The 271661-nt window shown below is 38.6% G+C and overlaps 31 protein-coding genes and 5 pseudogenes across 43 annotated transcripts; 4 read left to right on the top strand and 32 right to left on the bottom strand.

The window, feature by feature from the left end:
• Window positions 1-4716: 4716 nt before the first annotated feature.
• On the bottom strand, window positions 4717-7868 carry LOC137137638 (uncharacterized). The gene is made up of 4 exons (XM_067524159.1): window positions 7183-7868; window positions 6940-7065; window positions 6816-6859; window positions 4717-6700 (listed from the first exon to the last, which is right to left on the bottom strand). The coding sequence occupies exons 1-4, from the start codon at window positions 7775-7777 to the stop codon at window positions 6581-6583; spliced, it is 885 nt and encodes a 294-aa protein (XP_067380260.1). The 5' UTR covers window positions 7778-7868; the 3' UTR covers window positions 4717-6580.
• A 6241-nt stretch (window positions 7869-14109) lies between these two features.
• On the bottom strand, window positions 14110-16322 carry LOC137137737 (uncharacterized). Its single transcript, XM_067524376.1, has 5 exons — window positions 16261-16322; window positions 15433-16131; window positions 15234-15359; window positions 15109-15152; window positions 14110-14998 (listed from the first exon to the last, which is right to left on the bottom strand). The coding sequence occupies exons 1-5, from the start codon at window positions 16313-16315 to the stop codon at window positions 14879-14881; spliced, it is 1044 nt and encodes a 347-aa protein (XP_067380477.1). The 5' UTR covers window positions 16316-16322; the 3' UTR covers window positions 14110-14878.
• A 3805-nt stretch (window positions 16323-20127) lies between these two features.
• LOC137137743 (immunoglobulin kappa light chain-like) lies at window positions 20128-22004 on the bottom strand. The gene is made up of 5 exons (XM_067524383.1): window positions 21940-22004; window positions 21131-21802; window positions 20810-20935; window positions 20703-20734; window positions 20128-20573 (listed from the first exon to the last, which is right to left on the bottom strand). Exons 1-5 carry the CDS (start codon window positions 21992-21994, stop codon window positions 20454-20456), a joined length of 1005 nt encoding a protein of 334 aa, XP_067380484.1. The 5' UTR covers window positions 21995-22004; the 3' UTR covers window positions 20128-20453.
• Window positions 22005-24584: 2580 nt separating this feature from the next.
• On the bottom strand, window positions 24585-26950 carry LOC137137741 (uncharacterized). 2 transcript variants are annotated; one of them, XM_067524381.1, is made up of 5 exons: window positions 26864-26950; window positions 26040-26726; window positions 25823-25942; window positions 25622-25665; window positions 24585-25493 (listed from the first exon to the last, which is right to left on the bottom strand). In XM_067524381.1, exons 1-5 carry the CDS (start codon window positions 26916-26918, stop codon window positions 25374-25376), a joined length of 1026 nt encoding a protein of 341 aa, XP_067380482.1. In that variant the 5' UTR covers window positions 26919-26950; the 3' UTR covers window positions 24585-25373. The 2 variants fall into 2 exon arrangements, with proteins under 2 accessions (XP_067380482.1, XP_067380483.1); XM_067524382.1 differs by lacking the exon at window positions 25823-25942.
• A 2588-nt stretch (window positions 26951-29538) lies between these two features.
• Window positions 29539-31064, bottom strand: LOC137137744 (vascular endothelial growth factor receptor 1-like). The gene is made up of 4 exons (XM_067524384.1): window positions 30235-31064; window positions 29857-29973; window positions 29734-29777; window positions 29539-29646 (listed from the first exon to the last, which is right to left on the bottom strand). Exons 1-4 carry the CDS (start codon window positions 30899-30901, stop codon window positions 29557-29559), a joined length of 918 nt encoding a protein of 305 aa, XP_067380485.1. The 5' UTR covers window positions 30902-31064; the 3' UTR covers window positions 29539-29556.
• A 3368-nt stretch (window positions 31065-34432) lies between these two features.
• On the bottom strand, window positions 34433-36348 carry LOC137137739 (uncharacterized). The gene is made up of 5 exons (XM_067524378.1): window positions 36286-36348; window positions 35432-36139; window positions 35060-35176; window positions 34925-34968; window positions 34433-34824 (listed from the first exon to the last, which is right to left on the bottom strand). Exons 1-5 carry the CDS (start codon window positions 36338-36340, stop codon window positions 34711-34713), a joined length of 1038 nt encoding a protein of 345 aa, XP_067380479.1. The 5' UTR covers window positions 36341-36348; the 3' UTR covers window positions 34433-34710.
• A 6600-nt stretch (window positions 36349-42948) lies between these two features.
• Window positions 42949-44692, bottom strand: LOC137137742 (uncharacterized; annotated as a pseudogene).
• An 8036-nt stretch (window positions 44693-52728) lies between these two features.
• Window positions 52729-54752, bottom strand: LOC137137745 (uncharacterized). The gene is made up of 5 exons (XM_067524385.1): window positions 54682-54752; window positions 53825-54532; window positions 53462-53578; window positions 53337-53380; window positions 52729-53236 (listed from the first exon to the last, which is right to left on the bottom strand). Exons 2-5 carry the CDS (start codon window positions 54264-54266, stop codon window positions 53123-53125), a joined length of 717 nt encoding a protein of 238 aa, XP_067380486.1. The 5' UTR covers window positions 54267-54532; window positions 54682-54752; the 3' UTR covers window positions 52729-53122.
• Window positions 54753-61146: 6394 nt separating this feature from the next.
• LOC137137738 (uncharacterized) lies at window positions 61147-63060 on the bottom strand. The gene is made up of 5 exons (XM_067524377.1): window positions 62996-63060; window positions 62139-62846; window positions 61761-61877; window positions 61642-61685; window positions 61147-61541 (listed from the first exon to the last, which is right to left on the bottom strand). Exons 1-5 carry the CDS (start codon window positions 63048-63050, stop codon window positions 61428-61430), a joined length of 1038 nt encoding a protein of 345 aa, XP_067380478.1. The 5' UTR covers window positions 63051-63060; the 3' UTR covers window positions 61147-61427.
• A 6083-nt stretch (window positions 63061-69143) lies between these two features.
• LOC137137740 (immunoglobulin kappa light chain-like) lies at window positions 69144-70948 on the bottom strand. Its single transcript, XM_067524380.1, has 5 exons — window positions 70889-70948; window positions 70035-70742; window positions 69663-69779; window positions 69538-69581; window positions 69144-69437 (listed from the first exon to the last, which is right to left on the bottom strand). Exons 1-5 carry the CDS (start codon window positions 70941-70943, stop codon window positions 69324-69326), a joined length of 1038 nt encoding a protein of 345 aa, XP_067380481.1. The 5' UTR covers window positions 70944-70948; the 3' UTR covers window positions 69144-69323.
• Window positions 70949-79063: 8115 nt separating this feature from the next.
• Window positions 79064-79955, bottom strand: LOC137137163 (uncharacterized; annotated as a pseudogene).
• A 5707-nt stretch (window positions 79956-85662) lies between these two features.
• LOC137137162 (uncharacterized) lies at window positions 85663-87145 on the bottom strand. The gene is made up of 5 exons (XM_067523098.1): window positions 87087-87145; window positions 86214-86921; window positions 86016-86132; window positions 85885-85928; window positions 85663-85779 (listed from the first exon to the last, which is right to left on the bottom strand). Exons 1-5 carry the CDS (start codon window positions 87139-87141, stop codon window positions 85663-85665), a joined length of 1041 nt encoding a protein of 346 aa, XP_067379199.1. The 5' UTR covers window positions 87142-87145.
• Window positions 87146-90097: 2952 nt separating this feature from the next.
• LOC137137161 (uncharacterized) lies at window positions 90098-91730 on the bottom strand. Its single transcript, XM_067523096.1, has 5 exons — window positions 91648-91730; window positions 90775-91482; window positions 90550-90678; window positions 90300-90343; window positions 90098-90199 (listed from the first exon to the last, which is right to left on the bottom strand). Exons 1-5 carry the CDS (start codon window positions 91700-91702, stop codon window positions 90098-90100), a joined length of 1038 nt encoding a protein of 345 aa, XP_067379197.1. The 5' UTR covers window positions 91703-91730.
• A 2050-nt stretch (window positions 91731-93780) lies between these two features.
• On the bottom strand, window positions 93781-98600 carry LOC137137160 (uncharacterized). Its single transcript, XM_067523095.1, has 5 exons — window positions 98451-98600; window positions 95666-95972; window positions 94715-94843; window positions 94445-94488; window positions 93781-94344 (listed from the first exon to the last, which is right to left on the bottom strand). Exons 1-5 carry the CDS (start codon window positions 98598-98600, stop codon window positions 94225-94227), a joined length of 750 nt encoding a protein of 249 aa, XP_067379196.1. The 3' UTR covers window positions 93781-94224.
• A 2634-nt stretch (window positions 98601-101234) lies between these two features.
• On the bottom strand, window positions 101235-103288 carry LOC137137736 (V-set and immunoglobulin domain-containing protein 1-like). Its single transcript, XM_067524375.1, has 5 exons — window positions 103174-103288; window positions 102370-103068; window positions 102145-102273; window positions 101875-101918; window positions 101235-101774 (listed from the first exon to the last, which is right to left on the bottom strand). The coding sequence occupies exons 1-5, from the start codon at window positions 103226-103228 to the stop codon at window positions 101655-101657; spliced, it is 1047 nt and encodes a 348-aa protein (XP_067380476.1). The 5' UTR covers window positions 103229-103288; the 3' UTR covers window positions 101235-101654.
• A 3351-nt stretch (window positions 103289-106639) lies between these two features.
• On the top strand, window positions 106640-108785 carry LOC137137665 (carcinoembryonic antigen-related cell adhesion molecule 1-like). Its single transcript, XM_067524217.1, has 5 exons — window positions 106640-106842; window positions 106968-107666; window positions 107754-107897; window positions 108103-108146; window positions 108246-108785. The coding sequence occupies exons 1-5, from the start codon at window positions 106788-106790 to the stop codon at window positions 108363-108365; spliced, it is 1062 nt and encodes a 353-aa protein (XP_067380318.1). The 5' UTR covers window positions 106640-106787; the 3' UTR covers window positions 108366-108785.
• A 1462-nt stretch (window positions 108786-110247) lies between these two features.
• Window positions 110248-112104, bottom strand: LOC137137735 (V-set and immunoglobulin domain-containing protein 1-like). Its single transcript, XM_067524374.1, has 5 exons — window positions 112044-112104; window positions 111234-111938; window positions 111009-111137; window positions 110739-110782; window positions 110248-110638 (listed from the first exon to the last, which is right to left on the bottom strand). Exons 1-5 carry the CDS (start codon window positions 112096-112098, stop codon window positions 110519-110521), a joined length of 1053 nt encoding a protein of 350 aa, XP_067380475.1. The 5' UTR covers window positions 112099-112104; the 3' UTR covers window positions 110248-110518.
• Window positions 112105-114691: 2587 nt separating this feature from the next.
• LOC137137734 (uncharacterized) lies at window positions 114692-116630 on the bottom strand. The gene is made up of 5 exons (XM_067524373.1): window positions 116478-116630; window positions 115658-116365; window positions 115453-115561; window positions 115183-115226; window positions 114692-115082 (listed from the first exon to the last, which is right to left on the bottom strand). Exons 1-4 carry the CDS (start codon window positions 116530-116532, stop codon window positions 115184-115186), a joined length of 915 nt encoding a protein of 304 aa, XP_067380474.1. The 5' UTR covers window positions 116533-116630; the 3' UTR covers window positions 114692-115082; window position 115183.
• A 1742-nt stretch (window positions 116631-118372) lies between these two features.
• LOC137137733 (immunoglobulin kappa light chain-like) lies at window positions 118373-120849 on the bottom strand. The gene is made up of 5 exons (XM_067524372.1): window positions 120694-120849; window positions 119870-120568; window positions 119657-119776; window positions 119538-119581; window positions 118373-119432 (listed from the first exon to the last, which is right to left on the bottom strand). Exons 1-5 carry the CDS (start codon window positions 120746-120748, stop codon window positions 119316-119318), a joined length of 1035 nt encoding a protein of 344 aa, XP_067380473.1. The 5' UTR covers window positions 120749-120849; the 3' UTR covers window positions 118373-119315.
• Window positions 120850-123298: 2449 nt separating this feature from the next.
• On the bottom strand, window positions 123299-125471 carry LOC137138353 (polymeric immunoglobulin receptor-like). Its single transcript, XM_067525468.1, has 5 exons — window positions 125325-125471; window positions 124462-125166; window positions 124236-124361; window positions 124114-124157; window positions 123299-124016 (listed from the first exon to the last, which is right to left on the bottom strand). The coding sequence occupies exons 1-5, from the start codon at window positions 125452-125454 to the stop codon at window positions 123900-123902; spliced, it is 1122 nt and encodes a 373-aa protein (XP_067381569.1). The 5' UTR covers window positions 125455-125471; the 3' UTR covers window positions 123299-123899.
• Window positions 125472-127117: 1646 nt separating this feature from the next.
• Window positions 127118-130696, bottom strand: LOC137138354 (uncharacterized). 2 transcript variants are annotated; one of them, XM_067525470.1, is made up of 5 exons: window positions 130631-130696; window positions 129816-130487; window positions 129609-129734; window positions 129479-129522; window positions 127121-129376 (listed from the first exon to the last, which is right to left on the bottom strand). In XM_067525470.1, exons 1-5 carry the CDS (start codon window positions 130686-130688, stop codon window positions 129218-129220), a joined length of 1059 nt encoding a protein of 352 aa, XP_067381571.1. In that variant the 5' UTR covers window positions 130689-130696; the 3' UTR covers window positions 127121-129217. The 2 variants fall into 2 exon arrangements, with proteins under 2 accessions (XP_067381570.1, XP_067381571.1); XM_067525469.1 differs by having other exon boundaries at window positions 127118-129376; window positions 129609-130487.
• A 2675-nt stretch (window positions 130697-133371) lies between these two features.
• Window positions 133372-135518, bottom strand: LOC137137457 (uncharacterized). The gene is made up of 5 exons (XM_067523732.1): window positions 135423-135518; window positions 134595-135281; window positions 134346-134483; window positions 134197-134228; window positions 133372-133629 (listed from the first exon to the last, which is right to left on the bottom strand). The coding sequence occupies exons 1-5, from the start codon at window positions 135493-135495 to the stop codon at window positions 133510-133512; spliced, it is 1050 nt and encodes a 349-aa protein (XP_067379833.1). The 5' UTR covers window positions 135496-135518; the 3' UTR covers window positions 133372-133509.
• Window positions 135519-136953: 1435 nt separating this feature from the next.
• LOC137137459 (uncharacterized) lies at window positions 136954-140372 on the bottom strand. Of its 3 annotated transcripts, XM_067523736.1 has the most exons (6): window positions 140202-140372; window positions 139849-140082; window positions 139396-139734; window positions 139172-139294; window positions 138044-138087; window positions 136954-137376 (listed from the first exon to the last, which is right to left on the bottom strand). In XM_067523736.1, exons 1-6 carry the CDS (start codon window positions 140254-140256, stop codon window positions 137254-137256), a joined length of 918 nt encoding a protein of 305 aa, XP_067379837.1. In that variant the 5' UTR covers window positions 140257-140372; the 3' UTR covers window positions 136954-137253. The 3 variants fall into 3 exon arrangements, with proteins under 3 accessions (XP_067379837.1, XP_067379835.1, XP_067379836.1); XM_067523734.1 differs by having other exon boundaries at window positions 139396-140082; XM_067523735.1 differs by having other exon boundaries at window positions 139396-140079.
• Window positions 140373-141749: 1377 nt separating this feature from the next.
• LOC137137456 (prostaglandin D2 receptor 2-like) lies at window positions 141750-163057 on the top strand. Of its 3 annotated transcripts, none has more exons than XM_067523730.1 (2): window positions 141750-141894; window positions 161536-163057. In XM_067523730.1, exon 2 carries the CDS (start codon window positions 161594-161596, stop codon window positions 162695-162697), a length of 1104 nt encoding a protein of 367 aa, XP_067379831.1. In that variant the 5' UTR covers window positions 141750-141894; window positions 161536-161593; the 3' UTR covers window positions 162698-163057. The 3 variants fall into 3 exon arrangements, with proteins under 3 accessions (XP_067379831.1, XP_067379832.1, XP_067379829.1); XM_067523731.1 differs by lacking the exon at window positions 141750-141894 and adding an exon at window positions 149819-151136; XM_067523728.1 differs by lacking the exon at window positions 141750-141894 and adding an exon at window positions 160273-160388.
• On the bottom strand, window positions 141932-145043 carry LOC137137458 (uncharacterized). The gene is made up of 5 exons (XM_067523733.1): window positions 144018-145043; window positions 143201-143902; window positions 142834-142965; window positions 142706-142749; window positions 141932-142593 (listed from the first exon to the last, which is right to left on the bottom strand). The coding sequence occupies exons 1-5, from the start codon at window positions 144049-144051 to the stop codon at window positions 142468-142470; spliced, it is 1038 nt and encodes a 345-aa protein (XP_067379834.1). The 5' UTR covers window positions 144052-145043; the 3' UTR covers window positions 141932-142467.
• On the bottom strand, window positions 151143-155269 carry LOC137137461 (immunoglobulin gamma-1 heavy chain-like; annotated as a pseudogene).
• A 186-nt stretch (window positions 163058-163243) lies between the features above and the next one.
• On the top strand, window positions 163244-164917 carry LOC137137460 (prostaglandin D2 receptor 2-like; annotated as a pseudogene).
• A 240-nt stretch (window positions 164918-165157) lies between these two features.
• si:dkey-165a24.9 (G-protein coupled receptor 4) lies at window positions 165158-170494 on the bottom strand. Of its 2 annotated transcripts, XM_067523726.1 has the most exons (3): window positions 169872-170494; window positions 168930-169774; window positions 165158-167834 (listed from the first exon to the last, which is right to left on the bottom strand). In XM_067523726.1, the coding sequence occupies exons 2-3, from the start codon at window positions 169604-169606 to the stop codon at window positions 167396-167398; spliced, it is 1116 nt and encodes a 371-aa protein (XP_067379827.1). In that variant the 5' UTR covers window positions 169607-169774; window positions 169872-170494; the 3' UTR covers window positions 165158-167395. The 2 variants fall into 2 exon arrangements, with proteins under 2 accessions (XP_067379827.1, XP_067379828.1); XM_067523727.1 differs by lacking the exon at window positions 169872-170494 and having other exon boundaries at window positions 168930-169853.
• Window positions 170495-171519: 1025 nt separating this feature from the next.
• On the bottom strand, window positions 171520-174869 carry ugt5g1 (UDP glucuronosyltransferase 5 family, polypeptide G1). Of its 3 annotated transcripts, none has more exons than XM_067523725.1 (3): window positions 174731-174849; window positions 174003-174105; window positions 171520-173833 (listed from the first exon to the last, which is right to left on the bottom strand). In XM_067523725.1, exon 3 carries the CDS (start codon window positions 173829-173831, stop codon window positions 172245-172247), a length of 1587 nt encoding a protein of 528 aa, XP_067379826.1. In that variant the 5' UTR covers window positions 173832-173833; window positions 174003-174105; window positions 174731-174849; the 3' UTR covers window positions 171520-172244. The 3 variants fall into 3 exon arrangements, with proteins under 3 accessions (XP_067379826.1, XP_067379825.1, XP_067379824.1); XM_067523724.1 differs by having other exon boundaries at window positions 174003-174102; XM_067523723.1 differs by lacking the exon at window positions 174003-174105 and having other exon boundaries at window positions 174731-174869.
• A 4433-nt stretch (window positions 174870-179302) lies between these two features.
• LOC137137452 (cornifelin-like) lies at window positions 179303-181082 on the bottom strand. Of its 2 annotated transcripts, XM_067523718.1 has the most exons (4): window positions 180971-181082; window positions 180451-180586; window positions 179789-179973; window positions 179303-179699 (listed from the first exon to the last, which is right to left on the bottom strand). In XM_067523718.1, exons 2-4 carry the CDS (start codon window positions 180560-180562, stop codon window positions 179481-179483), a joined length of 516 nt encoding a protein of 171 aa, XP_067379819.1. In that variant the 5' UTR covers window positions 180563-180586; window positions 180971-181082; the 3' UTR covers window positions 179303-179480. The 2 variants fall into 2 exon arrangements, with proteins under 2 accessions (XP_067379819.1, XP_067379820.1); XM_067523719.1 differs by lacking the exon at window positions 180971-181082 and having other exon boundaries at window positions 180451-180953.
• A 125-nt stretch (window positions 181083-181207) lies between these two features.
• Window positions 181208-193656, bottom strand: LOC137137453 (cornifelin homolog B-like). Of its 2 annotated transcripts, none has more exons than XM_067523722.1 (4): window positions 193599-193656; window positions 190196-190300; window positions 189872-190026; window positions 181208-184981 (listed from the first exon to the last, which is right to left on the bottom strand). In XM_067523722.1, the coding sequence occupies exons 2-4, from the start codon at window positions 190296-190298 to the stop codon at window positions 184817-184819; spliced, it is 423 nt and encodes a 140-aa protein (XP_067379823.1). In that variant the 5' UTR covers window positions 190299-190300; window positions 193599-193656; the 3' UTR covers window positions 181208-184816. The 2 variants fall into 2 exon arrangements, with proteins under 2 accessions (XP_067379823.1, XP_067379822.1); XM_067523721.1 differs by lacking the exon at window positions 193599-193656 and adding an exon at window positions 191996-192529.
• A 5121-nt stretch (window positions 193657-198777) lies between these two features.
• si:dkey-112a7.4 (uncharacterized) lies at window positions 198778-202760 on the top strand. Its single transcript, XM_067524188.1, has 3 exons — window positions 198778-199057; window positions 199385-199732; window positions 201214-202760. The coding sequence occupies exons 2-3, from the start codon at window positions 199552-199554 to the stop codon at window positions 201291-201293; spliced, it is 261 nt and encodes an 86-aa protein (XP_067380289.1). The 5' UTR covers window positions 198778-199057; window positions 199385-199551; the 3' UTR covers window positions 201294-202760.
• Window positions 202761-204097: 1337 nt separating this feature from the next.
• Window positions 204098-212916, bottom strand: cldn7a (claudin 7a). Its single transcript, XM_067524186.1, has 4 exons — window positions 212400-212916; window positions 209278-209442; window positions 207846-207930; window positions 204098-205244 (listed from the first exon to the last, which is right to left on the bottom strand). The coding sequence occupies exons 1-4, from the start codon at window positions 212620-212622 to the stop codon at window positions 205076-205078; spliced, it is 642 nt and encodes a 213-aa protein (XP_067380287.1). The 5' UTR covers window positions 212623-212916; the 3' UTR covers window positions 204098-205075.
• A 9287-nt stretch (window positions 212917-222203) lies between these two features.
• Window positions 222204-236376, bottom strand: chrnb1l (cholinergic receptor, nicotinic, beta 1 (muscle) like). Of its 2 annotated transcripts, none has more exons than XM_067525471.1 (11): window positions 236043-236376; window positions 232485-232618; window positions 232168-232212; window positions 231666-231775; window positions 230874-230982; window positions 230528-230675; window positions 230199-230384; window positions 229521-229744; window positions 229247-229425; window positions 223062-223200; window positions 222204-222873 (listed from the first exon to the last, which is right to left on the bottom strand). In XM_067525471.1, the coding sequence occupies exons 1-11, from the start codon at window positions 236140-236142 to the stop codon at window positions 222733-222735; spliced, it is 1515 nt and encodes a 504-aa protein (XP_067381572.1). In that variant the 5' UTR covers window positions 236143-236376; the 3' UTR covers window positions 222204-222732. The 2 variants fall into 2 exon arrangements, with proteins under 2 accessions (XP_067381572.1, XP_067381574.1); XM_067525473.1 differs by having other exon boundaries at window positions 232530-232618.
• A 4000-nt stretch (window positions 236377-240376) lies between these two features.
• Window positions 240377-266867, bottom strand: chrnb1 (cholinergic receptor, nicotinic, beta 1 (muscle)). Its single transcript, XM_067525369.1, has 11 exons — window positions 266629-266867; window positions 263348-263481; window positions 260569-260613; window positions 259788-259897; window positions 257032-257140; window positions 256770-256914; window positions 256240-256425; window positions 255499-255722; window positions 245741-245916; window positions 241141-241288; window positions 240377-240910 (listed from the first exon to the last, which is right to left on the bottom strand). The coding sequence occupies exons 1-11, from the start codon at window positions 266687-266689 to the stop codon at window positions 240764-240766; spliced, it is 1485 nt and encodes a 494-aa protein (XP_067381470.1). The 5' UTR covers window positions 266690-266867; the 3' UTR covers window positions 240377-240763.
• Window positions 251289-251983, bottom strand: LOC137138023 (uncharacterized; annotated as a pseudogene).
• Window positions 266868-271661: the final 4794 nt, after the last annotated feature.

Below are 271661 nucleotides of genomic sequence, written 5' to 3'. Positions count from 1 at the left end.
GTCCCTTCCTGGGGAGACTGGCAAGCATTGTTTTGAATGCTTTTTAATTTCCACTTAATCTAATCATCTTTCCTACTATAGAACCTTGATCCTTTTGTAAAAATGTTGCTTGTGGCTTTCCCTCTTGGCATTGTGTAAACACACTTGATTCTTCAGACCAGCAAACTGCTAATACTTTTGCTTTTATAGAGGTCTGCAGACCTGCTGGGGATCAGTTAATGAAGGGCTAATGATTAGCAGCACCTAACTACGATTTATTTAAGAGGGGAAGTTCACCTTGTTGCATAAAAGCACCTCTTCAGAGGGCAACCCGATGGAACAAGTCCTTCATCCTTAATGCCCATGTACATTATGTAGAGGCGATCTTGCTCATATCTGATGGTCCAACAATTATTCATTCCAGAGATCGTTGCATGACGAACATTGAACATTTATTGTGTTCCTCGTTTCTCAACTTAGCTGATGACGGACTAAGTACACTTACAAGTACACAACATAAACTAAATGCGTATGGTGTATATTAGAAACATTCACAAACTTATTATTGGAAACAACTACTTAATTACTTATACACAAAAAACACAAAAACAAATCATGCAACAACATATAAACTTGTTCTCTCTTCTTTCTTCTGATGTCAGAGGTTACCACCTCTTAACACAGTGTAGGAGATCAGTCTTTACCACTGTCTCATTCTGATTCTTGTGGAAGACTGACCTTGGTATGGGTCTATCAAACTCGTTGGTCCTCATCTCAATATGAACCTGACGGACTAGACCACGTGCATCGTTTATTGTGTGGATGATTTTGCCAATCACCCATGAGTTTCGAGGCGCTGACTCATCAACAATCAACACAATGCCCCCAGGAACAAAATTGCGATTTGCATGTGTCCATTTTTGCCACCTTTGGAGCTAAGGCACTTTAGAGCTCACTGGTTCTCCCCTTAGCAGAACAGAAATTTCCTCCCAAAAATTCATCCGCTGGCAGTGATGAATTATTTTTACCTCTGCTTCCTGGAGCTCATCCTCATTTAGGGTTTTCTCTCTTGTTTTGTATTTCAGCATTTTTCTTTGAAGCTGAAGACATTGCTTATCTTTGTCCCCTTCATCCTGGAAGATGTTTTCTGATAACTCCTTTCTGTTTCTCGTATCTTTCAATCTGAGGAGCTATACCATGGCCCGTTTTAACCGTGTGAATGACGAGTAGTACTCTAACAACCTTTGCATTATGTCAGTGGTTTCTTCAGCATGTCTGGATTCCTTGGCCATTTCTGGACTGCCTGTATAAGGGTCCAGATACCCTCAGCTTATTTTGCAGAAAGGCTTTCACATTCTGACCCCTTGATGCACAATCTGCAGGATTAAGCTGAGAGTTTACGTAGTTGACGTCTGTTGCATCTCTGACACCCTATTAGCTAAAAATGTGCGAAACCTTAATGTCTCACTGCTGATGTATTTTAGCACTGCTGTACTGTCAGTCCACCAGTCCATCTATGGCAGCTCCAAGTCCTTCCTTAGCATTACGTCCATACATACTGCCAATGTTGCTGCAGTAAGCTCCTAACGAGGGACAGCCATGGGCTTTAGGGGGTCAACTCTTGCTTTTCTCAACACAAAGGCGCTGTGAACTTGATTACTGCTGCTTTGCTCGACTAAGTATGGTACTGTCCCATAGCCATCTTCGCTAGTGACTCCAAAATAATGCAGTTGAGCAGACACGTTCTGACCAAAGTTTTTTGGTTTGAAACATCTATGAATTCCAATGTCATTAAACTGCTCTAGACCTTGTACCCAATGGGACCACATTTGGGCAAGATGTTGAGCCACGGTGTCATCCCATCCCAATCTCATCCTGCAAAGCTTGCACAATTTTTCTGGCATATAAACACATTGTTTCCCCCTATGCAACAGTTACATTGCCTCAGCCAACTCTAGATGATATTTGTAAAGTAAATCTTCCGCAGAGTCCAGTGTGACAATTATGGTTTATTCTAATAACAACAGGTGGGAGATGAATAATGCTATAGCTGATAAGTTTGCTATACGTATTTTAGTCACAAACAGTTCTCTGGCAGTCTTTTTTAAGTTTAAGGATGATGGATAGTTCTGTATGCACTTGTGCACATATTGTATACTGTATATACTCTTAGAGATGCACCATTAATAAATGAATTTTTAAAATGTACAGATATCGTGAATATATCGTGAATAAAACACTGTGTGACGCAGAATCACTGGTGTTATGATAAATCAATATTATGGACAAAATAATCGTATCTGCTAGTAGAGTCATATTTTACAGAAGGATGATGTCCCATAATGATGTTGTGCCAGATAATTGTTATGGAAACAATTATAAACTCCTGGTTATACTGTAGCTGTGGAACCATCAATTTTGGTTATATTGGTTATTTTTAGGAACTAGGTAAATTTGCTAAAAAAAGTTTGATCTGCTTTACATTAAGTAAAACCTTATTACATTTGTTGTCATGGTTATAGTAACAAACACATGGTTCAAGTTGATGAATACACAGTATTTAATATTATATATAAATAAGTGGTATTAAACATTGGCCTCCAGGGCCAATACAGAAAGACATACATAGACAAACAACTATTCACAATCACATTCAAACCAATTAACCTAACATACAGGTCTTTGGACTGAGGGATCAAACTGGAGTACACAGATGAAAACCTATGCAAGCACAGGGAGAGCATGCAAACTCCACACAGAAAGGCAACCTTCTAGCTATCAGGCAGCAGCACTGACCACTCAATCACCGCGTTGCCCATCGGCTAGTGATTTTTCAAAAGTAATGTTAAGTCTAAATGAAAAGTCTTTCGATGCCTTTTGCACAATATGCTGCGTTGTAAGTCAGTTTCTTTTAACTTTTTTCTATCCGTGAACAAAATATTACCTATTACAAAAGTATTTGGACCCTTTGCAAAAGCACTCCAAAACATGGATGGTTTGACTTTACCATAGTACTTTTGTCCACCGTTTCATCCAGGTAATTAAATAATGAAGCTAGAGCAGATGGATAGATGAGTGTTGGATATATCATTTAATAGCAAAACTGGTTAAGAACAGAAATTTTAAAAAGACTGTCAGAGCTCGTGATAGTGTGGTGACATTGGCAATAAACGTCACTGCCAGGCAGTTGGTGTCTATAGTTTTCCCAACTACAGGAAACACTGCATCCCACTGACTCAAAACAGTATTATTTTTTAAATTTTATTTATTTTACACCCTCTTTAATAAACATTGCTCATTGTTTGAAGCGTCTTTGCCCATTTTCAGTCTTGTAATGTCATGTATCACCACCAATCAATAACCAATGCTACATCTGTTATATTGTATAGATGTAGAATTTTAGTTTTTGCTGTGAAACAAAAACATTTGGCATTTGTTGTTAAAAAGAATAAAACAACATAAAAGAGTTATCTATGGGAGAAATGCAGGCCACTGATAATCTGAGAAAACAGATCAATGCAATCAAAGACATTGCACAAACACTGGGGATAGAAACAATTTGGAATGTCCTGAAAAACAAACCACTGGTTTTACAAATGTTATGGCCAAGGCAAAGCCTGGTTGAAAAAAGTAGAAAGATGAGCCAAAAAAGCTCAACAAGGTTTTACAGACTGATCAATGAACCTAAGATGAACCTTTACTAAAGTAATGGAAAAGCCAAAGTTTGAAGGGGGAAAGAATCTCCTCATCATCCAAGACATAGGTAGTGATCTGGTTTGAGGTTGTATGTCGATTTGGCACAGTTTTTATGCTGGATGCACTTCCTGACACAACCTTGCCCAGAGACACTTCAACACATAACTAGGACCGGGGATTGAACCACTGACCCTTGGGTCTGTGGACACATGATCCAAAACTAGATCATATCAAACATTACAAAACCAGAAAGATCTTATTATTGCACTGCTAATCATATGGAAGCTCTAAAAATATGCTTGTGTCCCAATCTGAACTGTACAGTTCAGAGGTAAAGAACCTCCCGACTGGATGGTCCCAAATACTGACTTATGGACCAAAGCTGGGATGTTCAAATGTGAAACCTGAACACTCACAATAGTGCCCTCTCTAAATTTAAAAAATATATGTATAACTCCTTACACAGTAGTAATTGGCTTAGTCTGAAGTCTTCATAAAGTGGTTCATTCTGAATCCTGTATCCATGCAGCTGAATTACCAGTAGACTAATGTGAACAGAGCAGAACAACTAACTCTTGGCACTACAAGAGCAGCTCTCTACAAAACTTTAATTGACTCTGATGGAACAAAGAAAATAACTTGTTTCAACTGACCTGTATCTTTACAGGATAGAAGACAACATGATTCATGAGACCAAGTTCAGGTCTGACACGCACGTGCCTATTGTAGGTGCTGTTGGCAGTGGATGGGTCTGTAATTACACAGCCCCATACTTAGCAAGCTGTGATGCACTGTGGTGCACTGACAATCACAGCCAAGTTTATTTAGTAATTTGTGCTACAGTAGTTCACCTGTGGGCTCAGACCACAGGGGCTGCCCGTCGCTCCCCAGTCTCCAGAAACAAGTGGTGTGTGTGGCTGTTAATGCCACCAAAGTGGTTTTGAAATGAAGCCAACAAGACTTGCTTTAAGTGTGTCATCTTTATTTTAAGACATTATAAAGAATACAGTTTTGCCAAAGAATGGCCGTGGATGCTTTTTTCTTTTTTGCTATTTTCTTCTGATAATGCAATAATCATAATGCTAACTTTTAATGAAAGTTTTCTTTTAATAACAAGATAATTTTTTTCATTATCTCATGATAACAAATGTTTTTTGTCATAAGATAATCTATCAAATTTCAAAAGTTATATAATGATAAACTAGATAAAATAGTGATAAACTAAGTGATAATTAGAAATCCTACATTTCCTTGACCCCCTCTTTCTCCCACATCACTGTGGTGCTCAAAGAGCAGCAGATGTTTTCCTTAGAAATATCTTGTTATTGCAAGAAAATTACATTGTTTTTCTGAAATAATGAGATATTTATCCCATTATCACACGATAACTGCATAAAAAAGAGAACTGCATCTATGGCCGCTTCCGTGTTTAACTGTGTACAAATACAAACATTTTTATACATACACTCTTAGACCTTAAAAGTAATTAACAACAACATAATTCAACTAAATTATGATGGTTGCAAATCCGTTGCTATCAATAACTGCTGGAACTCTGGAACCCAAAGATATAGTGTGTAAAGGTTTGTAAAACCTGTACTGTACTGTGAATAGATTTTATAATATACAGGTGAAATCATAGCCATTAGCAGATGGGTGTGGATGGGTTTACCTTATTCCTCCATAGCAGGTGATACAAACATAGTAAATTTAGTTCTGTTGAGAGGGAGACTTTTTTTTTTTTATTCTTTTATTTTACAAGTCATTAAAAGTGTGGTTACAGGCTTCTGATGACTAAGAAAGTGGTTTTAAGTTGGTGGGACATGAAGTAAATGGGTTGTCACTTTGGTCTGAGGACAGTATATGGATCAGTCTAAAGTTAAGCAAACACTTAAGGATTGTAGAGCTGATTATGAATGTGGTTGAGACATTACTACTGGTCTGACCTAGTTGGTCCTGGTCAGTGCCAGCATGGCACAGTCTGCACAATAAATCACTAAGTGTGTGCTGTCTAAAAATTCTAGTCTAGACCCAGTCACTGACAGAAGATTTTTTACGATGTTATTTTAACTTAATTTCCCTATGTTGGATCTGCAAGTTGTCCTTGCATTTCCAACCTGGATCTCGCCACTTTTGTCATCTTTTCTTATTTACACACTGTTGTTAAAAAGTGAACGTTCCTGGTTGCCACCATATTTGTTTTGACACAAAAACACACAAGACATGTCTACTCTTGCTGGATTTGTGGGCGGGTCCATAGTATCTCCATAACTTTTAGTCATTTGTGTAGTCAGGTGTGTATTTATCCAAAACTGTCAGGACTAGAAATCTGTGATAGTTGGTGGAAACGGTATTGGTGTGTGAACTGTTCAGTCTTCAAAAGTCTGGGTGTTTCCCCAGCTTGATTGGTTCAAACTCGCACATGGAGTTTTTTTCTTCCCTGAACATATGCGTTTATTGCTCAGTGCAGGAAGTAGCAGGTTCCTGTTTTCATTCTTAGTCGCTGCATAAATGCACAATAAATCAAATTTTTATATATTCTACTGCTGTATATACAGCATACACTCACTGTCCACCTTATTAGGTACAGTTGTACAAGGCGCTGCCATTAATTCTACTTTTACAATGTCATATTTTCTCAGTTTTTATTGTGAAACTGTCAGAAAGGTAATAATTCTACTCCCTGTTTAATATTGAGGTCATAGTAGGTAGTGGAGTCATACTGAAGTGCAAGAAGAGTGGTTCTAAGGTTTTGGCCACCCTATTTAAAATTAATGAGGGGGCCAAAACTTTAGAACCACCTATTATAACATATAGGTTACTTTTTGGACCCTCACCAGTTTGCAACTCTAAATAAAGCTTTTGTTACACAGGAAAGTATAATTGTATGACAACAGCTGCATTACTACTGCTTTAAACTTGAGTAGACACATTCAGTCTCCAGAATGTTTCTCTGCCTTCTAGATCTGTTGATCTTGTGCTTCTGTAAAGCTGCATAATGGATGTTTTCTTCATTTTGGATCACCTGATGATAAGAAGATAAATAAAACATAAGAATATAAATCACCAAATAAAACTTAACAGTAAATGGGGAAAAAAAACATCTATAAAACAGTTTGGAAGATAATAAAAAATAAAACCTCTCTGTTTGTTGTTGGAACAGCTGAAAAACTTGCAGTAGATTCTGAAAAAGAACAAAAAATGTCCTTACTTTAATGTTATTATTCACTAAACAAACTCTCAGCTCCAAACAGTAGTATTTACCCTTGAATTGGCAGCGGTTTCTTTTGTTCATCAGGCACAAGAAGAATGTCAGTAAAACATTTAGAGTGGCGGTCAGTGCTAAAGCCCCACTAAGAAAATACACCAAGACACGAGAGTCCATGTCATCTGTAGAGATAGACACCATGAGACATTACAATGCTTTTAGCTGTGTCTAAATTTTTAGCAATAGATATTATTATATATTTAAAAGAGGAAGACAGCCTCTGCTAGACAAATACTCACCCGCAATGTGCAGCCTGGTCCCATTTCTAAACAGCATGTGTCCACAGGAGCCGACAGCACAGTAGTAGGTTCCAGGGTGATATAAACTCATGTTCATCATCATTGGCAAGTTGTAGATACAGAATTGTGTTTGTGTGTTAGGATTCCTCTCATGCTGATTGTTTCTGTCTCCGTGAGTGTAAATGAGTCCTGCATGAGATTCTCCAGATTCTTTGAACCAGTAAATGCTGCGTTTTCCATCATAGGTCCCAGTGTGAACTGTACAGTTCACAGTCTCAGAGCCTTCTGACGGGACGTTCTTAGATTCTGACTGATGGACGAAAACTGGAATGTTCAACCCTGAACCCTTCACACTGACAACAGTTCCCTTCACAAATTCAAATGATTCTGAAATGCTATTTGCACAGTAGTAAGTAGCTGAGTCTGAAACCTGTAAATCTCTGATAATCAAATTATTTTTATCTTTTTCAGTGTCCAGTGTGAAGCGTGGGTTGTTCTTACATTCGTCATAAAATGTGCCATTTTTACTGTATATGTAGATACTAGACATGAGACTTGGTTTCTGTCCTAAACGTTGTTTATACCAGTAAGACATTGATACCAGATTCGTGTCAATGAAACACTCCAAAGTCACGCTGTCACCAACATGAGCTGATATAAAGCCACTTTCTTCATGAAGAGATGAGTACAGACCAGTCATCTGGGCTGAAGTAAAAAGTTACACAAAACAAGCTTACAATAAATATAATGAGGTATATTATTCTGAAGAAACACAGTGCAGCTGAAGGTGACCATAAACTCTTAAATTGGAGCCAAAAAACAAAACTTACCTATTTTGCATAAGAAAGAAAATGTCACATATAGAATCACCTTTAGAGATGCCATTGTATTCAACTAGCTGACTTGAGTGACAAAAGTCTTGATCTTGTCACCACTTTTCTTAGAGAAGGCTGTGTTTGATTGGCCAGTTTGAAGTGTCTGTGTACTGTTAGGGTGGAACATGTGATTATGTTTCCTTAACTTTGGTTCTTGAGAAGAGTCACTTGATGTTAAGTTAATAAAGAGCATAGTTGCTGTTCAAATAGACAAGAGTCTAAAATAAAAAAATATATAAATCAATATATGAACTAAAGAAATAGACTAGTTTGGTCATTTGAGCAAATTCTTTGAAGTACAGACGCCGATAACAAAGGATACTTTGATACTTCCTTGAAGTTGCTGATCATCCAGAGGGTGGCTCCAGAGTGATGGAGAGAACAGTTTGTTAACTTACTCTCTGAAGGCAAATCATAATCTTCAGAATATTGATATTGAGTTTTTAAATTCAACCAGTTCTACCATTTGCACATTTAGATGGCTAGATATAGAAAACAAAATGAGATTTTGAAAAACTTCTAAACCATAGATTAACTTTTGGGGAAAATTGGCTGTGAATAGAAATTCAGGGATGTAGACAAATGTGGACAAATTGTGATACATAGTTGAACTCATATGTTTGATAAATTAGCTGATACAAAGCTGAGCTGACCACATAGCTTCATACCCTGAGGATGGTAGGAAAGAGTAGAGCTACCTCAATGTTCACTTCACACTATTTTCAATGAATTGGTTCACATTCATAGGTTCTGACCTAAGTTGACCATCCCACAAAAATACTGTTCAGCAGTTTTAACTGCCTGATCACTTGTTGGTATAATTCAGCCTCATTTTTAGGGAGGTGTAATGTTTAGTCACCCAGCTGTTTGCTCTTGTGTTGCCCTTTGGTTAGCGTCGGTAGCAGTTCTCCAGGCTTATATCCATATATTATCCACGTATGAATGAAAAACATTTTTTTAAATAATTAGGACTGTGTGGTTGGTCGTTACTTTGCAATTTTAGTCCAAGGGGAAACATGAGAATAGATGTGTGTGACGCTGGTAAAATGTTTAAATAAAAAGGCTCCTTTGTGTTGTTGTTAGCCATGCTGCTAGATTGCTACTGCTACATTGTAAAAATAACCCGAGTCTTTCTGTAGACAGGCTGCTAGACAGTGATTTTCATTTGTACTCCTAAAGATATAGCCATTGAAAGTGTCATGCTTTTTCTCACAGTATGTCCTTGGTGCCCTACTGGTGGCATTCTGTCAGGAATGCAGTCTGTTTAATTCATAAAACAGTTCATTAAATCCAACCTGCAGTTTGTCTTTTCAGCCACTAGGCGTCAAAAAGTGTCGTCCTCATCCCATCTCATCGCTTTCTCTTTAACGTGGGTCACGATGACATTACATTACTGCTTACTGTTTACATAACACCTTTGACCTAACAAAGGCACAAGTTAGGTTGGTTTCAACGAGGGGGCGGTTTCGGCTGTAGCCAATTAAGAGACCATCTATAAGGCACCTGTTGGGCTGGAACATCAGCGGAAGCGTCAGCCCTTGTGATCAGTCCTCCTTGTGTGAAGACAGACGGTGTAAAGACGAGTCTATCTGCATGAGTCCACCGAGCGAGGACATTAGTTAGTTTATTTCTAAGTTCTTTTACCTCTTCTGTTTCTCTACTTTGCTTCACATTAACCCTTTCTACTCCAAAAAGCCTTTGTCTTTGTTATACCATGTGTTTTCAGCAGATCCCTGTTCTCCTCCGCAGATGCAGGACATGGCATCCTACTAGAAGACAACATGTTTTTCACCTGCGCACTCTCACCCAGACCACTTTATCACCAGCCTCTTTTTCTCTTGCCCTGTGGAACTGCCAGTCTGCAGTGAACAAGGCCGACTTCATTCCAGCTTTTGCTACACACTCAGCTGTTCACCTGCTTGCACTTACAGAAACCTGGATCACGCCACAGAACACAGCCACCCCAGCTGCACTCTCCACCAATTTTTCATTCTCTCACACTCCTCGCTCATCAGGCCGGGGGGTGGGACTGGACCTCTCATCAATGACACCTGGAAGTTTTCCCCGACAGCACCACTCAGCAATCTGTCATCTCTGGAATATCTTGCTATTAGGATCACGATTGCAGTCCAGGTGATTGTGATATATCAACCCTCGGGCCAGCTGGGGAACTTCTGCGATTAACTGGACATGTTGCTGTCCCACTACCCTGAAGATGGCACTCCTCATTGTCATGGGAGACCTGAACATCCACCTGGAAAAACCACATGCGGCTGACGTGTTTGCTCTTCTAAACACTTTTGACCTGAGTCTGGTCTCCACTCCTCCGACCTACAAAGCTGGCAACAACCTCGACCTCATCTTTGCCCGAAACTGCACCACAGACAACATCTTGGTCACTCCTCTGCATGTATCGGATCATTTGTTCACTGAACTCACAGTTTTTATCCCTATGCCTTCGCAGTCTCCCACCACACTTGTAACATTTTGTCATAACCTCAGGTCTCTCAACCTAAATCGATTCTCCTCGCTGGTCTCCGCAACTCTGCCCCCAACACAGGACCTCTCCATCCTCAATGCAGATGCAGCCACAGACAGCCTCTGCAATACACTTTCATCGTGTCTGGATTGTCTCTGTCCCATGTCTTTGAGACCCGCTCGTCCCCAGCTTCTAATCAGTGGCTCACTGACTAGATCCGTGAACAATGCTCCACGCTCACGAGTGCTGAGAGGACTCTTCTTCAAGCAAATCCAAGACTCCATCTGCCATTGCTGAGTATCACGATCTGCTTGGATCTTTTTCTCAGTGTCATCAGGGCAAAGATCGATTACTACCAGGAGAAGCTCAGCAACACCTCGGACACCAGAAGGCTGTTCTCCACTTTCAAATCACTCATCTACCCACCTTCTCCTCCGCCATCTACCTCTCTCACTGCTGATGACTTTGCCAACTTCTTTACCAACAAGATGGCTGCCATCAGCTCACAGTTCTCTCCTCGCAATTCTGACTGAGGATGACGTATCGACCCTCCTCTTCTCTAACCATCCAACCAATCCCTTCTCTGGATCCAATCCCTTCCACTCTTTTTCAAGCAGTTGCACCCGCTCTAATGCCAGCTATTACACAAGTCATCAACACATCTCTCACAACAAGGACTTTTACAACCTCTTTCAAGCAGGTCTTGATTACCCCACTGCTCAAGAAGCCTTATCTTGGTCCCTCTGTAGTGTAGAACTACAGACCTGTCTCCCTCCTTTCTTTTCTGGCCAAGACAATGGAACGAGCAGTCTTCCATCAACTCTCAGACTTCCTTTCCAAGAACAAATTTCTCGATGTCAACCAGTCTGGCTTCAAGAGGGGTCACTCCACAGAAACGGCACTCCTGACTGTCGTGGAATATCTTCGAGCTGCAAAAGCCACAGGTTAGTCTTCTGTCTTAATTTTACTTGATCTATCGTCAGCCTTTGACACTGTGAACCATCAGATCCTCTTGTCCACACTCTCTGACTTAGGCATCTCTGGATCAGCCTTAGACTGACTTCGTTCTTACCTATTGGGACGAACCTTCAAGGTATCCTGGTGGGGGGCATTTTTCTCACTCTCATAGCTTCTCTACCGGTGTGCTGCAGGGCTCAGTTCTTGGTCCTTTTCTTTTCTATACTGCATCCCTGGGTTCCATCATTTACTCACATGGTCTTTCCTATCACTGCTACGCTGATGACACACAGCTCTTCCTGTCCTTTCCACTGGACGAATCCACTGTCTCATCTGATTTTTACTTGCCTTGTACCTCACTTGTAAGCAGATTTGAATAAAAGCGTCTGCTAAATGACTAAATGTAAATGTTCTCTTCTTTTCCTCTAGTTTTAAGCACAAGTCTAGAGATCATCAGTGTTGGACAAACTACACAGATGCTGTGGTGGAATTTTGCACACTGTAACAGTGTGTGTAAATATTGTTAAATATTACATGAATTACTTGGATTAGTTTTTATTCATCATGGGCTGTGGTCATGTTTTACTGTGTGGTTTTGATGTCAGATCAGCTGGAGCAGTTTCTTCTTTCTCATCTCAACATGTAATGCAGTGACTTTTCCAGGCAATGACAAATTATTTCTAAAGAAATTTTATGCAGTTATTGTCCTTATAGTTTAATATTAAAATTCATTTGTGTCTCTCTCTTCCCCTGAAGTGATCATGATTCACAGCTGTTGTCAGACTTTTCTTAAGATCACAGAAAGACAGAAAATAGACATAATCACCATAGAGTGATGTCTGCTCGTTTTTACATCAAAGTCCGACCACCTTTGAATAAAATTGAAACTAACACAAAGTGGCCTGTAAAAGTCTTAAAAGTTTTAAAAAATGCACAATTGGTGCAGTTTATGAATCTGCGGCTTCTTTTCTTGCTCCTTTTGTCACTACGCTGTTTCCTCCATTAGTCTGTCAGCTGGGATTTATTATTATTATAATCTCCTCATAGGCAACTGCGTGTCTACCATTTGGTTCAGTGTTGTTTACAACAGTTTATTTTAAACTAATCTAATCATGAATCTGAAGCTTTTTATCCAGAATTATCTATGGTTAATAAACCGCCTGTTTTAACGATCATGTGTTACTGTAGTAACTAACCAGACACTGGAGAGGTGTGGGGGTCCCAACCTGTCAATGTCCACGGCCTTTTCCGGATGAACATGAATTTAATTACTTTAAAAGTCCTGTCCTGTCTCAGGCAGGGCAGGGGGGATGGTGGGTAACCATGGTCTTACACCTGAGGTGTGAATTACGACTTTATTTAGATATGAATGTAAACCACCAAGCTTCTGCATACAGTCGGGCTGGTTCTCATATTGTGCTACTTTTACAGCGCAATCATAATTTCTCCACTGCCCGGTTGCTGTGTTACTAACAGTTAAAATCTTCTTAAAATTTGGAGAAGAAGCAGATTTTCTGACTTTCTGCTTGGAAGACACATTAAGCATGGTGTTGACTACAATCAGCTGAGAGTAGAAACCTCCCCCACCTCATATGTGTATGTTACAGCAGCTCCTGTTTGCAGCTGAGGAGACAATCAGTCTGTTCTCTGTATGTACACAGCAAAATTGCCAAGGTTAAATTAAGGGTTGCCAAATATAAATGTTACACTCTCAGAGTTATTGTAACACTGGTGGTTTTGTTGTGGACCTTTGCACTGGGTTTGATTTGATGAGTCAAAGACTGTAACTGTTGTTTTTCGGGGAAACAAATCACACGTCATGAGGCTGAATGCGCGCTGTTATTAACATCTAGGAGACAGTTTGTGCTGGTCAAATTGTGTCAATGAAAACAGGGACACAGGCACACAGCTGTTAAACCTCCTGTGTCCTTCAAGGTCGGGGGAAAAACACAAACACAAAAACTACTTTAACTGTGATTCCACCCAGTCTCCTAAAATCTGTCTTCAAGAAAATTACCTTTTATTCTCTCCTCCTGTTTCTGTAACCACACTTATATACACTTATTATATTATTTATCTGTTGTACCAGTGAACTATTTAAAGCAAGGTTTTGTCATCACATTTTTCTTGTTTATGATCAATTTAATGGGAGTAAAACTATTTGCATTATCATATTAATTTCACCTTTGTCCTTTTTATTTTCCATGGGTTGTAAAGTATTTCCTGACTCAGTCTCATCCAGCTGAATATTTCATGCATTATAAAAATAACTTCATCCTGATGAAGATTAAAAAAAAAAACAGCAAAGTACCGTTATTCCCAGGTAAAACCAGTTTTTACTTGGGAATTAAAAATGTCATCACATTCCATCCTGCGGTCCAAGAGACGAGCAATGGCTGTAAGGGTGAAGGACTCACATGGCAGAGACCGACACTTTCAATGGCTACACCTGTACATAGCAGGTTGTACTACTCCAGGAATGTAAACTAGCAGCTAGGAGATTCTCCACTATGTTACTTCTTTGTAGATAGACAGTATAATACTATATGCTAACACCATACAAAAATTGATTGGTCAACACAGTATGATTTGAATTAGTTAGTGAATTTTGATGGGGTTTATACAGTGTCAACTTTATTTTAAGAGTTTACAGATTACAAATATTTTTATACATAAAAATAGGAGTGATTTCAACAGATTAGATTGATTTTGACCCGACATAAACAAGAAAACATTCTCTCAAAACCCCGTCCCATTGAAACCACAGAGGAAGAGCTCAGAGGAAACAACATAAATCCAAAATTTGTGAAATAACCAAAACTGTGGAATCTTTAAGAGACCTTAGGACCTTACTCTTCATAGAAAGCTGAATGATATAAACTACTTACAAAAAGTTAGGGATATTTGACCTTTGGGTGAAATTTCAGAATGTATCTAAAATGCACTATAACCTTTAAAGGTAAACTTAATTAGACTTTCTCTAAACTTTAGAATGCACATGTCCAGCTGTTCAGTATTTCGGTACTTATTGCATAAAATGCAAAAATAAAAATACTTTGAGACGCCAATAATACCTGAATAACAATATAAATCCAGCCATTGTGCGTCAGCATGAGCAACACAAGTCTGATTTCATCTTCCTGACCTGTAGTTGAAAATATATCTATAGCTAGATATAGATACATATCTAATTCAGTAAAAATCAGCTACAACAATTACACACATTTCTTAACTTTCTAAACAATAAAATTAGAAATAAGTTCAATACAGTTTCCATTCAAACTACAATCACAGGAAAATTAACTATTAACATGACCTCAGTCGGTTTTGCCTCAAACAATAATAAATGCATTTTGGTGTTACACAGACACAACTTCGTACAGTGTTACTGTTTTATACTTGAGTATACACATTCAGAGTCTCCGGATTTCCTCTGTCTTCTAGATCTGTAGACATCATGCTTTTGTAAAGCTGCATAATGTATGTTTTCTTCATTTTGGTGAACCTGATGATAAATAAGAAAAAACTAAATGACACCATAAAACTTAAAAGAAATTAAAACTAGTTAAAAAAAAAAAAAACAATATATATACAAATATAAATTAAAAGATATACCTCTGCATTTGCTGTGGAAGAAGTTGCAAATGTTGCATTAGCCTCTGAAAACGTAAAAAAAAAAGACCCTTACTTTAATGTTATATTCACTAAAAACATTTCAAACTAAAGTATTTAGCATTTACCTGTCCATTGGCAGCTCTTTCTTTTGTTGATCGAGCACAACAAAAGCATCAGTAAAACACTCAGAGTGGTGGTAAGCGCTAAAGCCCCACTCAAGAAATACACCGAGACACGAGAGCCCACCTCAACTGTTGAGAGAGGCACAAAGAGACATTACAAAGTTTCAAACTATAGATCTAAAAGAAAACAGCAGCCTCTTACCGTCCAGCTTGGTCCCGTTTCCAAACAGTATGTGTCCACATGAGATAACAGCACAGTAGTAGTTCCCAAGATGAGAAAGATTCAGGGTCTTCATTGGCAAGTTGTAGAAACAGGTTTGTGTTTGTGTCTTAGGCTTCTTTTCACAATGATCATCCCTGCTTCCATGAATGTAAATGAGCTGTGGAAGAGATTCTCTCGAGTTTCTGAACCAATAAACACTGTGTTCTCCATCACAGGTCCCAGTTTGAACTGTACAGTTCAGAGTCAGAGAGTCTCCAGGTTGGATGGTCTCAGATACTGACTGATGGACTAAAGCTGGGATGTGCAGACCTGAACCTGTTACACTGACAGTTGTGCCGTCTCCAAATTCAAACATGTATGAATGGCTACTTGCACAGAAGTAAGTAGCTGAGTCTGAAATCTGTATATCTCTAATCTCCAAGTGATGTTTACCTTTCTCAGTATCTAGTATGAATCGTGGATTGTTGTTGAATTCATCATGAAATATTCCATTTGATTCGTACTTGTAGGAGGTAGAAACAAGTCTTGGTTCCTGTCCCACAGTTTGTTTATACCAGTAAAATCTTGTAGCCATATCACCATCATAGAAACATTGCAAAGTCACGTTTTGCCCAGTTTTGGCTGATATAAAATGACTTTCTTGACGAACAGATGAGGATTTGACAGAAGTCATATGAGCTGAAATGATGAGAACCAAAGCAATTGCACATTAGGAAAATATACGCACATACATATTTTATCAATAGCAAAAACAAGTGGCCAAAGGGTTTAAAGGTTTCAGACTACACTTAAAGAAACGCAACTCACCCATATTCCCCAAGATCAACCATGTCAGATAAACGACAAACTGTGGAGATGTCATTGTGTTTCCCTTGTTAAACTGAATGAAAAGAATGTCAGTCTTTTCTTTACTTATCACACACAAGCATGTGTTTGATTGGCCAGTCAGAAGTGACTGAATGCCTTAAAGGGCTACTTCACTAATTTTCAACTTGCTTTCTGTGGCTTTAGTTTAGGTTGTAAATGTACATTAATGCTGTCAAACTTCCCTCTGATAGCTAGAGAGTTTATTAATTCCAAGGGAATTAATTAACTCAATATAATATAAACAACTTCATATATTAAAATATTTCTCTGCTTCTGGCTGAACAACTCCTCCAGATGGCATCACCCAGGAATATAATTAATATATATATTTTTTTTATTATAATCTAAGTGACATACTGAGTCATACTAAACAATTTGCAGTCCACTCATTGTTATGTAAATGTAATGTATGCTACATTATGCAGTATGCAGAAACGTATGCTAACTTTGCAACTACTGCAGAAGTACTTAGGATTGCGAACGCGGACGGCATCCTCAGTGTTTTGGTGCGCTCTGCTTTGTATTGTTTTGTTTATTAATTCAGGTTTCTGCCTCAGTTCTGGGGGTCCTTATTTTTTTTTCTGGCTTCTACTGCAGAGTTACTTGCTGTTTTGATAAAGAAGGTGAACAACAAATTGAGACCCTGCAGAACAGGTAAAAGCTCAGGGGGGCTTGTGCGTCTCCGTCGGCCTGGAATACGCACTTCGCTCCCAGGTATATTCCTCTCTAATGTACGCTCACTTAAAAAAAAAATGGATGAGTTGACCCTGCTGCTGAACAAAACCTATGCACTTCTCCCGAGACCTGGATGCCTTCATCATTAACTTGAAGCCTTTTTATTCACCCCATGAGTTTTCCTCATTTATACTTGTTGGTGTTTTCATTCCGCCACAAAGCAACATGTGTGAGGCGCAGCGCATGCTGGCTGACATGATACTGTGTGTGGAACCGACAAACCCAGATGCCTTGGTTATTGTCCCAGGAGACTTTAACAAAGGTCATCTCTCTCACAAACTCCCCAAATGCAAACAGTTTATTAAGTGCCCGACCAAAGAATGTACTAGACCACTGCTACACCACCATCAGCGCTGCTTATCATGCCGTTCCTCGCGCTGCACTGGGCCAGTCTGACCACATCATGGTGCACCTGATTCCAGCATACAGACAGATATTAAAACACTGCAAACCTTCTGTGAGGACATCAAAAAAGTGGACCAGTAAAGCTGTACGAACTGGGATGTTTTTAGGTCTGCAACTACTGGTCTGGATGAGTACATGGACACTGTGACTGCCGAAATCAACTCAAGTCAAGTCATTCCATCGTGCACCATGGTGAGTTCTAACAATGACAAACCCTGGTTCACAGCTAATTTCAGGTAGCTGAGGTCAGAGAAAGAGGCCACATTCAGAAATGGAGACAAAGACAAATACAGAGAGGCTAATGACAGATTTAGCAAAGAGGTGATCAGAGCTAATCCAGCGCATGGTGAGAGAATGGAACAGAAATTCTCACAAAGGACTCTGCCTCTATATGGAAGGGCTGAAAGCAATCACTAGCTACAAGCCTAAAGCCCCCCACTCTCTGACTGACCAACAGCGTGAATGAGTTTTACTGCCGCTTTGAAAGACAATGAGACAGACCGGATACCCTCCACCAACAATTGATCAGCCCCCTCCACTTTCTCACCTGTATCACCCACACAGCTTCACACCTCATCACACCAAGCTGTGTGGGTGATCCTCCCTCTGCCCATCACACCTCTCACCATTAAAGAGGCAGATGTGAGCTTATTTTATTTTTATGGTAATTTATTCTGTCTCTGTGTATATACTTTCTAATTATTGTTTGTCCCACCTTTGCATTCTAACTTTATATTCTAGATCATTTGTATGCACCTGACACCAAGACAAATTCCTAGTACTATTACGTGTTCTGAACTGTGCCTGGCAATAAACAGTTTTCTGATACTGATTTCTGATTCTGATTAATAGATGCTGGGTTCAGTCCAACACATTTTTACATTAAACATAGGCTTTAAAATAACAGCTGTATCTTAATTAATTTTTTTAACCTTAGTTTTCACGAGATTATAAATACAAATATTGGAGGTCCATATATAATCTGGCTGATATGATATGAATAATACTAATGACTGTCAAAAATGTATATATTGAAGATTCAATTACTTCACATAAGGTTGTACAACCATGTAGTACAGTGGACCAGCTTCTCTCACAAAGCTGACTGTAATTCTACTTTTAAATCACTGCTGTAAATATCAGCCGTGGTTTGAGTCCTTCTCACCAACTATGGTACATGTGCAATTGTTTATTAACTGATTATAAACACTTATTGTTTATAAACAGTTATAAACATGTCCATAAGTGTTTATGAACTGGCAACAAAAGCGTCACATTAAAGATGAGTAAAAACAGCAACTTAATGGTGACACTAAAATATAATCTCAGCTTTCTGCAATAATCTAATGTGGGTTAAATCAAAGTCATTAGAACCAAGTTGTATCCTGAAGGATAAATGTATATTTATATAGTTTTCTTCCGTCAATGTTTCTGCAAACAGAAACAGAACAGCAAGCAGTAATAACTAAACATAATTTGAATTACCTGGAAAAAAAGTAAAACCTAAAGTAAAATACCAAGTAATGTTAGAGAGGAAAAACTCATATTACAACTTCAAGCGTCCAGATCAAAAAACAAAAACTTTATTAACACACAAGAAGTTGCAGCAAGCCAAGTAATAACGTATTACTTAACGGTCCAACAGCAATGCCAGCTCCCATGTCTGTTTTGAATCCTGTATGTAATTTAGCTTTCGCCCATAAGTAAAAGCCAGTCTGATGTTCTTATTCTAGTCCAGTCTCTTACTTGGTTACTCACTCAGACATCACCTTCTTGCTGTCAAGCCTTGCTAAGAAAACCCATGGATTCATTAGTAGAATGCAGTATAAAAATACTAGTTTGATAGTATACTATTACTGAATCTGGGCATACAGCAAGCTGTCATGTTCAAGTTCTGTCTAGTCATTCTGCCATAAAGCCCAGATCGGTGGAGGGCTGCAGTGATGGTTGTCCTTATGAAACTTTGTCCCAGCTACACAAATGATCTGTAGGCCTCAGTCAGAGTGATCCTCAGGTTCTTTGTCATCAGTCTCGCTAAAGTCATTCTCTCCCGATTGCTCAGTTTGGCCAGGTGATTGGCTCTTAAAAGTGTCCTGGTTGTGCTACACAACTTCATGTGTATTCAAAACATTTTTCCTTTCTCTGTGATCTCTACTGTTTCAGGATTTCAGTAACTGTTGGTGTCAGTAGTTAGTAGTAGTATCAAATGACGCCAACTTTTTATATGTTTGTATAATCTTTACCATTAAGGGAATCTGTAGAAATTAGTGATGGTTGCATCAGGAAGGGTACCCAGCGTAACCAACTGTGCCAAATCAACATGCGGACAATGATCTGCTGTGGTGACCCTGAACTCACAGGATAAGCCGAAAGGATAAAATAAATAAGTAAATTGTACTGTATGTGCAAGTCCCCATAGACCTCTTGTGAAAACCACACTTGACACTTAATTTAAAGATAGACAAGGTCATCGTTCCTGTTTAACGGCAAATGCTTTAGCCTTGTTTGGCCTGCAGAGTATCCTCATTTCAACAATGTGCCATGAAGAGATAACTTAACTTTTTGACATAGAAGCGGTCAATTCACCAAGTAGATGATATTTGTGATATATTCAAACACATATTCACACAATGTGTCAAAGAAAGGTAACATTTAATTATTGTACATGTATTGGATGTTTTACAAAAGAAAATACACATAATACAAACAGTTACAAGACTTAACTTTGTCACCTTTAAATTCTAACAGTCAAATGTGGAGGATCAATAAATGACTTATACTTTTACTGTTTAATCACAAAAAATAACTAACAGCTAATAGCCAGCATTAATGACTTTAAAAAGACAAGTAACCAGTGGAGACATACTGATTGAAATTACACAGACCGAAATGACACAGGCTGATCAAACATTAGCAAAGGTTAAAGAGATCAAATTTACTGCAAGCCAAAAGTAAAACAATACTGAAAACAAATGAAAAGTCCAAAACTAGTTTTACTGCTTTATGTTAGAGTACAGACATTCCGTCCTATTGGTGTTCCACTGTCGTCTTGGTCTTCTGGCAGTGTCTACCCTCAAACTAGAATAATGGAGGTTGTGCACGTCTTGGTAACTCTTTTAACATAATATAATTGACAAGAAAAGATCTGTCAGAAAATAAATGTCAGGCTATACATGCATTTTTATCATAATTAATATAATAATTTTTTTTATCATAATTCAAAACTGTTACTAAAAACTCACCTCTGAATTTACAGAAAGTCTTGATTGAGGCTCTATATGGAATAAACACGAAAAGATCTTTAATTTAGAGGCTTTGCTTTCTGATTAAGACAAATGGTGTCACTTACCTGTAGATTGGCTGTTTTTTCTCTTATTCATCTTGTACAGTATGAAAGCCAAAACAATGCTGAAAATCATGCTCACTATCAATGCTCCACTCAACAAATTCACCAAAATAAGAGTTTCCACCTTATCTGCAAATTCAAAACATAGGACAAATTAGCGGTTCATGCATGAGGTGTAGTAATTTTTTTTAATCAACATCTACATTTAGTCATTTAGCAGATGCTTTTATCCAAAGCGACTTACAAGGAAGGTACAAGGCAGCAAAACTCTAAGTCAAGGAGAAAACATGAAAGTCCTTTCAGATCTACCACAAAGTTACTTACACTCAAAGTTCAGCTGGATTCCCTTTCCAAACACTATGTGTCCACATGAGGCAACAGCACAGTGGTAGGTCCCAGCATGAGAAAGATTCAGGTTCTTCATTGGCAAGTTGTAGATGCAGGTGTGAGTTTGGGTCTCAGGTTTTGTCTCACACTGACTATTCCTGTCTCCATGGGTGTAAATGATTCCCGGTTGCGTGTCTTTGAACCAGTAAACCCTATGTTCTCCATCACAGGTCCCAGTGTGAACTGTACAGTGTAGAGTAACAGACCCTCCTGGCTGGATGGTCCCAGATACTGACTGATGAAACAAAGCTGAACCTTTTACACTGACAGTAGTACCCTCCCCAAATTCAAAATTATATGTGTAACTGCTTACACAGTAGTAAGTAGCTGAATCTGAAATTAGCACATTTTTAATTTTTAAGTGTGTTTCTCCGTTTTTATTATCCAGTGTGAAGCGTGGGTTTTTGTAGAATTCATTATAAAGAACACCATTTCTTTCACTGTTGTAGAAAGTAGAGATGAGCCTTGGTTTCTGTCCCAGAGTTTGTTTAAACCAGTAAAGCCTTGAAGCAACACCTTCATAGAAACATTGCAAAGTCACTTCGCCACCAACAATAACTGATACAAAGCCATTCTCTTGATGAACAGATTTCAGTTCAGTCATCTGAGCTAAACATCATAAGACAAAAGAAACACACAAAAGTTATGCATGGTAAAATGAGCACAGTAAAATTATTAACATCATTACAATGATAAGTGTCCATACATTTTAATAATGAAAGTGTGAACTATATATTCAAACTCACCCATGTTCTCACAAAACAGATATGTGAGAAAGAAAACCAAAAATGAAGTTGTCATCGTGCACAAATTTCTGTGCCAAATGAAAAACATCTCAACACTTCCTCCACTTTTAAATGACAATACACTGTTTGATTGGCCAATCAGATATGACATGTATACATAGTTACAAATTTTATTCTTGTCTTTACACAGTCACAGGTTCACTGCCACCTACAGTGTCAGATTGGACTTTCAACAGAACACAACGGCTTCCTTTCCTTTCATTAGATTAAAAATTCACAGAAAATAAATGCAACTATGTCATTGACTTGACAATGTCAGGCAGATAACATGCAGGCATGGTAATATACTAGTGCCCTGCAGAGATGTTCATGACCTATAATGGAATTATATGGTTATAACAGGAGTCTGAGTCTAGTTTTGTGTCTTTGAAGCCCATTAGAATTGGGGATGGTTGCGTCACGAAGGGCATCTGACGTAAAAACTGTGCCAAATTTGCATTTATCAACATGTGGACAGTGACCCACTGTGGCGACTCTGAACTCACGGGATAAGCCGAAAGGACAAAAAAAAAGTAAAATGGCTATATATAATATTAGCACTGACAAAAAAATTTCATAAAAAAATTTGTTTTAAATATTTAATACATGTGCAAGAATATATTTTAACTTTGTAATTGTGGGTTACGATGTGTAGTTCAATGGCCCAAAATGTATTTATTTTTTATACATATTTTTTTTTATTTTTCTATCATCTTAATGATAAAAATCTATCTATTTATCTCAACTTCAATATAAAGATTTCATTAAATGTATTAGACGAGACATGTAAGAATTACAACCACTTGTATTTATAGACTTTGATTATAGAACTCGTGGTTGCAAGTATTTTGTAGTCATCTACTTTTACTGGTGCTGCCTTCAGTTCCTGCTAACGATTTTGCTTTTAGGAAGTGAAATACATCGTCATTTGGTTTCAGGTCAGGTGATGAATGTAAGCATGAAAATTTGTCTACATCTAGGTGGTGGATACATTACAAAGTAACCGTAGCCATTTAAGCCGTATTCATGCAATTCCAGTCCAACAGAAGGCAAAAAACTATTTACACAAAAGCAGTACCTAACCTGCAGGTGTAACTATTCTAGACACGGCAGATTTTAGTTATTTTTATTTGTTTAGTCTAGATTATCATAGTTGTTTGAACTTTAAGTCACTCCCCCATACAATTATGATTCACATAACTTAACAGCATAAACTCTAGAATTAAATTTGTTGAATTTTCACCTTAAATGTTTTATTAATTTGTTATTTTTAACTTGCTTTCTATGGCTTGATATAGTGTGTAAATGTACATTCATGCTTTTAAATTTCCCGCTGACTATATTAAAATATTATAAAAATTGAAGCCCCCCATCGGAGGACATCAACTGGAGGTGTTTTTTATCATTAGTAGTTCATATAATGTCATCTGGAGGATCTCTGGAAAAGCAGATTCCCTATGAGTACAATCTCCACAGTAAGTGGAACAAGATAACATAATGTGAACTTAAGGTTCCTTTCAAGTGATCTGGAGGCAGTTAGCGGCTAGAAGTAGAGAGAAATTTTGATATAGATGAAGTTTAATGGCATTTATGTACATGTATTACCCAAACAAGAACAGAAAGGAGAAAGTTCAAAATCAGTGAAGGTGTCATTTAAGCAAACGTACTGTTAGTTATCTTTTTTTTAGTGTTGGAACAAAACTGTTTATTAGGATGGTAAACATCCCTATAATTATACACATTTGATGTTATAGCAGTGAAGAGCTGAATAAAAGGAGAGGTCATTAACAGAGCGATCCCGCCTTATTTTTAATCAAAGTAACGAAAAATCAAACGCAGCATCTAAAAGGAGAAACATGAACACAGGAATCGCATGTCGATAAGTGTTCATGGACTTTGCCATGACAGTCAAAATTGAGCTCTGGTGCATCCTGTTTCCACTGAACATCCTTGAGATGTTACTACAACTTGATTGTAGCCCACCTGTAGGAAATTCAGTTCATTGCGTATGATTTGGAAAAACATACACCTGTCTATATAAGGTCCCACAGTTAACAGTGCACGTTAGAGCACAAACAAAGCCATGAAGTCCAAGGACAGGATTGTATCTAGGCACAGATCTGGGGAAGGGTACATAAAGATTTCTGCAGCATTGAAGGTCCCAATGGCCACACAATGGCCTCCATCAGCCGTAAATGAAAGAAATTTGGAACCACCACCGGGCCCAACTGAGCGATCAAGCGAGAAGGGCCTTAATCAGGGAGGTGACCAAGAACCCAGTGGTCACTCTAAAAGAGTTCCAGCATTTCTCTGTGGAGACAGGAGAACCGTACAGAAGAACAACCATCTCTGCAGCAATCCACCAGTCAGGCCAGCTAAGATAATAAAGTAGCGGCTACAGCAAAACTTTGTGAATGTCCTTGAGTGGCCCAGCCAGATCCCAGACTTGAACCGGATTGAACATCTCTGGAGAGATCTGAAAATGGCTGTGTACTGACCAACCTGTTGGAAGCATGGGAGCAACTGCCCAAAAAATAATGTTTTATAAAATGATACATTTAATTGATTTTAAGAATTAGACTGTAACATAACAAAATATGGAAAATATGAAGCACTTCGACTTTCTGGATTCAGTGTATTAAAATAAGCCCAGGTAGGTTTGAACAAGTGAGCTTCTACATGCGAGTGTTTCGCGTTAACCACTGGATGACTGAAGGAACCAGTGATGGTACCAGTCCACAGCCTCTGTTAAGGATTTCCATCATTACTTTTGATGTATTTATTCAACTGTGACACAAAATGTAAACCAATGTAAATTCATTATTTATAAAAGTCAGATTATAGGACCTGTTTCCATTGTGTTCCCGACAGCTCAAGAGCAAGTCGTTATACAACTCCAATGAATCTGTCTTTCTAAATATGCTGGTTTAATCACACAATCTAAAATGTTAGAATTTTACACTTGTTTTTCTTTTCACAACAATATATTTTACATATTGCCAAAACCAAGTAGATAAAAGCAGTAAAGACACTGAGTGATAGATAAAAGGTATTTGTTATTCTCATTATTCTGTCACAGTGAAGAACAAAAAACACTAGTACCAGCTTATACATTAATTCTTACTTATTCTTTAATTACTCTTTTTTTTCAAATCGATAAAACATACAATACTTGATACACCTCATTAATTTCTTATTATGTGACCATTACCTACTCATTTTGCACATTCAAAACTAAAATCAACATTAACAAAGTCATCATTTACTTTTGGCAGAATATTTAAGCTTAATCAGTAGATGCTGTATATCCACAACTCTACTTATAAAAGACAAAGTGTAAAGATGTTTTTATCTAAACTTTTACACAATTCTAAATATACAGTTTGTGATATCACTCAGAGTTTTACTCTTGAGTACAAGCATTCACTGCTGGTGTCGCTCCGCTGTCTCTTTGATCTGTACGGCAGGTTAACACTTAAAGCAGCATAATGGAGGTTGGCTGCATCATGATAATCCTGTTAACAAAATGTGAAACAATCACATCACAAATCCTAACAGAATATATACAGAAATATCTGTATCCACTAGTAACTCTTGCACATTAAGAGCTATAAAAATGTAACAATTCACTGCTTTAATTTACCTCTGCACTTGTTGTGGATGGAGATGGCTGTCTTGCTTGACTCTCTGGTTAAAAAATGTAGAAAATGATTTTGTTCAATGATTTTGTTTCAATTTAACAAATACAAGCTTATAGATCAATTAATGAACCATGCCATTTAAGCCACCGGGTAGTATTAATGTTGTGGCTGATCTGCCTATACACAGTGATAATTGCCCGTACCTGAGAAGCTGTTTTTCGTCCGTATTTTATACAGTAAGAAAGCCAATAAAACAACCAGGATGGTGGTAAATGTCAAACTCCCACTTAAGAAAAACACCAAGACAAGAGATTCTGTCTTATCTGTAAAGTCAGATACAGAGCTTTCAGTATGTTTTATGTGTTCATCATAAGTATGAGTCTTTTTTATTAAATAGAAGTTTTCTAGAAAGTTACTTACCCTCAAATTCCAGTTTGGTCCTATTTCCAAACAGTATATATCCACATGAGGCAACAGCACAGTAGTAGGTCTTTACTGGGAAGTTGTAGAAACAGGTTTGTGTTTGTGCCTCAGGTTTCCTCTCACGCTGTCTACTCCTGTCTCCATGAGTGTAAATGAGCTGTGGAAGAGATTCACTCGAGTCTCTGACCCAGTAAACACTGTATTCTTCACCACAGGTCCCAGTGTGAACTGTACAGTCCAGAGTCACAGAGCCTCCTGGCTGGATGGTCCCAGATACTGACTGATGGATCAAAGCTGGGATGTTCAGACCTGAACCATTTACACTGACAACAGTCCCGTCAAAAAAACGATTAATGCCTGAAAGGCTTCTTGCACAGTAGTATGAGGCAGAGTCTGAAATTTGGAGATCTGTTATCATCAAGTGATTTTTACCAATGTCAATATCTAGTTTGAAACGTGGATTTTTGTTGAACTCATCATAAAAAGTGCCATTTTTATTAAACACATAGCGGGTAGACACGAGGCATGGTTTCTCTCCCAGACTCTGCTTGTACCAGTAGATTGTTTTTGTATCACCAGGTTTATAAAAGCATTGTAAAGTTACATTTTCACCAACATTTACTGATACAAATCTGCTTTCTTGATGCTGAGACGAGGAGAATTTCTGATCAGCCTCGCAGAAAGCTAAGAGAAAAATCAAATGTACAATTAATTCAGCAAAGACAGTACTGTGGAAAAAGTGGAAAATGTATTAAAAGGAGTAGTGACCGTACTGTTAACATGTTTAACATGTTTGTTTAAATTACAAAAACACAACTCACCCACTTTCCACAAGAACAAACATGTGAGATAGAAGAGAAACTTTGAAGATGCCATTGCGTCCAAATTGCTGTGCTGAATGAGAAGAATGTTGATCTTTGCCTCACTCTTCAGTGTCAAGGCTACGTTTCAATGGCCAATCAAAACTTTCTATGTTGCTTATAGGAAATATGTTCACATGTTCACTGCCACCTACAGTGTTGCTGGGTTACTTAAATAGAATGACATAGTTATTTAGATATACTGTAGAGAACATAATGGTGGCAAAAAATCACTAAGTTTCTATACAGTGCAAACAACATAAAATAATAACATTCAGCAGATTTTAAGGATACATTGCTCCCCAGATTTATTAAAATGAAAATTTCACCAGATCTTTATCAGAGCTGCCTCAAACCTGTGTTGTTTGTGGGTGTTGTAGGCTACTTGAGGGTGCAGTAAAAAAAATGTCAGGGGGTGTTTTTTTGTTTTGTTTTGTTTTTTGTTTTTTAGATTTTTTTTTTTTTTTTTTTTTACAGTCTTCTGTTTTATACTCCTTGTGTTCCATGGCTTAAGAGAAATACAAAACATTTTAGATTGGATCTGCATACTTTAGTGGGTTCCTCTGCTGCTGCTGTTTCTGCCACCTAATTACTCCATCCATAGTCTGCACTGTGAGGCATCACTCTCACCTGTGGTGTTGAATTGTACTGCATGTGGTCTCTGGAATAATGGTCAGTAAACTCACATACTGGTGAGCACCACAAAGGCTGCTAAAGTGAGAGAGTAACATAGCCAAAAGTATGGCAGTAATAGGCAGCAGGTGTGGACATATACTAAGTGTTGAAACTATTTTGAGCCACACTTTAACATGACATAACCATAAGATGTCCTGGGACTGCAATTCATGTTTTACTTAATGAATTACCAAAGCCAATGATGCCTCTGAGCTAGGTTGCAGGTTCGCGCCCTGACGGGCCATGGCCTTTCTGTGTAGAGTTTGCATGTTCTTCCTGTGATTGTGTGGGTTTTCTCCAGGTGCTCCTGTTTCTTCCCACAGGCCAAAAATATGCATGTTAGGTTAATTGGTGACTCTAAGATTGCCGGTAGGTGTGAATGTGAGTGCCAATGTTTGTCTGTCTGTGTATGTCAGCTGGGATAGGCTCCATAAGCCCCCGCATCCGAAATAGGATAAGTGGTGACAGATAGTGGATGGATAGATGAATGGATGGCTAAAGAGAGAGATCCCCAAGGAGTAAAATAACAAATTTCAGGGAGTTTACATTATAATTATATAATATATATAATTTATTATTTTAAAATTATATAGTAGGGCTGTCCCAACCGAAAATGTTCATAGCTGAACCCGACTTGTAAAGTATTCTCATCTGTTCGATGACAGTTTGATCATCTTTTTTTTCCTCATTGATGCATTTTCCAACATGACAATGCCAGACCACATACTGCATCAAAACAACATCATGGCTGCATAGAAGAAGGATCCGGGTATTGAAATGGCCAGCTTGCAGTCCAGATCTTTCACCCATGGAAAATATTTGGCACATCATAAAGATGAAGATGCGACAAAGGAGACTTAAGACAATTGAGCAATTAGAAGCCTGTATCAGACAAGAATGGGACAACATTCCTATTCCTAAACTTGAGCAACTTGTCTCCTCAGTCCCCAGACGTTTGCAGACTGTTATAAAAAGAAGAGGGGATGCCACACACTGGTAAACATGGTCTTGTCCCAACTTTTTTGAGATGTGTTGATGCCATGAAATTTTAAATCAACTTATTTTTCCCTTAAAATGATACATTTTCTCAGTTTAAACATTTGATATGTCATGTTGTATTCTGAATAAAATATAAGTTTATGAGATTTGTAAATTATTGCATTTCTTTTTTATTCACAATTTGTACAGTGTGCCAACTTTTTTGAAATCGGGTTAGTATATATGTGTGTGTATATGTATGTGTATGTATAGAGGTATGTATGTATGTATGTATGTATGTATGTATGTATGTATGTATGTATGTATGTATGTATGTATACGTGTGTGTGTATATATATATATATGTGTGTGTATGTATATATAATATTAGAAGCATTTACTTGCAGATGCCTCTAATATTACAAAGGCTAATTCGCTTAACTATCAAGTTGGGTGAATTAACTCAAACACATCATGCTACAACTTTGTTCAGAAAGATTTAGGGGAGAAAAAGACTACAGCGGAAACATGGAGTGTATGTCCATGCAGAATCACGAACTTACAAATTCAAATCAACAGTTGCACGGTTGTCTTTACAAATGCAGCCACAAGGGGACACAAGCCAGTGTCTTTTTGTGCCAGTCCCACGTATGGATAAATGCAGAGGGTTGCATCAGGAAGGGCATCCGACATAAAACACATGTCAAATTAAACATCGGAATCATGACTTCCAGACCATGAAGTTAGTTGGTGTGAAAGAAGAGGATGCAAAAGACAGGGTTAGATGAAGGCACATGATTCGCTGTTGTGACCCCTGAAAGGGAACAGCCCAAAGGAAAAGAAGAAGAAGAAGCACAGTTGTCTGGACACCTCTGTGAAGATGGTTTTTTGTCACAAGTGTGAAGGCATAAAAATAATTCTCATGTTTTGTATTGTTTATATTCAGAAGCGGGATGTTAAGCTTATTAACACCTTCACCCTATAAATCATCCATTTCATTTTCATTTCATTTCTCTTTCATTTCTCTGTCTTGATCTGTTGGACAGGCGAACACTTAAAGCAGCGCACTGGAGGTTGTCGTCTTGGTAAACCTGTTAACACAATAACCCACAAGATTTACTTTTGGTGATAAAAGGAGCTGAAATTGCAATTTAACAGTGATTAAAACCTGCGTTCACCTCTGAAGCTGATCCAGATGGAGCCGAGAATCTCGTTTGCAACTCTGCTTAGGAAAAACACAAAATCTTTTTTTAAAAACCTATTTTAGTCGATACAAATACTCCAAAAAATGAAATAGTTACCTGTAGGCTGATATTTGCTTCTCTTGTACAGTAAGTAGGTCAGTAAAAGCACCAGGATGGTGGTGAATGACAAAGCTCCACTCAAGAAATACACTAAGCCGTAAGAGATCCCTTCACCTGCAGATCCACAAATCATTCAGTAAGTTTGATTAGGAGCTACCAGTGACAACTAAAGTCACTTTTGTATGTGGACTTTCGTCCAAAAATACTTTGAAGACAAAGCTAATTTATTTGTTTTTGCTGTACATTAAAGATATTTGGGTTTAGTTTAAAAACATGTAAATACGATTTGAGTCCAGAAATTCAGATTTTAGGGAAATGAACACCTACTAGTTACCATCCATCAGATGAGGCAACCTTTGCTAGAAAATGACTCACCCTCAATGTCCAGTTTGGTCCCATTTCCAAACAGTATGTGTCCACATGAGGCAACAGCACAGTAGTAGGTTCCAACATGAGAACGAGTCAAGTTCTTCATTGACAGGTTGTAGACACACGAATGTGTTTGTTTCTCAGAGTTCCTCTCACACTGATTGCTCCTGTCTCCATGGGTGTAAAGGATTCCTGGATGAGATTCTTCAGAGTTTCTGAACCAGTAAACACTGTGTTCTTTATCACAGGTCCGAGTGTTAACTGTACAGTTCAGCATCACAGAGTCTCCTGGCTGGATGGTCTCAGATACTGACTGATGGACCAAAGTGGCGATGTTCAAACCTGAATCCTTCACACTGACAATAATGATCTCTCTGAATTCAATGTTGTAAAAATTGGCACTCAAACAGTAATACGTGGCTGAGTCTGATATGTCTATATTAGTGATCGTCAAGTGATTTTTACCATTTCCAGTAGTCACCGTGAAGCGTGAGCTGTTCTTGAATTCATCATCGAAACTGATCATTTGGTTATATTGGTTCAGGGAAGAGATGAGCCTTGGTTTCTGTCCCAGAATGTGCTTAAACCAGTAAAGATATTTAGCAGTGTCACTTTTATAAGAACATTGCAAAATCACCTCAGCACCAACATCAACTGTTACAAAACCAGTCATGTGATGAAAAGCTGGGGAAGATTTCAGATCAGCTATTTGAGCTGCAGAAGAACAAGAGACAAATTATAATTTCATGTACAGCAATTGTCATTGTAAATGTAATCAGTGAAAACTATTTGAAAAAACATGTACGAGTACACACAACACACTAATAGATCAAAGTGACAGTCACAAAAGTGTAACTTACCCATTTTCCACAAGAACAAACATGTGAGATAGAAACAAAAGACTGGAGACGTCATTGTGTTCAAATTGCTGTGCTGAATGAAAGAATATTGATGGTTTCTCTGCTGTTAAGAGACAAGACTGTATTTGATTGGCCAACCTGAAATGACACTGCTCGTCTCGTATAGGAAACTTGATCACATGTTCACTGCCTCCTATAGTGTCAGCTTTGTTTCTCTGAGAAGTTTGAAATGATGAGACTTCTCACCATAGCATCTGTTAAAAAAAAAACTAATGATAAATAAGTTACTTTGATATTTAATATAAACACAAGTAATAAGGGAGAGTAAAGTGAGAATGTGTATTTTTTTTAGAAATGCAATGATTGGAATTATGCCAGATTATGACAATTTTGAGCAAGATTTTGAGCAATTTACCCACCTTGAGAATCTTTTGAAGCTTTATTAATAAGTCACGCCACTGTATCCTATGTTAGATTTGAGAAAGCAGGAGCATCCAGACATTTCACTTTTTCCTGATGGAATAATTGGATGTTTTCGTACTTTGATCATCACAATTAAGTTTCTCCTTGACACCAACATTTACTGATACAAAACCAGTCGTGATTAAAGTTTGGAGATGTTTTCAGAGCTGCAGAATAACAAGAGACAAAATGTGTAGTTATTATAATGTATTTAAAGTCTGTGTAATTAGTAAACACAATTTTAAGGAAGAATTACATAGATACATTTTATCGTCAAAAAGTGTAACTGAGACTTGAGGACGAGATCATGATGATGCTTTTTTCTATTAGATTTTGTTCTGCTTTGCTTATTGCTATCATAATTTCAGTTATACTAGGCCTGTAACAGCCAAAATTTAAAACTAAACACGTACTGTCTATCAACAAAATATTTTTTTAAGATTATATATGTTTTATTATTAAAATTAAAAAATGTTTTTATAAAATCATTTATAATTGTTATCTTTCCTGTTTAAAGTAATTCCAGAATAAAACATGACCAGAAGAATATTTATGGATGTTTACTGCATGTAGTCTCTGGAATAAGGGTCATCTGTCAGTAAACTCACATTCTGCTGAAAACCACAAGGGCGTCTAAAGTGAGAGAGCAATATGTCCAAATGTGTGGCAGGAGGAAGCTGCATATGTCAGCATACTGACTATTGAAGCTATTTTTAACCCAGACTTTATCATTAAATAACCATAAAATGATCATTGATATTTGATGATTAACTAAATCCAATAATGACAATTTGTGTGTTTGGCTAAAGTGATCAATCCCCAAAGAAGGTAAAACTAACAGATTTCAGGGACGTCAACATGTATTTAAATCCTCTATTAGTGCAGCCCCCAACTGAGAATTTTCATGTTTGAAGCTGATTTGTAAAGTCTTCCCTACAGTTAAAAGGCAGTCGAATCATCTTCTTTTTTCTCCTCATTGGTCAAATTTGTATTTGCGACATTGGTTCCATTTTTCAGAAACAGACAAGAGCTAAACAGCATTTCTCTTGTTGATTTGGGCCATATTGTCCCCATAAGTATTTTGTATACTAGATTTCAAATATGGTGTAAACGATGTTGTTTAACTCACAATTAAGTTAGTTTCTGTATTATTTGGTCAAGCAATAGACATTTTTCACATTGCCGCATTTCTCAACTGCAACCTGCCGGAATCGAGCTGCATAACTTCCAGTGTAAGTTAATACAAATGGACAATGGCAATATCTAAAAATCTGATCTTTTGTAGTGTACTTGTTTTTGTGTTCGCTGCAAAAACAGCCATTCTTGTCATTTCACTCATTTCCAAAACTTAGAAGAAAATGGATGCAAGCATTTATGTGAAATGAAGGAGGAAGTGTTAAAGTGCTAAGAGGCAGCATGTACGTTTGCAGTCAGCAATTCATTACGGAGGATTTCATTAAACCAGACTGCAGTCATCTTATAAACAGAGTTGTCGCAATCGCTTTTCATGAACAACTTTGTTGCACCACAGAAAAGGGACAATGTCTTCACAAGGGCAAGTTAACATTTAGCTGCTGAGGAAGTGGTCTCCTCCTCGTCTGATGTGAGTGTATTGAAGCAGCCGCCTACGCTTCTCTGCTGGACAACGATTATGTTTCCCACCAGCCCACAGCTAAGAAATGATAAATAACATTAGCTGTAATGTAATAAATATGGGTCCTATGGTGGAATTTTAACCCATTTTCCTTTTCAGTCTGATGTGAAGCTAACCAACTTAGCCTGTAAGGTAAAGCTAGTAAGCTTCACATACTGAAAGCTATTGGTTACAACAGCAATTCTGTTTACATGTGTAAGGTTCCACATAACATAACGTTAAATATCATTGTCTGAAATCCAATATGTTTACAGGAGAGAGAAATATAAGTTATAAAAGTGATGATAATCTGTACACTGAGTCATTAAATTGGGCATAATTATAAAAATATTCTGACATGTTGTTGAAATACAACAAGGGCTAGATGTCCTGCAGAAATACTGTTACCCATTTGCTAAGTGCTTCCGGTTTTTGTGAAAAAGGTTTATTGTAGGGCTGCACATTATATAGTTTAAGCATCATTATCACAATGTGCTACTGCACAATAGTCACCCTGCAGGAAATGCACTGTCAAGTGAGGCAAATGAACTCAAATACATCATGCTACAATTTTGTTTCTGTTCATTGCAAATGAAAAATTTCCAGAGTTCTCATTCATCCATAAGTGATGTTCCCAAGAAATCTGCCAGGGCTTCTACTCTGTCACATTTAGGAGTTCTTGTTCTTTTGTATTCCAGTGATATGTATGTATATGATCACAGTATTAGTGAGTCATGAGTTAGTAATTTTCCATAGCATTGTTTTAACCATTCTGTTTGTCATGCTGTCTCATTATAGTTAAAATTTGGAAAGAAACTCTACAGCTTCTAACTTGTATCCACACATCAGCTTTAGATGCTGATTCTTAAAGCTGAGCTGTTTGATATTTTAGAAAGATTAATGGCAGAGGAGACAGAAAGATTGTAACAGAAACATGTAGTGTATGTCCATGGAGACGCACTAACAAAATCAAGTCACTCATTCTATTAAGATTAAGTTTTTACAAACGGACCTACTCATGTCATGTTCACAAGTTTTCTCATGTTACATGGTGCAATAGAACATATGGACAGACAGACGGGTGGTTGCATGGTTGTCTGGACACCTGTGAAGATGGTGTAGAAATGTCTCTGACGCAAGTGTGAAGACATTAAAATAATTCTTATGTTTTGTATTGTTTATATTCAAAAGTGGCATATTAAGCCTATTAGTTTAACACCTTCATCCTATAAATCATGACATTCTTCTCATTTACAGTACATCAACAGTATAAAGTGTTGCACTTTATTGACATAGGTGGTTCTGGACTTATATTTATTTGTACTAATATTTGTATCATTTTAGCCCTACAAGTTTTAACATATATTTTATTTAAGGTTGTATTAAAATATGTTGCAGGTACGTTATTACATCATACCACAATGTAAATATAAACAGACATTTATAAGACCGTCTACATCACAGAAAATAACATTTCTATGGAGTTACAGCCTGAATCACACACTACAAATGCAACATTCGTGAGGTCTACAGCTTCACTCTGGAGTACACACATTCAGGGTCGGTTTCATTTCTCTGTCTTGATCTGTTGGACAGGCGAACACTTATAGCAGCGTACTGGAGGTTGTCGTCTTGGTAAACCTGTTAACACAATAACACGTTTTTAAAACCCACAAGATTTACTTTTGGTGATAAAAGGAGCTGAAATTGCAGTTTAACAGTGATTAAAACCTGTGTTCACCTCTGAATTTGATCCAGATGGAGGCGAGAATCTTGTTTGCAACTCTGGTTGTGAAAAACACAAAATGATATAGTTAAATATTTTTAAACAATCTAATTTGGTCGATACAAATAGTCCGAAAAATGAAATAGTTACCTGTAGGCTGATATTTGCTTCTCTTGTACAGTAAGTAGGTCAGTAAAAGCACCAGGATGGTGGTGAATGACAAAGCTCCACTCAAGAAATACACTAAGCCATAAGAGATCCCTTCACCTGCAGATCCACAAATCATTCAGTAAGTTTGATTAGGAGCTACCAGTGACAAGTAAAGTCACTTTTGTATGTGGACTTTCCTCCAAAAATACTGTGAAGACAAAGCTAATTTATTTGCTGTACATTAAAGATATTTGGGTTTAGGATTAAAACATGTAAATACAATTAAAGTCCAGAAATTCAGATTTTAGGAAAATGAACACCTACTATTTACCATCCATCAGATGATGCAACCTTTGCTAGAAAATGACTCACCCTCAATGTCCAGTTTGGTCCCATTTCCAAACAGTATGTGTCCACATGAGGCAACAGCACAGTAGTAGGTTCCAACATGAGAACGAGTCAAGTTCTTCATTGACAGGTTGTAGACACACGTATGTGTTTGTTTCTCAGAGTTCCTCTCACACTGATTGCTCCTGTCTCCATGGGTGTAAAGGATTCCTGGATGAGATTCTTCAGAGTGTCTGAACCAGTAAACACTGTGTCCTTTATCACCGGTCCGAGTGTGAACTGTACAGTTCAGCATCACAGAGTCTCCTGGATGGATGGTCTCAGATACTGACTGATGGACCAAAGTTGGGATGTTCAAACCTGAACCCTTCACACTGACAATAATGATCTCTCTGAATTCAATGTTGTAATAATTGCCACTCAAACAGTAATACGTGGCTGAGTCTGATATGTCTATATTAGTGATCGTCAAGTGATTTTTACCATTTCCAGTAGTCACCGTGAAGCGTGAGCTGTTCTTAAATTCATCATCAAAACTGATCATTTGATTAAATTGGCTGAGGGAAGAGATGAGCCTTGGTTTCTGTCCCAGAATGTGCTTAAACCAGTAAAGATATTTAGCAGTGTCACTTTTATAAGAACATTGCAAAATCACCTCAGCACCAACATCAACTGTTACAAAACCAGTCATGTGATGAAAAGCTGGGGAAGATTTCAGATCAGCTATTTGAGCTGCAGAAGAACAAGAGACAAATTATAATTTCATGTACAGTAATTGTCATTGTAAATGTAATCAGTGAAAACTATTTGAAAAAACATGTACGAGTACACACAACACACTAATAGATCAAAGTGACAGTCACAAAAGTGTAACTTACCCATTTTCCACAAGAACAAACATGTGAGATAGAAACCAAAGACTGGAGACATCATTGTGTTCAAATTGCTGTGCTGAATGAAAGAATATTGATGGTTTTTCTGCTGTTAAGAGACAAGACTGTATTTGATTGGCCAACCTGAAATGACACTGCTCGTCTCGTATAGGAAACTTGATCACATGTTCACTGCCTCCTATAGTGTCAGCTTTGTTTCTCTGAGAAGTTTGAAATGATGAGACACAGAAACAGAGTGATTCCTCATTATAGCATCTTTTAAAAAAAAACTAATGATAAATAAGTTACTTTGATATATAATATAAAAACAAGTAACAAGGGAGAGTAAAGTGAGAATGCGTATTTTTTTAGAAACGCAGTAATTGGTATTATGCCAGATTATGACAATTTTGAGCAAGATTTTGAGCAATTTACCCACTTTGAGAATGTACATATTTTCAAGCTTTATTAATAAGTCAAGCCACTGTATCCTATGTTAGATCTGAGAAAGCAGGAGCATCCAGATATTTCACTTTTTCCTGATGGAATAATTGGACGTTTTTCTTGCTTTGATTATGACAACTAAATTTCTCCTTGACACCAACATTTACTGATACAAAACCAGTCGTGATTAAAGTTTGGGGATGTTTTCAGTGCTGCAGATCAACAAGAGACATATGTGTTGTTATTATATTGTATTTCAAGTCTGTGTAATTAGTTAATTAAAACACAATTTTGAGGAAGGATTGAACATAGATAAACTTTATCGTGCAAAAAGTGTAACTTACCCATTTTCAACAAGAACAAACATTTGAGATAGAAAACAAAGCCTGGAAATGTCATTGTGTTTAAATGTCTGTGCTGAATGAAAAAATATTGATGGTTTCTCCACTGATAAGAGACAGATTGTGTTAAATGACCTTAAATAAGTTTTTATATATGTTATAGGAAACTTGATCACATCCTATGTCACAATTGACACCTACAGTGTCAAAAATAAGCTGAGACGTCGGACAATTATAAGTCTGAGACTTGAGGACGAGTCCATGATCATGCTTTTTTCTATTAGATTTTGTTCTGCTTTGTTCTGCTTATTGCTATCATATTTTCAGTTATACTAGGCCTGTAACAGCCAAAATTAAAAACCAAACAAGTACTGTCTATCAACAAAATGTTTTTTAAGATTATATATGTTTTATTATTGAAATGAAAAAATGTTAAATCATTTATTATTATTATTGTTCCTGTTTACAGTATTTCCAGACTAAAACATGACCAGATGATAAAGACTATTTCTGGATGTTTACTGCATGTGGTCTCTAGAATAAGGGTTATCTGTCAGTAAACTCACATCCCGCTGAAAACCACAAGGGCGTCTAAAGTGAAAGAGCAATATGGCCAAATGTGTGGCAGGAGGAAGCTGCATATGTCAGCATACTGACTATTGAAGCTATTTTTAACATTTACATTTACATTTAGTCATTTAGCAGACGCTTTTATCCAAAGCGACTTACAAGTGAGGTACAAGGCAGCAAAAATTTAAGTCAAGGGGAAAACATCAAAACAAAGTCCTATCAGAAAAGTGTTCACAGTTCTCGAGATGCAAGTGCAAAAAAGAGCAGAAAGGATTTTTTATTTTTTAAAGAGATTTAAGTGCATAGAAAGATGCGGAAGAGTTCTGTTTTCAGCAGTTTTTTTAATATTATATATACGCTGAGCGTGCAGAGTTTGGTAGCTCGTTCCACCATCGTTGGATCATTGCGCTAAAAAGTTTTGCTTGGTGTCTTCTGTGCAGTGCTGGGACCACCAGACGTCATTTGATGGCAGATCACAGCAGGCGGGAAGGTTTGTAGACTTGTATGAGTGAGTTGAGGTAAGCGGGAGCTGTCGAGTTAACCACCCTGTGAGAAAGAGACAGAGCTTTGAACCTGATGCGAGCAGCTACAGGAAGCCAGTGTAGAGATCTAAAGAGTGGTGTGACATGGTCTGATCTTCCTGATGTTGTAGAGAGCAAATCTGCAAGTCCTAGAGACTGAGGAGATGTGGTCCTTAAAGCTCAGTTGGTCGTCGATGATGACCCCCAGATTTTTGGCCGATTTAGTGGGAACAATCACTGTAGGTCCCCTGTTGATGCTGATGTTGTGTTGTGTCGAAGGTGTTGGTTGAATACTGCTCGTTCCATTGTCTTGGCCAGAAAAGGAAGGAGGGAGACAGGTCTGTAGTTCTCCACTACAGAGGGATCAAGAGAAGGCTTCTTGAGCAGTGGGGTAATCTGGGCCTGCTTGAAAGAGGTTGGAAAAGTCCTTGTTGTGAGAGATGTGTTGATGACTTGTGTAATAGCTGGCATTAGTGCAGGTGCAACTGCTTGAAGAAGAGTGGAAGGGATTGGATCCAGAGTGCAGGTGGTCAGATGATTAGAGAGGAGGAGGGTGGATACGTCATCCTCAGTCAGAATTGCGAGGAGAGAACTGTGAGCTGATGGCAGCCATCTTGTTGGTAAAGAAGTTAGCAAAGTCATCAGCAGTGAGAGAGGTAGATGGCTGAGGTGAAGGTGGGTAGATGATTGATTTGAAAGTGGAGAACAGCTTTCTGGTGTCCGAGGTGTTGCTGAGCTTCTCCTGGTAGTAATCGATCTTTGCCCTGATGACACTGTGAGAAAAAGATCCAAGCAGATCCTGATACTCAGCAATGGCAGATGGAGTCTTGGATTTGCTTGAAGAAGAGTCCTCTCAGCACTCCTGAGCGTCGTTCACGGATCTAGTCAGTGAGGCACTCATTAGAAGCTGAGGACGAGAGGGTCTCAAAGACATGGGACAGAGACAATCCAGACACGATGAAAGTGTGTTGCAGAGGCTGTCTGTGGCTGCATCTGCATTGAGGATGGAGAGGTCCTGTGTTGGGGGCAGTGTTGCGGAGACCAGCGAGGAGAATCGATCTGGGTTGAGAGACCTGAGGTTATGACGAAATGTTACAAGTGTGGTGGGAGACTGCGAAGGTCTAGGGATAAAGACTGTGAATTCAATGAAGAAATGATCCGATACATGCAGAGGAGTGACCAAGATGTTGTCTGTGGTGCAGTTCCGGGAGACGATGAGGTCGAGGTTGTTGCCAGCTTTGTGGGTCGGAGGAGTGTAGATCTGACTCAGGTCAAAAGTGTTTAGAAGAGCTAACACATCAGCAACATGTGGTTTGTCCAGGTGGATGTTCAGGTCTTCCATGACGATGAGAGGAGTGCCATCATCTGGGAAGTAGGATATCAACATGTCCAGTTCATCGCAGAAGTTCCCCAGCTGGCCCAGTGGTCGATATATGAGAATCACCTGGACTGCAATCGTGATCCCAACAGCATCATATTCCAGAGAGGACAGAATGCTGAGTGGTGCTGTCGAGGAAAACTTCCAGGTATCATTAATGAGTAGTCCAGTCCCACCCCCCGACCTGATGAGCGAGGAGTGTGAGAGAATGAGAAATTGGCGGAGAGTGCAGCTGGGGTGGCCATGTTCTGTGGCATGATCCAGGTTTCTGTAAGTGCAAGTAGGTGAACAGCTGACTGTGTAGCGAAAGCTGGAAAGACTGGCAGTTCCACAGGGCAAGAGAAAAAAGGCTGGTGACAAAGTGGCCTGGGTGAGAGTGCGCAGGTGAGAAACATGTCGTCCCCTAGTGGGACGCTATGTCCTGCGTCTGTGGAGGAGAACAGGGATCTGCTGAAAACACATAGTAAAACAAAGAAAAAGGCTTTCTGGAGGAGAAAGGGTTAATGTGAAGCAAAGAAGTAAAAGAAGTTAGAAATAAAATAACCAATGGTTCTCGCTCAGTGGATACGTGCAGGTAGATTCGCTTGTCTTTACACCGTCGGTCTTCACAAAAGGAGGGCTGAACCTAGACTTTAACATTAAATAACCATTAAATGACCACTTACTGCAATTTGTGTTTTATTTGATGATTAACTAAATCCAATAATCACAATTTCACTATTTATGTGTTTGGTAAAGTGATTAATCCCCAAAGAAGTCAAAACTAACAGATTTCAGGGACGTCAAAATGAATTTAAATCCTCTATTAATTCAGCCCCCAACTGAGAATTTTCATAGTTGAAGCTGATTTATACATATGTAACCAGCAGATCTGAAGCAGACACAGACTTAAAACTTCTCCAGTATCTCTGCCTGTCTGAATACTAGTTCTCCTCATGTTTATTCAGTAAAACATATGTGGTTGTTAATGATACAGAAGTGCATGTGCCTTAGGCAGAAGTAGACTTATTTTGCTCAGACATAAAGGCTAGAAGGTCCTTTAAAAATGGACTGGACAAAATTATTGGCACCTTGTCAAAATTGTAAGAAATAATTGCTTTTCGAGCATGTGATGCTCCTGTAATTGGTATTTAGACAAACCTGTGGTAAGTGACAGTTGTGGGCATTACAGTAACCCAACTTGCAACCAGTTAAAATGGAGGAAAGTTCACTGAACCTTTGTGTTGTGTGTCACACTGAGCATGGAGAAAAGAAAGAAGTGTAAAGAGGTGTCTTAATGTTAATGTTCCTGTGTCCACTGTGCGCAATATCATCGAGGTTTACAGACCATGGCACTGTAGTTAACCTCCCTGGACATGGATGGAAATGTAAAATTAATGAAAAATTACAACAAAGGATTTTTCAAATGGTGGATAAAGAATCCTGATTAACTTCCAAACAAATTCAAGCTGATCTGCAGACAGAGGGTACAACAGTGTCAGTTCGCACTATCCATCGCCCTCTAAATGAAAAGGGACACTATGGTAGGAGACCCAGGAGGACACCACTGCTGACACAAAGACATAAAAAAGCAAGACTGGATTTTGTCAAAACTAATGTGACAAAACCATAGTCCTTGTGGGAGAACATACTATAGACAGATGAGACAAAAGTAGAACTTTCTGGTAAAGGACATCAAGGCTCTGTTTACAGAAAAAGAAATGAGGCCTTCAAAGAAAAGAACACAGTCCCTACAGTCAAACATGGTGGAGGTTCAAAGATGTTTTGGGGTTTGCTTTGCTGCTTCTACCACTGGATGCCTTGACTGTGTGAATGGTATCATGAAATCTGATGATTACCAAAGAATTTCCTGGTGCAACGTAGTGGCCAGTGTCAGAAAGCTACGTCTCCGCCAGAGGTCATGGGTCTTCCAGCAGGACAATGACCCGAAACACACTTCAAAAACCACTCAAGTGGTTACAAACAAAGTGCTGGAGGCTTCTGAAATGGCCAGCAATGAGTCCAGATCTGAATCCCACAGAACACCTGTGAAGAGATCTCAAAACAGCATCTGGGAGAAGGCCTCCTTCAAATCTGAACGACCTGGAGCAGTTTGCAAAAGAAGAGTGGTCCAAAATTCCAGTGCATCTTCTGGGTTCTGTGTGGAATTGTATCAGATTTGAGTTTTCGTCTCGGTTTTTTTGTGTTGTTCCAGTGCAAACCAGAGAAAAATAAGCATGTGAAAACCAAAACAATGTTCTGAGAGAACAGTTGCATTTTCTGACATAATTGCAAGGGTGCCGATATTTTTGGCCGTGACTGTATATAGTATTTGTTAAGGCTCATGGGCTGTGTTATGTCGTAATTGTGCTAATTGTACTAATTACTGTGCAAATGGTACTGATGGTCAACAAAAAGATCACCTCCACAGTGCAGTTCACAGTTTTTGTGAAATAAACCTGATTAGTTATGAAGCATAACAGGCCTAAATGCAGTAATAGTTTTTTAGCCTATTTTACCCTGTAACATTACAGGCAGTCGTAAGTTATAAATCAGATCCAGTCAAAGATCTGTGTTAGACCTCTGGTTCAAGTGAATTGAGGAACGTGAACATATTATATTCATGGGTAATTACTGTTGGAGATGGGTTGTCACAGTCTTCCTACAGGTTTGTGCAAAGAGAATGTCAGGCCTCCCAACATAAATCTGATCCAATATGGTGGAAACGATGTTGTTTAACTCACAATTAAGTTATATGTTAATTATTAACATATAGCTGCCGAGGAAGTGGTCTCCTCCTCGTCTGATATTATATATATATATATATATATATATATATATATATATATATATATATATATATATATATATATATATATATATATATATATATATTATGGCATAATTTTAACTCATTTTCCTTTTCAGTCTGTTTTGTTGACTCTGATGTGAAGCTAACCAACTTAGCCTGTAAGGTAAAGCTAGTAAGCTTCACATACTGAAAGCTATTGGTTACAACAGCAATTCTGTTTAAATGTTTAAGGTTCCACATAACATAAAGTTAAATATAATTGTCTAAAATGCAATATGTGTACAGGAGACAGAGATATGAGTGATAAAAGTGGTGATAATCTGTACACTGAGTCATTAAGTTGGGCATAATCATGAAAATATTGTGACATTGATTCTTAAAATGGAGCTTTTTCATATTTTAGAAAGATTAAGGGCAGAGGAGACAGAAAGACTGTAACAGAAAAATGTAGTGTATGTCCATGGAGACGCACTAACAAAATCATGTCAGTCATTCTATTAAGATTAAGTTTTTATAAACTGACCTACTCATGTCATGTTCACAAGTTTTCTTTTTTACATGGTGCAATAGAACATATGGACAGACTCATATTTATTTGAACCAATATTTGTATCATTTCAGCTCTGCAACTTTAAACACACAATTTATTTAAGGTTGAATTAAAATATGTTGCACGTACATTATTACATCATACCACAATGTAAATATAAACAGACATTTATAAGACCGTCTACATAACAGAAAATAACATTTCTATGGAGTTACAGCCTGACTCACACACTACAAATGCAACATTCGTGAGGTCTACAGCTTCACTCTGGAGTACACACATTCAGGGTTGGTTTCATTTCTCTGTCTTGATCTGTTGGACACGCGAACACTTAAAGCAGCGTACTGGAGGTTGTCGTCTTGGTAAACCTGTTAACACAATAACACGTTTTTAAAACCCACAAGATTTACTTTTGGCGATAAAAGGAGCTGAAATTGCAGTTTAACAGTGATTAAAACCTGCGTTCACCTCTGAAGCTGATCCAGATGGAGCCGAGAATCTCGTTTGCAACTCTGCTTAGGAAAAACACAAAATCTTTTTTTAAAAACCTATTGTAGTCGATACAAATAGTCCGAAAAATGAAATAGTTACCTGTAGGCTGATATTTGCTTCTCTTGTACAGTAAGTAGGTCAGTAAAAGCACCAGGATGGTGGTGAATGACAAATCTCCACTCAAGAAATACACTAAGCCGTAAGAGATCCCTTCACCTGCAGATCCACAAATCATTCAGTAAGTTTGATTAGGAGCTACCAGTGACAAGTAAAGTCACTTTTGTATGTGGACTTTCCTCCAAAAATACTGTGAAGACAAAGCTAATTTATTTGTTTTTATGTACATCGAAGATATTTGGGTTTAGAATTAAAACATGTAAATACGGTTTAAGTCCAGAAATTCAGATTTTAGGGAAATGAACACTTACTATTTACCATCCATCAGATGATGCAACCTTTGCTAGAAAATGACTCACCCTCAATGTCCAGTTTGGTCCCATTTCCAAACAGTATGTGTCCACATGAGGCAACAGCACAGTAGTAGGTTCCAACATGAGAACGAGTCAAGTTCTTCATTGACAGGTTGTAGACACACGTATGTGTTTGTTTCTCAGAGTTCCTCTCACACTGATTGCTCCCCCTCTCCATGGGTGTAAAGGATTCCTGGATGAGATTCTTCAGAGTTTCTGAACCAGTAAACACTGTGTCCTTTATCACCGGTCCGAGTGTTAACTGTACACTTCAGCATCACAGAGTCTCCTGGCTGGATGGTCTCAGATACTGACTGATGGACCAAAGTGGCGATGTTCAAACCTGAATCCTTCACACTGACAATAATGATCTCTCTGAATTCAATGTTGTAAAAATTGGCACTCAAACAGTAATACGTGGCTGAGTCTGATATGTCTATATTAGTGATCATCAAGTGATTTTCACCATTCCCAGTAGTAACCGTGAAGCGTGAGCTGTTCTTGAATTCATCATCAAAACTGATAATTTTATTAAATTGGTTGACGGAACAGATGAGCTTTGGTTTCTGCCCCAGAATGTGCTTAAACCAGTAAAGATATTTAGCAGTGTCACTTTTATAAGAACATTGCAAAATCACCACAGCACCAACATCAACTGTTACAAAACCAGTCATGTGATGAAAAGTTGGGGAAGATTTCAGATCAGCCATTTGAGCTGCAGAAGAACAAGCGACAAAATATAATTTCATGTACAGTAATTGTCATTGTAAATGTAATCAGTGAAAACTATTTGAAAAAACATGTACGAGTACACACAACACACTAATAGATCAAAGTGACAGTCACAAAAGTGTAACTTACCCATTTTCCACAAGAACAAACATGTGAGATAGAAACCAAAGACTGGAGACATCATTGTGTTCAAATTGCTGTGCTGAATGAAAGAATATTGATGGTTTTTCTGCTGTTAAGAGACAAGACTGTATTTGATTGGCCAACCTGAAATGACACTGCTCGTCTCGTATAGGAAACTTGATCACATGTTCACTGCCTCCTATAGTGTCAGCTTTGTTTCTCTGAGAAGTTTGAAATGATGAGACACAGAAACAGAGTGATTCCTCATTATAGCATCTTTTAAAAAAAAACTAATGATAAATAAGTTACTTTGATATATAATATAAAAACAAGTAACAAGGGAGAGTAAAGTGAGAATGCGTATTTTTTTAGAAACGCAGTAATTGGTATTATGCCAGATTATGACAATTTTGAGCAAGATTTTGAGCAATTTACCCACTTTGAGAATGTACATATTTTCAAGCTTTATTAATAAGTCAAGCCACTGTATCCTATGTTAGATCTGAGAAAGCAGGAGCATCCAGATATTTCACTTTTTCCTGATGGAATAATTGGACGTTTTTCTTGCTTTGATTATGACAACTAAATTTCTCCTTGACACCAACATTTACTGATACAAAACCAGTCGTGATTAAAGTTTGGGGATGTTTTCAGTGCTGCAGATCAACAAGAGACATATGTGTTGTTATTATATTGTATTTCAAGTCTGTGTAATTAGTTAATTAAAACACAATTTTGAGGAAGGATTGAACATAGATAAACTTTATCGTGCAAAAAGTGTAACTTACCCATTTTCAACAAGAACAAACATTTGAGATAGAAAACAAAGCCTGGAAATGTCATTGTGTTTAAATGTCTGTGCTGAATGAAAAAATATTGATGGTTTCTCCACTGATAAGAGACAGATTGTGTTAAATGACCTTAAATAAGTTTTTATATATGTTATAGGAAACTTGATCACATCCTATGTCACAATTGACACCTACAGTGTCAAAAATAAGCTGAGACGTCGGACAATTATAAGTCTGAGACTTGAGGACGAGTCCATGATCATGCTTTTTTCTATTAGATTTTGTTCTGCTTTGTTCTGCTTATTGCTATCATATTTTCAGTTATACTAGGCCTGTAACAGCCAAAATTAAAAACCAAACAAGTACTGTCTATCAACAAAATGTTTTTTAAGATTATATATGTTTTATTATTGAAATGAAAAAATGTTAAATCATTTATTATTATTATTGTTCCTGTTTACAGTATTTCCAGACTAAAACATGACCAGATGATAAAGACTATTTCTGGATGTTTACTGCATGTGGTCTCTAGAATAAGGGTTATCTGTCAGTAAACTCACATCCCGCTGAAAACCACAAGGGCGTCTAAAGTGAAAGAGCAATATGGCCAAATGTGTGGCAGGAGGAAGCTGCATATGTCAGCATACTGACTATTGAAGCTATTTTTAACATTTACATTTACATTTAGTCATTTAGCAGACGCTTTTATCCAAAGCGACTTACAAGTGAGGTACAAGGCAGCAAAAATTTAAGTCAAGGAGAAAACATCAAAACAAAGTCCTATCAGAAAAGTTCTCGAGATGCAAGTGCAAGAAAGAGCAGAAAGGATTTTTTATTTTTTAAAGAGATTTAAGTGCATAGAAAGATGCGAAAGAGTTCTGTTTTCAGCAGCTTTTTGAATATTGGAGAAAGTTTGCTGACCGTGCAGAGTTTGGTAGCTTGTTCCACCATCATGGGATCATTGCGCTAAAAAGTTTTGCTTGGTGTCTTCTGTGCGGTGCTGGGACCACCAGACGTCGTTCGTTGGCAGATCGCAGCGGGCGGGAAGGAATGTAGACTTGTATGAGTGAGTTGAGGTAAGCGGGAGCTGTCGAGTTAACCATCCTGTGAGCAAGAGACAGAGCTTTGAACCTGATGCGAGCAGCTACAGGAAGCCAGTGTAGAGATCTAAAGAGTGGTGTGACATGGGTCTTTTTTGGCTGATTAAAAATGAGGTGAGCTGCTGCATTTTGGATCATCTGCAAGGGTTTGATTGTGGATACTGGTTAGTCCATCAACAAAGCGTTGCAGTAATCAAGACGAGATGTGACCAGGACCTGTACAATGAGTTGGGTTGTATATTCCGTGATGTAGGGTCTGCTCTTCCTGATGTTGTAGAGAGCAAATCTGCAAGCCCTAGAGACTGAAGAGATGTGGTCCTTAAAGCTCAGTTGGTCGTCAATGATGACCCCCAGAGTTTTGGCCGATTTAGTGGAGACAATCACTGTAGGTCCCATGTTGATGCTGATGTTGTGTTGTGTCGAAGGTGTTGGTTGAATACTGCTCGTTCCATTGTCTTGGCCAGAAAAGGAAGGAGGGAGACAGGTCTGTAGTTCTCCACTACAGAGGGATCAAGAGAAGGCTTCTTGAGCAGTGGGGTAATCTGGGCCTGCTTGAAAGAGGTTGGAAAAGTCCTTGTTGTGAGAGATGTGTTGATGACTTGTGTAATAGCTGGCATTAGTGCAGGTGCAACTGCTTGAAGAAGAGTGGAAGGGATTGGAACCAGAGTGCAGGTGGTCAGATGATTAGAGAGGAGGGTGGATACGTCATCCTCAGTCAGAATTGCAAATGATGATAGCAATGCAGTGTTGGAAGAAGTTAGACAGATGTCATCATCTGGAGGAGAGAACTGTGAGCTGATGGCTGCCACCTTCTTGCTAAAGAAGTCAGCAAATTCATCAGCAGTGAGAGAGGTAGATGGCTGAGGTGAAGGTGGGTAGATGATTGATTTGAAATTGGAGAACAGCCTTCTGGTGTCCGAGGTGTTGCTGAGCTTCTCCTGGTAGTAATCGATCTTTGCCCTGATGACACTGTGAGAAAAAGATCCAAGCAGATCCTGATAATCAGCAATGGCAGATGGAGTCTTGGATTTGCTTGAAGAAGAGTCCTCTCAGCACTCCTGAGCGTCGTTCACGGATCTAGTCAGTGAGGCACTCATTAGAAGCTGAGGACGAGAGGGTCTCAAAGACATGGGACAGAGACAATCCAGACACGATGAAAGTGTGTTGCAGAGGCTGTCTGTGGCTGCATCTGCATTGAGGATGGAGAGGTCCTGTGTTGGGGGCAGTGTTGCGGAGACCAGCGAGGAGAATCGATCTGGGTTGAGAGACCTGAGGTTATGACGAAATGTTACAAGTGTGGTGGGAGACTGCGAAGGTCTAGGGATAAAGACTGTGAATTCAATGAAGAAATGATCCGATACATGCAGAGGAGTGACCAAGATGTTGTCTGTGGTGCAGTTCCGGGTGAGGATCAGGTCGAGGTTGTTGCCAGCTTTGTGGGTCGGAGGAGTGGAGACCAGACTCAGGTCAAAAGTGTTTAGAAGAGCAAACACATCAGCAACATGTGGTTTGTCTAGGTCGATGCTAAGGTCTCCCATGACGATGAGAGGAGTGCCATCTTCAGGGAAGTAGGATATCAACATGTCCAGTTCATCGCAGAAATTCCCCAGCTGGCCCGGTGGTCGATATATCGCAATCCCCTGGACTGCAATTGTGATCCTAACGGCATCATATTCCAGAGAGGACAGATTGCTGAGTGGTGCTGTCGAGGAAAACTTCCATGTATCGTTAATGAGAAGACCAGTCCCGCGCCCCCCTGACCTGATGAGCGAGGAGTGTGAGAGAATGAGAAATTGGCAGAGAGTGCAGCTTCGGTGGCCGTGTTCTGTGGCATGATCCAGGTTTCTGTAAGTGCAAGCAGGTGAACAGCTGACTGTGTAGCAAAAGCTGAAATGAAGTCGGCCTTGTTCACTGCAGACTGGTAGTTCCAGAGGACAAGAGAAAAAGAGGCTGGTTACAAAGTGCTTTCTGGAGGAGAAAGGGTTAATATGAAGCAAAGAAGTAAAAGAAGTTAGAAATAAAATAACTGTCCTCGCTTGGTGGACTCGTGCAGGTAGACTCGCTTGTCTTTACACCGTCGGTCTTCACAAAAGGAGGGCTGAACCTAGACTTTAACATTAAATAACCATTAAATGACCACTTACTGCAATTCGTGTTTTATTTAATGATTAACTAAATCCAATAATCACAATTTCACTATTTGTGTGTTTGGCTAAAGTGATCAATCCCCAAAGAAGGCAAAACTAACAGATTTCAGGGACGTCAAAATGTATTTAAATCCTCTATTAGTTCAGCCCCCAACTGAAAATTTTCATGGTTGAAGCTGATTTGTAAAGTCTTCCCTACCGTTAAAAGGCAGTCGAATCATCTTCTTTTTTCTCCTCATTGATCAAATTTTATTTGTGACATTGGTTCCATTTTTCAGAACCAGACAAAAGCTAAACAGCATTTCTCTTGTTGATTTGGGCCATATTGTCCCCATATCAATATAAGTATGTTGTATACTAGACTTATACATACGTAACCAGCAGATCGGAAGCAGACACAGACTTAAAACTTCTCCAGTATCTCTGCCTGTCTGAATACTAGTTCTCCTCATGTTTATTCAGTAAAAAATATGTGGTTGTTAATGATACAGAAGTGCATGTGCCTTAGGCAGAAGTAGACTTATTTTGGTCAGAATAGCTAGAAGGTCCTTTAAATTCCTGAGCAGCTACAGAATTAACTGTGTGGAGTTTGCATGTTGTCTTTGTGCTTGCATGGGTTTCTTCTGGGTGCTCCGGTTTCCTCCCACAGTCCAAAGACATGTGTGTTAGGTTATTTGGTGATTCTTATCAAATGACAGCGACATTTTCACTTTGTAATCTGAGCCACGATGGCTGGTTTGGACTGACAGAAGTCATGCACAGAGTGGATGCAGAGATGCACAGTGATATGACTGATCTACTATCAGTAATGTAACAGGATTGATCAGTGTGCAAGGGACAATCATGGCCAAAAATATTGGCATCCCTGAAATTCTGTCAGACAATGCAACTTTTCTCTAAGAATCTTGTTCCAGTTGCAAATGTTTTGATAATTATGTCCTTATTGTTTTTGTTGGCACTGGAACAACATTAAAAAAAACATTAATAAAAATTCACCCAGAACTCAAAAATGGACTGGACAAAATTATTGGTACCTTGTCAAAATTGTAAGAAATAATTGCTTTTCGAGCATGTGATGCTCCTGTAATTGGTATTTAGACAAACCTGTGGTAAGTGACAGTTGTGGGCATTACAGTAACCCAACTTGCAACCAGTTAAAATGGAGGAAAGTTCACTGAACCTTTGTGTTGTGTGTCACACTGAGCATGGAGAAAAGAAAGAAGTGTAAAGAGGTGTCTTAATGTTAATGTTCTTGTGTCCACTGTGCGCAATATCATCGAGGTTTACAGACCATGGCACTGTAGTAAACCTCCCTGGACATGGATGGAAATGTAAAATTAATGAAAAATTACAACAAAGGATTTTTCAAATGGTGGATAAAGAATCCTGATTAACTTCCAAACAAATTCAAGCTGCTCTGCAGACAGAGGGTACAACAGTGTCAGTTCGCACTATACATCGCCCTCTAAATGAAAAGGGACACTATGGTAGGAGACCCAGGAGGACACCACTGCTGACACAAAGACATAAAAAAGCAAGACTGGATTTTGCCAAAACTTATGTGACAAAACCAAAGAACTTCTGGGAGAACGTACTGTGGACAGATGAGACAAAAGTAGAGCTTTTTGGTAAAGGACATCAAGGCTCCGTTTACAGAAAAACAAATGAGGCCTTCAAAGAAAAGAACACAGTCCCTACAGTCAAACATGGTGGAGGTTCAAAGATGTTTTGGGGTTTGCTTTGCTGCTTCTACCACTGGATGCCTTGACTGTGTGAATGGTATCATGAAATCTGATGATTACCAAAGAATTTCCTGGTGCAACGTAGTGGCCAGTGTCAGAAAGCTACGTCTCCGCCAGAGGTCATGGGTCTTCCAGCAGGACAATGACCCGAAACACACTTCAAAAACCACTCAAGTGGTTACAAACAAAGTGCTGGAGGCTTCTGAAATGGCCAGCAATGAGTCCAGATCTGAATCCCACAGAACACCTGTGAAGAGATCTCAAAACAGCAGCTGGGAGAAGGCCTCCTTCAAATCTGAACGACCTGGAGCAGTTTGCAAAAGAAGAGTGGTCCAAAATTCCAGTGCATCTTCTGGGTTCTGTGTGGAATTGTATCAGATTTGAGTTTTCGTCTCGGTTTTTTTGTGTTGTTCCAGTGCAAACCAGAGAAAAATAAGCATGTGAAAACCAAAACAATGTTCTGAGAGAACAGTTGCATTTTCTGACATAATTGCAAGGGTGCCGATATTTTTGGCCGTGACTGTATATAGTATTTGTTAAGGCTCATGGGCTGTGTTATGTCGTAATTGTGCTAATTGTACTAATTACTGTGCAAATGGTACTGATGGTCAACAAAAAGATCACCTCCACAGTGCAGTTCACAGTTTTTGTGAAATAAACCTGATTAGTTATGAAGCATAACAGGCCTAAATGCAGTAATAGTTTTTTAGCCTATTTTACCCTGTAACATTACAGGCAGTCGTAAGTTATAAATCAGATCCAGTCAAAGATCTGTGTTAGACCTCTGGTTCAAATGAATTGAGGAACCTGAACATATTATATTCATGGGTAATTACTGTTGGAGATGGGTTGTCACAGTCTTCCTACAGGTTTGTGCAAAGAGAATGTCAGGCCTCCCAACATAAATCTGATCCAATATGGTGGAAACGATGTTGTTTAACTCACAATTAAGTTAGTTTCTATATTATTTGGTCAAGCAATAGACATTTTTCACATTTCCGCATTTCTCAACCGGAATCTGCCGGAATCGAGCGGCTTAACAAAAACAGCCATTCCTGTCATTTCCAAAACTTAAAAGAAAATGGTTGCAAGCATTTAGGTGAGATGAAGGAGGAAGTTTTAAGGTGCTGAGAGGCAGCATGTACGTTTGCAGTCGGCACTTCACTACAGAGGATTTCATTAGACCAGACTGCAGTCATCTTATAAACAGAGTTGTCGCAATCGCTTCTCTTGGAACAACTTTGTTGCACCACAGAAAAGGGACAATGTCTTCACAAGGGCAAGTTAACATTTAGCTGCTGAGGAAGTGGTCTCCTCCTCGTCTGATGTGAGTGTATTGAAGCAGCCGCCTACGCTTTTCTGCTGGACCACGATTATGTTTCCCACCAGCCCACAGCTAAGAAATGATAAATAACATTAGCTGTAATGTAATAAATATGGGTCCTATGGTGGAATTTTAACCCATTTTCCTTTTCAGTCTGATGTGAAGCTAACCAACTTAGCCTGTAAGGTAAAGCTAGTAAGCTTCACATACTGAAAGCTATTGGTTACAACAGCAATTCTGTTTACATGTGTAAGGTTCCACATAACATAACGTTAAATATCATTGTCTGAAATCCAATATGTTTACAGGAGAGAGAAATATAAGTTATAAAAGTGATGATAATCTGTACACTGAGTCATTAAATTGGGCATAATCCTGAAAATATTCTGACATGTTGTTGAAATACAACAAGGGCTAGATGTCCTGCAGAAATAGTGTTACCCATTTGCTAAGTGCTTCCGGTTTTTGAGAAAAAGGTTTATTGTAGGGCTGCACATTATATAGTTTAAGCATCATTATCACAATGTGCTACTGCACAATAGTCACCCTGCAGGAAATGCACTGTCAAGTGAGGCAAATGAACTCAAATACATCATGCTACAATTTTGTTTCTGTTCATTGCAAATGAAAAATTTCCAGAGTTCTCATTCATCCATAAGTGATGTTCCCAAGAAATCTGCCAGGGCTTCTACTCTGTCACATTTAGGAGTTCTTGTTCTTTTGTATTCCAGTGATATGTATGTATATGATCACAGTATTAGTGAGTCATGAGTTAGTAATTTTCCATAGCATTGTTTTAACCATTCTGTTTGTCATGCTGTCTCATTATAGTTAAAGTTTGGAAAGAAACTCTACAGCTTCTAACTTGTATCCACACATCAGGTTTAGATGCTGATTCTTAAAACTGAGCTGTTTGATATTTTAGAAAGATTAAGGGCAGAGGAGACAGAAAGATTGTAACAGAAACATGTAGTGTGTATCCATGGAGACGCACTAACAAAATCAAGTCACTCATTCTATTAAGATTAAGTTTTTACAAACGGACCTACTCATGTCATGTTCACAAGTTTTCTCATTTTACATGGTGCAATAGAACATATGGACAGACTCATATTTATTTGAACCAATATTTGTATCATTTCAGCTCTGCAACTTTAAATACACATTTTATTTAAGGTTGTATTAAAATATGTTGCGCGTACATTATTACATCATACCACAATGTAAATATAAACAGACATTTATAAGACCGTCTACATCACAGAAAATAACATTTCTATGGAGTTACAGCCTGACTCACACACTACAAATGCAACATTCGTGAGGTCTACAGCTTCACTCTGGAGTACACACATTCAGGGTTGGTTTCATTTCTCTGTCTTGATCTGTTGGACAGGCGAACATTTATAGCAGCGTACTGGAGGTTGTCGTCTTGGTAAACCTGTTAACACAATAACACGTTTTTAAAACCCACAAGATTTACTTTTGGTGATAAAAGGAGCTGAAATTGCAGTTTAACAGTGATTAAAACCTGCGTTCACCTCTGAATTTGTTGCAGAAGGAGCCGAGAACCTTGTTTGCAACTCTGCTTGGGAAAAACACAAAATGATGATATTTTAAAAAAATCTAATTTGGATACAAATAGTCCGAAAAATGAAATAGTTACCTGTAGGCTGATATTTGCTTCTCTTGTACAGTAAGTAGGTCAGTAAAAGCACCAGGATGGTGGTGAATGACAAAGCTCCACTCAAGAAATACACTAAGCCGTAAGAGATCCCTTCACCTGCAGATCCACAAATCATTCAGTAAGTTTGATTAGGAGCTACCAGTGACAACTAAAGTCACTTTTGTATAAAATACTGTGAAGACAAAGCTAATTTATTTGTTTTTGCTGTACATTGAAGAAATTTGGGTTTAGGATTAAAACATGTAAATACGATTAAAGTCCAGAAATTCAGATTTTAGGGAAATGAACACCTACTATTTACCATCCATCAGATGATGCAACCTTTGCTAGAAAATGACTCACCTTCAATGTCCAGTTTGGTCCCATTTCCAAACAGTATGTGTCCACATGAGGCAACAGCACAGTAGTAGGTTCCAACATGAGAACGAGTCAAGTTCTTCATTGACAGGTTGTAGACACACGTATGTGTTTGTTTCTCAGAGTTCCTCTCACACTGATTGCTCCTGTCTCCATGGGTGTAAAGGATTCCTGGATGAGATTCTTCAGAGTTTCTGAACCAGTAAACACTGTGTTCTTTATCACAGGTCCGAGTGTTAACTGTACAATTCAGCATCACAGAGTCTCCTGGCTGGATGGTCTCAGATACTGACTGATGGACCAAAGTTGGGACATTCAAACCTGAACCCTTCACACTGACAATAATGATCTCTCTGAATTCAATGTTGTATGAATAACTCCTCAAACAGTAATATGTGCCTGAGTCTGAAATGTGCGATTCTTTCATCGTCAGGTGATTTTTACAATTTTCAGTGTCCAACGTGAAGCGTGGATTGTTCTTGAATTCATCATAAAAAGTGTGATTTAAATTGAATTTATAGAAGCTAGATATGAGCTTTGGTTTCTGTCCCAGAGTTTGTTTATACCAATAAATCGTTGTACCAATATGACATTCATAGGAACATTGCAGAATAACCTTTGCACCAACATTAACTGATACAAAACTAGTCTATTGAGGAAAAGATAGGGATGAATTTACATCAGCCATCTGAGCTGTGGAAGACCAAGAGACAAATATGTTATTAGTTATAAGTTATTTGCAATAAATTTCATGTATTAGTAAAAAGAAAGTTGACAAAAAATGCACGAGTACTGACAACACACTAATAGATCAAAGTGACAGTCACAAAAGTGTAACTTACCCATTTTCCACAAGAACAAACATGTGAGATAGAAACCAAAGACTGGGGACGTCATTGTGTTCAAATTGCTGTGCTGAATGAAAGAATATTGATGGTTTCTCTGCTGTTAAGAGACAAGACTTTATTTGATTGGCCAACCTGAAATGACACTGCTCGTCTCGTATAGGAAACTTGATCACATGTTCACTGCCTCCTATAGTGTCAGCTTTGTTTCTCTGAGAAGTTTGAAATGATGAGACACAGAAACAGAATGATTCCTCATTATAGCATCTGTTAAAAAGAAGAGTAAAGTGAGAATGTGTATTTTTTTAAAAATGCAGTGATTGGTATTATGCCAGATTATGACAATTTTGAGCAAGATTTTGAGCAATTCACCCACCTTGAGAATGTAAATATTTTCAAGCTTTATTAATAAGCAAAGCCACTGTATCCTATATTAGATCTGCGAAAGCAGGAGCATCCAGATATTTCACTTTTTCCTGATGGAATAATTGGATATTTTTCGTGCTTTGATCATCACAATTACATTTCTCCTGGACAGCAACATTTACTGATGCAAAACCAGTCGTGGTAAAAGGTTGGGGAAGTTTTCAGAGCTGCAGAAGATCAACAGACAAAATGTGTAGTTTTTATAATGTATTTCAAGTCCGTGTAATTAGTAAACACAATTTTGAGGAAGGATTAAAAGGATAAACTTTATCGTCAAAAAGTTTAACTTACCCATTTTTCAAAAGAACATGTGAGATAAAAAGCAAATACTGGAAATGTCATTGTGTTTAAATGTCTGTGCTGAATGAAAAAATATTGATGGTTTCTCCACTGATAAGAGGCAGATTGTGTTAAATGACCTTAAATAAGTTTTTATATATGTTTTAGGAAACTTGATCACATCCTATGTCACAATTGACACCTACAGTGTCAAAAATAAGCTGAGACGTAGGACAATTATAAGTCTGAGACTTGAGGACGAGTCCATGATGATGCTTTTTTCTATTAGATTTTGTTCTGCTTTGCTTATTGCTATCATAATTTCAGTTATACTAGGCCTGTAAGAGCCAAAATTAAAAACTAAACAAGTACTGTCTATCAACAAAATGTTTTTTAAGATTATATATGTTTTATTATTGAAATGAAAAAATGTTTTTTATAAAATCATTTATAATTGTTATCATTCCTGTTTACAGTATTTCCAGAATAAAACATGACCAGATGACAAAGAATATTTCTGGATGTTTACTGCATGTGGTCTCTAGAATAAGGGTCATCTGTCAGTAAACTCATATTCTGTTGAAAACCACAAGGGCGTCTAAAGCGAGAGAGCAATATGGCCAAATGTGTGGCAGGAGGAAGCTGCATATGTCAGCATACTGACTATTGAAGCTATTTTTAACAAGTGAGGAACAAGGCAGCAAAAATCTAAGTCAAGGAGAAAACATCAAAGCAAAGTTCTATCAGAAAAGTGTTCACAGTTCTGGAGATGCAAGTGCAAGAAAGACCAGAAATTTTTTTTTATTTTTTATTTTTTAAAGAGATTTAAGTGCATAGAAAGATGCGGAAGAGTTCTGTTTTCAGCAGTTTTTTTAATATTGGGAGAGACTCAGCTGACCGTGCAGAGTTTGGTAGTTCGTTCCACCATCGTGGGATCATTGCGCTAAAAAGTTTTGCTTGGTGTCTTCTGGGCGGTACCGGGACCACCAGACGTCAGTGGCAGACCGCGGCGGGCGGGAAGGAATGTAGACTTGAATGAGTGAGTTGAGGTAAGCGGGAGCTGTCGAGTTAACCACCCTGTGAGAAAGAGACAGAGCTTTGAACCTGATGCGAGCAGCTACAGGAAGCCAGTGTAGAGATCTAAAGAGTGGTGTGACATGGGTCTTTTTTTGATGATTAAAAATGAGGCGAGCTGCTGCATTTTGGATCATCTGCAAGGGTTTGATTGTGGATACTGGTTAGTCCATCAACAAAGCGTTGCAGTAATCAAGACGAGATGTGACCAGCACCTGTACAATGAGTTGGGTTGTATATTCCGTGATGTAGGGTCTGATTTTCCTGATGTTGTAGAGAGCAAATCCGCGGGCCCTAGAGACTGAGGAGATGTGGTCCTTAAAGCTCAGTTGGTCGTCGATGATGACCCCAAGATTTTTGGCCGATTTAGTGGGAACAATCACTGTAGATCCCATGTTGATGCTGATGTTGTGTCGAAGGTGTTGGTTGAAGACAGCTCGTTCCATTGTCTTGGCCAGAAAAGGAAAGAGGGAGACAGGTCTGTAGTTCTCCACTACAGAGGGATCAAGAGAAGGCTTCTTGAGCAGTGGGGTAATCAAGGCCTGCTTGAAAGAGGTTGGAAAAGTCCCTCTTGTGAGAGATGTGTTGATGACATGTGTAATAGCTGGCATTAGTGCGGGTGCAACTGCTTGAAGAAGAGTGGAAGGAATTGGATCCAAAGAACAGGTGGTCGGATGATTAGGGAGGAGGAGGGTGGATACGTCATCCTCAGTCAGAATTTAAAATGATGATAGCAATGCAGTGTTGGAAGAAGTTAGACAGATGTCATCATCTGGAAGAGAGAACTGTGAGCTGATGGCTGCCACCTTCTTGCTAAAGAAGTCAGCTAAGTCATCAGCAGTGAAAGAGGTAGATGGCGGAGAAAGTGGAGAACAGCTTTCTGAAGTCCCAGGTGTTGCTGAGCTTCTCCTGGTAGTAATCGATCTTGCCCTGGTGACAATGTGAGAAAAAGATCGAAGCAGATCCTGATACTCAGCAATGGCAGATGGAGTCTTGGATTTGCGCCACTTCCTCTCAGCAGTCCTGAGCGTGGTGCATCGTTCACGGATCCCGTCAGTGAGCCACGGATTAAAAGGTGAGAGAGGAGTGGGTCTTGAAGACATGTGACAGAGACAATCCAGACATGATGAAAGTGCATTGCAGAGGCTGTCTGTGGCTGCATTGAGGATAGAGAGGTCCTGTGTTAGGGGCAGAGTTGCGGAGACCCGCAAGGAGAATTTATCCGGGTTGAGAGACCTGAGGTTACAACGGAATGATACAAGTATGGTGGGAGACTGCGAAGGTCTAGAGATAAAGACTTTGAGTTGAATAAATAAATGATCCGATACATGCAGAGGAGTGACCAAGATGTTGTCTGTGGTGCAGTTCCGGGAGACGATGAGGTCGAGGTTGTTGCCAGCTTTGTGGGTCGGAGGAGTGGAGATCTGACTCAGGTCAAATGTGTTTAGAAGAGTTAACACATCAGCAACATGTTGTTTGTCCAGGTGGATGTTCAGGTCGTCCATGATGATGAGAGGAGTGCCATCATCTGGGAAGTAGGATATCAACATGTCCAGTTCATCGCAGAAGTTCCTCAGCTGGCCCAGTGGTCGATATATCACAATCACCTGGACTGCAATCATGATCCTAACAGCATCATATTCCAGAGAGGACAGAATGCTGAGTGGTGCTGTCGAGGAAAACTTCCAGGTATCATTAATGAGAAGACCAGTCCCACCCCCCGACCTGATGAGCGAGGAGTGTGAGAGAATGAGAAATTGGCAGAGAGTGCAGCTTTGGTGGCCGTGTTCTGTGGCATGATCCAGGTTTCTGTAAGTGCAAGTAGGTGAACAGCTGAGAGTGTAGTGAAAGCTGGAATGAGGTAGGACACTATGTCCTGCGTCTGTGGAGGAGAACAGAGATCTGCTGAAAACACATGGTATAACAAAGACAAAGGCTTTCTGGTGGAGAAAGGGTTAATGTGAAGCAAAGTAGAGAAACCGAGGAAGTAAAAAAAGTTAGAAATAAACGAACTAATGTCCTCGCTCGGTGGACTCGTGCAGGTAGACTCGCTTGTCTTTACACCGTCGGTCTTCACAAAAGGAGGGCTGAACCTAGACTTTAACATCAAATAACCATAAAATGACCATTTACTGCAATTTGTTTTTTATTTGATGATTAACTAAATCCAATAATGACAATTTCAGTATTTGTGTGTTTGGCTAAAGTGATCAATCCCCAAAGAAGGTAAAACTAACAGATTTCAGGGACGTCAACATGTATTTAAATCCTCTATTAGTTCAGCCCCTAACTGAGAATTTTCATAGTTGAAGCTGATTTGTAAAGTCTTCCCTACAGTTAAAAGGCAGTCGAATCATCTTCTTTTTTCTCCTCATTGATCAAATTTTTTTTTTGTGACATTGGTTCCATTTTTCAGAAGCAGACAAGAGCTAAACAGCATTTCTCTTGTTGATTTGAGCAATATTGTCCCCATATCAATATAAGTATGTTGTAGACTAGATTTATACATATATAACCAGCAGATCTGAAGCAGACACAGACTTAAAACTTCTCCAGTATCTCTGCCTGTCTGAATACTAGTTCTCCTCATGTTTATTCAGTAAAACATATGTGGTTGTTAATGATACAGAAGTGCATGTGCCTTAGGCAGAAGTAGACTTATTTCGAAGGTCCTTTAAAAATGGACTGGACAAAATTATTGGCACTTTGTCAAAATTGTAAGAAATAATTGCTTTTCGAGCATGTGATGCTCCTGTAATTGGTATTTAGACAAACCTGTGGTAAGTGACAGTTGTGGGCATTACAGTAACCCAACTTGGGGTTGGGTTGGCGGGCGACTGTGGCGCAGGAAGGTAGAGCGGTTGTCTACCAATCTCACAGTTGTTGGTTCAATCCCCAGCTCCTCCGGTCATATGTCGAAGTGTCCTTGAGCAAGACACTGAACCCCAACTTAGTTGCTCCCGGTGAGTGTTGGCCAGCTGCATAGCAGCTCCCCCATCGGTGTGTGAATGTGTGTGTGTGTGATTGTTAGTGTGAATGGGTGAATAAGAAGCAGTGCAAAGTGCTTTGAGTGCCAATAGGTAGAAAAGCGCTATATAAGTGCAGAACATTTACAACTTGCAACCAGTTAAAATGGAGGAAAGTTCACTGAATCTTTGTGTTGTGTGTCACACTGAGCATGGAGAAAAGAAAGAAGTGTAAAGAGGTGTCTTAATGTTAATGCTCCTGTGTCCACTGTGTGCAATATTATCAAGAGGTTTACAGACCATGGCACTGTAGTAAACCTCCCTGGACATGGATGGAAATGACACAAAGACATAAAAAAGCAAGACTGGAAAAGAAATGAGGCCTTCAAATAAAAGAACACAGTCCCTACAGTCAAACATGGTGGAGGTTCAAAGATGTTTTGACCAACAATGAGTCCAGATCGGAATCCCACAGAACACCTGTGAAGAGATCTCAAAGCAGCATCTGGGAGAAGGCCTCCTTTAAATCTGAACGACCTGGAGCAGTTTGCAAAAGAAGAGTGCTCCAAAATACCAGTGGAGAGATGTAAGAAACTCATTCATGGTTACAGGAGGGGACTGATTCCAGTTATTTTTTCCAAAAGGGGGATGCTACCAAATATTAAGTTAAACGTGCCGATAATTTTGTCCAGTGCATTTTCTGGGTTCTGTGTGGAATTGTATCAGATTTGAGTTTTGTCTCTGTTTTTTGTGTTGTTCCAGTGCAAACCAGAAAACAAGAGGCACGTGAAAACCAAATCAATTTTCTGAGAGAAGAGTTGCATTTTCTGACATAATTGCAAGGGTGCCGATATTTTTGGCCATGACTGTATATATTATTTGTTAAGGCTCATGGGCTGTGTTATGTTGTAATTGTGCTAATTGTACTAATTACTGTGCAAATGGTACTGATGGTCAACAAAAAGATCACCTCCACAGTGCAGTTCACAGTTTTTTTGAACTGCGAACACGATAATCTGTTCACTGAGTCATTAAATTGGGCATAATTATAAAAATATTCTGACATGTTGTTGAAATACAACAAGGGCTAGATGTCCTGCAGAAATAGTGTTACCCATTTGCTAAGTGCTTCCGGTTTTTGAGAAAAAGGTTTATTGTAGGGCTGCACATTATATAGTTTAAGCATCATTATCACAATGTGCTACTGCACAATAGTCACCCTGCAGGAAATGCACTGTCAAGTGAGGCAAATGAACTCAAATACATCATGCTACAATTTTGTTTCTGTTCATTGCAAATGAAAAATTTCCACAGTTCTCATTCATCCATAAGTGATGTTCCCAAGAAATCTGCCAGGGCTTCTACTCTGTCACATTTAGGAGTTCTTGTTCTTTTGTATTCCAGTGATATGTATGTATATGATCACAGTATTAGTGAGTCATGAGTTAGTAATTTTCCATAGCATTGTTTTAACCATTCTGTTTGTCATGCTGTCTCATTATAGTTAAAGTTTGGAAAGTAACTACAGCTTCTAACTTGTATCCACACATCAGGTTTAGATGCTGATTCTTAAAACTGAGCTGTTTGATATTTTAGAAAGATTAAGGGCAGAGGAGACAGAAAGACTGTAACAGAAAAATGTAGTGTGTATCCATGGAGACGCACTAACAAAATCAAGTCACTCATTCTATTAAGATTAAGTTTTTATAAACGGACCTACTCATGTCATGTTCACAAGTTTTCTCATTTTACATGGTGCAATAGAACATAAGGACAAACTCATACTTATTCGAACCAATATTTGTATCTTTCCCGCCCTACAACTTTAAATACACATTTTATTTAAGGTTGTATTAAAATATGTTGCACGTACATTATTACATCATACCACAATGTAAATATAAACAGACATTTATAAGACCGTCTGCATCACAGAAAATAACATTTCTATGGAGTTACAGCCTGACTCACACACTAAAAATGCAACATTCGTCAGGTCTACAGCTTCACTCTGGAGTACACACATTCAGGGTTGGTTTCATTTCTTTGTCTTGATCTGTTGGACAGGCGAACACTTAAAGCAGCGTACTGGAGGTTGTCGTCTTGGTAAACCTGTTAACACAATAACATGTTTTTAAAACCCACAAGATTTACTTTTGGTGATAAAAGGAGCTGAAATTGCAGTTTAACAGTGATTAAAACCTGCGTTCACCTCTGAATTTGTTGCAGAAGGAGCCGAAAATCTTGTTTGCAACTCTGGTTGGGAAAATCAAAAAATATTTTAAAATCTAATTTGGTCGATACAAATAGTCCAAAAAATGAAATAGTTACCTGTAGGCTGATATTTGCTTCTCTTGTACAGTAAGTAGGTCAGTAAAAGCACCAGGATGGTGGTGAATGACAAAGCTCCACTCAAGAAATACACTAAGCCGTAAGAGATCCCTTCACCTGCAGATTCACAAATCATTCAGTAAGTTTGATTAGGAGCTACCAGTGACAAGTAAAGTCACTTTTGTATGTGGACTTTCCTCCAAAAATACTGTGAAGACAAAGCTAATTTATTTGTTTTTGCTGTACATCGAAGATATTTGGGTTTAGAATTAAAACATGTAAATACGATTAAAGTCCAGAAATTCAGATTTTAGGGAAATGAACACCTACTATTTACCATCCATCAGATGAGGCAACCTTTGCTAGAAAATGACTCACCCTCAATGTCCAGTTTGGTCCCATTTCCAAACAGTATGTGTCCACATGAGGCAACAGCACAGTAGTAGGTTCCAACATGAGAACGAGTCAAGTTCTTCATTGACAAGTTGTAGACACACGTATGTGTTTGTTTCTCAGAGTTCCTCTCACACTGATTGCTCCTGTCTCCATGGGTGTAAAGGATTCCTGGATGAGATTCTTCAGAGTGTCTGAACCAGTAAACACTGTGTTCTTTATCACAGGTCCGAGTGTGAACTGTACACTTCAGCATCACAGAGTCTCCTGGCTGGATGGTCTCAGATACTGACTGATAGACCAAAGTTGGGACATTCAAACCTGAACCCTTCACACTGACAATAATGATCTCTCTGAATTCAATGTTGTATGAATAACTTCTCAAACAGTAATATGTGCCTGAGTCTGAAATGTGTGATTCTTTCATCGTCAGGTGATTTTTACAATTTTCAGTGTCCAATGTGAAGCGTGGATTGTTCTTGAATTCATCATAAAAAGTGTGATTTAAATTGTATTTATGGAAGCTAGATATGAGCTTTGGTTTCTGTCCCAGAGTTTGTTTATACCAATAAATCCTTGCAGCAATGTGACAGTCATAGGAACATTGCAGAATAACCTTTGCACCAACATTAACTGATACAAAACTAGTCTCTTGAGGAAAAGATAGGGATGAATTTACATCAGCCATCTGAGCTGTGGAAGACCAAGAGACAAATATGTTATTAGTTATAAGTTATTTGCAATAAATTTCATGTATTAGTAAAAAGAAAGTTGACAAAAAATGCACGAGTACTGACAACACACTAATAGATCAAAGTGACAGTCACAAAAGTGTAACTTACCCATTTTCCACAAGAACAAACATGTGAGATAGAAACCAAAGACTGGGGACGTCATTGTGTTCAAATTGCTGTGCTGAATGAAAGAATATTGATGGTTTCTCTGCTGTTAAGAGACAAGACTGTATTTGATTGGCCAACCTGAAATGACACTGCTCGTCTCGTATAGGAAACTTGATCACATGTTCACTGCCTCCTATAGTGTCAGCTTTGTTTCTCTGAGAAGTTTGAAATGATGACACACAGAAACAGAATGATTCCTCATTATAGCATCTGTTAAAAAGAAGAGTAAAGTGAGAATGTGTATTTTTTTAAAAATGCAGTGATTGGTATTATGCCAGATTATGACAATTTTGAGCAAGATTTTGAGCAATTCACCCACCTTGAGAATGTAAATATTTTCAAGCTTTATTAATAAGCAAAGCCACTGTATCCTATATTAGATCTGCGAAAGCAGGAGCATCCAGATATTTCACTTTTTCCTGATGGAATAATTGGATATTTTTCGTGCTTTGATCATCACAATTAAATTTCTCCTGGACAGCAACATTTACTGATGCAAAACCAGTCGTGGTAAAAGGTTGGGGAAGTTTTCAGAGCTGCAGAAGATCAACAGACAAAATGTGTAGTTTTTATAATGTATTTCAAGTCCGTGTAATTAGTAAACACAATTTTGAGGAAGGATTAAAAGGATAAACTTTATCGTCAAAAAGTTTAACTTACCCATTTTTCAAAAGAACATGTGAGATAAAAAGCAAATACTGGAAATGTCATTGTGTTTAAATGTCTGTGCTGAATGAAAAAATATTGATGGTTTCTCCACTGATAAGAGGCAGATTGTGTTAAATGACCTTAAATAAGTTTTTGTTTTTTTTTGTTTTAGGAAACTTGATCACATCCTATGTCACAATTGACACCTACAGTGTCAAAAATAAGCTGAGACGTAGGACAATTATAAGTCTGAGACTTGAGGACGAGTCCATGATGATGCTTTTTTCTTAGATTTCTTCTTAGATTTTGTTCTGCTTTGCTTATTGCTATCATAATTTCAGTTATACTAGGCCTGTAAGAGCCAAAATTAAAAACTAAACAAGTACTGTCTATCAACAAAATGTTTTTTAAGATTATATATGTTTTATTATTGAAATGAAAAAATGTTTTTTATAAAATCATTTATAATTGTTATCATTCCTGTTTACAGTATTTCCAGAATAAAACATGACCAGATGACAAAGAATATTTCTGGATGTTTACTGCATGTGGTCTCTAGAATAAGGGTCATCTGTCAGTAAACTCATATTCTGTTGAAAACCACAAGGGCGTCTAAAGCGAGAGAGCAATATGGCCAAATGTGTGGCAGGAGGAAGCTGCATATGTCAGCATACTGACTATTGAAGCTATTTTTAACAAGTGAGGAACAAGGCAGCAAAAATCTAAGTCAAGGAGAAAACATCAAAGCAAAGTCCTATCAGAAAAGTGTTCACAGTTCTGGAGATGCAAGTGCAAGAAAGACCAGAAATTATTTTTTATTTTTTATTTTTTAAAGAGATTTAAGTGCATAGAAAGATGCGGAAGAGTTCTGTTTTCAGCAGTTTTTTTAATATTGGGAGAGACTCAGCTGACCGTGCAGAGTTTGGTAGTTCGTTCCACCATCGTGGGATCATTGCCATTGCAAAAAGTTTTGCTTGGTGTCTTCTGGGCGGTGCCGGGACCACCAGACGTCAGTGGCAGACCGCGGCGGGCGGGAAGGAATGTAGACTTGAATGAGTGAGTTGAGGTAAGCGGGAGCTGTCGAGTTAACCACCCTGTGAGAAAGAGACAGAGCTTTGAACCTGATGCGAGCAGCTACAGGAAGCCAGTGTAGAGATCTAAAGAGTGGTGTGACATGGGTCTTTTTTTGCTGATTAAAAATGAGGCGAGCTGCTGCATTTTGGATCATCTGCAAGGGTTTGATTGTGGATACTGGTTAGTCCATCAACAAAGCGTTGCAGTAATCAAGACGAGATGTGACCAGCACCTGTACAATGAGTTGGGTTGTATATTCCGTGATGTAGGGTCTGATTTTCCTGATGTTGTAGAGAGCAAATCCGCGAGCCCTAGAGACTGAGGAGATGTGGTCCTTAAAGCTCAGTTGGTCGTCGATGATGACCCCAAGATTTTTGGCCGATTTAGTGGGAACAATCACTGTAGATCCCATGTTGATGCTGATGTTGTGTCGAAGGTGTTGGTTGAAGACAGCTCGTTCCATTGTGCATTGCAGAGGCTGTCTGTGGCTGCATTGAGGATAGAGAGGTCCTGTGTTAGGGGCAGAGTTGCGGAGACCCGCAAGGAGAATTTATCCGGGTTGAAAGACCTGAGGTTACGGCGGAATGATATAAGTGTGGTGGGAGATTGCGAAGGTCTAGAGATAAAGACTTTGAGTTAAATAAATAAATGATCCGATACATGCAGAGGAGTGACCAAGATGTTGTCTGTGGTGCAGTTCCGGGAGACGATGAGGTCGAGGTTGTTGCCAGCTTTGTGGGTCGGAGGAGTGGAGATCTGACTCAGGTCAAATGTGTTTAGAAGAGTTAACACATCAGCAACATGTTGTTTGTCCAGGTGGATGTTCAGGTCGTCCATGATGATGAGAGGAGTGCCATCATCTGGGAAGTAGGATATCAACATGTCCAGTTCATCGCAGAAGTTCCCCAGCTGGCCCAGTGGTCGATATATCACAATCACCTGGACTGCAATCATGATCCTAACAGCATCATATTCCAGAGAGGACAGAATGCTGAGTGGTGCTGTCGAGGAAAACTTCCAGGTATCATTAATGAGAGGACCAGTCCCACCCCCCCGACCTGATGAGCGAGGAGTGTGAGAGAATGAAAAATTGGCAGAGAGTGCAGCTTCGGTGGCCTTGTTCTGTGGCATGATCCAGGTTTCTGTAAGTGCAAGTAGGTGAACCAGCGAAAGCTGGAATGAGGTAGGACACTATGTCCTGCGTCTGTGGAGGAGAACAGGGATCTGCTGAAAACACATGGTATAACAAAGACAAAGGCTTTCTGGTGAAGAAAGGGTTAATGTGAAGCAAAGTAGAGAAACAGAGGAAGTAAAAGAAGTTAGAAATAAACGAACTAATGTCCTCGCTCGGTGGACTCGTGCAGGTAGACTCGCTTGTCTTTACACCGTCGGTCTTCACAAAAGGAGGGCTGAACCTAGACTTTAACATTAAGTAACCATTAAATGACCACTTACTGCAATTCGTGTTTTATTTGATGATTAACTAAATCCAATAATCACAATTTCACTATTTATGTGTTTGGCCAAAGTGATCAATCCCCAAAGAAGGTAAAACTAACAGATTTCACGGACGTCAAAATTAGTTCAGCCCCCAACTGAAAATTTTCATAGTTGAAGCTGATTTGTAAAGTCTTTCCTACAGTTAAAAGGCAGTCGAATCATCTTCTTTTTTCTTCTCATTGATCAAATTTTTATTTGCGACATTGGTTCCATTTTTCAGAACCAGACAAGAGCTAAACAGCATTTCTCTTGTTGATTTGAGCAATATTGTGCCCATATCAATATAAGTATGTTGTATACTAGATTTATACATATATAACCATCAGATCTGAAGCAGACACAGACTTAAAACTTCTCCAGTATCTCTGCCTGTCTGAATACTAGTTCTCCTCATGTTTATTCAGTAAAACATATGTGGTTGTTAATGATACAGAAGTGCATGTGCCTTAGGCAGAAGTAGACTTATTTTGGTCAGAAATAGCTAGAAGGTCCTTTAAATTCCTGAGCAGCTGCAGAATTAACTGTGTGGAGTTTGCATGTTGTCTTTGTGCTTGCATGGGTTTACTCTGGGTGCTCCGGTTTCCTCCCACAGTCCAAAGACATGTGTGTTAGGTTATTTGGTGATTCTTGTCAAATGACAGCGACATTTTCACTTTGTAATCTGAGCCACGATGGCTGGTTTGGACTGACAGAAGTCATGCACAGAGTGGATGCAGAGATGCACAGTGATATGACTGATCTACTATCAGTAATGTAACAGGATTGATCAGTGTGCAAGGGACAATCATGGCCAAAAATATTGGCATCCCTGAAATTCTGTCAGACAATGCAACTTTTCTCTAAGAAAACTTGTTCCAATTGCAAATGCTTTGATAATTATGTCCTTTAGCATTAGACAGCATTAGAAAAACATAAGAAAAGTCAAACTTAATAAAAAATCACCCAGAACTCAAAAATGGACTGGACAATATTATTGGCACCTTGTCAAAATTGTAAGAAATAATTGCTTTTCGAGCATGTGATGCTCCTGTAATTGGTATTTAGACAAACCTGTGGTAAGTGACAGTTGTGGGCATTACAGTAACCCAACTTGCAACCAGTTAAAATGGAGGAAAGTTCACTGAACCTTTGTGTTGTGTGTCACACTGAGCATGGAGAAAAGAAAGAAGTGTAAAGAGGTGTCTTATTGTTAATGTTCTTGTGTCCACTGTGCGCAATATTATCAAGAGGTTTACAGACCATGGCACTGTAGTTAACCTCCGTGGACGTGGACGGAAAACTAATATTAATGAAAAATTACCACTGGATGCCTTGACTGTGTGAACGGTATCATGAAATCTGATTATTACCAAAGAATTTTCTGGTGCAACGTAGTGGCCAGTTTCAGAAAGCTGCGTCTCCACCAGAGGTCATGGGTCTTCCAGCAGGACAATGAACCGAAACACACTTCCAAAAGCGCTGGAAGCTTCTGAAACGGCCAGCAATGAGTCCAGATCTGAATCCCAAAGAACACCTGTGAAGAGATCTCAAAACATCAGCTGAGTTTTCGTCTCTGTTTTTTTGTGTTGTTCCAGTGCAAACCAGAAAACAAGAATCACGTGAAAACATAAACAGTTTTCTGAGAGAGGAGTTGCATTTTCTGACATAATTGCAAGGGAGCTGATATTTTTGGCCATGACTGTATATATTATTTGTTAAGGCTCATGGGCTGTGTTATGTCGTAATTGTGCTAATTGTACTAATTACTGTGCAAATGGTACTGATGGTCAACAAAAAGATCACCTCCACAGTGCAGTTCACAGTTTTTGTGAAATAAACCTGATTAGTTATGAAGCATAACAGGCCTAAATGCAGTAATAGTTTTTTAGCCTATTTTACCCTGTAACATTACAGGCAGTCGTAAGTTATAAATCAGATCCAGTCAAAGATCTGTGTTAGACCTCTGGTTCAAGTGAATTGAGGAACCTGAACATATTATATTCATGGGTAATTACTGTTGGAGATGGGTTGTCACAGTCTTCCTACAGGTTTGTGCAAAGAGAATGTCAGGCCTCCCAACATAAATCTGATCCAATATGGTGTAAACGATGTTTTTTAACTCACAATTAAGTGATATGTTAATTATTAACATATAGCTGCCGATGAAGTGGTCTCCTCCTCGTCTGATGTGAGTGTATTGAAGCTGCCTCCTACGCTTCTCTGCTGGACCAGGATTATGTTTCCCACCAGCCCAAAACTAAGAAATGATGAATAACATTAGCTGTAATGTATATGGGGTATATATAATATAATATATATAATATACTATTTATAATATATATAATATAATATATATATATTATGGCGTAATTTTAACCCATTTTCCTTTTCAGTCTGATGTGAAGCTAACCGACTTAGCCTGTAAGGTAAAGCTAGTAAGCTTCACATACTGAAAGCTATTGGTTACAACAGCAATTCTGTTTACATGTGTAAGGTTCCACATAACATAAAGGTAAATATAATTGTCTGAAATGCAATATATGTACAGGAAAGAGAGATATGAGTGATAAAAGTGGTGATAATCTGTACACTGAGTCATTAAATTGGGCATAATCAGGAAAATATTGTGACATTGATTCTTAAAATGGAGCTTTTTCATATTTTAGAAAGATTAAGGGCAGAGGAGACAGAAAGACTGTAACAGAAAAATGTAGTGTATGTCCATGGAGACGCACTATCAAAATCATGTCAGTCATTCTATTAAGATTAAGTTTTTATAAACTGACCTACTCATGTCATGTTCACAAGTTTTCTTTTTTACATGGTGCAATAGAACATATGGACAGACTCATATTTATTCGAACCAATATTTGTATCATTTCAGCTCTGCAACTTTAAACACGCAATTTATTTAAGGTTGTATTAAAATATGTTGCACGTACATTATTACATCACACCACAATGTAAATATAAACAGACATTTATAAGACCGTCTACATAACAGAAAATAACATTTCTATGGAGTTACAGCCTGACTCACACACTACAAATGCAACATTCGTGAGGTCTACAGCTTCACTCTGGAGTACACACATTCAGTGTTGGTTTCATTTCTCTGTCTTGATATGTTGGACAGGTGAACATTTATAGCAGCGTACTGGAGGTTGTCGTCTTGGTAAACCTGTTAACACAATAACACGTTTTTAAAACCCACAAGATTTACTTTTGGTGATAAAAGGAGCTGAAATTGCAGTTTAACAGTGATTAAAACCTGCGTTCACCTCTGAATTTGTTGCAGAAGGAGCCGAGAACCTTGTTTGCAACTCTGCTTGGGAAAAACACAAAATGATGATATTTTAAAAAAATCTAATTTGGATACAAATAGTCCGAAAAATGAAATTGTTACCTGTAGGCTGATATTTGCTTCTCTTGTACAGTAAGTAGGTCAGTAAAAGCAACAGGATGGTGGTGAATGACAAAGCTCCACTCAAGAAATACACTAAGCCGTAAGAGATCCCTTCACCTGCAGATCCACAAATCATTCAGTAAGTTTGATTAGGAGCTACCAGTGACAACTAAAGTCACTTTTGTATGTGGACTTTCCTCCAAAAATACTGTGAAGACAAAGCTAATTTATTTGCTGTACATTAAAGATATTTGGGTTTAGGATTAAAACATGTAAATACGATTAAAGTCCAGAAATTCAGATTTTAGGGAAATGAACACCTACTATTTACCATCCATCAGATGATGCAACCTTTGCTAGAAAATGACTCACCCTCAATGTCCAGTTTGGTCCCATTTCCAAACAGTATGTGTCCACATGAGGCAACAGCACAGTAGTAGGTTCCAACATGAGAACGAGTCAAGTTCTTCATTGACAGGTTGTAGACACACGTATGTGTTTGTTTCTCAGAGTTCCTCTCACACTGATTGCTCCTGTCTCCATGGGTGTAAAGGATTCCTGGATGAGATTCTTCAGAGTTTCTGAACCAGTAAACACTGTGTTCTTTATCACAGGTCCGAGTATGAACTGTACAATTCAGCATCACAGAGTCTCCTGGATGGATGGTCTCAGATACTGACTGATGGACCAAAGTTGGGACGTTCAAACCTGAACCCTTCACACTGACAATAATGATCTCTTTGAATTCAATGTTGTTAAAATTGGCACTCAAACAGTAATACGTGGCTGAGTCTGATATGTCTATATTTGTGATCGTCAGGTGATTTTTACCATTCTCAGCAGTCACCGTGAAGCGTGAGCTGTTCTTGAATTCATCATCGAAACTGATCATTTGGTTATATTGGTTCAGGGAAGAGATGAGCCTTGGTTTCTGTCCCAGAATGTGCTTAAACCAGTAAAGATATGAAGCAATGTCACTTTCATGAAAACATTGCAAAGTCACCTCAGCACCAACATCAACTGGTACAAAATCAGTACTGTGATGAAAAGTTGGGGAAGATTTCAGATCAGCCATTTGAGCTGCAGAAGAACAAGAGACAAATTATAATTTCATGTACAGTAATTGTCATTGTAAATGTAATCAGTGAAAGCTATTTGAAAAAACATGTACGAGTACACACAACACACTAATACATCAAAGTGACAGTCACAAAAGTGTAACTTACCCGTTTTCCACAAGACCAAACATGTGAGATAGAAACCAACGACTGGGGACGTCATTGTGTTCAAATTGCTGTGCTGAATGAAAGAATATTGATGGTTTCTCTGCTGTTAAGAGACAAGACTGTATTTGATTGGCCAACCTGAAATGACACTGCTCGTCTCGTATAGGAAACTTGATCACATGTTCACTGCCTCCTATAGTGTCAGCTTTGTTTCTCTGAGAAGTTTGAAATGATGACACACAGAAACAGAATGATTCCTCATTATAGCATCTGTTAAAAAAAAACTAATGATAAATAAGTTACTTTGATATTTAATAGAAACACAAGTAATAAGGGAGAGTAAAGTGAGAATGTGTATTTTTTTTAGAAATGCAATGATTGGAATTATGCCAGATTATGACAATTTTGAGCAAGATTTTGAGCAATTTACCCACCTTGAGAATCTTTTGAAGCTTTATTAATACGTCAAGCCACTGTATCCTATGTTAGATCTGAGAAAGCAGGAGCATCCAGACATTTCACTTTTTCCTGATCGAATAACTGGATATTTTCGTGCTTTGATCATCACAATTAAATTTCTCCTTGACACCAACATTTACTGATATAAAACTAGTTATGATTAAAGTTTGGGGATGTTTTCAGAGCTGCAGAACAACAACAGACAAAATGTGTTGTTATTATAATGTATTTCAAGTCTGTGTAAATATTAAACACAATTTTGAGGAAGGATTGAACATAGATAAACTTTATGGTCAAAAAGTGTAACTTACCCATTTTCCACAAGAACATGTGAGATAGAAAACAAAGACTGGAAATGTCATTGTGTTTAAATTCCCGGTGCTGAATTAAAGAATATTGATGGTTTCTCCACTGATAAGAGACAGATTGTGTTAAATGACCTTAAATGACTTTTTATGTCTGTTATAGGAAACTTGATCACATGTTCACTGCCACATACAGTGTCAACTTTGTCTCTCTGCTTGATAAGCTGAGACGTACGACAAATATAAGTCTGAGACTTGAGGACAAGTCCATGATGATGCTTTTTTCTATTAGATTTTGTTCTGCTTTGCTTATTGCTATCATAATTTCAGTTATACTAGGCCTGTAACAGCCAAAATTAAAAACTAAACAAGTACTGTCTATCAACAAAATGTTTTTTAAAGATTATATATGTTTTATTATTGAAATGAAAAAATGTTTTTTATAAAATCATTTATAATTGTTATCTTTCCTGTTTACAGTATTTCCAAAATGAATCATGACCAGATGATAAAGAGTATTTCTGGATGTTTACTGCATGTAGTCTCTGGAATAAGGGTCATCTGTCAGTAAACTCACATTCTGTTGAAAACCACAAGGGCGTCTAAAGTGAGAGAGCAATATGGCCAAATGTGTGGCAGGAGGAAGCTGCATATGTCAGTATACTGACTATTGAAGCTATTTTTAACCCAGACTTTAACATCAAATAACCACAAAATGACCATTTACTGCAATTTGTTTTTTATTTGATGATTAACTAAATCCAATAATGACAATTTCACTATTTGTGTGTTTGGCTAAAGTGATCAATCCCCAAAGAAGGTAAAACTAACAGATTTCAGGGACGTCAAAATGTATTTAAATCCTCTATTAGTTCAGCCCCTAACTGAGAATTTTCATAGTTGAAGCTGATTTGTAAAGTCTTCCCTACCGTTAAAAGGCAGTCGAATCATCTTCTTTTGTCTCCTCATTGATCAATTTTTTTTTTTTTGTGACATTGGTTCTATTTTTCAGAACCAGACAAGAGCTAAACAGCATTTCTCTTGTTGATTTGAGCAATATTGTCCCCATATCAATATAAGTATGTTGTAGACTAGATTTATACATATATAACCAGCAGATCTGAAGCAGACACAGACTTACACTTCTCCAGTATCTCTGCCTGTCTGAATACTAGTTCTCCTCATGTTTATTCAGTAAAACATATGTGGTTGTTAATGATACAGAAGTGCATGTGCCTTAGGCAGAAGTAAACTTATTTCGAAGGTCCTTTAAAGATGGACTGGACAAAATTATTGCCACTTTGTCAAAATTGTAAGAAATAATTGCTTTTCGAGCATGTGATGCTCCTGTAATTGGTATTTAGACAAACCTGTGGTAAGTGACAGTTGTGGGCATTACAGTAACCCAACTTGCAACCAGTTAAAATGGAGGAAAGTTCACTGAATCTTTGTGTTGTGTGTCACACTGAGCATGGAGAAAAGAAAGAAGTGTAAAGAGGTGTCTTAATGTTAATGTTCTTGTGTCCACTGTGCGCAATATCATCGAGGTTTACAGACCATGGCACTGTAGTTAACCTCCCTGGACATGGATGGAAATGTAAAATTAATGAAAAATTACAACAAAGGATTTTTCAAATGGTGGATAAAGAATCCTGATTAACTTCCAAACAAATTCAAGCTGATCTGCAGACAGAGGGTACAACAGTGTCAGTTCGCACTATTCATCGCCCTCTAAATGAAAAGGGACACTATGGTAGGAGACCCAGGAGGACACCACTGCTGACACAAAGACATAAAAAAGCAAGACTGGATTTTGTCAAAACTAATGTGACAAAACCAAAGTCCTTCTGGAAGAACATACTGTGGACAGATGAGACAAAAGTAGAGCTTTTTGGTAAAGGACATCAAGGCTCTGTTTACAGAAAAAAAAAATGAGGCCTTCAAAGAAAAGAACACAGTCCCTACAGTAAAACATGATGGAGGTTCAAAGATGTTTAGAGGTTATTTTGCTGCTTCTGCCACTGGATGCCTTGACTGTGTGAACGGTATCATGAAATCTGATGATTACCAAAGAATTTCCTGGTGCAACGTAGTGGCCAGTGTCAGAAAGCTACGTCTCCGCCAGAGGTCATGGGTCTTCCAGCAAGACAATGACCCGAAACACACTTCAAAAACAAAGCACTGGAGGCTTCTGAAATGGCCAGCAATGAGTCCAGATCTGAATCCCACAGAACACCTGTGAAGAGATCTCAAAGCAGCATCTGGGAGAAGGCCTCCTTCAAATCTGAACGACCTGGAGCAGTTTGCAAAAGAAGAGTGCTCCAAAATACCAGTGGAGAGATGTAAGAAACTCATTCATGGTTACAGGAGGGGACTGATTCCAGTTATTTTTTCCAAAAGGGGGATGCTACCAAATATTGGGGACTGGGGACGTCATTGTGTTCAAATTGCTGTGCTGAATGAAAGAATATTGATGATTTCTCTGCTGTTAAGAGACAAGACTGTATTTGATTGGCCAACCTGAAATGACACTGCTCGTCTCGTATAGGAAACTTGATCACATGTTCACTGCCTTCTATGGTTTAACCTTTGTTTCACTAAGATGTTTGATATGATGAGAAACACAAACAGAAGGATTCCTCATTATAGCATCTGTTAAAAAAAAAGCCAGTGATAAATAAGTTACTTTGAATAATTTTCATTTTTTTTTTGCATTCACCCATCTTGAGAATATATATATATATATATATATATATATATATATATATATATATATATATCTTTTCAAGGTGTTTACATGGTATATATATATATATATATATATATATATATATGTATATATATATATACACACACACACACACACACATATATATATATCTCCCCACATACATGTTATCCAAAACCATTAGTGAATCGATTGCTCTCCTTGTGTTTGGTTTGTTTGCAGATGACATGTTTTAGCATTTTGACATTTAGAAAAATAGCAAATGCTTAACATGTCTTCACTTTACACAAACACCAACATTGATGAATCAATAAACGATAAAACATCAACAGATGGAGACAAACCAAAAAGTTATTTTTCATTGAAGTACGTTCGCGACACCCTACTGGAGGCTTCACGTCAGGAATATAGTGCGTTTTATTCGGAACCAGGTTGATAAAATCCCATCTGCAGTTCTCCTTTCAGCTGCCAGGCTTCACAGAGTCTCATCCTCGTCCCCAGTCCACATTACTGAAATGAAATGATCTTTTTATTTCATCACCCAAGTTTGACTCTGGAGTCTTTATGATTGAGTTCAGGCATGACTGTAACTTTGGTAAAGGTTAGACAAAGATTGTTTGTTTAGTTTGTTTAGTTAATAGAAGTAACTGAAATATTTTATTCTTTTAACCGAGACCAAAATGGTTTCCCATCCCTAAGCAAATGATCTGCAAAGCCTGCACAGTAGCATAAAACTTTAATTGATGTTTTAACGCAAGATCTGGAGATTTTAGCTGACAAAATAATGTTTAAATATGAATAATGTCCCAAATGTAAGCATTTTTGGCCTTCCATTTATGATAATGTCAACCCCCACAGTCCCCCATGATGGTCGTGTTTGCAAACTAACAGCGCACTAGTAGGTCCCAGCTTTAGAAGGACCCATCGTTCTTCATCATCGTGTTCTTGTATGCTTGTTTTATATATACAGTATTTAGAAAAAGACCTTTCCTCCTCCTTCAGAGTGTGACTGAATGTCCTGTTCTGGAAACATGATGTCATGTTCACTACCACTTACAGAGTCAAGTTTAGTTTTTGAGAAAAGTTCACCATGAAATATACATGAAAAACATAATAACTCATCAGAGTTAAATGAATGAGAAATAAATAATAAGCAGTATTATCAAGACACATCAAGGCCCAGTTTCCAGTATTTGGAAATTTGTAAACTTTAGCAGGACACTGTGTCTGGATGAGGGACTTTTTCCGAATGTAACTCGTCACTTACTCTGGACTCATTTGAAGAAAAAACTGAACTATCTCTGCCATTGTAAATGTTTAGGCCTTTCACTTATAGAGTGTGTGCTTTCAATTTTCATTAGACTATTTTTATTGACTTGTGTGAATGAGATGTTTCTAGTGGCTCAGTGGTAGAGCATTGTGTTGGGTGCCCGGATAAAATAGGAGGGTTGCAGCAGGAAAGGCATCCAGCGTTAAAATATGATTTTAGTATGTGTCATCAATACCTGTCAATCTACCCATAATCACAAAGTGAAAACATGTTTTTAGAAAGTTGTGCAAATGTTTAGCAACTTAAACAGCCAAATATTTTCTCTTCCTATGAAGAGTTGTTGTGCTCTTCTTAGAGTTCCAGTTCTCACCTATATATTGTGAGCTGAGCCCATCTCTCCCCCAAACTAAATGTTAATACTAAACAGCAGTTCAAAGGTGCTGGACTAGTTTTGCTTCCACTGACGATGTATGTTGGGTGAGAATAATATAACCAGCACCACATGGGACAAAAAGCCAGATGCCCAAGTATTGTGTATTTGCCCATTAATGAAATGCATGGAAATGCACAATATTTTCTAGGTCTTCATCAAGAATAAGACTTAAAAAGTAAAACACCAATAGCAATTACTCTATTGGTCTGTAATGGTCCTCATAGCCCACAAGTATCTTTTCGTACAGCGCTTTGTGAATGAATCTATCATTTTAAACACACTGATGATGGCAGCTTCTATTCAAGGTCCTCACTTGTTCCAAATGGAACACTGTGGAAACTGGAGTCCCTGTAGGAAACCCACACAAGCACAGAGAGAGCATGCAAACTCCTCAAAGAAAGGCCACAGCCAGCTGGAGATTCAAACTGGGGACCTTTTAGCTGTAATGCAGCAGTTCGAAGCTCTCTACCACCATGCTGCCCATGTAGACATCCATTACACCGTAAGTATAGAACACAGAGGGGATAATATCTAAACATTTTTATCCCAGGGTGTACTACTCGACATGACACGACACCTCAAAATATATTTCTGTATTGCTCACACCGTCCAAATATAAAACTTCTACAGCTTTACTCTAGAGTACGCACATTCACTGCGGTTGTCGTTCCTTTGTCTTCTTCATCTATTGACCTGATTAAAACTCAAAGCAGCATAATAAAGGATGTCCTCTTGGTAACTCTGTTACCAAAATAGAGATAATCTAGATATATTCTAAAATTGTCTAGAATATATTATTGTAAACATTCCCATTTACATTGTCCTTCCTATTTAGACAAAGAAACTATTCTCAGAAGGAGGCTGGCGTAGTGATATCAGACATTTAGGACATTTCCACAGGAAACCAGAATTCAAGTTCAAGTGAAAGAATATGATGCTGCTGCAGAGACATCCCAAAGTCAAGGAGTCTCCAGTTTTAACCGATGCAAAACCAAAACCAAATGAAACCATTAATGTGTCATGTATCAAGCACTGTACTAAGCATATATCAGCATATTGCCAGTTTTTTTAATTCTATGATGTTTATTTGATTAATAGTATTAAATTGACATACAAATACCCACACTTAAATGATGTGGTTAAAAATCAATGAAGAAAATGCAGAAAGAAAAAGCCCCACTTGCCGTCTATGTGCACAGATGTGAGGAGGCAGATCTGAAAAGATCAAACCACTGGCAACACTTGAACCATATTAATGAGACATCGACCTCACTCCTAACATGCATTTATTTTACCTACTGAGCAAAAATGTTATCAACTGTGCTAATTACTAGATCCACCCCTTGCTTTTGTGCCAACCTAATAGGATGATTGACAAAAAACAACATGCCCATATACCCACCCAACAATTTAAAAGTTTTCGACTGGCTATCATATCTATATGTTTGTATTTGATTGGTTCTTTACGATGTTCTACGTTTCCACAACTAATTCTGCTTAAATGTCTTTTTACTCTGTGCTTTTGACAGACCCTGATGAAAGCTACGGGCCGAAATGTGTTGGTCATAAAACAATAATGTTGTTTGACAATCTGCTGTCAGATTGTTTTTACAAGTTTTCCTGTCAGTTTGATCTTTTCAACAATACACGGTTTGCCTATAAAGGTAAAATTATTTTTTTTAAGACACATTGCTCTTTTCTTGCAAAGGTTATTTGTGGTTTAATTTTCACTGTGAATGAAGAAGCAAAAATGTAATGACAAGAGGTAAAAAGTGTTTTATTCCAACCTTATGAGCAACAGCGTAGCATAAACAAGCATATATTTATAGGCAGAAGTTAATTTGATCCAATCAAAGCCATCTGAGCAAACTGAGACCATCAGCAGCACTGAAATGAGTACACGTGGAAAAAGAAGCTTCTGAAAGTGGGGCAGGCCACATTTTACCCAGAAGTGCAGCACAGTGAATCTGGTATTTTCTGAAAAAACAAAGAAACAAAACATTTAACCAGAAGTGCTGCTTGGAATTTCTTAAGTGCTGGCAGTCAGGTCTTTAAACTTGGAGATATGTGGAATAGTGTCATTCATAAAACCATCAATGAAGCCCACGTCTAGATTGGTTTATTCATAGGTACTAAAAAATCGCCTTAAAACGTCAAAGAACGTAGAGAGACCTGAATGTGAAATTACTTGTGAAGAGATTGTATCTTTACACATTCATTGTATCTCAAGATCTTCTAAATCTACTTCACACCTCCAAATAAATTTGAAGTAATGTTCATGTAACTCACACAGTACAAATTTAACATGTTCTAAAACTTTACACTGGAGTAAAAACATTCACTCCTGCTGTCCCTGTGTCTTCTTGGTCTGCTGGGTGTGTTAACTTGTTAAAGCAGCATAATGGAGGTTGTCTGCATCTTTCCCCTGATAACAAATATGTAAAAGGTCACAATAGTGAGCCTGATAGAAATTAAAACAGCAAAAATGTGATTATTTGAAGAGGACAGTGACATATATATACTGTAGACTGCATGTCTAATGCAATATACCAAAGGACAATGAACATTTGTTTCAAGCTTACAGTTATATTTCATTAAAAAAAAACAAAAAAACTCCTGACTTACTTAAAAAGAACATAATATGTCCAGTTCTACTGCTTCACACTGTAGTAAACACATTTACTCCAGGTTGGTGCTTTCTGTTTTTTTGATCCACTCAAAGCAACACAATAGTGGTGGCCACCCTGGTAGAAATCATTGTGTCATGATAACAATCTTGACAGATATTACGCCTTATATTTGCGCAGTTCTTAAAGGTAAACAATTATTTATAATCAGTTATTACTCACCTCAGCATTTACTGTGCATGAAGCAGCACAGCTCGGATCAGGCTCTGGTTGCAAAACACAGAAAATGTTGTTTAAATAAAAGGACATTTTTACTGAATACAAACTGTCCAATATAGTAAAGAGTCAGTCAGTCAGTTACTTATGCATTTGCAGCAGTTCTTTCCGTTCATCCTGCACACTGAGAGAGCCAGTAAAACGCTCATCATGGTGGTGAATGCTGAAGCTCCATACCAGAAATAAATCATGTCAAATTCTGCAAACGACCAAAGAAACAGTTTTAACTTTTGTTTTTCTGGAGCCGATTAGAGTAACATCCACTTTTCAAATGTGACAAGTTTTGTTAGAAAGTTACTTACGCTCAATGTCAAGCTTGGTTCCATTTCCAAACAGTATGTGTCCACATGACGCAATGGCGCAGTAGTAGGTCCCAATATAAGAATGAGTCAGATTCTTCATTAGCAAGTTGTAAAAGCAGGTTTGTGTTTGTGTCTCAGCTTTCCTCTGACACTGATCATTCCTGCCTCCATTCATATAAATAATTCCTAGATGAGATTCTTCTTCTTTAAACCAGTAAACACTGTGTTCTTCATCACAGGTCCCAGTGTAGATTGTACAGTGTAGAGTCACAGAGCCTCCGGGCTGGATGGTCTGAGACGCTGACTGATGGACCAAAGGTTAGATGTCCAAATCTAAACCGGTCACACTGACGACAGTGGTTTCTACTATTTCTAATGTGTATCAGTAACAACTTATGCAGTAATAAGTAGCTGAGTCAGAAGCGTGTAATCCTGAGATCGTCAAGTGATTTTTACCATTATCAGTGTTGAGTGTGAAGCGTGGGTTGTTCTTGAAATCATTGTAAAAACTTCCATTTTTATCATACATGTAGAAGGTAGAGATTGGCCTTGGTTTCTGTCCCAATGTTTCTTTATACCAGTAAAGTCTTGAAGGAACATCACCTTTATGGAAACAGTGCAACGTCAAGGAGTCTCCAGTTTTAGCTGAAATAAAACCACTCTCTTGTTGAGCTGGTGAGAATGATTTCAAAGCGGTTGTCTGAGCTGAAACCAGATACAAAGTAATGTAGATTGCATTTACTGTGTTGTTTTGGCAGTACTTTAACAGACTAACTAAATAATTTTGTATGTGGAGTATTAATATATAAAAAAAGATTAACAAAACAAAGATTAACAAAAGAAAGAAAGTTTTTTAATAATAAAAGCCCAACTCACCTGTTTTGCCCAAGAGCAAACATGTCAGACAGAACACAAACGCTGAAGCTGCCATTGTGGTAAATTTGCTTTGTGAAGTGAACAAGACATCCATCCACTCTTTAGAGACAAGGCTGTGTTTCATTGGCCGACATGAAGCGACTTGGTGTCCTACTTACAAAATATCACATGTACACTTTCAACAGTAGTGCCCAATTTTTTTGTTTTGTTTTTTGACTCTGACGATAAGTAATATTTGAGATACACATATTAGAGATAAACTAATTATATTCTTGTCAGTAGGTATTAAGACTCAGGGAATAATACCCTGTCATTATCAAGTGAAATAGATAAAGCAAAAGAGTCACGAGTATTATAGTTTTTTTTTGTGTGTGTAAGCTTAAAAACTTAGCTCCAGATACTTTTGACCCTTAAATAGGAGCATTTGTAGTGTAGGAAGAAGACTGTTTGTAGGACAGTTAAGCATTGTTTGGATTGTTGACAGAAGGGTGAGGCAATTTAGCTGTGCTCGAAATGAACAGAGGTGCATTTTTGCATTATTTGTCTGGAATAACTAACCTAAGTGCTTTGTGCAGAGATGGCATTAATGTAGAAGCATTAAGTTAGGTTGCTGATTATGGTGGACTCTACAAACTGGGATGTTTTTAGGTCTGGAATTAACACTTTGGATGAGTACACGGACACTGGGACACCCTACATCAACTTCTGTGAGGACAGTGTCATTCCATCACACACCAGGGTGAGTTATAACAATGACAAACCCTGGTTCACAGCTAAACTCAGACATCTGAGGTCAGAGAAAGAGGCCACATTTAGAAATTAAGAAAAGACAAATACAGAGAGGCTAAGAACAGACTCAGCAAGGAGGTGAGCAGAGCTAAGCCAGCGCATGGTGAGAGAATGGAACAGCAATTCTCAGCCAAGGACTCTGTGTCTGTCTGAAAGGGCTGAAAGCAATTACTAGCTACAAGCTTAAAGCCCCCCACTCTGTGAAAGACCGGCGCCTGAATGAGTTTATTTGAATTAATTTGATCCGATCAAAGCCATCTAAGCAAACTGAGACCATCAGCAGCGCTGAAATGAGTTCACGTGGAAAAAGAAGCTTCTGAAAGTGGGGCAGGCCACATTTTACCCAGAAGTGCAGCACAGTGAACCTTATAAGCCTGGTATTTTCTGGAAAAAAAAAAAAAAAAAAAAAACTATAAAAAAAAACATTTAACCATTTAACATTCTTTGCTTGGTATTTCTTAAGTGCTGTCAATCAGGTCTTTAAACTTGGACATATATGGAATAGTGTCATTCGTAAAACCATCAATGAAACCCACCTCTAGATTGGTGAAGACAATTTCAGAGGAGTCGTCTGAGCTGACTACAATTGAGAAATAAGGCAATTGTACATATAAACTTTTGCAAACATTTTCATGAAAAGTGACTTTATTCTCTCATTTTTGGCAGGTAAAAAGTGGAGCGATAAAAACAAAACTCACCTATTTTCCACAAAAACACACGTCATGTCTGCAGATGTCATTTTGATCAAATAACTGCGATGAATAAAGGAATATCAATACTTTGTTCTCTCTTCAAATATAAGACTGCATTTAGGAACCTAATTAGGAAACATGGATACATGATCAGTGCCGTTACAGTTGTTTTCTCCTCGTTGCAGTTTTTCTTGCCCACTATGGGTTTTAATCTGATTAGAATCTATTAGCTACAAGAAATACCTCCACATATTGTGGATGTTTAATGACTTCAGGTACATCTTTGTGAAACACTGTGGTAAATCTCCTGTTATCTGCTGCATTAATAAAGATATAGTCTAAAGCCATGCAACCAGCTCTTTGAGGCTGTAACTACGCATAGTAACTGTAACTAAATGCTAATCATAGTGTAATGACAGTGATAATGCAGATAATTCACAAGAACATTTACCATGTTTGATGTAATCTGATGTATTAATAGGCCAATGTAAGCATCCAATGTAAAGAATACTGTAAAATGAATACTTTATAATTCATAATTTTGTAGAATTCTAGGGCTAGTACATCAGGGAAGGGAGGGCCTCTAACTTTCAGTAACATTTCTACAACTAAATACCAGTACTTATGTAGTAAGTAGTTGTGGGCCTGATAAATGCTTTGTGTCCTACTTTTAGCTGCCACTAAATGTGCTGAGGGTGTGTAAATGTGTATCCTCTGCTAAAACCCGCAATGGAGACAGCACTCATCAAGTCATTCTGCAGCCATGCTAGCAGCTCTTTCATGCTTTACTGAGGAACAGAGTTGTGGTTTCACTGTGCTCTACTGCGAACTGACATTAACGAGCACTATCTCACCTTCAATCTACTGTGGGGGCACCTTAGAGCTTAAGTGCCTTAGAAGGCACTTAATCGAGATTGATCTACTGTGGGGAAGTGTTTTATGTTTGCTCTGCAGCAAGGACATCTCAGGGCATATGATATTTCCTTTTTTCTAGTAGGAAGACATTATAGAGCAGTGGTTCCCAATCCTGGTCCTCAGGGACACTTTGCCCTTCTTGTTTTCCAAATATCCCAACCCATTAACCTATCTACTGCTAAAAACCTGGGTTAGGTGTGATACATCGATCAGAAACTGAAAAATGTCAATTTGTTTTCCATAACCCCAACCTAATCTAACCCTGACCACAGTAAATGTCCAAAAGAGATCTGAAGCCTGTTCTGTTAAACTGAGGGACTTTGACATGGCTGTTGGAGGGCTAAAGTTCATATTCTCAATTTTAGACGTGACAAGTCAGGTGATATACTATTTCCAAGTCCAAGAATGCTTTTGTTAGAAACAACTTTTCAGGAAGTTGGTAAGGGTCAGCTTGTCATCTTATCAGCAGATTTTGTTATATACTTTAGATACAAGTCTCATAGATTACTAAATTCACATGACATTCTGAATGAATGTCATGTTGTATTGGTAGTTGTATTGTAAGTTTGTCCTTCAGGACAAACTTCACTTCACTTCCTCCCACTTTTAAAGGTTAGGTTCACCAAAGTTATAAACAAATAAAATCTGAAGATTGAAGATTTTCATATTTCCCTTCATTGTTTATCGTCATTTTGAATCACAAATGAAAATGAATGGAATTTAGTTTGTTTAGCAGCATTGCTGTAGAGTTTGTCATTTTTTACAAGTCAGAACACAGCGTCTGCTTTCTTCTGAAGAAATGTTCCTCGTAAAAAGTATAAACAGCTTTGCTTTGTGAAAAATCAACTCAACCATATGTACCTTCAACTGCACTGGATGATAACATGATATTGTAGTATTAATTCACTTTGCAAATACCTTCCTATATATGTATCATCATGGTTGGATCTCTCAAGGACAGTCAGAGACTGACAGTCAGAACCACTTCAGTGTCACTACAGTATTAAGTTTCATTAACTCTAGTGTAAGTGCAATAAAGAACTTTTGTATTTGCTTGCAATTATCCCTCATTCATCTGTATTGTGCCTTGTTTTTCAGAAACTGTAATTCTGCTTTGAGTCCTCTAATTCTTGTTTTGCACACTCAATTGAGTCTTAATTAGATGTTTGCCTTTCTACAAGGGTTCTCAAATCTCTGCAATGAACTAAAGTCCTGTTGTTGTTGTGGTTACCTTCTGACCAAAGATCTTCTTGTCCATTTACTTAGTTTGGCCTAATGGGCAACTCTACTAGTGGTTTTATACTCACACAATTTGGACTGCCACAGCAACAGGACTGAATACTTGAGTAATTGCGAGATTTACTATTTTTCAGATTTCTTTCATAGTGGTGTATTGAATAGTGTTGTCAACTTACAGCTACAGGGTCTCTAGTTCGAATCCTAGCTAGCTGCAGCCTTTCGGTGTGGAGTTTGCATGTTCTTTACTTGGGTAGTGCAGAGGTTTCCTCTGGGTAGTCCAGTTTTGTCCCACAGTCCAAAGACAAGCATGTTATTGACTTGGCAATTGGTGACTCTAAATTGCCCATAGGGGTGAATGTGTGGTTGTTTTTCTCTGTATGTAATGTCTCTCTGTGTTGGGCCTGTGACCTCCAAGGCTTGCAGGCGAGATAATTATGAATAATGTTCTATTTAAAATGGGATACTTGTGGTTTTGCTGCAGTGAGGGTGAAGTTGAATAGCCTAACCCCTGTCAACAATGATGATTAGACAGGATATGCTGTTGGAGAGAATGCAACAATTTCCCCTTGCGCAAGCTAAGGCAAAGTTGGAGAGGAAAAACTCCCTTTAATGGAAGAAACCTGAATTTGTAGTGGTCATCTTTTTTTTTTTTTGTGCAAACATGTGCAGCCCAAGCCCTTTAAATTCTAATCAGGTTATATTACACAGCACTAAATTACAATTATGGCTTTTACAGCCTGTAAACAGTGACACCTTCATTCCCTACACCCTTCCCATATGCTACAAATGAATTTTGGGATGAAAATCAGTAAGGGGGGGTCATTTCAGGGGGGTTGTTGTAGGGTGGGGGAGTTGGGCTAAGCCCTGAATGTTTACAACATCTAGCTCTGCACCTAAACTGTCAGTTGATGTCCAAAAAATGTTTTTCATTCTAATATTAATTAACATATGAGCATAAAGAATGTGAATGCTTTCCAAAGCTACTGTATATGGAATAGTGTCACTTATGAAATGTCAATGAATCTAAGTTGAAGTATCAATTGAATCACAAAGTTTTTATTTACATAATTTTTTACATAATTTATTTTTTTTAGTTATTTATATTATAAACTGACCTTTAAGGTTTCTTAGTTAAAAAAAAACTTTTTTAATTGTTAGACTTGAATTATAAAAGCAAATGCAGCAGAGTTCTACTAAACCTCACTACATACACATATCATGGACATGACAAAGAAAATATTTAAAGCCTTAAATTGCCATGACTGTTTTGTTCATGATGTGTGTATGTAAACAGAAATTTGCAAATGTAAACGTAAGCACATTTTAGCTTTTGACTGCTCGATCCGATGAAGATAAAAGTTACATTTAAATGATGATCTATATCTTAATCTAAAATGTTCAAGCAGATTCTAAGAAATAAAACACGCTAATGTCCCTTATGAAATGTCAATGAATCCAAGTTTAAATATCAATTGAATCGCAAAGCTTTTTACATAATTTATTTATAGATATATACAGAAACTGACATTTAAGTTTTACTGCGTCAGAAGGTTTCTTAGTTGAAAAAACGTTTTTTTTTTAATTGTTAGAAATGAATTATAAAAGCAAATGCAGCGGAGTTCTACTAAGCCTCACTACATACACATATCGTGGACATGACAAAGAAATTATTTAAAGCCTTAAATTGCCATGAACGATTTGTTCACGATGAGTGTATGTAAACATAAGTTTGCAAATATAAGCTTAAGCAGATTTTAGCTTTTGACCACTCGATACGATAAGATAAAACTTACATTTAAATGATGATCTAAATATTAAACTAAAATGTTCAAGCATATTCTAAGAAATAAAACATGCTAATGTTTATTGCTTTACACTGGAGTACACACAATCATCACTGGCATTGTTTCTCAGTGTTCTTGATCTGTTGGGCAGATTAAAATTTAAAGCGGCATAGTGGAGGTTGTCTGCATCTCGGCCCTGAAAACAAAATACGTAAAAGATTACAATATTAGTTCAGACAAAAAACAATAGCCCCCTAAAGAATACATGTTTTTATAGTTTAATTAGAAAGATGAAATTTACCTCCGTGTCTGTTGTGCAGGGACGTGAAAATCTAGCTTGATGCTCTAGTTTTGAAACACATGAAAGACTTAATTCAAAAGTCATGTTGAGTTGACATGAGCAGATGCAAACAGTACAAGTTAGTACAATACCTATAGACTGTTTGTTGTTTCTCTTGTTCATCTTGTGCAGTAAGTACGCCAGTGAAACTGCCAGTATTGTGGTAAATGCCAGAGCTCCACACAAAAAATAAATTAAGACACTCTGATCTGCAGAAAATAAGACAACAGTGCTTTCAGCTGATGCCTTTTCATCTTTGATTAAGGAGTTTTCAGATGAGCTAAACTTACCCTTGAATCCCAACTGGGTCCCTTTTCCAAACAGGATGTGTCCACAAGCAACAACAGCACAGAAGTAGGTTTCAGCGTGAGACTGATTCAGGGTCTTCATTGGCAAGTTGTAGACACATGTGTGTGTTCGTGTCTCGGGTTTCCTCTCACACTGATCATTCCTGTCTCCATGGGTATAAATGAGTCCTGGATGAGATTCTTGTGATTCTTTGAACCAGTAAACACTGTGTTCTCCATCACACGTCCCAGTGTGAACTGTACAGGTCAGAGTCACAGAGACTCCTGGCTGGATGATCTCAGATACTGAGTCATGGACCAAAACTGGGATATACAATCCCGTACCCTTTACGCTGACAGTTATGCTCTCCAAAAACTCAAACTTATATGGTTCACTCCGTGCACAGTAGTATGTAGCTGAGTCTGTAATCTGTATTTCTAAAATCTTCAGGTGGTTTTTACTATTACCTGTTTCCAGTGTGAAACGTGGATTGTTCCTAAATTCATCGTAAAAAGTGCCACTTGTGTGATGAACAAAGAAGGTAGAGATAAGCCTTGGTTTCTGTCCCAGTGTTTGTTTATACCAGAAAAGCCTCGCTGTAATGTTAATGTTATAAGAGCAGTGTAAAGTCAACTTTTCCCCTGCATTAACTGACACAAAGCCACTCTCTTGATCAACAGATGACGACAATTTCAGAGAAGTCGTCTGGACTGAGGAAACATGAAACAAAGCAAAAGCAGATTCAGTTTAATAGCTTAGTCTAATCTTTATGAAAAATCAAACATTTTATTATATTGTTGAGAAGTAACACTGCTGCCGTAAAAACACTTAAACTAGAACACTAGAAAGAGAAATCTGGAGACATAAAAACTCACCTATTTTCCACCAAAACAAACTTGTCAGATAGAAGACAAACTTTGCAGATGCCATCGTGATCAAGTAGCTGCAATAAGTGAAAGAATATCGATACCTTCTCTTCTCTTTACAAACATGGCTGCGATTTGATTGGCCGAATTGAAATGATGCTGTAACCAGTAAGAGAGCATGATCACATGATCATTGACACACTCAAGTTTATTTTCCACTTGTTCCCTACCTATTTGTATCATAATCTAGTGCCCAATAGCCACTGCAAAAAAGTTTTTGGATGTTTATGTGGCTTAAGGTCATTCTGTCAGAGTGCAAACACTTTTACACTCTTTTAAACCCACATTCTATGATGAATGCTGGCAGTCTATAGCCAAGCTAGAGACTCTTTGATGCTTTACTTTTGCAAAGAGTTGCTTTGAACTTAATGTTTTGTATGCTGACAATGAAAAGGCAGATACTTCTCAAAATATCTTTACATCAGAATTATCAGAACATGAAAAGTTGTTAGTATGGTGTATCTGCACAACATGTTTAATACATTAGAATTCCTTTTCCACAGTGGAACTAAGGTACTCTAGAGTTGACTGGGATTTAAAATCTATCACACTACAAATATGGGGCAGCACAGTGGGGGAGTTGTTAGCATGTTCTCCCTGTGCTTGCATAGGTTTTCTCCCACCGCCCAAAGACATGAATTTAAGTTCATTGGTGACTCCAATTTGCCCATTTTTGTGAATGTGAAAAGTTATTTCTTTGTATGTCTCTCTGTGTTGGCCCTGAGACTGACTGGTGACCTGTCCAGGGCGTACCACACCTAGAGCCCTAGACAGCTGGGATACGCTCTAGCCATCCATGACCCTGAAACGTATAATCCGGTCATGGATAATAGATGGATCACTAATGTACATAAACACAACTTGTTACTGTTAGTATAAATATTTTAGGAAGGACCCAAGTAAGGAGATGGCAAGAGGAGGTATGAAGAAAAGGGTATTTATTTATAAAGAAACAGGAGGGTTTGACACAACTAAAACTCCCTCCACAGGAGGAGGGTAAAGAACTTACAGAACTAAAGGTAACAAAACAACAAACTAAACACATACAGGGTAAACGACAGACTATGACAGCTATTCAAACAACGGGGTGCACACATACAAGGCTGACACAAGGTAGGATTCACCCAGGGGCCAGACTAGACCATAACTAATTCTAATATACAAGTAGAAGATAACTTAACAGGGACTAATGAACTAAACAGAAATAGACAGACAAGAATAAAACATAAACTAAACTAGAGGCAGTGGGAAATTAACAGGGGTAACTAATACAGGCAACAGGGGAGTTTAAACTAATGCAGAATTTTAGGATCACATCAATCCAAGACTGATGACAGTGATTTCAAAAAATCCTGAGTCTAAGTGATAAGCAGGACCAAAAACATCAGCAAGGACAACAGTCCTATTCCAAGAATAAACTTTAACCAACACCAGTACTTTTCAATGCTGTATAATTAAATACGATAGAATTTTAAAAAGTCAATACAGTTTACTGTAGTGAGATGCACACAAATTGATACACACTTCAACCTCACAGTGCAGTTCTAGTTGTAGTCCAGGGAGTTTCCAAAAGTAAAATGGGAGGTGGAGCCTTTAGCCATTAAGCTATTTTCTTGTGAAACCAGCTTTTAATTCACACTCTCTGTACCTTTTTTATTTAAGAGTATTGAGTTTTATTTACTTCATATTTCTATACTACTGGATGTAAAGAGCTTTGAGATAATTTTGTTGTTAACTGGCAGCATTAAAATAGTTGAGTTAAGTAGATTTATTTTTCTTATGTCATTTACTATTAAAAGTAGTACACTGAATAATTGTGCTAGAACATTTGGCATGTTGAAGGTAAACTGAATCAGTGTGTGTGCAGTTGGATGAACACACTGCTAAACACAAATTTGAAATGCTGCAGTACATTGAGTAAAAAGGTGTTTCGTAAATTATTTTCAGGCTCATTTCATAACATGTTTGTTATGTAATGCACATTACATAGATTATGTTATAGAGTAAACATGATCCAGATGGTGCAGAAATGACAGAACAGTGATCGAGGTGGCAGAATGAAAGGTGTGAATGTGTGTCTGTCTGTCTCACTACATAACTGTCATCTCCATAGTCTTGAATACATTGTCCTATTTTCTTAGTGCTTACTTTCTGCAATATCTGTGCATGGTAAAAGGGATGTCATAAATGGTAGGGAGAAATCAAGGTAAAGAAAACAGTGGGTCGTGTGTCGATAGCATAGGATAAAATATTAATTTGATAAAATTGAGGGAAAGCTGGTTTTTATTGTTACAAAAGATCAGTGCTACCTACCTTTTTTTGACAAGATGTAAGTTCTTATCTTCTGAACCCAAGTCAGCTGAACCCCACTCCCTATGTTCTGCCCAAATACATACATACAACACTTTTTGCATTTCTGCTGAACCTGGAGAAGGAAGGTTTAATCCAGAAAAACTTCACAGAGACTCCAGAGACAACATTTTTATTAACATTAACCAAGGCAATGATCATTTCCTCAACCTAAAACAAGGTTCTTTCATCGGCAAAAACTAATCACTCATAGGCCAGATGCAAACCAAAGCCCAGTCTCTGTAGACTTGCTACGCTAGTTATCCACCCAAACCACCTCTTAACACTCTGTTGCTGTTAATAAATGTAGCGCTAATAATGAATATAACACTCTTTGGATAAAAGCACTATATAAGTGGCCCTTTAACTCTCTATGTGTTAGCGAAAAACGTGATGCCTCAGAATACACTATATTACATTTTAAGGGACAATACAGGATTCAATACAGGATATTGTTCTGATTATTTACTGCTAAACAACAGGCATATATATATATATATATATATATATATATATATAGATAGATAGATAGATAGATAGATAGATATAGATTACATCCAAAATACAACATCTTTCTCAAAGTAGAAACATAATTAGTCTATTTTTACATCTTACGCACATTCTCTTTCAGTGTTACTCTCCTGTCTTCTCGATCTGTTTGGTAGATTGACTCTTAAAGCAGCATATTGGAGGTTGTCTGAGTCTTGATTAACCTGGTAACAACATGTGTAGAAGTGAAGGTTATCAGTACTCACAAAACACCACCAACATCAAAATTAAACAAGCAAAATATGTTATAAGCATAATAGTTACCTCAGTATTTGTTGTTGGGGGACCTGAGAATCTTAATTGAGACTCTGGTTGTGAAACACAGACAAACAAAGTCTTATTTTATTAAAAAGTTAGAAAAGTCATGAAGAAGGCTTCTAAAGCAGTAGGGTAACCCAGGCCTGTTTAAATGTGATGGTGAAGCTGATTTATGGTGCAATTGCTTAGAGAAGAATGAAAGGGATGGGGTCCAGAGAATAGGTAGTAGGATGGCTTGAGTTGTTGTACCACTCACCTGAACGTTGACAGTTGTTTCTTTTGATTATTTTGAACAATGTGAAAGTCAGTAACACAGCCAGGATGCTGGTAAATGTCAAAGCTCCACTCAAAAAATACACAACAGAGGTGTAAGATTTCACCTCATCTGTAGAGAGACATCAGACACAGAAGTTCATTTTTATATCTGGGAATGTATCACCAATTGTTCTAAAGAGACAACTTCTGCCAGAAAGATACTTACACTTAATGTCCACATTGGTCCCATTTCCAAGCAGTATTTTTCCACATGAGGCAACAGCACAGTAGTAGGTTCCAGCATGAGAACGAGTCAAGTTCTTCATTTGTAAGTTGTAGACACACGTATGTGTTTGTGTGTCAGGTTTCCTCTCACACTGATTGTTCCTGTCATCATTGGTGTAAACGATTCCTGGATGAGATTCTCCAGATTCTTTGAACCAATAAACACTGTGTTCTTCATCACAGGTCCCAGTGTGAACTGTACAAGTCAGAGTCACAGAGCCTCCTGGCTGGATGATCTCAGATACTGAGTCATGGACCAAAACTGGGATATTCAATCCTGTACCCTTTACACTGACAGTTATGCTCTCCAAAAACTCAAACTTATATGGTTCACTCCGTGCACAGTAGTATATAGCTGAGTCTGTAATCTGTATTTCTAAAATCTTCAGGTGGTTTTTACTATTACCTGTTTCCAGTGTGAAACGTGGATTGTTCTTAAATTCATCGTAAAAAGTGCCACTTGTGTGATGAACAAAGAAGGTAGAGATAAGCCTTGGTTTCTGTCCCAGTGTTTGTTTATACCAGAAAAGCCTCGCTGTAATGGTAATGTTATAAGAGCAGTGTAAAGTCAACTTTTCCCCTGCATTAACTGACACAAAGCCACTCTCTTGATCAACAGATGACGACAATTTCAGAGAAGTCGTCTGGACTGAGGAAACATGAGACAAAGCAAAAGCAGATTCAGTTTAACAGCTTAGTCTAATCTTTATGAAAAATCAAACATTTTATTATATTGTTGAGAAGTAACACTGCTGCCGTAAAAACACTTAAACTAGAACACTAGAAAGAGAAATCTGGAGACATAAAAACTCACCTATTTTCCACAAAGCCCAACTTGTCAGATAGAAGACAAACTTTGCAGATGCCATCGTGATCAAGTGGCTGCAATAAGTGAAAGAATATCGATACCTTCTCTTTACAAACATGGCTGCGTTTGATTGGCCGAATTGAAATGATGCTGTATAACCAGTAAAGGGAGCATGATCACATGTTCATTGACACACTCAAGTTTATTTTCCACTTGTTACCTACCTATTTGTATCATAGTCTAGTGGCCGGTAGCCAATGCAAAGACGTTTACAGTTTTTGGATGTTTATGTGGCTTAAGGTCATTCTGTCAGAGTGCAAACACTTTTACACGCCTTTAAACCCACATTCTGTGACGAATGCTGGCAGTCTGTAGCCATGCTAGAGACACTTTGATGCTTTACTTTTGCAAAGAGTTGCTTTGAACTTAAGGTTTTATATGCTGACAATGAAAAGGCAGATACTTCTCAAAATATCTTTACATCAGAATTATCAGAACATGAAAAGTTGTCAGTACGGTGTATCTGCACAACATATTTAAAACTGTTTGAAACCATTGTAGGGCTGCCACAAAACATTAGAATTTCCTTTCTACAGTGGAACAAAGGTACTCTAGGGTTGAGTGGGATTTAAAATCTATCACACTATAAATATGGGGCAGCACAGTGGGGGAGTTGTTAGCATGTTTTCCCTGTGCTTGCATAGGTTTTCTCCCACCGCCCAAAGACATGGATTTAAGTTCATTGGTGACTCCAATTTGCCCGTTTTTGTGAATGTGAAAGTTGTCTGTCTTTGTATGTCTCTCTGTGTTGGCCCTGAGATTGACTGGTGACCTGTCCAGGACGTACCACACCTAGAGCCCTAGACAGCTGGGATACGCTCTAGCCACCCATGACCCTGAACAGGATAATGTTGTTATGGATAATGGATGGATGGATGGATGGATCGCTAATGTACGTGAACACAGCTAAGTTTTTGGATCACGTCATCCAAGATTGACGACAGTCCAGTGATGTCAAAAAATCCTGAGTCTAAGTGATAACCAGGACCAAAAACCTCAGCCATGAAAACAGTCCCATTCCAAGACTAAACTTTAAGCCACACCAGTACTTTTCAATGCTGTATAATCAAATATAATAGAAGTTTAAAAAGTCTATACAGTTTACTGTAGTGAGATGCACACAAATTGATACACACGTCAACCTCACAGTGCAGTTCTAGTTGTAGTCCAGGGAGTTTCCAAAAGTAAAATGGGAGGTGGAGCCTTTAGCCATTAAGCTTCTTTCTTGTGAACCCAGCTTTTAATTCACACTCTCTGTACCTTTTTTATTTAAAAGTATTGAGTTTTATTTACTTCATATTTCTATACTACTGGATGTAAAGAGCTTTGAGATAATTTTGTTGTTAACTGGCAGCATTAAAATAGTTGAGTTAAGTAGATTTATTTTTCTTATGTCATTTACTATTAAAAGTAGTACACTGAATAATTGTGCTAGAACATTTGGCATGTTGAAGGTAAACTGAATCAGTGTGTGTGCAGTTGGATGAACACACTGCTAAACACAAATTTGAAATGCTGCAGTACATTGAGTAAAAAGGTGTTTCGTAAATTATTTTCAGGCTCATTTCATAACATGTTTGTTATGTAATGCACATTACATAGATTATGTTATAGAGTAAACATGATCCAGATGGTGCAGAAATGACAGAACAGTGATCGAGGTGGCAGAATGAAAGGTGTGAATGTGTGTCTGTCTGTCTCACTACATAACTGTCATCTCCATAGTCTTGAATACATTGTCCTATTTTCTTAGTGCTTACTTTCTGCAATATCTGTGCATGGTAAAAGGGATGTCATAAATGGTAGGGAGAAATCAAGGTAAAGAAAACAGTGGGTCGTGTGTCGATAGCATAGGATAAAATATTAATTTGATAAAATTGAGGGAAAGCTGGTTTTTATTGTTACAAAAGATCAGTGCTACCTACCTTTTTTTGACAAGATGTAAGTTCTTATCTTCTGAACCCAAGTCAGCTGAACCCCACTCCCAATGTTCTGCCCAAATACATACATACAACACTTTTTGCATTTCTGCTGAATCCGGAGAAGGAAGGTTTAATCCATAAAAACTTCACAGAGACTCCAGAGACAACATTTTTATTAACATTAACCAAGGCAATGATCATTTCCTCAACCTAAAACAAGGTTCTTTCATTGGCAAAAACTAATCACTCATAGGCCAGATGCAAACCAAAGCCCAGTTTCTGTAGACTTGCTACGCTAGTTATTCACCCAAACCACCTCTTAACACTCTGTTGCTGTTAATAAATGTAGCGCTATTATTGAATATAACACTCTTTGGATAAAAGCGCTATATAAGTGGCCCTTTAACTCTCTATGTGTTAGCGAAAAACGTGATGCCTCAGAATACACTATATTACATTTTAAGGGACAATACAGGATTCAATACAGGATATTGTTCTGATTATTTACTGATAAACACCAGGTGAATATATATATAGATAGATATAGATTACATACAAAATCCAACATTTTTCTTAAAGTAAAAACGTAATCAGTCTATATTTACATCTTTACGCTGGAGTACACACATTCACTTTCAGTGTTACTCTTCTGTCTTCTCAATCTGTTGGGTAGATTGACTCTTAAAGCAGCATATTGGAGGTTGTCTGAGTCTTGATTGACCTGGTACCAAAATGTGTAGAAGTGAAGGTTATCAGTACTCACTAAACACCACCAACATCAAAATTAAACAAGCAAAATATGTTATAAGCATAATAGTTACCTCAGTATTTGTTGTGTGGGGACGTGAGAATCTTATTTGAGACTCTGGTTGTGAAACACAGACAAACAAAGACTTCTTTTATTCAAAAGTTATAAAAGTCATGAAGAAGGCTTCTAAAGCAGTAGGGTAACCCAGGCCTGTTTAAATGTGATGGTGAAGCTGATTTGTGTAATGGCTGGAATATTGTGGATGCAATTGCTTAGAGAAGAGTGAAGGGGATGGGGTCCAGAGAATAGGTAGTAGGATGGCTTGAGTTGTTGTACCACTCACCTGTACATTGACAGTTGTTTCTTTTGATTATTTTGAACAATGTGAAAGTCAGTAACACAGCCAGGATGCTGGTAAATGTCAAAGCTCCATTAAAAAAATACACAACAGAGGTGTAAGATTTCACCTCATCTGTAGAGAGACAACAGACACAGAAGTTCATTTTTATCTCAGGGAATGTATCACCAATTGCAGATTTCCTTTCTACAACATCAGGAAGATCAGACCCTACATCACGGAATATACAACCCAACTCATTGTACAGACGCTGGTCACATCTCGTCTTGATTACTGCAATGCTTTGTTGATGGGGTGACCAGTATTCACAATCAAACCCCTGCAGATGATCCAAAACGCAGCAGCTTGCCTAATTTTTAATCAGCAAAAAAAGACCCATGTCACACCACTCTTTAGAGCTCTACACTGGCTTCCTGTAGCTGCTCGCATCAGGTTCAAAGCTCTGTCTCTTGCTCACAGTATTGTTAACTCGACAGCTCCCGCTTACCTCAACTCACTCATTCAAGTCTACAATCCTTCCCGCCCGCTGCGGCTTGCCAACGAACGACGTCTGGTGGTAGCACCGCACAGAAGACACCAAGCAAAACATTTTGGCGCAATGATCCCATGATGGTGGAACAAGCTACCAAACTCTGCACAGTCAGCTGACTCTCTCCCAATATTAAAAAAACTGCTGAAAACAGAACTCTTCCGCATCTTCCTATGCACTTAAATCTCTTTAAAAAAAAAAATCCTTTCTGCTCTTTCTCGCACTTGCATCTCGTGAACTATGAACACTTTTCTGATAGGACTTTGCTTTGATGTTTTCTCCTTGACTTGGATTTTTGCTGCCTTGTACCTCACTTGTAAGTCTCTTTGGATAAAAGCATCTGCTAAATGACTAAATGTAAATGTAAATTGTTCTAAAGAGACACATTTTGCTAGAAAGATACTTACACTCAATGTCCACATTGGTCCCATTTCCAAGCAGTATTTTTCCACATGAGGCAACAGCACAGTAGTAGGTTCCAGCATGAGAACGAGTCAAGTTTTTCATTTGTAAATTGTAGACACACATATGTGTTTGTGTGTCAGGTTTCCTCTCACACTGATTGTTCCTGTCATCATTGGTGTAAACGATTCCTGGATGAGATTCTCCAGATTCTTTGAACCAATAAACACTGTGTTCTTCATCACAGGTCCCAGTGTGAATTGTACAGTTCAGAGTCACAGATCCTCCAGGTTTGATGGTCTCAGATGCTGACTGATGAATCAAAGTTTGGATTTTCAAATCTGGACCCCTTACACTGATAGTAATCTCCTCGGCAAAAGTCAATATAAATGTGTATGTGTAGCTACCTGCACATAAGTACGTAGCTGAGTCTGAAATGTGCAAATTCAGAATTGTCAAGTGATTTGTACCATTTCCAGTTTCCAATGTGAAGCGGTTGTTGTTCTTGAATTCATCATAAAAAGTACTTCTTGTATCATACACATAGAAGCTAGAAATGAGCTTTGGTTTCTGTCCCAGAGTTTGCTTGTACCAAAAAAGCCATGCTGAATCATCAACTTCATAAGAACAGTGTAAAGTCAACTTGTCCCCTGCTTTAACTGATACAAAACCACTGTCTTGGCGAAAAGCTTTCAGCGAAGTTATCTGAGCTAAATGATGAGAGATAAAGCAAGTGTAGATTTAGACAGAATTGAGAGACAATACACACAGAATCTATATCTTCTATAGAGCATAAAAATACAACTCACCTCTTTTCCACAAGAACAAACAGAAAAAATACAGGACAAATTTAGTAGATATCATTGTGCTGAAATGGGTACGATGAATGAAGAAATGCTGATAGTTCTTCCACTCTTAACTGAAAAGAGTGTGTCTTTCTGATTGGGCAGCCTGAAGTGACACTGCATGATCTATATAGGAAGCATGGTCACATGTTACCTGCTATGATATATATAGTCTCAAGTTTGTATATTAAGAAGATTTATATGTGAACAATATATTAAGGATGTTGTTTCTTATAATTAAAATTCACTGAGAAATTAGGTAATTGCATATCAAATGAGAACAAAAGTGCATAGTACAAGTCGACCAAAGGTTAACATTCTGTATATGGAGTTGTTGCCAGATCTAACAGACAGTAAAACGTAGATTTTTGCAGATCATCCATCGTTAATATTATTTACCATTTATTTAATATTATGCAATTTTATGAATAAATCTTTTTGGACACGCTGCATTGTGCCGATGCAACCACTAGAAAAACAATTAAATACTTTATTTTAAACTAGCTATTTCGTCATGGCTTTGTATAAACAAGGCTATGTTTTAGCCGCAGATCTAACAGATAGTAAAATATTGATTTGAGTAGATTATCCATAACTAACATTATTTACCATAGTATCATGCAATTTCCTATATAAATACTTTTTTTCAGACAAGCTATTTCATCATTGCTTTGAGTCAACAAGGTTATATTTTAAATGCTCTAATTTGCAGTAACACTATTTTGTCATGATCAAAAGTAATTTCACTGTTACTCAAACAGTTATAGCTACAATATTCAAGAAACCGTATGAAATTATCTCACTTGTTTGTATTTAACTATGATTATATTTAATAGAAATATATTATTGTAGAGCCAGAGAGTTTTGATATTTAAGTCATTTAAGCTGCATCTGTATTAAACAACAAGCACTTTGGTTAAACCTACAATAACTGCTGCACTAGTAGATAGAATAGCTATGCTGTGCAGTGTTTGGAGCTAAATGACTCCTTTCAGGGGTCATCACAGCGAATCATGTGCCTCCATCAAACCCTGTCCTCTGCATCCTCTTCTCTCACACCTACTAACTTCATGTCCTCTCTCACTACATCCATAAATCTCCTCTTTGATCTTCCTCTAGACCTCCTGCCTGGCAGCTCCAACCTCAGCATCCTTCTACTGATATATTCACAGTTTCTCCTCTGAACATGTCCAAACCACCTTAATCTGGACTCTCTGACTTTATCTCCAAAACACCATCTTGAAAATCTTTTCTTTCATTCTTGTTGATACTCTTTTATCAAACAACACACTTGACACTTTTCTCCACCCGTTCCAAGCTGTCTGCACTCGCCTCTTCACCTCTTCTCCACACTCTCCATTGCTCTGAAGTACTTAAAGTCCTGCACCTTCTTCACCTCTGCTCCCTGTAACCTCACTAGCTTCATTCCTCTGTTTTCCAGAGCAGACCTCCACCTCTGTAGATTTTCTTCCACCTGCTCCCTGCTCTCTCTACAAATCACAATGTCATCAGCAAACATCATAGTCCACAGAGATTCCTGTCTATTCTTATCTGTCAGCCTCCTCTCTCTGCACCCTTTCATACACTTTCTCTAAATCTACGAAGACACAATGCAACTCCCTCTGACCTTCTCTGTACTTCTCCATCAGTATCCTCAAAGCAAATACTGCATCTGTTGTACTCTTTCTAGGCATGAAACCATGTTGCTCCTCACAAATGCTCACCTCTGCCCTTAGCTGAGGTTCAACTACTCTTTCCCACAACTTCATTGTTTGGCTCATCAGCTTTATTCCTCTGTAGTTGCCACAGCTCTGCACATCTCCCTTGTTCTTAAAAATGGACACCAGTACACTTCTCCTCCAGTCCTCTTACATCCTCTCACTCTCCAAGATCTTGTTAACAAACTAGTCAGAAACTCTACTGCCAACTATATACACTTCCATACCTCCACAGCATTGTCATCAGGACCAACTGCCTTTCCACTCTTGATCCTCTTCAACATCCTCCTCACTTCAATCTTACTAATCTTTGCTACTTCCTGCTCCAACCAGTCACCTCTCCTACTCTTTGATCCCTTTTTATTTTCCTCATTCATCAATTTCCATCCTTATCTTTAATCACACTAACCTGCTGCACATCCTTCCCATCTCTATCTCTTTGTCTGACCAACCTGTACAAATTCACCTCTCCCTCCTTAGTGTCCAACCTAACATAAAAGTCCTCATATGCTGTTTGTTTGGGCTTTGCCACCTCTACCTTCACCTTACGCTGCATCTCCCTGTACTCCTGTCTTCTCTCTTCAGTCCTCTCAGTGTCCCACTTCTTCTTAGCTAACCTTTTTCTCTGTATATGCTCCTGAACTTCCTCGTTCCACCAACAAGTCTCCTTGTCCGCTTTCCTCTTTCCAGATGACACACTTAGTACCCTCCCACCTGTCTCCCTGTTCACATTAGCTGTAGTGGTCCAGTCATCTGGGAGCACTTCCTGATCACCCAGAGTCTGTCTCAGCTCCTCCCTGAAAACTACACAACTTTCTTCCTTTTACAACTTCCAGCACTTCGTCCGCTGCTGTGCCTTAGTCCTCTTCATCTTCCTCACCACCAATACTTTACAGTCAGTGGTCTCTTTCAGATTACAACGTCTACACAAGATGTCGTCCACCTGAGTGTTTCTACCTCCGCTCTTATACGTCACCCTATGTTCCTGCCTCTTCTGGAAGAAAGTGTTAACTACAGCCATTTCCATCCTCTTTGCAAAGTCTACCACCATCTGTCCTTCTGTGTTCCTGTCCTGAAGACAAAACCTGCCCATTACATTCTCATCACCTCTGTTCCCTTCACCTACATGCCCATTGAAATCTGCACCAATCACCACTCTCTCACCTCTGGAGATGCTCTGCATCACTTCATCTAACTCACTCCAGAATTTCTCCTTCTCTTCTAACTCACATCCTACCTGTGGTTCGTGACCACTAACAACATTGAACATCACACCTTCAATTTCCAGCTTCACACTCATCAACCTGTCTGATATTATTTTCACTTCAAGAATATTCCTCACAAAATCCTCTTTCAGTATAACTCCTACTCCATTGCTCTTCCTGTTTGACCCATGGTAAAATGACTTGAACCCTGCTCCTAAGCTTCAAGCCTTGCTACCTTTCCACCTGATCTCCTGGACACACAGTATGTCCACCTTCCTTCTCTGTATCATATCAATCAACTCTCTAGACTTCCCTGTCATAGTCCCAACATTCAAAGTCCCTACTGTCAGTCCTACATTCTTAGCTTTCCTCTTGTCTCTCTGCCTACAAACACACCTTCCTCCTCTCCTTCTTCGACTTCAACCAACCGTAGTCCAATTTCCGCCAGTACCCTGTAGGTCAACACCACTGGTGGCAGTTGTTGTTAACCTGGGCCCCGACCGATCCGGTATGGAAGTCATTGTCATGTTTCGCATTTTTAATTTAGCATGTGTTTTACGTCGGAAGGCCTTCCTGACACAACCCTCTCCATTTAACCAGACTTGGGACTGGCACAAGAAGACACTGGCTTGTGCCCCCTTGCGGTTGCATGTAGAGTTTTATTATGATAACGTTAGTAAATTCTTGTAATTCATGTTTTTCCATATTCAAATTTGATCAGTTGACCCATGAGTCCAAGTGGACACTTACTCCAAATGTAGTGAAATGTTGCCAAGGCTTTGCTGAGATATTGCATTGCCAGGAATGGGATGATATGAGGGAACCATGGTGGGTTAGTGCTGCTGCCCCAGAGTTACAAGGTCCCCAATTCAAATCTACCTGCTGGCTTCAGCCTTTCTGTGTGGACTATGCATGTTCTATCCATGCTCGCATGGGTTTAGTCCGTGTCTTGCGGTTTCCTCCCACAGTCAAAAGAAAGGTATGTTAGGTTAATTGGTGACTCTAAATTGCCTGTAGTTGTGAATGTGAGTGTGAATGGTTGTTTCTCTGTGTATGTCTCTCTGTGTTGGCCCTGAGATAGACTAGAGACCTGACCAGGATGTACTCTGGTTTTTTGCTCTTTTTCCGATTTACTTTTAAAAGTAGTATACAGAATAATTGTGCAACAACCTTTGGCATGTTGAAGGTAAACTGAATCAGTGTGTGTGCAGAAACTCTAATCAACCACTATGAAACACCACTTAGCAGTACATTGAGTAAAAAGGTGTTTCGTAAATTATTTTCAGTCTCATTTCATAACATTTTTGTTATGTAATGCACATTACATAGATTATTTTATAGATTAAACATGATCCACATGCAGAATGACAGAACAGTGATCGAGGTGGCAGAATGAAAGGTGTGAATGTGTGTGTGTCTGTCTCACTACATAACTGTCATCTCCATAGTCTTGAAAACATTGTGCTATTTTCTTAGTGCTTACTTTCTGCAATATCTGTGCATGGTAAAAGGGATGTCATAAATGGAAGGGAGAAATCGTGCTAAACAAAACAGTGGGTTGGGTGTGGATAGCATAGGATAAAATATTAATTTAATCAAATCCAGGGAAAGCTTGTTTTTATTGTTACAAAAGATCAGCGTACCTACCTGTTTTTGACAAGATGCAAGGTCTTATCTTCTGAACCCAAGTCAGCTGAACCCCACTCCCTATGTTCTGCCCAAATACATACATACAACACTTCTTGCATTTCTGCTGAACCTGGGGAAGGAAGGTATAATCCAGAAAAACTTCACAGAGACTCCAGAGACAACATTTTTATTAACTTTAACCAAAGCAATGATCATTTCCTCAACCTAAAACAAGGTCCTTTCATTGGCTAAAACTAATCACTCATAGGCCAGATGCAAACCAAAGTCCAGTCTCTGTAGACTTGCTACGCTAGCTATCCACCCAAACCACCTCTTAACACTCTGTTGCTGTTAATAAATGTAGCGCTATTATTGAATGTAACACTCTTTGGATAAAAGCGCTATATAAGTGGCCCTTTAACTCTCTATGTGTTAGCGAAAAACGTGATGCCTCAGAATACACTATATTACATTTTAAGGGACAATACAGGATTCAATACAGGATATTTTTCTGATTATTTACTGCTAAACAGATAGATATAGATTACATACAAAATCCAACATTTTTGTCAAAGTAGAAACATAATCAGTCTATTTTTACACCTTTACGCTGGAGTACACACATTCACTTTCAGTGTTAATCTTCTGTCTTTTCGATCTGTTGGGTAGATTGACTCTTAAAGCAGCATATTGGAGGTTGTCTGAGTCTTGATTGACCTGGTACCAAAATGTGTAGAAGTGAAGGTTATCAGTACTCACAAAACACCATCAACATCAAAATTAAACAAGCAAAATATGTTATAAGCATAATAGTTACCTCAGTATTTGTTGTGTGGGGATGTGAGAATCTTAATTGAGACCCTGGTTGTGAAACACAGACAAACAAAGACTTCTTTTATTCAAAAGTTAGAAAAGTCGCGAAGAAGGCTTCTAAAGCAGTAGGGTAACCCAGGCCTGTTTAAATGTGATGGTGAAGCTGATTTGTGTAATGGCTGGAATATTGTGGGTGCAATTGCTTAGAGAAGAGTGAAGGGGATGGGGTCCAGAGAATAGTTATTAAGATGTCTTGAGTTGTAGTACCACTCACCTGTACGTTGAGACTTGTTTCTTTTGATTATTTTGAACAATGTGAAAGTTAGTAACACAGCCAGGATGCTGGTAAATGTCAAAGCTCCACTCAAAAAATACACAACAGAGGTGTAAGATTTCACCTCATCTGTAGAGAGACATCAGACACAGAAGTTCATTTTTATCTCTGGGAATGTATCACCAATTGTTCTAAAGAGACAACTTCTGCTAGAAAGATACTTACACTCAATGTCCACATTGGTCCCATTTCCAAGCAGTATTTTTCCACATGAGGCAACAGCACAGTAGTAGGTTCCAGCATGAGAACGAGTCAAGTTTTTCATTTGTAAATTGTAGACACACATATGTGTTTGTGTGTCAGGTTTCCTCTCACACTGATTGTTCCTGTCATCATTGGTGTAAACGATTCCTGGATGAGATTCTCCAGATTCTTTGAACCAATAAACACTGTGTTCTTCATCACAGGTCCCAGTGTGAATTGTACAGTTCAGAGTCACAGATTCTCCAGGTTTGATGGTCTCAGATGCTGACTGATGGATCAATGTTTGGATTTTCAAATCTGGCCCCCTTACACTGATAGTAATCTCCTCGGCAAAAGTCAACAAGTACGTATAGCTATTTGCACATAAGTACGTAGCTGAGTCTGAAATGCTCAAATTCAAAATTGTCAAGTGATTTGTACCATTTCCAGTTTCCAGTGTGAAGCGGTTGTTGTTCTTGAATTCATCATAAAAAGTATTTCTTATATCATACACATAGAAGCTAGAAATGAGCTTTGGTTTCTGTCCCAGAGTTTGCTTGTACCAAAAAAGCCATGCTGAATCATCAACTTCATAAAAACAGTGTAAAGTCAACTTGTCCCCTGCTTTAACTGATACAAAACCACTGTCTTGGCGAAAAGGTTTCAGCGAAGTTATCTGATCTAAAATGAGATGAGAGACAAAGCAAGTGTAGATTTAGACAGAATTCAGAGACAACAATACACAAAGAATCTATATCTTCTATAGAGCATAAAAATACAACTCACCTCTTTTCCACAAGAACAAACAGAAAAAATACAGGACAAATTTAGTAGATGTCATTGTGCTGAAATGGGTACGATGAATGAAGAAATGCTGATAGTTCCTCCACTCTTAACTGAAAAGAGTGTGTCTTTCTGATTGGGCAGCCTGAAGTGACACTGCATGATCTATATAGGAAGCATGGTCACATGTTACCTGCTATGATATATATAGTCTCAAGTTTGTATATTAAGAAGATTCATATGTGAACAAATATATTAAGGATATTGTTTCTTATAATTAAAATGTAATTTAGAAATTAGGTAACTGCATATCAAATGAGAACAAAAAGTGCATAGTACAAGTCGACCAAAGGTTAACATTCTGTATATGGAGTTGTTGCCAGATCTAACAGACAGTAAAACGTAGATTTTTGCAGTATCATGCAATTTCATATATAAATACTTTATTTCAAACAACCTATTTCATCATTGCTTTGAGTCAACAAGGTTATATTTTAAATGCTTTGCAGTAACATTCTTTTGTCTTGAGCAAAATTCATTTCATTGTTACTCAACCAGTTATAGCTACAATATACAAGAAACAATATAAAATTATCTCACTTGTTTGTATTTAACTATGATTATATTTATTACAAATGTATTATCCTAGAGCCAGAGAGTTTTGACATTTAAGTCACTTAAGCTGCATCTGTATTAAACCACAAGCACTTTGGTTAAACCTACAATAACTGCTGCACTAGTAGAGAGAATAGCTATGCTGTGCAGTGTTTGGAGCTAAATGCTCAAAAATTTACAGTAGCAATGTGAATATTCCACAGTTACTGATATTAAAATCTCAGGTTAGATTTTTATTATGGTCTTCTTTTCTTTTGGGCTGTTCCCTTTCAAGGGTCATCACAGCGAATCATGTGCCTCCATCTAACTCTATCCTCTGCATCCTCTTCTCTCACACCAACTAACTTCATGTCCTCTCTCACTACATCCTTAAATCTCCTCTTTGGTCTTCCTCTAGACCTCCTGCCTGGCAGCTCCAACCTCAGCATCCTTCTACTGATATATTCACAGTTTCTCCTCTAAAAATGTCCAAACCACCTCAATCTGGCCTCTCTGACTTTATCTCCAACACATCTAACATGAGCTGTCCCTCTGATGTCCTCATTCCTGATCCTGTCCATCCTCGTCCCTCCCAAAGAGAACCTCAACATCTTAAGCTCTGCTACCTCCAGCTCTGCCTCCTGTCTTTTCTTCAGTACCACTGTCTCTAAGCCGAACAACATCTCTGGTCTCACCACCGTCTTGAACATCTTTCCTTTCATTCTCGCTGATACTCTTTTATCACACAACACACCTGACACTTTTCTCCACCCGTTCCAACCTGCCTGCACTCGCCTCTTCACCTCTTTTCCACACTCTCCGTTGCTCTGAACCGTTGACCCTAAGTACTTAAAGTCCTGCACCTTCTTCACCTCTGCTCCCTGTAACCTCACCGTTCCACCAGGGTCCCTCTCATTCCTCCACCTGCTCCCTTACTAGCAGAGTCATTCTACACACCACCATCCTGTGTTGTTTGGCTACACTCTCCCCTACCAATACTTTACAGTCACTGATCACTTTCAGATTACAACATAGACACAAGATGTCGTCCACCTGAGTGCTTCTACCTCCGCTCTTGTACGTCAACCTATGTTCCTGCCTCTTCTCGAAGAAAGTGTTCACTACAGCCATTTCCATCTTCTTTGCAAAGTCTACCACCATCTGTCCTTCTGTGTTCCTGTCCTGAAGACCAAACCTGCCCATCACATTCTCATCACCTCTGTTCCCTTCACCTACATGCCCATTGAAATCTGCACCAATCACCACTCTCTCACCTCTGGAGATGCTCTGCATCACTTCATGTAACTCACAACAGAATTTCTCCTTCTCTTTTAACTCACATCCTACCTGTGGTTCATAACCACTAACAACATTGAACATCACGCCTTCAATTTCCAGCTTCACACTCATCAACCTGTCTGATACTCTATTCACCTCTAGAACATTCCTCACAAAATCCTCTTTCAGTATAACTCCTACTCCATCTCTCTTCCTATCTGACCCATGGTAGAACAACATGAACCCTGCTCCTAAGCTTCTAGCCTTGCTACCTTTCCACCTGGTCTCATCGGTGTTCAAGCATCGGTGTATGTTTAATGTGCGTGCTCAATGATACAAAAGGTCATGACTGTGTGTATTATCAGCTTGGAAATACTGTGGTTACTATTGAATTTTGCTCACAACTAAAAGGTCACCTTTCTGTCTGAAGTTTGTATGTTCTGCCTGTGCTTGCATGGGTTTCCTCTGGCTAATCTGCTTTCCTCCCACAGTATAAAGACATACATTTCAGGTTAGGTAGTGATATTACCCTTTAGGTGTAATTGCAAGTATGAATGGATGTCAGTCTCTGTATGTTAGTCGTGAGACAGATATCCATCGCCATTTGTCCAATGACACCTGGGATCACCAAGAGGTTAAGATAATGCGGTGGATAAAACCAGGAGAAGAAAATTTTAAAAATGTGATCACCTTTTATCTATAATATTTCAAGACTGATATATGTTCTGAAAGGTACAAAGTAATAATAGTGCATCAGTTAAGTAAATTACTCTATGCATCAATCTGGAGATCATAAACAATTACAATAATTTGCTGTCTTGTTAGAAATTATCATTACTGGAAGAGATAATGCTCTAAAGATTAAAGTCACAGAAAAGTCTCTGTGTATGATCATTGTCACAGATACTACTATATAATACTATAGCAAAACGACATGCAGCCTTGCCCTGTAAGAGTCCTGTTTACCACTTACATTGCAGAAACACATACCGAAAAAGAAATGAAGCAGTCATCACATTTAGCCCCATGCTTTTTACTTTTTATCTCTGTAGGTTCAGCTGGTACAGTGGTTTACAGCAGGATGTAGATGTGGGTGCTCTCCCACATAAATGCATTCTAAAAGAAATAGTACAAAAACATATAAAAATTAATGTAGGACTAGTTATATAGAGCAGTTGAAAAACAACTTCAAATGTGTTCAAACAAGCAGATAGAACCAAAACATAACGTTTTCTCAGTTTTACAAAATCCAAGTATTGAGGTAGGTCATCTAGGTTATCTGATCAAACACACTGTCAAAGTTTGAGTTCACAATTATAAAAAAGATTTTTCACAAACACAGTTCAATTCACCTGAAGATATGGAAGCTGGGAATGATGTCACATCCAAGTTGGCCATGTTCTGATTTTTATACAGAAGTATATACTACAGTATATAATAAAGCTTTCACAATGTTGACGTGCAGAACAATCTTGGATTTTAAAGCTGGGGTTATTATGATACCTTCACCTTTCAGAAATCTGACTTTTTCTTTAAATTTACAACTGGCTTCTCAGAAATTCTGACTTTTCTTGGCTATGTAGATTTTAGGAGGCGGTGAATGTGTGACGTTTTCTAAGTAGGACATACAGTAAATAGTGGGTCATATCAGATTGGCAAATCAAACTCAGCTATGTCTGTGTAGAGTGGAGAAAGCACAGTACAGTACCGCGATCCTTTTCATTTCACTCAAGAATTCGAACAAGATGACATCTCTAAAGTTTATCTTTTATCTGACATGTTTTTTCTTGGGGAAAAATGGTGAGTTGCAGATTTTTTATTTTATTTTATAGCAGCTCCTAAACTGCATTACAGCTATTACATTTCGATTCTATTACATGTGCAGTAATTAACTGAATATTTGCTTTATTCTTATTACATTTCAGCTCAGCAGAACAACCTGAAATCCCCCTCTTATCTACATCAAGTGGGAGGTTTTGTATCAGTTGAAGCTGGAGATAATGTGACTTTACAGTGTTTCCATCACATTAATGATGTAGCATGGCTTTTCTGGTACAAGCAAACTCTGGGAGAGAAACCAAAGCTCCTCTCTAGCTTCTATGCGTATGATACAAGAATCACATTTAATAATGAATTCAAGAACGACAAACGCTTCAAACTGCATACTAAAAATAACACAAATACTTTGTTAATTTCTAATTTAACCGTTTCAGACTCAGCTACTTATTACTGTGCCAACAGTATTACATTTGTGGTGAATTTTACAGAGGGCACCGTTGTCAGTGTAAGGGAGAAAGATTTGAACAACCAAGCTGTGATCCATCAGTCAGCATCTGAGACCGTCAAGCCTGGAGGTTCTGTGACTTTGAACTGTACTATTAAACCTGGGACCTGTGATGAAGGGCACAGTGTTTACTGGTTTAAAGCTTCTGGAGAAACTTATTCAGGAATAACTTTCACTCATGAAGACAATAATCATTGTGACAAGAAACCTGATACAAACACTTGTTTCTACAATCTGCCACAAAAAAGCCTGAATCGTTCTCATACTGGGACTTACTACTGTGCTGTTGCCTCATGTGGAAAAATGCTGTTTGGAAATGGGACCAATGTGGATGTTAAGGGTAAGTAACCTTCTAGCCGAGCTTGTCTCATTTGAACTATTAGTGTTACTTTTCCATTGAAGGTGAACGTCTGTTCTGATTCTACAGATTTGTCTGACTCTACAGATGAGGTAAACTCTTACTCCACGCTTGTATATTTCTTGAGCGGAGCTTTGACATTTACCACCATCCTGGCTGTTCTACTAACTTTCACATTGTTCAAAATAATCAAAGGAAACTGTCAATGTACAGGTGAGTGGTACTACAACTCAAGCTATCCTACTACCTATTCTCTGGACCCCATCCCCTTCACTCTTCTCTAAGCAATTGCACCATAAATCAGCTTCACCATCACATTTAAACAGGCCTGGGTTACCCTACTGCTTTAGAAGCCTTCTTCATGACTTTTCTAACTTTTGAATAAAAGAAGTCTTTGTTTGTCTGTGTTCCAAACTAGAGTCTGAAATTAGATTCTCACGTCCCCACACAACAAATACTGAGGTAACTATTATGCTTATAACATATTTTGCTTGTTTAAGTTTGATGTTGGTGGTGTTTTGTGAGTACTGATAACCTTCACTTCTACACATTTATTACCAGGTTAATCAAGACTCAGACAACCTCCAATATGCTGCTTTAAGAGTCAATCTACCCAACAGATCGAGAAGACAGAAAAGTAACACTGAAAGTGAATGTGTGTACTCCAGCGTAAAGGTGTAAAAATAGACTGATTACATTTCTACTTGGCGAAAAATGTTGGATTTTGTATGTAATCTATATCTATATCTATCTATATCTATATCTATATCTCTCTCTATATATATATACCTGGTGTTTAGCAGTAAATAATCAGAACAATATCCTGTATTGAATCCTGTATTGTCCCTTAAAATGTAATATAGTGTATTCTGAGGCATCACGTTTTTTGCTAACACATAGAGAGTTAAAGGGCCACTTATATAGTGCTTTTATCCAAAGAGTTACATTCAATAATAGCGCTACATTTACTAACAGCAACAGAGTGTTAAGAGGTGGTTTGGGTGGATACCTAGCGTAGCAAGTCTACAGAGGCTGGACTTTGGTTTGCATCTGGCCTATGAGTGATTAGTTTTAGCCGATGAAAGAACGTTGTTTTAGGTTGAGGAAATGATCATTGCCTTGGTTAATGTTAATAAAAATGTTGTCTTTGGAGTCTCTGTGAAGTTTTTATGGATTATACCTTCCTTCCCCAGGTTCAACAGAAATGCAAAAAGTTTTGTATGTATGTATTTGGGCAGAACATAGGGAGTGGGGTTCAGCTGACTTGGGTTCAGAAGATAAGAACTTACATCTTGTCAAAAACAGGTAGGTAGCAGTGATCTTTTGTAACAATAAAAACAAGCTTTCCCTGGATTTGATTAAATTAATATTTCATCCTATGCTATCGACACACGACCCACTGTTTTCTTTACCTTGATTTCTCCCTACCATTTATGACATCCCTTTTACCATGCACAGATATTGCAGAAAGCAAGCACTAAGAAAATAGGACAATGTATTCAAGATTATGGAGATGACAGTTATGTAGTGAGACAGACACACACACATTCACACCTTTCATTCTGCCACCTCGATCATTGTTCTGTCATTCTGCATCTGGATCATGTTTAATCTATAAAATAATCTATGTAATGTGCATTACATAACAAACATGTTATGAAATGAGACTGAAAATAATTTACGAAACACCTTTTTACTCAATGTACTGCTAAGTGGTGTTTCATAGTGGTTGATTAGAGTTACTGCACACACACTGATTCAGTTTACCTTCAACATGCCAAAGGTCTTAGCACAATTATTCAGTGTACAACTTTTAAAAGTAAATCGGGAAAGAGAAAATAACCAGAGTACATCCTGGTCAGGTCTCTAGTCTATCTCAGGGCGAACACAGAGAGACATACACAGAGAAACAACCATTCACACTCACATTCACAACTACAGGCAATTTAGAGTCACCAATTAACCTAACATACTTTTCTTTCGACTGTGGGAGGAAACCGGAAGACATGGACTAAACCCATGCGAGCATGAGTAGAACACAATAGGCACTTTGTTGTTATAAGGCCCAGAAGAATGTAGTAGATACTGGGTCCTGGGGTCACAAGATCTACAGCAAGGTGCAAAAAAAGGATTGTATTGCCTCACAACTGTAACTGACAGATAACCTAAAAAAGGGAAAAAAATGATGACTGTCCACGGCGTGCACCTGGTTTCTTCATTCATGTTTTGTGAGGGTGGTTCCTTTCTTAGGTTTGAGTATAAATAGAAGGGGTTTGAGAGATACAAGTCAGAAGACACCATCATCCATGTGTTCTTCTCCATGCCGGCATGTATTAAACTGAAATGGTTCATCACGCTGACTTCTGTCTTCAATTCTTCCAGGATCTATTAATACTTATCTAAGGAAGAGGGAAACGTTCTATTACACTACCAACCCAACCCCTACTCCCTGCATTCTCACTAAATACATACATACCACACTTCTTGCATTCTTGCAAACCTCACAGAGACTCCAGATACAACATTTTTATTCACATTAAACAACACACTTATCATTTCCTTAATGCCAAAGTTCTTTTGTAGGCTAAACCTCAAATCCCATTCTCTTTAAAATTACTATGCCAGCAATCCACCCTAACCACCTCTTAACAACTCTGTTGCTGTTAATAAATGTAACACTCTATTTGTTCGAAAAAATATTTTGCTGGTTCAATATGGAATATTGTTCTGATACTTTTTTTTTTTTTTTTACAGTGGATCACCAATGAGATACATATATAGATCACATACCAATCAAACATTTTTCTCATAGTAGAAACATAATTAGTCTATTTTTACACCTTTACGCTGGAGTACACACATTCACTTTCAGTGTTACTCTTCTGTCTTCTCGATCTGTTGGGTAGATTGACTCTTAAAGCAGCATATTGGAGGTTGTCTGAGTCTTGATTAACCTGGTAACAAAATGTGTAGAAGTGAAGGTTATCAGTACTAACCAAACACCACCAACATCAAAATTAAACAAGCAAAATATGTTATAGGCATAATAGTTACCTCAGTACTTGTTGTGTGGGGACGTGAGAATCTTAATTGAGACTCTGGTTGTGAAACACAGACAAACAAAGATTTCTTTTATTCAAAAGTTAGAAAAGTTGCGAAGAAGGCTTCTAAAGCAGAAGGGTAACCCAGGCCTGTTTAAATGTGAGGGTGAAGCTGATTTGTGCAATGGCTGGAATATTGTGGGTGCAATTGCTTAGAGAAGAATTAAGGGGATGGGGTCCAGAGAATAGGTAGTAGGATGGTTTGAGTTGTTGTACCACTCACCTGTACTTTGACCGTTGTTTCTTTTGATTATTTTTAACCATGCAAAAGTCAGTAACACAGCCAGGATGCTGGTAAATGTCAAAGCTCCACTCAAAAAATACACAACAGAGGTGTAAGATTTCACCTCATCTGTAGAGAGACAACAGACACAGAAGATCATTTTTATATCTGGGAATGTATCACCAATTGTTCTAAAGAGACAACTTCTGCCAGAAAGATACTTACACTTAATGTCCACATTGGTCCCATTTCCAAGCAGTATTTTTCCACATGAGGCAACAGCACAGTAGTAGGTTCCAGCATGAGAACGAGTCAAGTTCTTCATTTGTAAGTTGTAGACACACGTATGTGTTTGTGTGTCAGGTTTCCTCTCACACTGATTGTTCCTGTCATCATTGGTGTAAATGATTCCTGGATGAGATTCTCCAGATTCTTTGAACCAATAAACACTGTGTTCTTCATCACAGGTCCCAGTGTGAATTGTACAGTTCAGAGTCACAGATTCTCCAGGTTTGATGGTCTCAGATGCTGACTGATGAATCAAAGTTTGGATTTTCAAATCTGGCCCCCTCACACTGATAGTAATCTTCTCGGCAAAAGTCAATTTAAATGTGTATGTGTAGCTACCTGCACATAAGTACGTAGCTGAGTCTGAAATGTGCAAATTAAAAATTGTCAAGTGATTTGTACCATTTCCAGTTTCCAATGTGAAGCGTTCGTTGTTCTTGAATTCATCATAAAAAGTACTTCTTGTATCATACACATAGAATCTTGAAATGAGCTTTGGTTTCTGTCCCAGAGTTTGCTTGTACCAAAAAAACCATGCTGGATCATCAACTTCATAAAAACAGTGTAAAGTCAACTTGTCCCCTGCTTTTACTGATACAAAACCACTGTCTTGGCGAAAAGCTTTCAGCGAAGTTATCTGAGCTAAAATGAGATGAGAGACAAAGCAAGTGTAGATTTAGACAGAATTCAGAGAAAACAATGCACAAAGAATGTATATCTAATATAGAGCATAAAAATACAACTCACCTCTTTTCCACAAGAACAAACAGAAAAAATAAAGGACAAATTTAGTAGATGTCATTGTGCTGAAATGGGTACGATGAATGAAGAAATGCTGATAGTTCCTCCACTCTTAACTGAAAAGAGTGTGTCTTTCTGATTGGGCAGCCTGAAGTGACACTGCATGATCTATATAGGAAGCATGGTCACATGTTACTTGCTATGATATATATAGTCTCAAGTTTGTATATTAAGAAGATTCATATGTGAACAAATATATTAAGGATATTGTTTCTTATAATTAAAATTCACTGAGAAAATAGTTAATTGCATATCAAATGAGAACAAAAGTGCATAGTACAAGTCGACCAAAGGATAACATTCTTTATATGGAGTTGTTGCCAGATCTAACAGACAGTAAAACGTAGATTTTTGAAGATCATCCATCGTTAATATTATTTACCGTAATATTATGCAATTTCATAAATAAATCTTTTTGGACAAGATGCATTGTGCCGATGCAACCACTAGAAAAACAATTAAATACTTTATTTTAAACTAGCTATTTCGTCATGGCTTTGTATAAACAAGGCTAAATTTCAGCCACAGATCTAACAGATAGTAAAATATTGATATGAGTAGATTATCCATAACTAACATTATTTACCATAGTATCATGAAATTTCGTATATAAATACTTTATTTCAACCATGTATGTTTTTCCATATTCAAATTTGATCAGTTGACCCATGAGTCCAAGTAGGTGCTTGTGCCAAATGTAGTGAAATGTTGCCAAGGCTTTGCTGAGATATTGCATTGCCAGGAATGGGATGATGTGAGGGCACCATGTTGGGTTAGTGCTGCTGCCTCAGAGTTTACATGGTCCCCAATTCAAATCTACCTGCTGCCTCCAGCCTTTCTGTGTGGACTTTGCAAGTTCTATTCATGCTTGCATGGGTTTACTCCGTGTCTTGCGGTTTCCTCCCACAGTCGAAAGAAATGTATGTTAGGTTAATTGGTGACTCTAAATTGCCTGTAGTTGTGAATGTGAGTGTGAATGGTTGTCTCTCTGTGTATGTCTCTCTGTGTTGGCCCTGAGATAGACTACAGACCTGACCAGGATGTACTCTGGTTATTTTCTCTTGTCCCAATTTACTTTTAAAAGTAGTATACAGAATAATTTTGCTACAACATTTGGCATGTTGAAGGTAAACTGAATCAGTGTGTGTGCAGAAACTCTAATCAACCACTATGAAACATCACTTTGACTCAGTTCAGTGTACCGATCATCTGATGCAGTAATTTAGTCTTTAGTTGTTTGCTCACAGATGATAAATATGAACACACTGCTAAACAAAAATGTGAAATGCTGCAGTACATTGAGTTAAAAGGTGTTTCGTATATTATTTTCAGGCTCATTTCATGACATGTTTGTTATGTAATGCACATTACATAGATGTTGTTATAGAGTAAACATGATCCAGATGGTGCAATAATGACAGAATAGTGATCGAGGTGGCAGAATGAAAGGTGTGAATGTGTGTGTGTCTGTCTCACTACATAACATAACTTTAATGACTCATAGGCAGAATAATTTCAGCATCTAGAAGCTCCGGAATCAGAGCTTTGTATTGGACTAGGATCTGTTCAAGGCGTTAGGGGCCTATGATGACTTTCTTTGCCTGGAGGTTCCTCCTGAAATCCACTATTATTTCCACAGCCTTGAATACAGTACTACAACAGTGATGTTTTACAATATTTGTGCATGGTAACAGTGATGTCATAAATGTTAGGGAGAGATGGTGGTTTTGCAAAAAAAAAAAAGTAACAGTGGGTCAGGTGTAGTTAGCATAAGATAAGTAATTCATTTGGTCAAGGCTAGGGAAAGTCTGTTTTTATTGTTACAAAGGTTTATGTTACCTACAGATTTTCAACAAGATGTGAGTTCTTATCTCCTGAACCAAAGTGTGCTTCATTACATTAGCATTTACTGTGGTGGAATAGAGTGAATTTAGTCATATGGTTGGATAATTAGCAAACAGGCAAACAAGATGGGCTTATTGAAGAGGTCACAAAGAGGACTAGAAGTCACAGGGTGTGTCATGTTTAGAGGACTGCTTAAGATCACAGTAGGTACTTTGTTGTTCTAAGGCCCAGAAGAATGTAGTAGACAGTGGGTCCTGGGGTCACAAGTTCTACAGCAAGGTGCAATAAAAGGATTTTATCCCTTCACAACTGTAACTGACAGATAACCTAAAAAAGGGACAAGAATGATGACTGTCCACGGCGTGCACCTGGTTTCTTCATTCATGTTTTGTGAGGGTGGTTCCTTTCTTAGGTTTGAGTATAAATAGAAGGGGTTTGAGAGATACAAGTCAGAAGACACCATCATCCATGTGTTCTTCTCCATGCCGGCATGTATTAAACTGAAATGGTTCATCACGTTGACTTCTGTCTTCAATTCTTCCAGGATCTGTTAATACTTATCTAAGGAAGAGGGAAACGTTCTATTACACTACCAACCCAACCCCTACTCCCTGCATTCTCACTAAATACATACATACTACACTTCTTGCATTTTTGCTGAAGCTGGAGAAGAAAGGTTTAATCCAGAAAAACCTCACAGAGACTCCAGATATAACTTTTTTATTCACATTAAACAAGACACTGACCATTTCCTTCACTCCAAAGTTCTTTTGTAGGCTAAACCTCAAATCCCATTCTTTTTAAACTTACTATGCAAGCAATCCACCCTAACCACCTTTTAACAACTCTGTTGCTGTTAATAAATGCAACACTCTATTTGTTCGAAATAATATTTTGCTGGTTGAAAATGGAATATTGTTCTGATACTTTTTTTTACAGAGGATCACCAAGAAGATACATATATAAATTACATACAAAATCCAACATTTTTCTTAAAGTAGAAACGTAATCAGTCTATATTTACATCTTTACGCTGGAGTACACACATTCACTTTCAGTGTTACTCTTATGTCTTCTCGATCTGTTGGGTAGATTGACTCTTAAAGCAGCATATTGGAGGTTGTCTGAGTCTTGATTGACCTGGTACCAAAATGTGTAGAAGTGAAGGTTATCAGTACTCACTAAACACCACCAACTTCAAAATTAAACAAGCAAAATATGTTATAAGCATAATAGTTACCTCAGTATTTGTTGTGGGGGGACCTGAGAATCTTATTTGAGACTCTGGTTGTGAAACACAGACGAACAAAGACTTCTTTTATTCAAAAGTTAGAAAAGTCATGAAGAAGGCTTCTAAAGCAGTAGGGTAACCCAGGCCTGTTTAAATGTGATGGTAAACCTGATAAGTGTAATGGCTGGAATATTGTGGGTTTAATCCCTTAGAGAAGAATGAAAGGAATGGGGTCCAGAGAATAGGTAGTAGGATGGCTTGAGTTGTAGTACCACTCACCTGTACATTATTTTGAACAATGTGAAAGTCAGTAACACGGCCAGGATGCTGGTAAATGTCAAAGCTCCACTCAAAAAATACACAACAGAAGTGTAAGATTTCACCTCATCTGTAGAGAGACAACAGACACAGAAGTTCATTGTTATCTCTGGGAATGTATCACCAATTGTTCTAAAGAGACAACTTCTGCTAGAAAGATACTTACACTTAATGTCCACATTGGTCCCATTTCCAAGCAGTATTTTTCCACATGAGGCAACAGCACAGTAGTAGGTTCCAGCATGAGAACGAGTCAAGTTCTTCATTTGTAAGTTGTAGACACACGTATGTGTTTGTGTGTCAGGTTTCCTCTCACACTGATTGTTCCTGTCATCATTGGTGTAAACGATTCCTGGATGAGATTCTCCAGATTCTTTGAACCAATAAACACTGTGTTCTTCATCACAGGTCCCAGTGTGAATTGTACAGTTGAGAGTCACATATCCTCCGGGTTTGTTGGGCTCAGATGCTGACTGATGGATCAAAGTTTGGATTTTCAAATCTGGCCCCCTTACACTGACAGTAATCTCCTCGGCAACAGTCAACACGTATGTAAAGCTATTTGCATAGTACATGCATAAGTACATAGCTGAGTCTGAAATGTGCAAATTAAAAATTGTCAAGTGATTTGTACCATTTCCAGTTTCCAATGTGAAGCGGTTGTTGTTCTTGAATTCATCATAAAAAGTAGTTCTTGTATCATACACATAGAATCTAGAAATGATCTTTGGTTTCTGTCCCAGAGTTTGCTTGTACCAAAAAAGCCATGCTGAAGCATCAACTTGATAAAAACAGTGTAAAGTCAACTTGTCCCCTGCTTTTACTGATACAAAATCACTGTCTTGACGTAAAGCTTTCAGGGAAGTTATCTGAGCTAAAATGAGATGAGAGACAAAGCAAGTGTAGATTTAGACAGAATTCAGAGAAAACAATACACGAAGAATGTATATCTTTGTATAAAGTTTGGCCATAAAAATACAACTCACCTCTTTTCCACAAGAACAAACAGAAAAAATACAGGACAAATTTAGTAGATGTCATTGTGCTGAAATGGGTACGATGAATGAAGAAATGCTGATAGTTCCTCCACTCTTAACTGAAAAGAGTGTGTCTTTCTGAGTGGGCAGCCTGAAGTGACACTGCATGATCTATATAGGAAGCATTGTCACATGTTACCTGCTTGATATATAGAGTCTCAAGTTTGTATATTAAGAAGATTTATATGTGAACAAATAAATAAAGGATATTGTTTCTTATGTAAAAATGTACTGAGAAATTAAAGGAACTAATTGCATATGAAATGAGAACAAAAAGTGCATAATATGAGACTAGCAAAGCTTAATATTCTGCAAATGGAGTGGTTGCCAGATCTAATCGACAGTAAAATATTGATTTGAGCAGATCATCCATAACTAACATTATTTACCATAGTATCATGTTATTTCGTATGTAAATACTTTAATTTAAACGAGCTGTTTCCTCATTGCTTTGAGTCAACAAGGTTATATTTTAGATGCTCTGATTGTCCTGATCAAAAGTCAAAGTTATCTCACTTGATATGATTATATTTCATAGAAATATATTACTGTAGAGCCAGAGAGTTTTGACATTTAAGTCACTTAAGCTGCGTCTGTGTTAAACCACAAGCACTTTGGTTAAACCTACAAAAACTGCTGCACTAGTAGAGAGAATAGCTATGCTGTGCAGTGTTTGGAGCTAAATGCTCAAATATTTACAGTAGCAATGTGAATATTCCACAGTTACTGGTTTTAAAATCTCAGAATAGAGTTTTATTAAAATAATTAAGTAAATTCTTGTATTCCATTTACATTTTTCCATAGTCAAATTTGATCAGTTCACCCATGGGTTTAATTGGACGCTTGTTCCAAATGTAGTGAAATGTCCCCAAGGCTTTGCTGAGATATTGCTTTGCCAGGAATGGGATGACACAAGTGCACCATGGTGGGTTAGTGCCACTGCCTCACAGTTAGACGGTTCTCAATGGGAAAATACCTTTCGCCTGCAACCTTTCTGTGTGGAGTTTGCATGTTCTCATGGGATTCCTTCCAGGTACTCTGGTTTTCTCTCACAGTCTAAAGACATGCATGTGAGGTTAATTGATGACCGTAGATTGCCTGTAGGTGTGAATGGTTGTCTGTGTATCACCAACACACCATGTGTCTTAAGTGAGACTGGCAACCTGTCCAGTACTTGGAGGTAGCTACAGGTGGAGCTAATCAAGTGTTTGAGGGCACAGGCCACAATGTCTTCCTACTTATAAATCCTCAGCCTTCCTGAGTAAATGGTGAGCTCTCTTTTCCCCGCACACTTTTCTGTTTATTTTGTAATCTTGGTTTAGTTATGTTATATTTCACACTCATCACCGATTGGACTGATAAAGTTATTTTATTATATTTACTTCATATTTCATTTTTGTCATATTTTAGCTATATTAGCAAAGTGTTTATTTTGCCCTTTACCTCTTGTGAGAGGCATGAGCTCATAGGGACCATGACCTTTGACTACTAAAATCTAATCAGTTGAATTATAAGTAAAAGTGGACGTCTGTGCCAATTTTAAAGAAATTATTTTGAAGGTGTGCCTGAAATTTTGGGCTAATGAGAATTGGAGATGCTTAAAGACAAACTAAGACAAACTAAGTCCTCTGAAGTGGACTGTACATACACAGCGGTTCTGTTCACCAATCTAAGTTTTATGTCAAAGTTTCAAAGTATAAAAGCCAATAGTTAGAGTTTACCATAAGGCATCTGGGAGGATGTCAGAACCTGGCTCAACATTATGCGACAAAGAAGGGAGGCCACACAAGGTTCTCAAATAACTCAACATATTTTAATTGAGTACATGAAGATTCGAGTTATGTTTGTGAGCAATTCAGTGTTGTATGCAATTTTGGATGGAAATTGTAAAAGACATGTAAAACAAAACAAAAAGAGGACTCAGCAAGCAGCCGATTGGAGGATACAGAGCCGATCTTTAAGGCCTAATTTACAGGAACCTATACCCAATTGACACAGGTGTACCGCATGCCTAAAACTCAGTTCCACCCACTGGCTTCCTGGAAGACAAGGAAATACACAGCCAACCACACATGGACAAAGAGAAAAAACAGATCTGGCTTAGGCCATCACACAGACTGGTGAAAGTTTTTTTTATGTACACTCTCTCCAATCGTAGCCACTGAAGCTTGAAACTAATCAGAGCGGTCACAAGTGTTTTGGTGGGCTCCCATACTAAGCTCATTCTTGCATGGGCACTAAATTTAGTCTAGATTAGGATGATTCATGCATATGGCATATTCATTGTATTTCTGAATGATAGGTTTATCTGTTTTGTGATTTTTCATGTATTCATCCCCTGATCAATGGCTTATCCATTCAGGAAGTTTTTCAGCATTAATTTTTATGCTGGGTGCCCTTCCTGCCGCAATCCTCCCATTTTATACACGGTCGCTCTTGGTGGCTGCGTGGGGCCACACTTGGTGGGCTGGGATTTGAACCTGTTGCCTTCTGCATCCCAACCCAATGCTCTACCACTGATCCATTAAGCCCCCCTATCGTGTATTCATCCCCTGACTTCTGTATTACAGAATTTACAGTATAATTCTGTTTAAAGGCTACTGAGATAGATTATTGACATACTTATAAATTCCATGTCATTTGTACAGCATTAATAATTCTGACCACATAGGGATGTATAAAACAATTTATTTATCAAAAAGAAGACACACAAATGCATCATAACATCTAAACTTAAACTGAAAACATTTAAAATTCAACAAAATCTTATTAAATAAAAAAAAATGTCTAGAGCTTTACACTGGAGTACACACATTCACTCTTGGTTGTATTCCTCTGTCTCGATCTGTTGAGCGGTTTACCACTTAAAGCGGCATAAAATAGATTGTTTGGATCTTGATATCCCTGATAACACGATATCAAGAAATAGATTAGCATATTAATCGGTTCATAAATGTAAAATATATCTGCATTTAATATTTATTAATGTATTATACTATTAACATTCACCTCTGTATTTGTTGCAGAAACAGGTAATAATTCTGCTTGCGACTCTAGTTTTGAAAGAGAAAAATATAGTTATATAAGTAAAATGATACGCTTAATGAAATCAAGCCAATACAACTCACCTCTACATTGGCAGTTGTGCGTCTTGATTATCTTGTACACTGTGAAAACAGCCAGGATGGTGGTGAATGTCAAAGCTCCACTCAAGAAATACATAAGCGTGGTGTTAGAGTTCACCTCGTCTGCAGACAGACATCAGAAACAGACGTTCACCTTCAATGGAAAAGTAACACTAATGGTTTAAATGAGACAAGCTCGGCTAGGAGGTTACTCACCCTCAATGTCCACATTGGTCCCATTTCCAAACAGTATTTTTCCACATGAGGCAACAGCACAGTAGTAAGTCCCAGTATGAGAACGATTCAGGCTTTTTAGTTGCAGATTGTAGAAGCAAGTGTTTGTCTCCGGTTTCTTGTCACAATGATTATTGTCTTCATGAGTGAAAGTTATTCCTGAATAAGTTTCTCCAGAAGCTTTAAACCAGTAAACAATGTGCCCTTCATCACAGGTCCCAGGTTTAATAGTACAGTTCAAAGTCACAGAACCTCCAGGCTTGACGGTCTCAGATGCTGACTGATGGATCACAGCTTGGTTGTTCAAATCTTTCTCCCTTACACTGACAACGGTGCCCTCTGCAAAACTCACCACAAATGTAATACTGTTTGCACAGTAATAAGTAGCTGAGTCTGAAACGGTTAAATTAGTAATTAACAAAGTATTTGTGTTATTTTTAGTATGCAGTGTGAAGCGTTTGTCGTTCTTGAATTCATTATTAAATGTGATTCTTGTATCATACACATAGAAGCTAGAGATGAGCTTTGGTTTCTCTCCCAGAGTTTGCTTGTACCAAAAAAGCCATGCTACATCATTAATGTTATGGAAACACTGTAAAGTCACATTATCTCCAGCTTCAACTGATATAAAACCTCCCACTTGATGTAGATAAGAGGGGGATTTCAGGTTGTTCTGCTGAGCTGAAATGTAATAAGAATAAAGCAAATATTCAGTTAATTACTGCACATGTAATAGAATCGAAATGTAATAGCTGTAATGCAGTTTAGGAGCTGCTATAAAATAAAATAAAAAATCTGCAACTCACCAATTTTCCCCAAGAACAAACATGTCAGATAAAAGATAAACTTTAGAGATGTCATCTTGTTCGAATTCTTGAGTGAAATGAAAAGGATCGCGGTACTGTACTGTGCTTTCTCCACTCTACACAGACATAGCTGAGTTTGATTTGCCAATCTGATATGACCCACTATTTACTGTATGTCCTACTTAGAAAACGTCACACATTCACCGCCTCCTAAAATCTACATAGCCAAGAAAAGTCAGAATTTCTGAGAAGCCAGTTGTAAATTTAAAGAAAAAGTCAGATTTCTGAAAGGTGAAGGTATCATAATAACCCCAGCTTTAAAATCCAAGATTGTTCTGCACGTCAACATTGTGAAAGCTTTATTATATACTGTAGTATATACTTCTGTATAAAAATCAGAACATGGCCAACTTGGATGTGACATCATTCCCAGCTTCCATATCTTCAGGTGAATTGAACTGTGTTTGTGAAAAATCTTTTTTATAATTGTGAACTCAAACTTTGACAGTGTGTTTGATCAGATAACCTAGATGACCTACCTCAATACTTGGATTTTGTAAAACTGAGAAAACGTTATGTTTTGGTTCTATCTGCTTGTTTGAACACATTTGAAGTTGTTTTTCAACTGCTCTATATAACTAGTCCTACATTAATTTTTATATGTTTTTGTAGTATTTCTTTTAGAATGCATTTATGTGGGAGAGCACCCACATCTACATCCTGCTGTAAACCACTGTAGCAGCTGAACCTACATAGATAAAAAGTAAAAAGCATGGGGCTAAATGTGATGACTGCTTCATTTCTTTTTTGGTGTGTGTTTCTGCAATGTAAGTGGTAAACAGGACTCTTACAGGGCAAGGCTGCATGTCGTTTTGCTATAGTATTATATAGTAGTATCTGTGACACTGATCATACACAGAGACTTTTCTGTGACTTTAATCTTTAGAGCATTATCTCTTCCAGTAGTGATAAATCTAACAAGACAGCAAATTATTGTAATTGTTTATGATCTCTATATTGATGCATAGAGTAATTTACTTAACTGATGCACTATTGTTACTTTGTACCTTTCAGAACATATATCAGTCTTGAAATATTATAGATAAAAGGTGATCACATTTTTAAAATTTTCTTCTCCTGGTATTATCTACCGCATTATCTTAAACTCTTTTGATCCCAGGTGTCATTGGACAAATGGCGATGGATATCTGTCTCACGACTGACATACAGAGACTGACATCCATTCATACTTGCATTCACACCTAAAGGGTAATATCACTACCTAACCTGAAATGTATGTCTTTATACTGTGGGAGGAAAGCAGATTAGCCAGAGGAAACCCATGCAATCACAGGCAGAACATACAAACTTCAGACAGAAAGGCCCCTGCTGGGTATCTGACATTTCAACCAGTGACCTTTTGGTTGTGAGCCAAATTCAATAGTAACCACAGTATTTCCAAGCTGATAATACACACAGTCATGACCTTTTGTATGATTGAGCACGCACATTAAACATACACCAATGCTTAAATATGTTACGATGTCACTAAATGTGCCCTAGTCTAGAGTCAAATTGATAAAACAAGTATGGAGGCGTAATTTAGAACAAATTTAATGATATTGTATTGTGGCAAAGCAGTGGGCACCCACCCAAGATTACTCCAAGGGCACAACACAGAATGTTCAATGAAAAACCGTATAACACCTAAAGATTTAAGGAATTCAGTGGAGTTGCTTAACACCTCTATTGAGGAAATGTCAAGTGGGCAGTTGAAAAAAATGGTAAAATAGTTAGAGAATAGGAAAGAACACCGATGAGACCAGGTAAAAATGCAAGGCTAGAAGCTTAGGAGCAGGGTTCAAGTTGTTCTACCATGGGTCAGATAGGAAGAGAGATGGAGTAGGAGTTATACTGAAAGAGGAGTTTGTGAGGAATGTTCTAGGGGTGAAAAGAGTATTAGACAGGTTGATGAGCCTGAAGCTGGAAATTAAAGGTGTTGATGTTCAATGTTGTTAGTGGTTATGAACCACAGGTAGGATGTGAGTTAGAAGAGAAGGAGAAATTCTGGAGTGAGTTAGATGAAGTTTTGCAGAGCATCCTAACCCAGTTTCTTGTCCATAACCACCTATTGCATCATATTGTAATAGATCATAATTTATTCTGTGTGCACAATAAAATGTAAACGTTGAAGCGGTTACTGCTAAGTGGCCCTGTAAACAGAAACTTTTCAGGTCAGGCCAAGATCGGCCTTTGATGCATTGTTCTTGTAAAAACAGTGCAGCCAGCTACAGTGAGATAACATGGTTATTTACTACCGGTAATTTTAGTGCGTTGTGATTTTAAACAGTAACGTTAAGCACTTGTGTATTGGAAACACATTGCAACACAGTTACAGACGTATGCCCATGTTTATATCGTCTATCCCTGATGACCTTTGAGGGAAAAATCAAAAACACAGCCTTAGGATATAAAATATGAATGTGGATTGGGCCATGGTGTGGGATATAATCAGAGGGTCCACAACTATGAATTGGATACATACACACACAACTGCATTATAAGAAGTTCATAATTTGTTTTATTTTCATTATTAAATACACAAACTATACATCAATTATTTGAATTGAACCAAATCTAAAGACATCTCAATAAATTTAGTTAGACAGTGCCAATAAGTACAACAAGGTAACCCTGCAGTATGTCTGGCACCTTTTTAAAACTCCAGACAAAACAACAACGAATGTGCACATTACCAAAACATAGAGATATTGTATATTCATAGCATCTTTATATGTTGCAACCAATGACTGAAGGGGGCTGGTCTGCATGGTACACAGTGCCAGCACAGATCTGAGCTTCTCATCCGTCTCCGCACTTCTCACAGGCTGCCCTTGCTGACTTTAGCCTGCCTGGAGAGACCTGTATTTATCATGCAGGAGTGCAGAAATCACTGCTTTACTTTGTATTACTATCACAACATGTTACAGCAGAAGTGTAGATATGAAAGTGAAAAAGTATTTGGTTCTAAAGCATATTTCTATATGTCTATTACCATTAAACGGTTAAAGTTCACTGGCGGCTGCTGTACAGTAACACCCCCCACCTACAGTTTGTACTGGTGTTTTTTGTTTTTTTTTAACCACTTCAAGCACTGGTTGCACCCTCAAGAGAGAGACAAGACAAGATTTTTAAAGTACAATCTATTATTTTACACTGGAGTACACACAATAAGTCTTGGTGTTGTCCCTGTGTCTTTCTGATCTGTTGGGCAGATTAACACTTAAAGCAGCATAATGAAGGCTTTCAGCGTCTCGGTTAATCTGGAAACAAAATACAAGAATTAAACACAATGATTTCTTTGTGCTATCAAAAGTACGGTTTTATTAAACGATTAAGAGAGAAAGAAATTACAATCACCTCTGCATTTCTTGTGGAGGGAGCTTTCAATCTTGTTTGGGATTCTGATGTGAACAGAAAAAACGTATTTTATTAAAAGTAAAATTTGTTGAATACAACTTGCCATGTAGACCACCAGTTACCTGAACTCTGGCAACACCTTGTTTTGTTTATCTTGCACACTAAGAAAGCCAATAAAACACTCAGGAGGACGGTAAACGCCACAGCTCCGCTCAAGAAATACACCAAAACAGGAGAGTTCACTTGCTCTGCAAATTTAGAAATCACAAGAAATTGTTGAACACATTTTTTCAGTCTTCTTATTAAGTAAGTAACAGTCACTGTCCAACAAAGCAGAAATTTTCTTACCCTCAAAGTCTAACGTGGTCCCGTTTCCAAACAGTATGTGTCCAGATGAGACAAAAGCACAGTAGTAGGTTCCAACATGAGAACGAGTCAAGTTGTTCATGGGCAAGTTGTAGACACATGTATGTGACTGTGTCTCAGGCTTCTTCTTACACTGACTATTCCTGGCATCATTGGTGTAAATGAGTCCTGGATGAGATTGTCCAGAGTCTTTAAACCAATAAACACTGTGTTCTTCGTCACAGGTCCCAGTGTGAACTGTACAGTTCAAAGTCAAAGAACCTCCAGGCTGGATGGTCTCAGATGCTGACTGATGGATCAAAGCTGGGATGTTCAGACCTGAACCCTTTACACTGACAGTAGCACCGTCTCCAAATTCAAACATAAATGAATAACCACTTGCACAGTAGTAAGTAGCTGAGTCTGAAATTTTTAGGTCTGTTATCATCAAGTGGTTTTTACCTAATCCTATTTCCAATGTGAAACGTGGATTTCCTTTGAATTCATTTTCAAAAATTCCCTCCGAATCAAATTTGTAGGTAGCAGAGATAAGTTGCAGCTTCTGTCCCAGTGTTTGCTTATACCAATAATACTTAGCAGCATCATTGTCGAAGTGACATTTCAAAGTCAAGGTGTCACCAACATCAGCTGATATAAACCTTCTCTTCTGTTGCACAGTTGTGGCCTGAGTTAAATTATCTTTAAGAGCTGAAGAGACATAGAAGACAAGCAAACACATGGATTAATATTATGTGAATAAAAGTTAAAAAATCAAAACAAAAAAATCAAAACAAAAGTACAAGTAAATAACATTCAGATTCAGCAGACTGTAGATTCAAGTCTGCCTTTCAAAAATCACAACTCACCAGTTTTCCCAAAGAACAGACATGTCAGACAGAAGGCAAACTTCAAAGGTGTCATCATGTTGAAATCGGAGGGTAAATGAAAAGCACATTGATACATTTTCCACACTTCAGAGACAAGGTTGTGTTTCATTGGCTCACCAGACAACTATCATCACATGTTCACTGCCACCTACGGTGTCAGTTTTTGTTCCTTAAGACAAGCAGATGATGAGAGGTGCCTGAAGCCCTTAAGCTCCTTAGTGTTATCTCTAAAATCACTAAAACAAATACTCTGGGAAGAAAAATGTGCAAATCATATTTGTGCATGATAATTCAGTAACAATGCACGAAAACTTTTCAAGGAAGCATCAGTTCATAAGTAACAGAAACCCCCTAGTTTATGTGATTTTGTACAATTTATTAACAAAAGGTAATAATATGGAACACAGAAAATCAGTCATGCAAACTTCGAGTTATACATATAAAACTAAATCAAGATAAATTTACATACAAAACACAATCCAATGTTTTCATCTCTTTAATCTGGATGGCCTGTTTTTTTCTCAGACATTTTAATTTTCTTTATTTATTGACTATATTTCTAACAATGTAGGTGAAAGGAGAAAAGAGAACATGTTCCTTTCCAGTGTTTTTGATTATTGTTATTTCTCCATGTCATGATTATGCCAAGTGTGTTAATCTGCGACAACGCCTGGAAAATCTAAATTGAAAAGCCTTTCAGATGAGGGGCAAAAAGAAGTCCGGTTGTCACAAAGCCACACGTTTGTGGCGGTTTTCCAGTGTTTTAAGCTTGTGGCACTCAAAACAATAAAAAGGTGCGAGATGTATTTGAGATCTTAAATGATCTGTGGAGTGAGTTGCTTTCAGGTGAGTGTGTAAGATCACATTCACTGAAGGGGGTCAGGGTACCAACTCAGAAGGCTTCAACAAAAAAAGTTAAACTGGATTATCTCACCATAAAAGTACTCATGAGTTATGGCATTGGATTGGCCAATATACGTTTACACCGTATGCATCAGTCAATACTCCTCCATTAGATTGTTCTTCATTCTATCAACATTTGTATTTTCCTGCATGCTGTTTTCAATCTGAGTGTCCGTTAAGAAAACACTCTTACATCCTGCAACAAACCACAAAGACCACTGCCATGAAAGACACCTTGAAGAGCAAAATGTCTGCAAGTCATAGCTGGCAGTTCTCAGTGTAATGGCTGCTTTATTAGTACATTCAAAGCAGAAACAGAGTAAATGTGATGTAACTGAATTTCCCCTGCTAGTTTCTAAAATGGCTTCATCAGCTGGGCTGCATTCTGATGATACTGCAACAAAAAAGGATGAGAAGAAGATAAGAACAGTAATGTCAGTTTGTGTCCAGCTTTGTTTGCACAGTGTTGGAAGCAGTGAGAGCCTACCTGCCCTTGAGCTTGTAGGTCATGTCCAGTGTTTGGTCGGGTTTATAGTCTGCACAAGTCATGTAGATCCAGCTGTTAATGCCACAAAATGTATATCTACACAGATGTAAGAACTCACTTTTTCATCGATGCAGTCAGGGCGGCTGTTCGTTTAGTAGAAATGAAAGTAGTGACTAAAAGTTAGGTGGTGTGTGTCATTTTATGAACAGGACAATTTTACCTTGTTTAACAGAATTATGGTCATAATCCTCAGAGCCGTTCCGTGGTTTACTGACCCCAGATCATCTCTAAACAGAACCTTTAGAATAAAGTGAGCACCCATTTTGGTGCATGGCGTGCACTTGTAAAACACATTTTTCATGTGAAGTGTGTGAAAAAGCCTTTATTGTTCAATAATTGCAAATGATCTTTTGAAGATGCTGGCTCATGGATATATTATGACAATTGGATACCAGATTAAAACATGGCACACATTCATCCTTACGACACACCAAGCATTAAAGAATTAGCACCAACGTAGATGAACTTCTGAGTGGAATCACATCAGCTTCGTGTGGGCTCAGAAGGTTTTAGAATACGTCTCAAAGATGAGAGCAAACGAGCATGTAGCTCTGCTCCCTCTGCATGGAAAGAGGTAGCTTAGCATTTTCACACCACTCTGGCCCACTGCAGACGGTTTATAAATACCTCTAATGTCTGATAGAAGACATATTGTTAGAAGATATGTCTGATAACTGAATTGTACTTTTTTCTTTATAAAAATATTTGTATAAATAATACACACTTTTTGTTTTCATTCTGAACAAAAATACTAGCCGCACTTTTGCACACTTTTGCTGCTGCTGTTACATGGACATTTCACAGCTGTGGCACGAATAAAGGTTTATCTTATCAGGCTAAAGCAAAAGCTGTTAATAATAATAATAAAAAGCTGTTGTCTCTTCTTGTGCAGTGATTATAAGATGAACGACCAATCAGAATAGTCTCGCTCTGCTTTGGCCTCCTCCTCCACTCTAGCCTCCTTATTCTCATACACATGAATACGGGTAGAAAAACATAATCCAAGCATTTAGAGTTTCCACATCATATCAGGCGGAATTAATTCGATTCTGATAACAAAATGAATGAACTCATGAGGTTTGTGATGCTCAAAAAAGGCTCTTCACTGGGCTGTTGTAGCTCACTTGATAAGGCAGTAATCCATGGACCACAGGGTCAGTGGTTTGATCCCCGGTCCCAGCTACGTGTTGAAGTGTCCTTTCGCTGAACCCCAAGTTGCTCCTGGTGGGTCAGGTGAGCACCTTGCATGGGAGCCATTGCCATCAGTGTGTGAGTGTGTGTTAATTGGTGAATGATAAGCAACATTGATGTGAGTGCTCATTTACCATTTTGTAAATGCTGCTTTTGCAGTGATTCTCTATGGAAACATGTGTGTGTCATGTAACAAACACAGATCTTGCACCACTATGATTGGGCTACTAAGGCTCCATTTGCTTCACTTCCCAGGGCCAGTCCTGCAGACTTCTGCATTCTCTGTACCCTGGTGTTAATGTTCAGGAAATAGGTTAAATACGTAACCTAACTGGACGTACTGCTGTGTCTTCTATTTTAGTTTTCTTCATAAAAAATATGTTTAATAAATAACATAGATTTTGGAAATAAATGGCTTGAATGGAGATTCATAATTTATAAATGTTAATACATAACTAAGTCTATGTTTTTTTATGCAGTAGTATATAGTAGCAGTACAGTATTTAATCCAGATGTTTGTTGTGGTCCCTACAGTGCAATGGGTGTTTGACTGTGATCTAATCAGAAGTTGGTTAGTGGGTTCTTGGTTAAGAGTTGAGGAGCAAAAAAAGTGATGATGGCTTCAATGAGTTACCCCTCTTATAAACATCACAGCAGAGGATGTACAGTAGGCTTTCCTTACTTCATGACAGCAATTAGTTAAATGATATTAATAGGTTATAAAGTATATGTATTTTTCCAATATCAAATCATAATATTATGTGGTTTAAGTTATTTTATTTGTGCGGTCATTATGATCTTTATAATAAAACAAGCATCAAAAGTAAAAACATCTGTCAGCCTGCTCTTTAAACACATTTATATAATAGTGTAAATGATTTTATCACCTATTAAAAGTCAAATGACTACAAACACAGTTGCTCTGTAGAAAACAAAGTAACAGTGTGAAAACATCCTGCTTGAAACTATACTGAGACAAAGTGCAGACATCTTTTGACTGCAGACCACAGGGGAAGTAAAGGTAACAGATAAGTCCCGGTAAAGATTATTTGATCTTATAGTTTGTGTATCATCTAACAAATGCATTACTTAAAGGCGTAAATATAATACTCATTGCTGCAGTACTGAGAGAGTCATGCAATGTGAAAGTGGAAATATGGGTCATTTGCCAAAATATAAACACCCCAACTCTGCAACCCGCACTGCTGTTGCACAAGTTTGGTCAAGTGCCTCATAAGCCTTCATAACTCTCATTTACGTCCATGGTGAGTTGTACTGTCTTAACAGTAGAGTACAAACAGTGACTTAAGTTTTCGTCCCTCTGCCTTGTTAGTCGGTTGATACTTTGCCCCTTTATAGCAGCATAGTGGAGGTTGTCTGCATCTTGGCACTAAAACATATCAGTGAAGCAGAAAATGGTACATGAAATAATTAAGAACATAGTTTGGTATAATATCGCGATAGTAATCAAAGTTCAATAAATAATATTCACCTCTGCGTTTCCTGTGAAAGGAGCCGAAAAAGCAGCTTGAGAATCTGGTTGTGAAACATAGAAAAAGCTATTAATTTAAAAGTCCATCCCCAGTGTATACAGGCTGTTAGATGGAAATAGTGTCAGTTACTTGTACAATTGCAGCTCTTTGCCATATAATGTCTGTACACTGAGAAAGCCAGGACAACAATCAGGGTGGTGCTTAATGCCAAAGCTCCACTCAAGACATACACCAAGACAAGAGAGTCCACCTCATCTACAGAGAGAAAGACATCAGAAAACATTACAGACCTGGCACTGTTTTCTCTTTTCTTTGCAGTAATTCTACAGTACTTACCCTCAAAGTCCAGGTCCGTCCTGTTTCCAAACAGCACGTTTCCACACGTTGCAACAGCACAGAGATTGAGGCTCTTCACTGGCAGGTTGTAGATACAGGAATCTGTTTGTGCCTTAAGTTTCCTCTCACACTGATCATTCCTGTCTCCATGGGTGTAAATGATTCCTGGTTGGGAGCCGCTGAACCAATAAACACTGTGTTCTTCATCACAGGTCCTAGTGTGAACTGTACAGTTCAGAGTCTCAGAGCCTCCTGGCTGGTCGGTCTCAGATACTGACTGATGGACCAAAGTTGGTATGTTCAGACCTGAACCCTTCACACTGACAGTAGCGCCCTCCCCAAATGTAAACTTGTAGGTATGGCAGCTAACGCAGTAATAGGTTGCGGAATCTGAGGTGCGTAAATCTAAGATTGTCAAGTGATTATTGCCATTTTTAATTTCCAACAAGAATCGTGAATTGTTCTTGAATTCGTCATAAAAAGTGCCAGTTTGATCGTGTTTATAGAAAACAGAGACGAGCCTTGGTTTGTGTCCCAGTATTTGTTTATACCAGTAAAACATAGATGCCATGTTATCTTCATAGAAGCATTGTAAAGTCACGTTGTCACCAACATTAAGTGATTTAAAAGCCCGTTCTTGGTGGACGTACAATTTAACATTAGTTGCCATAACTTAAGAGAAAAGAGAGCAAGGAAATTTACAGTTATTGCCATGTTAGAAACTAAACATAATGATTACCAAGAATTTTGTAATTATAATAATAGTTTTGGATTGTTTCAAGGATTTAAGTGTATCTACAAAAGCCCCAGCTTACCTGTTGTCCACACGAACAGATAAATCAGACACACAGCAGACTTCAGAGGTGTCATCATGATCAGACGGTCTGGATGAATGTAGAGGACCTCCGTACGCTCTCTGCTTTGAGACAGAGGACTGCGTTTGATTGGCCAACAAAGGAGTGACATTAAAAATCCTGTTTTGGTAAGAGTGAGCACAGTGTCAGTGCCCAGTTCATTATCATTTTACAGAGTTTTCATAAACACACAGTTTTAAATATCATGAAAGCATTAATTACCAAGTCCAGAGGAGTCAAGCTATGCTGAGCTACAGTTTTCTAGTTCACACATCATTTACTTGGGCAATTTCAGCCCCAGTAAAAGGGTTGGAAAGTTGAACGTAAAAAACTAAATAAAATAAGGCAGTTATACACTCGCCAAATGAAGACATTTTTTAAATCAGCATGAAACCATATTAAATTATATGTGTGTGAATATTTCTTTTGTGTACTACAGAAGGATTCTTTATCAGGATAGTACAACGTTTATCTGTAAAAAAACCCAAAAAACAACTATTTTTTTGTCCTTTTTAGCAAATGAGCCATATATTGTTAAGCATATTATCTGTCCCCTCTGGTTTATTCCAGTTTCCCTTTCAATGCATTGTTTCCAAATTAAATACAGAACAAAACCAGTCATTGCTCTGCCTCCAGAAATATTTTTCAATGTTTTGAAAATTTTCAGGGAAGAGTTCATTCTTCCTGTGTTGAAGCTGTTCTATGAAGTTTTCACCAGTGGAAAATACTCACTACACCTTCATCACAGGATTGATAAACGTGAAAGGTAAAAGGTGCAACCAGTGCTCTATTATCTGTATAACACCGATTTTAATGTGTCCATACATAACTTAATGGAAGCAGTATTTCTATGCAGTACTACAACCCCACCATCAGTTTCGGTTTGCCTGTTGGGCTATTACCAAGACATCTGGCTTATGTTCACTCTATCAGGTATCAGTCTGAAGATGGTGAACATGTCATTGGTTTTGTTTGGTCATAATCATATTCAATGTACGACGGCACTAAAGGACCAACAAAAGTACAATTCTTCCTCAGGGGAAGTTTTCGGAAATCCATTCAACAGTTGTGGTAAAATTCCAATTGAAACCAAAAATGGTATTATCATGTTGGCAGACGAAGAGTTGAGAGATCACTAAAGTCAGTGGGAATTATCTTCTGGGAACCATGCATGTCTGTGCTAAGCTTTTTTACCTATCAATCAAATAGCTCTTAAGCTATTTCACTGAATATGTGAAAACTTTGATGTACTTGGGGCAATACATGAAATGTTAGAGGATCACTAGACTCACCAGGGTTCATGTCTTAATGTCACTAGTAGAAAATTCAAGGGTTGACTAATATGAGTACTTATTATCTGGCATTTGTAAAACATTTCACCATGGGTAACCTGTCAAACATTTCAAAATGGGCCATCATCATCTCTACAATTGTTAGTAACCACAATGCTACTAAACCTTCCTTAGCACAAGGGGATTTATTCTGTTTAAGCGGCCAAACACACACTGTTACTACAGCAACTGGTGCAACTGTCTTTTCTCTGACAATGATATGCAGTCTCTAGGGTGGGATCTAAAAAGAGGTTTGGGCTAAACTCACAAAATGCCAGCCCCTAAACAGGGCTGGTCTCTGGCAATACATTTAATCTGCACTCTCCCTGATACGCATAATGATTTAGTGCATATACAGTTGTTATGTGTAGAATACTTTATAAAATTTTAAATTATTGTTGATTCTTTTGACCTTTATATAAACTACCATGATGGCGTCGGCATCAGTCATTGTGTGGGAGCTCTGCATAAACGCACAGCAGGCACTTCCTGTTTGAAACAACAGCTTCAGTGAGAGAGGAGGGTCGTAGCGAAGTACGTGACGAAGATACAATGAGAGCTAATGTCTGACTGCCGACCACACACAGGCTAAAAAAAGATCCTCACATCTCTGCGTTGTGGTGTACAATCACCAAAAATGGTTTTGATAAACAACCTGCAGAAGTGCTCGCTAAGCCACTGATTGGTTTTGACACTATTCAGCGCATGTTCAGAAATGACGTGTGTGCAGGTTTTGTTTCCACCCTCTTGTGAGAACGCTGGATGGTCATGCAGCATGTGTGGAAGGGGTCACAGACGTGTAAAACCTGTTTTAACAAAGCAGTAGCTTGCTCTTCAATTTCTGAATATATAAGACATGCAGAGTATAGGTAGTTTTTTGATTTTTATTTAGCAAGTAACCGCTAACAAAGACCCAGTGACATCCAAGATGGACTGAACCAATAACCCGGAAGACTGTCTCACTATTAAGTGTGCACTCTCTCACTTCCTTATGCTCTATCTCTTTTCATCTCTTACGTGTAAAAAAAAAAAAAAATCATTTATGTGTATGTAACTGTGCCCCATGCTGAAATTGTGCCCAGGAAATCAGTTATCATGATGAAGCATCACCCACTCAGCAGCAGTGAGTACACGGGTGGGGCCTGTTCACCTACTCAGTCTCAGTGATGAAGAATCTGCTTTATAAAATAATTATTGTTGCGTGTCATCCTCTCAGCAGTGCTGCACAAACATTCTTCAGCTTCATTGTTTCTATATTTTTTGTTGTAGTCCTGATTATCACTTTAAATAGTTTCCATTGAGGCAGTATAGAAGTGAGAAGTTGTGTGCACATTTCAGAAATATAGTAACAACACAGATCATACCTTGCTGTTCAAAACACTTCTTTTATTAGTTAATTCTAAGCCTTACATTTATATTTAAGAAAGGAAATATGTAGTTTAATAGACAGAGTTTGAACGTAACTTCCTTTTATACAGAAATGAATGTACAAATGAAGTGCGGCCCATTTTATTGTCTTACAGTAGAGTACACACACTGAGCTTCTGTGTTGTCCCTTTGTCTTGTTGATCTCTTTGCCTTGTGTGTCTTTAAAGCAGCATAATGGAGGTTTCTTGAATCTTGATAAGTCTGTTGATAATAAGTATCATTTTAGTTCATTACTGTATCAGTACACCATTATAAACACCAACAACCGACCAAAACTGCACAGTAAAGTCCACACTGATATAAAACACTTTAACATATTTACATTTACTAAAACTAATCCACTACAGTAACACAATGATTCATACACACATGCCACTTGTGGCGGTTTACTGTTATGTCCAATTTCAGTGGTAAACTCTACTGTATAAGCAAAAAAGTTATCTCTATACAACTGAATCTCAAACACACAAACATAATGAGGATATGCTGACAAATAATTTATGTGGCAAGTAGCAAATATATTGATACTGAAACCTTTGCACTAAAAGTCATTTATCTGCTGAATACACTCACAGTTGTTTGCAGTTTAGTTGCGTAGAAATATAACATTTACGAGAAACACAACGTAAACGCACTGTAAATTTCACCGCTGAATTGCAGTAATTTACACAGATGTTGCCTTTTTGTGGCTGCCACCTATACTTTGTTATCTATACAATTAAAGCCTTGCAATACTTACTGCTACCCTGCTACTTAAAAAATACTCACTTCGGCATTTGAGGTTGAGGCAGCCGGATATCCTGCAGAGAGAGGTCATTAAACAAGACTGACATGAAGACGGATTTGTTGGACTGTATCACATCATACCTTTAATATTAAGTACTACACAAAGTTAATACTAATAGTTCACAGCCTACCTGGGAGGTGTTCACTGCTGTTTCTCTTGTTCATCGCATGGGCTGTATATGCCAGGAAAAAAACCAGGGTGGTGTTAATTGCCAAAGCTCCACTTAAGAAATACACCAAGGGAAGAGAATGTCCATCTGCAGGTTCAGCTGATAAGATACATGACAGAGCTTTAGAATCCTAAGTCTGAGTGATCTACTTAAGATCATACTGAGTGATTTTAACTATATGAACGAAAGCTCTGCTGTAATGTTACTCACGATCTGTCAGTTTTTTGTTCCCAAAAAGTATGTGACCGCATGAGGCAACAGCACAGTCGGACATTTCAGTTTTAGAAACATTATTCATTGGCAAGTTGTAGACACAGGTGTGAGTGTCTGGTTTCTTCTCACACTGATCACTCCTGTTTCCTTGGGTGTAAATAATTCCTGGATGAGGTTCTCTCAAGTCTCTGAACCAGTAAACATTGTGTTCTTCATCACAGGTCCCAGTGTGAGCTGTGCAGTTTAGAGTCACAGAGCCTCCTGGCTCGATGGTCCCAGATACTGACTGATGGACCAAAGTTGGAATATTCAAACCAGAGCCCTTCACACTGACAACAACACCCTCAGTAAATTGATAATCATATACATAGCAACCTACACAGTAGTACGTAGCTGAGTCTGAAATTCTTAAATCTGAGATTGTCAAGTGATTTTTACCATTTCCTGTCTGTAGGCTGAAACGGCTATCATTCTTAAATTCATCATAAAAGGTGACATTTGTTCGGCGTTTAATGAAGCTAGTCATGATCCTTGGTTTTTCTCCCAAAGGTTGTTTATACCAGTAGAACATCACTGCTTTACCTTCATAGAAACATTGCAAAATCACAGTGTCACCAACACTAGCTGGGTAAAAACTATTTCCTTGTTTCACATAAATAGATGACTTCGGATTAGACATCTGAGCTGAAAAACAAAACAAAACAATAAAAATGGCCATTTATTTCCGTGTTAAGTTGTTAATGACCTTAATGATTACATGCAAAATAACGCGAGTAATCCTATCAAATTTATGTTATAAACAAATATATTACAAAAACAACAAACCTGTGCTCCCCAAGAACAGACAAGCCAGATACAGAGGAAAATTCACAGGTGTCATCGCGGTATAATGCCACATTGAATGCACTGAAGCCTATTTTGTTCTCTAGTCTTCACAGAGAAGACTGTGTTTGATTGGCTAACGAGAAGGACGATCTAATATGTGGAAACAAGATCACATGCTCACTGCTGCTTTCAATGCATCGCATAAAGAAATCTACCAGTTCAGAGGTCTTTTTTGATTCCACTGGTTTCCTCTCCCCTTCAGTGTTGGGTTGCTGGGAATGCAGGCAACACTCCGCTATCTTGTGTTTTTCACTTGTCCTGGGTAATCTTCATAAATGCAGTTGTTTTTATTAAAAACATACATGGAAATATATATGGAAATCATCAGAGCCAAAAAAACACAAGCACTTTTGATGATCCCTAGTGGTCACTTGTTATCTGCTAATATTTCACAGTACTGGCCTGTTAAAGGGGCATTCAGTGTAATTTTGAGCTTCCATGGATTAAATACAGGGTGGTGTGTCTATCTTACTCAAAAATGAAGACTTGCCAGTCTACTGTGATTATTTTCTCCAAGTCTGTGGGAGAACCAATGTCTATGGGAAGAAGGTGGGATTGTGTTTTTATGACCTAATATAAAGACCATATAGTAATAAAAGTCTAAATAATATTTTATTTTGGGGGGATAAATATTACATTGTACATTTGTAATTTGACACCACATTATCAAAGATGGATGGATTGATTGATTGATTTTGACAACTAAGAATTTTTGTTTGTAAATGGAACTGGATGGCAGCCAATGCCCTAACTACAGCCATGCGTTGTTTGCAGTGTGGCTTACAAATGTTCCATTTCTTATGGGAATGTAGGAGGTAAAAGCTGCGTCTCCCAAGCATGTGACAATGCTTTTATTAAACCCTGTATTAGTCTTAAATGAATGATGCAATGATATAATCTACTAAATTTAGTCGAACAGTCTGGGCATTTGTTACTGTTTTCGGCAGCTTTGCATAAAAAAACACTGCAGACACTTCCTGTTTGCAACCACAGTGGCAAAGAAAGCATAAGGTCGTAGAGACGTACATACAAAGTATACAGAGCGCTAAAGTGTGACTGCTGAACCACACACAGGATATAAAAAGACCCTCACACCTTTGTGTTTGTGGTATAGGAGAAGTGCATTAACAGTAAACAGCCTGCTAAGAATAAGGACTTAACATTTTGTAAAGATGCTCATTATTTGACTGATTGGTCCCTGTAGAAGAAAGCATGTGCAGAATATTTTATTTATCTGATGTTGCTGGTTTTTAATGCCACCCTGAGGTCTGCACCACCCCGGTTAACAGAGTCACGTCCGTATCTGACTCCTTCTGTGTTGCTGTCAGTTTTATGCTCATTTGACTGTGCATGTAAATGATGTTGTTGTGTGTGAAGGGGGGGAGGCTATGCCTGCAATTGTCAGTGGTGATGTATAAGCAAGTAATGTTGCAGCACTGAGAAATAAATATACTGTAGACAGTGAGGTAGTTACTTCGCTTTTAATATTCATTGTTCACATGTGACAAACTCACTCTCAAGTACCTGATCCCACAACCCCCCACAAAGGTTGTGTGTTTGTACACTGTAAATTACAAACCTAGCGAGAGTGGAAACATGGCATCTCCAACAACGTACTGTTGCTCTCATATGAACTTCACTTATTTGTAGCAGAACAAAAGTGTGTGTACTGTTTTGCAGAGCAAAGGTTTCCAGTCATCATGAGAAAGTGATATCTGACAGTTTTTACTACTAACTTACAAACCAGGTATAAATGTATTAAATGTATTGTTCACATCTTCTGCCTTACAGTGGAGTACACACATGTACTGGTGGTGTCTCTCTGTCTTCTAGATTTGCTGATGTTATTCTTCTTCAGTGCAGCATAATGGAGGTTCTCTTCATCTTGATGACCCTGGTAAAAAAATTAATTCAATGGTAAATAGTCGCTTATATAGTGCTTTTATCCAAAGCGCTTTACAATGTTGCTTTCCATTAACCCATTCACACACACACACACACACTCACACACCGATGGCGGTGGCTGCCATGCAAGGTGCTCACCTGACCCACCGGGAGCAACTTGGGGTTCAGTGTTTTGCCCAAGGACACTTTGACTTATAGCCAGGAGTGGGGATTGAACCACTGACCCTGTGGTCCATGGTCAACTGCCTTACCAACTGAGCTACAGCTGCCCATCACTCAGTATGACTCATCAATAATGACTCATATTTGATCATTTCATAAACGATAAAAAGAAGTTCAGGAAGCAACATTATCAGTATCTATAAAAATCAGTTTAACATAATGCTTATGATGTATTTTTGCACCTGTTAGACAAGTCTGAACTATTTTTGTTCTTTTTCTATTTTTATAGATGAACAAAGTAATAGAAACACCCCGATGGTAATTTAATCCAGGACAACATCAAGGATGTGAGTCTGGTACAGTGACCATTAGTCATTATTCATGGAATCCATTCATATAGTTCAACTCAATGTGAGTGTTACTGTTTTGAGTGTTACTGTTCATTCTCTGTGCATGAAATATGCTGCAACAGGACAGGATGTGATAACACTTACCTCTGTATTTGGTGCCGGAGGAAGTGAAGATCTTTCCTGAGGGTCTAGGTGTGATAAACAGGAACAAACAATTTCATCAGGTATAATTACATGTAGCTGTAAGTGAATCTTTTTTCGTTGTAGTTGAGTCCTCTGGAGTAGAACTAATGAACTGCAACAGATGCAAAACTGCACGTAGCACATACATGAATCAGTCAAAAAAAAACAGCGGTTTGAGATAAATTAACTTCTGTTACCAAGGAAAATGATCCAATCCTAAATATTTGCATGTAGCCACAGTATGTGAACCTCTAGCATAATCAATTCATTTAAAGTGGAAATTAGAGTCAGGCATTTTAACCAATTGCAAGACAGTCAGATGTCTGTGAAAAAAGAAAAAGGAATCTAGGCCTTCAGCAGCAAAGTTTGGTTTTGACAATACGGGTTTGAGGGAGTCTCTCGTGGCTCTAACAAATCTGTTGGAAAGGGTTACAGAATCTGTTGTAGTGCAGTGATACACTCCAAGGTACAATACAAAGCTCAAACACTTGATCCAACTCTCAGCTCGCTAATGTCCGTTCGGACTGTAATATCGCACTCAAAGGCTGTTGGACTAAAACACATAAATAGCCACTGATGTGACAAACATAGGCCAAAAAAAGTTCACTGTAAGTAAAAATGTTCATTTAGCTGGGATTGAGGAAGTAAAATTAAGTTCTACAACATTTTGTTTTTGAAGGACCAATTCAAATTGGAAGGACCTGAAGCAGGCAGTTTATACAGAAAGCCAACCAACATCCCTGATATTCAATTACTGGAAACAATTTGCAGTTATTGTTGCTAAGGGGAGTCACACAATTTACTTAGTGGCAAAATATGTGAACTTCTAACAAATCTTTAGGGTTAAATAATATTCCGTTATAAATGAATGTATGTAGCTTTTACCACTGTTGTAGGTTATATTTATGAAGAAATAGAGAAAAACCTGAAGGATTCACAAACTTTGAAAAGCCACTGTACTTTTCCTTTTCACTTGATTTCTTCTGAATTGAAGCCACATGGTGGAACACTTAATTTTGTTCATGACTCCCATTTAATACCACATATACCAATACACATAATATGTCAAAGAATAACATTTTAACCCACCTGCACATTGGCAGCTGTTTGTCTTTAATGCTGCAAATGTCTTGTAAGCCAGGAAAGCAACCAGGAAGGTGGTGAATGTCAAGGCTCCACTCAAGACATACACCAAGAAAAAATCGTCCTCATCTGCAGAGAACCACACATGAGGACACGCTACAGAACTATAATGCATCCACCACCATTTCTCAAAGCAGACATTTGTTAAATGTCACAACAAAATTACTTACCCTCAAAGACCACCGTGGTCCCTTTTCCAAATAGTATTTGCCCACATGAGACAACTGCACAGAAGTAAGTCCCAATGTGAGAATCATTCAGACTCTTCAATGGCAGGCTGTAGATACAGGTGCTCGTTTGTGTTTTAGGTATAATCTCACACTGGTCATTCCTGTCTCCATTGGTGTAAATAAATCCTGGAAGTGATGCCCCAGAGTCTTTGAACCAGTAAACACTGAGTTCTTCATTGCATGTCCCGGTGTTAACCGTGCAGTTCAGAGTCACGGAACCTCCTGGCTGGATGGTCTCAGATGCTGGCTGATGAACTGTAGCGTGTGAGCCTGAATGCTCTACACTGACAAAAATGTTTTCCAAAAATTCAAACACGTATGAATAACCACTTACACAGTAGTAAGTAGCAGAGTCTGAACTTTGCACATTTGAGATTTTCAAGTTATTTATACCAGCGTTTGTTTCCAGTTTGAAGCGTGGATCCTTCTTAAACTCATCAATGAAACTGCCACGTTTGTCATGCTTATAGTGTTTGGACACCACTTGGGGTTTCTCTCCCGGACGTTGTTTATACCAGTAAAACATCACTGCTACAGTGTTTTCATAGGCACATTCCAAAGTCACATTCTGACCAATATTAACTGATACAAAATGAAACGATGATGATTTCAGGGCCGTCACATCTGCTGAAGAGAAAGTGGAGACCAAGAAAATCCACAGTTAACTTCACACCATGACAGGTTGACAGTACTGAAATAGCTGAGAAGAAATTAAAAGACGAGATCTTACATAAGATATAACTTACCCATTGTCCTCATTAGTAGACATGTGACGCACAAAGAAAACATTGGAGGTGTCATTTTGAATCTGCTGTGCTGTTATAAGAATCTTTATTCGTTCTCTACTTTTTAAAGACTACACCCTGTGATTGGCCAATCAGTAAGGACTTTGAATGATCACATGACTAGTGCCCCCCCCCCCCCCATTAAAGTTGGTCTATGAGCAGGTTTAAATGGAAACAAATGAGACACCCAGAAGACAAACAAATAGAGAGAGGATTTTGGATGATTGATTTATGTTAGTGCTGCTTCAGTTTAGACACCAGCTTGTGGAGATTCTTTAGGATGGTCAACATGGCTGCAGTATTTATGATAAAACCACTGAATCATTTACTGTGTTCGTAAAATTGATTGTGACTTTTTAACCTTTATTATTGAAATTAAGAAAACTGATGTATGATTGGTATTACTAGACCTACTGTTTTTTTATTGCCTCTTGTTAACACGCAGTTTAGCACTGACCTCCTTATAGTAGCACATATTTAATATTTCTTTAAAACAGTCCTGGTACAGGTGACCTTACAAATATGATGACATCTTCTTTCATCTTAACCCATTAGAGGTCACCACAGGCAATCATCTGATCTGCACCTTTGATTTGACATCAGTTTTTATGATGAATGCCCTTATTAATACAACCCTTTCCAATGTGACGGCCTTGGGATTAACGCTTCAACCTCACTGACTTGTTTAACCTCAGTAGCCAAAAATGACCAAAGGATACTTTGGTCACCCTCACTAAATTTAGTTTGTAACCGAAAGATTGTCCTGCAGGAGACTAGAATTTGAGTCCAGTGTGAAACACATGTTATGAGTTTTTTCTTACCCTAAAAATGTTTGTTTAGTACCTAAACCTACTCCTGTCCATGATGCTGATACCCAACCAAACCACTATGTTTGCAAAATTGAAATACAGCCCCTTTTTTTTTTTACAGCTTAGAGCAAAAAAGACCCAGAATGCATTTGGCGCAATTGTAAAAGAGAAAGAAGCCAGAGTTTTGGTTCCTGGGGTCATAAGATGTGCTGATGCCTGCCTCCCTACATAGGGGGCACTCTTTTAACAAACAGTCCCATTGGTTGCATGATAGAGTAGGGACAAAGGTTTAGCTTTAGTGGACTACTGAGCCACCATTGATGATTATCTTACAAGACAGATTGATTTAGAATGAGAATGTTCTAAGGGGTCACATTTGATGATACTGTTTATTAATTAGTATAAGTTTTCAATGTGATACTTATAATGCTGACAAAAATAGATAAGCTTTTACAAAAGAAGCTTTACAAACAATAAAAAGTGTTATCGTCCTCACTTTTGGCACCATCTATAGAGTGAATTGTCTTTATACCAGAGTGGCTCTTTATTTTCTTTTCAGTGTGACTTTGTGCAGTTTTTCATCCAAAGGAATGTCATATTGGATTAGAATATGATTTGTGGACATGCTGTTTAATGTCCTCTTTCTCATAAAGTGGATGCGGCCAAACTTGACATTTTATTAAGATAAGTTTCTTAAAAAGCATAGCTTCCGCACTGGTGTCAGATATTTAGGGAATTGAAAACGAAACTGTTTTAAGTAAAATAAATCTGAGTCTTCCCAGGCGTTAGTGAAAGTGCCGTTGTTTGCATGAGCCAAAACATAAATCTGGATCTTTACACTAAAGGTATGTTAATCAACTCATCTTTTCTCTTTCTCCTGCAATCACTTAACTCCATTGTGTTACTGTTTGATGATTGCTTTAGGTTTGCTGCATTTAAAGCATAATACTTGTTTCCTGTTGGGCTCGGCTTGTGTGTAAGAAACTAAGGGCTAGAGACAACAGGCCAGTCTTCCTGTGTTTAAGAGATGCTAGGAACAACACATCACAAGTTTCCATTAGTGGAAACTTGTGGTGTGTTGTTCACACCAACTTCACCACGAGGTTGAAAGGTAAACGTTGAGATGGCGAGAGTTGGCTACAGTTTGAAAGGTGCAACCTTTACGCATATTAATAGGGGATTTCTGGTTGGTCTGTGTTTGTATCCAGTATCAACTGTACTGTATGCACATACATGCTAAGCCTAGTGAGTCTTTCACACTCTGAGAACAAGCCTGAACAGTGCATTGAAAAAATATTTTATTTCCATTCATCATCTTTGTACATTTAGTGATGTGCATTTGTGTTTTCTTGCAACAGTGACTAACAGGAAAAGAGCAAATTTGCTGAAGTGCTCAAATGTAAATGTGAACTTCTCCTTCACTCTTTTATGCTCCTTACTCTGGAGTATACACAATCACTGTGCACATTGTCTTTTTGAAAATGTTGTTGACTGTTTCTGTTTAGATTCAAAGCAGCATAATGAAGATTGTCTGCATCTTGGTTCTGTTAAGGACAAAATAATGATAAGAAAACATGAAGCTAGGATCAAAGTATACACATTTTAAACATATCTGTTGCCATTTTAAGAAATGGGTGAGACTTTAATTACACCTACCCCAATGTCAGTGGTTGCAGAACATGTCGGGTGTGAACCAGATCCTACAAAATCAAAAGAATGAGGGACCGAGCCACCAGTTAGTTACAGAAAGTAAAGCAGTATTTTAGTGATTGCTCAAATCTTACCTTTGCAGACAGAGCACAATGTTTTCTTCAGTTTGTACAAGACAATTGCCAGGGCAAGGAGAACGATAATAGAAACTGCCAATGCAACAATCAAGACAGTCACCAGGAAAGGTGGTACATTGGTTGATGTGCCTAACGTGCGAGAAAAAAGATGTTATATTGTTATATTAGACACAATACAACAGTGGTTAATTTAACAGCAACTTTTTCAGGTTGTAAACAATACTAACATGCAGTACCAACTATTACACAAGTTTAATTTACATTTAAATTTGGTCATTTGGTAGATGCTTTTAGCTAAAGGGACTTACAGAACAAGTGATGTACAAAGCAAGGAAAAAAGTCTACGTCAATAAGAAGACCCTACCCAAAATCTCCAGTCTCGTTCCGTTTCCAAAAACAATCTCTCCACAGCTAGCCAGAGCACAGTAGTACATCCCTGCGTCAGATGATCGGACAGATTTTATTGCGAGGTTTAAAGAGCAATTTTTGATGTGAGGCTTCTCTTTTGAGAGACTTGTACACCAATCTGCAACAGGATATATGATTGCAGTCTCAGGTGCACCATGTCTGTACAAGAAAAGGCTCTGCTCTCCGGCACATTGGTCTGTGTGTACCGTACAGCTTAAATTCACAGAATCTCCTGAACGATGTGACACCAACGCTGGCTGATCAACAATAGTTTTAAAGTTGGACAGTGACTGTTTTACATTAAGGAAAGTTCCTCGGCCAAATTCAACTGCATTGAACTCCAAGATCCCACAGTAATAAGTTGCTGAATCTGACAGGCGAAGGTCTTTGATTATGAGATGGTTGATGCCGTCTTGATTGCCCGCAAAAACTTGGAACCTTTCTTCATACCCAGGGTAGATCTTAACTTCGGTGCTGTGCTTCATCCGTGTTGATATAATGTTGGGTTTTCCTCCCAAGCCTTGCTGATACCAAGAAAGGAAGGTCACTGCCTCATTTTTACAAAAGCACTCCAAAGTAACATTCTTTCCAACTTCAGCTGTAATGATGCCTCCGGGCTGAACAATGCTCGCGGTCTGGATCACATCGGCGCCTGCGCCTGTACAGAAATGCATAAAATTAAAGTTTTTTTTTTGCACTTTGCAAACCACATCCCTCTTACTCAAAATGGTATTTATGCGTTAAAAATGTAGAATAACGTATAGAATACTCACAGAGAACCCTAAGAAAAATCCAAAGTAACATCATCTCTGAAGCTCTGCAGTCTCTGTCCTGTACAGCATGTTGTCGGATGCACACAACTCTTATAGGAGACAAAGGCTCATTGTGATTGGCTAAGCTGACTTGTTATCTGCAGTGTCAGACTAGCAATCAGTTCTTTTGGAAAATTTCAGCCTTACCAGGTTACTGGAGTTTTAACTGGGGTCGATTTAGTTTTTTAGGTTACATCTTTGTTGTAAACTGGAGGACAGGAAGCTTGACATCCTTTCTGTGCCATGAAAAGGAAATCCATTTTTGAATGGAGGCATAAACGCTGGTGCATGTCAGTGTTATTTTTTTTTTTTAACATATACTGCCCCAGTGTTGCTTTTTCTTTTTTCTTAATGAGGTGTTTCGAAATCAAACATGTGAAATATTTCATATAGAAAGATTCCCATGAGCTTCTGTTGTGCATATGCATATGTTGAGGATACATGTTGATACATGTTTTTTTTTCTCCTTTTGTTCATCCCTTAAGTTCATGCTTCAGGATCATTGGTCCGCATTTTGATTTGACACGTTTACACTGGATGCCCTTCCTGATGCAACCCTCCATAGTTTCTAAGGGTCTTGGGACCAATACTTGGCACTGGGGATGGGGATGGGCGGGTTGAGGGTTCAGTGTCTTGCCTAGGGATACTTCAACATGCAATCAGGATGAGTGGGGAACGAACCTTGGGAAAGGCAGAGCTACAGTTTTCAGAATTTTATGAACAAAATCTGCATGGGAACAAAATCTGATGCTTTTTTATACCAACAGCATCAAAAATATAAATCTCTGCTGTTTGGGTGCTTAAACCCACACAGCAAAAATGACTCTAAGAGACATCAGAGATAGTTTGAAATTTTCAATGTGATTTGAAGTACAAACATAAACTGTCTGTTCAAATTCAAAAATAAATACATGTCTCCTACTTGAAACTCCACTGCTTTGAAACCTACCCCCCCTCCTCCCACAGCAGACCTTCTCTGACATTAAAATATGTCATCAACAGTTACACCTGCTTCTGTAATACAACTGCCACATCAACTCTGCCATGAATTCTGTTCAACAATAATAACAATGTTATAATTTTTTTAATAACATGTATTATTAATTATTAATTATATATATTATATATATATTATATACATATTATTAATATCCTATTTAAAACAAATGGGGGGATAAAAACATTAGAACCACCTCTTCTCATAATGCACTTCAGTATGACTCCACCACACACTTCAACCTCAATAATAAACAGAGAGTAGAATTATCACTTTTAAGTCAGTTTCAACTTAAAAACTGAGAAACTCAGTTACCTTTACTAACATTGTAAAGGTTGAATTAATGGCAGAGCTGCTGCATTGGATTCCATTCGATTGTACCTAATGTAGTGGCCAGTGAGTGTATAATCATTTAATATTAACGGAAATGTCAACTAAATGACAACTAAACTCCATACCTGTAATCTATGTACAACAACGAGCACAGCTCTAACACATCTTTATCTTGTTGTTTTCAGTCATAGCTCTCATAAAAGACAATGATGAGTCATCCTACACAAACAATGTGGCATCACGGCACACAGAGAACAACCTGGAGTCTAATGGGCCGACTCGCGTGATTTACTACTTACTTCTTATGGTTTTTGTTTGTGTATGCGGATAGGAATAGTTTTAGACATTGCCTCCCCTATACCCCTGTATTTACCTGTCCTATAGTAAAAATACAATTAGTTTTGAACCATGACAGTACAGATAATGTCACCTGGGGGAGTTGTAGAGGAGTAGGACAACCCAGACTACACTCTCAGTACAGTATGACCAAGAAGAAGCAATATTAATATGAATCATATGCTGTAAAGTTCACCTATACCCAAATTGACAACTGTCAGGGGGGGCGGGGGGGGTTATTTGAAGTGGGTCCCTGTCAACTTGTGCTATGTGCAGTTCTCTATCATCCAACCCAATGCAATAAGGACTTTCTTGATGAATTTTCTGAGTTGTGGGCTGAAATTATGCTTAAGTATGATTGAGTCCTTATTGTTGGAGATTTTAATGCACATATTTGCTGTCCAAACAAAACAATGTCTTAGGACTTTTTAAGTCTTGTTGACTCTTTTAATTTTCTTTAGCACATTTCGAAACTCACGCAAGAACATGGTTGTACCCTTGACCTGGTTTCAACTCATGGTGTGTCTGTTCCAAACTTGAGGATTTGTTACGCAGTGTTTTCTGATCATATGCCTGTATTATTTGACATTACCCTGCTTGGTGTGTCTGTTCCACTGCTGCTCAGTTCTCTGCTTTCTTTCCTAAAAACATGGTCACTCTGGAACCTATGTGTTCTGATACAGATGAGCTTAGCTCATGGTTTAATTCCACCTGCTAAACTGCACCAGATCACTTGGCTCCTCTAAAATCCACGCAGCCTAAAGTTAATCGCAGAACTCACACTGGTAGACATGAATGCTGAAACGCTGAACGAAAGTGGAAGAAGGACAAGCTGCAGGAGTCTTACCAAGAACCTGTAAACATGCTAAAGCCAGCCCTGGATCCCTATGTGCTCTCCAATATTAGGCCCATTTCCAAAATTCCTCTTGAAAATTCTGGAGAAAATTGTATATGTCCAATATAAGGGTTTTCTAAAGGAAAACAGCATTGTTGAGGTTTTCCAGTCTGGCTTCAAATCTCTTCACAACACTGAGTCAGCACTGCTGAGGCTTTTTAATGACATCCTCTTAGCTACAGATGCTGGGGACTCTGTGGTCATGGTGCTACTTGATCTCTATGGATGGCTCTTAACTTTCTCAATTTTAATGTAAAAAAGACAGAGGTTATTGTCTTTGGTCTAAGCACCAGCAGTGGGATCCCTCTTGTAGACCTGGGCCCTTTGACGCAACTTGTTAAACCTACTGTCACAAATTTGGGCTTCTTCACTGTGTATGTTTGTACAGTTGATTGTATTTTATTCGTTTTGTACTTTTTATTTTATTTCTACATATTTTTTGGCTTTACTGCTCTAATGGTCAGTCTTTTCAGTTTATTTAAAGTGCTTTATAAATAAAGTTGGCTTTGGCTTCAATGTGAATAAGATGCCTGAGATTGTGGTCAACATACAGTAGTCAGTCTCACATCCCCCACAACTCATCACTGTAAAAGTGGTGGAGTCTTTCAAGTTCCTGCGAACTATGATAGTTGTACTACTGACATTGAAAAATGAGACTGAGGTTATTTGGATTAAACTTGCAGAACACTGATATGATTTCTGTATACGTATGTGCATTCATATTCAATTGTCTTAGAGCAAATATATTTGTTGAAGTGGAAAAAAAAGGTCAGGTTATTTTTAGTGTTTTTTGTGTCCTTCTTAATACAACTTACTTTTGCAGGTATAATAACACTGTTGCATCATGTCTCAAGCCGAAGCAGGCTACTGCATGTGACTCAAACACGTCTTTTGATCTCTGTGGTTTTGTACTTACATTCTTGTTGATGAAAAACACCGTGGTAAAAGCTGTATGGCTGTTGACACATTAGAGTTGGGGCTTTACTGACCAACCAACTACTTACTTACTTACACATACTTCCTGAGTCGTGGAAAGTCACAGCAGGATGGCTTAATGTTGAATGTTTCTCAAACACGTCAAAGCTAAAATGCCAAACTTTGAATTATTGTGAGTCATGCCATATGGTGAATATTAATAAAGGGCAGTGAGTAAAATCCTCTACTTATTATGGTTAACAGAAAGAGTTCTTAAAGAGACACAAACACAATAACAACACTTGCAAATGGAGACACATTATTGAGTCTTGCATTCTGTGCGTAATGGCTAAAGCATGTATCATCTTCTTAAGACCTGCTTTGTACTGTTACACTTTCAGTTTCCTTTAGGGCTTTATGTGATTTATCATTTTTCACAAAAACACTTACAGTAAGTGGAGAACTCTCTGCTGAGGGACAGTACAAGGTCTTACTTTCTTTATTCATAACCAACCAAAAATATGGCGCACATTTCTTCATATTTCATGATATGAAATATTCCCGGTGTATTCGACTGCTGCAAGTAACTCATCTTTTTCCCTTTCTTACAAGACAGGGAATTTACAGAGCCTTGTTTCACAGGAAGGTTAGAATTCTAGTACTGTGTTTCAACCTTTGGCAAAAATTGGAAGCTGTCATGTTGTGAAATGATAACTCATAAGCAAATACATTTTAAAGGGCTGCATGTGACTGGTTACCATAGAATGATCAACTTTATCACACATTTTATTATTGTACATCGAAAAGTTTAAACAATCCAATACATGCTATTGCATCCAATTCGTGGAATATTTAGTTTCTGCTATTAAGAATCTCCATTTCCAGAAAGGGAAATTGGGACCTTTTCCCCAAAAGGCAACAAGACCAAAAATCTCTGATTTAGGTTGCTTGAACCTTTAATTTAGAGTTTGATTCCTTCAACACTCCAACTAAATTAAGACAGACACACGTTTACCACTTTGTTCCATCAACCTTCACTTTTAATTACACTTTTTACCATTTGAGAATTGAGGATACTAGCACACACACACACACACACACACACACACACACACACACACACACACACACACACACACACACACACACACACACTGTCTATGAAGCACATGCAGATATTCACTTCCTGGCAAAAGACGCTGCCTTGATGGCAGCATGTGTACAGCTCAGTGTATTTTCACATATCGCTACTATAAGAATGTGTCCATGCTCTGTCTTACATTTTTTGAGTGTGTTGCTGACATGAACCTGTAAATTTCCTTATAATTGTTAAAATACTCTTAAGTTGGTCAGTGAAGACGCTGAAATCTTTTATTTATATTTTTCTGTATTTATCTGTATGATCTTATCTCATTCTAATCAAGTCCAGTCTTCATATTAATAAAGTGTAGTTTGGTATTAAATGAGGCAAAATATATGATAGGTAGTAGCGAATGTGTGGAACATCTGATCTTTTGTTTCCTGTAGTCAGTTTGTTTCTCATAACTGTTGAAAATAGGCCAAAAACATTGTAAGGAAACTAACTCAGCACCATGTCGCTATATTTCTTTCCTACTCTGCCTTTGGCATTATAAAGTACATTTAGGTCACCAAGGGGTGAACACTGACCTAAATGTGCTGGTGCCCTTAGCGGCTCGTGTTGCAACAGAAACATAAAAGCACCTTTTAGCTAGAATTTAGAATTAGATGTGGTTACAAAGAAGAAAGTCAAAGCCATGCACCAAACAACATTGTCATAAACTAGTCCTCGTCCTTCCTATGATGTGACAGCTTTAGGTCAGCTGATCTAGTCATGCATATGTCCATTTATCAGCTCCTCTTGTGTTTAGAAGCATGATTCTGTGTTTTGGTTTTCAATTTGTTTGTAGGCATGGGTGTAAAAATATATTTGTGATCGAAAGAAGATAAGAGTTATTGTGAAGCGACAGGAACAAACAGCAGCAGAAACACAACCACATGCACATCCTGTGGGGAGAGCGGCGGAGCAAAAACATTTACACTCGATATGTGCGAGCTTGACCAGAGCGGGAACTCAGAAGTGCTATTTTTTCTCCGTCCTTATTAGTCACTCAGCTGCGTAACTTAAAAATGATCTAAAAACTGAAAGAGAGGAAACAGCAAAACTTTACTCTATACCCCCCCCCCCCACACACACACACACACACACACCCAACCCCCCCCCACACCCCCACCCCCGCCAAAAAAAAAAGTCAGATTTGATTAAGAAATGTTGCGGCTTCTTAGAAGAAAACTTCAATCAGTCAACTGGAACAAACACAGATAAAGATTAAAATAAATTAAAGACAATGGTGTTCAGAGTCACATGAAACACTCCTCTCATTATATCGACTGCATATTGGGGCTTGAACAAAGGGGCGAAAGAAGCTTTTTATGTCAGTTGACTGCAGTAATACCACTGTGTGAGTGGGCGGCCGTGGTGTGCTATGCACAAGCAGGACACACCGCACAAGTGTCTTTATCTTTGAAATCTTCAGACACACTTCTTCATCCTGTCTCTGTGGTGTTCTCTCTTTACATAGCTTATCTTTACAATCTTAGCTATGTAGTGGTCACAGGTACTTGTGAATGTTTGTCAGCTAAACAACCAAATGTGTAAAAGCATCACATCATGACATGAGGCCTGTGTGAGATCTGCTGAAGTGATCTGCTGCTCCCTGTTGATCGAGAGTTTAACTGCAAACTCTAAAGGCTATAGACTGGATTTAAAGGCGAGTTAACACATGAAGCACAGTTTACTCTACGTAAGGAACTAACTAATATTTTTCACACACTGATAAGCATCAGTGTGTGAAAAATGTTGGAAAGTCATTGTAATAATTTCATCAGCTATACATTCTGGGAAATATAAAGAGGAAGTGTGGAGTTGTGAAAGCTGCCTCTGCTGTTTTGAAACTCTTCTGTGACCACCTGACTTTATCGAAATATGATAGATAAAGCTTTTTGTCTTTGTTCTAAAACTAGAAATACAGTTGCAACAACTCGAGAACTGCTCTTAATGGGGTGTTGAAGACTCATTAAATAGTATGAGAGCAGGGGAAAGATATTTGAGGCCTCCAGAGAGAAGAATTTTAAAATTTCTGCTTGATTAGTAAGTTGTGCAATTTGATGATGACTATAGCTGAAGGCAGAAGCAGAGCATTGCAGAGCAGGGAGAGGATGGGCTGGGTGGAGCATAGTGGATTGAAGTTGCATATTGTAGCTTCACTTGTCGGACTACTCCTCTAGGAGAGTCAGACACAGTACAACGAGAAAAATTAATTAATGGTAAATGGTCTGCACTTATATAGCGCTTTTCTACCAATCGGCACTCAAAGCGCTTTACACTGCTTCTTATTCACCCATTCACACTCACAATCACACACACACATACACCGGTGGGGGAGCTGCTTTGCAGCTGGCCAACACTCACCGGGAGCAACTAAGTTGGGGTTCAGTGTCTTGCTGCAGGACACTTTGACATGTGACCGGAGGAGCCGGGGATTGAACCAACAACTGTGAGATTGGTGGACAACCGCGCAGGAAGGTAGGTTAGGAATCTTTAGGTTAGGATGAAAAGATTCCCATCTGTACAGTGGATCGTACTCCTCTGAAAACTAAGCCTCAGGCTGGGTGGAGCATAGTTTGAACTACATGGTACAAGTAATCGATTCCTGCGTTATCTGAGACAGTGAACACAACAAGGATTCAGGACATTTACTCTCATATTCTTTGGCTTGATTTCCAAATTTTGTATTGTGCAGCTAGTGTTAGGCCACGAAGAAGACACGTTGAGATTGTTTCAGGCTTTTCTGTAATTTACTTGTTGTCATGTTCCAAAACTCAAATTGGACTGCAGATGATAACTAGCTTTGTAGTTAAACATTTGAGGCTTTTTAGGTCTGTCCATTGTCCCTGACAAATGAATCAATGAATATAAGTATGAGCTGAACATTCGGCAAAGAAATTCAACAAAACGTAAATGTTGTGTCTGTGCTGTGTGCCAGGGTTTGCAGAGGCACCCAGAGATTTCCCACATACAAACCTTTCACAGACCCCAAGACCACAATGTACCCAGTCACATCCACCCACACTCATATTATATCCATGGGTCACCTTCTCTGGCAAGTCAGGAGCCCATATGAACACTGAGGCAGGGTTTGCGTACTGGATTCCATTACTGGCCCCCCTTACTTATACTGTGAGGACTTTAGGAAGCCGCCTCAGTGTCTATGTGATCAGTTTGAACAGAAGGAATGATTGCTGGAGTGAGGCCTCTTTAGATGTTCATTTGAGCAACTGAATGTTGTTTTAAAGACAGATTTGAGAAAAAAAGCTGTAGAAACCACCGCATTTTGAAGGAAATTGTTTGCATATAAGTGCTTTCATAATAAATTCTCTTGTGTAGAGAGGAACATAATAATAGAAAAGACATTAAAACTTGAATTGCCAGGGTGGCAGGTTTGGTTTGAGAACAAAGTCAAAATTACTTTATGTCTGACAGTCTGATTCCAGAGTACACTGTCCCCTCCTCTATGCTCCTTTGTCTCCTGCTATTTCCTTGCCTCTTCTTAAAGTCCAGAGCTACATACTGCAGAGCATCACTCTCCTCATTCTGTAGGAAATATGAAAGCTAAATTATAGAAGGTATCTGCATACAATGGAATAAAAGTAGCTAAAAAAAACAAACTTTTTTTGAGCTAACCTGACTGTCAGAGGTTTCTAGGGTGTTTGAGTGGGGATGCAACCCTTCAAAAAGATCAAAACAAAAAGAAAGATTCTACATTCATTTCTAGTGATCTGTGTTAGGCTGAACACTATCAGACAGGAACACATTGACTTCCTGTCTCATTAATACGGTGCAGTTGTACCTTCAGGGTAAAGATATTTTCTTCTGGTTTGTTTGTAGATGATACAGATGAGGATGATGTTTAAGGTAACAGAAAGAAGTAGAGCCGCCACTGAACAGTGCTTCAAGAGACAGGAAGTGTGATACTGCTTCGCTGTGAATAGAAGAAACTTATGACACTCAGACGTTCACATTTCCTAACGAGCTGGACAATCTCTAAATGTAAATTACAATGATTTGCAAATCATTTCACATTTTTAAATACTACAAACAGCATATCAGTTCCACTGTGGCGACCCCAGAAGGGAAAAGCTGAAAGCCCTTCATATTTTTTCAGTAAAGGTAACTGTCATATTTACCACTTATGCATCAGCTTCTTATTTACCAACCCTCTGTAAGCGTTTTGGAAACTAAAGAAGTCAACTGCCTTAGTTTTGAAAGCAAAAGTTTTTCCCAACCTTTGCTTGTTTTAGGACTAAAGCTACTCAACAGCTACTAAGACGGTTCCTCTCCTCTTTAGCACGGAGGACCACAGCCTTCAGTATTTCCCCCAAAATAATCTTTCACATTTTGATAAGTCAGACCAAAAAACTATTTTTTAACCTCAGTCCATTTTTAATGAGCTCAGGCTCAACGAAAGGCAGTAATTCTGGATCCTGTCGGCTGGTTTTTGCATTGTTTTACCTTGCTTTTTCTACTGAAAGTAGAGACGAACAGTGTTTTTAGAGGCAATTCTGAGCCTGTGTTGGGATTTTCACCACTGAATCATGTGTGATTTTAATGACATGCTGCCTAAAGGTAGATAACAAACGTTCAGTAATGGTTTCTGGGCTTATTTCTTGTGTACAGGGACTTTTTCTTTTAATTATATATACTTACTATACAGTAGATAATAAGATACCCACATTGTTTGCATTTTTTTTTTTTTGTCCATGTTTACATCTGGAAGACTTCTCTGCTATGCTGTATTACCCCATTACATGTGAGATGTTCTACCAGGTCTTTTTTTTTTAGCATTAGACAACTTTTATTGCTGCAGTTCCAGCATATATATTTTTTAAAATCAATCATCCATCCATCTGTTATCTGTAATCGCTTATCTTATTCAGCTCCTGAGGGGCTTGAGCCTGTTCCAGCTGTCATCGAGCAAGAGACGGGTTACAGCATGGACAGTTCTCCTGTCTATCGCAGGGTCAACACAGAGAGACAAAGACAGACAACCATTCACACTCACATACACACCTACGGGCAATTTTGGGTTTGGGCACCCGGAGGAAACCCACTCAAGCACGGGGAGAACGTGCAAACTCCACAAAGAAAGGCCACGGCCGGCGGGGGCGCGAAACCACAATCATTTTTAAAAACAATCACATTTCTAAAATTATTTGCAGATCATTGTATCCACTTTTTTATATTTTACAGAGCGTCCCAGATTTTTGCATTTCTACATCTTATACAAACATATTTTTTTATGGATATTTTTTTTATGATATGCAAATACACACTCACAAATTCAACAATGTAGGGATGCAGCTAAAAAGATTTGTGGTGCTCACCCCCAACATCCAGCCTTGTTCCTTCTCCAAACAGTATTTGTCCACATGAAGCCACAGCACAATAGTACGTCCCAGCATCTGACAGGCTGACTTTCCTCTTCGATAAACTGTACAAACAGCTCTGACCCTAACTCTGAGCTTGTTACACACTGCGTGCTGCTGTGCGTGTGGATGTACATGATTCCCAGGTGGGAGTTTCCTGTGACCTTTTTGAACCAATAAACACTGTGGTCACTGTCACTTGATCCAGTATGCACCATGCAGTTAAGGGTCACTGAGCCTCCTGGCTGCACAGAATCTGATGCTGGCTGCTGGAGGAAAGACCTGCAACTAGACTCTGGAAAGCAGAGAAATAAAGTTCCATGAAGTGGAAGCTGAGACAAAATGAAAAAAGGAATAAAAATGTTTTATAAATTGTAAAAAAGTGTAAAGTCATATACAAATTACCTTTTAAAACCAAAAATGTCCCCTTATCAAAAGTAGTCACTGTATCACTGATCTGTCCACAGTAGTACATGGCTGAATCCGAACCCTGGAGGTTAAAAATGTTGAGATGATAATATCTGTCTCCAGTATAGACTGAAAATCGTTTGTTGTTTATGAACTGGTTGTGGAAGGTGTTGGAATTGGGTGATTGTTGGTTGAAAGAGGATATTATTTGAGGCTGCTCCCCTGCAACCTGCTTGTACCAGCACAGATATTTGGATTCAGAGGCATAGAAACAAGGTAAAGTCACATTGTCTCCGGGTTTGGCATAGAGCAGTGCACCATCTGAAACATAAAGATACTGTGAATTAATTAATCGAATGAATTGAAATTGCCTTTGAACCAAGATTTAAGCTGCAAATAATTCTTAGCCTAAAAAACTGTAACTTACAGGCTCTGAAGAGAGGAATCATCAGCACATAAAACATGTACATCTTTCAGTCTCCAGTGTTGTGACACTGCCAGTGTGATGCGGTGAGAGTAAAGAGGTTGTAGACAGAAGCTACTTTTTCAAAGGAAAACCGTCACAACCCAGATTACGCAGATTTGTGGGTGTCAGTACTCAAACAGGAGGAAGTGAGCAGCTCTGATTTGACATTTTAAGGTAGCTGATTTGAAACATCTCATCTTAGATTAAAATGGAAACATTTTCTTGCATCCAAACAACACATTTCTCCAGGAAACCAACAGCTGAGAGGATTTTTCACTAAATTGCAGCCTTTGTTTTTCTACAACATCCTATTCTGTTTCTTGTTGTCAATGTGTTTTCAGAAGTTTACAGTGCACCAAGCAAGATCCTTTGTGCACACAACGGATGCTGTAAATGACAGCTCTCCTTTGTTTGAGCATTACACTGATTGACCTGATGGGGGCGCCAACTACATAATTTTAAATGGCTTCAGTCACAGTGGCTAACAGTCAGTCCCAGTCTGGCTGTGTGTGTGTGTGTGTGTGTGTGTGTGTGTGTGTGTGGTAGAAACATATTTTAAAGAACTAAAAGTTTTAGCAAACCATTTTGGTGGTTTTATCAAGGTCAGCAGAGGTGAGTAACGTGAGTAAACAGAGAATCAGAGAGCTGCAAATACTCAAAGACTATATTTGCTTTAACTGCCCTGGTGTTACCAAATGAAAAGCATATGTTTTATCTGCTCAGAAGAAAAGACATGGAAGAGTTGATAACACCGTTTTCAACATTTATGTAGACACACAGTAGAAATAGTACTGACTAGTTGAAGCCAATGAACTGATAACTGAGTAAAAATAAATTTTTAGTCACCTTCATCTGCAAAGTCACATAGACTTAATTTCTGTACCTATCGAATATTATCTTTTATCTCTGTAAAATAAAAGTCCTGATAATGCCCACAAGTTGGTAAAGGGAGGGGGCAGGTTTAGTGCATGGTCTCCCAGAGAGACCACAATTTGCTATTAATTAAAATCAGAGACATGGTTTGCATAACATACACATAACATACAGATGGCATTTATAGTAGTAAGAAATTTGACAAAATCACTATGGTTAACACATACAGATGTTCACTGCAAACAAAGTTGCATCATCCTTTTGTACTTATGCTTGTTTGATGGGGGTTTCAATAAACTCCATTTGTAAGCTTTTTACTCGCTGAGTTTTACTCGCTGGTCACTCACTGGTTCACTCACTTTTTTAGTGGCACCAGGAAACCTGTAAGCAGCATAGTAGGTGTTATTACTATTGTTTCTTTTTTAAGTGTCTCAAGAGCTGCTAACCTCATTTCATTGTTTGTACTACTATGTGGGTGAAGCAATGACAACAAAGATGTTGATCTTGATCTTGAAGTGTTGCATGTGTGTTGCAAGTGATTTCAGGGAAAGCTCATAAAATCTGCAACAAACAACTAATTAGACAAATTGGAGCTTTTTTTTGTAAAATGTTTGGCGTTCTAAGCATGTTCATTAGTATTTGGTGTGCTTTGTATTTTGTCACATGAAGGGACTTGTAAACCACAAGAGTCACACTCTGCTCGGTCTTCATTTCCGGAAATGCACAATATAACATATAACTAATAACAGTCAAACCTGAAGTTAACAAACATAAGCCATTGAATTATTTTTCTTTGAGCTATTACTCATATATGTTGTGTACTATAAGCAGACTCATCATCAGGACAGATCAACTCTTTATTTGTCAAGCAACTGTATTTGTAGAAAAATGAAAAACAACAAAGTAATTCACAAGAAGTAAACAAAACTCACTGAAAATTCAGTAGGTTAATGTGTCTAACAAAACACAGCTGTATTCTTCACCTCGTACGCTCTCAGCATATAAGAGACGTAATTGTACCTGTACATCGGTTTGTCACTGGGCCTGCACCTTCAGGAAGGCCGCATTTGTACCCCTCCCATTTTATTTGTACCTCTGTGTACTCATTAATCAGCACCTTGCCACTTGAAGGCATATATGTCATTTCTTTTCATTGAACTAAGTCAATGATAACTGCACTATTACCTCTACAATTGTAATAGCACATTTTCATATCCACAAATCTACTGATAATTACAGTGTCTCCTGAAATTGTACCTTGACTATATAAATGGTACATTTATGTACCTTTTACTGCTTGGAAACATATATGTACCTTTTGGGCCTCACATGGCAACACACACTGTAGTTACCTTGAGGTCCAATAATGAGCCCTAGGGGGTATATTAGTGTAGATTGTGCCTTAGGAGACAGAAATATTCTCCTACTTTTCCCCTAGTTCTGAAAGTATGGTGAAACAAAATGATCAGATGGTGCTTTTAAGATAACCATCATTCACACAACTAAACTTGGTAAACTAATATCCTCTGTGATGGGTGCTGACACATTAATCTTCTCTCTGAGCATCAAGATTTGATGTTAGCTTCAGTTGCACATTCAGTATGAAACAATCCTGCTTAAAAGAAAACAACAATAACTGTTATTTTCAAACCTACCTACATGTAGCCCTCTCAACCTCCTACTTACTTACTTACTCATGCTCTAGTATGTCACCTGACTTTCTCATTTGATGTTCTCATAATTATTACAGCCACTAGAGCTCACCTAACCAAAACATCGTCATAATTTTGTTTTAGGTGATAACTTTTGGATCAGTTTTTTTTTATGATGCAGCGCTGTCGAAATATCAGTGGTTGATGAGGTAAAGTCTCACGATGTGTTTTAACGAAGATATTAAGTTGTATTCAAAGAGCCCCAGTCACAGCGGAGAGTCGTTACTTCTTTTTTGTTAGTTTAGTTCTAGATGTGGTATGTTTGCCTTGCCTACTCTGAGCATTGTGTACAAATGTAAAGTACATGATCCACACTTCACACAAACACACCCAAATGCAAAAAGCAGTGTGAGAAAACAAACCAGAAGTAAATGCTTGTCTCTCTATATTTTGCTCAACCATAACATAGGCAATATTTCTGACTATGTCCCATGAATTTAAAAGGTTTTTAAAAGGTAATTTATACATATCATAAATATATATATAATAAATGTGGTAACATCATTTGTATTATGCCATCACACAATAGGAAGAGTAAGTGTATCATTAAACGGTGTTATAATTAGACAGAACTGATTAGTTCTTACCAACAGTGAACTGCCAGAAAAGGTTTGGAAATCGTGATCAGACCGGCAGGTGTCGATGTAACATTGAAACACAACACAGTCAGGTTGCTCAGAGATAATACTTCTCACACACTTACTGTACAACCTCCCAGGGGATACAAAGACAAATGCAGTATAAATCCACATTGCTTAGTATTTGTACCAATAGTGGTGTTTGGCTGTGTCTTGTTTCAGCTACACTGGTTCTGATGTTGTGCAACTTCTGCTTTGCTTGCTTTTCTTTTTTCGCAGTTACAACCATCACCATGCCAATGTGCAAACAGACTGTGTTTTTTCCTGTGTCATATTAAACAGCTAAGAAGTACACAATGTATTATTTATTTAAAACTTTAACATGTTTAGATTTAGAGAAAATTGAGAAATGCATTGATACCTGCAGCTAATAGCATAGAGTTTGGCATAGAATGAAATAGAATACAAATTCAAGATGCTAATTGGAAATAAATGTAAAAAGTAGCCATGTTAGCTAAGTAGAGGGCAAATTCATTGAAGGGTTTTAACTGAGGACTGTAATAAATCTAAGGATGTAAAGTTTAAGATCCTTTAAAATCCCAGTAGATCTGGTCCCAAACCTTCCTTTCAATAAGTCCTGCAGAGAAGGGAGTGGACATTCCTCTACTCTATTACGCTCCACAAAACAGATCACAGAGCAAATAGTGAAGTGCCAGAGCTTTGATGCCAACAATATGTTTAAAAAAGTTGGCCCAGGTGCATTTTTACCACTGTGCTGTATCATCTTCACGTTAAAAAATAACGTTTTTAGGAGACCAAATGCTAAAATCTAAATTTTGACTTGATTCTTCCTTGATATGGGATTTGGAGCCTCCTTTGTTGTGGTTTGCGTTTTGGCAATGTTGCTAAAATTAGCAAGCTCTTTGCTGATAATGATATTATCTTGATGGCAGCATATGTTTCCCCAAAACCTTTATACTTGGTTCGGCATTAATGGTGACATCAGAGATGTACATTTTACCCGTGTTGTGTGCACTGAGGCACACCAATAATATCATGGATACTGGCTTTTAAACTGCGCACTAATAGCAGGTCAAACGATCGCAGGGCGGTTGGTAGAGCAGTCTCCACCAATCCCAGCAGTTGTTCGATCCATGACTCCTCCGGTCACATGTGATCATGTCCTTGAGCAAAATACTGAACCCCAACTTAGTGGCTCCCGGTGAGCGTTGGCCAGTTGCACAGCAGCTCTGCCATCGTTTCTTTACATGGTAGAGTTTTAACTTACATTTGTGGATGCAGAAACATATGTTCCTAGGAACAAATCCCATTCTACCTTTGAAAATTCTGGGAACCACAAGTAGGCCTGCATTCTGAGATCGAAGTGGTCTACTGGGATGATATGGTGCTATGAGGTCTTCTATATATGATGGAGCCTGACCGTTCAGAGCTTTATATGTAAGAAGCAGGGTTTTAAATTCTATTCTAGATTTTATGGGAAGCCAATGGAGAGAAGCTAGTGAAGGTGAAGTAGGATCTCTCTTGCTAGTTCCAGTCAGCACTCTTGCTGCAGCATTTTGGATTAATTGCAGGCTCTTTAAAGAGTTACTGGGGCATCCTGAAAGTAGGGAATTACAGTAGTCCAACCTAGAGGTAACAAATGCATGGACTAGTTTTTCGATATCACTTTGACACAGGATGCTCCTACTTTCGGCAATGTTCTGTTTTAGAGATTTGTTTTATATGTGAGGTAAAGGACAAATCCTGGTCAAAAATAACTCCAAGGTTCCTTGCAGTAGTACTTATGCCATCTAGAGTAACAATATGGTAGGATAGAATATTTTGGATATTTTTTATATTTTGGATATTTTGGATATTTTGGATATTGTGGATATTGTGGATATTTTGGATATTGTGGATAGCATACTGCATTCTATTTTTATTTACATTGACCCCAGTGTCCAAACTTGTTCGTATTGTATTGTATTTTACAAAAACAAACAAAACAGTAGACAGAATAGAAATAAAAGTACTTTGAAATTGCAATTGAGTTTGAAAATAAAACAGTAGATCAAACAAACTTTATTTATAGACTCACATTATGCTGGTTTGACACTATGGGCTCTACTTCATCCTCTGCGTATGCTCTTTTTTTCTTTTCACACTTACTTCCTATACTCTATTCTAATACGCCCCTGAAGATACTTCTGGGTGCTACATATGCTATATAGTACCATAACATGACAGAAACCCTATCAGACCTTCCAAAGACCTACAAACAAGCAAGAGATTTGTTTATGCAAGAGCACCAGGGGGTGAGAGACCATTTAATCTTCAGTTTCACTTAATGTGTCAGAGGATGGATGTGTAATTTACAACTTTTAAATTCATTTGCATATAAAATGTGGGAAACGTTGCTCTTGAAAACATGTTTTTGTTCACACATTAGGCTTTAAGACGAAACGCCAGACTTAATTTTTAAGCTTCGTTTGTCACTTTGCTTTTGAAGAGTTTGCAACACTAGCAGTGTAAAAACCACAAATGAATGGTGTCGACGATTTTTACAGCTGGGTAGAAAATTGTCACATTTAAAAATTTATACTTTTTGAGGATCGAGTCTAAATCACTATCCCTGGGTTGCTGTCGTAATCTTTTAAATAGTGCTTCATTGGTAACTACTTTAAACGCTTAAATCCATCTGCCACATGTTTACTGTTCAACATCCAGATTGTAACTCAGCATTTACATGATTGAATTCATAACTATATGTAAAATCATAACCTTTACAGATGTTTTAAAACAGGGAGATTTTGTGACAGAGTAACAGTTACACAGATGACCTTGAAAAGAAAGCCAAAGAGGATGTGGGACATGTCTAAGATAATAGTGCTAAATAAAGAGTAGCAGCAGAAAGGCAGCAAACAGAACTTTACATTTGTCAGATTAAAGTGCTCAGAAACAAACTTCAGACTTAGAAATATTAACCAATGCATTTCTTTACTATAATAGTAGAAAATAAAAACAATAATTTTCTGGTGATTTGAGTTCAATTTTATGGCAGCAATGTGGTTATACCCTCGTTTTCAGTTTGCGTAACCCCTACTCACATCTTATAAACCATCTTGAATTAGTAATTTCCAATGTATTACAAACAATTAAACCAAAAGGACTGAAAAAACAACACACCCATGATTCTCACATCATGATTATACTTCTTGATAAGGTGTACCTTGTGATAATGTGTAAATGTTTGCTGTCTTAAAAGATGCTATTGCATAATTACCATAATCACAGTCTGAGTATTTAGAGCGCATATCTGCCATGTGATGAGCAACATTATCTGTATCAGCTCTAAATAATTTTCTTTCTCTATCTTGTTCCACTTTTAGTTTAACTGTTGCTGCTTCAAAAGGGATGTTGTTACTGGAGCTTGTGTTTTTAATTTTCTAATCTCTGTTGCAGATCTCAGCAGTGTGAAGCAAAAGCCAAAGTTGAAGCATCGAGACATTTCCCCTTGAAGATGGTGTACTGTCCTACCAGCTACAATATCACCTTTAGCCCGTCAAACCACACAGTCGGGATGAGCTCTATGAAAGTTTTTACCATTTTCCTCCATGGCCTGTTTTCATCCATTGGCATCTTGGAAAACCTCCTCATCGTTGCAGTGGTGGGCTTCCGTGTTCGCCGCTCTATCATCAGCATCTGGATCCTGAACCTCGCATCTTCTGACCTGTTGGCCACTGCTTTCTTGCCCTTTTTCACCATCTACATGGCAAACGGTGACACCTGGATATTTGGTGCGACCTTCTGCCGCATGTATTCCTCCGTCTTCTTTCTCAACATGTTTGTCAGTGCCTTCCTGCTGGCTGCCATCTCTATGGACCGCTGCCTGGTGGTGGTGAAGCCTGTTTGGGCACAAAACTATAGGAACATCCAACTAGTGAGCAGGATTTGTGTGGTGATTTGGGGGATGGCTGTTGTTTGCACAATCCCTTTCTACATGTTTCGTGATGCCATTCCATTACCCACTGGACGAGTTCTGTGTTACTACAATTATGCCCGATACCTTCCTAGTGAGCCATATAACCTGGGAAGTGTATGCACGCATCGTAAACAAGCCTTGGTTTTCATTAAGCTTTTTCTGGCCTTCCTAATCCCTCTACTAATCATCATCCTTAGCTATGCTGTCGTAAATGCTAACTTAGCACGCAGAGGCTGCAGACGCCCTTTTCGTTTTGTTAGGCTTGTCATAGCCGTAGTGGTGACCTTTATACTCTGCTGGGCTCCGTACCACTTCTTCATTGTCCTGGAGGTGATGGCTCCTAATGACCATCACGTTCAGGGATTTGTCATCAAGGCCCTCCCAGTTGCAGCATCCATTGGCTTCTTTAATAGTGTGCTTAACCCCATTCTGTATGTGTTTAGCTGCGCCGACCTCTGTAAAAAGATTAGATTATCTCTGGGTGCTGTGATGGAGAGCGTTCTAGCTGAAGATCTGGCAGAGCTGTCTCGGCGTCGTAGCACTGTTCGCAGCTCTGTTAGCAACTCTGAGGTTATGTTGAAGCAGAGGAAATCCCTGAAAACAGAGGACACGCAGGTTGAAAGTCTTGCTAATTCAACATAAATTTGTTGATAGTCGCCAAACAACCAGCCAACATCAACTGCGCATGCAACCAGCCTAAAGTGTGGAAGATTTATGTATAATTGGATGCATTTTATGCAATAGCTTTGTATATGTTGAAAGTTTTACCATATTTTTGTTCTTGTTTCCTCTTTAGTAAAAAAAAAAACAATTGTGAGCTGTAAGTAAGAAAAGGTGTTAGCTGACTCAGGACATTTTGTAGACACAGCTCACTCATACAGTGCGTGCATTCTACTTGTCACAAAAAACATGTTCTTCATTATCAATTGTGCATCTGTTTCACTGTCTGTTGTTTAATTCATATTCATGTACTGGTGTATGACTCGAAAAGACTACTTTGTAATCATCAATAAAAACAAAAAGTATGACACTTCTCTTGTCATTGTAGAACCCCACTGGTGCTGGTGAGAAAAAAATACGTGCTTGTTTTTTTAAATTACCTGCAGCAAACACATAATAGAACAGGAAATTTTTATCCTTTCAAATATTATGACAATAATAGTATTTTTCCTTGTCAGACTCTTTGAACGCAGATCTAAACTAATTTCAGGTCGTATTTTAGATGGTTGTCTTACTCTTTGAAGCCAAAAATGAGTATTGTTGGTCAGCAAAAAAGTGCATTTTTGAAATTATATATAAATGAATATTTTAATCATAACGTGTAGAATACATGGAAATCAATGATCAAAGTTAGTGTTGATTCAGTACCTACTCCTGCACCCTCAGCGCAGTCTCTTATGTGGTCTTTGAGCAATTCTAGTTCAAAATACTGTGGCTGTCCTGCCACTTACAATATCACCATCAGCCCATCAAACCAATCTGCAAGGATGAGTTTTTTTTTAAGTTTTTATCGTTTTTCTTTATGGCTTTGTTTGCATCAACTGGCATCACTGCAACCTTCCTCATGCTCTTAGTGGTCGGCGTCCATGTTTGTCACTCTATTGTCAGCACTTGTACATTGGACCCAACCTTATGCTTCATTAATTCCTTCATCTTCTTTTTCAACATGTGTGTCAGTGTCTTCTTGCTGGCCACCATCTCCGTGGACCATAACTATAGGAACATCGGTAGAGTGAGCAGGATATTTGAGGTGAGTTGGGGCCTGGCTGTTGAGTGCATCATCCCCTTGTATGTGTTTTGTGACGCCATTCTATTACCCACCAGAGGGATTCTGTGCTTCCACAATTATGACAGATTCGTACGTAGGTAGCCATATAACCTGGGATGTAAATGTAAGCATTGTAAAGAAGCCTTGGTGTTCATGAAACTCTTTTAGCCTTCCAAATCCTGCTACTAACCATCATCCTTAGCTTTGCTCTCGTAAATGCTAGCTTAGCACGCAGAGGCTGCAGACGCCCTTTTCTTTTTGTTCGGCTTGTCATAGCCATAGTGGTGACCTTTATACTCTGCCATCATGTTAAGGGTTTTGTCATCAAGGCCCTCCCCGTTGCAGCATCTATTGTCTTCTTTAATAGTGTGCTTAACCCCATTCTGTATGAGTTTAACTGCCCCGACCTGTGTAACAAGATTAGATTCTCTCCAGGTGCCGTGATGGAGAGTGTCCTAGCTGAAGATCTGACAGAGCTGTCTCGGCATCATAGCGCCGTTCGCAGCTCTGTCACCAACTCTGAGATTGGGTTGAAGCAGAGGAAATCCCTTCTGACTTTGTTGAACGTCTTGCGAATTCTGTTCAGTACTGAATAAAAGTGTAACATAAATTTGCTGATAGTCACCAAACAACCAGCCAACATCAACTGCACATGCAACCAGCCTAAAGTGTGGAAAATTTGTGTATAGTTTAATGCATTTTATGCACTTAGCTTTGTATATGTTGATTTTGAACTGGCACCTCATTTGCTTCTACCGCACTTTGAATTTGCTGTCCTTACTGTTTATTGTTAATCCATTATCTGTTATTGCTTTTCCTCTTTACGGTCCTAATATCTTGCTCTTTATTAGCCAATAACCTAAAGCAAAAACACACAAAGACCAAAACTTTGAAAATTGGTAACATTTCCATGAAGGTTTGAGGAATAACTATACTTAGACTAGGGTGTTATTATAGTATATTAACTTTGGAAATGAATGACAACCGCTGGAACAGAACAAAAACAACTATTCACATTGTTTTGTATAATTGTTCAGATACTTGAACGATGTACATATTTTGTTGAGAGTTTTACCATACTTTTTCTTCTTGTTTCCTCTTTTGAAAGGAAAACAGTTGTGAGCTGTTAGTAACAAAAGGTGTGAGACGACACTGCACATTTTGTAGACCCAGCTCACTCATACAGTGCGTGCATTCTACTTGTCACAAAAAACATGTTCTTCATTATCAATTGTGCATCTGTTTCACTGTCTGTTGTTTAATTCATATTCATGTACTGGTGTATGATAAGTATGACACGTCTCTTGTCATTGTAGAATCCCACTGGTGCTGGGGAGAAATTCACACCTACTTTTTTTTTTTTGTATTACCTGCAGCAAACACATAATTAAAGAAGCCTCTTTCTAGCCTTCCTAATCCTTCTACTAACCATCATGCTCATGCTGTCCTAAATGCTAGCTTGGGATGCAGAGTCTGCAGATGCCCTTTTCTTTTTGTTCAGCTCGTATTAGCTGTGGTGACCTTTATACTGGGCTGGGCTCCGTATCACTTCTTCATTGTCCTGGAGGTGATGAGCATCATGTTCAGGGAATTGCGATTCCATTCCAACATCGTGTCAGAAAACTGATGAAAAACAAGATGGAAGTTCACTATACATTTGCTAACAGCAGCCAAAAAAACAGTCAACTTCAACTACAACCAGCCAACAGTAATTTATTACTCCGGCTTCTACATATACACTATACTGCCAAAAGCATTCGCTCACCCATCCAAATAAATGAATTCAGGTGCACAAAGCAAGGTCCATAAAGACGTGGATGAGTGAGTTTGGTGTGGAAGAACTTGACTGGCCTGCACAGAGTCCTGACCTCAACTCGATAGAAGACCTTTGGGATGAATTAGAGCGAAGACTGCGAGCACTGTGTATTATGTATTTCATAAACACACTCCTAAACCTCGTGGAAAGCCTTCCCAGAAGAGTTGAAGCTGTTATAGCTGCAAAGGGTGGGCCGACGTCATATTAAAGCCTATGGATTAAGAATGGGATGTCACTAAAGTTCATATGGGTCTAAAGGCAGATGAGCGAATACTTTTAGCAATATAGTGTAGTTCTTGATGTTTGTCTAAGAATCTGCATTTGTTCACTTATCTGCAACAGTTTGAATTTGCTCTGTTTAGTGTTTACTGCCATGGCATACGGTATCTTAATCTATGTTTGTATGTTTGATTACATTTGAGTAATGTACATACTAAAGCATCATTTTCATTCTGTGTTTTGTTTTGTTTTTTTTTACTCAATTTACTGTTTAACAAACCCAACTCCTTATGCAGGTTTCAAATCTCACTAAGCATAATCCCTTCAGTTCCTGGCAGACTTTTAATTTGAAGGACAGGCAACCATTATTAAAATGCTGAGATATTTCTGAGCAAGCGTGTCCTTCCACCAAAATTACTAAAGTTAAAGTTACTATCAAAGTTCATCAATGGTTTTAGAAAGCCAACAAAATAGAATTAATTGAACATTATTATATTTAGGTGAAGATACATGAAGATACATGGTTCTTAAGGTTAATGACATCTTCCTTCAATATTTTAACCCATCCTTTGGTAGCAAGCAACCTAAAGCAGATTAGCAATTTTATTAACAATAAAAATGTGTGTATTCCAAAGAAAATGAACTCCCACAACAAAATAAATCTAACTTTCACAACATTCTGTATGATATTCTTTTTTTGACAGGGTTGTCTGATTGATGTGCTTATTGTGTGGATTGAACCATACATGTGTACTTGTTTTCTTGTTCGGAAAAAAAACAGTTGTAAGCTGTAAATCGTAGGCATGAGATGTTCGTTTTGCGATGTTATCAGCAAAGCTGTGAACTGACAGCAGATCCTGCAGAAACAGCTCACTCATATGGTGCACTCATCGTACTTATAATCGAAAACAGATATTTTGTGTTTTCAATTGTCCATTTGCTTTACTTTCTAATATTGCATTCATGTACTTACCTACAAATAATTTATAGCAACCCTATAAAAAAAAAAAACAATAGCACCTTGGTGTGGCAGTATGAGACTTCTCTTGACGACATAAAACCACAGTAGTGCTTTCGTTTTCACAGCTACTTGTTTCTTTTGTGATCTACAGGAAACACATGATTAAACATTCATATTTTAACACATATTTGAATACGTATCTAAACCAAGTTGGGTTTCAAGTTGTATTTCAGATGGTTGTTTTATTCTTTGAAGACAAAATCAGTATTATTGGTCAACAAAAAAGTGCATTTTTGAAATTATGTAAGAATGAATCTTTTAATGATAATGTGTTAAATTTATAGAAATCAACAGTTCAGATATTTGAGATTTGAACTTTGGAATCTTTGTGCTCCACACAAATCGTATTTTATTTTTATCATTAGCTCCCGATTCAGCATTTAGATTAGCTGTGAGTAAAAACTGTTCTATTAAAAATATCTTGATGACTATTTCATGTTGTCACTGAAAGCTGAAACTCACAGAGCACACAAGCAGTACACATGTATTTCCACTGGGTGGCACAATTATTTTGTCTCAATTTGATCCAAGTTGTATTGCTACATGATTATTAGGTCCAGGTTCACTTTCTCTTTGAGTGTCTGGGTGAGATCTCGTACTGAGTTTCATTTTTTTGCGGGTGTTTTGGCCCCTTCCCAAACAGGGTAGGGACCTTTGTAGCTCCAGTCTGGCATCAGGGCACAGGAAGATGTAGAAGAGAGGATCCAGCAGGGTGTTGAGGCTGGTCAGACCATAGCACAGTCGATAAGTGAGGAAAATGGATCGCTCCAATCCACATGCCTCATCGGTCAGCAGCAAGGACACAAACCTGTACCCACCCACGAGGTGGTAGGGCCCAAACACAACAATGAAGTTTATGGTGATGATGACCAGGATGCCTACAATTTTGTGTCGCTCATGGTCAGAGAGGGAAGGAGATCGTCGGAGCGTCACCCCAATGTGGGCTGAGGTATAACTGTGGGAGGAGGCAGAGATGCAAATAAAGAATATTGTCTGTTTACGATTAAATGCAGTTTCATAACTTTTAATCATTTCTTTGTAGCACTTTCTCACCATGCAGCTTAAACCCTTATTTTAGTTTATACTGCACTTGTTCCACTCGCTTTAAATGTATTTTGTGTAAGTTTTATATTGTCCAGCTAATAAACTTATTTTTATTTTTACAGCTTTAAATGCAAGGATTATATAATTGAAGTATTTTTACTAAAAGTCATTAGTTCAATGAATAAATTACAGAGAATTCATTCAACTGATAAATTAAGGCGTATTAGTTTCCCAGCATGCATTGTTTGAGAGATAAAAATTGATATGTCATTTAGTTTTGGACTGTGCCTCAATGTTGTTTTGCTTTGGCAAACTCGGCACTTTTGGAAAAAAATGTTTTTTGTGCATGCTTTCATTATAAATAAGCATAAACAAGTGAAATTTAGGGTAAGGGACAAAATGGAGTAATTATTTATTATTTATTATTTAACTGACTCAAATTGGTTAGATTTAGGTGGAAAATGTTTAGCGAAAGGTCGGGTTTGCTTGAAATAGAGAAAGTGACTAAAGTAACAACAATGACTCATTACACACTCTAGGAATTACATCACCTTATGCAGTTCTGGTAACCGGCCATATTTACTATGGCCACTAGATGTTGCCAATTTCCCACACGTTATAATAAGTATGCCAGCGGGTGGTAGGAGGGTACCATACTACAATTATAGGCTGATAATAACTGATTAATTGCCATTCAATGACATGATAATGTAAAAATCAGCTGTTTAAATGCAGTTGACTTAAACATATAATTTAGAACAAGTTGTATTTTACAGGGTAACTCTATCTGCTTTGATGACTTGAATACTGCATTTGAAAAGGTTAACTTCTTTAACCACCAAGCCTATTGCATATTTTAACTTGTGTAAAATTGTGATATCAAATTTAACAGCATCCCTTTGACTCTTATTTGAACCTATAACATAACAATATCTTTACACATTAAGTAAACAATTAGTGTAGCAAACTCAGTAATGTTCTCGCTAAGATCTTGGGGTTAACTCACCCTAGTATGGCACATGGGAGCAGGAAGCCGAGGGCCACGGTAGCGATCTTGAAGTGGGCATATCTTGGGCTGACGGGGTACTGCTCCAAACAGAGCAGTCTGTCAGAAACAAACACCGATGGCAGCAGCCCACTCAGGCAGAACAGGAAGGTGAGGGTCCAGACCGCTACACCTGACACTGCTGCCACCCTTACGGTCCGCACCCTGCGGCTGCTCAGTGGGTACACAATGGCCAGGCAGCGGTCCAGAGCTATCAGGCACAAGAACATGACACTGGCATAGACATTTACATAAAACACGTAGCCAACAAGCTCACAGGTCAACTGGCCGTAGGGCCAGCGGTGCGTTTGCTGCAGGTAAATAATCCACAGTGGAAGGGTGAGCAGCTGGAGGAGGTCTGACAGCAGCAGGTTGAGGATGTAGACCAACTGGCAACCACCCCCACCAGAGCGACCTAGTTGATACAGTCCCCATAGTGACAGTAGGTTACTAGGGAGACCTATAGAAAAGATCAGGCCATAGATACATGTCAGGCCGAATGTGTCTGTGTCCAGGGGGAGGTTGCAGCTGTCATTGGACATGTCTCTGTTGAACACCTGACATGCATAACCAGAGGTGACCTCACTCAGACATGCATTGAGACTCATCGGATGATGAGTTGGTGATAAAATACCCATTCATTGACACAAAATAAAAGGTCAGTAGTTAGAGCTTCGACTAATCTACAGCACTCGTCCATTGTATAATGTTCATAAATGCAATCTCCCATGGGAGAAGTCACACTGAAGGTTTGCACAGTCAGTCGACCGGTTTTCAGAGCATAAACTTGCCATCAGCGATCACACCTGTGTGACAGACAGAACAGTAACTTTCATATGGTTTAGCATCAGCAGGTGGATAAAGAAAATGAGCAAATAACACAAAGCAAGACTTTTCACTCACCCCTTGTACTGTGAGACCGACTTGTTCCACTCTCTGCACTCTCTGCAGATTGTGACCTGTACTCAACAAATGTGGGAACACAGCGTCTCTACCGCCTTGTCTATTCTATAATCGCTTCCTCTGCAGGAAACCCACTTCTTCAGCTTTAAAGGCAACATCCTGAGGCAGGAGAACGCCTTTCTGCTTCAGAACAAAAACACACGCTCTCTCTTTCTGTAGGTCTCCCTCTCTCCATCGGTAGACAGTATAGTTAAGGTGGACAGGGGCTGTGAGGGGAGGTACTGATAGAGGGTGTACTCTAATGCCCTTTAGCTTGTCGGCTGCTGGCTGTGAGCCATTAATGTAATGCGACTATGTAGGAATTTCTTTTAACAGCTTTAGGTTTTTTTTCCATCTTCAACTAAATAGAGTTACATTGTTTTCCGTGGTTTTGTATATCCTGAAAAATCCACACATGTATAAAGGTTAAGGGGAAACTATGTAAAGACAAAGTGACCATTAGGTCCTTTTAAAGTTGGTCCTCACACTTCCGTGTTTTGGGACCCACAGGACATTAGAATCCTTCTCCCTTCAAGCCCTGCAGACACAAATGGGATAAAGTAAAGCAATCCTACCATATATTTGTTTTCAGGCCTTTCTAAATAATATTGGACCTAAAGAATGAAATCTTAAGAATAAAATGTCATTTTATTTATGGTTTGGGATCCTCTGAAAAATGTATTCACCTTTTTCCTGTCATATTTACTATGGCAAAACGTCTTTTTGGGTTCTTGTGCATCATACGAAACACACAGAAGTTCTAGTAGCAGGGTGTGGGCACCATGTCAAATGTGCTTCACAGCCCACTTCTGATCCTGAGGGATTAGTACTGTAGGATCCCTCAGAGTCAACCATCAGGTTCTGATAGGCTTGTCCTTATGTGCGTGTATGTGTGTGTTTGGGTCAAGTTAAATTACGAGAAAATGTAATAATTAAGACGGATTTAATGATTTTTAAACAACTTACAGACAGCTGACACATTAAATCTTCCCAGGCCGAATGTTTCTCTGGCAGCAGTGGGAGAAAAAAAAATTCTCACACAATTGAAATTGTTTCATAAAGAATGGGTATGTTGAGACAATGGGGGTTGGGCAGTGTTTTTACTATATGGTTTCAAAGGGACGAGGGTCTTAACACTCGCTTTGTTTCTTTTAAATGTCAGCAGTCGCTAATTGTACTGAATAATCCGGTAAGAAACCCGACTGTCCCCTGAGACGTGACCGTGACCTGTGCCCGACATGAGCTGTAAATTGCACAGACAACAAGTCCGCTTAAGGGGAAAGGTCCTCGGAGAAAGACAGTGTGATAAATTATTATTGCAGGGAAATCAAGGTATTCTGATACACAGTCCCGTCCAAATGAACGTTCTATGTTTTTAATACATGTAGATGTAAACACCAGGAAATAAATGCTTCATCTTTTGATCTTAATGCCAAATGTTTTGGAACGCGACAGTATTTTCACTTTTTCACTTTTTAAACATTATAATATCCCCTAGAATTTGTTAAGTTATGTTATTTCAAACTACCTGCAGTGTTTTTATCACTGTTTGTTATCATGTAAATTTTACATACAATTAGTTTTATTAGGTATTACTTCACTCCAATAGCAGTTTTTACAAGGTTTTAATCTTTACAGCTTTAACAAAAAAGTCACACCTGCACGCACTGGCTGCTGTATTGTGGACAGAACTCTACACGTATTTGCAATTGTAACTCGTTTAAAGGTACAGAATAACATATACTATGTGCTTCTGAGCTCTCGGTAGCTTTTGTATCAGATGAATAAAAATACTGAACTAAACTTACCATGATTACATTGTCTGTGAGTCTACGCTGAGCGTCACCTACAGACAGTTTATTGTAATCACGTTCCATGCTGCAGCACAAATGACGAGAAGTCTGGGTAAATTTGGCCCTTGTACCACGGCAGAGACATTTTTTATGCCTCCGTCTGCAGGATAATGTGCTATGTTGCTATTGTCAGCTAAATTAAAACATAATTATTACAATGTAAATAAGAATTATTAGAACAAATTAGCTTAAAAAAACACCGTTAAGATTTTCAGAGTTTGAATCCAGATGAATTTTTGAGGTTTGAACATAATTGTAGCATAATTTCCAAATGGCTCCTCATTATTTATTTTGAGGTTTGAGGACTATTTCACATATCTGAAAATTTTTTAATCAAAGGACTTATTTGCATGTAAAATAAACATTTCACACATGTTTCTGATAAAGACTATTATAATATTTTGGGGTAAAGGAGGCTAATATGAGAAAAAGTGTAAATTAACTCTATGAGTGAGAATAAAGGGCAGTCACTTAGCATCAGTTACTCTGCTTTTATTTTTCTCCTGAACCCTCCACAGCAGAGGATCCTACAGACTAAAACTAAAATCCAGAAAAAGGCTCCCACAAGGCCCATGATGAAAACAGCCACATCCAGGTTGAAGTAGGAGTACCAAGGCAGATTGAAACCGGCTGACCGTAGATGGGCTGCTCCCTTGTTCCTGATGACGTACTCAATCCAGAAGATGGCAGTGTCCATAGGAGACACTGGCTGATCGTGGTGTAGATGGGAAAGATGTTGCATGTTCTTACGGTACGAAGGAGTCTCCAGGATGTCCTTTAGAGCCTCCAGGAACTCTTCTTTAGTCAGTGATTTGGCCTCCACCACCCGAGCTGCCCCACGCATCTTTAACCGCAGCAGGTTGTCAAACTGGTCAAAGAGGAGTGGCAGGCCTAACACAGGAACGCCGTGGTAGATGGCCTCGTATACTCCATTGGTACCTCCATGAGCTACGAAGGCGCGAGTCTTAGGGTGTCCCAGGAGGTCGTTCTGAGGCAGCCAGTTTACTAACAAGGTGTTGTTCCCCAAGGATGCTGGCCTTTCACCCAGAAACTTCCACACCACCTTTTGAGGGATCTGAGCAAAAGCAGCAGCAATGGCCTCTGTGACCTCAGGAGGCAGGGCTGATATTAGCGTGCCCAAAGACATGACCACCACCCCATGGTCTCCAGAGCTCTCCATAAAGGCCTCCAGCTCAGCAGGGAGGGGTTTGGCCTTTTTGCATTGGAAACCTCCAATGTAGAAAACATTGGGCATCGTGGGCCGAGGGAACTCGAAGACAAAATCCGTCCTCACAAGCCAGATATCAGCCGCACGCTGCAAAGACAACACATCGGTTCCAGGAGGGAAGTGCCGCTGGAGCAGATCGGAGTAGGCAGGGCTAACAAGAAAGTGCTGTTCAACAACACTGTGGAGATAATGTAACATGTTCTTGGTCCTTTCCATAAAGCCCATCTGGTCAGCAAGTTCACTTGTTGTTACAGGGACATAGGAGACAGGAGAGGGTGCTATGGTAAAATGACCCTCCCCTGTGTTAATCCAGCGCACATTGAAAACCATCGGCAATTTGAGGTAACTACCCAGAAAAACTCCCATATTCAGAGCAGGGTCTGTTAACATCAAATCAAAACGGGCGTCCTGCAGCTTCTTAATAAAAACAGGGTCATCCAACATTAAAGAAATAGATCTGGCAATTATGTGATGGGCGTTCCACATTAAGGATGTGAGCAAGTGCTGCTGGCAGAAGGTTCGTGTAAAAGTCAGGGATCTGCGACATTCCATAACATCGTTAATCAACGTAATGAAGGAGTCCCGGTTTGACTCATCCTCCAGCATGTGTACATTAATTGAAGTATAAATGGAAGAGTTACTGGGGATGTACCAGCTCTTGGCAGAACGCAGCACTGTGATGTTGTGGCCTCTGGAGTGTAGCTCTCGCAGCATCACCTCCATGTTGACCCAGTGGCTGCCATCAACAGGCACCACCAGGATCCTGCTGCCCCTACACAAAGTTGGCACGAGCAGCAGAATGCAGAGTCGTATCAGCAACATGGGGAACGTAGTCAACATTTCTTGGAAGAGACAACAAAACAAAAATATAGAAGCTATTAGGCTCAATAACATTTTAAATTATAGCACAGCAGTTTTTTTCAATGAAAACAGAAGTTTAAGAAACAAACAAAAGAACAAAAGTGTGTTTGATTTGTACCAGTGTAACATGTAGTGTAATTTGTAATTCACCTTAATTTGTGCAGTAATTTCAGTAACATGTCATGGTTACACCCTTTTACAGAGACCAGAGAGAACAATGGCAAGATACAATGGAATTCCGGGTGATGTGCTGCTGGTCAGGAACACGGGTACACAATTTAAATGAGATATCACAATGGTTAATTTCTCTCTCTCTCTCTTATACACTATATGGTTCTTCACTAGCAAACAGAAAAACTAAAGTAAAAAATGTAAATGTACAGCTGCTTGGGTTATGTTATAATACACAGTAACTAAAAAGGTTTTTTTCGTGGACTGTACTGATTCTCAGCTGTTCCTTACAGCTCACAAATAAAACTACATCAAACAAAAGGAGCCTGTAATTAGTTTAGATTTTGAGGAGCATTTTAACCTTAATGACATGAAATAATTATTATTTTAATGTGTCTGATTTTCGGCTTTTTGACTTTTTTTTTTTAGATGTTGCCGAGTTTTTATTTTCCTATTAAATACAGTACCTTTCCTCCTCTGACAGCCGGCGTTATCAGCTGCTAGTTGTAAATGTGTTAGGTGTTAAGCCAACTGCATCACTGTCATAGAACGGTCATTGTTTCTCATTCACAGCAGAATTGGACGTAAGATAATCGTCTGCTACTGATAATCAACGTTTATGACAATGAGACTATTATATGTACTATTATCTTAATACTACTATGTAAGAGTTTTAATAAATTATTAAAGAATAATAGAACTCTCACCTGGTTCTTGTTGTGTCCAAGTTCAGGTGTTTGACTTGAGCTTCAGCTCCTGTGTCGTCCAAAATATGAAATGATATGTGTGTTTCTAGACAACTGAACTTTTGCACACACAGGAACTGTTTTGCCAGGTCAAAGTCTCCAACAGCATGTGGATTAAAGGTGAAGTGTTTAGTGTAAGAAGCAAACTTTACCTTTTACCAGCAGTAATTTGAGTAGTTTGTGATGTGTAGAAATACATTTTACTGTAGGTGCATTTTTTTGCAGCAAATCCAACATGTTGCATTTGTCAAATAATTTCTGTGCCTTTTTATTTGCCTTAACACATCAACTTATTTAACAGGTTTATACTGTTGTTACATCTATTTACATAAGTATCAAAATCTCTGCCCTTGAAAAAAAAAAGACATTATTTGTTTGTACTAAAGCAAAGTTAATCATGAGTTTACATACAACAGTTGTTTCTTTCTTACACATTCCCACGAATTCATTTACTGATTACTCACACTGATTCATGACATAGGTAATATTTTAAAAATGCAGTTAATGATGTGTAGATTGATGAGAAACCTTCAGAGAGAAAAACCCAAACTGCGACACAGTCAGGAAGACAGGGGTGGCAGGGAACAAGGGAAAGAGGAAGCAGCAAGGTCACACGGTGGAGGGAAAATAATAGTTATTACAAAAACAACACGAGTCACAGTTCGTTAGTCAGTGGGCTGCACCCTTCCCCTCCTCTGCTCGGCCTCTGTACATTTGTAGAATCCCGATGCAGGATACAGCTATTGGCACAGTGGCAAAGCAGAGCTCAGAAATGAAGCCATAAAGTAAAGTGTTTGGCTCTGTTAAAACACTGTGACATACGAAACCTATTGCAGTCCATTAAATTACAGGTTGCAAACATCTCAGAGGACAATATTGAGGCTTCCCATCCTATATTCAAAACAACCCATCCCTAAAGGTCTACACCGATGAGACTGATGAGATGCAACATAACAACCTGATGGTTTCCAGTGTTGTGGTGGACAGAGGTGATCACAGACTCCACAGCTACATACACAGAGGTGCAATGCTCTGCCTGTTCTGACACCTGCTGACTAGCCAACATGAAGTTTCTCCCATGCTGGGTCCTGTTCATCACAGCAGTAAAGCTATAAGTATTGTTAGCTACTATGCACTGCACTTATGGGTGCAAAAGTTTGCATTCCCTTAAATCATATAATTTTTTATGATATTTAATACACATTTAGTAAGTACAAATGTTCTAGTCCATTTTTACAAGTTAATTTTAATGAATTTGCCAAGGGGGATGCAAATTTACTGTTTGTTACGCATTTGCAATAGCTGAATGTATATTATTATAATCGTCATTAAAAAAAATCTTTGTTTCACTAATTGTTTTAACATTTTAAAATGGAGGAAGGAAGAAGCTTTTGCACCCATCGTTATGACAGTAAACCTACAATGTTAAATAATATAACTAAATTCAAATTTGAATTGAAATTAAGATGCCGAAAACATTAGCAAATGCATTAATTGGAAGTCATCGCTCTGAAACCTTGTTGCCAATGAATAACAGAAATAACAACATACACTGTATTGAAGGTCTTCACGCAGCAAAGGCATTTTACTTATTAAAACTATTACAGCCTGTTTTTATTCAGCTTAGAGCAATTGAAACAGTGTCATCAAGAAACTTTGTATGTTCTCTTGTGTTGCAGGTATTTGTGGCTCCAACATATCTTGTGGAAATTGGGAAAGTCAGTTGAAGGAAAAACAAATGATGCTTTGAATTGCAGTAGAAGCTCTAACAAATTCAAAGGGGCACTGATAAGAGTTAGATTAAAACTTCCCAGATTCACATCACTTTCAATAATTTTTATATTTACCAAGAAAGTGGAATGTGTGCATAAATATGTTCCCATTTGCTGCCAAATGCTAACAGGTTTGGACAGATTTTTAGATGTCCTACATTTTAGACGAGATAAGATGACAGTCCTGGATTAAGGTTTGTTAACATCTATGTCTAAAAGTAGATCAAAATAAAGTCAGGTTGTTATACATTCCAAACGGCACAATATCGTGAGGTCTCATCAGACCTAAAAAAAAAAAAATAGATATCAGCAGGATTAGGAGAGAAGAAGAGTTAGCATGAGCTAATATGGATGAGACGTGATGTTGAGTAAATATTTTGCATTAATAATGTTTCAAAGATGCAAATCCAACTAAAATATTTTTTGTTTCTGTTAACTTAAACTAGACAAAAACTAACAAACATCAAAAAACTCAAATTAGACCAAAACTAATAGATTTCTTTTTTACCAAATAACAAAATCAAAATTTGGTGCCAAAATAAACCCAAAGGATCCAATTTATTTAACTTAATAAAAAGCAACCAAAAGTCACTTGAAAAATGTAATTTCCAAATCACATTTCTTATTTTTATATGAGCTGCTTTAATACCTAATAATAAGTTTTGATACACAAAATTAACCTTAGCAGCTTAGAAAATTAGAGACTTTTGATAGACAGTCTTTGATTTCACTAAACTAATAACTAAAATCTGTTTACAGAGCAATGCAAGAAATAAAAGTGTTGGCCTTAAACAAACACGACTGGCAGCCTGAAGTGCACAGTGACACAAAACCCGCTAGGAGCTTGGCAGAGAATGTGTGAAGTGTTCAAACATCTTTCTGAATGTTTCACAACATGGATTGGTCCCTGGATGTGTCACACTGTGACAGATAATGTTCTGCCAGTAACACTATGACAGTGAGCGGATAATAAAAAGAGAAAGATACTGAACAAACACACATTTGATGACAGGTGTTGCACCAATAAAAGAAGGAGCTTTTACTGAATTTAATTGTAAATGACAACATGAACAGCTACAGAGGATAAATGTTTGTCGAAAACTTACAATCATTCACCTACAAGTAGGATCCCTCAACTGCTTCTTAATGAAGTCTGTCTGGGGTGGAGTCAGAGGGGACATCTGGGGTCCTATTGGCCGCCCTAAAGTGCTGCCCCCTGCTAGAGTGACAAAGTGGTACCTGATGCGTTACAACCACGCAGATTAACACCGCAAAAGATTTTTATCGCTCCCCAACTGTTTATTTGGAATTAAAAATGGTAGAGTATTAGATATATTTTACATTTCTAACATTGAACAAACACTTTATTATTGGACTAATACTGTGTTTATATTTAACTTATTATTTCCTAAAATGTTTTTAAATTTGCATTTAAGCCCTTTAAATACTTTCCCAAATGTGCCCCCTTGTTTTAGGCATGTGCTCCAGTCTGGTCACCCCAATACAACATTTCTACAAACACTCACAGACAGACCTTGTTCTGTCAGGTCAAAGTCCAGTATATAAGTTACATAGTTATATAAGTTATATAAGTAACTCACAAATGTTTAAGTGTTAAGGGTTAAAGCAAACATTAACAGTTTTAGCCTGAGTAAGTATCTGGATCAAATTAATATTCCTTTGTAATCTCCCTTCATATGTCCATCCATTTAATCAAACGATGTATCAGCTTCCTAAGCTGATTAATACATTAACAAATGTTGCTATTGAAGTTAGGATTGATGTGAAACCTTCAGAGTGAGGGATACAAAGTGGAGGGAAAGTGAAAAGAGCTCTGGTGACTGTTATCAGCAAACAGCAGTCAGAGTTCAACAGTCATCTCACCGTTCACCTCCTCTCTTCTGCCTCTGTGAAATTAGAAATCGGCTTGGAGTTAAATGTAACATGAAATGACAGTTTTCAGACCTGACATAGAAAATGACAACGAACACAGAGGATCAGTGTTATCTTTATTGTTATTAGTACACTGTAAGAATGGAAACGTTCTCTAACATTGTGTGTATGTGACATCCTATGTATTATGTATGATTATGCTTGATCTCGGTAGCAGATTTAACATATTTGATTGTTCATCAGGCTATTTTAGTCCTTCCAAAAATCTCAGACTACAACGATCTTTACCTTCACTCATTGCACTCACAATTACTATTGACCTACGTTTGACCATTTTAAAAATCTGACATGGTAGTTGAGAGGTAGCTGGCAAAATATTATGAGATGTAAACTGACAAAACACTGAGAAGCCAATATTTATCCTAACTAGTAGGAGCCGCACATTTTGAGATTTTGGAGAAGAATAAAAATAGTCCTAATTCAGAGCAGGACATCAGAGCTATTTCAGAAACTTCCCACACATACTCTCTACAAGGAGTATTCTGCTAGAAAAATAAAATTATTACTGATTGATGCTGACATATTTAGGCTTTTATATGGATTTTCTTATTACTGGCCCAAAACCCATGTGGTCCTGTATCTTAAAGGTACTGTAATCATTTGTGAAGCTATAGAAACACGACACAGTGATCAAATGATTCCTTATGAATGAAGAAACATAGTTTTTGAGATAATTGCTGCAGATAATCAAAACTTTTCATTTGACATTGTAACAGTCAATAAATATTGTTGAGCAAGATTTGCACTCACTTTCAACCTTGATGCATCTTCGACTGTACCCCCCCCCCCCCCCCCCCCCCCCCCCCCCCAATATTATCAGTGGGTAAGACTGATATTATAGTCCCTATGTATTATTGAAGAGAGAGGGAAAATACCATCACATGCCTGGATTATAAAAGTTGATTAAAGTTTTTCCCATCTAAGCCTAAAAGTAAACCCAAATCTCCATTATTATATAAACTCTATGTATGTGTTACTTTAGGATTTCACATGAGTGTGGCTGTCACGATCCCCTGAGGAGCAGTTGGGATCACTGGCTGAGCGCAGACAATTCCACTCTGGTTGACCAACTGTAATTGTTGGGAACCTATTTGCACCGCCTGGGCAGTGATAGTGGTTTTGCGTCTCTTGATCTCTCTGGCCATCTGGCACCATGAGCAGGTGTTGCAGAAAGTGGCATACACACAGTCGTTTCCCATGTCTCCCTGAGGGACACACACCAAAAGTATTCAGACAAACAAACAACAACAACAAAAAAACTAGTAAAGTTCTACCTCCTTCTATCTATACTCACTGGGATTTTGTAGCGGAAACGCACAGCAACTCTCATGGACATGGAAACAGGTGGGATTAATACTGGGAAACCGAAAAGTTGCGCTGCAACCCCCACAGAATCCAGCAGAGGGAGACAGCAACACTCTCCAAACTCAGCAGTGGTGTGGCAGGCGAAGCAAGGGAAGCACCAGAATGCAAAACAACCTGGAACAAAGGTCAGATGGGTTCACAGTGGTAACAGGCCTTATCTCGGGAGGCAGTGACTTTTGTGAGCAGTGACGTTTACTGAGGGAAAGTTTACAATAGCCCAGGCAATTTTGTAAGGTTCAGATTGCGTGTATGCTTAAAAGAGACTGTGGTCCCCATGTGAAAGTAAAACATTCATGCCCCGCACAAAAATACAATCACAAATTTGATGAAGCTAAACGTTTTTTTAAGTGTCATTCATTTTATTAAGATGAGGTAAATATCCTCAAATGCAGCAGCTTGTCTCTGGATTTTATTTGCCTTTTAAAAGCTGTAGTTGTGTACAGTCCTTGTGAACTAGATTTCAGTGGCTTTGTTTTCTTATATAAGTTAGTTTTCTTATATAGATGAGGCTCGAATGTCACTTTGCCAATATTTGCATTGACAGGCTGAAGACAGGGGCTGTAGTAAACACAACGTGCTGCGTGGACTTACAGACATTCAGATCATCGAAACAGTCGCAGATGCCCGTGCTCCACTGGTTAGGCTGCACGGCGATCAAAGTTGTAGTTGGAGGCGGCTGGTTGACAAACACGTTTGTTGTCATGGTGATCACTCAACTAAGGAAGGTCTTAGTGTGAAAGCAGTTAAGGGTTAGGTTTTTCTCATGACTCTCTTTCTACATTCGCGGCACATTTGCAAAGTTGACCTGATGACCAAAAGATCTGAACCAACGGGTCCAAAACCTTTCCTTCCTTCAATTGTTCACAGTCATGACATAGCTTAATTTCATCCCCACCTTACTGTTCATAACATTTACTCACATACCTGGCATGTGACAGCTGTTTACAATGAATCAAAACACATTTTAAAATACATTTTCAGTTGAAGTTAATTTAAACAGAGTCAAAACTTCCTGGCACACACACTTTATCAACTTATACTATTAGAATTTCTTTAAAATATTCTCTGCAACAATGTTTGTATCCAACTTTGAACTTTGATGAACACTCACCTGATGTTGGAGCGTCTCTGGACACACTGTGTTTGAGCACATAATGGAAAATGTTGGCATTAAAAGCTTCAAGGCTTAGTTTCACTTTACGCATTTGCATTTGTGGTTTGCATATTTGAGCTGCCGTTGCTATGGTTACCTTTACAAAAAGATTTAGAGTATTAGAGTCATATTTAACCATGCACGGTAACCTGAGACAACCCTCCCTTTAAACAAGATCTGAGTTCAAGTTCAGTGGGAAACAAACTTTAATTGTTCTTACTGTGACCACAGTGACCATAACTACTTTCATGATGTAGTACATCACACAAATGAAGGAAGGAATGAATCTGACCGAAACCTCAACATGTTTACACAATCTAACAACATCTAGATGGTGACAAGGGGATAACAGGAATAATTTGTTAAATAATAATCACCTGAGTCATAATTTGTACACAGTAAGAGGCTACATTTCTGGTAGCCTCTTACATTTTTGGACATTTTACTCCATTGTAATTTATTATAAATTGGAAAAACAAATTCACATCTAACTTTTTACATCTCACTGAAATCTCTAAGTCACCTTAGTCAGAAGCAGTTTTGGCAGAAATTACAGCTCTGAATTTGCTTTGTTAAGTTTCCACACACAAGTGGCCTCACACCTGGGCTGGGGCAGGTCATCCTATTCTTCCTGTATCTATATATAACTTTTCTACCGTACCAGACAAGGCGCTTGACAGCTGGCTTCTGATTCATCCATTCACACACCAATGATGGTGGAGCTGCCATGCAAGATACCAGCCCGACCCAGGGGGAGCACCCTGGGATTCAGTGTATGTACCAAGAGCCAGGAGGAAGTGGGTATCAAATCGCTGACCCTGTAATTAATAGTTTAATTTCAGCCAATGGATTTTACTTATTCTATTTCACATTTTTGATGCCACTATGTTCTTGGGAACATTAAAGCTTTAAAAAAGTATGGAGATACAGAGAGTTTCTTGGACTTCATGGCTCAGATACTACTAGACTCAACTTAGCTATAATAAAGCAAACAGGATGTACCTGATCACAATATGAACTGCTTCAGCAGAGGTTCTGAAAAAAATAAAATAAGAGATTTCAGTGTTGGATTTAATTCTTTAAAAATACAATTTACAATGGAGTTAAATGTGCAAAAAGTGAAGAGGTCAGAACATTGACCAGTGTTAGAGACATTGTCATGACAGTACATTTATGTCCCTGATATCTTTAACCAGCCACACAGTAAAATTCCACAGAAGGAAAGATACTTGAAACAGATCAGAAATAGCTGAATCCTGATGTCCCTGATGATGGTGATGAGGTTTGAAAGTCATGGGAGTTTTCCTTGATTTGATCTCTCTCGCTGTCTGACACCAGGTGCACATAGCGCAGAAAAAAGCATTTATCTAGTCATTACATATTGTTTGCTGTTAGAAACAGTTAGAAGTGGTAGGAGGACGGGGATTTGGAATGTAAAACATGTGCAAATACCTGTACATACAAAACAAGATCCTGATAATAATGCATCTAGAAGGTGCATGGCCAACAAAACATGCATAGACCTACAGCTGCCCTTTACAGCACAATGTATTAATACACTCATTAATCACAGTCAGAGTCAATCTAAACACAACGGCTGGAACAAAAGGGCCCTTTTTAATGACCATGCTACATGAATTACTGGATGTTGAATGTAACTAAACACTGTGATGAAGACTAAACAGGTTGTAGACTGATTAGAGGTCAGATAATGGTGTAGGTACAATAACAGTGACTATGAAATCTCAGGAATAACGGCTCTTTGTATTTGTTTTTAAGAGATGTCTTTTGCATAGTGGCTGGAGCTCAAAACCATATCTCTGGCTTATTAACAGAGCTGTGGTCATGGGTGTGAGGAGCCCAAAAGGCAAATAACAGAGACATGGACACTCCCTGTCCTTATGTTCTGTTTTACAGGTGGACCTACCTGACAAAAACAAGTCTGAATGTTTCCGAGCTTCTTTCAGATGAGCTAACGAGCACTGTCTGAGGACATGGCTCGTTTGCATTATCAAATGGAGCATTCAAGAACGCTAATGCACAACATAGTCCAATTGTATTTCACTACACCCACTGATGTCCAATCTGCCATCTGTTGGCATTCCCAAACACAGATCGCTCTGTGTTCAGCATGTTTTCAGTTTCAAGCACAGGAGAGAGAGAGATGGCAAGGCCTTGTCTAAACATGTGTAATGACAAATTGCACCTAGAACTTTCTCCTCATCTCTCACTGTAGCATTGAGACTTTCCTCCTGTGAAGTAGGTTAGTGTAGGTTGCTTGTACCAACCCCCTAGAATTATAGTATATAGTATAACATTCACAACAGAGATGAAGGACACTTACATTGAGGCAGGTGTTGCTCTAACAAATAAGACATCAGACCATCTGACCAACTGGCTTCTTTTTAAATCTCACATGCCATCGTGCCTCAAAATGTACTTTGTGTTAGAACACAACAAACCAGGATTGGGCTAGTTGATAAAAACAATGGTGCATGTCCTGCACGTTCATCCTCTGTGTCATGGTGACATGTGGTTCTCTGCATTGTTTCACTGTCCCAAAGTTCTTCATCACATTAACTGAAGAGCTGTTGATTCTGTCATTTCCTTGGATTCACATTGTTTTCAGATTAGCACTGCAGCATTCAATGTTTTAATACAACTCATTCAAACAATTAAAAATGAAATATTTGGATTTTGAATCTTAACCAAAAGGCCCCTCCGACATCCCAGCAGCTGAAGGGACTGGAGGGAGGAAATGGAATAATAGGATATAATAAACAGAACCTTTCTTGAGGAATCATAACAGAAAAGTTTTGTCAAGTCTTACAATACCTGGCAGATCATTTAACTGATTTCTTGCAATGTATTAGTCGTTCATCATAGTGCAAAAAGTACAGTGTATTAGCAATGGTTTTACCAAGGGCTTCATAAAAAATTATTTCATCTTTAATACCCTGATATGATATTTACTTGTAAGTCATTTCTATACTCAAAATGTTTTCGCCAGCTGTCCATTAAGTCATTGCTCTGACTGGATACGTTTTCTATTCCTTCAATTTTTTGCTCCCAAGAAATTGAACTTTTGTCAGAATAAAGAACATGAAGTGAAAAAGGAAGATGGAACTTAATAAAAACTACAACCATAGTTTTCTGTATGGGGACGTGTTTAGTTTAAATAGCAATTACAAATATTGTGCTACAACATTATTATCATGTTTTTCTCACAATTACCTATTGGAGATTCGACAAATCATGTATGTATGTATGTAAAATGTCCTGTATTTAGAAATCTTCTTTAAACAGTACAGGAGCCTTTGAAGTAAATAAATAAATGATAAAAGATAAAATAACCAATTCTGCAGAAGAAATGAGGTTAACAAACAACAGGTCAGTGTTATTGTCCGGTATAAAAAAAGCACCACAGAGTATTTGGAGACATAAGGATGGAATAAAGTGAGTTAGCTGGGAACACGTGAAAAAACTGTCACGAGTCCAAATTTCACCTGTTACCCGGTGAAAACATTTAGAGCAGTATATGAAAAGCAGTTGCTCTCCACGGTTTTCTTTAGTTTCTTTACAGAGTGTTGTTAAACGAATACACAAATATGCAAATATGTCCCCGTCCCAACCCAAGGGGAAATCATTTGTGTACCAAACTGCGCTCTGCTCTCATTCTGATGACTAAATGAATTCTGTTTCAGGGAAACACTGCAGAGCAGGAGGAAGTTTAATTAAACCAGCTCCTGTACCCTGGAGGACATGCTGCAGGGAAAGTCCAGAGGAGACGAGTGTTGGCTGTGTCTAGACCAAGTGCGCCCCCTGCAGGGAGATAAGAGCAGTGTATCTGGCCGACGAGGTGGACGAGGAGGCGTGAGATGCTGCTCTTCTCTTCAGCTCCCTGGAGATTTGGAGCCAAGATAGCGGATAGCAGCAGCATCCGTATAGGCAGTCGCTCCACACACTCCCCTGTAAGACACAGGTGGGAGGCTTGAACAAAAGGTGAACATTTGCATTTAGGTGAGAAAAAGACATTTCTCCTGATATACAATGGGGAGTTTAGTGTTTCTTTCATCCTTGGTACTTGGTTATGAGCATATGGCTTGTTATCAACAGCACTAATTATTGTTAATTCAACCCCAACTTGTAGTAAAGCGGTGAAACATTTAGTTTTACCACGTTACTTTTTGATAAATTTAAGACAACATGCCAATAGTCAGAGTCCTGTCACAAATGAATCGTTTAGGCAGTGAATTTGTCAGTGTAGCCTTAAGAATCATGCTTGTCTGTTTCAGCAGTATCATCCCTCTGAGGACAATGCAGCCAAGTCTTTGCTCTTAGCAACAGCAACCAGGATGAAGAGCATGTCAGTGGTGTCAATATGGAAATGTTGGTGGGTGTGATTTGATAAATCAATAAAGTCTGAAAGACACAGTAAGAAGGCGGCTGCTAGTGTGCAGCCATGTGATTTTTTCCTTCGTGATACAGATCAAGCAGTGCAACTTCGAGCCAAATGAAGAGTTTTGGAAACAAACCAGAAGAGTCATGAAACAATCATGAAAAAAATAAATAAAATCGCACAATCATGCTGTGAATTCAAAGTGCGTCGTAACCAACTAGACTAGTTCTCCAGCACCTGTTCACAAATATCTCTGCAGCTCTGTGGATGGAGACGTTTTAGTCTATATACATCTGTGTTTTAGATGCTGACAACAAAAACAATGAACATCTGAGAGTAAAACACTTGAGCAGCAGACCTGGGATCTGCTCTCTCTCCCTCCTGAGCTGCCTCCCCTGCGAATTCAGTGTGGGAGGGTGACATTAACAACTAGAATTATTTCTCCGCCACCAAACATCAATACAGGTCTGGGCTTTTGGATACAAAATGCAACTTAGTGAAAAGTGAATTTTCCTGAACAAAGATTATAAACAGATGATACAGTGCTTCAGCTACTCAAATGCAATTTTTAGGAATAAAAATGTGTTGGTTCACTGAGAATTTGTCAGGTTCATATATGAAAACTCAAAGGAGGCTGTTCTCATTCCTCCTGTTCATACTAGGCACAAAGAGATCACAGATAAAATGAATTCCCAGTCCTTGTTCACCTAACGTTAAGAAAATAAAGAGGCATCAGCAGTATGAGTTGATAAAATCAAGTGGATATCTTCCAAAGTATTTTAGTATAAATTCTCTCTATGTTGATTGCAGTGTTTCTATGTTGTGTGTGCAATGAAAGATCCAAAAAAAGGTATAATGTAGTGGATTTAGTCCACTTCATGTGAGTAATGTGGATATTTTATTTTTGTATTTTTTTAAAAATTGCATTCAGACAAGCTTCTAAATAAATTTTTGGACAGATGGAGGGTTGGATGGATTATAGGATGGGCCATGGTGCCCAGTGGCCAGAGACTCTGTGTGAAGTGCGTGTTAATTTTTCTTGTCCCAAACACAACAAAATCGCTTCTCAAGGCAAAAAGACAACAACAGACCGTAACAGATAAAGAATGACATAAAAAATAAACAATGAAAGAATAACAAAATGAATAAGATGGTGGTGGTGGTGGTGGTGGAAGATTTTTGCCCAGATGCCCCTTGTCTCATAATCTACCTATGGGTTTTGGCCGTCCACGACTGTCATAGGAAGCATCTACTGGAGGGAGCTCTTGAAGGCTCCCATTAATTTCCCCTCAGGGATAAATAAAGTATGTAACAGATAACAGAAGGAACAGGAGGAAGTGTTCAGTGTGCAACACCAACTGTAACTGTTTGTATAAAAGGTAACTTTGTTAGTTTGTGCTATAAACGTCTGTTGTTTATCCAAAACCAATATGTTCGATCAACCAGACCAGAACGTTCCACTAGGTGACATTTTTCTTCAGTCCAAACATACTCCCCATATACCCTGGGTCACTTTCTATGTCCAGCGGTCTGAGGTTCTTCTTCACCCTCAATGTCAAACACACCCACTCCGATGGGGGAGTTGCTATACAGCTGGCAAACACTCACCAGGAACAACTAAGTTAGGGTTTGGTGTCTTGCTCAAGGACACTTCAACATGTGACCGGAGGATCTGGGGATCGAACTCTTAACTGCAGGATTGATGGATGACCATTCCACCTCCTGCGCCACAGTCGCCCCTTGCAACCCAACTGTGCACACCTGTGATTCCCAATGGAATTATGAAGATTCTCGCATAAAATCTTTCAAATCAATTCACCCAGACATTTTGGAGCAGTTTGTGTTGCTGAAGTGTTTAAATTGGTTTTGGACAACAATGAAGATCAATGGCCAACAAGAGTACGAGTGAAAGGATCACCAAGTAGTATCAATGAACGCCGTAGTTTGCAACACAAAGAACATAGGATTTGCACAGAGAGCAAAACTTTTAATGCATATTGACGCGGCTGTAATTTGTCTGAATCTACACTTTAATTCTCATGATGCACACTTTTCTATTGTCTCTGTCCACGCATGAGAAAATAACTGCCTTGCTTTAAAAACAACCTACATGCTGGGACTTGTTTTTCTAAGAACTTTTGGCTCCATCTCTATCTCATGCTCTGCAGCATTGACAGCGATCCGCAGCCCACTCCACCTCCAGAGAAACCAACATTACCAACCACCTCCTTCTCTGCGGTGGCAGCGCTCCAGCTTCTGCCTGCCTGCCTGGCCTCCAACCACTCCCACCTCCAGCCTTATCGCTCCTGCTCTTCACCGTTCCAGAAACAACCAACTCGGCATATCCAGCGTCAAACTCACACCTTGGCCCTGGATTGAGCCGTTTTCTACGTGGATTATTTGTTTTTTACGAGTCGTGTGCATTGATCAGTGACGGAGACCTGATGTCTCTTGAGATCTGTGTTCATGCATGCAGGTGTACGAGTTGTTCAATGTGGACAAAGAGCACAGGAGTGAATAAATGAGTGGGCAGCCTGAGCAGCTTGCAGCAAACTAAAGCCATTAACAACGTGCTGTTTATTCATTAAATATCTTTGTAGTTCTAGTTCATACGTATGTATTAAATAATGTGTCCTTATTTTACTGCACCCTCAGCATTTAGAAGGATTATCTGATGTCACTACAAAATATTGCCCGCGTAACTGAACTAATAACCAGTGTCATTAGTTCCACCTCGATGTTGCAGCTATTTCTCTGGTGTACATTTATTGTGTTTCATCACTGAAAAGTCTCCGTCTCCTCAGCAGCAATCATAATTATTCAAAGCCCCAGCTCAGCTCTCTGTGTAATTGAGCTGGGGACACAATGTGCTCCGACTGAAGGCAATCAGCTGCATTGTTTGAGGTGGTGCTTATCATGGCATCACAGCCACAGGGGCCACTCCACTCGACTGAAACAATTTAGTCCCAAATTCAACCCTCACATTCCTTAACCAGCAAAGGGAAACTTGTCAGGAAAACACTGACTCACTCAGGGGCTTTTCATTTCTCCTTATGTTGTAAAACTGCAAAGAATTACCAGTGTTACTGTAAAGCACATGATGAGCAAATGTGTCAATTTAGCAAATATTACTCAGTTTTTCAAGTTATTACACTGTTGTGCTTTGTGAGGAATTATTATTACACTGTTGGCATTGTTTGGGCTCAGTGGCAGAGTATAAACAGTGAAAGCTGCTTATTGCTGAGATAATAAGACACTGGTAGAGTACAAGTGTTCAAACAATAAAAAACTAAACCGAAAACCTATGGTGTGTTCTAAAATTGTGTCAGGTTTGGTGAACTAAACTACTCTTTGTATAAAGGAATAACAACGTAAATGATCTTTAGATCCTTTAGCCCTACAGCCCTACTAAGATGCACTGTATATAAAAAAGTAAATGTTAAATAGTCACTTATACAATGTTGCTTTACAATGTTGATTCCCATTCACACACACTCACTGATGGCAGTGGCTGCCCACCAGGAGCAACTTGGGGTTCAGTGTCTTGCCCAAGGACACTTCGACATGTAGCTGGGAGCGGGGATTGAACCACTGACCCTGTGGTCCACGGCCAACTGCCTTACCAGCTGAGCTACAGCCACCCATGGTTAGTTTTAAGGAAGGATTTGTAATATACAGAATATCAGAAAACCTGTAAGAGTCATTAGTTAGAGTTCAGTCATTATACAATCTAATAGAAAAATAGGAAAAATCTGAATAAAAGAGTGGAGAAAACTAACCAAAGGACAAAAGACACAGCAGCTGACCGAAGAGTTTGTTAAGCGTCTACATGTTGCACCATAGGTAGCTTGGTAATCTGAATATTCTAAAGCTTGAATGGCTGATGTTTACTAACCATAAAAACAAACCACCAGTGTTAATAACAATGCAGCCAGAGATAAATGTTTCACCTGATTTGACTCAGATCTAAAACACAAAAATCAGTTTTGCTCCTCTGGTTCCCTACTACCAAAGTCGGGTATTTTTAATGAGTTAAATGCCTGAAGTAAGTTCTGCAGGTAACACAAGGTCAAGAGAGTTTTTCATTTTATTTGCAGACATAAAATCCATCAGTTAATACGCTGCTTGTACTAGGTTTGATTTTTTTGGGGGGGTTATGTTGAAGTCATGTGCCCGTGGTGTAGTTTGTTTGCCTCCTAACAAAAGATTTTTACTTCTGACAATTGTATTCAAGCTTCAAAAAAAAAAAGTGCTGTTCATCTGTGAAGAAATGTTTAGCTTTCGAACGATTCTGTTGTTCATGGAGCCTATTTTCTACAATAATCCAAACACCAATGGAAAAATCATGTTGGTTTTTATTTAAGAATCAGGGACATGATGGCATGAAGCCGTTGATTTTTTGATTCTACCTTGTGTAGATTGGTACTGTATCATGATTGTAGATTGTATTGTTGCATCACCTGTATACCGTATCGTTCCCTGACAGATGCCCTCATGGCGAGAGAGGCTGGTGATACACAGCCAACACAGTCCAGCAGAGGCAGGCAGGGACAGGCACCCAATGCACTAGTCACCTTACAGGTGAACACTGGGAGGCAGCAAAGGGCAAAACAGCCTGAACACACACATGCACAATAGGTCAGCTCACAGTACACCAAATATATGACAGCTACAGTTAAAACTTAATATTTACAACAATTCATAATTTCAGGAAATGTATTTTACTGTTTACACTGAGGTAAACTATAAACTATATCATTTTTACTTGCATATAATTTACTTACAGTCCCCCATGTCTTTATAGCACTCACAAATGCCAGTGCTCCATTGGCCTGAAAGAACTCTGCTCTCTGGTTGGACCTGGACCACCTGGACACGTTTGGACATAACTGAGGAGACAAAACAGGGCAACGAAAAAAGGAAAAACAAAAATGAAGTAGCAGTCGTTCATAAGTTGGCCAATATACACAATCAGAAACTTAGACAAATGAGCAGGACGTCATCAGCCCACTGCAGCGTTGACCTGTTTCTCTGTGTTTACTTCCATGAAAACAGTGTTTTCATTTTAAATTGAAGTTGCTCCCTCATTATAGTTTTAGAAATGTTTTAGTGAGTTACATTTGCAAGAAAAACTAATGCACTATTTGCAATTTCTGGGTTTTCTGCAGAGTGAGAAATATGATCTGATCGCACTTAATATCAACAATATTTATTGATAAAATACAAATAGTCACAATGTTTTATGTGGTTATTGAACACACCCACTTAAACATACCAAGTCATGGTGGAAATGCTGGCAACACTGGACTTCTGATGTCACTAAACCTCAAGTTCAACACTACCGGGAAAATTTTTTGTTGACAGAAACCACAGCATTACGCATAGTGTAAAAAGAGAACTGTATATAGACATGAAAACATCCTTACAAAAGTTAACTACAGTGTATGGAGCATCATGATGTGTAGCTGCTGTGCTGCCATTGTGTAGGGGAAAAACACATTTTCAAGTTTATCAAGGCAATAATACCAGTGTGGCTGTCTGCAAGGTGAAGCCCAGAAGACGCTGGGTGATGCAACAGGACAATGAGCCAAACATTGACGTAAATGTAAATAAACAGAATGACTTCAGAGACACAAAATCTACCTTTTGGAGTCAGAGCCCAGACCTCAAACTAATATACACGCTGTGGAATGACCTCAACTGAACTGTTTACACCAGATGTCCTAAGAATATGCCTGAGCTGAAACAGTTCTGTGAGGAACAATGGTTCAAAATTCCTCTTGAATGTTCTGCAGGTCTAAATGCTGCCAAAAGTGGTTTGAGTACTTATTAAAAGACTGCTGACATTACTTTTTTGTTCAATAAAGATATAAAATATCATCACTGTTTGTGTTTTATCAGCTTAGAAATATTGTGTTGGTTGATATTTGTGACTTTCAAATCACATTCAATTATTGCAATCTGTGCCATTATGTGTTCTGGCAACTGTATATAAATAAAATACTATATTTTAGAAATCATGCAGTACATGTACATAAATGGGCATGAAATGGTAATCTTTAACTTAAGTACAAGTACCTTATAGCTATACATATGTACAAGACAGTATTTAGGTATGGGTTATTGTGTTTCAAAGAAAGCTCTGCTCTCTGCAGTCAAACCACTCTAAAAGCTCTACGTGTTAGCACTCGCTAGGAAAAGAAAAAGAAATGGATTTAAATCAAACTTTACACGTGATACCCATAATTGCAGGTCATACCCAAAGTCAACTTCTTCAAAAAAGGAGTACTGTATGTCAGCCTAAAACAAAGAACGACAGTCCAAACAGGTGTTTCCTAAGAGCAAACTTCCACACCCATTACTTAGCAGGGATTGCCCATAGGTATTCTCTCTGCTTCTTAAGATGCATGACAAACTGTGGGGAGTGAAAGTATTTATCAGAGCTTCTCTATTACTGGTACATATGTGGCTATGACCCAACCTGTTTCAGTGTGAACAATCATTTACTTCACGTTTCTAGCTGAAATGAAATCTAATTAAAAATATGTAACCAGTCTTGTTTTGACAAAGTAAAGATGACTTACCTGTATCCTTGGAAAACAACGTACTGGGAGCAGTTGTGTTATGGTTGACCTTGTTTTTCTTTCTGTTTTCTCAATTTCACTCACGTGTGTTTGCACTTTATTTAACAGCAGTGTTTTGGTGTAAATATGAAAATATTAGAGAAAATGCATGACAGTGCACTCACTGCTGACTTAGAGTATTTTGAATCCTCAGTGTATGATAACCTGAACTTCAGTCAGCTAGTTAGTGCACAACAGTAAGAACACGTTAAATTAACATGAATTGCCCCTGTGGAAAAAAAAGAGTATTTTGGTTTGAGAGTTGCACCTGTCGACACTCAGTATCTGTTACAGCTGAGTAAGAGTTGAGACAAAGGTCATCAAAGAGCACTTTTAGAGCTCACTACTGAATACTGCGGATTTTTACAGTGTCGATGTTCTTAAGTTCTACATTTAGCTTTCTGCTCAAACATACTGTAAACTTCATCGGAATTACAGCACAACTACTGGATTATTTTCACCATGTACATTTATACAGGTGTCCAGAAATCATTCTCACTGAAGCAGTGCAACATTAAATATGTCCCCGCTGTGACATGTGATTTCTCACCCACCTGAGATCAGGAAAGACTCTGGGAGAGAGAATCCTGCCCCTATGAAGCAAATATCGAACGTAAGGGCGGCAGCAGACGGATGAGATCATACAGGAGATTAGCCAGACACACACACGGCAACAGTGAGACATGTCAGGGACTAGTAGAAAGCTTATGTTCCTGCATTCCAGGGAAATAGTCACTGAAACTCACTAATGACCATTTACCAATCAATTTAGTACCAAAGGACCAGAGTTTACATCTGGACTACAGCCTAAATCCAAACTGAACATTTAATAATGGAGATTTTTAATGCACAATATGATTGGATTAAAAAACAAAACCCACCTGTATGCATATCATTTACTAACAAAACTTTTGTAATTATGGGTATAGCTCAAAGAATATATATTTTGGGTATCGTCAATATTTGAAGTTTGCTGAGGGTTTGTATCACTTTCATATTTCGTTTACAGTATCAGTATTTGTGGCCAGCAGTTAGATTAAAAAAAACATTTACATGACAAATGGACTATGGCAACAGAAACCGATTTAAAAATTATGTAAAAATTCACATTCAAAGAAAGCTCTGCTCTCTGCAGTCAAACCACTCTAAAAGCTCTACGTGTTAGCACTCGCTAGGAAAAGAAAAAGAAATGGATTTAAATCAAACTTTACACGTGATACCCATAATTGCAGGTCATACCCAAAGTCAACTTCTTCAAAAAAGGAGTACTGTATGTCAGCCTAAAACAAAGAACGACAGTCCAAACAGGTGTTTCCTAAGAGCAAACTTCCACACCCATTACTTAGCAGGGATTGCCCATAGGTATTCTCTCTGCTTCTTAAGATGCATGACAAACTGTGGGGAGTGAAAGTATTTATTAGAGCTTCTCTATTACTGGTACATATGTGGCTATGACCCAACCTGTTTCAGTGTGAACAATCATTTACTTCACGTTTCTAGCTGAAATGAAATCTAATTAAAAATATGTAACCAGTCTTGTTTTGACAAAGTAAAGATGACTTACCTGTATCTTTGGAAAACAACGTACTGGGAACAGCTGTGTTATGTTTGACCTTGTTTTTCTTTCTGTTTTCTCAATTTCACCCATATGTGTGTTTGCACTTTATTTAACAGCAGTGTTTTGGTGTAAATATGAAAATATTAGAGAAAATGCATGACAATGCACTCACTGCTGACTTAGAGTATTTTGAATCCTCAGTGTATGATAACATGAACTTCAGTCAGCTAGTTAGTGCACAACAGTAAGAACACGTTAAATTAACATGAATTGCCCCTGTGGAAAAAAAAGAGTATTTTGGTTTGAGAGTTGCACCTGTCGACACTCAGTATCTGTTACAGCTGAGTAAGAGTTGAGACAAAGGTCATCAAAGAGCACTTTTAGAGCTCACTACTGAATACTGCGGATTTTTACAGTGTCGATGTTCTTAAGTTCTACATTTAGCTTTCTGCTCAAACATACTGTAAACTTCTGAATAAACTTCAGATGTAAACATCTGAATTACAGCACAACTACTGGATTATTTTCACCATGTACATTTATACAGGTGTCCAGAAATCATTCTCACTGAAGCAGTGCAATATTAAATATGTCCCTGCTGTGAAATGTGATTTCTCACCCACCTGAGATCAGGAAAGACTCTGGGAGAGAGAATCCTGTCCGTATGAAACAAATATCGAACGTAAAGGCGGCAGCAGACGCATGAGATCATGCAGGAGATTAGCCAGACACACACAGCTTATGTAGAAAGCTTATGTTCCTGCATTCTACGGAAATAGTCACTGAAACTCACTAATGACCATTTACCAATCAATTTAGTACCAAAGGACCAGAGTTTACATCTGGACTACAGCCTAAATCCAAACTGAACATTCAATAATGGAGATTTTTAATGGACAATATGATTGGATTAAAAAACAAAACCCACCTGTATGCATATCATTTACTAACAAAACTTTGTAATTATGGGTACGGCTCAAAGAATATATACACTACATTGCCAAAAGTATTCGCTCACCCATCCAAATAAATGAATTCAGGTGCACAAAGCAAGGTCCATAAAGACATGGATGAGTGAATTTGATGTGGAAGTTGTTTACAATAATGTTTACAATATTTGATCGATGCCAAGCAAACCAGCTGTTGGCATAGACATATACACGTACGCTTTATAATAGAAAAAACATCTTTATTGACAGCGCATGACAGATCACAGACATTTATCTTATATTGCATATAGGATATAATGCATATTGTAACAGAATGTTGCAACTTGTGTGATTTAATAATATCAGTTAATAAGACGGTTAATATCATATGATTCCTACTGGTATTAACTGAACACTGTCCTTTCTCCGGCATTATTCCTCATGCGTACTCATTCACACCATAGGGATTGGATTAGCAATACGCCATGACATTTTTAGGCATTTTTGGTGAAACTTTGAGGACCCTAGAAATTAAAAGGAAAAACAAAATATAGCAACACATTAAACATGATTACTGAAAATTAACACAGACGGAGAGAAAATCTCGAGCTCACACCCACACACTGTTGCATTTCACTTACTGAGTTTGTTGGTTTTGCTGCACAAGCATTTCCTCAAGTCCAATTTCTCTTTAAATGTTGTAAGCAAGGTCCCGGGTGGGCACTTTATTATGCCTTTAGGAGCAACTGCAATGAGAAAAGAGGTGATCATTGAAATTCACTCTGCAGTCTGTTTTACTTAACAACATACCATTTGGTCAATGTTTAGCCAAAATGTGTGTGACCAGTGCAAACTCACCTCTGCACTTGCACTTGGAGACTTGAGGATTGGTCCCATGCAATACAGAAGATGAAGCTATACATAGTGGAAAAAGACAAATGGCAAAAATTAATACATCAATTGCTTCAACTATTTCTTGTCAAATTTAAAATCCGACAGAGTGATAATGTCACTGGATTATCTGCACTTATGTCACCGAGTGAAACGGCACAAAAAAGGCATCTTTACAGAAATAAAACTTTACCTGGGCTGTAGTAGACATTGACCAGAATGATGAGCAGGAGAGTAACACCCATGATCCTGGACATTATGGCAGCGTATCGGATCCGTTTACGACCAAGTCTTCAATAATTCTGAGCCAGAGGTGAAACTCTGACAATTATATACTGGCCAGGAAATTCCAGATTCCCGTTGGTCTGCAGAGTGTTGATATATGGGCAGATCAGTCTTGACATGTCTCAAAGGGGATTTTTAGTTTTTTTCTATTGGGTAATCTTTCCCCTGTGCTCAAATTCATCCGCAAAATGAGATGGGGGCAGAGATATCTCTTACACATTTCCACGACAACAATCGGGCCAATAGATGCACCAACTGAAATTTCCCAAATAATGGAAGTGATCCATTGGTTTCGTGTAGATTCACAGCACTATCAGATGGGTCAAGTAACAAGTGACACATGGTTACATGGAATGCTTTTAATTTAATTTCACCTAAGAAGAAACTTGATCCTATTGAACCAACATTCAGACTTGGTCTTAATTTACCTTTTAGTACTTTTGGTGAAGTTTTGGTTACAGCTACAAGTACCTTGGGATCCTGCAGGCAAATGGCTACCATGAAAACGCTGCAACGAAAACAGCTCCTGCCAATACTTACAGAATGTTAAAAAACTTTTGAGAAGTCAAGGTCTGTGTTATTAACCCCTATACCCTGCCAGTCATCAGGTACTCTGCTGGCATAATAAGCTGACCAAAACAGGACAGGCCAAACAGAAGAAGAAGGCTGCATTAAGAAGAAAGAACACGAGAAGCTCGAGAAATACCAAGGGCTGAAAGACAAGTTAGAAAAGCTGTGGAAGCTTAAAGGAAAGAAATAGACCCACGGGAAAAGAGTCAAGGTGATAGGAGGTGAAAAGGTACCTTGGACCACAGTCCAGAGAAAATACCCAGAATTTGATTTAAACAAAACTTGGGTTTGGATTGTTGTAAAGTGAAAATATTTATATTATATTATAATTTTTTTTGGGTTGGTTTACATTGCCCCGGGGGTAGACTGGCAAACTGGTAGGGTGTACTAGACCATTCACCCAAGTGGCACCATTTCACCCTTAACACACCAGATGCAACTGTGGTGCTGGTCCACCAATCCCACAGTTGCTGGTTCGATCATCGGTTCTTACGGTCAAATGTTGAAGTGTCCTTGATGCAGACAGTGAACCCAGACTAAGTTCCTTCCGGTGAATGCAGGCCATCGGTGTGTGATTGTGAGTGCGAATGAGTGAATGATAAGCAGTATAAAGTAATTTGAGGACCAATAGGTAGAAAAGCGCTATATAAGTGCAGACCATTTACCATTTAGATAATGGATGAATGGACCATCAGAGCAATTACAGGAAGTTGAGCCAGGTTATCAGCTTCCTGTAAACAATAGTAGAACGAAAAACACCTGAATAGGATTAAAATGGGCACCTGGGGGGAGGAGACTTCAATTTTATAAGAGGAAGAAATAATGCTTAAGAATGCCAAAACATATAATCTTTTTTTCTGAGAGAGCGAGCGAGAGAGAGAGAGAGAGAGAGAAAGAGAGAGAGCAATGCCACTGCAGCAGCAGCTCATTAAAGTGGAAGGATTCCATAAGAAAAAGAACAGATATTGTAGTTGATGACAGCAAAATGCAAAGTTCTTTAGTGCACTGACAAATTTCATATGTGAAACCAAAACTATCTGGAATAAAGTAATATTTTAAATAGAAATGTGTAACGTTTAACAGAAACATGAACATGACATTCAGGTGTGAAAAGGCCCTAAAACATGCACTAAATTCAAAAATATAAAGCTGAGCTGCTCCACGTTTTTTTCATGCTTCTTCTGTTTTTAGTCATCTAATAGGTTAAATATTATCTATTTTAGGCTAATTATCAACCAACCAGCATCTTGTTTCCCCCCACACATTCTCTTCCTTCTTGTAAAGTCCCTCTCCACTAAAAAAAAAAAAAAAAAAAAAAGGTTATGCTAATATTGACTTCACCATGTTGTCCTCTGTTTTCTGGCCTTGTGATATACGTGCAGACTCTACAATGTGTCTTTCAAGCTTGAAAAAAATGCACCCAAACAAGAATGATTTGATAAGCAACTTTTCAAACAAGATGATGTTTTAAGTTATCAAGCTTCAGTGTCATGGTGTAGACTACAACATCTCATTTACATCTCAATTAGTTGAATTTACTTTTTGTAAAAAATATATAGATATAGATATATTTTATGACTAGACTAGACTAGACTTTTTCACCTGTTAAAGCCTGGAGTGGTTTTGAAGAGGAAGGAATCAGACAGACAAATCAGACAAATCTGTCTCAGGGCTTGTAAATATAAGGACAATATATATATATATATATATATATATATATATATATATATATATATATATATATATATATATATATATATATATATATGGACAAACAACATAGTTTCACATCTATGTGTGACACCAACTATCTGTACTATGTGTGCCATTAGACTAGAGTTTGGATTGGGCTGTATATTTCTGTCCAAACCAAACATAAACCAGATGGTGTGGTAGCTGAACCCGACCTGAATCCAACAAGACAATTGCATACAAGCAAATTGTATCTCATATCTGTACCCAACCACTTAAGTTTGTCATCTTTTTATTCAAACATATATATGTTATACTACAAAATGTGATTTCACTTGACAAAAAAATGAAGGCAATATGATCATGGCAAGGCTCTGTAGAAATGCTGGGATTGGGTCGGGGGACAAAGCAATGGGGAAACATAAATTACTGGTGAAACAAATTTCGAACCAACACTCAAGACATTCAAGTTCAATTGGAAGTTTTTACTTAGTGAACCAGCTGGTTTGACAGTAATGATGTCAAACACAGTGAATAGCATCAGCTTTGAAATTAGTAAACCGGTGCCTTAAATTCATAATTTCTTTCACATTTATTGCTTCTTCTCGTCACTCATTCAACCATTTTTCTATGAACTTCACCCCGAGTGAAGGCGAGCTGACTTGTTGCCTCTGACATGAAGCTTCGCTTGACTTCTGTTTGGGGAATAGTGAGCAGGGTCTGCTATTGGCTGCCGTGTGAGTCACTCTGTCATCACTAAAGGTGCGTAATTACGCACTGCGCCCGTGGACCTTTGGCACACCCCCGGGGTATAATCCGAAATGTCAGCATTGTCACTTGTGTCAACAGCCCCGTGACGTCCCCATGCCAATGTGAGTCAAGACACAGCGCGAGGAAATCCCCAAAGCCGAGAAAACGACGAGTGGCCCCTTTAAATCGACGTTTGTACCGAGAGAGAAAGAGAAAGAGAGACACGCACACACACACACACAGAAAGAGAGAGAGAGAGAGAGAGAGAGGTCTGATAAACAACAACACGGTTCTCAGAAGCAGCGTTTGCCGGATTCAGCTCTTTACTGCGGCCTCGGTGACGAAGAGGTGAGGGCTTTTTTCTATGATATTTAACAGTATTTTTCAACTCTTTCAGTAAAAAAGCGACCAATTAATGTTGGCTTTACAACCGGAAAGCAGTTTATTATAGTGAGTGGCTCACACGGGAGACACGTTGATGCACTGTTCAGTTTTTGTAATAACCAGGAAGGTGTTTTCTTCACCTGTTAGTAGCGCTACAGTGGAAAACATCCGATCGCAGCGTGTATTTCAGCGCAAACGGCAGACAAGTGTTTCTGCGCACTTGCCAAAAGCTCGCCGCTGTCTGACGCATGACGCCTGTTTTTTGACAAACGTGTTTACTGTCATTCACAGGCTACGAGGACTTTTCTCCCTGTCATTTCCAGCGTTCCGTCGTCTGTTGTCCCTACGCTCATTGTTGAATGCCATTGCGGAAGTGAGAGGCTTCTTCGACACGACACGAAGCTTTGGGCTGTGCGGACATCTGGCGGCCAATCAGGAGAAGGCATCTCCTTCTAGACATGTACGGAGCTTCAGGTATCCCAGAGCTGATCCCGCCAGGCGGGCCGCCCCGGCAGCCCGGTCCGGCAGGGCAGTACAACCCGGGACACCCCCCAGTCAACGGCCACGGTGGCGGTCCCAACCCTCAGAGACTGGGACAGAGGGCACCCAAACTAGGCCAGATTGGTCGCACCAAGAAAGGTGAGTTGTGCGTTGATGTGTTTTGACAGGTCCAAACAATTTCGCTGTGTTTGTTGGTGCTGTGGCCACGCACAGATGTGCACAGTGACACGTTAAACACACTTACATACTGTAGAGAAAATCCAACCTATATAACAGTGCTACAGGAAAACAGACCAAAAAACAAAACAAAAAAAAGTAATAGTATGCAAATTAATACTCTCACATTTCTCATTTTCTGCTGGTATTTAATAATATTTTAAAACACACAGTGTTTCTTTTAGTAATTGGACCAGAGAGTGAAATACCTTCTGCTTATGACTATAAATATAAATATTTCTCTGAACAACTGTATTTGGTGTTACTCATTGTGTTTGTGATACGTGAAGGTCAGTAACAAATTCAATTGTTTATTTTTAACATCTGAGTGGCTCCTAAACTGGGGGTGTGAGGGTCATCAAGGCAAAAGAGGAAACAACATTTGCATTTTTTCTGGAAAGTACCAGCGGTACACATTTAGAGGAAGTGATAGAGATTACTGTTGTCATTATGCATGTTTATGTAGGACTATTAAAGGCAGAATATTTACAGTAAATGCTGTGTGGGCTCCATACTAGAAACAGACACATGAATTAGAACAAAGAGTAAATACTCACAGAATCATAATTCATAGTAGCAACTGCGTTAATACTGTATATCGGCTGCAGATGAATGATTCTACTTTTATCATCTGTGGTATTTATAGTATTTGCATTGACTTCTGTGGATTGTCTGTCCTGATGACACGGCTGGCACCGGAAACATGTAAATTATTTTAGGAACAGTTTGACATTTTGGGGAATACAAATAAGGCCCTTCTTGCCAAGAGTTAAATTAGGAGATCGATATCACGCTCTCGCCGGTTAGATTTGCTTAGCAAAAACACTGAGAACAGGGGAAAAACAGCAACTGGCTCTGTCCAAAGATAAATTCTGCTCTCCAGCAGCACTAAAGCTTCACTAATTAACATTTGTATCCTAAATTTGTACAAACACTTAAGTGTAAAAACATTTTATGGCTTTACATTTGTTTATGTGCAGGACATTTACTTGGCAGTGTTGAAAATGAGCCTGTGGGCTAACGCCATCACATTTGCAGTTCTGCTAATAAATGTGCAATGTAATTATAAAAAAAAAAGTGTTGTTAATAATTAAAATGTTTTGACACTCACAACTAAAATTCATGGTAGCCACGCCAATAAAAACCAAAAACATTAAACTTTTATTTCACCACACATCCTTATCCCACTTGTTATGCTAAGCTAAGCTAAGTGGCTGCTGGCAATGGCTTTACATTTAACACACAGATATGAAATTGAAAGTGAATTTGAACATCTTATCTAAATCTTATCAAGAAAGCAAATGCGGGCATTTCCCCTCCATAAAAAAAGTGTTTAGAAACTGTTTCCAGCAATCTTTCTGCTATTTTGACCAATTTCATGACCTCTGACCTTTTGTCCGCAGTGGACTTAGAAGATGAAGACTTGGACGACATCATGAACAATAATGGGCAGTGTCCTGTTTCCCTGTCGCCTATCTCCTAAACCTCACCACGAAGTGCCAAACAAAGGATAAATCCCCTGGGACGCCAAACATCAGCGATCTTGGCCTTGATCCTGTCAAGTGTCCTAACGAAGCTTCTGATGACTCGACATGGCACAAAAATGGCTCATTTAGCGCCAGCTGAACCCTAGACCTTGATTGTGTATATATTGTTTATTTAAACTCACCTTTGGTCAGACTGTGAATGAATCGCATTGCATCGCCCTCTACTCTATACCTCTATAGATAGTAGACTTTCGGGACTTGGAGAAAGAGTTGGAGAAAGTGTCTATATTTTTCTGAGCTTCTTAACAAGGGCTACATTTCTAAAGTTGCACTGAGCAAATGGTTAAGATGTAAAAGCAGCCTTTCACCTGCCTGTTTACTGGTGAGGGTTACTGACTGTCTGGTGGGGAGGTAAGGGGACACAAGCCTGTCAATGTGTATCACGCAGGTAAAATGTTAAGCTTTTGGTTGTGCAATGACTATCATTCTCTATTCTCACACTGATGGTGTGGTATACTAGTATCCAGTGGATGAAAGCTCACTATTACCATAAAAGAAAAAACTACTTCTAATTATTTATTGTTAAAAAAAAAAAGAAGACGTTGTTATGGCTTCTATGTGTTTTTTTTTTTTACTTGTTTCTGAATGGGTATTGCTTCAGTCCTCTATAACTGAGATTAATTATCTTTCCAAATGGTGCACTTTGTGGGAATGCCTGTTATGTGCAGTGACATGTTGCAGAATTCTATGCATGGAGTCTGTTAAAGCATCAAAACACGTAACTGGTATCCTGTTATGAAGGGCTATGTAGTAGTATTTTAACCCACCATTTTGCTCTTTAGATCTTACAGAGTCAGCGTTTTTTTTTTCTTAAGCTCATTGTTGGCTTGAGCTGCAGACTCAGCACTAAAATGCGATGAAAGGCCTATGCAGTTGTAAATGTTTTTTTGGGCGGGCAGGGGTGGGGGGGGTTGCCAAATGACATTTGATGCTAAATCAGATTGCTCTTTAAGATGGATTCTGATTGGCACACAGACAGCACTTTGTATTGATATATCTTCACTCAGCTAGCATTGTAATGTCTTTCAGGTTCAGAACTATTTAGAGAGAATTTCAACCTGTACGATTACAGTATGAGGTTATGAAAACAAGCAGCCTATGATTAGCTGTAACTGCTGAGACAATCATAACACTGACGTTTCTATTTTTTTTTTTTTTTTTTTTTTGGAAGTGGACCTTGAAATGACATGTTGTTGCCTGTAAGGCTCCTGTTAATGTCACGTTACCTATTTTGGCTGTGAAATTGTTAGCAGTTCAATTCAGTCTTTTCGCATCATGGAAACACTGCATTTCACAAGCTCATTCTGACTCAAAAATTGTTGTTTGGGGTTTTCGTTACCATTTGCATGGAAATGTTTCTTTTCATAATGCATCTTGGGAAATAAATCTTTGTGGAATCTTTATTCCTTTGATTTATAGTATTTCTCTGTTTTGATTTACTTTTGGCTAAAATATCTGCACTGGGGTCTTCAGCTTTTTTAAATCACACTTCTATAAGTTATCTCATATTTCTTCATGATGTATACAAGCATATTAACTAGAAACATAAACTGGTCAGATTACAAAGGAATTTACTGTAAACGTGGATGTACCATCGTGCTGTAAAAACTCTTTAATTACTATTATGTCTGGGATCATTATCTGGTTGTATAACCCTGTTGCAACTGATCTGTAACTCACAGATTAATGACCTTCAGAATTTGTGTCTGTGGCAGCACCAAACTCATCTTGGCCCTAATGCAGCAAAGCATCGCCACACCATCCCACGACCACCTCTATACTTCTGGATTCGGTTCATACCAGACGTGCGAGGGCATCTTCTACACAGTGCAATGTTCGACTTCCAGTTCAAACAACTGTTTGAGGATTTTATAGATATGGCAGGATTCATATGAGCCTTAATGTTTTTCTGGGTTAGCAGTGGTCTTAACCTCGTCACTTGTTTCTACCCTCAGTCTTTTACACAGTAGAGTCAAAGAAACTCACCGTTCTTAAGGTGATTTTGGGATTTCCTGGATGAGTCTTCATTGTGCTCTTGGAATACTTTCAGAGGGTTGTTCACTTCTGGGAAGGTTTATTATTGTTCCAAGTCTTCTCCATTTGTAGATAATCTATCTGACTGTGGAATTGTGGAGTTTCAAAGCCTTAGAAATTTGTAACTCCAGACTGAGGGATTTCAATTGAGTGTTTTTTTGGATGTAAGAATAAAGGGGGCGAATGCTTTCTCTGACAAACCTAAATAGTATTATATCTTATACCATATTGCTTCTATAAATACAATTGATATTTAAAAAACTTTTTTGTATCATATGTCATCTAGGGTTGTCTTGGTTCTGCATAGATTTATTTGAAGTTAAGTCACAATTTAATAAAACATGGAAAGAAAAACAAAAAGTGAGATTACTGAAATTCAGAAACTTCATTAAGCTAATTTAAGTTAATTTTTTAAACAAACAACAACTACAGTTCCCAACATCCATTGTTTGGAAGGCAAAGATTTTACAAAACAGTAGCATCAAAATAGTTTAATTTTAAACCTATGCTTTGCTAGTCTGATGAAAATAAGTTGTCTTGAGTGGATTTCAAGAAAACACACTAGATGTTTTGAAAATACGTGCACACTTCTGCACAAAGCATGAAGCATGGCAACTCAAAAATCTAATACTCAGATTTACAAACATAAATGAAACCTTTGAAATTTGAAAAATAAGAAAAGTTTGAAAATAAGAAAGCTAATGGCTTTGTCTGTATTGGCTAATATGACCATCACATAATTACCAATGTTGCATTATCTTTATTATATAAGTATTGTTAAAGCATTTTATCTTTTGTTTTAACTTGTGCTAGATGAGCCAAGTGTATAAAAATGACAGTACGGTAAAAAAACAGTACAGTTCAGATCAAATATGTTGATAAAAATATGGCATCTCTGAAAGCTACACAAAGGCCACCGTGATCTAACAAATATGCAAATCTACACGAGCAAAAACCTATGTTTGACAAAATAAATAGAAGCAGTTTCATTTTATAGTGGCTGATATGGGGGCTATTAGTGTGACAATGACCGGATACTAAAATATTTCATGTATGAGCAGGGTTTGTAACACACCGGTATGAAGAGCTGCAGGGTCTATAGTGAGTGTTGTAGTAAAAGGTCCATGTGATACAGTCACGCTTTAGGTTTGATCTCTGTGTGTGAAGTTACACCCTGCTTATCGTAACGTCTAATTAAAAAACCACCAATACCTAATTAAACACTGTATTGTCACCTCATGTCTTTGTTGTACAGAACCCCTGAGTCACAGCCAACAAACAGAAATAGATTAGTTTCAATAACACGACTTAACAGATGCTGGTTCTAATATGGTGATGCAAGTTTTGGCTATAATCCATCGTTTTGGCTACAGTTCAAGTGGTTACACCCGGAGGGCTTGCCTAATAAATCAGGAGATCCAATTATAATGTATTTGTAAAGATGACTTGTAAACAATTGTGGAATGTGTGGACGGGGTGAGAGACATCATTCATGAAACAATTCAGATCATTGTATAATAAGGCCTGTTGCAACAAACTGTGAATAAAGTCCCATTTCAGTAGATCTTTGCCTCTGTCTATGATGCACAACTGCTTCGGTTTTACTCCTTACTGATGCTGCAACAAGTGAGGGGAGACATCTTCATCAGCTTCCACTGGAAGCCCTACAGGCTGTAGGGGGCTCTCAGACATACTCCTTAGCGCTGCTTGGAGGGCCAGAGCGGGAACCGCCCATGGCGGGGTATTTGGATACTTGCTTTTTTCTTGGACAGGAAGCAGCCAACATGGCCCCACCCAGGACGTCTAGGAGGGAGCCACCCCAAGCAATGAAGATGGCAGCACCAAACTCAAATCTGGGACAGATTGACAAGGAAATACTCAGATTTACAGTGATAAATTGAACCATTGGCAAATTTAAAGCTTCAATTATGCTGTCACATCAAAAGTCTTATAGGTTTATGGAATATCGGTGAATACACAAATGAAGTAGTGCAAGTAGAGATCAGTCATAAAGTGATCAAACTCACACTGTAATTTCAGTTACAAAAATATCTATCTAAACTTAGATAAGACCGTGGTTATACTAGACCATAGACTGTAGCAGCAAAACCAGTGTAGTGAATACTGCAAAGTATTTTTTTTAGTTTCTCAAAAAAAAAAAAATCATCTCTTCATTCATAAGAGGGTTTTGTCTTTTTGTAAACTTCACACCGTGTCACTTTAATGTAATATTTTATATTAAAATAACCGTTTCACAATAATTTTAACGCTACATTAACTAGCAATAAAGCCAATGGCACCTCTGCCTTTGCTACAAAGTGACTTGATATGTATATTAGGAGTCCTGTCCCAGAGCCCTCTCTGAAGAACGCTTTATAGCGCCATGTAGCAAGACAATAGCTCAGCGTTTTCATTAAACATTTATGGGCATGGTCATATTCGGGATTTAGAAATACTGAGGTCCCACATACGAGCAAACAAACATATTGTAAAAATGGCTTTAAAACAATAAAAGTGGGCTGTGGCACAAATTTGTGAAGCAGTAATTCATTTGAATCAGGTTAAATGTCACAATAAATCACCCATTCATGTCCTGCTTCGCCTCTTTCAACTCCTCGTCTCTCAGGTTCAAAATCATTTTCTGCTAATTTCTTTTTCCCTCTGTTTTCATTGCCTGTTCTTTTCTATGTGACTCCTCATTGTGTCTCTCCTGCCAGTCTATTAAAAAAGGATTTACACCATCTTTACTTCCTCTTTTTGAATTTTAATGATTTTGAAGTTGAATAGTAGAAATGCTTCTTTGGGTTGAACTAATTGGGACATAATTCTATTTCTATCCTGGGCACAGTTGTTGCATATCTATGCATAAATATGACTGGCTTGTACGTGAAAAAAGACAAACAGATTCTTTTTGTTGAGAATTATTACCTTTTTAGATGGCTTACTTTTTCAGTTTTATATATCTTTTTACATAAATTTCATTAGCTTTTTTAGTTTTTATTATGTTTCTTGTATTTTTTTTGGGGGGGGAGGGATTTAGGAATTTAGGAGGGATTTAGGAATAAATCTATGTAGAGTCATATGTTTACAATTCTAAAATATTACTTTATTATTTCAGTTGTATTTAATTTGACATTAAATTCAGTTTACAATATTTTTTGGCATCTGATACCTGATGATTCTTACAGCTTGAGCTTGTAAACACATGCAGATGTACCAATGTTTATCAGAGAGCAGGGGTCAAATCCTGAGTGGTATTTATGAGCATGGTGTGAAAGTGAAGGGCACGCAGCAGTGGCAGTGGGAGCTGATATTGCAAATGTTCCAAAATTCTGCTTTAAACTAATGTTAAAGTATTCCATTAAATGGAAAACTGTCCTGCATTCAATGCTACATTTTTGAATTTTTTTGTCGTTTTGGCTTATCCCATGAGTTCAGGGTTGCCACGACCGATCATTGTCCACATGTTGATTTGTCACTTATTTTTTATTTTTTTTTGCCACAGTTTTTGCCCTCCCCAAATTCTACGGTGCTTGGACCGGCACTGCGCAGCTGGGGATGAGAAAGGGCTGTTAGGGGTTCAGTGTCTTGTCCAGAGACATATAGCCGGGACAGGGGATCGACCCACTGACCTTGTGGTCCGTGGGTGTGCCAACTGAGCTACAGCCTATGTTCATATTGTACAAATGTATCAAACGTAAAAGAACACATTTATTAAGAATGTGTCTTTTCAGTGTTTTACAAATTCTGTTTGTATTGTATGATTTAGGGCCACGCTGAGCCAAAGTGGAACATCTACAGTCACTAATACCTCATTATAATATGTAAAAGCTATATTTGCCATACATCTAGTAAATACAGTAGCTGTAGTAAATGTAGTAGAGTGAAAAAATATCATACTTCCTTCTGAAATGTAATTGAAAAGAAAAATAAATTCCCACAAAGGAAAAGAAATACACTCACTGGGACCTCAAAATAATACTAATGAATACTAATGTAATGAATAGTCCAACATTTGAAATATATAACTTTACTAGTTTTCATTTGGTAAAAAGTTAAACAAGAACATAAGTACTACTCGTCTTTCTATTTATTTAATATGAAACTAAAGTCAGCCAACAGTTGGCTTAGCTTAGCTTAGCATGGCATAAACAGTGAGAGCAAAGAGAACTCAAAGAACTAAAAGATCCCAGAAAATTAAACGTTTACAGTATACTTGGATTTAAAAAAAAAAAACACAATTGTATATAATTTAAATATAATACTAATGAATTTATATATCTTAACATTTCATTTTATTATTCATTTAAGTTTCACTGTTTATGCTAAACTAAGCTAACCATCTGTGTGGTATCGTCATATCCATCTCTGCAAGAAAGTATACAAATTAAACAAAATGTCCAACAAATTCTTTAATAACAGAGGAGAACACACTTTGCTTTTGCACCACTTACTTGGTGTTGACAGGGGTGTAGGGATTATAAAACGCCCTGATGACATTGTGAGCGAACCAGGAGCATGCTACAATGGCACAAAGCCCTGAGAGGAGAGAGAGCCAACAACAAAGACCCGTTAGCACATCAGCAAAACCTGAGAGAGCATGTTTTTATCCCCATTTATAGTCACTTGGAAAATAGCTAGTGACTCCAGCACAATCGTCTTTCAGTGTGTCTTCTTCGGAGTCAGTTAGACCTTTAATGCTGGAGTCAGTGGCAGCAGTACAGGTCTCTTTCAGTCTAATGACCTCTGAAGGGCCGGAGCAGGAGAGTGGGAGGAAAGCTTTTTGGACTGGGGATCAAAGATCCTCCTACCTACTGTTTGATGTATGATGCACTGAAGGTCTGGGAGAAAAATGAGATGATGAGGTGTGTTTGGGTGGATTTCACTTAACTGAGTCTATATTGATTTATAGGCGTAATTATAGATATAGATTAACATAAGTCCCATACAGCAGCTAGAGTATCACATGTGGCTGCAAAGTGTAAGCCACACAGGAAAACGTACGCGTGTCGTATCATATTACTAAATCAGCTCATCAGAAGTACATTTTTGCAGCTTTATGTTTCTGATTTGAAGATGTATTTTTAGCTTTGAGAGGAGCGTGGCTGTGGGGATGGTGGTGTTTGGCAGTGTAGGAAGGTGTAGGTAGGTGTCTAGGCAAAAATTTTGCAGCAACTATTGGACAAATGGGACAGATGTCCACGGTGCCCAAGACATGAATCCTGTCTTGTCATCTACTGCCATGAGCTGGTGAAATGTTTCACTTCAGTGAAAAATCTGAATATCCACAAGTTTGATGGGCAAAAAACTCAACCTCAATAAACTGTGGTGTAAACTATTAAAGGAACATAATGGTTCACTGATAATAAAAATTGTTTCGATGGTGTAACCTTCCCAGCCTCCTCAACATCAACTATTATCAAAACTCCAAATTATGTAATATGCCCCCCTCCAACCCCCAGTACATTCCAACACATGACTTGGAAGATGTTCTGGCAGCTTGCAGTGGAACAGCACGTATATGCAGGTTTTCCCTTTAATTTGTCATCCATCTAGAAACAAATTTCACACATGAATGGTCATCTGTAAGTAATAAAACCCCTTGAGTATATTGAATGTAATACAAAAAAGTCAAATTACAATTGCACATGGATGAAAAATATAAATCAGAAGTTAGATATGACCGCTGTCGTCATCTGGTGACCAGAAGTCAACCAGAAAGCTGGTTATTACTATGACAATAAACACTTAGTTTCCTGTAGAATTTGAAATGCTACTATTTTGGAGATCCAAATCAAATTGTGTCAGTGATTAGTAGTGTTCATACTCATCATCATTGTTCATAAAATTACACTTTCATTTCTAAAGGAGCATTTCCATCCTCACCGCCCACTAGCAGGATGATTCCTCCCGTCATAGCGATGCGGGACTTGCGTAGTTTGTCACTCCCGCCACAGGTGGTGCACTTCATTCCCATGCATGCCACACCTAACCCTGCAATGGACACAATGATGCCGACTATCATCAGGGCACGAGTGGCCTGAAGAGAACCTGGAAGAGACAGATAGACAGGAACAAAACAAATGATTTAAAGTTCAAGACAGTGTGAGTGTGTGTGTGTGTTGGTTCGGTTAGGGCAGGTCGTGAGTGGATGCACTTTTTGCTTTGTGGAATGAGGGAGTACAGCTTTAAAAGGTTAGAAACAGTGATTTGTAAAAAAAAAAAAAAAAACAGCAACAGGATATAAATCACATAGCCCGTCGCACTGTAAGTTCGCAAACAGAGTATCGTGGCCTTGCCCTATCTGACAGACTTTATGTGTGTGTTCAGAGGCTGTGAATAAGATTCACATTAACTTGTCGAGACAGTTCAATGTAAGCCTTTCTTGGAAGAGAAACCATGGGATACTCATAAAAACTAAAAACAAAAAAAAAGAAACTCTCACTTTTTATTTTTCTCCATTGCTTCTGTTGCTGTTTGAGAGGTGGAGGCCTGTTGAAACTGTCAGGATCCTCATCTGTCAGCACCACCCTCCCCTCCTCCTCAACCTATAAACCTATCACAGGGTGAGCCCCCCCCTCCCTTTATCTTCCCTTCTGTGTCCACCTAGAACCAGTCTGTGCCAGTCTAGGCCATCCCTGCCCTGCCCAAACAAACAAAACCGTGCAGCAGTGAGGGAGGGGATGGATGGGTGTGTAGAGAGAGGCAGAGGGGATTAGGATGAATAGGAGAAAGTGAAGATCTTTTGAAACCAATTTTTTGAGTGTAAAGACTGTAGTAGAAATACAACGTATGTTGGAACTAAGCCATTAGATTCTGTTTGGAATCGTTTATGCTTATTTTAAATTTGACGCCACATCAACACATCACGTCAAACTAAGTAGCAACAGGTCAGTGTCACGATTGGATATAAAGTGAAAAGGAGACTTTTAGAGGTTAAGATGGGAAAAGATACATTTAATTCCTGTTTCAAAGCATAAAATTTCAAAGGTTCATAATATCTGAAGAAATGGACTGCACAAATCTTTTTTTGTCTATTCCCACTCATAAGTTTTATTTAGATTCTTTTAGATGTATTGGTTGAATTGTTGCAGGGTTGGCTATAGAAACACAATGGAAGAAAAGACAATATATGATCTGATTTGTTTTTGGGCTCATTCTTTATGTAATTTATCAATAAATGGCATAGGCTTATCACACAAATTCAGGTTGAAGTAGCTTTTTATGGATGACTACATGTCCGTTGTATAATGACATAAAGAACATATTAGTTTGACCACAAGCTGTGTTGTCCGACGGAAAGATTTGCATTTGTTGAACTTACATATTGTTACTGTAAACAAAACATGTCATTGTGGGCAGTGATCTTCTGTTTCTGTCTCTGTGTTAAATGTTTTAAAATGTTTAAGCAAACAAGAAAAAAATGTAAACTAGATTAAAGTGAGGTAAAAAAAAAAACTGTCTGATGAGTCAGAATTTGAAATTCTTTTTGGGAATCACAGATGTTGGTTATTCCATGCGAAAGATTAGAGGCACTATGTGACCCATCTGCACACTGTGATGCTTTGGAGGTGCATTAATGCACAAACTATGGGTAACATGCATATGTGTGAAGTCTCCATCAATGCTCCCTAAGTCTTGCTTGATTCAGCAACACAATGTCAAATCACATTCTGCACATAATCGCATGACTCAGTGAAGTCTGGGTGCTAATCTGGTCTCCAGCTGTACTTTTGGTGCCTGTATGGTGACTGCGCAATACAATGTTGTTTAGTGAATGTCCTGAATGTCCCTACACTAACAAAACAATAAAACATGCACCAACACACTCACAACACAACTTCAATCTGTCATTAACCAATGGACGAAAGCATTAAAAAAACATAGTCATCTTACTAAATTCACAATAATAAATCCTGTTGCAATCTGCACCTACGCTGATGACAATTTTTACCAAAAGTGGCAAATGGTAACACAGAGATGGCATCTTTTATAGATGGATAAAGTCTGATTGTTGATTGAAGAATCGTGTGCAGTACACAGGTATGTTAGAAATGTATTAATTTTGCAGTTAATTTCGAACAGCTGTGAACATGTGTTTTCCTTTTGCTTTACACAGTTAATCCGATAAAGCTTGGGGCCTTTAGCTGTTTAAAAAAAAAAAGGATGTAAAAAATGTGTACAACTAATGTTTTAAAACATTTGCAGACGACTTGCTGTGCAAAGAAAGTGACAAAGAAAACAAGTGGATCCCAGTTTGATTAGACGAGTCATAGCAACTGAGAAAAATTCAGAAAATGACGGAAGGTCTTCTGTCTGCAATAGAAATTGTTGCAGCGTCCACCACAGTTTGAGGCCCTTATTGTTTCCACTAATCTGATTCAGATTATATCAAACAAATTCATGCAGGACCTTTGTGGTTGAACCACATTAAACCTATGAACTGCCTCAAACTAAATGCGTTAGCATAGAAATGTTTATCCAGATGCCCCAACATTGATCATGAAACCATGTGAGGGGGGTCTAATGTGTGATAAAGAAAAGGTGAGATTCAACCCTTGTGAGTCCTGAATGTGTATCTGTCTGTCTAAAAGAAAACACTGTGATGAGGACAGTGTCCCAGTGTAGTGATACACTATAGTGGCATCTGTTGAAGGCGGTAATTAGAAGTGATCAGGTTGTTCCCTGAGGCAGAAAAGCTAATGAGTAGTGAGGAAGATACTTTAACAGGGCAGGTGTGTCTGCAGGTGCACAAACTCAAGTCATGATTAAGAGGCTGTGCGGAGACTGACACACACACTCAGACACATTGTGAACCATCTGCAGGAGTAGCTGTTCATTAAGAGTCTTAGACATATACTTAGATACTACCTTAAAAAAATAAGTAATTAAATCTGTTGTAGATGTTGTTAAAAAAGTCAACCTAACGCATCCTTCTGTTTTTTTTTTTCTGAATATTTTGGCATTAAAGTTCCCTCATTTTTTCTGGAATTCCCCTCTATACTTACTGTCGAGCTGCAGAATCGAGTCGTAGATTTTACACTGGAGCTGCCCGGTACTTTGGAAAGCGCAGGACATCCACAGCCCCTGGTACATGGCCACCGCTGTGATGATGTTGTCCCCGATGTAGGCCGACATCTTCCACTGCGGCAGAATGGTCCCGATGATCAGTGCAACTATACCGATTAGCGATAGGAAGAAGCCCAGCAGCTGAATGCCGGAGTTGGCCATGGTTGTAAAGTTTTTTTTTCTTAATAAACTGAAGTGAATCCCGCCTTCTGCAAAACGCAGATTTACTCAAAATGCTCTTTGAGCTCTGATAATGAGGTGATGCAAAAGCCGCTGCCAGTGTCCGTGTCACTTCTCTGTTGTGCCCGGGACTCTGTAGACGGGATGGACATCAGAGATGTGGGTGTGTAACTATCATGCATGGAGAGCAGAGCTGCTGCTGGGAAATGTTCTGCTGCTGGGAAATGTTCTGCTTCTAGCAAATCAACAGGTCGGTTCTGCACGCAGCACTTGTCTTTGTGCCTTTCTGACCTTTTTAAACACTGTCCAAAAAAAAAAAAAAAAAAAACAGGGACGTGCACAGCGTTTTTTAGGGGCAGGGGCTCAAGTTTTAAAAAGTTTTACCCAGCATCTAATTGATATTACAAATAATCTTGATCTTAAATAGACATATGAAGGACATATTGAATTGAATTTACAGTTAGGAAAATAAGACTTGATATAACCTAATAAGTTTTATTTTAGTCTTTATGTCTAAAGAAATTTAAGATCCAAGATTCAAAGAACTTTACTGATCCCATAGGGACATTTTGTTGCCTTGTTACAGCTGCTCTCCACAAGAAAAGTAGAAAAGAAAGGAAAAGCACACAGACAAATCAACAAATACAAACTACTGAAATACAACAAAACACTAAATAAGATAGATGAGGTTAATTATAATTTACCTTAAAAATTAAATAAATAATAATTGTCCATTTAGACCTGTTTGTCACCTTCATATTGCTGCCCCAGCAAACCACATCTTAGAAGATGGAGCTGCAGATGTTGAAGGACCTTAGTCTGCTAAGAAAATACAGCCTGCTCTGTGTTTCCTGTATATTGATGCTGCATTAAGTGACCAGTCCAGTTTATTACCTGGACAAACTACTTCCACCCACTCTCCCTATATGGAAAGAGGATTGACACAGTCCCTGACTTCCTGATGTCCAACACCTTTTCCTTTGCTTTTACTGATGTTGACCTGGAGATGATTGTGCTCACACTAGTTAACAAACCTGTCCACCACTGATCGATACTTATTCACATCTCCACCATGTATACATCCGACAACCACAGAGTCATCAGAAAACATCTGAAGCTGGCAGGACTCTGAGTTGAGGCTAATAAACAAACTGGAGGAGGTCCAGAGGTGCTTTCACCAGAAGCCGGAGGAAGTCCTGGACCAGTCTCTATAGTTTCAGGATGTGGGAGGTTAGAGCCACAGGTCTGTAGTCACTCGGGAAACTGGGGCGGGCCTCTTACGTACTGGCACCAGGCATGATGTTTGCCATCTCACAGGCACCCTCTCCAGCTGCAGGCTCAGGTTGAAGACATCCTGAAGGATGCCTGCAGCATTTGTGGGGCAAAGCCTGCATGTATCTCTCCTCACCTGCTCTGCTGAGATGCTCATTACCGCAGAGAAGGGAGTGATGTCCAAGTCAAGCAGGGTCGACACGTGGCCTTATTGTTAAGCTCCTTGGGAGGTGGATATGAGACACATCAAAGCTATTGAAAAAGGTGTTAAAATTATTGGCTCTATCCACACCCCTCTCTGTCTTCTGGCTGCTGGTCTTATATCCAGTGATGCTCTTCATGCTACTACAGACTACTCTTTCAGTTGGAACCTTACAGGAGGAATCCTGTAAGCCTCATTCCTCTTTGATGTTCACTGACAGCCGTCTCTGGACCTCCTTCATTTCTTCCCTGACCTGAATGCTTCCCTCTTCTCATTTAGGATTACTTTAAAGTATTTGGGGACCCAAATCTTGTTGTTTGGGAAGCAGAACACAGTTTTTGTTGGTACACAGATTTCAACCAAGAAAGTGATGTAGTCTGTAATGCAGCCTGTCAATTCATCAATGTCATCACCATATGTCTTAAAGTGTCTTCCAATCCGTGGCCTCAAAACATCCCTGCAGAGCATTTATGGTCCCTCAGACCATTTTTTCAATGTTTTGGTGGTGGGAGGCTGCCTTTGAACCAGGGGCTTGTACACAGGTAGGGTCAGGTTGTGGTCTGACCTGCCTAAATATTTATATTTGCAACAACAGAAAAATCTGAATTATACAAAGGTTTTAGGCAAATGTTGAGGCATTAGTAAAAAGAAAATGTTGCACATAGTTGCACCTATTGTTTGGTCACCATGCTTAATAAAATGTTACAAAGCTGATGTAGTTACAAAGCTGCTTCATGTCCTCCAACTTTCCCAAAACTCCCTAAAAGTATGAAAATAAGATGTGTAATTTTTGCATTGTTTATGTATTTGACTGGAGAAACTATGTGGACATACAGTATATAGAACATGCAGGACACATTATATCCAGTGACCCAGATTAATGTTATAACTCAGCTCCTGTCACTGGCTCAGGGCAGATTCATGACCTCTCTGCTGTCTGTGACTTGGTAATCAGCTAAAGTGCTGAGAATGGAACAAAGCAGATTTTTAAGTGAATGCTGCTTTTTGAGACTGATATATTTTTTTAGACACTAGGAACAGATGAATAAACTCCAACTAAACTTAGAACTTATAGAACTTAAAGTTAGAACTTAAGGAAATGTTTTAATATTGTTATGGTATGAAGGCAGGTTATATGTGGAGCTCCGTGTTTTATCTGGCTGGTGTGTTCTAAGTGTCAAAAATGTCAATAAACTAGTCATATTAAAATCTTCAGCTTAGTTAAAATACCTTACAGGAGGTATTTCCATGTCAAGTCATTTGTTTCTCTTTCTTTTTGTCAGGAACAGGAACAGTGAGTGTTAAAATATTCCTATGTGTGTCTGAAAAATTTCAATGACTTTTCAACATCAAATTTTAACTGATGACTTTGTAAAATCATTCATCAGAGAGTCATATGCTCCCTTACTTTCTGCTCTGCGCCTCAAAGCAGCTGGAAGAGGAAGTAAAATTAAGGAAGTAAATTAAAGGAGGTACAGAAGCTTCTCCACAAGTCTCCACAACAAATACAAAACAGAATTTATGACACCACTACAGTTGTAATGTTTAAGCTATTTTTACATTGTCGTAGAATGGACGTTGCTTTAATGCAACAGAAATCCAGTGTAGGTAAAATACAAATTCTGCTGACTGAAGACCAGTGTAGTTTTTCAGGAAGCGGGAGTTCCTGGTTCAGGGCTTCAATTGGAATGTGTTTGCAAGGAAGTTTTACAGTATACATTACTTCTAACATAAATAATTTAAAACCCCTAGTATCACAAAAGAAAATAAAAAAACAAGACAACCATTAAAAATTAGGAAATAAAAACTTCTAAAGAAAAGTAAAAATCAATGCATCATCAACATAGAAATTGTCTGACTGAACCTTATATATAGAAGAAACTTATTATGATACTTGTTATAAATCCCAGGGACAGTCAATATTTAACACACATGCTGTCACCTCCAAAAGTATTAGACCATGTAATTGACAGGCTTCTCTTATTGCAACAGTGTGGCAAGTAAGATTGCCAAATAATAAATGTTTCTAAATGACCATTTAGCCTTGGTTTGACACGTAAAGTCTGCAGATGTTAAGAAGAATAAATTAAACAAATAAAAAAAAAAAAAAAACGAGACCAGTCTATGTAGGAAAATCAAGCCGTTCTGAATCTGACAAAAGAAAGAAAAAACATCCGAGAAATTGTCCAAATATTGGGCATAGCAAACACACAATATAAACAGTTCTAAACAAGATAGAAAGCACTGTTACTACTGAGCAACATACATTGAACAGGTCAGCAAAGGAAAACAGCAAAAGATGATGAGAAAAATGTGAGGGCTGGGAAGAAAAACTGTCAGTGACCTCACCAACAACCTCCCCAGAGAGTGACAGTATCATAATCTACAATCCACTGAGAGAGGATTCACCTCTTAGACTGAGGGATGGTACAAAGTAGATGACTCCTTTTTTTTCCTCCTTTGCATAAGAAAATGATCCATACAGTACTAGTGCTACTATAAAACAAGCGAGTTTATATACACAGTTTATTACCTTCCAATCTAATAGGTAGACTTCAGTATTTAACTCTTGCATTCATGAGAATTATAATGTTTTATGTTGTGTTGCATTTGTTTTTCCAATAAATAAGCTAATTTTTCTCCCCAAAGCAGAAAAAAAGGAGCAATGGTATTTGTATCTCCCTTACATCTAAAAGATGACAAATCAAAGAAACATATGAAAAAAACAGCAAAAACTAAAATAAGGGCACAGTGAGTAACCCAATTTTGTCAGTAGAAGAGCATGTACAGAGCACTTAATCTTTCCTTTCAGAGATTAGTCACAACATTTCTGGAACAAAGTTTTATGGACTGTTGAGACCAAGATGAGCCTCTTTCAAAGTGACAGAATGGACAAAGTGTAGAAGAATGAAGAATCTGCTCGTGATCCAAACAAAAGGTGAAGCATAGTGGACATATTTCATAGCATGATGAGGGCAGTACAATGAATTCAGAGGTTTACATTTTGTCTGTAAATGTACAGAAACAAAATATCAGAATTAACTGGGAGGAGCTTCATAATGCAGCAAGACAATGATCCAAAACAGACAGGTGGCTTAAGAAAGCATTAAATCAGAACGTAAATTGAAAACATAACTCAACTAAACACGTTTCGCCTGCCGAAGAAGAGATTAATTAAAGAATTCCCCCCAAAAACAGAAACCCAAGTAGGCTGCAGTGAAAGCATGAAAAATCATATCGAAGGAAGAAACCGACAAATTGATGATGTCAGAGAATCTCAGCTTAAAAAAAGCCACAAAATTTTAGAATTAATTTACTTTGATTTACTTTCAAAATATCTGTTTGAATATGTCTACTCAAACGTTAGGTTATGTGCTGTGTTTTATAATGTTTAATTTATCAAAATGTAAATACTGGGATAAAAAATAATTCTAAACTTCTGTCTCATATTCACCTTTCGAATTAAAGCTTAAACCACAGTAAACACAAATGAATTGACCTCACTCTTCCATGTTGAGGGGACTGTCACTTTATAGTTTTTTTTGTTTGTTTTTCATGAGTGTTGACCATTTTATGTCTGTTGTAATGTAATGATATTTGTCCCATCATGTCCATTAGGATGCCATCTGTACTTCCTGCAGTGAATTGGAAAATAAAAGAAAAAACAAGACACAATAACAAGCATTGTCCTCATCAGAGATCAGGCTGTGAGTTCACACTGTGGCTAAACAATGGTCCCACAGCCACAGCAGAGGAAGTAATAACCCATAAGCCTGGAGGAAGTTTCCCCGACTGCCAGGTTAATAGGAATCCGTTCACCTACCGGCTGGATTACCTATTTAAGACGTAATGAGGCTTTGCTGGATTGTTCTCAGGCTGTTGCCCTTATTTTCTTGTTCCACTGGACGTTTTCATTTTCTCACATTCTTTCCTTTTCCCTTCAGTATGTGGAGGCCAACAAATACTCCATTGTTGCCAGGAAGGAATGACCCCATAGCTCACGCAATCAGTTTCACTTTGATACAGAGGTTGAGGAGAGAAACAACAAGGAAGGTGGTTTTGGCAGTGCAATATTTCTAAGCTCATGTTGGAAAGGAAAAAAACAAAGCAGAAATTTCAGAAAAAGTTGAGTGCTACGTGTTGAGTGCAATGTTGAAGAGAAGGATGAGCAGGAAGAAGATCAGGGGCCACTCTCATGCTTAACAGTGCTGTTGCTACTGGCAACCTGATTTATATGATGTCCTTTTGGCTGCTTTTCCATCCAAGTCCAAGAACTGCAAAGAGCACAAAAAGAACATAGCTCTTTCCCCCCTTCTTTTTATTCTCTTCTTTTTTCTTTTACTACTTTCTTTTTTTAAAAGCGTAAACACACATTTGACTCGCTGGTTCAGCCGTTGCTCAACACTCAATAGGAGGCAAAAAAGAAAACAGCTAAATCAGCGTGGAGAAGGGCACTAACAACGTTCTCTTGGGGGCTCTCCCTCCTCTTTCTGAGGCCTCCTCCGGGTCTGAAGTGAGCAAATGCAGTACAAATCCAGTGATTGAAGTCCTTTAAGTGCCCTTGGAAGTCACTGAGGCATTAGCAATAAAACACTGGGCCCACTGCTTTTCCTTGAAAAGCTGTGAAAGCACAAATGAGGGGGATGGCGCCCTTCTCTCTATGTCCTCTCTTTTTTCCACCTTCACATTTCTTTGGCAACAAGACTTGGCCTTTGTGCTGCAGCAGCATGACAAAGCTAATGGACTCTGTTTTCGGTTTTGGGGACTGATTCCCTCTGAGGCAACAAGGGAGTGCTACACACAGGATAAAAAACATATTTGGGCAGTTTGGGCAGTTTGAACTCTGTGATGCTGCACATCACAGAGTTAGGATGAAAATGCCTCCAGTGGAATTGCAGAAGGCACCACACTGTTTTGTAAGTTTGTATAGTACTTTTGCATCTGATTGTGGTAGTTTTACAGCTCTCATAAACCAATTATGTATTGTTTTTGATAAGAATAATGAGAAAACTAAGGCTGGTTTAACAGATTTTTGGGGACAGGTGTTCTACCATTGGCAACACCCTATTTTTATACAGTCAATTAAAAAACATTATATTTCTTGTGAATGCAATATCTTGCCTTGGCAGGATTTCCTAAAAATGTTCAATATAAACGTGCAATTAGACTCAAGGGTGAGCGGATTATATTGTGATGGTCAAAGGTCACTGTAACTTACATCTGTTTAATGCCATCAATCCTAATTCTCAGGAACACCTGCGGGGTACTTACATCTTGCAACAGTGCGAAAATAAATCTAGTTCAACCCGGTGTTGGACAAAGTTACAGGTTTTATCTTAAAAATGTCACAAACTTATTGTTACTTGAATAACCAGATGTTTCCAGTGGTGTCTGACAGAATGACGACTGTGATTTCAGTCATTTACAATCAAAATCCCAGGAACAAAAGAATGAGTATTTGTGGCTATGGCCTTCCAAGATTAATAGTTTTGCCCACTTTCTATCAATCTCGCTCTCGATTTTTGTTCTATATGACTATGATAAACTGCCTCAACAAAGTTGTAAAAAGTGTTTAAATCTCACAATTAAATCCTAAAACTGTAACTGTAATCCACTGTGTGGATAATGGGCTCAAAACTGTAGGGAGGTGTGCTCGACTGACAGAGCATCTTTATATAAGCCTTAAGGTGCAGTGTCTTCCATGGAAATGGAGGTTGGAGGCCAAGATCAAGGGAACACGGGGAGATGTAAGCCAACTGAATCAGATCAGAATTGCAGAAAAGCATGATGATGAAGAAGTACAACCTACCTACAAAGTACAACAAAGGCCTTGCAGACTGCCAAGGAAAGGTTCACAGCCCCGGCTACCCAGCTGGAGAGGTACACCAGAGAAGTTGAAACCAGGAGAATAAACAGGATGTTCTCCACTGAGCACTCCAAGGTGTACTCCCAGTGGCAGGGCAATAACGTTAAAGCAGACCCACTAAGGCTGGAGACTGAAGGATAAAGGAAAAGCATATGGGAGAAAGAGGGATCACGTAAAAACAATGCCCATTGGCATTGTGGACTTGGGAGCAGACCACAGGAACCTTCCTGAACAAGATCCAGAAACCATCACAATGACAGACATCCAAGAGAGGGTCTCAAGTATGAAAAGCTGGACAGGACCAGGCCTTGATATGATCCATGCCCTTACATGATCCATGCCTACTGATTAAAGAAGCTAACTTCATTCCATGAGCACCTGGCGGAACAAATGAACAAGCTACTGGTAGATGGAACCGACCATGCATAGTTTACTGAAGGCCACACACTCCTGATACAACTACGGCTCAATAACCTGCCTCTGGACCACATAGAAGCTCTTGTCAGGCATCATAGCGGCTAAGATGAGCAGGCACATGGATCAGTGCATGAGCAGAGCCCAGAAAGGAATCAGTAGTAACACCATAGGAGTAAAGCACCAGCTACTGGTAGATAAAGAACTCAGTCAAGACTGCACGACTAGACATACCAACCTGTGCACTGCCTGGGTAGACTACAAGAAATCCTATGACTCAGTGCATCAGTCATTGATCTTGGACTGCTTAGAACTACAGTATATACGATCAACAGGATTCTAAGAGCCTTCATGGAGAACTCAATGGGGAAGTGTCAGGATATACAGCTAGGACAGCGGAATGTCATGTCAATGGACTGGAAAAGTGTTTGCATGGTAACAAGGAGAGGCAAGGTAGTCAGAACTGAGGGGATTGTACAACCAGAAGGCAATATAGCAGATGTTGATGGAATCCCACAGGCAAATGGTAACCATGAAGAGGCCTCAAGGAAAGCAGCTACTACCAAGTACCTATAAAGAGTAAAGCAAGTCCTGAGAAGTTAGCTGAATAAGAAGAACAAAGTCCACATGATTAACATCTACACCATCCCTGTCAACAGGTACCCCGCTGGAATAATAAGCTGGCCAATGGAGGAGATAGAGGCCACTGACAGCAAGACAAGCAAGCTCCTTACAAAGCATGGAGGGTTTCCCCAAATCCGGCATCCTGAGACTATACACCAAGGGGAAGGAAGGAGGCAGACGATTAGTGAGCGTCAGAACCACCATCCAGGATGAAACAACCAAGATCCACGAATACATCAGGAAGATTGCTCCATGTTATGACTTGCTTAGTGAATACTTCAGGCAGCAGGAAACCAAAGGAGCAAGGGAAAGAAGAGCAGGAATCCTCATGTAGGGACAAACCACTGCACAGTATGTAGCACTGTCAAATAGAAAAAGTGGATGATATTGAATCCTACCAGTGGCTGGACAAAGCTGGACTGAAAGATAGCACCGAGGCACTAATCCTAGCAGCACTGGAGCAAACTCTAAGTTCAAGATGAATAGGACTCCAGGTGCTGCCACCTGAGGACTCCAGGTGATAGGAACAGTCAAGTTACTCTGCAGGGATCTCAAGCTCCCAGGTCTCTGGTAGAGGACCTGGGCTTTAGTAGGAGACACTGAAATATACATATATAAGGAAAATTACCCTTTGATATAATACATTAAAGGTAATTAAAAGCACTCAAGGACAGGAATCAAATCTAATAAGCAGCACAACATAATACAATGATCATAGAGAATCAAATATGTTCTGTAAATGGTAAATTGTCTGCACTTATATAGAGCTTTTCTACCTATTGGTAATCAAAGTGCTTTACACTACTTCTTATTCACCCATTCACACTCTATGCAGCGATGTGTAACTGTGTTGCATAGTGGTCTAAATGCTCGTGTCTCCTTGTTTGTGTTTTTGCTGCTTATAATTACTGAAATATGTTTTGGGTATGTGGATAATTTTGGTATATATTATTCTAAAGGATATTTAGAATAATCATTTAACCATTAATGTAAAGTGACTGGATGGAAATAGGCACAAAATCAATGAAAATTATGGCTTAACATTTTTGATAAATCTACTAATTAGATTATTAGTATTTTTTAAAAAGTGAAATCCATCCTAAACCTGTTTCACAGCTGGTGATGACAAAAATCCTAAATTACTACGGAGATTTAAAACATTTTAAGTTTTTTTATCTGAGAAAAGACACCAAACAGTAGAATAGGGACAAATTTGTCCTGAAGTCTTTACATCTTTTCAAATAATATTGTATTACTGCCCTCTAATGCCTAAAAGTCCACATTGCAATCACCATTAGCTGACAGCAAACAGTAGTAGTTACTGCACTTTATAAAGAAGGTAGCACTTTAAAACAGACCGACAATCTCACTTTGAAGAAAACATATATTTGCAAAGATCACAATCTGTTAAATATATGACTTAGACAAAAATATAGAAAAAACATTCCACTTGTATTCATCTACATACATGGATTCTGGTAGCATGTCAGCTGTGTGTCAGATTGTTTATTACTCTACTTTATGTGAATGTGACACATCTATAACTTGGCCTTATAAAATATTCCAGAGGCTGACGACAGAAAAATTTACTTTTTATTCATGGAAAGTCACATCTACTGATGTCAAAAAAAGCACCAGGAAGAAATGGAAATCAAGTCATGGCACAACAAAAGCATCAAAGCTTCAACTCTGTTTGGTGTGTGTGTGTTGTCTTCTATGGGAAAGGGTTATCAGGAGTGTAGTTGAAACTGGCATCCAAGAACATGGCCAAGGTGCCCAGGGTGCTGATGATGACAAACAACCACAGAAAGAGACGATCCACCACCAGGGCAATGAACTGCCAGTCACCTGTCATCTGGAGGACACACACACACACATACACACACACACACACACACACACACAAAGAACTGTTAGCACTGACTCAGCAGTGTATTGTATAAACATCAGTGGGGCGTGTTGGGAACAGCATGCTCACTAACTGCAGACAGACTAAGTAACATGCTGTCTGACAGTGTGTGTCATGTAGTGCACATTTCTCACTGTGTCGTCCACGTCCTGCTTCTGTAGCTGCTCTGCCATGTAAGTCACAGCAGCGATGGCTGACTTCAGGTTGGGAGGAAGAATCAGACAGTAGTTGTCAGTGTTCGGGAGCCGCTGGAGCTGCACTGTGCTCTCACACCTTAAAGACAGAGAGAGGAGGAGGGAGGCAGAGAAGGGATTTCAGCAAAGATGGTGGACAGGAAAGAAAGAAACAGGAGTGGGCATGGAAACATGGGCATTGAGACATTTGGTCCACTCCTTAGTCTTTCTTTCTTTCCAAAATGAAATGAAGTTAGTACTAAAACTATTTTTATGATCTTGTCTGAAAATGTAAGCTTAAGCACAAGTTGGCAAACATTTTAAACATTGTTTCAACATCACAAATGTCACAATGTTTGCAGAGTTATATGAATGTGCTAAATTTTTTCATCACCTACTTTTGGGGGAGCACACATATCACAGCTTCCCAGTTTAAAATGTGGCCTTTCTGTGTGGAGTTTGCATGTTCTCCTTGTGCTCCGGTTCCCTACCATAGTCAAAAAACGTGTATGTTGGGTAGTTTATGACTGTACATTGCCCATAGTTGTGAATGTGAGTGTGAATGATTGTCTGTCTGTTTGTGTCTCTCTGTGTTGGGCCTGAGATAGACTGATGACCTGTCCAGGCCTTTTGCTCTATGACAGCTGGGAACAGGCTCCAGGCACCCTAAACAGGATATGTATTTACAGATAATGGATGGACATAATGAAAAAAACATGATGATGGCAGGTTTGTGGGTCCCAGTGACCGAAGTACAGCGATGCTGAAGTGTGTATGTGACCGTTGCAACTTTTGTCAAAAGGTGTGTTGTTCATCACCTATCAACAATTGTAATATTATTTAGTATCATTTAACGCCCTCATGCTATGTACTCACAAATTGAGTATTTCCTAAAGTACCAAAATGTACTACCTTATAATTCAATTCAGGTTAATTCAACTTTATTTATAAAGCGCAAATTCACAACAAAGGTATTTCAAGGCACTTTACAGAATAAATCCCCCTTGAGCAAACCCTAGACCACAGTGGAGAGGAAAAACTCCCTTTAACGGAAGAAACCTCCAGCAGAACCAGGCTCAGGGTGGACGGCCATCTGCCTTGACCGGTGGGGTGAGTGGAAAGTGAAGAGAGAAAAGAAAAAGAGCAACAACAGCAACAACAAAACATAGGGCAGGTTTGTAGGACCAGTAGCTGTGTTGCCCATAACATCATAATGCAATATGAGGTTTTTTAATGGGTTCCCCTAACCTCATCTTTCTTTTTTTGGTGGGTAGGGTCTACAGCCACGTTAACTGCTGTGTGAGGCAATAATTAATCAGTTGTGCTTTGAGCTTTGAGCTGTTAACATGCTTTGGATTTAAGCATTTGTACTACATTTGCTAATTAGTGGTACACACAGTACAGCTGACACTGATGTGAGGGCAGTTTTGCAGCCATAAAGAACGAGTTAAAAATAGAACCTGATGAGTTACAGAACTCATTCTGTAGCAAATTTCATCCACCGGATACATCAACTGAATTATCTGTATAATATTTTAGTCTTAATACATAGTTACTTGTCTGGGGTGAGTAAGGTGAATTATAGCCTACTATATTCTAAATACATTTATTTTATCCACGGTGCAATAACTTCATTCAGGTTGAATGAAGATCTGTCTTATATAAGAAGATTTGTTTTTGGTGTCACAGCTGCTTGGTAGTAAAATATATGTGCTGTCTATCTCCAGTAAACTAAATTATTCATTTTGTCGAAATGGTTCACATTTATTCCAGTATAAGCAGTGCTGTACAGGACACGGTGCCAATGTAGGATGTTGTTTTTAGAGAAAACTGGCATGAAAAAGCTAAATAAAAGCAGCAACACTGATCATAAAAGCTGCTTTAGATCTGACTTGCACTAGCACCTCTGCTCATAGTGTTGTCTTTTCATACACAATGTGTCCTTGTGAGCGCAACAGGCTGCAGGCTCCGGTCGTTCTCTGATCACTGAGTGACAGCAGCATACTCTTGACACCAGAATGACACACTGACACAACATTAAGTCAACATTTGTGTGATATTCTGACCTTTGACCTCTTCATTCTTTTCCTCTCACAGCTGTACTTTAAAGCAAAATACATGAGCTGAGAGAGTCTTTGGCAACATTCTTGTAGTAGCTACAATATACCCACCACGCTTCCCACCTTTGCTATTAATAACTAACCTTGTATTTGTATTTGAAGGGAAATAAACAAAAAAACAAACAAAAATACACATCACATTGTTTAAATTATCGACTTTATAGTGAAGTGTTCTTACTATGTGTAAATGTTTTTAAATCAACCTAGTGACTCTCATGTCTTTCACAGTTACACGAGCTCACGAATTTGCTACAGGTTGTACTTCATCCTGCTGCCCCGTGCTCTCGCTCCCCCTACTCATCATCGTTTTTCTCCTTACAAACTTGTGTATGTATTTTAATGGGAACAAGTGCTGATTGACAAACTGACCAGAAATACATAGAAGATAAACAAAGACAAGTTCCTGCTCCAGATAATATCTACAGATAAAATCTACAGATAATATCTACAGTGGACATTTGCGTTCACACATGCACCTCCTCCTAAAAAAGTCAGGATAATGTTAGAATTCCAGTCCATGCCTGAAACGGGCTTTAGTGAATCGGTGCACAAGAGGGCAAACATGGAAGGCTCCTCTTATTTTCATCTCATGTCAACATTCCAATACGAGAATATTTTCACAACATGACCACCAGGATTTAAAAAAAAAAAAAGACCATCGGACCAGCTGGAGCTAAGGGAGGCTAGCTCAATACAATATTAGTTGGTTAACGTTTTGTAGAGTTGGGCTCTGAGACAGACTGATGTCCAGGGTCAGCTCAATGACAGCACAAATCACTGTTTAAGATAATGGATGAGTGGATGGATATCCACACTCTTTGACTCTTTCGCTTTCTCTGTGGATGATGGATATAAACTACTGCCACCAGTGTGTTCCGGTGTCACTTTTTGACCCTGACAAAGGAAATGCTAAATGGTCTGCACTTACATAGCACTTTTCTACCTATTGGCACTCAAAGCGCTTTAGACTGCTTCTTATTCACCCATTCACACTCACAATCACACACACACCGATCGGCTATGCAGTTGGGGTTCAGTGTCTTGCTCAAGGACACTTCGCCGTGTGACCAGAGGAGCCGTAGATTGAACCAACAACTGCGAGATTGGCGGATAGCTCTAACACGCCAAAGAGCTAGTTCTTTGGTGTGTTAACCTCTCCTTTAAACCCTCAACTGTTTGTCACTCCACTTCCACTGATGAGAGTTCATTTCAGCTTCAGCACTAACAACTTCCTCAACATTCTCACAGTTCCCTGAAATCCAATCTTTTATGACACTGTTATATATCTAGGAATGTAAGATTTAGTTCGAGTTGGTAATTGACTATCATTAGTACATGTAGTGTACAGTCCAAACTATACAACATACATAAAGTGTAATATTATGATGTGCAGGACCCATGGCACCAGAGAGGGGAGGCGTCAGAGAAGGAGCAAGTTATCACAGAGTCTCAGAGAGACTGCGTGACAACAGATGGACTGCTGGTCTATAAAAATTAGTGTCTAAGAGCTCCTCTAGGAAGAGTTGTGTGTGTGTGTGTGTGTGTGTGTGTGTGTGTGTGTGTCATACACATTCCACAGATGCACGTAGTCCTTCTCACTATGACACAAATTTATAGCCCCCCCTCCATAACACACACACACGTAGGTAATATATCGTGGCAACAACTGCTAAGACATGCAGTGATGCCAGTTAAGTAAATGCACTCACACGTTCTCATAAATGTTCTGTGAGCTCTTCTACTATACTCATGTGATAGAATAACAATATCAAGAGAGGAGGACACAAACTGGATGATGGTGCCTGATTGTGCCCTCATAAAAATCCTCCCCTGCCTCGATCATTCAGCACCGGTCTTCCCTTCCACTTATCTTCAGATATTCTATTCTTCACCTCCCTCTCTATCACCTTTCTGTTGGGATTACCCCCTAATACCCAACCTAAACAGGGGCTTAGTGGCTGGCGACTGTGGACACGGGTGTGGGGCTTAGCTGGGGCTGAAAGCAATGCCTTTGGAACGGGATGAGAGATACCCAGCATCAGACCTGGTTCTGGGGCCTGTGGAGGGTTTATGCTGCCTGGACTGGGCGGCAAGACAGAGGCCTACCGATAGATTAGTCGGCATAAACCCGGCATGGTTGGACAGGCAACATGTACTGAAGTGACATTTTAGGTAAATAATGTGTTTTGAGAGCTATGACTGACTGATGTATCTGATGATCTGATCTTAATGCCCAGTCTACTTAATCTATGTAAATAAGAGGGTAGTTCCGAGTACTGATGACCACTTTGCCTGCCGAAGAAGGACAAGAAAAACTCCAATGGCAACAAAAATTGTCAGAAACCATCATAGACAGCAAATCAGTTTATCTGTCTCTAACTCTGACAGAGTGAACTCATTCCTGGTACTACTGGATGCTTCAGGAGCACCACCAATTGATGCCATGGGAATGAATTTCTATACCCATAAAAACTGGGTTATGAAAAACAACCTCAGGGTAAGGATACATAAAGAGACAACATCAGTTAGGGTAAGGCACAAAAACTTCAGGGTAAGGTTAAGTTAAAACAAAACGCTATACAACGTCACACACGCTTACACTTACTATTGTAACCATGTGCACCAAGTTTTGTTATGTCATATTAAAGTCAAACCCTGGTCTCTGGAAAAGTCTTGTGGCTTTTGTACCATCCACTAATCCACCACCTCCCTGCAAGACTTTTTCACTTTATATACTTTGTCATTGATTTAGACATCACATATTTAGGCATCTGGGTTTCTAGTGTGCTACAGTGAAAGCTCAGAGCGTCGATCAATGATGCAAACAGATTTATCCCATAGGGACCATGAATTGTTGTACAAATTTTACAGCAATCTGTCAATACATGTACTGTATTGGAGCAACATTGTGAATAGTAAGCTTTCATTTAAGACTATTACATAACATGAACAACAATCTCCTCCTAGTTGGTTCTTTTGAATTAATTAATCAGTGTTTCTTGCTCATCTGAGGACCTCCCATGCATTTGTGTTTAATGGGAGGCTGAGGGAATTGCACACACTGTTATTGTCTTGACAGATTCTCTGAGCTGTTGTGGTGATGCCCGAAGCTGGCAAGTCCAGCACACTGTGTGCTTTATTATAATAGCTGGTCTGGTACCAGCTTCAACACTTACACCTTGGGACATGCTGTAAAGAAGATTTATGCTCGTTCTGGCTTTTATTAACATTAATAGAAATAGCTTTCTGCAAGTGTAGCTCCAAGTGAGCTACTCATCTTAGCTTGGGGTGAGGCTGAATCAGGATGGATCAAACATTTGGGATTTAAGTCATACAGTGGTGAATCCCATAATAAATATTCTAGATAAATTGAATAATTTATATGACAAAATATAGGATTTGGTCAACATTGCATTAACTGTATGTTTTGTAATTATAAAATATGACATTTCATTATACGTTCAATAATTAAAGCTGTCTCTGTTCTTCTTCCTAAAATGTTAACAAGGCAGATTTTTGTAATATTTTATTTATGTCTTGTTGGCATCAGTCATTTGTCATCTACTTCTCTGTCTATATGTTGGAGCATCGCTATGTTTACTGGCACAATATCAGCACCAAGTGTCATTCATAGGAACAGTGTTAAAGGATGACTTTATAAATTAAGTATTATTGACAATAACAGTACAGCAACCTGGATTAGTATATTTGTCTGTGCTGTAGACCTCCAATGATTTCCCAAAACAACTGAAAACGCATCAGCTAGAAACACTGTTCCAGTGGGTGACATGTTTATTCATTGCAAATGCCTGACAGAGATATAAAAAAAAAAAAAAGCCCCAAAATGCTTTGGATCGCACGTTGCACCAGAGAAGTCATGGCGAATTTGCATTTGCTGCTGTGGACAGTTCATACTTTCATAACCAATTTTATAAGATGTTAAGGTCACTATTCTTTGTATATACTGTATAAATAATTTCCAAGTTTTGTCTCTTGGAGGTTCCATGTTTGCAGATGTTTTCTTACCTGCCTCTCCAGGGTAAGACAAGATCAGGGTTGATCTTGCGAAAGAAGTACTCTCCTCCAGGCTGCCGCCCATTGAAGCTTCGGATGACTGTGTCATCGTTAGTTTCATTCTCCAACAGAGGTTCCTCTTGATTTGGCCTCGTCATACCGATGTACTTGGGCAGCAAGTGGATAAAGAGCTGGAAATTTAAGGATAAAAAGAAATCAGTGAAATGAGGAATCTCAAAGGAACTAAAGCCTAGTAAATTAAGATAAATGTTGAATCCAGCCTCACCTTTCGAACCCAGTTGGGCATGATGTGTGTGTTGGATGTTCGGTGGTGCAAGTTGAGGACGACCACACTCAGTATGACAGAGAAGGTGACCAGAATCATTGTGAACATAACGTAGTTGACGATAATTGGGATGCCGAGGGACGTCTCGGGGACCTTGTCAGCCAGCAGCAGCATGAATACAGTCAGAGCGATAAGGACAGAAATGGAGAGAGTCATCTTCTCTCCTGCAGATGACAGGGACGGCTTGGAGAATTAGTCATTAAGATGAAGAGCAAATCTTGCTGTGCTAGCTTGTGTTTCATGCTGACGAGGGCAGACTTTAAGACATGATTGCTTTTGGCTGCTTGCTATGGAGAAATGTGCAATTTGTAAATTGTCTTTAAAACGGCATTGATCTTTGTGTCATACATCATGTGATCAATCAGTCAGGTTTATATTATCCAGAAATGTAACATGCAGATATTGTTTGCAGATTATTTACCAAGGTAATTTTCTTTCAATCTGTAAAACATTGATAAATCTTTCATTTCTTTAAAAGGGTACCCTGCCTCATTAAATAGTCTGTATTGTGGACATATGCATCTTATCATAACATCAGACCATATGTCATTAGACAGGGGTTTCTCCAACCCATCTGTGTAGATTCATTTTCCAAAGACTTCATAGATTTTACTGTACCTGCTCCAGGGGGCAGGTAGAAGACAAATATAGCCAACACACTGGTAAGGATGCAGGGCACGATGATGTTGATGATGTAGAAGAGTGGCTTCCTCTCTATGATGAGGTAGAAAGTGATGTCCTCATACAGGTCCTCTTTAACATTCTTCTTGGTGGGCTTGTGGCAAATGGCCCATTCCCCATTCTCTGTGAAGAAAGAGGTATTGAAGATAATTTGACACAGCTTTGAAATAATGTACATTTGTGGTGATGTTTGTGCCTTCAATAATGTTTCATATTCTCTAACTGAAGTGAGCACTACATGTTTGAGATTTTGTGCAGGCGCCAACCAGTAAAAGCGTTCTCATCTATGACAATCTCATGGATTTCGTTGCCATCATCGTCCAGAAAGTACTGCAGTTCCACCTCAGAGGCATCATAGGTGTATGAGCGGAAAACCATGCTGCAGTTCTGCCAGTCAAACGGGAAGTATGCCACCTTTGGGAGTGGAAAGTACAATCTGCTTTACCACTTTTTGAAAGGAAAATGATTATTCAGAAATACTGTCTGATTGTACTGTAGCGAGTGAAATAAGCCAAAAGGCTTTCTGTGTGATCACAAAGTATAATAAGACAGAAACAGGCAGCAAAGTGACTTTTTAGTTTATTAGTGTCATGTGGTCATTTTAAACTGCACCTCTATAGAGCAGGAGCTGCGGTAGATGGCTGGGGGAAGCCAGTTGACTGTCCCATCGCTGTAAACTAAAACGTTGACATACAGAGCAACGTCAAACTGACCATCATTACTGTAAGGAGGACAAAATAAAGACAAAGGAGACAGATGTATGTCAGAAATGGCATTATACTGTGGAAATCCTATGATTCTTTATCCTCGCAAACTAGGGTCATATATCTAAACTATTAATATACTGTATGTAACCATGTTTTAATAACAATGATGCAGCTTTTCAACTGTATCACATTTGTTTGACAATCCCAATAAAAATATTATATCTAAAGCCAAAACTGTGCTGTTTGCTTTCCTGTCGTCACCTCATGGGCCCCAGTGTCAGGTCTCTGTCATCATAATTATTGATGAATTAGTGAGGTCACTGGATTAAAAAAAATTAACTTTTAAATTTAAACTGAGATGAACTATGAACTTTGACCAAAATAGTAGTATTTAAGCATGATATACTTTGTTGGGAAAATCGCCCGTATGAACAGCACATATCAACAAAAATATGTAAAAACTAGGCAACTGAGTAAAATTATTTTGGGCGTAGTGATTAGGATTAGATTATGGAAGAAATCTCTGATCAGAGGGAGCCACTAAGGTTATTATACCTATAACTGAGCAGACAAATCCCCTGATGGTTGTAAAATGTTTCATTAGTGGGCATACTGAAATCATAACATAAAGATGATGTATGATGACGTTTTTCATCAGCTTTGTCTTTGAGGCAGATGCTTCTTCCGGTTGACTCACTTGTTGATGAGGTAGATGTCAGGACGCCACACCTTGTTGGGAGGAATCCTCAAAACTTTAATTTTGTCATATTCGTCTGGGTTCCATGATAACCTGTAGTCTCTCCATGCCTTGGACAGAGGGGTGGAAGGAGACGGTGAAGGGCAGCAAGGCAGGGAGGAAGCAAAGCGAATCATTACTACAATAGCCTCACATGCCTGTCAGTTACATCCTGGTTTCTTCTGTCTTTCGCAAGCCAATTTAAATCCCACTGATGTGGAAACACATCCACACACCACTGTCCCCAACCCCTAAGCTGCTCTGAATTCTAATTAGCCACTGCGAGGGACCGAAATGAAAGAGTGAGTTTGAGAGATAAGAAAGATAAAGCAAGAAGTGATTTGTGATTATAAAAAGTGACAAGTCCATTTGAGGCCAGAAAGACACAGAAGCAGAGACAGGAGTAAGAGTAGCAGAGCAGAACCAAGTGCAGCGATGAAGACGAATGGTTTCATTCTCGTACCAGATTCATAAACACGTTGGTTGTCATCTCGCCATTTTTCTCATTCTGAAAAGGGATGGAGTGACACAGGAAGACACAGAAAAACGGAAAAATACATTAGCGATGCCACCGTATCCTGTTGAGCATGGCAATGCTGTTAGTTTCAATGGGAACTAATTTGGTATAAATGATTACAAAGTGTGGATGTATGCGTGTGTGTGCTGCAGGATAGTGCTGCTTTTTTATAAAATAACTTGATAGGTCGATAGGTTGGTGTATGAAGAACAATAATTGGTAATGATTTGTTTGCACGTATGGACACGTGTCTCTGTGTTTACCAAGCTGACAAGCTGGGAGAGGGTCATCCCCACCCGCACCATCACCTTGTCCTCCCAGTAACGAGCTGGTCTGACTTTCAGGTTGTAGTTTTCGAAGAGCTTTTGATGGAGTCTCCGTTCTGTTTCTGAGGCTCCTGGATGAAAAGGTGGATGCAAATAAATTTTTAGTGTAAAAATGAGAACTATAAACCACAGGCCACAATCGTCTGAAGAAAGAAAATGAATTGAAATAAATGATGAGATGGATGAAAGAGAAAGTGATACAAAGGAAGAAAACTTATGAAACTATTAACACAAACGTATCGTTGCTTATTTGTTAGTGTTGCTTTTTTATTAATTATTATTTTATATACATATGTGTGTGATTGTGTGTAACCTACGGTCACCGTGAGAGTTCAAGGCACATGCAAATACACAAAAACAACTTTACCAATGTGACAACATAGGCACAGCATTAAAAAACATGGCAGCTACTAAAAACACCTTTACACATCTAAATGTCGTTTGTTGTGTTTAAACATGAGTACAGAAGATTCAGTCATGTTAGTGTCTTTACAATATATGGGGATAATATGATTAATTTAGAAAATTACCAGAATCATCCTTTAACCACAAAACAATACATAACAGATTAGTCTCGAAATCTTTTGTTTTATTTTTAATAATCTTTTTTCCACATTTTTCACAACCTGACATCCTGTTAACACACTTAACAGCAATAAACAAAAATGTAATAAAACTAGAATCAAACTGGGATCCTTCAGATTACCAGAGGACTGATGGAGATCCTGATTCACTGCTGCTTTGGGCCCAAAAATCTCAGAGATATGATGTCCAACAATATCATTACTCTAGATGGCATAAGTCTGGCCTCCAGTACTACTGCAAGGAACCTTGGAGTTATTTTTGATCAGGATCTATCCTTTAACTCACATATAAAACAAATCTCTAGAACAGCCTTCTTCCACCTACGGAACATTGCCAAAATTAGGAGCATCCTGTCTCCAAGTGATGCCGAAAAACTGGTCCATGCATTTGTTACCTCTAGGTTGGACTACTGTAATTCCCTACTTTCAGGATGCCCCACTAACTCCCTAAAGAGCCTGCAATTAATCCAAAATGCTGCAGCAAGAGTGCTGACTGGAACTAGCAAGAGAGATCATATTTCACCTTCACTAGCTTCTCTCCATTGGCTTCCAATTAAATGTAGAATAGAATTTAAAACCCTGCTTCTTACATATAAAGCTCTGAATGGTCAGGCTCCATCATATTTAGAAGACCTCATAGCACCATATCATCCCAGTAGACCACTTCGCTCTCAGAATGCAGGCCTACTTGTGGTTCCCAGAATTTCCAAAAGTAGAATGGGAGGTAGAGCCTTTAGCTATCAAGCTCCTCTCTTGTGGAACCAGCTCCCAGTTCAGATTCGGGAAGCAGACACCCTCTCTACTTTTAAGTCTAAGCTTAAAACCTTCCTCTTTAATAAAGCATATAGTTAGTTATAGTTATGCTGCCATAGGCTTAGACTGCTGGGGGACCCACCCCCCAATGCACTGAGCTCCTTTCCTCCTCTTGACCATCTCTCCTCTCCTCTCACCCCGCAATTCTCACCACTGTATGTCATTAACTCTGTGTGTTCTCTCCCGTAGTTGTCTTTGTCCTCCTCTGTCCCCCTCTCTCTGTCCCTTTCTGCAGGTGTCCCCCGGCTTTGAAGCTGTGTGTCTTCCAGCGTGCAGCTACTGGTCCTACCAATCTGCCCGATGTTTTGTTATTGCTTTTTGTTGCTCTGTTCTTTTCTCTCTCCCCTTTCCACTCACCCCAACCGGTCGAGGCAGATGGCCGTCCACCCTGAGCCTGGTTCTGCTGGAGGTTTCTTCCGTTAAAGGGAGTTTTTCCTCTCCACTGTTGCCTATGGCTTGCTCCAGGGGGAATTGTTGGGTTCTCTTTATATATCTTTATAATCTTGACTTTATTCTGTAAAGTGCCCTGAGATGACTTTGTTGTGAATTGGCGCTATATAAATAAAGTTGAATTGAATTGAATTGAATTGCTCCACTGAAACATGTTACAGTCCAATGGAACCACCAAGTAACAAATAGCTTTCAGTGTGGAACAGACACTTCAAAGTGCAACTGTATGCTCACTTACGCTAATCATAGTTACTCCTCACGTAATAAATGACAAAAAAACATTTTTTAATATGTGATAGAAATGAAGCAAATCAGTTGGTGCCATAAAAGCATCAAAGTCAGGTACAGAGCCCCAATTACAAAATAATCACAGCACATGACACATCCCACTGACACCCAGACCAGAACAACATCTATTCTCTGCGGCTCAATGAGTCAGACCAGCAGTGGTTACAGGATCAATTCCCACCGGAATGAGTCATACTAAAATAACACCATAAGCTCCTGTAGACTCAGTATGGATGGACTGGTACTTTTGTTTTCTGTTTAGTTTTTTCTTATAGAAAAGTTTCATGCGCATTGCATCGTATTGTTATTATAGTATTATTATACTTCTATCCATAAATACATTTTGGAGCTATGCAGAATATGCAGAGAAATGATTCATTAAATGTCCTCAATTAAATCTACTCGACAACAGAAATGACATTTTTCCTCATTCAAACACCTGGAGCAATTTTAGAGCGTAGAGAATTAAACGCAAGCACCTCGAATAACAAGTGCCATTTTATACTGATGATGGACAGACTTTTTATTCCAAATATGTGACACGGAACAGATAGAGAAGGACAGACAGGACATGCACAAGAAGCGGGCAGCGGGGGCTCGTGCTGGTGGCGTACGACGGGTAGCAAAGGTGACTGAGCTAATGTAATTGATATGCAGCAGGGGAATGGAATCAAAAGGATGTCTGGGATACCGGCTCCATCAAGGACAAAAATAGGCTCTGATTAACAAACAATGATGTGCTAATATGATTCATTATGTGTTCCGGAGCAGCTTTTTGCTTTTCAAGTCGAGCAACATAAACAAGTTTGACAGGACGTAGAATGAAGTGCTTTCAGCTTCGCCTTGATGACAACTAGTCACTGCATGTTGACTCTAATTATGATTGTATCCAATAAAAAGCAGAGGAAGTGGAATCAATACACATTTAACTGAACTGCCTGAGTGCAAGGCACTGTGAGATATGGGTCTATTATTTAATTAAAATGTATGAAAGTGTCTCAGCTCCTAAATGGGGCATTGTTATTAGCTGTTCCACAGGAAATAGTGGCGTTAGGACAGACAAAGGCATGGGAACAACTGTTTTCCTGGTCACATATGGAGTCAGAAGTCAAAGTCAAAGGTAGGCAAACGCATTTCTTTCCTTTTCTTTCTTCTAGTCCTTTCTTCCAGTGTTTATTGTGAGATGAATGTTTAATAATTACAAAGTAAATACAAATTCAGATAAAATGTGATAAAATGTGGTAAAGGTTTGAAATCAGTGCCTAAATTTTACCTATAGTGAAATTGATCACTTTCTACAATCATGGAGTGATCGACATGCAGTCACCATACACACCAGTGTTCCAAACAATGCCCTTACCAGAGAAAGCTAAACAAAGGCAACTGCACACGATAAACAGTGCGTTCCTCCTCACATGAATGTAGAGCTTCATCTTCATTTGTCCAATCGTGACCCTCATGACATCTTCTTCCAGCTTAATTTGCCGCTGAAAGGCCCCACTCTCTGTTACAAACAGGCACTTTGACCTATCTGCACTTTCACCTGGAGCCGAGATGGATAGATGTCCGACTGTGATGCGCAGCTCCACTTGGGTTACAGCACCCTCATCAGCACACAGTGGTCAGCTAATGACACTCTCTCCTGTCTCTCCTTCTTCTTCTTCATGGCCATGGCTCCGTGGGTGACACCATGGTCTGATTGGGTGCGAGTGCTGGGAGTGACAAGAGGACGGAATGTGTTTGGACTGGGAAGCCTGTGGGGTATGCACCTGTTGGTGCTCACCAATCTGAGGTTGAGACGGTGGGTGGGAGGAAGATGAAGTGGGGGTGGGGTGGCGGCAGGCGATGGAGTAAAGAAATGGCAGTGGACTATGGGTTGTGACAATGGAGATATTTTAAGGGGAGAACAAGTAGGCGGGGCAGAATGTGGCCTTCACTGGAGGCAAAGAATGGTGGTGGTTTTGAACCTGTTGTTCAACCTCTTCCCCTGCTTTTTATTTCTGTTAACTCTGAAAGATCAAATATCTGATATACCGCTACACATATAACTAAAGGAATAGTCTGTTTTCAAAGTATTCTTACTACAGGATTGATACTAAGTCTTGTTTGTTACTAGTGGAAAGAGTTTGAAGGAAAGGGCCTCTCCCCCCAAACATACTCATTTTGTGTCTCTTTTATATAATGTATATAACATTTTTGTGTGTTCGTTTTTTGGTCATTTTTCATCTGTAAGTTTGGGACACATATATTAACACTCTAAGTCTGTGTCCAGTAAGCCCATTCAATATTTATCTGTAGTTACATTCGCCTCTTTTCATTAAAACACGCTTCAAATTTTAACTGCAACCTGATAATACTGAATGTACATCCGAGCCAAAGCAGACGACCCTTGATTCTTGCAAATATGTGCTCCAGAGTTCAGCTGAGGCTCATATGAAACTTCAACAGTCCCAATAGCCTAAGATGGACAACAACAATAAGAAGATGCAAACCTAAATCGCCCTGTTTATGTTTTTTTGACATAATTCAGATTTGATTAACTTTTTGGGAAAAGCTCTACACTCTTCATATATTAGATTTGAACGCTCAAGCAGACATTATTACAAACAGCTCCCAAGATGATTCTGTTTTGTTTGAGTCCAATGTAAAACAATGCTATTGTTGCTGTTGCAACCAGTTTTGTGATATACAAAGTTAAAGTTAAAATGTTACTGTTTTCTTTCAAGTCCAACCTACCTCCTTACCAACATAGGGAATCTAAGTACTATGGGATGGTCTACATGTTACAAAGCCAAATTACATATCTGTTTATTTTTTGATGGCTTTTGCATGTTGTCTGCAGGCAGAGTTTGGTTTAGATGTAACAAGAGTTTGGTTATGACGAGGAAGAAAACTGTCAATAAGAGAATTTGCAGTCTTTGTCAGTCCATGACAAGGAAAAAATTAAAAGTGGGGATAAAGAAATATTTCAATCAATCTAACATGGCTTCACATATTCTGTGAAAACCTACAGTTTGAGTCTAAACTCACCAAAAGCCTTTCAAAGGAGCAGTGAGGTGCTGTCAGTAGTAATGGAGGGTTTTATATGATTTTATCTGATATGCCAGAGAAAGAGCACCTCCGTTTTGCTGGCGTGAACTTTGAGGTGAGCTAGAGGCAAGAACAAAAAAGCATATTAAATAAGATATGAGAATGGATATGGATGCTGTTGCTATAGAAATGGCGAGAGAAGTGAAGACTGGAAGTGTCATGATCGATGAGACAAAGGCTTTGGAGAGACCTCTGTTTTCTGCTGCTTCTTTGATCCTTCATGTTGCTTTTTATGAAGCCGATGTCTCTTTTAGTGGTTTTAAAGTTATTTTGTCTGTTACAAAAAAATAAGTAAATACAGTTGATTCTTGTCTCTGGTGTTTATTACCCTTACTATGTATTTGAGGTTGTACTATTCTGTCTCCTTCAGGATGGTCAGGGTTTCCAGTGCGAAAATAAATCAGAGCCACGCTGAGAGCGGAGAGGAGGATGTCTCCGACTTCCCATCCTGCATGCCGCTACTCCCATTATAAATACGTCTGTCAGAATGGCCACCGTGTGGGTTCTGTCTGGTCAGCACTACAGTGCAAGGTCAAATTGTGAGGTAATAAGTTGAAGATAGAAATTAGTTCAATCGGAACAGAAGTGTGGCAATAATAATCCTGCCAGGTCTGTAATACTGAAGCCCTATCTGCACCTTTGCCCCAATGAGCTGCTGGGAATGATTGTACACTCTCAGCCTTCACATGCTTAAGCTGATAGAGCTCACGATAGATGTATGCAGGAGTGTATTTACACACAGAAGTATCAGGGAAAGCCCATGTGGCAGGATCCTGTAACCAGTGCCAGTATGTGTGTGTGTCTGTGTGTGCAGTTATTAATAGGACAGTGAACAGGTGACAAAGCCTTAAATATCCTCCCCTCTTTACAAAAAAATTGAAGGCACAACATTAAAAAGACAGGTGTATGTTTGCGTCATGTGAGTGAATGTAAAAGCACATGTGGTGTGTGTGTGTCCCCAAGAAAGCACTACATGAAGGGACACACGTCTCCCTATAATGGGAATTCCACAGGCTATTGGTGCAGCTGGTGAATTGACTCGGCATGCTAGCCCGGACTCCGACACAAGAATAGCCTCCATACAAAAGGCACACATACACCAAGGATGACAATACAAAGAAGATTACCATGGTTGCAGGAATATCCACAAAGTATGTGACACACACTGCAGCACATTCTGACACAGAGAACTGAGGGCGTACAACTTGCACATTATAGAATCTGGTTTGTCTTGGTGTTTATGTGTTAAAACCTACACCTACGATGCCGGATCCACACTCTTTGGTCTTGTACAAGTGTACAAGTATTACTTTAAGAAGCCCACCAGTAAATATAACGTATTTTAGGTCTACTTACATTGGTGTATTGGTAAACAGTTTCAAGGAATTTTCAGTGGGCGTGCATTTAAACTTTTCAGTTTAATAGGACTGAGTTTGGTACATTTCGGAAAGATATGTTCACAGTTTCCCAACAGTCAGTCAGTCATTAAAGGTTTTGGTAGCTGTAACCATTCCTCGTGTTATGAGATGCTTCCTATGTGGGTGAGGGGAAGAAAAATCTCCAGTTTGCCACCTGTGAAAAAGGATTCAGCCTCCCAACTTAGTATCAAATAAGAAAAATGGATTATTAGTTATTTGGATTTTCAACACTTCCCATATAGACACTAAAACCATATCTGTGTATCTGTTACTAAGCTTATTTGTCTGTGCTGTAAATCTTTGTTGTTGGTGTTGCTGTTGTCCAAAAACAATTAAAAACACATGACCCAAACAGCCTTTCACTGGTTTTGTCATTCCAAAAAGTTCAGTGGAGAAATTTAAAACCAAAGTTTCCTCACATGCTCCTATTTACTATTATCTTACAGTGCTCTGAAGTAAACTAATTAACTGCACGAATGAAAACACATCACACATAGTATGTCTGGCTGATGACAACAAATTAGGGCTTAGGTTCAGATGAATAAGCTAATCCAGGTTGCAAACTGATGGAGTTTACTATTGAGTTGACGTAATTGTTGGTGTCTAAGTCTTTATAGGTGAAGAAACACTTCACTCCACTCGGTGATTCTAAATACCAAGATCCTTGTGAATATTGTCCACGCTCTTTGGAGTAATTCCACCTCAAATGTCGTGCATGTGCAGTTACACCGGCTGACAAACCATAAAGTGCTGAATCGGAGGATAAAATCCTTATTTTGTTAAAAATAGAAAGCTCGCCCAGTGAGGCTGTGTGGCTGGTTGATGTGTCTGTTGCACCCACGTAAAAGTGAATCCAGGCTGCAGGCTAACAACTAACCAAACGTGAGCAGAGATAATTCAGTGTTGGCTTTAGTTTCTGTATAGTGATGGTTAACAATACAATTGACATGGAAAATGTCCAAAGTTAACCTTTAAAATCATCCTACATGTGGCTAAGGATGCATCTTTTAAAATTGATAGTAGTTTGACATAATCATGATGCATTGTGTCTGGATTGTACACTATCTACACTACAACTGGAAACAACACAAAATTTGGCTGTTATAAAGCTATTTGTCAGTTATCAGTCATTATCAATCAATAATAGTTCAGGAGGTCACCTACTACAAAACAGTGGGCCAGTAGGTTTATTGTAGTAATTTAACATCTAGCGTCCGCAGTAAATTTGACAGGACAAACCAACAGTCAATGTGAATGTAATTCCAGTCTTTCTTTATTTTAACTCAAACCAAAAGCCTTTCCATAACCCTTACCTCGCACTTTACGATTCTAAATATAACATAGTTGAAGCTCCACATTTAGTACTGAAACAATGACAATGAAGGTCCAGCACAAGAAAGCACAATACACTAACCTACTGTGCCTACTGAGAGATTAGGGACATACTGAGCCATATGTAGGGGCTGCTAATAACAGGTCATACAGCGGTTTAATATAGTAATTCCTTGTCCCTATTTCCTAAAGTTGGTACATCAGTAAGAAGATGGTTCAGGGAAAATGTTTTTTGTATGCTTCAGGGGTATTTGAAGGGGTCGGTGGGTGTGTGGTTGAAGCTGGCGTCAGCGAAGATGGCCAAGGTGCCCACGGAGGTGAAGACTACAAAGATCCAGAGGAACATTCGGTCCACCACCATGGCCACATACTGCCAATCCTCCTTCAGCTGGACGAGTTAAAGAGATGGAAGGTTGAGAGAGAAAAGAGAAATGATAAATGGTAGAGAAGGTGATGAAAAGGCAGATTGATAATACAGAATATAGTAAAGAAGAAGGGCATTAGGAAGAAGTAGTGGTGGGAAGGGAAACAGGGCAAGAGTGAGAACCAAAATGATTTTATTAAATTAGAGAGCAATTATGAGAATCCAGAAAAAAACATAAAAAATTACAAACTTACAGCTTCATAGTCCTTCTCAGACTGCAGAGCCTCAGCGATGTACGTGATGGCACTTATGGCCGATTTAAGCTCATCAGGTAGTGTGAGGTAACTACTGGGCCCGTCAATAAATTTCCTTAGGTCCGTGCACATGCCTTCTGGATGAAACCTGCACGTCACAAAACACACTCACAATATGCCAAAGAACATGTTATTGCAGAAAACATCCTAATATAACCAATAAATCTCATGCTGAATTAGAATAGAGTCCACATGAAGTGCCAGCACCCAACATTAACATACGCACATGGGCCTGCAGAATGTTCATTGTACAAGCAGATGTCAGTTCACACTAATTAAAAGCCGTAAAAGAGTCAAGCATTTATGAGCCGGGCTGCACGTCTCCTTTGCACCGTTGTGTCATTTAGTGAGGAATAAAGAGAAGGTCAGAGGAACTCCCTGTGCTCCCTTTGCCAATGTGTCTGCAACTGCTGACTGGGCTGTCCTGGCTGGATCTCTGTGCGTGTGAATGCTTACCGTGTTTACTTGTTGCCCTTAGTTACCAGCCACCAGTTGCAACAAGGTGGGAACTCTATTGCCCATCATTAGTTTAGACAAATTAAGTTGAACAGTAAGTCATGCACAGACAGACAACCATAAACACTCACATTCACGTCAATGGGCAAATTAGAGTCGCGGGACCCTTCACTGGCAGTGGCAGCGCTAACCACTCCACCACCATGCTGCCGCTTAATTTAAGGACATTTTTTACTACATCTACCTATATGTTTTTTTTTTGTGTGTGTTCTGTGTTGTGCCACCAAGAGTTAGAAACAAGCTAGATAATGAGCCACAAGTGGTGTTGAGTAATGCACAGGAGCTCGCATTGCATTGTCATTGGGGCAACAATCTCTGACCTCCGATCAGCAGGCGGCCACTGCTGCCCCTACACTGTGATTGTTGTAGGTGATAATATAGCAGACCCCTCACTCATTCTGCTGCCATGCAGTGCTTTATAGGTGTCAAGAGGTTTATGACCTCATACCGTTACAACAGAGAATTGAGAGTGGGGAGGGGGCTAACCTGGCCAATGGAAATCTTTGTATACACTACACACAAAAAGTTGGCGATATTGGACTTGTGGGTGGAATTTCAGAATGCACCTAAAATGCACTATAACCTTTTACAGGGCTGAACTTAATCTGAGCTTCTCTAAACTCCAACTGTTCTTTGTTTCATAACATGTTTCTCTAACAAGGTGATCAACCGCAAAACTCACAATGTGGTAATCGACCACTGAATTTTATGATTTAATGACAATTAGTATTTAAAACAGCCCTCTCTCATCATGTTGTGTGTCACATCAAGAGACTAAGATGACACCTAACAACTGGGGATTAGGGATGAGATTGGACATTGACAGATATTGTCCTTAAGTTATCGTATTATTTGTCCAAACAGAGTAATGAATCTCATTCCACCTTTGCAGCAATGGTGGAATGATAGCCAATCGGTATACTGACCTGTTGACAACCTCCTTACTTGCAAGGTGCTTCACCAGGTTTTTTTTCTTTCTTTTTTTAATATAAGTTTTTCAGGTCCATTTTTTTTCACGTCAAATTGTTTTTTTGCTTTTTTTAAACAATTAAATAACATTTAAAATTTTTAATGTTGACTCTCTTCATTTACATATAGGTTTCAATGAATTGCAAGACACTGCGCCAACTTTTTTTTTTTCTCAGCATCCCAACTTTGTTTGTAACTTGTAGCTAATGTTGGTGGTTGACAGTATTGCCAAAAATGTCTTTTTACAGTTAAAGTGATGTTTGAAAACTTGGTCAATCCTGTTGCAGTGCGTTTTCTCTGCTTTCCATTATATGGACAAAGTTTGGGCTTGAGAAGTTTGCATATTGTAGACGGTGGGTGCAACATTTGTCACTTTGAAAGTCTCACTGGCACTTTACTAGATGCACGTTCAGAAACAACTGCTCATACTAGCCCACTTAAGGCTGTAACATAAAAAATTTCAAATGACACTTTAATGATGACGCTGAGTTCAGCACTTTAGAATGTGTCATCGCTTCATTAACAGGTATGGAGTCTTGCTGTAAAACACAACTAAAGCATTACCCATTATGTTATTGTGCTCTGATTTTCACTGCTGCATTTCTATGTATAGTCCCACAGTTTCACCTTGAGCAATGACGTATGGATTTCTATTGGCTGCTCCCAACATAGAGACATACCTAAGCCCTAACACTCCTATAACCTTAAGTAAGTGGTACACCATGACTATCTCTGCAGGACACCTAAAATATTTATTTGTGAAATGACATTGCCTCTGAGGTTAAAGGGTGATTCTGGTTTATTACAATTTGACTCGTTTTTGTTGTATTAGCCAGCAGCTGGTATTGGTTGTACCAGTGTGACACTGACACTCTCACATTATCTAAACCACTTAATGAGGAGGTCAAATTAAACATCTAAAATTTGAAATGTCTTTAATAACCTGTCATTGTATAAAAAGCAGATAGTGGTGTGCATAAAATTACAAAGTACCATAGAACAAAGTTAAAACCTGTCCGGTCATCAAAAGTAAGTTTGCCTTGCTGACCTTGTCCAAGTAAACTTAAATTAGCATTTGCAGAACAGCTGTACTTTTTCAGACATCTGTTTTCTTATGAAACACCTCAGATATTAAACACCTCTTTCACTTTAGAAACCTTTGACACACACACACACACACAAAAAAAAAACACTTTAAGTTGCAGGTCAACGAGCCTAACACTAGAGGGCAGAATGGCACCATGTTCTTAATTCAAAAACATGACCCGTCGAGTGGAACTTGTCAGGCACGCCAGAGCAGAGTGCTGCTTAGTATGCACCTCATGGATCTGGTGGTTTACAATGCAATGCTGCCATCACTGCTCCTCCTCTGAGCATGGCAGGTGAAGAGGCTGTGACCTAATAGAGGTGGGGCCTCATCAGATATAGAGAGGCATAGATAAGAAAAGAAGGGAAACAGAGAGCAGCAGACATAATTTGGCCTCTTAACCCATCATGGCTCACAGTACCACTTCATCAGCGAGAAGTAAATGACTATTCAGGAGACTAATTCAACTAAAACTGGCTGCCAAGGCATTCTCTAAACCAAATTTAGAATGCGTGTGTGTGTGCGCGCATGTGTGGGCTCGAGCGATACTACTGCTGTCTCATCAAATTGCTCTAATAGAGCTCGCTCCTCCCGCCCCCCCTCCTCCGTCCTCAGCCACCTCTTCTTTCATGGAGACACGCCGATTCACTGTGTCAGAGTCGATTTGTGCAGGTCATTATTATTTTAGCAGCAATTCTCCGCTGCCTCCAGCCTTTCCCTTTAGACATGTTTCCCTTCTGACTGAAAGTTAAGCATGGGGAGGGGAACAGCTGTGCTCTAGTAGGGAAGGTATTTGTTGTGTCATAATAGAGCAGCAGGAAGGCAGGATAGTTAAGGATGTCACAGATCAGCTGACTTAACAGCAACTACAAGTATCTACCCAAGCCAGGTCCCTTAGTAGTTCCTGTGTTCAAAGAGCGCAGTGCAGTTTGCTGTCAGTTGTGTCTTCATTTCACTTTAGATGCTTTTTTTTTTTAAAACCATTCCAATTTAACATGAAACCTTTATTATGTTTATTATGTTTTTTTTATAATGAAACCAATATTTCAAATCTTTGCATTGTGCAACTTTCAATCAGAAAGCATTACTCACTTCCCACATGACTTGTTCCCTAACTACTTCAAAACCTGGCACAAATCTTCAAAAATGAGAAGAAGTCTTTTTGACAGTTTGACAATTTGGATCTAAGTGCAGCTTTTACTGCGAGCCTATATATAATAAAAAAAAAAAGGACACTCATAATATATCACAGTGTGTTTGCACAAAAATGTAAGTGCAGCTTCGAGTGACAGAAGGAGGCAGCTACAGTCCTGTAAAATGCCTCATTTCATTGCCTTGATTTTTCAATCTGGACAACAACTGAGACATAGGCCTGGAAGGTAAGATGTGTTTTACTTGGTGTTAAAAATGCCACCTTTCCATATGTCAGGTAATAGCTACTGTACTGCAGTATGTGACTGGTACAGTTAATGCAAAGTGAGAGTTGACTTTCATCTTATCTCAGCTGAATACAAGCTGTGAGAAAACAGGAAGTGCTGCAGATTTTAAATTTACAATTGTTCAAATTGCAGATTATTTACTAATTTTCATTTGAAAATGCAGATTCTGCAATTGTCAATGCATCTACTGCATCAAGGTCTTTTTACACAATCCAAGGTAAATAGTCAGACATGGATTAGTAAAGGTAATGTTAACATGTAAATATCCAAATCCAGCTCATCACTCCCCCCAGTGTCCTGTAGTACTTCTGGTGTGCCAGTTCTCTTTGCATGTGTTTGATTGTACTTGGACCGTGTACTATGTACACAGGCATTCAAGCACTAGTGCGTTTTTTTAACATTACATACAATCACACGCACAAGCACCATTACAGGTCCATGTGGAGCCCCCTTGAGAAACTTCTTGTCCATCCCTGTTAAATATGGTACATACTGTACATAGCTTAGCCGATATCATGCCTTATCTCACCTGTTGGGTTTGGGGAACAAGATGGATGAGTCTGGCTTGCGTATGAAGTATTCATCAGCTACTTTGCTAATGGAAACTATCTTTTTCTCACGGCGCGGCATGGTCTCCAGAGACAAGGGGGTCTCCACTTTTGGTCGGAGCATGCCAAGGTAAGGTGGGAGCATGTGAATAAAGATCTAGGAGGAGAAGAAAGGTGAACAGTATTAGTGGCATGGCCACAATTTCCAGTAAAGTCAGTTTCACTTTCTACATGCTCAGATTTGAACACAGTAGAGACCTGAGATGATAACAGTCGCTCTGTACAAATGAGAAATAACTCATTCATTCTCATAACCATTATTTACTTTTTTGCATAATCGATATTAAAGTGATACTACACAAGTAGTTACTTTGGACGTCCTCATTAAACCATGAATTTCTGACCATTTAATACTTTTGTGTAAATTGACACATTGCAATGATTATTAACATCAGTAAATAGTAGTGACTATTTACAATGTGTGTGTCTTGGAGATTAATAAAGCATCATCAGTCACATGGAAGGTTGTTATTCCATTTCCTATAAACTTATGAATTCATCATTACTCAGTGATTAATAAATATATTATCCTTTCCAGTTCTGTTTAACATGTTGTTACTTTATATTTCTTTGCCTGAAAATCACATTGGGAATCAAAGGGTTTCTTAGCTGTGTTTTCACTTTCAGTCGACAGCTTGCTGGATTACAAAAGTCTCCCAAAATCTATTGCCTTTACTTTTTATTCAAAATCCATTTGTTTGGATTCTTGTTTCCTGATTTATGGAACAGCTGAAATGTACTTGCCCTGTATTCGCCTGTTAAGGGTGAGCAATGACTCAAAATGTTGAATTTAGCTGTGAGATAACCTTTGAGAACAATTGCTGCTGAATGATGTGGGTGGGGAATCCAAATGGGTAATGCTTTGCAATTCTTCAACGTCAGTTCTCAAGGTGTCCTTGAGCATTAACAGTGGATGCTCCAATGGAGCTCCTTACCAAAAGACTAGACACCAGCTGCATATGTGTTTAAACGTAAAAAGTAAAATATATCATCATAGCAGTTTTACATTACAATCAGTTGGTGCAGACACTCATGCAATTCTATTTCTAGTATGTTACCTCCAACAAGTGTTCACTGGAGCTGTGTGAAGTTCCATTAACCTTTAAACATTCAACAATAATTCCAGCCCCTAAGAAAGCTACAAGCAGGACTAAATGACTACAGGCCATTTGGCTGTGACGTCTTTGGTTATGAAATCCTGTGAATGACTAGTGTTGAACCCCCTGAAAAACATCATAGGATGCTTAGACTTCCTGCAGTTTGCCTACAGGGCAAAGAGGTCAGTAGATGATGCAGTTAACATTACTGGACTGCATTACATCCTGGACCAACTCAACAGCCCTGGGACATATGCACAGCTTTTGTTTGTGGATTTCAGCTTAGGGGTTCAACACCATCACTTTCCCACTCAAATTTCCCAGCTTTTTGTATCTCCCTCCATCTGACAGTGGATCACCAGCTTCCTCACTAACAGAAAACAGCAGGTGAGGATAGGAAAATCTACGTCCACCATACAGAAAACCAGTACTAGCACCCCTCAGGGATGTGTCCCCTCCCCACTGCTCCTTTCTGACAAAACTTTAATCAGCCTCATTTAAGACAACAGTGAGACTGCATATCAACCCAAAGTTTATCAGTTGGTGCTGAACATCCTTAAGACTGTAGACATGAGCATGAATTTGAGTGGAAGCACCCCCACACTGCCTCTCCTTATCATATCCTCCAACGCTGTGTCAACTGTGAAATCCTTTAAATTTTTGGTATCCACTATCTGGCATAACAATATTAACTCTGTCCTTAGAAAAATTCAGCAGAGGATGTATCTACGACGACAGCTGAAGAAGTTCGACCTGCCACAGGCAGTGCTGATCCAGTCCCACACTGCTGTCATTAAGGCTGTCCTGTGCTCCTCCATCACAGCCTGGTTTGGAACAGACACCAAACAGGACAAGAACTGCAGAAAGTAGTGTTGGTGCTCCCCTGCCCACTCTCCAGGACTTGTGCACATACAACAAATCACCACTGACCCCTTTCACCCTGGACACAACCTCTTCCAGCTTCTCCCCTCTGGCGGGCGCTACAGAGCACTTTCTTACAAAACCACCAGACACCAGAACAGTTTTTTCCCTCAGGCCAACACAGTCATTAACAGCTGACCTCATACTTACTGACACATTGCTGCTATCCATGCTACTGTATACACTGGACACACAAACACTAAACCACTACATGCACACACCAAGCACACACTGCACTTAGTACACAAGTAATTGTGATGGAACTGCTTTACACTGCACCTGGGTCTGCCTTCTTTAGGCCATTTTTACGTTTTTTTTGTATGTCGTGTCATTTCATATTGTCTGTATTGTTATTCCTTGAGAGCATTGATTCTGTGGAATAGCATGAAGCCTGTGTCACACTATCCTGGGTCTGTGTCACACTATCCTGTGTAGACTAATTGAAACCAGTGGCCAAGTCATGAAAAAAATGGTTCCATAGTGTCACAAGTAGTTGTGGCTATGCATTCTGTAGTGTGGTGTATGTGCCAGTCCTATATATACTATTTCTATGCCTATTGATTAATTATTAAACTCAGTAACTGTGATATTGAAAATACTAAAAACATGTCCCCAGTATCGTTTTTTTCTGAGAACCAAATGGAGCAGAAAAAGTTAAATGAGTACATAAATGTCCAGATTAGGTGGATATTTTAAACATACAAAGTATTAGACTTTAACGTTAATTAACGTTAGTTACATAAAACTTAAAGTAAGGAAAAGACTTGAAAAAGCATCTGTTTATTAGAAATAAAATGCAGAATGGCTCAAGAGCAGTGGTCAGAAATCTTTACAGGAATTGTTTAGTAGAAAGAATGAATTGATTAAAAAAATAGTTTAGTTTCTAATGAAAAATTGAATTCAAAATTCGTTGCAGCAGCCCTGATGAAATACTGTATTTACTGTGTCTTGGCAGCTTGTACAAATCAACCTCTTTGGTGATTCTCCTCTAGTTCAAGCAAAGTTTAGTCCCCATTAAGCGGTAGTTAGCAAAACTACCTTCAAGTAAAATTTATTTTAAAGTCTGGAAGAGAATATTCTGCTTGTAACAGCAAATCTACAAAACTTTAGATCCTGAATACTTTAATGAAATGGCTTTAGTCAAAGTGACTGAACTGTTACTCATTTGGAGGCTTCACAAACTTTTACCCTCAACGTTGGTTTTACTACTTTTGGTTTTAGCGATTTGTCTTCGTTATTGATCCTATGTGACACCTGTTAAGACCTCCCACAGCTTGGCACATGATGAGCACTGAATATAATAGAGGAAACTGCACCTTGGAGAGTGCCTCTATATTAACAAAGACCTTATTTCACAAGGATAGCTGCTGCGAAGAAGCCTCTGCTTCCTGTGAATGTGGCAGACAAAACTTAAGCAGCAGAGAACATTCAAAGTGACAACAAGGTTCAGCTGAAGGAGCTGAGAGACACAATCATAAAGCAGAAAAGTTATTAATTTTAAAGTAATAGTTCCTATTGGCTGAAATGTGAGGTTTAATTTCATAAATTGCTGGAGTAGGTGCCTGGGGTGGGGCACAAACGGTACTAAAAATACTCCATTTTGTCATTTTATGTAAAGGGAGCATTGGTTTGAAATACAGAAGGCCGCAGGTTCGAACTTGTATTAATTGCAGGCTGTTTTGGGAGTTACTGAAAGTAGGCGATTATAGTAGTCCAACCTAAAAGTAACAAATGCGTGGACTAGTTTTTTGGCATCACTTTGAGACAGGATGCTCCTAATTTTGTTCTGTAGGCTGTAGGCTGTTCTAGAGAGTTGTTTTATATGTGAGGTAAAGGACTAAAAAATAACCCCAAGGTTCCTTGCAGTAGTACTGGAGGACAAAGCTATGACATCTAAAGTAATATTATGGTTAGACAATGTATTTCTGAGATTTTTAGGCCCAAATACTTTGAGTTCGGTTTTGTCTGAGTTTAGAAGTAGAACATTGTGGGACAACCAGGCCTTTATGTCTTTTAGGCATGCTTGAAGTTAAAATTAATTGATTTGTTTCATCTGGTTCCATATAGCTGGGTGTCATCAGGGTAGCAATGAAAATTTATGGAGACATATATAAAAAATTTAAAAGTATTGGTCCTAACACAGAGCCTTGTGGAATTCTATAGCAGGCCTTTGTGTGCATGGAGGATTCATCATTAACATGAATAAATTAAAATCTATCAGATAGATAAGATTTAAACCAACCTAGTCCAGTTCCTTTAATTGCAATTTCATATTCCAGTCTCTGTAATAAAATGTTATGATCAATGGTATCAAATTCAGCATTAAGATCTATCAGAACAAGTATAGAGACTAGTCCATTATCTGAGGCCAAGAGAAGATCGTTGGTGACTTTCACCAGTGCTGTTTCTGTACTATGATGAACTCTAATTCCTGACTCAAAGTCTTCATACAAATTATTCCTGTAAAGATGGTCACATAACTGTTTTACAACAACTTTTTCAAGGATTTTGAAAAAAACGGTTGGTTGGATATTGGTCTGTAATTGGCTAAAACTCCTGGATCAAGACAAGATTTTTTAAGTAGTGGATTGATTACAGCGACCTTATAGGCCTGTTGTACACAGCCAGTCTCTAGGGATAGATAATGATATCTAAAATAAAAGTGTCTAAGGTTAAAGTGTCCTTGAGCAGTTCAGCTAGGATAGAGTCTAACAGACACGTTGTTATTTTTGATGAGGTTATAGCTGAAGTTAACTCAGCTGTAACTCAGGTTATAGCTGACTATAGCCGACTATCAAGTCAGCGTAAAAAGCAGTCTAAGAGGGATTAGGGCCTTAATGATGATGCATGGAGATCTATCTGTAGGATTTGGGGGAGAACCTGGTGAAATAAAAGAAAGCTCATGACATTTGTAAGACACTCATGAGGTCATGGCTGCTCAGAGGTAAAGGAACACTAGTGAGCCTGGCTACAGTCCTGAAGAGAAACCGGGGGTCGTTCTTGTTTTCCTCTATTAATGATGAATAATATACTGTTCTGGTGTTACGGAGGACTTTTTAATATATTTTTAAACTGTATTTTCCAGGCTAAATGAGATTCTTCAAAATTTCTGGAACGCCACTTTCCAAGTCAAGTTTCAGTAAGACAAAATAAATTGAATTGATGATCACTTATTAAGTCATCTACTACCAGAGATTTAGACGAGAGTGATCCGGTGTTTAATAATCTACATATAATTTTGGGTTTTTTTTGTTCATTAAGAGAATTAGTCTTTTATAAAGTTATTGTGAATAACTCCTTGTGCAAATTTTTGATTGATGGAATTTAGTTGGTCGAGGAACACACACAGTCTCTATGGGTATGTGGGAGTTGTGGGGGTTGACGGTTGTAAGGACACTGCAGGGAGGCGTGTAGGACTGGATGTCTGTATCCTAGGCTCAACTCTGGATTTTCATACTTTTGGTTGTCTATTAAAACTAGCCATATTTCTGGACAAAAGAGCTGCACCATCTAAAGTAAGATGGATGCCATCTCTCCTAATCCGCCTAGGTTTTCCACCAAAAGATTTTATTTATCTATGCAGCCAACATCGTTTGCTGCACACCACCTAGACAGCCAGCAGTTGAATAACGACATGCAGCTGTACATGTCCTCAAAGGTCAGATTTGGCAGGGCTCCAGAGAAAACTATTGGGTCCAACATTGTTTTGGCAAAGTTGCACACCGATTCAATGTTCATCTTAGTGACCTCCGATTTGCATAATCAAGTGTCATTAAACCCTGTGTGAATAATATTCTTACTGTATTTACATTTATCTGCAGCCAGGATTTTAAAATATAATTCAATGTCACCACTCTGGCCTCAGGCCGCTGGCATCTCTAGCTTCACGTTTCTGACTATAGAGCTGCCAATTGCCAGAGTTGGTTTCTCAACGGGTGTGTCGCTGAGCGGGGAAAATCAATTGGAAACGTGAACCGACTGGTGATGAACTTCAGGCGTCTGTTTAGCATTAGATCTCTTGCCAACAGTCACCCAGCTGGACTGGCTTACTGGCTGCTCAGGAACTGCCAGGGGACAGCGAACAGTGGCTATGCTAGGTCGGCCCGTACCAGATACAGGGGCCTGACTAGCTGGATTATTTTCCATGGTGCAGAGCCATGGTTCCGTTTCTGTGAGCTTCGCCTCCAAAGCTGCAAAAACATTTACAATTATCGCTAAAAGAGGCAGAGGAAAAAACTTAACATGAGAAAAACCGAGCAAGTGACAGAAGGAGAGACAGAGGGAGACAGAGAAGCCATTGTTAACGGATAACTGCTAAGCCAGCAGAGCTGGGATTGGTTAAATTTAGAATTAGTTAATGTTAGCTGGTTATGTTTTAGAAGAGCAGGTGTTTGTGTATTACAGAACTGTGTTACACCTCGGGTATATACTAAGTACTGTCTACAACAGTACTTAAAATTCTCATCAGTCCACTGCACAGTTAAGCTGAAGAAAGACACTTGCAGACACTGCTGGTCCAAATAACAGGAAGGACACAAGTGAAGATTGAAGAGACTTTCAAAGACTGCACAGTTCCCATTTAAACACTGTTTTATAGTCTCTAAAGTTGGATGCACACACACCTGACGACTGAAGGTTCTGAGGTAAACAACTCCACAAACCCCGTGATAATATGAGAAATATGAGAATCTTGCAGTTGGCTTTAATTTTGTCATTATTATTTATCTTAAAACTGCATTGACTGCGTTCACATGCACTTCAGTATCTGGTTTACTCAGAGAAATTAGCTTTCTTGGCTATATATATGTATATATAGCTGCCTTCTCCGCCTATATATTTATATATATATATATATATATATATATATATATATATATATATAGGCGGAGAAGGCAGAGAATTTCTGCATATTTTGCATATGAAAAATGTATTAGTTCAACTTAAAAATATATACCAATGTTCTAAAGGGTGTTCTTGAGTCAAGAAGTAGATAAATACAGTGCATACAGAAAGTATTTAATATTTAGTGTTGTTACAGCTTTTTTCCAAATTTTATTCAATTATTATTTATTAATTATTTTCCTCAAAATTCTACAACCAATACCCCATAATGCGAATAAGAAGGTAGTTTGTTTGAAATTTTTGTAGATTTCTTTAAAAAAATAAATAAATCAGATGTTCACTGCCTTTTCTTAATACTTCGTTGAAGCACCTTTTTAAGTATGATGCTAAAGGCTTGACACATCTATTTTAGGGCAGTTTCTCCCATACTTCTTTGCAGTACCTCTCATGCTCCATCAGGTGGGGATGGGGGGCGTCGGTGCATAGCTATTTTCAGATCTCTCTATACATGTTTGATCGGGTTCAAGTCTGGGCTCTGGCTGCCCCACTCAAGGGATGGTATTGGCCAGGTGGTGAGCTGTGCCTGGTTTTCTCCAAACATGACACTTGGCATTCAGGCCAAAGAGTTCAATCTTTGTTTCATCAGATCAGAGATTTTTGCTTCTCATGGTCTGAGAGTTCTTCACGTGGGCTGTCATGTTTTCCTGAGTAGTGGTTTCGATCAGGCCACTCTACCATACAGGCCTGATTGATGGGGTGCTGCAGAGATGGTTGTTCTTCTGGAAGGTTTCCCTCTGGAGAACTGACCTGGAGCTCTTTCAGAGTGACAATCAAGTTCTTGGTCACCTCCTTGACTAAGGCCCTTCTCTCTTGATCGCTCAGTCTGGCCGACCTGCACGTTCTAGAAAGAGTCCTAGTGGTTCCAATCTTGTTCAGTTTGCTGATGATGGAGGCCACTGTGCTCACTGGGACCTTCAATGCTGCAGAAACTTTGCTGTGCCTTTCCCCAGATCTGTGCATCTACACTATCCTGTCATCTATACAATCCCTACAGACAATTCCTAAAAATTAAGCCATTTGAATATTTTCTGGATGCATATCCATATCCAAGCAACTGTATATTTCTCTCCACTAATGTTCTCTACACATATTTGTCCTTCCCACATTTAATATATGACACTGATCATTTAAAGAGTAGAGGTGAAAAGAAACTGAACCTATTATTTTCCTTTCCCTCATCAATCCAGGACTAAGCAGTTCACCTTTATTAAACCATTTTAATCACCTGCACTGAACGTGTACAGAACTTGCAGCAAATTATAATACTGCTGTTCGGACCTGTAATTAGTTTCCCATAATGTCCAATGAGGCCAAGAGTATCTGATGGAGGTTAATGGTACAATATGATGTTCTGAGTGCTGAGGACTGTGCCGACTTAATTTAATGCTCTCCAATAGTCTTTTGTATTGTATAGTAAGTATATACTATAAAAAGTCCTACACAGAAAAGTGGAGAACATCCAAATACCAGAATCTTATCTTACCTCCATATCAGTACAATATTTTGCATGGTGCCTCACATTCCCTTCCATTTGTCTCCTCTACCTGTCTCTAAGGACACACAGAACAGGACTGCATTCCTAATGACCTCTGTTTGACATCACTTAGTACATCTCTGTTTGGTACAGACTGCTGAAAAATTGAAGGCATAGATACTGAGGATATTGCTTTCAGTTTTGTGATCTGGTAGCTGTTATTCAGCTAAAGCCTCAGGTAAGACAAAGTAAGCTTTCACATTCTGCTAAGCACATCTAAAATATGTAAAAGTGAACAAGGGAATGACCTACAGCATTTTTTTTTACAGAGCCAGAGATTTTAGAAAAATGTTAAGAATTTCAATATTGTCAACCTTGTAGAATTATAGTTTAACATCAGTCGTTATTCCAGAGTTGGTAGTAGGAATTTCAGGTAGGGAATAAAGTAGCTTTTTACCAGTACCCATGCATAGAAAACAGCAACGCCGTCTGCAACATTATTCACATAATTACACTACACACTAAAAGTTCGCTGGATAAGTGGATATTCAACTTTACTCATTAAATAACATGCTGTTTACTAAAGAGGTGATTAACTGCACCAGTGTCTGATCCATTAATTGGCGACTAAATGTTGTGGTTCAATGACATTTTGTATTTGAAACAGTCCACTTCGTCATGCTGTTCATATTTTGACATCATGAGACCAAGATGACACCTAACAATTGATCAACAGTACCTGGCGATTGCGAGGGTTCAAACAGGATGATAAATAAAGTAACCTAATCTAACCTTCTACTTGAATGTCCTACTTTCATAATATAAAATATCTGTAGCATGAATCTTTTACATTATGCATAAATTTGACCCGAGGGCCCAGTATCCCTAATTTTTTTTGAGTAGTGTATGTTTATGTATGGTGGATTTAAATTGTTATCCACAAGGGGGCAGACTAGAGTCTAATCAACATTAACTAACAACAGTTTTCTTCCTTGTGAATTTCTGCTTTTCCAAAACATGAGCTGAAGCCATGGCAACACTCGAAGAAGTAAGTGTTGCAATCACAGTAGAGAAAATGGAAATACAATATAAATAGATGTTACTGAGATTGTTTGATACTGCCCCGTCAGTCATAAGTGGGATTGGATTTCACATACGGTGCAACTGGTGCTTCAAACTATTCAGACTACGTGAAGATGCCACAATGCACATGCAAAGGTTTAGGTAAAGTCTATCCTCAACCTTAGTCTATAACCTAGCTATACGCGATAAGGCTGGGCTTTACCTTGCGGACCCACATGGGCATCTGGTGTGTGTTGGGAGACCGGTGGTGCAGGTTGAGGACAACCACACCAAGGATGACAGAGAACGTGACCAGGATCATAGTGAACATGATGTAGTTGACAATGATAGGGACACCCAGTGATGTCTCAGGGATCTTATCAGCTAGCAGCAGCAGAAAGACAGTGAGGGTCAGCAGCACGTTGATAGACAAACCCATCTTCTCACCTGTTAGGAATAAAAAAGGAGTAAAGTTGATCTATTATTCACTTTGGTTTGGAAAACATTACTTATAACATTTATTTGTTCTAACAACATGCTCATCTAGGCCTGAGCTTCAGTTTAAAGGGCAGCTTCCCCAATTTTAATCTTGCTTTCTATAGCTTGACACTGAACAACGTACAGTGTCAAGCTGATCGCTATCAGCTGTTGAAGGCTTGATTTGTAACGTTTTTATTTATGAACTTATTGATTCAGCTGTGCTCCAGGAAACAATTACCTAATCTGAAATGGAATCATTTGTGCTGGTAATTGGACAGATGTGTGATTGCCCAATGCAAACAGACCACCCAGGCACAATTAGGAAATTAAATGGCATTAACACTTTTGGAGCACAACGATACAGCATAACACCAAACATCAAGGTAAAACCTGCATGTGTTACTAGCCAGAGTGTCACAATAAAGCTAATTGTCCTTCAGCCAACTTAATCTTTAGCTCAAAAAAGTAATAAATGGGTTTCTACCTGCATCAGGAGGCAGGTAGAAGTTAAAGATAGCAATAATAGTGATGAGGATGCAGGGGATGATGATGTTCAGGACATAGTACAGAGGCTTCCTCTCGATGATCAGGTAGAAGGTCATGTCTTCATACTTGTCATCATTCATGTTCTTTCTGCTCGGCTTGTGCCTGATGTGCCACTCGCCACCCTCTGGCGATGCATTCCCATTCAAGGCGGTGAGAAAAGATTTCAATTACGATCAGCAAATTTACTATTTTACAGCACAAGCAACAAATCTGCATACCACAAAGGGGGTCCAAAAAACTGCAAACACAGTCAATTAAGTAAAACACACTCCAGTGACTACGAGATATTAAGCAAAAACAAGTTCAAAGTGCCTAATGAGGTAAAAATTAAAAACTGGAGAGTACTGATTCAGTTTTTTGGTACAAAGCAATATATACACTTAAAATGATCTGTTGTCCACTCCTCCATTTATCCATAAGTCTTTCCATCTGTGCATTCTTTCTATTGTTTTCCCAGCCCATCCTCACCACTAAAGGCCTCATCCAGCTGGATCTCCCGTATCTCATTGCCTTTTGAGTCCAGTGCGTACTGCAGGTCGATCTCTGTTGAGTCATACGTGTAAGAACGGAACTGCATGGTGCAGTTCTGCCAGTCAAATGGGAAATATGTCACCTAGACAGAAAAAAGAGGCATCTCTGGTTAAAAGAAAAAAAAAAAAGGTCAGAGAGGATGTGAGAAGGAAACCACAGAAAAAAGAGTAGAATAAACAGCCTGTGTGTTGATGTTCACCTGAACTCCACAGGAGCTGTAGTAAAGTGCAGGGGGAGTCCAGGTCACCCTTCCGTTACTATAGGCTTGAACATGGACAGGCAGGGCCACATCAAACACGCCATTATTACTGCAGAGATTTACACAACACAATAACATTTTTTATCCAGTTTTAAGTTTAAGTTTTTCTCCAACACTTTTCACTATTAATGTGATGAAAGTAGAAGAGATTGTTTGATACTCCACACAGTGTAATTTCTGATAGTCTAAAACAGTTTTGGGAACACCTGAAGACTGTCCAAAACTGTCTGGACAGTTTATACATAAACACTGTTTCCACCAATTATCACAGATTTGTAGTCCCTAGACATAGCACACACCTAACAACTGAGTAAATTGTGGACAACACACATAAATATTAATTAGACAAACTGCAAGAGTAGAAAATTCTGGCATGTTGTTAAAACAAATATGGCAGCGACTGGGAACTTTTGACTTTTTAACTTAACAATTTGTGTGTAGAAGACTGACATTTTTATGCAGCAAACTCTTAACCACTGTCTCTATTGACCATCACCATGATGTCACCATGATGTGGTTAGTTCAAAGCCTTATAAGCTCAGGTGATGAGAAGCTCCAGGATGCTCCCAAGTTATGGATCAGTTACGGTCAGTGACAATTATGCTCAGCAGCATCACTGACACCTCACAGCATGAATGTCTGAGGTCAGACTTTGCATGTTGTCCCTTGTGTTTGCTCATAGCTTTTTCCCATCATAGAAACACATGCAGGTGCACAGCACCCACAGAATGTACCATATCATCTCGGTTGTGTTACATAGATCGTCTCATGTCAGTTTGTAATGCATCGTACCACCTCATATCATATCATATCATCTCCTTCTGTACTGTCTCATAAGGCATTACCTCATCTGGCAACACATTGTAAATAACTTATGGTTTTGCCTTGCATTGTATCATGGCTTATAACACAATATATCGTCTCGATAATACATCCAACTGTCTAATCTCGTAACATCTCAACTAAACATGCAACCTCACCCTCATTTGCATGTAACAAAATAACTCAATTTTAGGTTGGAATCTAGTCTGGTTTGTTTTGTGTCACTGCACGCTCTCTCACTCAGGCTTCTTTTTCTTTGTTCTGTGAAATATAGCTCGATTTATATTCTAATAAAAGAGAGATGGGGCAAACCTCTGGTTGGAGTAAGCAGAATCTGAGTAACAGTCTGAAGTGTGTCTAATTATTGCACTCCCACTGTTCCTTCCATTTTCTCACCATAGCTACACACTGCATCAGTGTTTGGCTGCAGTCCGACAGTCTGCCACACGACCGCACTAAAATATTTTAATTGACGTGGACAAAATGAAGATGTATGGCACATTTTACAGGATTCTTATAAGTGCTGCACTAATGTTGGATGTGTACAAAGCTGTTTTGGTCATTACCCTCATAACACTATACACCACACAACATCAAGTCAATTAGACACACATTTAGCGTATTGTTGGGGTCCAGTGTTTGGTTTTTATGGCTCACCTAATATAATAGTGAGAGGCTTGTGTCCTTAAAGTAATCTCTATCTCTGTAAAGTGGCTGCTGCTAAAATGCCCAGCACTGATCATACACATACACAAATGGTTGTGTGTGTGTGTGTGTGTGTGTGTGTGTGTGTGTGTGTGTGTGTGTGTGTGGCGGGAGGGGGGGGCAGTTCCAAGTGAATGCCACCCGAGCTGCAGTAGCTGAGCAGTGCCATCCGCTCAGTTATTAGGGAGCCATGCTGCTTAATTGCCCATAAAGTGTTGATGAATGGAGCAGTGGGGATATTTACAGTGCTGTTAATGGGAGTGTTTACTGTATGTGTACGGGGGTCGGAGGAAACACTTGCCGTTTTTCTTTTCCAATATAATGCTGTGACATATAGTTTTTCCATTTTAATGGTACTGCACTATACCAACTCCTTAACCTTATGTCCATGCGATGCAGCCACGTGACGCTCTGGCTCTAACGATTCCTGCCAGTTTACCAACATCTGCTGTGTGTATTATAGAATATGGATCGTGGTGCATATTTTTGTTTGAAGCCGACCGGAGCTCAGCACAGTTGTGTTTATGCAGGGTTTTCCTAGCGTGGCCCTTGTGTGTCTAATAGTTGTCATGCACTTGTCAAGCAGCAAGATAATCACTGTAGACTCATCATTTTACATTTTAATAGACTGACAAAAGATTTGTGTAGTCCTTTTTATAGTTCAAAATATTTACAAGTGTAGTTTTAGTTTTTTCTCTTCCAGTCCAGTATGTGACGTAATCTTACCCAAACCAAAACACAGTTTCTAAATTTCACCCTGACACAGAGCTGGATACTCATCAAGTTTGCTTCTCATGCAGTAGTTGTTCATGAAGGCATGGCAGGTGGTCCTGACCATTTCACTGTGGGAGTCACAATTATTTTATTTTTGTGAATAATCAAATTCATGTGAATATATCAAATTTTGAAAAAGCCTAGGTATCCCAGGATTATGCCCACCCAGTTAATCTTTGGTAGCCTGCTTGATCATTTCAAAAGGATTTAACAAATGTACAAATACAATTTTGCCGAACAGCCTCTAAAACTCCAAATGAAAAAGCAATTCTGCAAGATTCTTTTGGACTAACAGGTATTTTGTGCTTGAAATTCAACATCACTTCTTCACAAAGGAAAAGATTTCTCTAGCACTAAGGAATCCACGTCTATGTGAGTGCAGTGGTCATGCTCACTTATTGATGAGGACAATGTCAGGCAGCCAAACCTTCCCAGAGGGGATGCGCAACACTTCAATCCCATTGTTCTCCTTTGGCTTCCATGACAACCGATAATCTGTCCATTCCTGTTTAAAATTTAAAACAAAGTTTAAAACATTAGAAAGTGTGTGTCTTTATGCACAAGTGTAGAAACCACGTGCAAATATACATGAAGGCTGAAGCAAGAGACAAACAGAAATTAACAAAAGGGGAAAAGCTTTGCATTTTGAAATGTGACCCATTTGTCTTTTCAGCTGTTTATTTTTCATTTCTTCACTGCTGTTATTAGTATTATTACTGCCGGATTTCTCTGTGCATACCAAAACCAAGAATTTGCATAATTTCTCATTCTGTATTGCCTCTGTATTATTATGAGTATTTCAATTGTTTTCACTTGGTTATTTGTGTAGCATATTGGCAGCGATCTGAGCGACAAGGCGAAGGTCTATTCTTAATAAACTTATCTGTACTAGAGCTGGAATCACAGATGAGTTCAAACTGATGTAAAACAGTCAGAAGTGTTTTTGTTGCAGTACTGTGTATTAATAACATGTATGCATTCAAATATACATGTATGCATGTTTCTTCTTTAATAAAATATCATGTTTATCATTTCAAGCAAACGTGTAATAAATCTGAATTAGGAAGGTTTAAAATGTCTCTTTCAGTTTTTTTAAAGATCAAGTTGCAATGCAATAAACATGTCGTAGAAATTGCTCCAAGCTTTGGTAAGAGATGCTGACATAAATGAACTTACCAGATTCATGACAACAATTGTAGACATTTCTTCATTTTTCATATTCTGAAATAAAATACAAGCATGTAAGGGGCATGTATGTGGGTTATTGTAGCTAATCATAGAGTAGTACAAAGAAACATGACAAATGAAACAGAAATTGTTTTTGTTTTTTTTGTAATTATGTGCTCATGTTGAATTTGAGTTACCAGCCTTGTATCCTAAAAATTCTGTTCCTATACAACTAAACTGTAAATGTGATTGTGTTTTCCTGAGGAACATAATTGCAATCATGTTACATATGTTGACGTGAAACCTAATCAGCGAGTTGCAAATCTGTTGATAACTGAACATATCAATAAAATGTTGTAATGACTTTTTTTCTTTTGTGAGACTATAGTGTTATTAAAGGATTTTATGGTTATGTTTAGACATATTCAGCAACAGTTTAGAGTCAGAGGAAGATTGAGGACAGATTAAATAGAGGAAAATGTAACATTACACAAAATGTGTTTGACTGCTTTCTTACTCTAACCCTACCGTTAGCAATCTTGGGTCTGTGGCTCGACAGTCGCGTTCTTTGTAAACCCTCCACCCTGCTAAACCACCCACTTGCAACTCCCTTGCAGAATATAAAAGAAATATTGTTTCAGTCGTTCTCAAAAAACATTGCATCAGAACGTAATGATTCAAGCATGTTTGAAGTGTAGTTGTATAAGAATGAATTTTGTAGACAGGGTTGCAGCAACACATCTCAAATGCTGTGACAGAAACATGTGTTGTATCACTGTTTTGTTAATCAACACTGTGTACAGCATGTTTCTGGGAACCCCCTGTTATATATAATTAAGAAAATATTAAACCCTCATATAACCCTATGTTACTTTATTAACTTAATATTACTCTATTAACCTGTTATTACCAAGCTGATATGAAACATAGGTGTCATGGTTTTTAGGCATTTAACAGGCATTTCTTCAGCATGATGAACTTTGCCCCATCTTTACTTCTGAAAGAATGAGCTACTCTGGGATGTTCCTATTACACCCAGCTATGAGAGATGGATGACAACATGGATCCAAAAATGCTCACTTGTGCGGTGTTCCACCAGTTGTACTCTTGTTACTCCTGTCCCAACTTTATTGAGATGTGTTACTGGCATAAAATTCAAAATGACCATGTACATTGAATTGTCTCACTTTCAACTCACTTGGCACTTTGTGACATGTTGTCTTTAACAGACCAAAGTAAGTTTTAGAGCAATGTGTTGCGTATATTTACATTTTACACAATGTCTAAAGTTTACAGAAAATGCGGTTTGTATTACAACAGTCTCAATATCAACTACAGGTTTCTCATGCAGTGGCTTTTTTCTCAACAAACAATATGACCTCTTCCGAATCAAAAGAGAGAACAATTCTAGCATTTTATGACCTGGGTCTCATTTCCCATAACTGTTCCCATTGTGATTATATAGGCTTGAGATTTTAGATACAACACTCGTGCAAAAGGAACTTACATTATATCAGAGAGTACTTCATAAAAGCCTAAAACTTTCCAAATAGATCTCACTACACGTGCACGTGTGTGAGCATGCAATTGTCTGTCATGTAGGAAGGCAGACCTTCTGTGAGCCAGACCTGCTATTTAAAACACTGGGAGGAATGTCATGGAGACAGCTGGGACAGAGACAGGGAAGGGGGGTGGGGGTGAGAGAGTTTCCTTTAAAAATCTCTGTCTCTCTTACCCTCACAAAAACACACAAATGACCATGCTGTCACCAACCTATTGCTTATTAATACTTCCTGTTTACTGTTTTAATAATAATAACAATCCAGTTACCAAGCTGATTAGTTCTGGGCAGATAGGAATGTGCATACAAGTAGGTCAGTTTTCAATATCGTTCTGCTCTAGTATTAGCTGCCCCATGTGACTTCCTCTCTAAAGTGAGACTGACCTTGAGTGGAGATGTAAGGAGCATGATTCACTATAGTGTAGATATGTAGGTACAGTGCACATCAGAACTAAGTGCACCACTCCAAACTTTGTTATCTACCAATATTTGTGTTATGTTTGGGTTAAAATGTAGAATATTTGATTAGATTACAGGCCAAAGTACACATTTGATCACAGAAAAAGCAGCATGACAACTGCATGACAAAGATTATAAAAGCACATGTTAATATTGGCCTGGTTTGCTGTAAAGAACAATTGTGACTTCATAAAGACGGGAGAGGGTACAAGAGGATCTACTGAGCATAAGCGGAGGTGTTGGAAGAACCTTGAAAAAAGATTCCACACATAAAAAAAAAAAAAACATGGATATTTGCTTCTGACTTGGCACAAGAATTATCTGTGGAAATAGTTGTTTCAGTGACTGATCAGACAGTGTGAAGGACAGTGCATTAATATCAGCCTCTACTGACAGTGTCCGAGAGGAAAACCATCATTCACAAAATGTCACAAAACTGCAAGAGCTTAATCTTGCACTTCTGAGAGCCAAGGAGAAATTAAAGAAGAAATAAAGTGTCCTGGTGGGTTTGATTGAGCTGTCGTCTGCTCTTTACCTTTTTATGAACACACAAAGACAGAAAAATAGTCACTAAAAACTAGCATGAACAGATAAAAATGGTTTGTGCTATTTGGCTTAGCAGGCTAGAAGCACTGAGTTCAAAGATATATTCAGTGTCATGCATAAAACATGTTACAGTTCATGCACAGTTGGGTATTTTAATATCCTGTGTGCGACAATAGACCTCAGCATAAGGATCAACCTTATAGGACACATCAGGGGCCTCACCAGTCCAACAAAGGAGGAGAGAATCATACCCACACGAACCACCACCCTCTCCTGGGGGTTGCGTGCTGGCCGGACCTTGAGGTTGTAGCCTGTGAACAGCTTTGTCATCAGCTCCTTCTCCATGTCAGAGGCACCTGAACCAGAGAATAGGTTTAGGAGAGCGTTTGTGATGAAGCTGACAAACCATTTAAAAATGTAGGAAACACCTGAGAAAACAATGAGGGCATTGTGCGACTTTTATTTTTTACTGTTGTCTATTGTGCATTGCAGTTCTCAGAGCTTATAAGAAAAGCGGATAACTGATTGTTTCTCCATTCAAATATGAGAACCAGTGAAACTTAGGTCAATCCATAGTGCACAGTGAGTAGATGCTTCCGCTACGGCTTGTGGAAAAATATCAAGGAATATACAATAAAAGGAAGAAATTGTGCAGAGTTGTGCTAATTAACAATGATTTGTGCCATACGATAGGATTAATAACTTTAAAATGACTTTATGTTCTTTAACTGAATATCTGTCCTCTTCAACAATCAAACATGGTAAACCTTGTTGCACCGAGCAGTACACTCGTAAATTAATTTAGTAAACATTTTGTGCTGTGTTCAATTTACAACCTTCAAATTCATGATGTTGACCAAAATCGGCCTGTTCACCGATAACCTTTGACTGAAGGCCTAGAATGGGAGAAACTACAGTAGCTGAGCTGTATTGCACTTTTTACTTCAGCTCTTTAGAACATTAACGTCTCCATAAAAAAGGAATCGGTTGCAGATAGACTGTGAACTTGTCCTATTAGTGATCAAGCGATTTACTCTAACTGACAATTTACAAGCTCACTAGCTCGGAGAGCTTTTATTCCTTTAATTTCACTAATTCCAAATTAATCCAAAGAACAAAACGGAACACTGAGGAAACATCGTGCAGAGAAAAAAGAAAAATGCTTAAGGAGCCGTTGTGAATGAATGAATGAATACAGCTGTTCACCAGCTTCTTCATGGTCATTATGTCAGCAAGCTGCTAAAACCGAATATTTCACAAAGATGTGTGAATTCATGTCCACATCTTCCTGCTCCTAGCTGAAAAATCTACCACATGAGGAGTTTTTCTTTTCAGATCATGCAAACAAGTTAGTCATATTTATAGGCCCTATAGCCTTCGTGGACCTGCTTTTTCAAATGGTACCATCAGAATAAAGTAGACAGTTAGTACTAGTAACTAGTAGTAGTTAGTAGATAGTTTAATAGGGGTAATGCAGAGGAATTGTAATATAGATAGATTCATAGTCATAAGCTTTTGTTCACATCCAGATGCAGTCATTCATAAAAAGATTTACTAAAAACATTACTTGATAATGATGAATGTTTTAGAGAAAACCACAGCAAATATCATTATAATCAAACCCAACATAAGTATATATATTAACATTGTATACTTGGTTTAAAAGTATAACTATTAAAGTATAGTATTAAGAACATCCAGATAGTGATAAGTTTGACGCCAGTGTTTCATCTATAACTCATAAACCTTCAAGCTGTATCGTTGCACACTAGCGATGATACAAATGTCTCACATCAGGGCCTGTTAAGTTGTACCCAAATGCTCGCGTTCTACAGCCTCCTCATACGTAATCTCGTTTTACTGGCACCGATTTCCTCCTCAGTGTTGGAAGGTTAGAAGCATTTATAATGAGCAGCTGTGGTGAGGCAGCATTCATCATGTTTGGCATAGCTGTGGCCCCGGCAGGATCTGACCTGACAGGAATAGATGACAACAATCACACAGCATGGCACCCTTATTAGCTCAGCACAGGGATGCGTGGCTGCTGATGGCCGAGGATGGAGGTGTTCGTGGTAGCCGAGAATTGAGCGTTTTCTTCTTGCTTGTCTGTATAGTTGACCAAGAGTGAAGATGAAGACTCGTGTTGAGCATGTGAAAGATGCTTGTATTAAATGTAACTGGTGGCAATAAAACACCGAATGCATTTAAATTGTCACCTGCAAACTTCGTCTTTGTCAGTGGGATAAAAAGGTACTCATCCTTTTTAAACCTGCACTTTAATATTTAACCTGCGCTTTAATCTCACACAGTTGCAACTTTAGTGACTTCAGCCACTTGTCAATTGTCAATCAATTATCTGAAAACAAGAAGTAAAACAGGAACAGATCCAACGTAACTGATATGAGATGTACATGGCTTAGGATGATATTTGAGTTGAGTTTTTGACTACTTTGAGCGGTTGGAAGATGGGCATATTAAATGTTATGCACTCATTTGTCTACCTGTGTGCAATTGGTAAACTAAGCATAGTCTCATCTTGTCCACAGTTTAACATTCTGATAAGCTCTTACTTTGCATATTTATGTCTATGGCTGCATTCAGTAAATGTCCATGAATAATTGCTTGCAAAACTTATAAAAATAAAAAATAACATTTTTAGCTGGATTCTGGTTAAGGGGAAGGAGCATTTATTTCTGTGCCTACTCTCTGATCTTACCCCTGAATCATGGATTCAATCTTAGTTTCTAATGTAATGTTTCGTTTTTTTCATGGGCATTTTTATTTCAAAAATTCTACAGTCTGCGGTATTTAATAGGCCCAGGACTTTGGGGATAAAACTCACTCACTCAGAGCTCACTTTGGTCCAAAGAAAAAACAACTTTTTATTGGATAAAAATAACATTTTGTGCAAACATTCATGGCGATCAATCCTACTAACGTTGGTCATGTGCTACCATAATCAAATATACAATTAATATTTTTTATTACAAAATACCTTGAATTTGTATTTAGTATAAATGTTAACTAGCTAACATGCAAACCTAAAATGCTGAAGTCCTCATCAGAGGACTAAATACTGTGCTACTGTTCTTCGGTACTCATAATGTGGCTGTAAACTTTCATAATGTGTGTTTAATATAATCATAGTTTATCTGTATTGTGTTATTAAGGCATTCCTAAGCAATGGAAGCACGAAAAGCATGTGGGATTTAGCCCCTCGCTGACCTTCTCCAGCTAAAACACTACCATCTTCAGTGAACCCATAAGACCCTGCAGTGACATAACATGCTATTTTTTTGTGGCTTTATCTATTGATATGCTATTTCCTGGTAGTTTGCTAATAAACCACAGGTTATTTTGCTATTCTATGGACATACTTCATTGTGATATTAGTATATGTAAGACACAGTACTTGTTTACATAAAAAGCACCTGCCAAATTACTAAATGTACAAGTACCAAAGGCTCGAGCATGTGAGTGTATTGTGTGAGCTTGCAGCTTACCTCCCAATGTGTACAGGCTGCATAAGCAACCTCCCAGCAGGAACAGATCCAGACTTTTCATGGTAAAACGACAAAACAAACGTGCTGTTTTAAAATCAGATTCTCTATGGGTGAATCCAACTTCTTAAACTTCCTTTTTTTTTCTTTTTCCTTTCCAGCGCAGCTTACTGGAAGTCTTCAGTGTGAGTTTTGGGTAGATCAGTTTCGACTGTTGTTGTCTGTCAGTCAGGCCAGTTGGCCAACTGCTGTCTGCTCCAATTACCTCCTAAGAGAAGGAGTGTGCGTGAGTGCATAACTACACACACCCCAATCTGTGTGGACTCTGTTTGCTCAACCACTGATTCTCAGACTCGTTCTTGTGGGGTTGCTGTTCTTAAGAAAAGAGTTAAATTGGACAGCATAATGATATGATGTCGACTGGCTGTGGCACTGTAAATAGAGCAGTCGTCCACAAAGCGGTCAATTTCCTGATTCGTCCTGCCTGGCCTCATATAAGCGTTATAGAGATACTACTTCAGATAATAATATTGACATAATTATGTCCCTACCCTCCATCACTGATCATTGAGGTGTTTGTGCCTGTTGGATCATTGCATCTTGTCTAAAATGGGGATGATTACACGTTTGTAGATGTGCAGTATTGATGATTTAATGAGTACAACCACTTCAAGCAGCTATTTAAAAAGCAGCTATAAAACATTTGCGCTGTTTCCACTGCCATTTCCGATCCTTGGATGAATGATGTCATTTGCAGTTTCATACGTAAACGTTGACAGATAGAGGCATCTGTGGAAATCCACTAAGCTCTTTAACTGAACTCAACTCCATGGTTAAAGCTGCTAGGGCCTCTTAGTTTGCTGATCTTATTGTGTCTAATAAGCAGAATGGTAAAATTGTTTCGGATGCGATAAAAAGCCTGCTTTCCTCCCACATATAGATTCCTCTTTTTTCAGTTGATGATTGCAATAGCTTTTTTCATTTTTCATAAACAAAATTGCTAGTGTTAGGCACAACCCCCTTATCTTTCACTTTACCAACTGTTTCTAAATAGCATTCAATATTACATCATTTTGTAAACTAAATTGTAGCTAAATTGGTGAGCAGCCTTAACACATCTACTTTTACATTTTACATTAAGTCATTTAGATTCAGATGCTTTTATCCAAAGCGACTTACAAGTGAGGTAAATGGCAAGTAAAATTCTAAGTCAAGGAGAAAACATCAAGGCAAACTCCTTCCAGAAAAGTTTTTCACAAGATGCAAGTGTGGGAAAGAGCAGAAAGGACGTTTTATTTTTATTTTTTTACATAGAATAGATTTAAGGGCATAGGAAGCTGGGGAAGAGTTCTGTTTTTGGTAGGTTTTTGAATAATGGGAGTGAGTTTGAAATAAATAAAATCCCACACATTTTTTGAAGAATATTTTAGTGAAGTATTTTTAATATACTGCATATTGTTAAATGTTCTCTTGTCTGCAGCTAATTCAAAACTTCCTTTTATTTCAAAAATGTTAGAAAAAGTTGTAGGAATTCAACTGGTCCCTGCTTTGAACAGATATAATAATTTTGCAATCTGGTTGCCGTCAGAAGCACTCTATTGAAACTGCTCTCCTCAGAGTATCCAGTGACATTCTGGTGGCTTCTGACAGTGGTAAATGCTCTATGTTGGTCCTCATTGATCTTAGCGCAGCCTTTGACACTATTGACCACAGCACTTTATTAGAGAGGCTTAGCAGCCATGTCAGGTAGTGCCCTTGACTGGTTCACTTCATACCTCTCAGGTAGATCCTTTTCTGTAGCTATTGGTTCTTTCATGTCAACATTTGCGCCCCTATATTGTGGGGTGACTCAGGGGTCAGTCAAAGGACCTATTTTGTTTGCACTTTATATGCTGAAGTTCTCATTGTGGGTATCAGTACTGTCTCTAAGGTTCCCTGCTCTATTGGGTGTCTAAGCTCAAATGTACGTTCCTCCCTGAGAAATCTTATTGTTGTTTTTGATCAGGATATGAATCTTGATAATCATAGCAATGCCTTGACCCGTACGTGTTTTTCACCTAAAAAACATTGCCAAACTTAGGTTCCTGTCTTGATTATTGTAATTCTCTTTTCACATGTCTCAGCAAAACACCAATAGAGTCTCCAGCTGGTGCAGAATGCTGCTGACAGGCTGCTGCCAAAATCACAAACATTGTCACATCACCCCCATTTTAGCTTCCTTACATTGGCTCTCTGTTAGTTTTAGAATTAACTTTAATGTTCTGGTTATTACATACAGAGTCCTTCACAGTCAGGCACCACTTTGTCTTTGTCTGTTGTGTTATATTTTGGTCTGTTCTTATTTTATGTCCTATGGTTTTATATTTTCATTGTTTTCATGTGAAGCACTTTGTGAGCACTTCTCTGTTAAAGGTGCTATACAAAAATGTTTTACTTACTCATTTACTTACTTACATCTTCTACTCCTGTACCTTGTAGTGTACAAATACAGTACTACTGGTACAGTACGTTGTGGTAGGGACTATGATGTGCGGATGGACTGGAGAGCTTTAACTGTTGAGTGTAAGCAGATGCGCTACCTACAAACCATATACTGTCATCAGATGCCATCCCGCGGGACAGAAGATGAGCAATCGCCGTAAAAGGCCGACACTTTCAGTAGCCATTGAAAGTGTTGGCCTTTTACTGCGATTGCTCATCTTTTGTCTGTACGTATTTTTTTTACAATAGAATTTGTCATTTTTCAGATTCTGAAAAGTACATTAACTTTCCTGAAATTATTCAGATTTAACTTTTCAATTTCTTGTGTTTTAGTCATTTGTGATTTTGTGTTAGAATAGGAAAAGAAATCTTGTAGAATGCACTTTTTTTCACACAGGATACATAACATAAATGATGATGTGGAACTGCGTTGAGATGCTTGTGTTAATGGAAAGGAGGCTATATTTGATGCCGTGACTGTCTCTCTATAATGCATCTTCAAAACCAAATAAGGTGGAGTCCAGATTTTATTTTTAAATTTTATGTATTCATTTTCTTTTTGAGGAAGATTATCTCTGAAATTCAATCATACATTGCCATACTTGCCCTAAAGCTGTCTATCAGTGCTATGAGAACTGTGGCAGAGAAAGTCTACAGTACAATTCATTCTACTGATGCCGTTATACGAGAGCAGAAAATTAGGTTATTTCAAAAAAATAAATATATGTTTCTTATCTGTTGTGGTAGTTATCACTGTAATAGCTGGAAACATTGAGGTGGTACAGCAGCGATTATTCCCACCGTATAATGGTAACAAACAGTTTGTCAGACAGTGCTGTACTAAAGGCCCCAGCAGTGAAACACATCCACCCTCCCTTTATGTGCCTCTACTCATCCCCTCATGCTTCTGTGCTCTCACACACATTGGCTGGCCATCCACGCCAGGATAATTTATGAACCACTGTCACTGCCATTTGGCGTGCCGCCAATTTAATTACCATAGAAGCTAACTATTAACAGCTAGCAGCCAGGTTCAAGCAACACATCAAATCAGTGGTCAGGAGAGAGTGTGTAATGCCCCTGTTGGCTTTGGCTCAAATTTAGTGATCTCTCCCAGAGCAATTATTATATATCACAGTGTGATTCAGAAGTAAGCAGCTAACTTAAATTGGATTGATTATTTACCCCCAATTGTTATTTTACAGGTACGGAGGATATGTAACTGGACATCAGTAATCACATTACATAAAATGCTGATGCAGTTAATATAATATAATTGTATAATTATTGAATTATAATTATATAATTTGATTTAAGAGGGAGGTGATGATCATGCAATAGTTTCAACTTTGCTTCCCATTTTAATTATATTGACCCAGCAACAGTATATTCACTTTCTTTTCCATTTTTTCTTCTAATTACCCCAAAGAGAGAAACACAATCTTATCTGAATTTTCTAATTAAAAGTCTTGAGTGTAACAAAATGTTTGAACAACAAAAGAAAAATACTGGACACCCAATTAATTCAGTGTTTCCCAGATCACAGACATAAAAACACTGCTTCAACAGGCTTCACTGAAGGTAAGGAACTTTCCCTCTAATAAGCCAGAAGAGCATTAATCAGGTTAAACACAGATGTTCGATGACAGGAAGTGATGGTGATTGGTTCCTAGTTTTATGCAAATATGCAGGTTGGTGCTGAAAACAGGTGAGTCAGTTTATCCAGTTCTTATTAAAAGCATGTCTTCATGAACGTGGCTTTGTGGATGTAGGCATTGTCACACTGAAAGAGCAAAGGGACAGACACACATTGCTGCCGCACACTGTTGTTGTGTTGTATGCTGCATACTGCAGGATTTTATTTAATCAGAACAACGGGGGTTTTCACACCTAACCTGTTTGGTTTGTTGTGTCTATACTGTAAATCTTTGGAACAAATCTATTTTTTTGAGGTGTAAAAGCAAAATAATGACATTGTTGTTGTTACATTGTTGATTTGATATTTTAACATAAAAGAAAAGTGTAACTACTAATTTATTCATATGTTTCTCATAAAGTCTCAAAGTCAAGTGACCAAAGATATTAGTGGTAACATGGTAAAACATGCATTATGTGCAACTGTAGAAATTCAGTGTTTGAGTTATTTTAACCCCCCCAATGTCTGATTGCCTCAGTTTGCATAAAAACTGTACTTCTTCTCAGAGCCACAACTTAGTTGGTTCTGAACACCACATGAACACGATGCAAATATTTTATATACACCTATGTAAACTTGTTAGATAAACTTAAAAATCATAGAAAATGAATCTGCCCACACCATAGAACTGGCCTTAGAATAAGTAGGTTTTTAATTTTTCTTCTGTACAACAACCCCAATTCCAAAAAAAGTTGGAAAGATGTAAATAAAAACAGAATGCATTGATTTGCAAATCTCATGAACACACATATTTCACAATAGAACATACACAACATATCGGATTTTGAAACTGAGACATTTTACAATTTCATGAAAATGTAGCCTTCTGTGGCATCCACTCTTCTTCTAACATCTGTCT

The sequence above is a fragment of the Channa argus genome, chromosome 12, assembly GCF_033026475.1.
Source record: "Channa argus isolate prfri chromosome 12, Channa argus male v1.0, whole genome shotgun sequence".
Lineage (NCBI taxonomy): Eukaryota > Metazoa > Chordata > Actinopteri > Anabantiformes > Channidae > Channa > Channa argus.
Note: the sequence above shows the minus strand (reverse complement) of the source record. Positions and strands in the feature narration are given on the sequence as shown.

Bases quoted from the DNA above. Each gene is read 5' to 3' on its own strand.
- LOC137137739 (XM_067524378.1), bottom strand. From the start codon at position 36,340: ATGATGTCTCCAGTCTTTGGTTTCTATCTCACATGTTTGTTCTTGTGG. The intron at 36,140-36,285 runs GTAAGTTACACT...GTTCTTCTGCAG, and splicing joins TTTGTTCTTGTGGAAAATGG to CTCAAATAGCTGATCTGAAA. The intron at 34,825-34,924 runs GTGAACACAGGT...TTGTGTTAACAG, and splicing joins CATCTGGATCAAATTCAGAG to GTTTACCAAGACGACAACCT.
- LOC137137737 (XM_067524376.1), bottom strand. From the start codon at position 16,315: ATGACATCTCCACAGTTTGTCGTTTATCTGACATGGTTGATCTTGGGG. The intron at 16,132-16,260 runs GTGAGTTGCGTT...TCATCATTTCAG, and splicing joins GTTGATCTTGGGGAATATGG to CTCATATGACTTCTGTCAAA. The intron at 14,999-15,108 runs GTATATCTTTTA...ATTTATCATCAG, and splicing joins CTTCCACAGCAAATGCAGAG to GTTCACCAAAATGAAGAAAA.
- si:dkey-165a24.9 (XM_067523726.1), bottom strand. From the start codon at position 169,606: ATGGGTATTTTATCACCAACTCATCATCCGATGAGTCTCAATGCATGT. The intron at 167,835-168,929 runs GTGAGTTAACCC...CTCCTCCCACAG, and splicing joins CTCCCATGTGCCATACTAGG to TTATACCTCAGCCCACATTG.
- LOC137137453 (XM_067523722.1), bottom strand. From the start codon at position 190,298: ATGTCCAAACGTGTCCAGGTGGTCCAGGTCCAACCAGAGAGCAGAGTT. The intron at 190,027-190,195 runs GTAAGTAAATTA...GTGTGTGTTCAG, and splicing joins CTATAAAGACATGGGGGACT to GCTGTTTTGCCCTTTGCTGC. The intron at 184,982-189,871 runs GTGATGCAACAA...TGTGTCTTACAG, and splicing joins GGGAACGATACGGTATACAG to GGGAGTGTGTGGAGCGACTG.
- LOC137137458 (XM_067523733.1), bottom strand. From the start codon at position 144,051: ATGATGTTACTTTGGATTTTTCTTAGGGTTCTCT. The intron at 142,966-143,200 runs GTAGGGTCTTCT...CTCGCACGTTAG, and splicing joins AACGAGACTGGAGATTTTGG to GCACATCAACCAATGTACCA. The intron at 142,750-142,833 runs GTAAGATTTGAG...TTGATTTTGTAG, and splicing joins ATTGTGCTCTGTCTGCAAAG to GATCTGGTTCACACCCGACA.
- LOC137138354 (XM_067525469.1), bottom strand. From the start codon at position 130,688: ATGATGACACCTCTGAAGTCTGCTGTGTGTCTGATTTATCTGTTCGTG. The intron at 129,523-129,608 runs GTAACTGACACT...TTTCACAACCAG, and splicing joins AAAGAGCTGCAATTGTACAA to ATTCTCAAGCTGCTTTTTCG. The intron at 129,377-129,478 runs GTGAATATTATT...GATATGTTTTAG, and splicing joins CTTTCACAGGAAACGCAGAG to TGCCAAGATGCAGACAACCT.
- LOC137137741 (XM_067524381.1), bottom strand. From the start codon at position 26,918: ATGGCATCTTCAAAGTTTCTCTTCTATCTCACATGTTTGTTCTTGTGG. The intron at 26,727-26,863 runs GTGAGTTGTGTT...TTTTTCTCTTAG, and splicing joins TTTGTTCTTGTGGAAAGTGG to CTTTCTGCGAGGCTGATCAG. The intron at 25,943-26,039 runs GTAAGTAACTTT...CTGACTTTACAG, and splicing joins GACCAAACTGGAATTTGAGG to ATAAGACAGAATCTCTTGTC.
- LOC137137638 (XM_067524159.1), bottom strand. From the start codon at position 7,777: ATGTCTTACTGGTATAAACAACGTTTAGGACAGAAACCAAGTCTCATG. The intron at 6,860-6,939 runs GTAAATACTACT...GTTCTTTTTCAG, and splicing joins AAACCGCTGCCAATTCAAGG to AATCTACTGCAAGTTTTTCA. The intron at 6,701-6,815 runs GTTTTATTTTTT...TCTTATCATCAG, and splicing joins TTCCAACAACAAACAGAGAG to GTGATCCAAAATGAAGAAAA.
- cldn7a (XM_067524186.1), bottom strand. From the start codon at position 212,622: ATGGCCAACTCCGGCATTCAGCTGCTGGGCTTCTTCCTATCGCTAATC. The intron at 209,443-212,399 runs GTAAGTATAGAG...TGTCTCTTCCAG, and splicing joins CTCGATTCTGCAGCTCGACA to GTTCTCTTCAGGCCACTCGT. The intron at 205,245-207,845 runs GTAAGTGGTGCA...AATCTGTCCCAG, and splicing joins TACACCCCTGTCAACACCAA to ATTTGAGTTTGGTGCTGCCA.
- chrnb1l (XM_067525471.1), bottom strand. From the start codon at position 236,142: ATGAGGGTCACGATTGGACAAATGAAGATGAAGCTCTACATTCATGTG. The intron at 229,745-230,198 runs GTACAGTAAAAT...TGTCATCTGCAG, and splicing joins CTACCTGCCCCCTGGAGCAG to GAGAGAAGATGACTCTCTCC. The intron at 222,874-223,061 runs GTGAGAAATGTG...TGTGTCCTCCAG, and splicing joins AGCAGGACGTGGACGACACA to ATGACAGGTGACTGGCAGTT.
- LOC137137733 (XM_067524372.1), bottom strand. From the start codon at position 120,748: ATGACATCTCTAAAGTTTATCTTTTATCTGACATGTTTGTTCTTGGGG. The intron at 119,777-119,869 runs GTGAGTAACCTC...GTCTGTCTGCAG, and splicing joins GACCAATGTGGACATTGAGG to ACGAGGTGAACTCTAACACC. The intron at 119,433-119,537 runs GTGAATGTTAAT...TCGTGTTATCAG, and splicing joins TTTCTGCAACAAATACAGAG to GGATATCAAGATCCAAACAA.
- LOC137138353 (XM_067525468.1), bottom strand. From the start codon at position 125,454: ATGAAACACAACCTTGTCTCTGAAGTGTGGAAAATGTATCAATGTGCT. The intron at 125,167-125,324 runs GTGAGTTGTGAT...ATGTCTCTTCAG, and splicing joins TCTGTTCTTTGGGAAAACTG to CTCTTAAAGATAATTTAACT. The intron at 124,362-124,461 runs GTAAGAAAATTT...CTAAATTTGCAG, and splicing joins GACCACGTTAGACTTTGAGG to AGCAAGTGAACTCTCCTGTT.
- LOC137137735 (XM_067524374.1), bottom strand. From the start codon at position 112,098: ATGACATCTACTAAATTTGTCCTTTATTTTTTCTGTTTGTTCTTGTGG. The intron at 111,939-112,043 runs GTGAGTTGTATT...ATCTCATTTTAG, and splicing joins TTTGTTCTTGTGGAAAAGAG to CTCAGATAACTTCGCTGAAA. The intron at 110,639-110,738 runs GTAACTATTATG...TTTTGTTACCAG, and splicing joins CCCACACAACAAGTACTGAG to GTTAATCAAGACTCAGACAA.
- LOC137137745 (XM_067524385.1), bottom strand. From the start codon at position 54,266: ATGAAAGAATCGCACATTTCAGACTCAGGCACATATTACTGTTTGAGG. The intron at 53,579-53,824 runs GTGAGTCATTTT...GTGGATCTGCAG, and splicing joins GACCAAACTGGACATTGAAG to GTGAAGGGATCTCTTACGGC. The intron at 53,381-53,461 runs GTAACTATTTCA...TTTCCCAAGCAG, and splicing joins AAGCAAATATCAGCCTACAG to AGTTGCAAACAAGGTTCTCG.
- LOC137137740 (XM_067524380.1), bottom strand. From the start codon at position 70,943: ATGACGTCCCCAGTCGTTGGTTTCTATCTCACATGTTTGGTCTTGTGG. The intron at 69,780-70,034 runs GTGAGTCATTTT...GTGGATCTGCAG, and splicing joins GACCAAACTGGACATTGAGG to GTGAAGGGATCTCTTACGGC. The intron at 69,438-69,537 runs GTGAACGCAGGT...TTGTGTTAACAG, and splicing joins CTTCTGCAACAAATTCAGAG to GTTTACCAAGACGACAACCT.
- LOC137137744 (XM_067524384.1), bottom strand. From the start codon at position 30,901: ATGACTGGTTTTGTAACAGTTGATGTTGGTGCTGAGGTGATTTTGCAA. The intron at 29,974-30,234 runs GTGAGTCATTTT...GTGGATCTGCAG, and splicing joins GACCAAACTGGACATTGAGG to GTGAAGGGATCTCTTACGGC. The intron at 29,778-29,856 runs GTAACTATTTCA...TTTCCTAAGCAG, and splicing joins AAGCAAATATCAGCCTACAG to AGTTGCAAACGAGATTCTCG.
- LOC137137459 (XM_067523734.1), bottom strand. From the start codon at position 140,256: ATGACACCTCCAATGTTTTCTTTGTGCGTCACATGTCTACTAATGAGG. The intron at 139,295-139,395 runs GTAAGTAATTTT...GGTTCTCTGCAG, and splicing joins GACCACGGTGGTCTTTGAGG to ATGAGGACGATTTTTTCTTG. The intron at 138,088-139,171 runs GTGGGTTAAAAT...TATCACACCTAG, and splicing joins AAACAGCTGCCAATGTGCAG to ACCCTCAGGAAAGATCTTCA.
- LOC137137665 (XM_067524217.1), top strand. From the start codon at position 106,788: ATGACATCTCTAAAGTTTATCTTTTATCTGACATGTTTTTTCTTGGGG. The intron at 106,843-106,967 runs GTGAGTTGCAGA...ATTACATTTCAG, and splicing joins TTTTTTCTTGGGGAAAAATG to CTCAGCAGAACAACCTGAAA. The intron at 107,667-107,753 runs GTAAGTAACCTT...CTGATTCTACAG, and splicing joins GACCAATGTGGATGTTAAGG to ATTTGTCTGACTCTACAGAT.
- LOC137137452 (XM_067523718.1), bottom strand. From the start codon at position 180,562: ATGACAACAAACGTGTTTGTCAACCAGCCGCCTCCAACTACAACTTTG. The intron at 179,974-180,450 runs GTAAGTCCACGC...CCTTTGTTCCAG, and splicing joins TTTCGATGATCTGAATGTCT to GTTGTTTTGCATTCTGGTGC. The intron at 179,700-179,788 runs GTGAGTATAGAT...TGTGTCCCTCAG, and splicing joins GTTTCCGCTACAAAATCCCA to GGAGACATGGGAAACGACTG.
- LOC137137736 (XM_067524375.1), bottom strand. From the start codon at position 103,228: ATGACATCTACTAAATTTGTCCTGTATTTTTTCTGTTTGTTCTTGTGG. The intron at 103,069-103,173 runs GTGAGTTGTATT...ATCTCATTTTAG, and splicing joins TTTGTTCTTGTGGAAAAGAG to ATCAGATAACTTCGCTGAAA. The intron at 101,775-101,874 runs GTAACTATTATG...TTTTGGTACCAG, and splicing joins CCCACACAACAAATACTGAG to GTCAATCAAGACTCAGACAA.
- si:dkey-112a7.4 (XM_067524188.1), top strand. From the start codon at position 199,552: ATGTACGGAGCTTCAGGTATCCCAGAGCTGATCCCGCCAGGCGGGCCG. The intron at 199,733-201,213 runs GTGAGTTGTGCG...TTTTGTCCGCAG, and splicing joins GATTGGTCGCACCAAGAAAG to TGGACTTAGAAGATGAAGAC.
- LOC137137161 (XM_067523096.1), bottom strand. From the start codon at position 91,702: ATGGCATCTGCAAAGTTTGTCTTCTATCTGACAAGTTGGGCTTTGTGG. The intron at 91,483-91,647 runs GTGAGTTTTTAT...ATGTTTCCTCAG, and splicing joins TTGGGCTTTGTGGAAAATAG to TCCAGACGACTTCTCTGAAA. The intron at 90,344-90,549 runs GTGAGTGGTACA...TTTCACAACCAG, and splicing joins AAACAACTGTCAACGTTCAG to AGTCTCAATTAAGATTCTCA.
- chrnb1 (XM_067525369.1), bottom strand. From the start codon at position 266,689: ATGAAAAGTCTGGATCTGTTCCTGCTGGGAGGTTGCTTATGCAGCCTG. The intron at 263,482-266,628 runs GTAAGCTGCAAG...TCTCTGGTTCAG, and splicing joins CAGCCTGTACACATTGGGAG to GTGCCTCTGACATGGAGAAG. The intron at 255,723-256,239 runs GTAGAAACCCAT...TATTCCTAACAG, and splicing joins CTACCTGCCTCCTGATGCAG to GTGAGAAGATGGGTTTGTCT.
- LOC137137734 (XM_067524373.1), bottom strand. From the start codon at position 116,532: ATGACATCTACTAAATTTGTCCTGTATTTTTTCTGTTTGTTCTTGTGG. The intron at 115,562-115,657 runs GTAAGTATCTTT...GTCTCTCTACAG, and splicing joins GACCAATGTGGACATTAAGT to ATGAGGTGAAATCTTACACT. The intron at 115,227-115,452 runs GTGAGTGGTACT...TTTCACAACCAG, and splicing joins TTGTTCAAAATAATGTACAG to AGTCTCAAATAAGATTCTCA.
- LOC137137457 (XM_067523732.1), bottom strand. From the start codon at position 135,495: ATGTGGCATTATACCGCGATGACACCTGTGAATTTTCCTCTGTATCTG. The intron at 135,282-135,422 runs GTTTGTTGTTTT...TTTGTTTTTCAG, and splicing joins TCTGTTCTTGGGGAGCACAG to CTCAGATGTCTAATCCGAAG. The intron at 133,630-134,196 runs GTGAGTATTTTT...TATTATCAACAG, and splicing joins CCTCAACCTCAAATGCCGAA to ACTTATCAAGATTCAAGAAA.
- LOC137137743 (XM_067524383.1), bottom strand. From the start codon at position 21,994: ATGACAACTTCATTTTTGGTTTTCTTTCTCACATATCTGTTTTGTGAG. The intron at 21,803-21,939 runs GTGAGTTTGAAT...TATGATGTTTAG, and splicing joins TCTGTTTTGTGAGAACATGG to CTCAGATGACTGAACTGAAA. The intron at 20,574-20,702 runs GTGAGTTTTTAG...TTATGTTAAAAG, and splicing joins GACTTTCTGTAAATTCAGAG to AGTTACCAAGACGTGCACAA.
- LOC137137160 (XM_067523095.1), bottom strand. From the start codon at position 98,600: ATGAATGAGGAAAATAAAAAGGGATCAAAGAGTAGGAGAGGTGACTGG. The intron at 94,844-95,665 runs GTAAGTATCTTT...GTCTCTCTACAG, and splicing joins GACCAATGTGGACATTGAGT to ATGAGGTGAAATCTTACACC. The intron at 94,489-94,714 runs GTGAGTGGTACA...TTTCACAACCAG, and splicing joins AAACAACTGTCAATGTACAG to AGTCTCAAATAAGATTCTCA.
- LOC137137162 (XM_067523098.1), bottom strand. From the start codon at position 87,141: ATGGCATCTGCAAAGTTTGTCTTCTATCTGACAAGTTTGTTTTGGTGG. The intron at 86,133-86,213 runs GTAAGTTTAGCT...TATTTTCTGCAG, and splicing joins GACCCAGTTGGGATTCAAGG to ATCAGAGTGTCTTAATTTAT. The intron at 85,929-86,015 runs GTATTGTACTAA...TTTCAAAACTAG, and splicing joins AAACAACAAACAGTCTATAG to AGCATCAAGCTAGATTTTCA.
- LOC137137738 (XM_067524377.1), bottom strand. From the start codon at position 63,050: ATGACGTCCCCAGTCTTTGGTTTCTATCTCACATGTTTGTTCTTGTGG. The intron at 62,847-62,995 runs GTAAGTTACACT...GGTCTTCCACAG, and splicing joins TTTGTTCTTGTGGAAAATGG to CTCAGATGGCTGATGTAAAT. The intron at 61,542-61,641 runs GTGAACGCAGGT...TTGTGTTAACAG, and splicing joins CTTCTGCAACAAATTCAGAG to GTTTACCAAGACGACAACCT.
- LOC137137456 (XM_067523730.1), top strand. From the start codon at position 161,594: ATGGTGTACTGTCCTACCAGCTACAATATCACCTTTAGCCCGTCAAAC.
- ugt5g1 (XM_067523723.1), bottom strand. From the start codon at position 173,831: ATGTTGACTACGTTCCCCATGTTGCTGATACGACTCTGCATTCTGCTG.